The 272,822-nt window shown below is 48.8% G+C and overlaps 80 protein-coding genes across 80 annotated transcripts in view; 34 read left to right on the top strand and 46 right to left on the bottom strand.

Moving 5' to 3' along the window:
* Positions 1-172, bottom strand: part of FSST1_002018 (RING-5) — a gene marked incomplete at both ends in the record, with an annotated part of 1,747 nt that extends 1,575 nt beyond the window's left edge. The window contains 2 exons of the mRNA XM_083227968.1: positions 1-8; positions 82-172. The exon at positions 1-8 is cut by the window's left edge and continues 1,426 nt beyond it. Coding sequence (XP_083092200.1) covers positions 1-8; positions 82-172 — 99 coding nt within the window. The remainder of the gene's footprint in view (positions 9-81) is intronic.
* Positions 173-5,051: 4,879 nt separating this feature from the next.
* FSST1_002017 (uncharacterized protein) lies at positions 5,052-5,747 on the top strand (the record flags this gene model as incomplete). Its single annotated transcript, XM_083227967.1, has 1 exon — positions 5,052-5,747. One exon carries the CDS (start codon positions 5,052-5,054, stop codon positions 5,745-5,747), a length of 696 nt encoding a protein of 231 aa, XP_083092199.1.
* Positions 5,748-8,646: 2,899 nt separating this feature from the next.
* FSST1_002016 (VRR-NUC domain-containing protein) lies at positions 8,647-11,262 on the bottom strand (the record flags this gene model as incomplete). The annotated part of the gene is made up of 2 exons (XM_083227965.1): positions 8,647-10,696; positions 10,748-11,262. 2 exons carry the CDS (start codon positions 11,260-11,262, stop codon positions 8,647-8,649), a joined length of 2,565 nt encoding a protein of 854 aa, XP_083092198.1.
* Positions 11,263-11,569: 307 nt separating this feature from the next.
* FSST1_002015 (DPY30/SDC1 family protein) lies at positions 11,570-12,212 on the top strand (the record flags this gene model as incomplete). The annotated part of the gene is made up of 3 exons (XM_083227964.1): positions 11,570-11,716; positions 11,874-12,088; positions 12,140-12,212. 3 exons carry the CDS (start codon positions 11,570-11,572, stop codon positions 12,210-12,212), a joined length of 435 nt encoding a protein of 144 aa, XP_083092197.1.
* A 303-nt stretch (positions 12,213-12,515) lies between these two features.
* On the bottom strand, positions 12,516-13,262 carry FSST1_002014 (40S ribosomal protein uS15; the record flags this gene model as incomplete). Its single annotated transcript, XM_083227963.1, has 5 exons — positions 12,516-12,600; positions 12,655-12,743; positions 12,803-12,849; positions 12,965-12,997; positions 13,061-13,262. 5 exons carry the CDS (start codon positions 13,260-13,262, stop codon positions 12,516-12,518), a joined length of 456 nt encoding a protein of 151 aa, XP_083092196.1.
* Positions 13,263-14,157: 895 nt separating this feature from the next.
* FSST1_002013 (uncharacterized protein) lies at positions 14,158-16,093 on the bottom strand (the record flags this gene model as incomplete). Its single annotated transcript, XM_083227962.1, has 6 exons — positions 14,158-14,184; positions 14,238-14,449; positions 14,499-14,763; positions 14,809-15,930; positions 15,980-16,008; positions 16,066-16,093. The coding sequence occupies 6 exons, from the start codon at positions 16,091-16,093 to the stop codon at positions 14,158-14,160; spliced, it is 1,683 nt and encodes a 560-aa protein (XP_083092195.1).
* Positions 16,094-16,728: 635 nt separating this feature from the next.
* FSST1_002012 (8-oxoguanine glycosylase OGG1) lies at positions 16,729-18,029 on the top strand (the record flags this gene model as incomplete). Its single annotated transcript, XM_083227961.1, has 3 exons — positions 16,729-16,850; positions 16,909-17,218; positions 17,268-18,029. 3 exons carry the CDS (start codon positions 16,729-16,731, stop codon positions 18,027-18,029), a joined length of 1,194 nt encoding a protein of 397 aa, XP_083092194.1.
* Positions 18,030-18,562: 533 nt separating this feature from the next.
* Positions 18,563-22,216, top strand: FSST1_002011 (U2 snRNP complex subunit HSH155; the record flags this gene model as incomplete). Its single annotated transcript, XM_083227960.1, has 1 exon — positions 18,563-22,216. The coding sequence occupies one exon, from the start codon at positions 18,563-18,565 to the stop codon at positions 22,214-22,216; it is 3,654 nt and encodes a 1,217-aa protein (XP_083092193.1).
* An 8,652-nt stretch (positions 22,217-30,868) lies between these two features.
* On the bottom strand, positions 30,869-32,082 carry FSST1_002010 (C2H2-type zinc finger protein; the record flags this gene model as incomplete). Its single annotated transcript, XM_083227959.1, has 4 exons — positions 30,869-30,996; positions 31,052-31,494; positions 31,550-31,754; positions 31,806-32,082. 4 exons carry the CDS (start codon positions 32,080-32,082, stop codon positions 30,869-30,871), a joined length of 1,053 nt encoding a protein of 350 aa, XP_083092192.1.
* A 9,730-nt stretch (positions 32,083-41,812) lies between these two features.
* Positions 41,813-45,568, bottom strand: FSST1_002009 (cortical protein marker for cell polarity-domain-containing protein; the record flags this gene model as incomplete). Its single annotated transcript, XM_083227958.1, has 2 exons — positions 41,813-42,048; positions 42,106-45,568. The coding sequence occupies 2 exons, from the start codon at positions 45,566-45,568 to the stop codon at positions 41,813-41,815; spliced, it is 3,699 nt and encodes a 1,232-aa protein (XP_083092191.1).
* A 2,804-nt stretch (positions 45,569-48,372) lies between these two features.
* On the bottom strand, positions 48,373-49,229 carry FSST1_002008 (thermonuclease family protein; the record flags this gene model as incomplete). The annotated part of the gene is made up of 2 exons (XM_083227957.1): positions 48,373-48,795; positions 48,840-49,229. The coding sequence occupies 2 exons, from the start codon at positions 49,227-49,229 to the stop codon at positions 48,373-48,375; spliced, it is 813 nt and encodes a 270-aa protein (XP_083092190.1).
* A 605-nt stretch (positions 49,230-49,834) lies between these two features.
* FSST1_002007 (Arp2/3 complex, 34 kd subunit p34-Arc-domain-containing protein) lies at positions 49,835-51,008 on the bottom strand (the record flags this gene model as incomplete). Its single annotated transcript, XM_083227956.1, has 5 exons — positions 49,835-49,917; positions 49,968-50,117; positions 50,169-50,591; positions 50,649-50,902; positions 50,947-51,008. 5 exons carry the CDS (start codon positions 51,006-51,008, stop codon positions 49,835-49,837), a joined length of 972 nt encoding a protein of 323 aa, XP_083092189.1.
* Positions 51,009-51,290: 282 nt separating this feature from the next.
* FSST1_002006 (snoRNA-binding rRNA-processing protein DIP2) lies at positions 51,291-54,224 on the top strand (the record flags this gene model as incomplete). Its single annotated transcript, XM_083227952.1, has 2 exons — positions 51,291-51,307; positions 51,359-54,224. The coding sequence occupies 2 exons, from the start codon at positions 51,291-51,293 to the stop codon at positions 54,222-54,224; spliced, it is 2,883 nt and encodes a 960-aa protein (XP_083092188.1).
* A 265-nt stretch (positions 54,225-54,489) lies between these two features.
* On the bottom strand, positions 54,490-56,229 carry FSST1_002005 (uncharacterized protein; the record flags this gene model as incomplete). Its single annotated transcript, XM_083227951.1, has 1 exon — positions 54,490-56,229. The coding sequence occupies one exon, from the start codon at positions 56,227-56,229 to the stop codon at positions 54,490-54,492; it is 1,740 nt and encodes a 579-aa protein (XP_083092187.1).
* Positions 56,230-57,133: 904 nt separating this feature from the next.
* FSST1_002004 (fumarylacetoacetate hydrolase family protein) lies at positions 57,134-57,980 on the top strand (the record flags this gene model as incomplete). Its single annotated transcript, XM_083227950.1, has 3 exons — positions 57,134-57,231; positions 57,285-57,496; positions 57,553-57,980. The coding sequence occupies 3 exons, from the start codon at positions 57,134-57,136 to the stop codon at positions 57,978-57,980; spliced, it is 738 nt and encodes a 245-aa protein (XP_083092186.1).
* Positions 57,981-58,052: 72 nt separating this feature from the next.
* Positions 58,053-58,733, bottom strand: FSST1_002003 (3-hydroxyanthranilate 3,4-dioxygenase; the record flags this gene model as incomplete). Its single annotated transcript, XM_083227949.1, has 3 exons — positions 58,053-58,487; positions 58,550-58,625; positions 58,702-58,733. 3 exons carry the CDS (start codon positions 58,731-58,733, stop codon positions 58,053-58,055), a joined length of 543 nt encoding a protein of 180 aa, XP_083092185.1.
* Positions 58,734-59,345: 612 nt separating this feature from the next.
* On the top strand, positions 59,346-60,165 carry FSST1_002002 (low-affinity Cu transporter; the record flags this gene model as incomplete). Its single annotated transcript, XM_083227948.1, has 4 exons — positions 59,361-59,438; positions 59,501-59,684; positions 59,857-59,989; positions 60,048-60,165. 4 exons carry the CDS (start codon positions 59,361-59,363, stop codon positions 60,163-60,165), a joined length of 513 nt encoding a protein of 170 aa, XP_083092184.1.
* A 415-nt stretch (positions 60,166-60,580) lies between these two features.
* Positions 60,581-61,892, bottom strand: FSST1_002001 (8-oxo-dGTP diphosphatase; the record flags this gene model as incomplete). The annotated part of the gene is made up of 3 exons (XM_083227947.1): positions 60,581-61,263; positions 61,315-61,531; positions 61,674-61,892. 3 exons carry the CDS (start codon positions 61,890-61,892, stop codon positions 60,581-60,583), a joined length of 1,119 nt encoding a protein of 372 aa, XP_083092183.1.
* A 594-nt stretch (positions 61,893-62,486) lies between these two features.
* Positions 62,487-63,818, bottom strand: FSST1_002000 (uncharacterized protein; the record flags this gene model as incomplete). Its single annotated transcript, XM_083227946.1, has 1 exon — positions 62,487-63,818. The coding sequence occupies one exon, from the start codon at positions 63,816-63,818 to the stop codon at positions 62,487-62,489; it is 1,332 nt and encodes a 443-aa protein (XP_083092182.1).
* A 1,374-nt stretch (positions 63,819-65,192) lies between these two features.
* On the bottom strand, positions 65,193-66,465 carry FSST1_001999 (EXS family-domain-containing protein; the record flags this gene model as incomplete). Its single annotated transcript, XM_083227945.1, has 2 exons — positions 65,193-66,319; positions 66,375-66,465. 2 exons carry the CDS (start codon positions 66,463-66,465, stop codon positions 65,193-65,195), a joined length of 1,218 nt encoding a protein of 405 aa, XP_083092181.1.
* A 1,777-nt stretch (positions 66,466-68,242) lies between these two features.
* On the top strand, positions 68,243-69,173 carry FSST1_001998 (uncharacterized protein; the record flags this gene model as incomplete). The annotated part of the gene is made up of 3 exons (XM_083227944.1): positions 68,243-68,768; positions 68,840-68,991; positions 69,045-69,173. 3 exons carry the CDS (start codon positions 68,243-68,245, stop codon positions 69,171-69,173), a joined length of 807 nt encoding a protein of 268 aa, XP_083092180.1.
* Positions 69,174-69,232: 59 nt separating this feature from the next.
* Positions 69,233-69,826, bottom strand: FSST1_001997 (uncharacterized protein; the record flags this gene model as incomplete). Its single annotated transcript, XM_083227943.1, has 2 exons — positions 69,233-69,544; positions 69,653-69,826. The coding sequence occupies 2 exons, from the start codon at positions 69,824-69,826 to the stop codon at positions 69,233-69,235; spliced, it is 486 nt and encodes a 161-aa protein (XP_083092179.1).
* A 5,110-nt stretch (positions 69,827-74,936) lies between these two features.
* Positions 74,937-78,718, top strand: FSST1_001996 (F-box protein; the record flags this gene model as incomplete). The annotated part of the gene is made up of 2 exons (XM_083227941.1): positions 74,937-75,037; positions 75,184-78,718. The coding sequence occupies 2 exons, from the start codon at positions 74,937-74,939 to the stop codon at positions 78,716-78,718; spliced, it is 3,636 nt and encodes a 1,211-aa protein (XP_083092178.1).
* Positions 78,719-79,489: 771 nt separating this feature from the next.
* Positions 79,490-80,776, bottom strand: FSST1_001995 (uncharacterized protein; the record flags this gene model as incomplete). Its single annotated transcript, XM_083227940.1, has 1 exon — positions 79,490-80,776. One exon carries the CDS (start codon positions 80,774-80,776, stop codon positions 79,490-79,492), a length of 1,287 nt encoding a protein of 428 aa, XP_083092177.1.
* Positions 80,777-81,777: 1,001 nt separating this feature from the next.
* FSST1_001994 (uncharacterized protein) lies at positions 81,778-82,706 on the bottom strand (the record flags this gene model as incomplete). The annotated part of the gene is made up of 2 exons (XM_083227939.1): positions 81,778-82,397; positions 82,448-82,706. The coding sequence occupies 2 exons, from the start codon at positions 82,704-82,706 to the stop codon at positions 81,778-81,780; spliced, it is 879 nt and encodes a 292-aa protein (XP_083092176.1).
* Positions 82,707-85,497: 2,791 nt separating this feature from the next.
* Positions 85,498-87,621, bottom strand: FSST1_001993 (transcription factor domain-containing protein; the record flags this gene model as incomplete). Its single annotated transcript, XM_083227938.1, has 2 exons — positions 85,498-87,389; positions 87,462-87,621. The coding sequence occupies 2 exons, from the start codon at positions 87,619-87,621 to the stop codon at positions 85,498-85,500; spliced, it is 2,052 nt and encodes a 683-aa protein (XP_083092175.1).
* A 10,845-nt stretch (positions 87,622-98,466) lies between these two features.
* FSST1_001992 (SAM and PH domain-containing protein) lies at positions 98,467-101,106 on the top strand (the record flags this gene model as incomplete). The annotated part of the gene is made up of 3 exons (XM_083227937.1): positions 98,467-98,469; positions 98,526-98,741; positions 98,806-101,106. The coding sequence occupies 3 exons, from the start codon at positions 98,467-98,469 to the stop codon at positions 101,104-101,106; spliced, it is 2,520 nt and encodes an 839-aa protein (XP_083092174.1).
* A 1,380-nt stretch (positions 101,107-102,486) lies between these two features.
* On the bottom strand, positions 102,487-103,441 carry FSST1_001991 (mitochondrial 37S ribosomal protein mS42; the record flags this gene model as incomplete). Its single annotated transcript, XM_083227936.1, has 2 exons — positions 102,487-103,115; positions 103,231-103,441. 2 exons carry the CDS (start codon positions 103,439-103,441, stop codon positions 102,487-102,489), a joined length of 840 nt encoding a protein of 279 aa, XP_083092173.1.
* A 743-nt stretch (positions 103,442-104,184) lies between these two features.
* On the top strand, positions 104,185-105,421 carry FSST1_001990 (vacuolar membrane protein-domain-containing protein; the record flags this gene model as incomplete). The annotated part of the gene is made up of 2 exons (XM_083227935.1): positions 104,185-104,700; positions 104,756-105,421. The coding sequence occupies 2 exons, from the start codon at positions 104,185-104,187 to the stop codon at positions 105,419-105,421; spliced, it is 1,182 nt and encodes a 393-aa protein (XP_083092172.1).
* A 773-nt stretch (positions 105,422-106,194) lies between these two features.
* Positions 106,195-107,571, bottom strand: FSST1_001989 (uncharacterized protein; the record flags this gene model as incomplete). Its single annotated transcript, XM_083227934.1, has 2 exons — positions 106,195-107,305; positions 107,357-107,571. 2 exons carry the CDS (start codon positions 107,569-107,571, stop codon positions 106,195-106,197), a joined length of 1,326 nt encoding a protein of 441 aa, XP_083092171.1.
* A 2,352-nt stretch (positions 107,572-109,923) lies between these two features.
* FSST1_001988 (chitin synthesis regulation, resistance to congo red-domain-containing protein) lies at positions 109,924-110,493 on the bottom strand (the record flags this gene model as incomplete). The annotated part of the gene is made up of 2 exons (XM_083227933.1): positions 109,924-110,266; positions 110,324-110,493. 2 exons carry the CDS (start codon positions 110,491-110,493, stop codon positions 109,924-109,926), a joined length of 513 nt encoding a protein of 170 aa, XP_083092170.1.
* Positions 110,494-112,182: 1,689 nt separating this feature from the next.
* On the bottom strand, positions 112,183-112,861 carry FSST1_001987 (uncharacterized protein; the record flags this gene model as incomplete). Its single annotated transcript, XM_083227932.1, has 3 exons — positions 112,183-112,398; positions 112,470-112,721; positions 112,805-112,861. 3 exons carry the CDS (start codon positions 112,859-112,861, stop codon positions 112,183-112,185), a joined length of 525 nt encoding a protein of 174 aa, XP_083092169.1.
* A 2,177-nt stretch (positions 112,862-115,038) lies between these two features.
* FSST1_001986 (carbamoyl-phosphate synthase L chain, ATP binding domain-containing protein) lies at positions 115,039-119,255 on the bottom strand (the record flags this gene model as incomplete). Its single annotated transcript, XM_083227930.1, has 10 exons — positions 115,039-115,146; positions 115,196-116,496; positions 116,550-118,293; positions 118,350-118,411; positions 118,462-118,581; positions 118,639-118,670; positions 118,724-118,761; positions 118,914-118,921; positions 118,982-119,002; positions 119,117-119,255. The coding sequence occupies 10 exons, from the start codon at positions 119,253-119,255 to the stop codon at positions 115,039-115,041; spliced, it is 3,573 nt and encodes a 1,190-aa protein (XP_083092168.1).
* Positions 119,256-123,810: 4,555 nt separating this feature from the next.
* On the bottom strand, positions 123,811-124,562 carry FSST1_001985 (pyruvate transporter MPC1; the record flags this gene model as incomplete). Its single annotated transcript, XM_083227929.1, has 3 exons — positions 123,811-124,081; positions 124,139-124,211; positions 124,490-124,562. 3 exons carry the CDS (start codon positions 124,560-124,562, stop codon positions 123,811-123,813), a joined length of 417 nt encoding a protein of 138 aa, XP_083092167.1.
* Positions 124,563-127,017: 2,455 nt separating this feature from the next.
* Positions 127,018-130,466, top strand: FSST1_001984 (uncharacterized protein; the record flags this gene model as incomplete). Its single annotated transcript, XM_083227928.1, has 3 exons — positions 127,018-127,478; positions 127,531-129,359; positions 129,409-130,466. The coding sequence occupies 3 exons, from the start codon at positions 127,018-127,020 to the stop codon at positions 130,464-130,466; spliced, it is 3,348 nt and encodes a 1,115-aa protein (XP_083092166.1).
* Positions 130,467-131,322: 856 nt separating this feature from the next.
* On the bottom strand, positions 131,323-132,775 carry FSST1_001983 (Alpha/Beta hydrolase protein; the record flags this gene model as incomplete). Its single annotated transcript, XM_083227927.1, has 4 exons — positions 131,323-131,497; positions 131,721-132,359; positions 132,488-132,531; positions 132,635-132,775. 4 exons carry the CDS (start codon positions 132,773-132,775, stop codon positions 131,323-131,325), a joined length of 999 nt encoding a protein of 332 aa, XP_083092165.1.
* Positions 132,776-137,995: 5,220 nt separating this feature from the next.
* On the top strand, positions 137,996-140,007 carry FSST1_001982 (LYAR-type C2HC zinc finger protein; the record flags this gene model as incomplete). The annotated part of the gene is made up of 3 exons (XM_083227926.1): positions 137,996-138,016; positions 138,587-138,709; positions 138,799-140,007. 3 exons carry the CDS (start codon positions 137,996-137,998, stop codon positions 140,005-140,007), a joined length of 1,353 nt encoding a protein of 450 aa, XP_083092164.1.
* A 684-nt stretch (positions 140,008-140,691) lies between these two features.
* On the bottom strand, positions 140,692-141,786 carry FSST1_001981 (ubiquitin-protein ligase peroxin 10; the record flags this gene model as incomplete). The annotated part of the gene is made up of 1 exon (XM_083227925.1): positions 140,692-141,786. One exon carries the CDS (start codon positions 141,784-141,786, stop codon positions 140,692-140,694), a length of 1,095 nt encoding a protein of 364 aa, XP_083092163.1.
* Positions 141,787-142,582: 796 nt separating this feature from the next.
* FSST1_001980 (transcription factor domain-containing protein) lies at positions 142,583-144,800 on the bottom strand (the record flags this gene model as incomplete). The annotated part of the gene is made up of 5 exons (XM_083227924.1): positions 142,583-143,159; positions 143,212-144,492; positions 144,545-144,630; positions 144,681-144,705; positions 144,763-144,800. The coding sequence occupies 5 exons, from the start codon at positions 144,798-144,800 to the stop codon at positions 142,583-142,585; spliced, it is 2,007 nt and encodes a 668-aa protein (XP_083092162.1).
* Positions 144,801-146,891: 2,091 nt separating this feature from the next.
* Positions 146,892-149,021, top strand: FSST1_001979 (Alpha/Beta hydrolase protein; the record flags this gene model as incomplete). The annotated part of the gene is made up of 3 exons (XM_083227923.1): positions 146,892-147,536; positions 147,593-148,355; positions 148,414-149,021. The coding sequence occupies 3 exons, from the start codon at positions 146,892-146,894 to the stop codon at positions 149,019-149,021; spliced, it is 2,016 nt and encodes a 671-aa protein (XP_083092161.1).
* Positions 149,022-149,369: 348 nt separating this feature from the next.
* On the bottom strand, positions 149,370-152,175 carry FSST1_001978 (uncharacterized protein; the record flags this gene model as incomplete). Its single annotated transcript, XM_083227922.1, has 3 exons — positions 149,370-150,744; positions 151,090-151,445; positions 151,504-152,175. The coding sequence occupies 3 exons, from the start codon at positions 152,173-152,175 to the stop codon at positions 149,370-149,372; spliced, it is 2,403 nt and encodes an 800-aa protein (XP_083092160.1).
* Positions 152,176-154,331: 2,156 nt separating this feature from the next.
* On the top strand, positions 154,332-154,868 carry FSST1_001977 (uncharacterized protein; the record flags this gene model as incomplete). Its single annotated transcript, XM_083227921.1, has 1 exon — positions 154,332-154,868. The coding sequence occupies one exon, from the start codon at positions 154,332-154,334 to the stop codon at positions 154,866-154,868; it is 537 nt and encodes a 178-aa protein (XP_083092159.1).
* Positions 154,869-155,057: 189 nt separating this feature from the next.
* On the bottom strand, positions 155,058-156,863 carry FSST1_001976 (guanine nucleotide exchange factor MON1; the record flags this gene model as incomplete). Its single annotated transcript, XM_083227919.1, has 1 exon — positions 155,058-156,863. One exon carries the CDS (start codon positions 156,861-156,863, stop codon positions 155,058-155,060), a length of 1,806 nt encoding a protein of 601 aa, XP_083092158.1.
* A 527-nt stretch (positions 156,864-157,390) lies between these two features.
* FSST1_001975 (Dopey, N-terminal-domain-containing protein) lies at positions 157,391-163,271 on the top strand (the record flags this gene model as incomplete). Its single annotated transcript, XM_083227918.1, has 6 exons — positions 157,391-157,490; positions 157,549-157,676; positions 157,729-160,118; positions 160,169-160,404; positions 160,458-161,917; positions 161,970-163,271. 6 exons carry the CDS (start codon positions 157,391-157,393, stop codon positions 163,269-163,271), a joined length of 5,616 nt encoding a protein of 1,871 aa, XP_083092157.1.
* A 298-nt stretch (positions 163,272-163,569) lies between these two features.
* On the bottom strand, positions 163,570-165,192 carry FSST1_001974 (bZIP transcription factor; the record flags this gene model as incomplete). The annotated part of the gene is made up of 3 exons (XM_083227917.1): positions 163,570-164,173; positions 164,229-164,826; positions 165,039-165,192. 3 exons carry the CDS (start codon positions 165,190-165,192, stop codon positions 163,570-163,572), a joined length of 1,356 nt encoding a protein of 451 aa, XP_083092156.1.
* Positions 165,193-165,875: 683 nt separating this feature from the next.
* On the bottom strand, positions 165,876-167,951 carry FSST1_001973 (rDNA-binding RNA polymerase I transcriptional factor; the record flags this gene model as incomplete). The annotated part of the gene is made up of 1 exon (XM_083227916.1): positions 165,876-167,951. One exon carries the CDS (start codon positions 167,949-167,951, stop codon positions 165,876-165,878), a length of 2,076 nt encoding a protein of 691 aa, XP_083092155.1.
* A 984-nt stretch (positions 167,952-168,935) lies between these two features.
* On the bottom strand, positions 168,936-170,036 carry FSST1_001972 (histone-fold-containing protein; the record flags this gene model as incomplete). Its single annotated transcript, XM_083227915.1, has 5 exons — positions 168,936-169,039; positions 169,094-169,277; positions 169,333-169,460; positions 169,552-169,794; positions 169,871-170,036. The coding sequence occupies 5 exons, from the start codon at positions 170,034-170,036 to the stop codon at positions 168,936-168,938; spliced, it is 825 nt and encodes a 274-aa protein (XP_083092154.1).
* A 4,757-nt stretch (positions 170,037-174,793) lies between these two features.
* Positions 174,794-175,445, bottom strand: FSST1_001971 (tubulin-binding prefolding complex subunit GIM4; the record flags this gene model as incomplete). The annotated part of the gene is made up of 4 exons (XM_083227914.1): positions 174,794-174,826; positions 174,898-175,090; positions 175,242-175,332; positions 175,400-175,445. The coding sequence occupies 4 exons, from the start codon at positions 175,443-175,445 to the stop codon at positions 174,794-174,796; spliced, it is 363 nt and encodes a 120-aa protein (XP_083092153.1).
* Positions 175,446-175,701: 256 nt separating this feature from the next.
* Positions 175,702-175,997, top strand: FSST1_001970 (COX assembly mitochondrial protein; the record flags this gene model as incomplete). The annotated part of the gene is made up of 2 exons (XM_083227913.1): positions 175,702-175,735; positions 175,795-175,997. The coding sequence occupies 2 exons, from the start codon at positions 175,702-175,704 to the stop codon at positions 175,995-175,997; spliced, it is 237 nt and encodes a 78-aa protein (XP_083092152.1).
* A 996-nt stretch (positions 175,998-176,993) lies between these two features.
* FSST1_001969 (transmembrane proteins 14C-domain-containing protein) lies at positions 176,994-177,445 on the bottom strand (the record flags this gene model as incomplete). Its single annotated transcript, XM_083227912.1, has 3 exons — positions 176,994-177,187; positions 177,245-177,386; positions 177,443-177,445. The coding sequence occupies 3 exons, from the start codon at positions 177,443-177,445 to the stop codon at positions 176,994-176,996; spliced, it is 339 nt and encodes a 112-aa protein (XP_083092151.1).
* A 398-nt stretch (positions 177,446-177,843) lies between these two features.
* On the top strand, positions 177,844-178,480 carry FSST1_001968 (dolichyl-diphosphooligosaccharide-protein glycotransferase; the record flags this gene model as incomplete). The annotated part of the gene is made up of 4 exons (XM_083227911.1): positions 177,844-178,137; positions 178,190-178,247; positions 178,300-178,363; positions 178,414-178,480. The coding sequence occupies 4 exons, from the start codon at positions 177,844-177,846 to the stop codon at positions 178,478-178,480; spliced, it is 483 nt and encodes a 160-aa protein (XP_083092150.1).
* A 172-nt stretch (positions 178,481-178,652) lies between these two features.
* On the bottom strand, positions 178,653-179,773 carry FSST1_001967 (GRASP55/65 PDZ-like domain-containing protein; the record flags this gene model as incomplete). Its single annotated transcript, XM_083227910.1, has 3 exons — positions 178,653-179,411; positions 179,464-179,547; positions 179,606-179,773. 3 exons carry the CDS (start codon positions 179,771-179,773, stop codon positions 178,653-178,655), a joined length of 1,011 nt encoding a protein of 336 aa, XP_083092149.1.
* A 380-nt stretch (positions 179,774-180,153) lies between these two features.
* Positions 180,154-181,028, top strand: FSST1_001966 (RNA methyltransferase; the record flags this gene model as incomplete). The annotated part of the gene is made up of 3 exons (XM_083227909.1): positions 180,154-180,263; positions 180,311-180,409; positions 180,458-181,028. 3 exons carry the CDS (start codon positions 180,154-180,156, stop codon positions 181,026-181,028), a joined length of 780 nt encoding a protein of 259 aa, XP_083092148.1.
* A 308-nt stretch (positions 181,029-181,336) lies between these two features.
* Positions 181,337-183,641, top strand: FSST1_001965 (uncharacterized protein; the record flags this gene model as incomplete). Its single annotated transcript, XM_083227908.1, has 4 exons — positions 181,337-181,384; positions 181,513-183,012; positions 183,066-183,308; positions 183,366-183,641. 4 exons carry the CDS (start codon positions 181,337-181,339, stop codon positions 183,639-183,641), a joined length of 2,067 nt encoding a protein of 688 aa, XP_083092147.1.
* Positions 183,642-184,114: 473 nt separating this feature from the next.
* Positions 184,115-184,339, bottom strand: FSST1_001964 (uncharacterized protein; the record flags this gene model as incomplete). The annotated part of the gene is made up of 2 exons (XM_083223846.1): positions 184,115-184,254; positions 184,309-184,339. The coding sequence occupies 2 exons, from the start codon at positions 184,337-184,339 to the stop codon at positions 184,115-184,117; spliced, it is 171 nt and encodes a 56-aa protein (XP_083092146.1).
* A 389-nt stretch (positions 184,340-184,728) lies between these two features.
* Positions 184,729-185,709, bottom strand: FSST1_001963 (pyroglutamyl-peptidase I; the record flags this gene model as incomplete). The annotated part of the gene is made up of 3 exons (XM_083227907.1): positions 184,729-184,986; positions 185,039-185,476; positions 185,653-185,709. 3 exons carry the CDS (start codon positions 185,707-185,709, stop codon positions 184,729-184,731), a joined length of 753 nt encoding a protein of 250 aa, XP_083092145.1.
* Positions 185,710-186,909: 1,200 nt separating this feature from the next.
* Positions 186,910-187,863, top strand: FSST1_001962 (HAD-like domain-containing protein; the record flags this gene model as incomplete). Its single annotated transcript, XM_083227906.1, has 3 exons — positions 186,910-187,028; positions 187,075-187,184; positions 187,370-187,863. The coding sequence occupies 3 exons, from the start codon at positions 186,910-186,912 to the stop codon at positions 187,861-187,863; spliced, it is 723 nt and encodes a 240-aa protein (XP_083092144.1).
* Positions 187,864-197,032: 9,169 nt separating this feature from the next.
* Positions 197,033-198,665, top strand: FSST1_001961 (homeobox domain-containing protein; the record flags this gene model as incomplete). The annotated part of the gene is made up of 2 exons (XM_083223845.1): positions 197,033-197,353; positions 197,403-198,665. The coding sequence occupies 2 exons, from the start codon at positions 197,033-197,035 to the stop codon at positions 198,663-198,665; spliced, it is 1,584 nt and encodes a 527-aa protein (XP_083092143.1).
* A 2,889-nt stretch (positions 198,666-201,554) lies between these two features.
* FSST1_001960 (DNA replication regulator SLD3-domain-containing protein) lies at positions 201,555-204,503 on the top strand (the record flags this gene model as incomplete). The annotated part of the gene is made up of 5 exons (XM_083227905.1): positions 201,555-201,737; positions 201,796-202,521; positions 202,569-203,287; positions 203,346-203,884; positions 203,935-204,503. The coding sequence occupies 5 exons, from the start codon at positions 201,555-201,557 to the stop codon at positions 204,501-204,503; spliced, it is 2,736 nt and encodes a 911-aa protein (XP_083092142.1).
* Positions 204,504-204,696: 193 nt separating this feature from the next.
* FSST1_001959 (TRAPP trafficking subunit Trs65-domain-containing protein) lies at positions 204,697-206,622 on the bottom strand (the record flags this gene model as incomplete). The annotated part of the gene is made up of 1 exon (XM_083227904.1): positions 204,697-206,622. The coding sequence occupies one exon, from the start codon at positions 206,620-206,622 to the stop codon at positions 204,697-204,699; it is 1,926 nt and encodes a 641-aa protein (XP_083092141.1).
* Positions 206,623-207,031: 409 nt separating this feature from the next.
* On the top strand, positions 207,032-209,608 carry FSST1_001958 (uncharacterized protein; the record flags this gene model as incomplete). The annotated part of the gene is made up of 5 exons (XM_083227903.1): positions 207,032-207,175; positions 207,234-208,430; positions 208,484-208,600; positions 208,655-209,422; positions 209,477-209,608. 5 exons carry the CDS (start codon positions 207,032-207,034, stop codon positions 209,606-209,608), a joined length of 2,358 nt encoding a protein of 785 aa, XP_083092140.1.
* Positions 209,609-210,409: 801 nt separating this feature from the next.
* On the bottom strand, positions 210,410-212,491 carry FSST1_001957 (Fe-S cluster-binding ribosome biosynthesis protein; the record flags this gene model as incomplete). The annotated part of the gene is made up of 5 exons (XM_083227902.1): positions 210,410-210,442; positions 210,501-211,831; positions 211,893-212,307; positions 212,381-212,405; positions 212,472-212,491. The coding sequence occupies 5 exons, from the start codon at positions 212,489-212,491 to the stop codon at positions 210,410-210,412; spliced, it is 1,824 nt and encodes a 607-aa protein (XP_083092139.1).
* A 2,148-nt stretch (positions 212,492-214,639) lies between these two features.
* On the top strand, positions 214,640-219,848 carry FSST1_001956 (chromatin-remodeling ATPase CHD1; the record flags this gene model as incomplete). Its single annotated transcript, XM_083227901.1, has 5 exons — positions 214,640-215,047; positions 215,107-215,133; positions 215,189-215,270; positions 215,343-219,657; positions 219,716-219,848. The coding sequence occupies 5 exons, from the start codon at positions 214,640-214,642 to the stop codon at positions 219,846-219,848; spliced, it is 4,965 nt and encodes a 1,654-aa protein (XP_083092138.1).
* A 1,141-nt stretch (positions 219,849-220,989) lies between these two features.
* On the top strand, positions 220,990-222,048 carry FSST1_001955 (inositol monophosphatase family protein; the record flags this gene model as incomplete). Its single annotated transcript, XM_083227899.1, has 1 exon — positions 220,990-222,048. One exon carries the CDS (start codon positions 220,990-220,992, stop codon positions 222,046-222,048), a length of 1,059 nt encoding a protein of 352 aa, XP_083092137.1.
* Positions 222,049-222,149: 101 nt separating this feature from the next.
* On the bottom strand, positions 222,150-225,834 carry FSST1_001954 (AAA family ATPase peroxin 1; the record flags this gene model as incomplete). The annotated part of the gene is made up of 2 exons (XM_083227898.1): positions 222,150-225,662; positions 225,718-225,834. The coding sequence occupies 2 exons, from the start codon at positions 225,832-225,834 to the stop codon at positions 222,150-222,152; spliced, it is 3,630 nt and encodes a 1,209-aa protein (XP_083092136.1).
* Positions 225,835-226,515: 681 nt separating this feature from the next.
* FSST1_001953 (DNA replication licensing factor MCM7) lies at positions 226,516-229,184 on the top strand (the record flags this gene model as incomplete). The annotated part of the gene is made up of 5 exons (XM_083227897.1): positions 226,516-226,564; positions 226,633-226,892; positions 226,940-227,073; positions 227,124-229,041; positions 229,104-229,184. 5 exons carry the CDS (start codon positions 226,516-226,518, stop codon positions 229,182-229,184), a joined length of 2,442 nt encoding a protein of 813 aa, XP_083092135.1.
* A 232-nt stretch (positions 229,185-229,416) lies between these two features.
* Positions 229,417-230,850, bottom strand: FSST1_001952 (mitochondrial 37S ribosomal protein mS29; the record flags this gene model as incomplete). Its single annotated transcript, XM_083227896.1, has 2 exons — positions 229,417-230,195; positions 230,247-230,850. The coding sequence occupies 2 exons, from the start codon at positions 230,848-230,850 to the stop codon at positions 229,417-229,419; spliced, it is 1,383 nt and encodes a 460-aa protein (XP_083092134.1).
* Positions 230,851-231,309: 459 nt separating this feature from the next.
* FSST1_001951 (ribosome biogenesis protein RRS1) lies at positions 231,310-231,885 on the top strand (the record flags this gene model as incomplete). Its single annotated transcript, XM_083227895.1, has 1 exon — positions 231,310-231,885. One exon carries the CDS (start codon positions 231,310-231,312, stop codon positions 231,883-231,885), a length of 576 nt encoding a protein of 191 aa, XP_083092133.1.
* A 1,216-nt stretch (positions 231,886-233,101) lies between these two features.
* Positions 233,102-235,472, bottom strand: FSST1_001950 (Rho GTPase-activating protein; the record flags this gene model as incomplete). The annotated part of the gene is made up of 3 exons (XM_083227894.1): positions 233,102-233,829; positions 233,885-234,658; positions 234,758-235,472. 3 exons carry the CDS (start codon positions 235,470-235,472, stop codon positions 233,102-233,104), a joined length of 2,217 nt encoding a protein of 738 aa, XP_083092132.1.
* A 3,101-nt stretch (positions 235,473-238,573) lies between these two features.
* Positions 238,574-239,494, bottom strand: FSST1_001949 (Alpha/Beta hydrolase protein; the record flags this gene model as incomplete). Its single annotated transcript, XM_083227893.1, has 1 exon — positions 238,574-239,494. The coding sequence occupies one exon, from the start codon at positions 239,492-239,494 to the stop codon at positions 238,574-238,576; it is 921 nt and encodes a 306-aa protein (XP_083092131.1).
* A 588-nt stretch (positions 239,495-240,082) lies between these two features.
* On the top strand, positions 240,083-241,125 carry FSST1_001948 (Rab geranylgeranyltransferase BET2; the record flags this gene model as incomplete). Its single annotated transcript, XM_083227892.1, has 2 exons — positions 240,083-240,452; positions 240,509-241,125. 2 exons carry the CDS (start codon positions 240,083-240,085, stop codon positions 241,123-241,125), a joined length of 987 nt encoding a protein of 328 aa, XP_083092130.1.
* A 2,299-nt stretch (positions 241,126-243,424) lies between these two features.
* On the top strand, positions 243,425-243,646 carry FSST1_001947 (uncharacterized protein; the record flags this gene model as incomplete). Its single annotated transcript, XM_083227891.1, has 1 exon — positions 243,425-243,646. One exon carries the CDS (start codon positions 243,425-243,427, stop codon positions 243,644-243,646), a length of 222 nt encoding a protein of 73 aa, XP_083092129.1.
* A 180-nt stretch (positions 243,647-243,826) lies between these two features.
* Positions 243,827-245,356, top strand: FSST1_001946 (uncharacterized protein; the record flags this gene model as incomplete). Its single annotated transcript, XM_083227890.1, has 5 exons — positions 243,827-244,198; positions 244,244-244,478; positions 244,527-244,572; positions 244,624-244,778; positions 244,839-245,356. The coding sequence occupies 5 exons, from the start codon at positions 243,827-243,829 to the stop codon at positions 245,354-245,356; spliced, it is 1,326 nt and encodes a 441-aa protein (XP_083092128.1).
* Positions 245,357-245,983: 627 nt separating this feature from the next.
* Positions 245,984-249,359, bottom strand: FSST1_001945 (mismatch repair protein MSH3; the record flags this gene model as incomplete). Its single annotated transcript, XM_083227888.1, has 2 exons — positions 245,984-248,535; positions 248,585-249,359. The coding sequence occupies 2 exons, from the start codon at positions 249,357-249,359 to the stop codon at positions 245,984-245,986; spliced, it is 3,327 nt and encodes a 1,108-aa protein (XP_083092127.1).
* Positions 249,360-251,213: 1,854 nt separating this feature from the next.
* FSST1_001944 (uncharacterized protein) lies at positions 251,214-254,903 on the top strand (the record flags this gene model as incomplete). The annotated part of the gene is made up of 3 exons (XM_083227887.1): positions 251,214-253,627; positions 253,679-254,367; positions 254,422-254,903. 3 exons carry the CDS (start codon positions 251,214-251,216, stop codon positions 254,901-254,903), a joined length of 3,585 nt encoding a protein of 1,194 aa, XP_083092126.1.
* Positions 254,904-255,179: 276 nt separating this feature from the next.
* On the bottom strand, positions 255,180-256,108 carry FSST1_001943 (phosphomannomutase SEC53; the record flags this gene model as incomplete). Its single annotated transcript, XM_083227886.1, has 3 exons — positions 255,180-255,432; positions 255,493-255,950; positions 256,007-256,108. 3 exons carry the CDS (start codon positions 256,106-256,108, stop codon positions 255,180-255,182), a joined length of 813 nt encoding a protein of 270 aa, XP_083092125.1.
* Positions 256,109-256,966: 858 nt separating this feature from the next.
* FSST1_001942 (Sodium/calcium exchanger protein-domain-containing protein) lies at positions 256,967-260,111 on the bottom strand (the record flags this gene model as incomplete). The annotated part of the gene is made up of 2 exons (XM_083227885.1): positions 256,967-257,297; positions 257,347-260,111. 2 exons carry the CDS (start codon positions 260,109-260,111, stop codon positions 256,967-256,969), a joined length of 3,096 nt encoding a protein of 1,031 aa, XP_083092124.1.
* Positions 260,112-261,341: 1,230 nt separating this feature from the next.
* FSST1_001941 (condensin subunit BRN1) lies at positions 261,342-264,031 on the top strand (the record flags this gene model as incomplete). The annotated part of the gene is made up of 4 exons (XM_083227884.1): positions 261,342-261,436; positions 261,497-262,079; positions 262,132-263,715; positions 263,780-264,031. 4 exons carry the CDS (start codon positions 261,342-261,344, stop codon positions 264,029-264,031), a joined length of 2,514 nt encoding a protein of 837 aa, XP_083092123.1.
* Positions 264,032-265,640: 1,609 nt separating this feature from the next.
* FSST1_001940 (uncharacterized protein) lies at positions 265,641-267,607 on the bottom strand (the record flags this gene model as incomplete). Its single annotated transcript, XM_083227883.1, has 7 exons — positions 265,641-265,840; positions 265,900-266,694; positions 266,768-267,001; positions 267,060-267,114; positions 267,168-267,347; positions 267,402-267,435; positions 267,489-267,607. The coding sequence occupies 7 exons, from the start codon at positions 267,605-267,607 to the stop codon at positions 265,641-265,643; spliced, it is 1,617 nt and encodes a 538-aa protein (XP_083092122.1).
* Positions 267,608-269,749: 2,142 nt separating this feature from the next.
* On the top strand, positions 269,750-270,163 carry FSST1_001939 (uncharacterized protein; the record flags this gene model as incomplete). Its single annotated transcript, XM_083227882.1, has 2 exons — positions 269,750-269,879; positions 269,940-270,163. The coding sequence occupies 2 exons, from the start codon at positions 269,750-269,752 to the stop codon at positions 270,161-270,163; spliced, it is 354 nt and encodes a 117-aa protein (XP_083092121.1).
* Between the last annotated feature and the right edge of the window lie 2,659 nt (positions 270,164-272,822).

Here is a 272,822-nt window from a genome sequence, read left to right as displayed (position 1 = left end):
GTCAAAGTCTGTGATGTCAAATGTCGTTAGTAACTGTCATGATGGGACATGAGGGGCTGTCTGGGGTATTAAAAGTCGTACCATCTCCTGCTGAAATCTCGTCGCCGCTGTCGTCTTGCATGATCTCGTCGTCGGTCGAGAGAGCCGACATGTATTCTTCGTCAGAATCCATGGGGTTGCTAACAGTGGTTATTGGAGTTGGAGGTAACGCGTGTTTGTCTGGGAGGGCAGCTGAGGCGATGACTCTCTTGTTGGGTACTTCGTCTCTGTTGGCAGAGGTAATCGTCGCCTCAGCAGCCTTTCGCTTCCTCGTGGTGGGGGGAATCGTGGCGGTTGAAGGGAGATATTGAAGGGAAGAACGAGGATGGGAAGTATGTCTGAGGATAAGGAGCAGAAATCGAAGGTGGCGTTGGCGTTTGGTTTGATGGCGGGTGACTAACAACAGCGGGTGGTAGGTATGTAGCCTTGTGCAGTGCAGGCAGTACGTAGCCTAGCTAGCCTAGGTCCAGTGAAAGTGCTGCTTGTACTGTGAGAGCGTTGGTGCAGTACTTTGGGTCTGGTATGCAATGAGTTGTAACGGAGGGTCGAGTCAGAGTCAAGTGAGGCCAAGAGGGGTGCCTATGACGGAGCCAGGGTCGTTAAATCGGGGATAGGCAGGAAAACGCTAGTTAGTTGGATCTGGGTTAACTCTCGCGTCTTGAGGTTGGGTACTGTATGGGCATACAATGCAATACAGAGTGTGCACTGGACAAAGCGTAAAGGGAGAGGGGCGAGTTTGTTTCGGATTTCTAATAAAAGAAAAGAAAAGTGTGAAAGGAAGTTTAGTGTAAACAAGTTCAAGATTATTATGTGATCAAAAGTTACCTCAGTCCTCAGTCATCAGTTAACCGGACTGTCCGACCGGGCATCAACCTTTGGTAGCGCGGGTAGACGGGACGGTACGGTGGGGGAGATAAATTAGAAGGCGCGATTACGCCGTAGAAGGCAACAGAGTCGCGATTGATGATTAATGTGGGCAGCGACAACCAGGCCCAGGCTCCAGCTGAGAGACAACTGCGACAGGGCTTATGTTAGGCAGGTTTAGGCCGACAGATGCTGAGACATGAGCTGGTTATTAGACTAACCGGTGACAGTAGCAAAACAAACGGGGGAAAGTGGTTGCTAGGTGGGGTCGGCTCTCTGTGGCTTTGGGTTCCATTGTGGCGCTGTGTCTCGGTCATCATTTTGATAAGTGAACCTGTAGTACTGTAATGCCGGAATTCATAAGTTTTCTCTTGTATCTCCGTATCATCATATAGGGACACAAGTTTATTTAATCAAATACGCTCTCTCAAGTTGTTGCTGGCACTGTACACGTGAGGGTCATGGGCTGGTTGTATCTGAGACAGCTGTGGCTCAAGCCATGCATCATGACTGTTACCATAATTTCAATTTGAGAGGAAGACAGTTGTCTTGCAATCGTTAATATGATGCATTGGTAACATTAATCATACTATCTGTACAAATAAACACAGTAATCTCTGTGACTTATCCTATCATGACTGTGATTCTATACAGGAATCGAGCTGGTGATTCTTTCACGTTATATACGGCCGGATTACTACCCTGGACCGATATAGAATTCCTACGCAAGCTCCCAGGACGTTATAACGTTATGTACAGTCTCTGCCGATCACTTTCGAGACGAAATGGAAATGGTCTTGGGTCTTTGATTAACTACCAGACTAAGCAATATACTTGGCAAGTATGGAACGAGCGAGCTCTGTGTCATAAGCAGCGTTGCAATGGTTTATGGTAGACACCTTGCCTTGTCTTCTCAATCACACTGTGCATTACAGAGTGTAAGTTGATCTTTCCGATAATAATCAAAACTCCATGTAGGTCAGGCTTGATGAAAGCAGCAAACAGCAATTGAACTCTGACTCTTGACATATGTGATTTCCAAGGCGGCTGCTTTTAATTTTCTACCCTTCAACCAATCTGCCGGAATAGACGCCTGTCTCATGTTTGAATCTATTTTGGGTGCTGTAACAAAACATCAACATTTCTCAAAAAATGTTCACCGCCAATAGACCTTTGTTGAGTATGAATTACTGAGAGCGCGCGGCATGGGAAACAACAGCAACGGTGCGAATGCGTCGCCAGCTCCCACAATATGTGGACAACTCTGTATGATCTCTATGTTTGATGATGCGCTGGGTGGACCAGGTCTGGATTCACCCAGAATCAAGTATTCAACCCACTCTTGGAAGTCATGTCCCCTAGAAGGACCGCAAAGCGGATTCACAATGTTTCCATGTGCAAGTATCCGTAGTCTAGCAACCAATATCGATGGCGCCTATTCCAGGAGGACTTGTGAGCCAATGGCGTGTTCCCCGTACTATGTTTGTCTGAACATTGGGTGGCCTAGTGGCCGTTTGGTAGTTAGTAGGCCAACCCTTCCAACAAGAAAGAGATGGTAGCTGCAACAAGTATGCCTTGCATTGACGCGCGCTTCTTGCAGCAGAGCTTCCGTCCGTATACCATATCGTTGTTTCGCGTATCGCCAGGACAGGCCGCGAGATAGAAGCCAACCTTGATAGGAATTTTCGTAAACGCCCGAGTTTTGCAAGTTAATCCATGCATGGTTGGAAGTCATAGTAGTTATCTTCCCGGTTGAAACTACCGTTGAAACACTTTTCTTAGGGCACCTTTTCACATCGCTCTGAGACTCTGTCACGTGAATTTTTCTTCATTGACAGCTGGCTCTTGAGGAAGTCCGGGCAAATTTGGTCTGATTTTGAGCCCTAAGGTCTTACTGACTTTGACTACTGTTCTTTAAATTCCGTTGCACTATTGGGGAATTACTGTAAGATTACTGTAAAGCTTGCATCTCTTTTTAGATCGTCGGCGAGCCGCCACAAATAGTAGTTATCTTGCGCGCGTATGTCGTGCTGCAAAACATGGCGCACAAACTGCGAGAGCAGGTATGTGGTTTCGAACGGACCAATCTCTTCCCCGATGCTGTATTGCAAGCCCGTCAACGAGTTGCCGTTGATTGGTGGCGATTTGTTGGATTGTGAAGCTCTATGGCCGGTCTATTCAATTCGTATCTCAATTTAGCATTTTAGCATGGCAGTTGACAGTTTCAAATGTGGTCTCTGATTGGAGTTGGCCTTCCACTTCCATGTCTATCATTCGCCTGACGGTTTGTCCAATGGCAGGAACGACAGGCGCAGTTTCCAGTTTTGAGCACTCAGATTCTGATCGAGATCAAGGATGGATGGAGGCAGTTGCAACCTGAACCAATGATGGGTTGCCATCTCAACAATGAGATGCATTTCCCCCTCCAAAACCCCTCTTCTCATCTCCATCTAATTGATTCTGATCACACTGGCAAGAAAAGAAGAACAAGCACCATCCTGACAAGAGTTGGAAAAGCAAACTGCAAAGCATTGACCGTTACTCGTCAGCTTCAAACCTACCTCATCGCTGTCATAATCGTGGAATTGGCCATGGATGACATCCTATTCGCTCGGTACTTTGAGTCGCCGTGAGCCAAACCACTGATCAGTTTGCGTAAAGCCCGAGGATGCACAAAAGCCTCCCCAGACCTTTTGGTCTTGGTCGAATCACATTCCTCACCATCCATCTGGGCCAGTGGAAGCCATCCCCGGCGCCAGCAACGGCTTCGGCGACCAAACAGGTCTCTGACAGGAGATTTCTGGGCCAGGATGACAGGCGACTAGGGGCTATCCGAGAATAAAAAAAGCAAGACACTAAATTCACAGACCCTGGCTCTATCGAATCAAGTTGCCTCCCGCTCCCCTGCCTCTACGCTCGAGTAGGCGTAGCCCTTTGCCGCTGCTTTTAACGCGACTATCACCGCCAAAACTAGCCAATCCCAATCAACTTTTGGGTCCAAGCAACTTATGTACAGAACAGAGTACAGCTTATTACAGCGCCTCCCTCCTAAACACCACTCAGGAATCCCAGTTGTTGAGCTGCCGACCAACAAGTCCATTACCAACGCTTCAATACCCGTGTTGTTGAACTACAAGAGATGTGAATTCACGAGATCTCCATCACAGTTTGCAACTAGCCGTTGGCTCGCAGCCATTCTATCAGGACACCACCAGTTGGTCATGTCCGTTGTCCAGTCAGTTCCTAGAGCCTGACACAAACCAACCTGACTTGTCGCTGTCACCAGCAGAGCGCGCCATCTACCCGCCGATTGGCAGTTTCCAGGTAGGAAAGAGACTGGCAGAGATACCTAGAGTGACATGGCTAAGCATACTGCATCAACCGCCGTTGCCCACTAAGACGATCACGCAGTCACATCCTCCCATGCCACTCTTGCAGACCGCACAATACAATATAGGCGAGAGAGACCAGATACACAGAACAACCCGCCTCATAATGTCCAAGAGAGCAAAGCAAAGTGAAGCAAAGTGAAGCACAATTGTAACTCTGCACCCCTCCCTGGCTTATTCGCGCCGCTTCTCTTGCAGTTGCCGCCCTTTCTCAGCTTGTTCTGCACCTCCGTACGCGCCTGTAGATGTTGTGTTCCCGTCAAGGTCGCTGCTCTTATTGTCCGTCGTGTGCTGCTCTTTCTCGAGTTGCTGCTGCTTTGGTGATTGTTCCGCCCGGCCCCGTCTAGTTGTTTCCCGTATATCCACACATCCAGCTAGGGTCGTTTCCTTCAACACACACCTCCCAAGTTTACCCCTTCACCCTTGCAATCCGTCATAGCTCCACATTGTTCCAACTGCTTCACACCCCTTCCTTTCTTCAAGCGCCCACCTCTTCCAATTTCATCCTTCGGCGCCAAACACTTGACGCAGTCCTTTCCTTATAATCATCTGGTGCTGCCCTTTCCAACTCCCTGACCTTCGTTTTTCTCCAGTCAGTCAGTCTGTTCGCTCGCTGCTTCCATCTGCCTGTACTCTTAATTCCCAGTGCTTGGGATTGGCTGCTGGTTCATATCTACATATTCAACCAAGCTCATACTTATTCAGCTCGCCCATAATAAGCCTAAATTTCGATATCTACGGTCAACTCAAACCACCACCATGCCTCACACCAAGCCAAAGCTGGGGAAGCTTACTACTCCCGTCACAGCTACCTTTCCCTCTGAGATTACTTCGGCAACTCCTATCTCAGCAGTTTCGTTCAACTTCAAACCTGACCCGGATTTTCTCAAGACCCCCATCAGCCCACCTATGGCCTATACAGATTTCCTCACCAAAGCCATGGCTCTCAATTCTCCTGCTACGAGCTCTGGCTTGACGACCCCAGACTCTCTACCGGATTCGGCAACCAGCGAGGAAACAAGCCCCTCCTTGAAGCGTGAAGCCTCTCCCCCTTCGTCATCGGCTTCAAGTATCACCTCCAAAGTATCAGGCCGGCCCACTCCTCCAGCAACGGCCCCTATGGCGCCTCCTAGTCCCTTCACCTGCGCTGCACCCATGTCTGCACCTCCCACCGGCGCTGCCTGCTTCCCCAGCCTGAAGGTGCCACCAAGTCCCAGTGTGTCGAATATCGACTCTCCAATGAGTGCAAGCACTGTTCGATCACCGTTCAGCGCCAGGCCAGTTCACTCATCAGTTTTTGACTGGGATGCGGCTCTCAAGGCCCGTCTACTAGAAAAGAAGCAGAAGTCTTCACGGACCAGCGTACGACACATCCGAGAGGTGGTGACGAGAACAGTCACATACACTCCTAGAATGGCACCTGCACCAAAGGGCAAGAGACGCAAGGTTGAATAGACCTACTGAGCCAACAACAATTTGGCCTCTACTCATCATCTGAACACTTACATCAATCACATATTCAACCGACCCTCAACTATTAACGATCCTTCGAATACATAACGACTTTTTCTTTTGTTTAGACATGCATTGAAATCAAGAATATACCGAAAAATGACGAGGGAGTGGAACACACACACACAAGGCAAATCTTGGAGCAGGCCTTCGACACTTGGCGGCGAGAACTGTCGCCCTTACCATTCAATCACTCTCTTTTTGACACTTATTTGATACGCCTTGAAAGGAGTTGAACTGGAAATGAAAGGATACGGAGCTACTTGGGTGGTATAACTGGAGGAGTTTGATGGCGTTTTAACAGTTTCATTATCAGTTTGGAGTTGCTGTTCCCTGGGGGCTTAGCATCGACCAAGAAGCACGATACCAACACATATGGAAGGGGCTGGGAGCGGAGAGGGATGGAGATCAGCGACTAGGAAGTCGACAGCCAGAGCTACTCGACAATGCAGAACCCCCAGCAGGGGTTGTGTGAAAGGGAGGGAGAATTAGGGAACGCTTTGAGCGTTGTGGACCCGTGTACCGGGCACAGAATCACCTCGTGGTAGCGCTTTTAGTCAAGAATTCACAAAGCCATGAGCTGTTTAACATCAATTTTATCGCGTGCTGTGATTTGTGTTCTACTGGCATTAGAAAGCGACTGGTTGGTACGTATATATAATCATGTGAACCAAGCAACTCGGATTGTCAACGGATTAGTCAGAAACCCCAAATCTCTTTGAAATAACAGTTTCGTTTGTTTATAGCTTTAAAGGGTTTATTTGTTTGTTTATATGGATCTGTGAAGGTCGAACAGGCCGCATGGCGGGTATACCCTCGATGTCTATCTGGGCCGCATAGACGGCCGTTTCGCAGGCCGCCAGCTCGAAGCTTCTCTTGTAGAACCCTGCCCCGCACTTGCCTGCCTTATTATCGCCTTCATTCTAGTCCTAGGAATAAACCCTTGTTCCTTGTAAAGTGGTTTTTACATGGGGGATGAAGTAGGCAGGCAGGCACCAACTATAACTAATAAGAGATCATCTCGACAAGCCCGTTGAGGAGATTTGCTTTGTCTTGGTTCATTAAAGTAGGTAATAGAAGAGGAAAGACGCGAGGGAGAGCATGGTTTGTTTGTTTTTGTTTTCGTGTTCGCGGTCTTTGTTGTGATGGGCTGCAAAGACGTGAATCGAGTACTCCACTGGGCCGGCTTTGAGGTCGCAGGCGCGGGACGTATGCAGCCCAGCACAAATAGAGACAAGGCAGAAAAATGATACATACAATTTCTTGTGACATGTTGTAGTTCTCCCCCACTGTTGTGCGTCTTAAGCCTCCATAGTTCTGTCTTTCATCACAGTTTCGGTATTGCTTGCCTTGCTGTAGACTACATAATTGCAATGAGAAACCAAAACCAGGCTTTGATTTCAATGAATAGATGCCGGCACACCCCCTGCTGGGTCCGGGGGCCTAATATCTCATCACCCCTGGAACCACTAGAAAGACTTAGACTTAAAAGCGGCGTGAATGCTTTCAATCCTCTGGCGACCCAGCACCCCGGTCCAAGCGGGACCTTGGAGCCCCATGAACAGGGCTTGTAAGCGCCGAGCCATGGGGAATCAGGTGTTCTATTGGCCGGGACGGGCGAGCCCATCACCCACCATCAAGCGTTGGTTGATATGATTGGATTCATGCTAAGCGCCCAGGACTGTGGGTCGACGATTGCGATTTGTGTTGGTGAGAACTTGGGCTTTTCTTTGAGTTGAAGAACTGGGAGACACATGCAGAAGCGTCCGTCCTCTCTTCGTTTGTTGTAATGACAATGCCTGCGCTATATGTCGTGTCGTGTCGTCTGGCCTTCAGGTGCGTCTCCCTTTTCTGTCGGTGCCTGCGCCTGCGTTTGTCTCCCCTCTCGCTCTCGTTTCTACTCTTGTCGATGAGTTTGGCGCATACTACCCAGCTACTGCGAGGGATACAGCGCGCTAGCTGTACATAGTAGTTGTCGATGCCTTGTCACTAAGAAACTCCTGTACACACTATACTGGAAACAACAAATCCACCTGTGACCGACCAGATGTGTGAAATTTCCGTGCCCAAGAACACAATATTGTCTTCTTCGCGCCTAACCTAGCCTCATCACCTTTCGTCATCCAGGTGACCAAACCTTTGGAACGCTAGAACCATTGCCCATGGCACGAGCCCGAATGGTAAAAAGCGTCCGAGCTACCCCGCGTACTCTTCCGTCCTTTCCAAGCCTGATTCCTCGTGGCATCGTGTCCAGCTACCAGCGGAGTAGAGAGGCTATGGGCCCTAGAATAGTAGCCCACATTGCTAGCAACCCGCCGAGAGCGCCAGTGACGAGATGCGCATGTGGTGATGTGACAACCCTGCGCATCACACCGTCTCGTTGCCGTCGTTCCATTGGCTACCATGCCGGCGATACACCTAATCGACGCCTCCCGCCTATCTGAAACCAGAGGATGATCCTCAGCTCCAAGTCTGAGATTAGAAACGAGTTTGAGACCGTTGTGACCAGGCTGCTGGGTGGAACAAGCCCCCCTGATCGAGTTTCCAAACTGCTTTGGCGATTGCTAATTTTGGCTACAACGCCAAAGCGCATCCAATAACAGCGCGGTTCGTGACTCTTCCTTGCTCATGTCCGTATATGGTGTTTCCAGAACTAGCAAATTGCCGTGGCTTGGCTAGGCTAGAAGCGCATCGTAAGATTACAGGGCAGCGGGAGGTTCGAGATGCATACATCGGTTTATTGGAAACATTGGTGCGTGCCCTGTTCACGCTGTACGTGACTCAATATCACCGAAGATCATTTGAGAAATTGAGCCTGAGTGTAAACACCCTCATCACGGAACTAATCCTCCCTCACTTCTTTTGCTATAGCGTTGCAAAGCGCAACCTTGACCCCTGCTCCGGTAAGGACATGGATCCAGAGCCGTTGAGTATCACTGAGCCGATCATTCGCGCTCTTGACTTCAGAGAACATAACCTCTCCCTTTGCCTTTCCAGGTTCCTTGGTCTGTTGTTCTGGTGTATCTGTGATACGCCACAAGATGAGATCCGGTATACCTCCACCCCGCTGTCTGTATTCTTGAGCCATCACCTTGCATACAGCTGCAAGAGCGCTGCCCTCGAAGCACTCAACAAGCTCCACGAGGTTGTCAATCTCAAAATCCCAGTTCAAGCCTACCACACTGGTCCTTTTCTCGTGTTCTCTATCCCAGACCTCACGCAACAACCTTGCCGCCTCTCCGTTGGCAATTTCAACAAGTCTGTGATTGATTTCTGATGCTCTGGACGGGTAAAAAGCATCAGTGTGTAGATCCAATGGGCATGTTTGATAGGCAGTCTGGAAAACATTCGGGATGTAAATGAACAGGATATCGTAGAAGAGGTATGCAAATAGAGTCCGGATAATTCCACCCTCGGCGTGATATCCCTTCCATCCTTCTGATCGATACTGGCTGAGACACATCTCTTCGACACTGCACTCTTCTTTTGAGTCCAGCTCATCAAACCATATTGTCTTTGTTGACGCTTGGCGACCGGGCTTGGCGATAATGTCCCTCTTGATCTGGATTCCCTCTATTGTGTGCTCAGTGGGCTTTTCGAGGTTCACATGACCAAAGTCGTGTTGCAAGCGGCGCGGAATGCGCAGTTTCTTCTCAAGCTTGACCAAGCGTTTCTGTAGGTCGTGATGGAAAATGAGATGGCAGTCTGGATCTTGTAGGCCAGCCTCACAAGTGGCGACTGCTATCTTTCTCCAATGCTTCTTCTGTTGCTCGGAGTCCGTAAATTTAGGATCTGTGTCTAAAGTGGGCATGTAATGCTCTTCCAGAAGAGCTTTTCGCTGATACCAGCCACCTCGCCTGGCTGGATGGAAAAGTCGTTGATCTAGAAGCTCAGTAAGAAGACTGTGTTCCCTGAGATGCTCCTTGAGCTTTCCGAATATCGGGGCTGCTTTGTGGACTATCCTTGTATAAGAATGACCTGGCGTGAATCGTCTCAGGTATGTGCCTTCGCCCATCTCATATACCGTATGTTCCTTTTTCTGCTCTTCCTTGACTAACGTCTGCCATCGGGGATACACTTTATCAAATATGTCGATCATCATTCTGAGCCCTTCCTGTCCAGGTGGGCTGCTGAACTCCAAGTTGTCGACTTCTGTTTCCATGCGAATGGCGGTTTCATATTCTAACAAGTGCAACCGCGATGAAAATATCATTGAAGTCCGACAAACTATGTATTCGGGAAAATGGCGTCGCGCAATTTTGGCGAGAATAATTGTTGTCAGAGACTTTTCTGTCCACTCGGTCGATCTGTAGAACACCAGATGTACGCGCTCAAAAAGCTTGAAGACCAGTGGCGATAATCGAATGCAAGGGCCGAGAATACCAAGTATTTTGGTTAAGAAGTGCTGCTCCCTGTTCGAGTCTTCCCGTCGAAGTTTCGCCTTGGGCATTACTTTCACATCTTTGTTTTCATAGTCCTCGGAAGGCGAGTTGCGGCTGTTGTGTCTGCTGAGACCTACCGCCATTAAACCAGCCTGTTGCTTGCTCATTCGTACAAGGGAACGGATAAGTTCTGATTTGTTGCGTCCTTGGATCTTGGCGTCCTTTGCCAGATCTTTCAGCTCGTCCAGACTGAGAAGCAATGCAGCCTCTTCGACTGAATTGATGTGTTCATTTGATGCATCTGCAAATGTGAATGTCTCACCAAGTTTGGACTCTTCAAGTTCAATGCCATGAATAGGACTCTGTGTTGGAGATGTGGTGTTTTGTGGTAGTGTACGAGGTAATTGTAATGTGGCTATGGCTGATTCAAGATTTAAAACGTCGCTATGGTAATCAAGACGGTTATGACGATGCCACCATGCAGCTTTCCTGAGAAACAGTCGAACATAGCTGGTTCACGATGAGTGGGTGGGCCGTGACGCAGGTAAGAGAAAGACATACAGATATTGAGCCTCGTACCCTAGATCTCTCCATTGTTTAAAGACGTTGTTTTCTTTTTCATCAAACAGGTGAGATTCTTCGTCTAAAACAGTATCGAGAGCGAGATTGAAAGCATCCACATAGATGGAACTCTGGCCTTTGATCCAAAGAGGCTTCGATTTTCCAGTCGCGCCGTCATCATCTTCAGCCGTCGCTTGCGATGACTTCATCGCCTCATACTCTTCGATCGCCTTCTTACCATCAGCAGCGGGAGGCAATGCGCTTTCTATATCTGTAGGCCGGAGATTCCCACTATCCAGACCATCGCCTTTGGTCGTTTTCTTATTGATCAACTTTGTTCTTGGCGACAACTCATTGTGAGAATCAAGAGACTGATCGCTATCGGATTCTGATGATCCCTGTCGTTTGGCTCGCTTGGAGGGTCTCTCCTGGTTTGGTAGATCCAAAGAGTCAGGTCGAATTTGACCCCGGAGTTGACTTTGCGGCTTGGGGAGTCTTGTCACAAATGCGTCCATGTTTTGAACTCAAACATGCCAAAACAAATAATAAGATACCGCCAGGGCATGGAAATGGTCGTCGAAGCGTAGGCAGGCAAACATTCAAAACGGAGACGCGACAGACAAAGGGAGGCACTTTAGTCAGGCAACACGAAAGCACATGACCACGCATATTACTTTCCTTTGCTTTTGCTCCAATGCCCGACAATCAACCGGCGCGGTTCAACGAATGCTATCCTACCTACTTTCTTTCCATACAGCTACATTCTTCAATCAAGACAATCAATTCAATTACGATAATTAGGATATATCGTCACTGTTAAAAATGGTAGACGAAACCCCCAAGAATGAACCCGCTGCGGAGACGCCGCAAATCACAACATCGGCCGACGCTTCCACCAACGGACTCCCAGCGCAAACAGAAGCTCAAAAAGATGTTGTGATGTCTGATGCACCTGCTGATCAGCCTGCAGTACGTCTTTACTTTTCCTATATGGTCTCTCACAGGACCTCCCCCTTAGGTTATGTCTAGGAACTCCTTTGGGTAGCCAGAAGACACAACGCCCTCCTCCACAAACCCAGGCATTCGTCTCCCATCTTTAAATAGCACCCTCGTTGACATCACATAGTCATCTCCCGCTCCAGTTACTCATGCGCCGAGCCCAGCACCCGCCCGAACTGGAACTCCAGCACAAGGTTCTAGAGCTGCTTCAGCTCATCCAGATGTTGTTGGCCTTAACATACCCTCCGAAGCTCCCCTGCATGGCGATTCGGCACGACGATATCTCAACACAAAGGTCACTGGAGTGCTGCTGGAGGGTATGAAGCAGTTGGCAAAAGACCAGTACGTCTCAATTACACTTGTGCACCGGCATTGGCAACTAATATGTCACAGGCCAAACGATCCTCTTCGAGTACTGGGTGAATATCTCATCCAAAAATCAAAAGAGCTGGAAGGAACTGCCTAGATCGCGAAACATCAAAACGACATGGTGTGTGAAGCAAAGCAATTGGTAGCGACAGGCATAGATGGCGTTTAGGTTTAAGAATTTTATCGTCACCGGGTTTAGTGTACCCATTGCATACATGCGTTTTGCAGCGATCGAAGAGCTTTCTATTGAGCCGTCGACTTCGCTGTCGGTCCTCCCAGATAGGGCGCATAAGCATCATGGCTCTAAATGCAAGCTTTTCCCATAATTTGTCCCTAACTCCGTGATCCGGGAAACCATCACTTCCATCCGAACTTGGCCAACCGTCGTTTTTATGTTCGCTTAAGCGACGATGGTGCTGGCAGTAGCGGACTCGTACTTCCAGGTGGGGGGGAGGACACCGATGGTCTTGTAGTAACGGGCCAGACTGTTTACAGGTTAGTTTGGTGCGCGACGGAAGAAGGGCCATGATTAAGCCTACCGGTGAATTCGGGACTCAATGAGAATGAGACGGAACTTGGAGTCCTTGTCCTTGCGGTTGCGCTCAAGATGCTTTCGGACAGCAACAGCCTGTTTTGGGAGTTAGCGGATTGTCGCAGAATATAGAAATTTCAGCATGACTTCCGTACCTTCTTGATAAGCATGTACAGATCCTCGGGGAGCTCAGGGGCGAGACCTGTAAAATCACTCTGTCAGTCTCAACCGCACAGAGGCATTAAAGAGATGGTGTTTCTCCGTTATAGATGTATCGTTCGACCGTCACATCCATTTCTTCGTTTAGGGGATCGTACCGCTGGACTTGAGAATTCGGAGAATTCGGTTACCTGACTTGTGTGTTAGCACTTTTGATTTCGGTTTTTCGATTTGCCGAGTCGCTCAATTCTTACCAGTGACGTGCTTGACCTGGGCAATACCGTGAGAGTCACGGAGAATGACACCGATCTGAGAAGGAGTGGCACCCTTACGGGCGAGCTTGGAGATCTGCTCGACAACCTGCTCGGGGGTGGTCTTCAACCACGCAGGGGAGGATCGAGAGTAGGGGAGAGCAGAGGCAGAAATGCCCTTTCCGTTGCTGTGAAGACGGCCCATCTTGTCGGTTTGGCGTGGTGATGCTGGATAAGGATCGGTTACGGAGTTGCGAGCGAAACTTTCCAAGATTCGAGGATGTCTTTCGTTTCGTGTGGGAGGAAAATTGACGAACCGGTTAGTTAGGGCAGAGTGGCGTTCTCTGATTGGCTGACGACGGAGATCACGTGGGTGGTCCGAGCTCAGCGCCAATGTCGCGTTTCTCATATCTTTTCTTGTTGTCGCGGTTGAAGTTTTCTTCTTTGTTTGATATCAACCCAAAGCTTTTTGCTTGGACCTTGCGCAATATTCACTAATTATATGGTAAGTCACTTTTTCTGCAATCTCTGCCATCCTACTTCTGTCGACCTCGACATGATGATAATTCACTTTTTACTTTTTTTCTGGTACCTCTTATGTTAGAGTCTTCGGGCTCAATGAATGAACAGGACTTCTGATCTCTGGTCATTTCTACAATGTTTACTCGCACCGTCTGTTGTGTATCGGCACTAACAGAATATAGATCTCTTTAGCATAATGCCTACTTCCAAAACTACCTAGATAGATGTTACAAATTTATACCAAACACTCCATTACTCGTTTTTTTTTGTCGTCCAGAAAGCACTGCTTTATTGCACGTGACATGCGTAGTTGTAATATCGAGCCTGCACGCAGTGAGGCTATAGCTGTATTGTAAGCCAATACGTGTAGTTCTCCTTGGCATGCAAAGAAACCTTTCCATCTCACGACGTAGTGAATTCAATGAGCCTAATGCTCGTCATGTCCTTTGTTTTACATTTTCAATTGAAACGATTCCGTACACCGATGGAAGACTCCCGCCCCTTCAATCCATATAACCAAGATAACCAGTGTACAACTTTCTGGGTCTGGTCTCAATGGAACGATATTAAATATAATCTTACCACGCGCCAACATCGAAGTTCTCCTGTGCATCTTGTCAGCAACTGCAGAATAAAATTGGAAAATCAAAGAACCTACCTCTGGAAAATATGTCGTCACAACAGTTCTGTCGGCAAACTTGCGTCCTGCAAGAGCCTGCAAAGCCTTTGTTGTATCCTCGGTGTGCTCGTACTTGACAAAGATCTTGCCCACACCAGCAGATTGCCTGCTACCACCTGTAGGCCTGGGAACCTTGACGTCGAGAATCTTGCCATATTTGGAACATTCTTCTCGAACATCCTCACAGATTTCTAAACACACAATTAGAACAAACTCTCGTAAGTAAAAAAAGCCACGTACCTTCGTAATCGTCATTGTCTAGGAGCTCCTCGGCAGTAACCATGTTGAGGAGCTGCAGTACACGGCTGCTTTCAACCTCATTGGCAGTTTGAGAAGCCAGGCCACTGATAGCAGTAATACCAACATCGAAGTTGGCAACCTGGGTGGGACCGATGCTGGCCTTGCTGACTTTGATCTGCTTACCTCCAATATCCATACCGTTGAGGGTATCAAGAGCGGTAGGGTTGGAAACAGCAGGGTCTTGGTACTCGGCAAAAGCAATGCCCTACGAACGTTAGTATGTATATCTTTGAAAGCCCAGTGTACTTACTCTAGATTCTTCAGTTCCTCTGTCCTTGACCAGAACAAAGGCCTTAGGCTTGCCAAAACTTGCAAGCAGTTCGATGATCTGCTCCTCTGTCAAGAAAGGCGGGATGTTGGTAATACTAAGCTTGTTGACGGTATCCGGAACAACGTTAGAGACGACCTCAGGGTCATAAGCAACGTCCTCGGTCACTGCGGGTACCACATAGTCGCGAGGTCGGCGAATCTCAAGACCACGGTGTCCTCCATCCGCGCCGTTCGAAGCATCGCTGGCCTCCATAGAAATGCCGTCCAGCGCCAGTGCAACAGTGGCCTCAGGGGCATCCTTGAACTCGATAACGGCAAATGACCGGTCGTTGGAGAATTGACACAAGACACAGGGGTCTGTGGTGTCGATGATGTTCAGTCCGTTTAGTTGCAGATTGAAGAATGCCATGAGCACATCCTCGCTTGTGCCAGGAGGAATTCTGGAAACCAAAAGTCGCTTTGACTGGCGAGAGTTGCTCGCCTTGAGACCAGCACTTGTGACCTGTCCCCCAGGCTGGTTCATAAAAGCCTGGAGCTTGCTGGGGTCCATAGGTTGTTGTCGAGGAGCACCAGGAAGAGGAAACATGCCCGAGAGCTTAGCCTGTTCGGCCGTAACATTGTCATAGCCTGGAGGCTTGATATCCCACTGTGTCAGACGACGGTTGCGCTCGAGAACAGACACGATATTTGTCAGGTCGGGCGTTGGTTCTCGCTTCTTTGGAGGCGGGCTTGCGCTTCGACGTTCCTGAGGCGCGGGGAATCTATCCTCACGACGGTCCTTGCCTCCTCCACGGCGGCGATCGTCGTACGGGTCTCGCTCTCGCCTGCTTGGTCGTTCGTCGTCGTCGCGCCTGGCATCTCGACGGGAAGACCCTCGGTCGCGGTCCCATTCACGTTCGCCACCTCGTCTCTCGCGGCCCGAGTATCTATCCTCGCGCTCGCGATCACGGTGGTTTCGGCTGGAAGAGTAGGCATCGGCATCGCCCTCACCTCGTCGATGGCTTCGGTGGTCTGGCGAGCGAGAACGTCTACGGTCCCGGTCTCCTCGGTGTCGGTCTCGACGATCATCTCTATCGCCTCTGTCACCTCTATCACCTCTGGGCTAGGTAATGTTAGATTCAATCATGCTTTAGATGTAGGAGTACACTTACGGGATAATCTCGTCCTCCCCGACGCCCGTCTGCAATGAAAGGGTTAGCGACGCGACGCGATGAGACCACTAACTGTGTAAACTTACCCCGGGAAGAGTAACTGTCGCCGTTCATACTGGCAGTCTGATAAGCGACTTCAGAGATGATGCAAACTCTCTGAAATTGTTAAGCGTGAATGGTTAGCAGGCGGAGTCGTTGATTCAAGCTGCAACAAGATTCCAATTTCAAAGAGCTGGTAGACGTCGCGCGAGGCTGGAGCTTTTTTTGCCAGGAGGCGCTAGCGTTAGTAAGTCTTGGGCTTAGCGCAGAATCCGAATGGGCCTGACTTTGCGAAAACTCAGCACTACAGGGTTGCTTTGGAGCTTCTCAATTATTACCAGTTAGATTCAGACCTTGGCCAGATACGTAAATATGCTTGTATGAGTAGTCGGAAAATGAAACAGATGGAAAGGCCATCTCCTCTTTGAACTCTTGGTGGTGCTTCTTCTAGGTATTTTTAGACTTATTAGTAGTCTCCTCGAGCAATAAATTGTGAGGATGGTCCCTTTTACTGCGAAGTTTTAGGGGGTAATAAACTTTCAGGGCGCCACTGAGGTTCCGTAAAACCAATTAATTACATCATAAAGGCAAAGAGTTACCTCTCTACCTACCAGCCGTTTCAACTTATTCTACCAGCCGTTCCTACATCTGATCTTGTTTTTATCTCGGTTCATATAAAATTCGAGTCCGGATTTATCCTATTGATTTCAATGTCTCTTGTTATAGGGAAAACGGAATGGCAAAAGCTGCCTGTCACTTTGAAGGAGCTTTGCATCAACACCACATTGCGATGTGGGCAGTCCTTTAGATGGCAAAAGATCAATCATGAGTGGTAAGTTCATACCACAACTTCCGAAATAGCAAATTACTCAAATTCTTTAATATTCTAGGACCTGCACTTTACACGGGAGACTTCTTCACTTAAAGCAGGATTCTACCCACCTGCACTATAGGGTCACATACCCAGCCCCTAAGCCTACGACGTCAGAACCCAAAGATACAGAGTCCCTTCTACGCCATTACTTCAATTTAGACATAGGCCTTGAATCCCTATATAAGCAGTGGTCAGAGGTCGACTCAAACTTCCGGAAAAGGGCACCGCAGTTCCAAGGTGTTCGCATCCTTAACCAAGATGCATGGGAAACCTTGATAGGTTTCATATGTAGCAGCAACAACAACATCGCACGCATATCACAAATGGTGAGTTATATACATAGCCATGCACGCTTAGAGGTTGACACTGTGTCAGGTGCACAAGTTGTGTCTGCATTACGGCCCCTTTATTGCCTATATTGGGGACGAAGCCTTTCATGACTTCCCAAGCCCTCAAGCTTTGACTGGTGACAGCGTGGAGGCTCACCTCAGAGCTTTAGGGTTTGGCTATCGCGCCAAGTATATCGCTGAAACAGCAAGGATTGTTTCCAAGGAGAAGCCTGACACCTGGTTGGAAAGCCTTCGAAATCCTGATCACCCAGGCTTCAATACAACACCGGTACCCAGAGAACAACATGCAACTTACAAAGAAGCACATAAGCAACTTTTAACACTGAAAGGTGTTGGTCCAAAGGTTGCCGACTGCGTATGTCTGATGGGTCTTGGATGGGGAGAAGCAGTCCCGGTTGATACTCACGTTTGGCAAATTGCTCAAAGGGACTACAAGTTCGGCAAGTCAAAAGTAAAGACACTCAACAAGGCTATGTATGATGCTGTAGGAGATCACTTTCGAAACTTGTGGGGATCTTACGCCGGTTGGGCCCATTCAGTCCTCTTTACTGCTGACCTGAGAGAGTTTGCGGCTCAAGCTTCGAAGGAAGAAGACAAGCCCACCGTGATTAAGATAGAGGTGGGATCCTCCCAAAAACACACCCTTAAGAGGACCAAAAAGACGATCACTATAACCGATAGCAACACTGAGGTCAAGGAAGAAAGCCCGATTGTCATTCCAAAGGATGAGCAAGGAGTTGAAGAGGTTAAGCAAATGAGGAGATCAAAGAGGCTGCGTACTTCGTGAAGAAATCCAGCAGTACAGCGGTTTCGGTGGTATTCTCTTAGTTTCAAGATATGGGAATGCTCTACTGTAAGAGAGAGAGGAGCTGAAGGAACGGCTCTGCTCTCTGGGATATACACCATCAATCTCATACGACCGGTACATATTAGCGTCACTTCAATCATCCATCCTGGAAACATAAGAGTCCCGGTAGCTTTAACTAGTATAAAATTGACCAATTGATGGCTTTCGAACCCAATGAAGCATATAGTAATTGCCATAACAGCCAAGAAGAGGCCTATGCTCGGAAAAATCTACGAGACAAAGCATTGTTGACCAATTTCCTTTTTGGGTAAGCGGACACATGCATCGCTCTAGGCAAGCGGCTAAAATTCGGGTGGAGAACATCGCCTCCCGCGTAGCAAAGCTTCGTCAAGGAGGGCGTACTAATTTTGCGACTACCCATCAACCATCCAACTCTCCATGCGCAACGATAACGCTCCGAGCACCCCTTGTCCTCTCGAACCGGGATGAAGCTGCGAACTACATAATTCAAAATGTCTGACGCGGATTTCGAGACTATCAAGAAGCTCCAGCAGGAGCGAAATGCTGCCGCTACGGCCAACAAGGGTTCGCGAACCTTTGATGTCGCCAACCAGCGAGCCGACGATACAAAGCAGAAGCTGACCGACAGCGCTGACAGTTCCTTATACGATAAAGATGGACCCAACAAATTTGCTGGATATAACACGTCTCTCCCGATGATGGGCGAAGATGATGACGAGATGGGCGATGGCGACAATACGCGACGGTTGACCGGCCAGTACACGGCGTCGCGAGAAATGATTGATGAATTTGCCCGAGGAAGTGGTGTCGAAGAAGATGACATCCTTGCTGGAAAGGGAGAGAAGAGTGGCCGAATCGTCGATCGCGAGACAGATTACCAAAAGCGCCGCTTCAACCGCGCCCTTACTCCCACGCGCGCCGACCCATTCGCCGAGAATCGCCAAGCTGGTGCTTCTGAGAACGGAACAAGCTATCGTGAGATTATGGAGGCCCGCGAACTTGAAAGGGAGGAGCAGCGCGTACTACAAGCCATCAAAGCAAAACAGGAGGGCAAGATAGAAGACGATGGTGATGCCAAGCCCATGCTTATCGATGGGGATAAAGATAGTACTGAAGCCGAATCTGCAGAGGGTGCTACTACTCGAAAGCGAAAGAAGAGATGGGATGTCTCATCAACACCTGCTGAGGATGACAAGGCTGAGACAGCTGATGCGGCCAAGCCCAAGCGTTCGCGATGGGATCAAGCACCCGCTCTCTCTGCCCCAGGCGTCGAAGGTGCAAAGAAACGCTCACGATGGGACCAGGCTCCTTCCGCGACACCCATGGGCAACGCAGGACTGGCTACTCCCGCGCATCCGTCGTCTGCCTCCGCTATTCCGACGACCTTCGGTACCGACATCTCCGGCCGAAACATGCCCCTAAGCGACGAAGAACTCGACCTTCTCCTGCCTGGTGAGAGCGATGGTTACAAGATTCTTGATCCTCCTCCTGGATACGAGCCGGTTCGGGCTCCCGCACACAAGCTTATGGCCACCCCTGCTCCTCAAACAGGCTTCATGATGCAGGATCCCGAGCAGGTGCGCCTCTCTGGAAAACCAATGCCCGCCGAAATTCCCGGAGTTGGTGACTTGCAGTTTTTCAAGGCCGAGGATATGGCCTATTTCGGAAAACTCACTGATGGTTCCGATGAGAATGCTCTGACTGTGGAAGAGCTCAAGGAGAGGAAGATCATGAGACTGCTCTTGAAGATCAAGAACGGCACTCCCCCTATGAGAAAGACTGCCCTTCGACAGATCACCGATAATGCTAGACAGTTCGGAGCCGGTCCTCTTTTCGATCAGATCCTGCCCCTACTCATGGAGAAGACATTGGAGGACCAAGAGCGCCATTTGCTCGTTAAGGTCATCGACCGTATCCTGTACAAGCTTGACGACCTTGTGCGCCCCTACGTCCACAAGATTTTAGTCGTTATTGAACCACTGCTCATTGATCAAGACTATTATGCAAGAGTGGAGGGTCGTGAGATCATCTCAAACCTGAGCAAGGCTGCTGGTCTTGCTACAATGATTAGCACAATGCGACCTGATATCGATCACGTCGACGAGTATGTCCGAAACACAACAGCACGAGCTTTTGCCGTTGTCGCCTCTGCATTGGGTATTCCTGCTTTGTTGCCTTTCCTCAGAGCTGTGTGCCGAAGCAAAAAGTCATGGCAAGCTCGTCATACAGGTGTCAAGATTGTTCAGCAAATTCCTATTCTCATGGGCTGTGCTGTACTCCCTCACCTCAAGGGACTTGTCGACTGTATTGGACCCAACCTCAACGACGAACAGACAAAGGTCAGGACAGTTACTAGTTTGGCCATTGCTGCTCTAGCCGAAGCCTCTAACCCATACGGTATCGAGAGTTTCGACGATATCCTGAACCCTCTGTGGACCGGTGCCCGCAAGCAACGAGGCAAAGGTCTCGCAGGTTTCCTCAAGGCTGTTGGGTACATCATTCCTCTGATGGACGAAGAATATGCCAATTACTATACCAGCCAGATTATGGAGATTCTACTTCGTGAATTCTCTTCCCCCGATGAGGAAATGAAGAAGGTCGTTCTTAAAGTGGTATCCCAGTGCGCTGGTACGGATGGCGTGACTGCAGGATATCTCAAGGAACACGTACTGGATGAATTCTTCAAGAGCTTTTGGGTACGAAGGATGGCGTTGGACAAGCGCAACTATCGACAAGTGGTTGAGACGACAGTTGATATTGGTCAAAAGGTCGGAGTTAGCGAGATTGTGGACAGAATCGTCAATAATCTCAAGGACGAGAGTGAGGCGTACCGTAAAATGACAGTCGAGACAGTCGAGAAGATTGTTGCCAGCCTGGGCGCGGCTGATATCGGCGAGCGTTTGGAAGAGCGACTCGTTGACGGTATCCTCCATGCGTTCCAGGAGCAGAGCGTCGAGGACATTATCATGCTTAACGGGTTTGGTTCTGTCGTCAACGCTTTGGGAACTCGCTGCAAACCCTACATCCCCCAAATTGTCAGTACCATTCTTTGGCGACTCAACAATAAGTCGGCCACAGTCCGCCAGCAGGCGGCGGACCTCATCTCTCGTATTGCTATGGTTATGAAGCAATGCGGTGAGGATGCCCTCATGGGCAAGCTGGGCGTCGTGCTCTACGAATATCTTGGTGAGGAGTACCCCGAGGTTCTCGGATCTATCCTAGGTGCTCTACGATCTATCGTGACTGTCGTTGGTATTGCGCAGATGCAACCGCCCATTAAGGAGCTTCTGCCGCGACTCACGCCTATTTTGCGAAACCGACACGAAAAGGTTCAGGAGAATACTATTGACCTGGTCGGTCGTATCGCAGATCGTGGACCTGAGAGCGTCAATGCCCGAGAATGGATGCGAATCTGCTTCGAGCTGCTTGACATGCTGAAGGCTCACAAGAAGGGTATTCGACGAGCTGCCAACAACACATTCGGTTTCATCGCCAAAGCTATTGGTCCTCAGGATGTGCTGGCAACCTTGCTGAACAACCTTCGAGTGCAGGAGCGTCAGTCCCGTGTCAACACTGCTGTTGCTATTGGTATCGTCGCCGAAACCTGTGCTCCCTTCACTGTTCTGCCTGCATTGATGAATGAGTACCGTGTCCCTGAACTCAACGTACAAAACGGTGTGCTCAAGTCACTCTCATTCCTCTTCGAGTACATTGGCGAGATGGCAAAGGACTACGTTTATGCAGTGACTCCCCTATTGGAAGACGCTCTTATCGACCGTGACCAAGTTCATCGCCAAACAGCAGCCTCTGTCGTCAAGCATATTGCTCTTGGCGTCGTTGGCTTGGGATGCGAGGATGCCATGGTGCATCTGCTCAACCTCCTCTACCCCAACCTTTTTGAAACCAGCCCACACGTTATTGACCGTATCGTCGAGGCTATCGAGGCAATTCGAATGGCGGTTGGACCGGGCTTGGTGCTCAACTACGTCTGGGCGGGTCTATTCCATCCGGCACGAAAGGTCAGAACCCCATACTGGCGTCTGTACAACGACGCGTATGTTCAGGGGGCGGACGCCATGGTGCCATATTATCCCAACCTGGATGAAGACAAGATGGATCGGCCGGAGCTTGCAATCGTGTTGTAAGACTTTGTACATACATGAAGGGAAGAGAGTGTGGTTTCAGGACGTGAGTATAGTGGTGATGGCAGGGTTTATTCCAAGGACTTTTTTTCTCTAATATTATGGATATGGGGAGGCTTGTAATGTGGAATGCTGTACGTTGAAAGGGGGTTATTACTGCATGCGTCAGGGCGTTCTGATAGATGATAAAAATGGTTTCAATGTTTTGAATATCTAGTTACACCGAGAGATAATCTCCCATGCCCATAATCGCACGCATGATGTTGACTTGTTTTCCAGCCCCTTTATCAAAACAGTTACGTTGCCGCCGACCACTTGCTGGGTCAATGAACGGGTGATTTGCCAAGACCGGTGTAGCACTTATCTCAAGTGTCAACTCAGATCATGACGGAGTCGCCGACTGCGCATGTTCGTTGCAACTGCAGGGATGGAGGAAGGGATTGGGGCCTTCAACCGAGCTGGTGGTTTCACTTCATTAGCCAAAGCGACGATCATCCGAAGGCAGCAGTTTAAACCAGATGCTAGTTCCGCACAAGTGATTGACTGCAATTTCATCAACAATGACCCCATAGTCCAGCAACCGAGGGTAACATGAGCAGACTGAGCATGTTACCTTTCAGGTCGCCAATAATCTCAGCCGGCCGCTTGGGCCGTGGACGATCCCCAGAGCCTTGGGTAAGTGGGCTTCACCGCACGTGTGATTACTTCGATGAAGTAGTGAGAGGAGGGAAGCATCATGAAATTGATAGGCCATCAGGCGTTGATGAGACCATCTCACCTCGTCGGTAGTCAACGTCCGGACCCGCGGCTCATCCACACGTTAGAGGAACTTTTGAGCCAGCTCCGGCAGATGTAGATTTCACACTGCATTGGGGTCCTCTCATCTTCCTGTTGTTTTCGTGTCGAGTCAGGGGATGATGGGTGAACGGAGAGGCAGGAAGCGGGGGCCGTGCCGCTCAAGCTCTGGGGTCCTCGTCACAGTGCTGTACCTGGACTTGATTCTTGAATGAATAGAGGCTGGGTCTGCAGTCGTCGATACCTGTAGAGACAAACGTAAGATCGTTGGAGAGGGGGAGGCGAGGAGTGATCGACATTCACTAAGCTTTGTCTCGTGCCTTTGAGTGGTCCCGAGAGCGGAGAACACAAACCTGGGAAGATAATGTCTATCTTTTGCCTTTCAAAGCCAAGGAAGGTCTTTTCATCTGTGTTGTCGCACGTGGGCAGCCTTTTGGATCGTCTGCAACAGTGGGCATGGCACGTAGCGTACTTTGGTACATCCGTACATTCACAGCCCTCAGGGTATCAGAAAAATTGACCACTGGAAGCATAAGAGACAAAATTAGTATGCCATTGTATGCTACTAACTTATACCATACTTCTTAGGCTATTTATTTTTACACCCTAAGACTTAGGAGGCTAACTTTTTTCTACCCACTAGACAGCTTATTCACATGGGGACTCTAACAATGTGGTTTTGGTTCACGCCTCATTCTCCAGTACCGTTGTGATTTTACCGTACAGTTGGACTAAATATCATGCAAGGATCAACAAGACATCAGAGGTGATAAGATGCAGATGGAACTGGGATGTGATAGGACGATGGAGAAGGGGACAAATTTCGTCTCAAACTCTTGGTTTTCACGGTCCATGAGGTGGTTTCCTTGCTGGTTTCCTTGCTGGAGCATGCTCTGTACAGAATAGTGCGATAAGGTATCCATCTATTTGTGAACCGAATCGTTAGCATCCACCAGGCAGCTTCGTGTCATCACGATATCGTGTTGATATCCGCTGAGGGTGTGTCAAATGGCCATCTACAGAAGCCCTTGAACGCCAGCAAAGGAGCCCCAGACACTCGTTGAGGACCATCGAGATGTAAGAGAAATGTCCCTTCTGGCTATGATTTCATAGCATCCTTAAGTGAAGCTTTATCACGTATCCAACCACGGCCCAAGTCGCAGCTCCTGAGCGGATGACAGTTCCGGAAATGATAGTTTAAGGTCAAGCCTTGCATCGCCCCAGCACTAGCTGGACAGAACATGACCTCGAGCAACACAAAACCTGACTATACCAGCACCAACGACGAAATAATTTGGTCATTCTGTGCAGGCTCAGGCTGGCTCTTGGGCTGTCTGTTTCTGGTACCCCAAGCGTGGGTCTCGTGTTTTTTTTTTGCTACCCCCTTGTATGATAAGACATGCAGTAGATCCATGGCGAGGTTAACTCGGCTGGAAGGTTTCTCGTCACAAACTATCGGACCTAAGAGCTGTTCGCGTCTGGCCTGCTTCTAGGGCGATTGTCTGTGATGCGACGGTATTTGAAGCAACGCCTCCGACTACTTGAGTTGCTTGTGATGTGCGGCCGTAACGGCTGATCACCATACTAGAGAAGAGGCGCGTAGATCTCCTCAGGAGGCTGAGGTTAAAGCAAGCCAAGACACAGGAAGGTCGGATTTGGCTGGATATCTTACGCTTTTGTAACTGCTTCCTGTGATTGTCGTTGTGCATACAAGATGTACGTCACATCGGTTGGATGTTGGGACGGGAGAGCAACCAAGTCGACCCCGCCATGTTACTCGTTTTGGAGGAAGAATAGCAAGCGCATGTGGAGGTGAAATATCTGCCAAGGCAAGTCGACAAGGTCACAAAGACGGGACAGCAAATGAGCACCGCGACTAGAGGCCGGGATAGTTGAGTAAATCGAGATGAGTGAATGTACTGTAGGTAAGTCGATAGTGGATGGTTGGCGATTAGTCTAGTCACCGAAAGAGGGTCAGGGAGGGCCGAGTCCAGTAATCCGGTCAGGTGATGAGACAGGACGAGGCAATTTGGAAGTGGAAGGAGGTGAGGTTGAGTATCTCCGTCCAAGCAAATTAAGGCAATTCAAGTCGAAAGGCAAGCCAAGGCAATGTGTTGGTGGGTCATGCCATTCTCAGCAAATGCCATGAGAAGAATGGGAAGGAAAGCCCAATTACGGTGTGCTCTATTGAGAATAGCCTGTGTTTTCTAGTCGTAAAGGTTGTCAATGATGGTGGAATGAAGTCAAAAGGTAGAAACGGCAGGCAAGGCAAGCGCGCAGAAGCACCTATCAATGAAGACAGGCAGCCACTAAAAAAGCAGCGTCCGAGCGACAAAATTTGGTAGAATTTCTTTGTTTCGTTTCTTGTCTCAACCTTGTTGCTCCTTCCGCTCGCATTGGCTCCTGACGAGGCTTGCTAGTCCAGCCTCGAAAACATAGCGTTGGTTTTAGTACCTGAAAGGAATGCGGCTATGTTGACATCCGTCAATAGTCAGAATAGGTGCCGTACCTAGCTCAACCAAGGCTGAAGGTGGAAATGTATACAGTATGTCAGTATCAAAGTGTCACCGTGCTGAGGTAGTAGTCTATGTTGCTGACTCTTGTTCAATTCGGTAGCATTCACTCATAGTGGCGAAACGAAGTCTCTCCTCAAGCTTCAAGGGTAGTTTGGAAGGAAGGGGGGCTTCAAAGCCATGATTGTTAGACCGGGTCTCGTTTTTAGAGTGGTGCCCAATATCTTAGATACAGACAAGGGGAGAGGACCACTGTGCTGAATACTCAGGACAAGGCTGCAGGAGGAGCGTGGTGTTGGATGGTTGACGGTATAAGGACACACTGGCGCTGTGGTTCTCCCGGGATCCAGTCCGACAGGTGACCAAGAGTAGTAGGTGGTTTAAACACAGAATCGCGCATGCGTAGAGAAATAGGTAAGAAGAAGCAATATTAAGCTCAGAGGTAGCATTGATCTCAGTCTTGGACAATTGCCTCACTTCTCAGATTACGGGTTTAGGCTTAATCCCTACGGGAAATCCTATTGACAGTCAAGTCAGGTGAAGAATAAAAAAGAAAGGAAAACACAGAGTTGTCTGGTAGGTACGTACATGTGCAATTAGCCAAATGTGCCTGCAGTGCAGAGTAAAATCTGAGGAAACTGTTCTCCCCGTGTGAGTAACTCAATGTTTTTGCTCTGGCTGGTTACTGTACCCTAGCACCTTCCTCCTAGCACAAGTTCAGTCAAGCTATCCATGTCCCGGCATCAATCAGACACTAAATAAATTAAACCCGCCAGCCTCCCCTGCCATGTACCTTGGACTTGTTCTCTAGAGTCACGCCTGCTCCACCGACAGAAAACACACACCCACCCTTCCTTTCCCCCACATCAAAGCAAAAGATTGCAGTGTACGACGCTTATCCCTGTTCGGCCATATGCGGCAGCGAGCAACAAGCTCATAAATGACGTCGACCGAGTGGAGCTCGGCCGGGTCTTTACAGCAACGGAGCCGGGGGACCCTACCCATAGCCTCTGACGTCAGTGCCCCGTTTTGGAAAAAACGGTTTTTTTTTTACTTTGACAGGACCTGAATTGAAAATGAGAAGGACCAACACATGGACTGTATGAGCCTATGAGAGTTTGAGGAAACAGAAACAAAACAACCCTGAGAACCTTGCTGTGCCTGGAATGATCCAAGTGCAATCTATTGTGGACTTACACGAGTCGTAAAGATGAAGCCCATGTTCTATGCGTACATACAGTACGTCTCTGCACTTATTTCTTGGCCCCAACTCAACTCAAGCATCTAGGTAGGTACGGAGTAGGAAAAGCAATTATGTACCCACACAAAAGATGATATCAGGTGGTTCAATATGGAATGGCTTCACCTTCAGTCTGTAGGTAAGACACCATTGGACATTTATTTCATCATTTGCAAACCAAGGGCGTCTCTATACCACCAAGTATTTTGTCACTTGTTTTCGCGTCCAAAGCGACATTCAAAAAGAGGGGAAAACAAGTTCGCGTCTACTAACTTGGGTGCTAGAGTATCAAGTCTTTTTTACCTACAGCACTTCTCCACGCCCCATCAAATCGTCCCCATTTCTGCAGTGACACCTAGACCCTCTGTTTTCCTCTCTTTTCCTCTCTCTCAGCTTTTCTACAACCGATTGATAAAATTTGACAACTCTTGTAATCTCCCCAACACAATCTGTCTCCACGCCGTAGAATCTTAGCAAGGAATCGACAGCCTACCCCTGCCTACGTTTTCTGATTGCTCTTTTTCTTTCTCTTTTTGACCTGGCAGCCTTCACAATACCCCAAGCCGTTATAGTACTAGCCCTCTAATAAGTAGGACCCTGAAGATCCCATCGCGGCGCTTCTTGCCAAAGACATGACCATCCGTGACAGCATCTCAAACGCGGATGAGGAACCTAATTTCTCCGTCGACGTCATACTTTGGCCCTTGACGCCGTCATTATCGTCACGTTTAATCCCTCTAATTAATTTGGGATCCTTACGAATGCTGCATACCGACGTATGTATGCTTCCTTTTTGTTTTCGGCTGACCAAATACAGTAGCCACGCGCTTGTGTGAGGCAAAAGCTGGGGGCGGTCTGTGTGCAACTAAAAGGAGGCGATACTGAAAGTGTGTGTGACTTTAAAGATTGTACCCAAATCTACAGATGTCCTCTAAATACTGGGTTTCCGACCATGACACGAAGAATTCGCCTCAAGGGCCCTGAGCGAAGCTCATGTACTCCATGTACACTTGTATCACGGTACTTCATCACCTGTAAATAGAGCCTTTTGCACCGCCCCGGAGCCTCTATTATCTTCCTACAAATGCACCGTCTCACAACTTGACCAGTCTCAGGCCGTGAATCCACCAGCACGGCGCCGGATCTCCAGAGTTCCGTGACCGGGCGCTGACATCTCAGTCTTGACAAACGTCATATCACCAAGTCAAGTTGGGTTGAGTCGTGACATGGCACAGCACAGCAAGCCCCCATTCTTCTTCTCCTCTCGTCTATTTCGGCTTCCAACCTCCGTTGTCGCAATAAATTCTGTACTATCCGCATGTGTGTATGTATTCGCGCCAGACAACGACGCGTCCTTTTTGCCACAGAATTGGGTTGCCCAACGTGGACGTGCTCAGATGGAGTAACTTAGACGCAAAGTGGAGGGAACCTCTTCGCTCTGCAGGCCAAGACAAACGATAAACAACGGTACCGTTAGATGGCGCTTGACTCGGCAGGCCAAGAATATGCATAATACCTGGGTAGTGGTGTAATAGAAACAGCCCCTCTGATATGGCATTTGTGAGTGCGGTTTTCGAAATCTCCATCTTTCTCAGAATACGACAGCCCTTGATTGCATGCTACGTGATAACAAAAGCTGAACTGGAATGCATCCGTCTTGTAAATTGTGGCTTGCCCAGAGATCTAAGTTGAACCAACAGAAAGATAATACTACGTACCTACTTTACAGCATATGCGTACAGTAGCAGGGATGGTCTTACAGTTACAATGCAGCTGTAAGTGATAACCAATCAGGGCGCTTCTAAAGAGTACAAGGGGGACTAGACATCGGAGGGAATTCAAATGAGAATGCGGAATTAAAGCGTGAACAGAGATTCGGATCCTAGCAAATGGAGGATACCTTAGTCGGCATTGCCCATTATACTCCACCAAAAGCCCCATCTCGATGCCTACCTACCTACCTGAGCTAGGAGATGTTAGATTCTCAAGACTGGAAACGACAAAACTTTCCGGAATACAAGAGTCAGCTTGTTCTCTAGTTCAGTAATTAATCAAAGCCGTATGGGTGTCATGGCCATAAGCAGCTACCAATTCATCTCATGTTGATCCCCTAGTTAAAACCTTCTAGTAGTCTTCGTCGTCTTGTTCTTTTCCTTCTTTTAATACGTGCAGTAATAACACCAAAACCAAAACCACATCCCACTCCACTCGCAAGCTAGTCCTTATTCAATATTAGCACGCCATCTACTTTCGAACCCCCAAGCCTCTAATCTCATTTTATCTCATTCCCGGCTGCAAACCGGCCGAGGCTCAACTCGGATCTGATCTGATACCTGACAAACCTTTCTCATAAGAAAAAAAAAAGCCTCCTGAGGATCAAACCCTCCGAAGGTACCATGTCACTTGTGATACCGAAGGTCCAATGGAGAGGATATCTTCTTAGGTACCTAGACCACTGACACTGGCAAAGGACCCTCCAACCCAATCGTACCTCAAAGTTAATCTAAAAACACCATTCCCTCCCTTTCCACCCCCACAAAGCTTGTCCGGTCTTGACAATGCTGCCCGAGTCGATGGCGATGCTTCTTGGGGTAGGGATGTACACAACTTGAAACGCCGGTTTCTGCTATTCTCGGTCATGATCTACAGACAATAATACACGAGCTTGTGACTTGCAAGGGGGGCCTTTCAGGAAACCGTCCAATTGTTCCTGCCGGCCCTGCAAAATTAATCGCAATACACAGAGTACCTACGGATGCCCAAGCTCCTTTTTGCGTACAGACATGGACAAGTTTGCATTTTTTTCCCCCCTACATGGATGGATGGAATAGGGGTTGCATTACGCGTCTGTGTCTCAAACGTTGTCTGCATCCTCCCGATCTCCTTATCGTGCAGAAGAAAAGTATTGGATGTTTATTTTGGAATCTGTAATTGGGTTTCCTCGGTAAATTCGCCCTGCCCTGCCCTGCCTGTCTGCCCTGCTTGGCTTGACGGCGTCAGAGTTACCAGGGTCGTACAGTAGGCATTGTGCGGCTATCTTACATAGTACGAGGTGGTGCGTACGTTATTCAACGAGAAGGAGGGGGAGTGGGAGGCCATTCAGCCGCCTTCGCGCTTATTGCCTTGCCCCTTTGCTGTATGAGTTTTACATTGTTGCTTTTGCTGGCTACTTCCAATATCGTAGTTCGAGTCATGGCGTTTCCAGGCAGAGTATACTGGCCCTCCACTTGAGAAACATGGGATTCTTTCAAATGCCCATTAGGTTGTGTCAGTCAGTTGAAATATACTGTAACTCTAAAAGAGAAGACTTAAATGGTTCAATCTCAAGTTTGATTCTTGTAAGACTGCTTGACCTCTACCTTTTTCTATAGGCTGCATTCCCCCCTTCTTGTCATCTTCGTTGTCGTACCCGGATCTAGCCACCGCCCATGCCTGCTGCATTGCACCGTTCAGACACTGGACCATTGTCAACAGACATGTTTTGTTGCATGGTTCAAACCGGGTATATCGTGACCATAAATGTGAAACTAATAGTACAATCCTCCTGAGATCCATTCGTAATGCCTCTGGCACCCTCCTCTAACTCAAAGTACACCCTCGCCGAGATAATGTCAACACTGCCCTGAAATATGGACATAAGCGATCGCTTCGAAGTATAACGTAAGGCAGCGTGTGCCTGAACATGCAGAATAATAAGACCAAAGTTGTGGTCAACTCCATAAAACGCCGTGTGGAAGGGTATCGGTAGGTCAGTCCAGCACTCCGCCTATTCCCATCCCAAAAAAAAAACCAACATCATAAAAACCTGAGATGGTGGGTTTGAACATGACCCAATGCACCGTAAGCGATAGACTCGAATCGTATACACCCCAGCTCCTCGCCTTTGCTCCAATCCATGGTTCCTCTTCCTTTTCTGGCCTATTTCTCTATGCCGCGCTAAGCCGTGTTGCAGTAATGTTTGCAAGTGATAAAAACAGGGCGATTAAATGTAATAAGGTTGGTCGATTAGACGGTTGTCGTATCGCCGTTCGTCGAATGCCATCCTTGGGCACTCATAACTCAAAAATTGAAAATGTTGAATCGCTCAACTTGTAAGTTGTAGTCGTTTTAGTCCGAGTGGTGGTCCTCAGAGCCTGCCTCTGAGCGCGCATCCCCCCGGTGAACCTTTCGGTGTCGTCGGAGATTGGAAACTACAGAGAAATGTCTACCACATCCTTCAACCTCGCAGGCAAAAGCTATAGATTGTCAGTATAAGAAACGTCAGGTTGGTTCCAAGGAGGTTGCACATACGCTTCTCGCCGGTGTGGCTATACATGTGGGTTTGCAGCGAGCTAGGACGAGTGAACCGCTTGTCACAAACCTTGCACTTGTGCTTCTTCTGAGTACTGGAAGACACTTTGGAGCTGAACTGCCCCATCATAGACTGGGGGGCAGGGGGTATCTGAGAGCTCATCAAGCCCTGGGGTCGAGGCAGAGTCCTTGAAGATACGGACTCGATGTCAGAGCCAGCGGTGGAGTAATCGGAGACAGAGTCGCCGTAGTAGGAGCTGAAGTTGCCACTAGAAGAGATAGAAGAACTGGTAGAGTGGGTAGAAGGGAATCCATAAGAATCAACAGAGGATCGATCACTTCGCGTCCCATAGATGGGTCGGGGTGTCTCCTGGCTCATAGCCAGCATGCCGTGGCTAGCATCGAGAGCATCGGCAAAGCTCCTCCGTTCATCTTGGATGCTACTGCCCGCAGAGTTAGTAACGAAGAATCGAAGCAGTTACTTGTAATTTTACTCACTGTTGAGAAAACCGTCTTGCATGGTCATCAGCAGGAGCCAGACCAAAAGGTGGTGGTCGCACAGGAGCTGGCGCATAACCAAGTGTGTCATAAGGAGCAGCTGATGTAGGCGCAAAGTGGTGGTTGACAGGAGAAGCAGATGTGGTGTAAGTGGGGTCTCCATAAGCAGCAGACGTTGTTTGCATGCGGTTGATGCTGAGTAGGTCTATCCTTGTGAGTTTTGAGATTATATCAATGTTAGGGATTAGCAACTTACCTGCAGAAGTGTTAGGCACTGGCATGGCGCTTCCGTAAGAAGCCATTGACGAAGTGCTGCTAGTGCTCGCACGGCTTTGAGGTGGCTTGCCGGCCATCATGTTTGGGTTGAGGGCTGGCTGACTACCAACAAAGAGGCTGCTTCCCGCAGGAGGATGCTGTGGTGGTGAGGATGAAGACCAAGGGTTGGAAAAAGCAGGCGGCTGTGCAGGTGCTGAATAGTCGAAATTCAACGAGGGTCCGAACCGCTGCTGGGTAGTGTCGAGTGTCATGGTCATATTGGTATGTGATAATGGTGGTGGTGATGATCTGGAGAGAAGTTGATGTGCAATATAAACATAGATCGGTTGGCGTTTATGTGGGAAAAAAAGGTTTGTTGATCAGATGCGGGATCCCAACTAGAATAAAAGCCAAGTTCGGTGACACAGATCAAAGACAGAAGATCCTTTCACGACTGGAGATGATATGGGGAGTTGAGTCGGGGCCAAGGTGGGATCAGCGAAGTCTTAAGTGTCTGGGTGCGAATTGACGTGCGTCAATCTGCCTCTGGAAACGGGCTGGGCTGCGGGAGAAGAGTGGAGTTCCCCCGTCTGTCTGAAGGAAAAAAGGTGTGACGACTCTGGTCTAGGTGATCGGCAGGCCGACGTCTTTTCGCAATGGCTGAGGCGACAGGGTTGGTGCGATGAGGTAGGGTCGTAGGACCAAGCAGCCAAATAGCAAACCAGGGGTGCTGTGGGCTGCATAAGATGATGGAGACAGTCTCTCAATCCACAACTCGACTTGACAGACAGCCCACGGCATCCAGATAGTAGCGTCCGCGATGCCCAGCGCTGAAGAGATCAGCGACTTTATGGATAGACTCTTGTCAAGGAATCCTGAAAAAGCCCCTCATTGCGAGTTTAAGAAAAGAAAGATATGCGCGATAGCATCACAAAGGTTCCAAGATGGATTCTGAATACAGATTGAAGCTCAAATGATCATGTTTTAGAAGTCCAATAACCGGACCGGCAGTGAATCCCTAAGTCTCTACGAAAAACTAACATTTCACAACGCCAACACGTTCTCTGAAAGGGGGTGCGATGATGGCAGACAGGTAGAATTATGGGGTACGCACTGGCCATGACAGGCAAGCCAGGAGGTGTAAGAAGAGGGGTGGATGTATTCTGAGCTGAAGGCAGAGCAGACAACAGAGTTGGAGGTGGGTAAGGCTACGGACGGCAGTTTGCAAAGGGACCCCCGCTATTCAAGGGCTGCCTGGCCCACGAACGAACGCCACTGATGTGGAGGGTCTGAGATGAAAGACAAGGTAGGATAGTACGTCCTGGACTGGGAATTGAGGTGGACAGCAGACAGGGCGGGATTATGCAGGGTCTGGTCAAGCCAGAAGGAAGCGTGCCTGTAGATGACTTGTTGCGACGCGGGCGGCGGGTGGGAATCGAGGGGTCCTTCAAGCCACTCAACGGCAGCACATCGAGGGATACTAGGCTTGTTTAGTGCTGTGGGAATTGATTGCAACGAGCTTCTCGCTGAGTGGACTCTTACAGTGGGTGTTGTCGAGTCGTGCGCTTGGTCATGGGGGGGCAGGCAGGGATCATAGGTCAACAAGCAATGCCAAGGGTGAGAAGAGGAGTTCAGAGACGTACCAGATACCTCGACAAAAGCTAAAAGTCGCCAGGCTCATCGGGAGGCGTCGGCCACAAAACGCCCCTGTCACGGATGGGTGTCTACCCATGAGAGCCCTGACGTAAGGTACGTCAGGAAGCATCACCAGTAAGTGTGGGTGGAACTCAGAAACGAGACAAGAAACGCTGGGAACGCAAGACGGTGAAGGAATTGAAACAGCCTTTAGAGACGACGCTAAAGGGGGGGACCAGGCCAACAGAGGCATACATGCCATCGCATTGCATTGCCCATCGATATTGACATTGCCAATGCCATGAGGGAGAGTGGAGGGTGACAAAGGAATATTGACATCAGACGTCCAGGATAGCCTGGGACAGCATGGCAGTCGACTGACGTTGTGTCCCCTCTCTAAGAGGTGATATGGGCGCTTTCGCGAGGGGAATAGTACATTCAATCAATACCTGACAAGGCCGTTCAAGGTCAAAACAAACCTCAGGACCCTGGGAACCTTTTGGCATCGCCGTCATCATGCTCCAGAGACGAGGTGGGACAGCGTCACTGTCATTAGAGCAAGGCACGCAGAGTCACCCTGTGCCCCCAAAATGGTGTTGCAGTGATGCCATAACTGCGCGCATTACAAGTCGGCTTTGTTGCCCAACTACGAAGTCAAAAATGTGCCCGCCCTTACACTCCCACCTGCCAAGTCTAGTTGCGTAGAGCGGTCCTTAGAGCCCTCATGGGATACTGCAGAGTATTGCACATATATGCCCGATGCCCGCCTCCACTCTTGGTGTAGTATCCGATGAGAGCGGATAATTGTCAACTTTGCCTAGACGACTAGTCCAGGGTTGAAACCCTTGCCTGCCGCCGGTTTCGCAGCAAAGATCCAGTACAGTGCCCTTGCGAGCATTGTATCGGTTACTTTGGCATGTAGGTTGATGTAAGCCAGGATTTTGATTTCTTGTGTCCTTCTGACTTGCCAATGGCAGTTTTGGGCATTTGAGATTGGTAATTTTGGTGTGTTTAGCTTCGCACCGTGCTTGGACTGCCCCATCATGAACGGACCCTCTGCTAGTTCGCTCGCTGCAGCCTCCACATGGGGGAACGGCTTCTAAGATAGAAGCAAAGAATGTATTATCGCAAATTCAAGCACGGTTGCTACGGCATGAATTAGAGTCGTAGGAGAAGAAGTTTGTGCGTGAGTGTGCGTGTGCGTGTGCGTACGTTTGTACTGTGAATTAATTCAGTACAACTGAGTCGTCATGATGCACTGTACCTTTGTTCAATGTTCAATATTCTCTTGTTTTGGCAGGCAGGAGGGGACCCTTCCGATCCTACTATTGGCAGACACTGTGTGGGGTTAGATCTTTCCACAAGATCTCTGCTTACCTTGTACCTAATGTAGGCACCGTTTAGCATCCAGATAACAGTTATTCCCCTTTAATATTACAGTCTTTTTCATCTCATGACATTGTTAAATATCTAATATAGATTGTCTGCCCCCAAATGTCTTTCTTGTTACATGTACACAGTTTCTGACCTCATTCGTTCTTGCACTGCTGAGACACCAAAGCAAAAGTGCATACGCTAGACCCGCCCGTTCGCTGTAGCGATGATGGGAGTGGCGCCCGACAGACATGGGTTCTCAAGAACACAGCCAGTTATCAACAGAGACAACCCTCCCTTTCTGACGACCCGCTCCGGAAATAATATCTCACTGCCTTTGGCCGTGAATCTGATGTGACCAAGCATGGGAAATGTAAAGGCCACACTTGATAGGGGCCTGGGGCGCAATCGGACCAGCCGTCGCAGACCGCTACGAACAAATATTGGTGATTTCCTCTTGGCTATTGCTACTAACCAATCACTATCAATAATCCTTCACACTGGTCACTTGTCCCTGTGCCATCAGTATATATCTGAGCGACTTGTAGTAATTGGACCGACACCCACGTTCAAGAGCAAAAAGAAACTCCAACGCTATTCAACGCCACTCAGAACCGCCGGATTTAAGGGGAAGTTTCTTAATTTCACATATGCAACTACGGATACGGTTCGTCAGATACCTACTAAGCCAGTAAGTATCCGCCAAAAGTGAATGCGGCGTCTAGTTTGAGTTTGCTATTGCGGAATCAAATCATCAACAAGCGCAATCGAGAGTGGTTTATCGGAGGAGCGTCCTCCCTCCGATACCTTGATGGCTCTTGTTTTGACCCTCATTGCAACAACCTGTCAATGCCTCACGCGGATTCCGGCCGAGTCTCCTACAGGCCACTAAGAAACTGCCCCGGTCTGATTTTCCTCAAGATTTTAGCTAGGCTTGTCAGCTATTCCCGATTTAAAAAGGGTAGGCCAAAAGGGGATGTTTGAAACATATTTTACCCAAGGGACCCTAGCAAATTTTTGATTGTGGTTATCTCCCAGATCTTACGATCATCATTACTCTCCGGCATTGAAGCTGCACGTTGTGAGTGATGCCGACGCTATTGCAGACAAGCGTAAAGACCATATGTCGATCCGGCTCTTCAACACACCAACTGGCTTTCCTAGCATGCGTTTACAGGAGGCCGCCATCGCTTGCTCTGCACTTTGTTGGAGGTATCAACCGTCCACAGACCGCAAAACCAAATTGCTTTCCCAACACAAAGGTCTCTGCTCGGGTACCAAATCACGCTTGTTGCTCAATACTAGTTTGTCCTGATACCCGAGATTGACGACCTGTCGATCATCATGGGGCTACCAACCGATGCAGACGTTCCACGTATGATCATACTCAATTGGATCATAGTTTCACGAGGTTGCAGCACATCCCGATACTTTCTAGAAGCTGAGCTAGCTGAGGTTGTTTGTACAGACAAGCAACTCCTTGCTTGGGTTACAGAGATCGGAATGTCCGAACTACTACTGTTCCTACCTTCCAACAATCGTTGCTCCTCAAGATTGGAAAGGATCAGAAAAATTGAGCCATGTGGGTACGTTTTTTCAATAAAGACGTGATAAAGCCACTCAGGGACAGTCTTGTCACAGGGGCATGTCTCAGACTCTACCAGCATTCCCCAACCCGCTCGAAATGTCCCGGCCGGTGAGTGCAACCTAGACGGCGCACCTGTCAATATCTTCGACTTCCTATCTAACGAATTGACTCTCACCAAGCCTCATCTCGCCTTCAAGATTAACAAGTGGATTATCTTGAGATTACAGCGAAAAAAGAGCCGGTGGCGCTGGTCTGAGTTGTTGACCATGTTTCTAGAGTGCTTATTTCCCCAGACTCATTCAGCACGGATACAGCTTCACTAAACGTCCTGACGTAAACAGCCCGACCGTGCAGGCACTGTTCGTCTTGTGCTAGGGTTCGATCATGGTTTGCTGCTCATGTCGAAATACGCAGGATTCGAATGTTACCCTACGGTTCAGATATAGGAGCAAATTACTTATCTCAGCCAACATGTTGGACTGAGTGCATCATTGAGAACCGAGACATTATTGACGTGCTAAGCTCAAGGGTCATTTGAAACGGAATAGCACTAAAAACAAAGGAAAACCAGCAGCCTCGAATAGCTTCACCAATTTTTGGTCACCCCAGATTATGATACGTAGATCTTGCTCTGTTGGTCTTCAAAAACCCACGGCAATGGTTGAGGAACTGATGCTCAATCCACGCGACACGTGTTGAGGGCACCGGTGCAGCGGTGATCTTCAGAACCAGTGTTCCATGAACCGATCTGTTGGGTACACATTACAACACTGTGCAGTACTCTACCAGCACTTAAAGTAAACTGGACCTCATGAGTTACCTGACTGAGGAACGATACCCATCTTCCCCGGCATTTGGGGGGCCACTCAATGTGCCGCCAAGGCCAACTCCTGGTGGCAATCAACACAATCTTTTGAGGAAATAGCAGCAAGGAATCAATTCCGCGACTCTTGCCCTGTCACCACAAGTTGAAAACAACTGGTCCCCTGTGATGTCAGTGGGTTGAGGTTGAGTGCAGTCAATACATACAGCTAGCATAGAGCAGAGCCCCTCTGCGTCTGTGCAGACTCAGCAATCGTCTCGGCCGGTGCGTCCGGAGTAACTCAGTGACAAGACAGGCAATTGGACAATAGATTGCACTGACTAGACAGACATGGCGGCGGGGCGGACGGTAGCCAGTGCATGTCTTCTGGCGTGCAATTAGCAGCTCGGGAGACAGCAAAGCCGGCGCCACGGAAAGAAAAAAGCATAGCACAGGCACGAGTCAAAACAGGAGCCTGTCGTGGAGACAATGATCGTTTTTGGCATCCCGATAGCGGGTCATGAGAAAGGCAAGACAGGTCCCTGAAGAGTAGAGACCCGGTTGGGTTCTTCGCGGATCTCAAAAGCCAGGGCTCAATTAAACCACTACATACGGTTCAGCTGACGCGGCAATTCTAAACCACGACTCAATGAGAAGAGAAGTCAAGAGTGGCACCGATTTCCACAAAGCAGCTGGACGAGGGGAAGAAGTCCCTGGCGACCGTGCGCATTCTCACGCCCGCTGTGCTCTCCATCTGAGAAACAGAATGATGTTCAACTACGGGGCATGCTTGTTACCAAGACCATACGGCTCCAGTTCTATGTCTTGTCGAACCTGAACCTTGACTCTGAGGCGGGTCCATTGTAGAGGGGTTCCCAAGTACTCGGTATGAAAATTTGTGACGCTGACGGTGGACTTGATCATGGTCAGAGCAGAACGACACTGAGATTACGCAGTGTATCACTTGTCTCGTCGATACTGTATCCGTATTGACAGTACATACATACCAAGAAAATGCCCCTGGTAGCCTCACGGCCTAGCGCGTCTAGTACGAACGGTTCCATTCAAAGGTGCAAAGATACAGACTGCAGTGCATTTAGACTGCAACTGCAGACGCAACGTTGTTTTCTTTAGCGGCTCAGTAATTCAAACGTGACCCAAAAGGGCAAGCACTTAGCGCCACCGGAGCAGGGTCATGAAGAGACCAAGGAGAAGCAAAAATAAGGGACCTTCAGCTGGTGTAGTGAGTGACATGAAAAGCATATGTACAGAGTACAGGCAAGGCTGGCTAGCTAGGCTAAACTCTTGAGGCCATCACGTATCACACACGACATTGGACGGCCGGTCCGTACGAGGGAGACTGAAGAGTCCTCCCAACAAGGTTTTGCCAGGCCTAGTGCCAGTGGGAGATTCCTGTTATTACTGGGGTCTGAAGGATCTTTTGCTCTGCCAAGCTCCATTCAATTTGCCTTAGCTCGTCTTTGAGCACACGGTCGCGGTACTTGACCAACCCCTGCGCGCCTCCCGCCTTGTCTTGTCTGCCTCAGACAAGTCAGTCACTTTCCTGAGAGGCAGAGGCAGAAGCAGAAGCAGAAGCAGAAGCGGAAGCGCGCTACCGACTCAGTGCCGGGGTTCCACTGCTCCCCCATTGTTTACCCCGGTACATTTTGACAGTCTAAAATGCAGTCTAAGAGGACCAGTCATTTTTTTCCTGTTGAATCATTTGCATGGCCTTGATAACACGGACCGCACTTGAGGTTTGAGTTGCACCCTTCATCAAGGCGCAATCCGAGCTAGTGCCACGGCCTTGTCATGTTGTGTTGCTTTACCATGCTTCTCTTGACTCTTGCAAACTTCTCAGGGGTGCTTGTTCTGCCGTCCTCTGGAGCTCACATTATGGCGTTCTTGTGACAGACGAGGCGCCAGTCCACCCGCGATGTCGCCGAGACATGCAAACGGAACGCTCCCTCTGGTCCTGGCCCTTGAGCTTTTCCTGGAACGCCATCTTCTCAATCAAATCAATACGCATACAGGATATCAAGCCAGAAGCCAGCACAACGCATATGAGTGGTCAACAATGCCATCTTTGCTGGGCAACTACCGTACGATAGAATACATACGGCACTCACTCACCACCTCGAATGATGTTGACTTGTATCCGTACCCCACACCCCTCTGTTGCCAAAGGCAATCAATGACCCTGCAACTCACGCGTCTATTACCCTTTGACAATGCCAATGCTTATCAACGCCTGCCGATATAGCATCAAATACGTATACAAACCGTTGGCTTATGTGATAGACTCCAGCACCAAGACTTCTTGTGGTACCATACTGCCTTGTGTTCATATATTTGTCTTCCAATATCTCACCCAATAAATCAGTTGCCGTAACTGGTGTCTATTGAGCGCTGCCGGTGATGCAATGGCGGCGCCGGTAAGGGCCTCTCCCGTGATTCTGTTGGTTTACCGGACTGCATCCGTCCGCGCTTGAAAACAAAGAGGGGAGGAAGAAAGGATAAGACTTTGCGTCATGGAGCATAATGGGTTTGGCTTATTGACGACCCTTGGAATCCTGCTTGACAGGGAACCGACCTCTCCTCGTTCACCCTTCCAGTTGACGTTGACAGTGACAGACCACCAAAGAGGGCTGCGGCGGGGGTGATAAGGTATGTCTGCAGCGTCATCGATCTGCCATACTTTACTAGGCTAGGGACCGGACCAAACCAATACCCGCAAACAGGACAACGCAAGGCTGTTCTTTGTGGTGGTTTTCCTTTCTCTTGCGCGATAATCGGAAACATAGAACCGCATGTGATGCAATGCTTACACAGCAGTAATCAATCAGCGACGTCGTGCTGATTGCCTAAAACAATAACTATAGGATAGGACCAACAAAACGACGATGTATTGTGCAGTATCAACAACGGTCAACCCTGATCCGATCCACTCACCAGGTAGACACAAGGTTTCCTTGGCATTCATCGCTGTCTTGCTCAGCCGTGATAGTGGATAGTTTTATTGCGACTTTCGTACTCTGTAGAGCGTGTTGTAATAGCAGCCCAGCCTTTCAACCACCAAAGCTAAGATGAGGTCTCACAGGGCAGTAGAGGGACGGACGCTTAATATGGTGTGACGTAAATAGCATTGCAATCGAGTGGCCTCCTTATCAGTTGTTTCTTGATTGTGAGACAGTTTTATGACAGTGGAAACTATTCGATCATGGCCCGATGAATCGATTGTTGTAGGGTAGACCGGGTGAGTTCATTAATGTCACGTTCACGGTGAGGGCAACTGATCTGTGACGTTGTTATACGACCTACGGATATCGTGTCAAGTTTCCAATGTGTTTACGGGGAGGAGCCTTGCATCCTAATACATTTCGAAACAAGCGTCCATTATTCAAAGTTTAGCTGATGCCAACTTCTGGCCATGAAAGTTCGCATCGATCTTTACCAGTTGAAACGTGTCTGGGCAAGGGCAGTCTCGTAGCCGTTGTCAACCGTGCATCAGGCCTGCCTGACGATAACCAACTGCCGAGTGTCCAGCGAGTCCACTCTGCCTTCTTTTCTACTCCGAAGGGTGTGTTCGCCGTCCAAGGTCCAAGGCCATAGCCCAACACAAGTTTGTTACCCCATTCTCACGACACAGGGTCCCAATCGGAGAGGTTTCGGTCTCTCCATACCCGCAAAGTTAAGCAAGGCCCAACTTGAATATGGGCTGATAAAAACAAGTGTCGGGAATTTAGATAGATGCTATGGTAGCATCGCGCGTGTATACAGTCCCACCAAAGGAACGCGCTGCTGACGGCAAAAGGGTCTACCTGGTGAACTGGACTGCCAGGAAGTAATAAGGGTCCTTACACGATGTCACATATTAAGAAATGTATGAGAAACAAGCACCATTCGGATTAACCAGAAGGTGAACGGATTGTCGTGTCAGCTCAGTTTGTGTTAGATAGCCTTTTCTAATTACAAACCTATTGACCGAATCACCACAACCAGAGCCGCTCATATGACCACCACAACCCCCCAAATGACTCAGATTCTTGCTCCCAATCCCTTCATGGAAACGAACTATCAACGAGGATCATTGGCACAAGGCCTCGAGTCCTCAGCAGTCTTCAGGTCGTAGACCGCTTTGAATAATGTAATGTACAACGAGAGGAGACAACGAAACTTCATCTCCACAAACAAAGGCATATATGCACAGACGGCGAAGAAAAGAAAAGAATAGACAGGTAGACATTAACCGATGTTGGGTCATGGCCTCATGAAGTGAAAAAGAGAAATGGGAGTGAAATAAGTAACGGGGTATGGGGAGAGCAGGTATCGGAAGATTGGGGATGCCCTCTACAGGATCCAGCCGAAGTAAGGGTTATAGTGTCAAGCTGAAGCCACTGAACAATGCGTCCTCGGCCCATAGAGGCAGATTCCATATGCTCAAACAAGGATCTCAGTGTGTGATCCCCCTTTCCGAAAATAGCAAGGGGCCTCTAGGCCCGAAAACAGTCCCGTACACCTTTCCAAAACGCCAAAGGTATCAAACCAGATATGCATGTAGCTTGCTAAAAACAACGACATCTTAAAGACTAGGTATCTATTTATTTCTTTAGACGCGAGGTGGTGCACCGCCTCGACCGTGGCCAAGAGACTCGAGTAGTTCATGAGGCGGGATGTGTCGCATTCCGCTGCCTCGGTCGTACATGGAAGTAGGTGCAGGGACGTATCCCTCGCGCTTCTTGCGAATACGGTCGAGGATGATGCCACAAAGGACAAGAAGAAGCATCAAGCCAAGTGCGATGGCAAGGCCGATAAGAACCACGAAGCCCAAAGCCATGTGCTTCTCTAAACATGATATTAGTATCCATCATATAGATAAACAACACGAAGTGGAAAACTTACCTTCTTTGAAGAAACTGTCCCTCTGAGAAAAGATACTGGCGATAGTGCCTGGACCATCGCCTGCCTTTATCGTCATTGCATACGGTTGATATACTGTGCCGTTGAAGAGAGCTGCTGATGCGACTCCGAAGTCGGGAATGTCGATGGAGCCTGTTAGCATCAAGACCTGGTTCTTGTCCAGCAGGTCAGTGTCTCCATGATCCTGAGTGACAGAAAACACCTGCAAACCACGAATGATGGTGTCCGATGACAAGGAGGGCTGAGTGGTATGCCACTTCTCGCCATCATACTTCATGACAAAGACTGAGTCATCCTCACTAGAAGTACCAGCCACCCAGAGCTGTTCATAATCGCTGGATCCAGGAGAGATGACTGAGATAGGGCCGGGAATGTCTTCAGAACCAGGAAAGTTGGACCAAGACTCCGCATTTGCGTCCCAGCTTGAGAGATAACGCTGGCTCGACCCATTACCACGGAGATCACCACCGACAACAAGTTGGTTCTTGCTCATCCACAACAAGCTGAAAACAGTACCCTCGAGTTGACTGCCAGGGCGGTTCCACTGACCAGAGTTCACGTTGTAGGTGCAAAGACCAGGGCAGTCCAAAGCACCAGCAGTATCGAATGAGCCGCCAACATAGATGTCACCGGAATCACCGGGACGAACGGCAATAGCTGCGACGGTACCATTGGCGCCCGAAACAGAAGCGGGCTGCGAGTTGAACGATTTTGATTTAAGATCGTAGGAGACAAGGCCACGAATATCAGTCCCATCAATGGTGCCACTGATATCGCCGCCTGCAAACAAGATTCCGTTGCGAACAGCAAGAGCGAAGAAACTGGAACTATTGGAAATATCGGATCCGAGTCCAGTCACGGTATCGTCCTCAAGAAGGGCGATATTCTGGATCTGTTCGCCCTTTGTCGACTCAGTAGTGAAATGACCTGCGAGGACAGTGATGTTGTAGTCGTTGTCGTCGTAGAAAACACCGGTTACCACGCCAGTGGTGTTCTTGTCGAATGATGTTACATCCCGACGACTCAACGAAGAAGACTCAGATTCAGACGTGGAGGTGCGAATCGTCAGAGGAAATTGGCCGAGACCCTCATCTGAGAGCGTGGCAGCGCCACCTGCCCCGAGCTGTGCTGATGAAAGAGCACCAGCGTAAAGAGATCCCCCGTCCATAGGAATGTCAAGAACAGCGGCTGTGAGTGAGCCACCAAACGCAGGGTAGTTGCCGTCAAGATTCTGTAACCAGTTGCTCTTGGAGGCCACCCAGATGGCGAAGCCGTCCACTGAAACGGCATTGTAATCATCGAAAGCGTTGCACGAAGAAAAGCTGCCAGTGAAAGCAACCACTAGTTCAGGCGTATCTGCGGTGATGTTGACCATCAATGGCACAGCGTACTTCACGGGACCGTCCACGCCGGCACCCAGGGGGCTCCATTTGTCCTCTTCGGTATCGTAGACGGCAACGTTGTCTAGGCCTGTGACGGGGCCATTGTCAGTGTTGGAAAAGTCCCCACCAACATAAAGCTGCGTGTCGTTGAGATACATGGCGAAAACTTCACCATTGAGGCCACCACCGGGTTCCTTGACATCGTCATTTTCAATAATAGCGAGGATGTTGTCGTGATCCTTTGAGGTGAAGTTACCGCCAACATAGGTGGTGTTGCTATCAGTAACAAGAACAGACACACCAGAGCTTCTATCGAAGCTGGCACCGAGCTTGTTGATTGGTGAGCTTGTAAGGCTTGACGTGTTGACGACGGCTTGTTCAGGGTCGAAGTCGAAAAGACCATTGAGGCCACCCGTAGAATTGGTAAAGGTGAATTCGACCCTCTGGGCGACAACGGTCAAGGGGTCAACTTCCTGACCAGCAACCGGGCGGATGGTTACCGAAGGCTTGAAAGATCCCGAACTCTTCTCAATATATCCGAAGTAGATCTGGTCGTATTTGTCGAAGTAATTCGTTTGGAATAGTTGTGAAGTAAAGTTGGTATCCTTGCCATCATCACCTGACATGATGCCTGTGACATTAACACGACCTCTCGAATCGCAGGTATCATCGGCTCGACAACCTGGGGTGTAAATATTCACGGAATAATTGCCAGATTCCATGATGTTGGGATAGAATGTGACGGAGACCGATCTGGGATCATAATCGCCATCAAGCTCAGCAACCAGGTACTCAGAACTGCTCTCCAGAGATGGGGAAACCTTCCAAGGTCCAGTGTGAGTAGCTGAAGAAGGGTTCTTGACTCCGCCGCATTTCGGTTCGTTAAAGTCAGAGATAGCATAAGCATATATGTCGCTCTGATATAACTCGATAGCCTCCAACCCACCACCGTTGCCGTACCAATCAGAAACAGCAAGGCGGAACCTATTCATGCCAACACGATTCACAAACGTGAACTCTTGGTAATCGTCGTTGTCAAGAAGAGGGCACTCGCTAGTGCAGGTAACGTTATTACCGCTCTCCGGGTCGACATACGTTAGGTTCATAATTCCGTCGATAGGGTAAGCGACGAAGCGGAAGGTCTTGGTGCCACGGCCATCCTGGCGGGTATTTTTAAGCCTGAGTTTGGAGGGCTCGAAGCCGAAGGAGAAAGCGGCTTCCCAATACCCAGGCGTATTGTCTTGCAACAACCAAGAGCTTGATGAAGATCCGGGACAGACAATATTTTGGGGGTCAGTTCCTGAAGAACCATTATCATCGGTGATGTTTGCCGTCGAGAGATTGATAACCTGACTGATGGATTCGTTTGGGGCGCTCGAGTTTCCTAGACCTGTAAAAGTTCCACCAAAGATGATGTGCCCGTTAGAAGCTTTCGTGATAGCCTTCACGGGACCGTTGAAACCAGCAAATGGCAAGTTTGTCCATCCATCTGTACCGACCCATGCGATCGCGTTCGTGGAGTTGGCGCCCTTAAAATTACCACCCACATAGACCGTGTCTCGTTCCTGGTCGCAATACACGGCGTTGACCTCGCCTTCGATTCCGTCTAGAGGTGTGATTTCAGTCGTATTGGGGTTGAACAATGCGACTGCCTTCGACTGTGTGCCGTCCAAACTCGTGAAATTACCGCCTATTACCACACCCTGCATTTCTCCGTTACTGAGTTGGAATGAGCACATGGCTCGTATCGAGGCATCGCTAGATAATATTGGGGTGAAGGCACCGTTGGGCAATTGAGCCAGAAGTGACTCGCTGCCATTAGAGTTGCGAGGGCTCTCATTCTGCCCCTCATATTCGTAAAGTGAAATTCCATCAAAATCTCCGACTATGCCGATCCTGCCTAAATTTGAGAAGTCCAAATTTGATGATGGTACTGAGTTGAAGGTGATGGCTTGTGTAAAAGGCGCCATAGCTGTTAAAGCTACAAGGCTGGAACCTAGAACGGGACCTAGGCCATGGCGTTGGCGCGCCGATGGGCCACGCCGTTGAAAAGATAATCGCATAACTGTGAGTTTTCGCTTGCTGTCGATATAATCGGTCGGCGCGCAGGAAAGCCAGATCTGATGAGTGTCGTCGTAAATGATTCAAGTCGCGCTTGCATCTCAAGATCGACTATGTGACATGTCAAGGGCGAATAATCGCGTTTCCTAAAGATCGAGGCGGGAGCGAAGTGGATTGCGGCGTATCAGGGAAAACCGGCTGGATGTAAAAGCAGGAAAAGATCGTGGAGTTGGATTCGAATAATTCGTGAGATTTGTCGCTATGAAAATCGCTTGTTAGAAAATCGTCGAATGTGCGCAATCGAAATTGGGAATCGTGGTTTGTAGGATGCAAGTTGAGCGGCAAGTGGTGCTGCTGTAGCACGTATGTGGGAAATTGCTAGCGATGGCGATGTCCGTTCTCTCGGCGTGCATTGGATTTTCCAGTGTCTGGCCACTAGCCCGACTTGGTTAGACCCCTTCTTACTGCAATGCGGTACCTGAGCATGGATGTGGAATGGCGACGAATAGGTAGGCAATTAAGCAGCAACCGAAATAACAGCGTTGCAACGAGAAGCATTGATGAACTTCAATTGTACAAATGCGACAATCAAGAGTCCTCTATAGCCGTCAAGAAACAAGGAGAAAAGAAACGTACCGTGGTTTCAAGGTGTGCGACTGAGGGACGTAGGTAGTGCAGTAGCAAAAGTCGTGTAACGGCGCCACCTTAATCAACCCAACACCCAATGAGCTTTAGAGTTGCAACCCAGAGTTTGATTGTCGGCGAGCTTCGTCCTCGTATCAAGCAATCTCGTTGGCGGTAACGGTCTTTCTAATAGATCAACATGCAATTATTTGCTGGGTGATGCTTTTTCTTTCGTGTTCTGCCGCGTCCCAAGTGCGGGGTGACGAGACGCTTCCGTGGTTGATTGTCTCTAAGGCACGCGTCTGAGATATTCGATTAAAGATTGAGGGACAGATACTATGTCTCCAGGTCGACAACCGTTGGAATGCAGTCAGGCTGTATAGGATGGCTGGGAGGTCCGGGTTGCTGCAGATGACGAAAGGGCGGTAAAAAAAAAAAAAGTCGAGATGAGAAAAGAACGCGGTATTAATGAGTGCGAATACCGAGTATCAACCAGTTGAGGCTGAGCGGAAATTGGTATTCAAGTGCTGTCGAGTTGACGTGGGCGGTATAAATTATGTACAGCACACAGGTAGTCGTGCTGACGGGAATCAAACAATAGAGAAAAGAAGAGACGAGACGAGACGAGACGAGTATAACGAGTGACAGTTTGCAAGACAATGCAAAGGTTGGGATCCTCCTCTCTCACGGCTCTAAGAATTATCGTGGAGGATGAGGTGAGAATTAGGAGAGACCGGGAGGGAAGAGTTGTTTCCTGCCCGCCGATACTTTGGCTTGGCTAGGTTGACTTGACTGGGGGCTCCAGGGGGCAAGTGGAGCATCCTTCTACCCGCAGTTCACTGTAAGCTTGCTACAGAAGCAATTAGACTACCAGCTCATGGAACTGCATAAAATTCACAAAACCATCCAATACGACTAATAAATATACCTTATTACACTCACAATTCTAGTATTTCTACCCTGTAAATCGCAAGAGCTTCCAAACTAGATATTCCGTACAGAGTACTCTGTATAATGTTTGTTATTGCTATAAATGTTTGCTGTTCCCTTAGTTACCTCTCTGGCCGTTGATCTCCTTCATACCCATGTCTAAGTCGTGCGTGGCTTGGAAGCCATGATGGCTAAGGTTTAGGCGATCCGCCCCGGACAATAAAACTCGGCTGTGCAAGCTCAAGTTCGGTGCTCCCACTTGCCTGATAATTTTGGAGACTGTACCGCGCTAAAAACTCAGGAGGTTGGGGGATAAAGCAGGGGGCTTTTGATTGCGGCATCACAACCTGTTGTGCGTTGTTACTCTTCTTTGTCTCTGAATAATAGGGTTAGGTAGTTTGTATTTTGCATTAGCAGCCGAATGGCAGCCAGGTTCAGCTGGGATCATGGAGTGTTTATTTCTGGCGCTTACAGAGTTTGTACGTCGATAAATGAAAATTTGATTGTTTTGTAGACCTTGCATGATTACGCAGGGGCACGGCAAATGCTTGCATACGATACGGCACTGTGATACGAGGCATAACTCACTGTAGCAACGAATGTAGGTAGATCCAGCTGCTTCGATCTATAACGGCTTCGAGAACATTTCTCACAATACAACCATCCTCCCATCTGCCTTCCTGTAGCCGTCTTGGCTCACGTTTTGCATCACCAACACAAAACCCAAGGTCTTCTGAAACCACTATGGATCGTGTTAGTAAGTCCCTTGCGTGAGACCCTGTTAGCATTTCGCGTCGTAACCACCTCTGGCACCGGACATACCCATGTCCATGCCCGCCAACGTGTCAGACATTAATTGACTCAGGTCAATCCCATCAGAATTAATGCATTCATGGTCCATGTCAGGCCAGTCTTACTAATGATGTAAGGGCAGCTAAGCTAAAAGCTCCAGCTCTCAGACAACCGAGGCTTAGATATCGAGCAGTCTGTATCCGTATGTATTTATTGATAGAACTCAAACTAAGCCTCATTCTCAGTCCCCATTAACAAACTTGCGCCTAAAATAGATCACAAAGCGGAATGCCATATCCGTATAATAGGCTCACGATGCATATATACACCTTCCTATCAGTACAGTAGCAGCCTTGGTCTTTGGAATTCTCGATCCGTTGTCGATTTATGCTGGGATATCTCTCTAATGCAACCTGATCCATCCGTTGTTTTACCATGTCATCATTTATATTCGGTATCTTCAAGTGCCGGTTTTGTCAGTTCCGGCCCACTTTGTCTTGTAAGCTCTTGGGCTTTCGAAGTCTTTGGCCTTGCCAGACCACATCCCCTTTCGTTTCTGCTTGGCTTTAGCTTCAGCCTTTTCGTAGATTTTCTGTCTTCCCCCAAACTCCGCCCCCTGCTTGGCTTCGTACGTTGTCGCCATACCAGCCCTTATCATCTCCAGGCCTACGTCCCTTCGAAACAGCCACCGTCGCGTATACACTGTCGCAACAATTCGGTCGTACTGGTCCTTTCTCCAGACGTATGCTCTAACGTTGCGTTTGAGGAGATAGTTTCTTAGCCATGCCAGTGCCTCAGCCGAATAAGGTTGTGCTGGCTTCCCGAAGTGGGCGCATTCCGGAGCGTCGACACCAGCAATGCGGATCGGGATCTTTGATTCAGCCTTGTTAGTATGGGGGCATGGGCAATCTGCGACAATTCACATACCGTCCGGTCTTTTAGGTCCTTGCGGGCTTCGGGAATTCTCCTTAGCCAGCCCCATCCCAAAGAACGACCACCTGGAGTATGGAAGAGATGAAAGTTGTCCCCATCACCAACGCTGGTAACCCGACCATAGATACTTCTGTTTCGGAAGAAGTTGGGACGCACATACGCTGACCCAGGTATGCGACGAAGATAGTTTGCGTACAGCTGAAGAGCTGCCATGCCTGCCAGCGGAAATAGAACCACGGGCGCCCAGGCCTGTGCTGCATCGAAAGGATCGGATCTGAGGCGGGCTATTGTATCTGTCCACGAGACGGACCGCCGCTTGGCCTCTTCTTCGAGTTTCCTCTCATTTTCCTTCTTGGAGTCCTTCGATGTGAACGGCCATATCATTTTTCTTTCTACGACCAAAGGTCGTTATTACTGTTGTTGCAACAAAGAAAAGTGGCACGTATGTGTTGGCACGATATTTCAACCAAGAAAAGACCCTTGAAGTTCGAACCGCCCACCGCTAATTGGGTAGCGCCTAAGGTAAGTATAGTCAGGTACATACACCTCAACAACCGGATTATATTAGTAACGGATTCGTAGAGTTGGTTTAGAGTAGGCTCAAGTCGTTAGCTGGGAGATTCTCAAGTTTTAACCCTGAGGCTTGAGATTTGTCGTCTCCCCAAGGTAAAATGCTTACATACCTAGGTAGCTACGAAGTCTAGTATGAGCTGCTGTGTGACTTGTGTGGAACGTTTAGTTGAGATCCACCACGTGCCATGATGGTCGATCGCATGATGGATTTAGCTCATAATTATTCCTATTTACTAAGTATTTGGTTGTTGGTCTCATTTGTTCAACTCGGGTTATCAAATATAGTTTTATAGTATCATTCGCTCAACTATCATCTGCCCGCGACTAACCGCCCTATCTGACGGCCCAACAGTGTTGAACCAAATCGGTCATTGTATAAAATTGTTTACACAGGGATTGTCCTGTTATACCAAAATTTAGTTTCCTTGCACCTTGAAGGTTCTACCGCTGGCAGTCTTTCTCTCCTTCTCCTCGTTCTCGGGTCTGGCACGGCGCAGCACTGGGCAATGTTAGATCTGCAATTGTACTGATTCAATACATGAGATTTACCTTGGAGGAAGTCGGCAGTTCGCTTTCGCATACGAGAGTGGATATACGCTTTTGAGGCCTTGATATGGTAATGGAAGTAATCACGGAAAGTCTGAATATGAGAAATAACATCGGTCATGCGCTGAGGAGTAAGATGGCGGGGAAAGAGGACTATAGTCCAGTTAGTCGATGCTCTTGATATTAGCGGCTTCTTGCGCTTACCGAAAGTCACGTAGCCAATATCTCCGGATCCAGTGTTCTGAATTCCTGGGACACCCTGTAGTTCAAGGGGAGCATCGTTCCTGAACAGCACCTGAGGAGCGTTCTGGATGGCTCTCCTTCGAGCATCGACAAACTCCTGAATAAATACCTTTCCAAATACACGGTCGGTCTCTTCACGAAAGACAGTGCTGAAGATGACGGTAACTCGGTCGTGGCTGGCTTTTACGTAGATGGCTTCCTCCTCTCGGTAGTGGATCGCCTTAACTTCACCTCCTTCTTGAATTCCTTGGGGAGCGTCTTCGGAAGTGAACTTGGAAGCTTCCTCCTTCAGTGCATAGTGCTCCTTGTAGGCTTGCTCGAATGGGGCGGCCATGGCATTGCGTTTCAGGAGAGCGAACTTGAGAGCCAGCTCGTTACGTTCCTCTAATCAATGGTCAGCAATGGGATTTGCATAATCAAGAAGACCACAGGGAGCTATACCTTTTGAATCTGGGAGGTTCTCCAGGTCCACCAGAACAGAGAAGTCGTAGCCAGGCTCGACAGCTGTCACATAGTCGCCGTACTCCCGCTGAAGAATCTCTTCGGCTCCGTACTTGACGAGATCGGGGAAGCATCGTATTTGGATAGAAAGGAGGACCTGGGTCTTGGTCTCGGGTGTCGAGATATGGAAAGTGACGCCGTCGAAGTCGCTGACCGTCTGGTCAATGGAAGCGGGAGGGGCTCTGACGTACGATCTGTTAGCTCTCGTTTCGAAACATTTGAATATGCGAAATCTTACCCAGAGAACCTCTCAGTCAAGACTGACTGAATCAGTACGTTTTGGTAATCTAGCAGAAGCATCTTGTTGATTGAGTTGTATGCGCTCCCCTTTACTCTCGACGTTACTGGAGCTTAGGTAGTACGGGTAGGTGACGCCTGGTAGTGGGGCTTACGTGTGAGTCTCGAGCTCCCAGCCATCACACGTGACGATGAGCTTCGTAGTGGAGCGGGTGGGTGCAGTCTTATCGATAAGAAAATTTCCCACCTCGTACCTTTCCGCGTTGCATAGAAAGAAAGATTCTGGGATCTTTTTGTTAGAGACAAATTTGAAGAAAGGCCAATTCTGGTCGCAACCGTGCAAAAATGGTCAAGTCATACTTGTAAGTTGACTAATACTATTAAGCGACTGAATCTAATTTATTATCAAACAGAAAATACGAGCACGGCAAGTCCTTTGGCGTCGTCGCCTCGTCGACATCGAACCTGGTATGGTCGTCCAAAGACCGAACAGGAACCGGCGCAGGACAAGCGGTCGTCGCCGCGAACGAGGAGGTTCTTTGCTGGGACATCAAGAAGGGTGAACTTATCGGCCGCTGGAGAGATGAACGATGTACAGTACCTGTAACTGCGATCGCGCAAAGCAAAGCCGACAAGGACGTCTTTGCTGTCGGATACGAAGACGGCAGCATTCGACTTTGGGACAGCAAGATTTCCTCTGTCATACTTAACTTTAACGGACACAAGTCAGCAATCACAAAACTCGTATTCGACAAGTCCGGCGTCAGACTTGCCAGTGGATCTCGGGATACGGACATTATCATGTGGGACCTTGTTGCAGAAGTTGGTCAATTCAAACTGCGAGGACACAAGGACCAAATCACCGGTCTGCAGTTTGTTGAGCCAGAGGCGCAAGTCCAAGACGAGGATGGCTCGCGTGCCATGGTTATCGATGGCGAAGGAACACACGAAGGCTTCCTCTTGACGACTGGCAAAGACTCGCTCATCAAACTCTGGGATCTCTCGTCAAGACACTGTATAGAGACTCATATTTCGCAAACCAACGGCGAATGTTGGGCTCTTGGCCTTTCTCCAGACTACAGCGGATGTGTCACAGCTGGAAACGATGGTGAAATTAAGGTCTGGTCATTGGATGCCGACGGTCTTGCGCTCAGCGCCCACCAAGTGGACATACCCGCTGCAGCCCAATATCTCCAGGATAGAGGAACGCTGCATAGACAAAGCAAGGAAAGGGCAACTGAAGTCGTGTTTCACCCTAAGAAGGATTACTTTGCGGTTCACGGTTCAGAAAAGGCGGTCGACGTGTGGCGACTACGATCCGAGGCCGAGATAAAAAAGGCCCTGGCACGTAAGCGAAGAAGACGTCGCGAGAAGATCAAGGACGGCAAGACCGCCGAGGAGGAAGCCAACAGTGAAGAGCCTGAGGACGTCTCAAAGGCCGACATCAGTGATGTGTTTGTTCAGCACGTCATTGTGCGAACAGGAGGAAGGGTTCGCTCTGTCGACTGGGCTGTACCTAGCGGACAGAAAGATCTTCAATTGCTAGTAGGAACCACAAACAACTTGCTCGAGTACTACAGCGTCTCACGCAAGGACAAGAGCGATAAGTCAAAGAAGGAAGACGCTCCTGAATACACAAGGGCTCTGTCCGTCGAGCTGCCCGGCCACCGAACGGATATTCGGGCCCTTTCGCTAAGCTCGGATGACAAGATGCTGGCGTCTGCCTCCAATGGCAACTTGAAGATTTGGAATGTTAAGACACAGTCCTGCATTCGAACATTCGAATGTGGTTATGCGCTGTGCTGTGCTTTCCTTCCCGGAGACAAGGTTGTGGTTGTTGGCACCAAGAGCGGCGAGTTGCAGCTCTTTGACGTCGCTTCAGCGGCCCTCCTTGACAGCGTTGATGCCCACGAGAAAGCAATCTGGTCACTGAGCGTCCATCCTGACGGTCAGTCTGTGGTTTCGGGCAGTGCCGACCAGACAGCCAAGTTCTGGGACTTCAAGATCGTACAGGAGGAGGTTCTGGGTACAAGGAGAACAACGCCAAAGCTCAAGTTGGTGCAATCGAGGACATTGAAGGTTTCCCACGATATTCTCAGCCTCAAGTTCTCACCAGATGCAAGACTTCTGGCTGTTGCCCTATTTGATAGCACAGTCAAGGTCTTTTTTGTTGATTCCCTTAAGCTCTACCTCAACCTATACGGTCATAAGTTACCTGTCCTGAGTATGGACATATCATATGACAGCAAGATGATTGTCACAAGTTCGGCCGACAAGAACATCAGAATATGGGGTCTTGATTTCGGTGACTGTCATAAAGCCCTGTATGGCCACAAGGACAGTATTCTGCAGGTCGCCTTCGTGCCACACAACAACGATGGCAACGGCCACCACTTCTTCAGTAGCAGTAAGGATCGTACGATTCGATACTGGGACGGCGATAAGTTTGAGCAGATCCAGAGGATGGATGGACACCACGGAGAAGTGTGGGCAATTGCTGTCTCCCATAGCGGCAACCTTTTGGTCAGTGCCGGCCACGACAAGAGTATTCGGGTTTGGGACGAGACCGATGAACAGATCTTCCTTGAGGAAGAGCGAGAGAAGGAGATGGAGGAATTATACGAGAGCACCCTTACCACATCTCTGGAACGTGAAGCGGATGCCCAGGATGAGAACAACGAGGTCGGCGCGGCGAGCAAGCAGACTTCAGAAACCCTCATGGCTGGTGAACGAATAGCTGAAGCTCTCGAGATGGGTATGGCTGACTTGAACCTCCTTAAGGAGTACGAGGAAGCCAAACTTACAAACCCACATGCTCAACCCCCTCAGCGCAACATGGTCTTCCTCGCTCTCGGCAATATCACCGCCGAAGCCTACGTCCTCTCTGTCCTGCAGAAAATCAAGGCCTCTGCACTGCACGATGCCCTCCTAGTCTTGCCCTTCGCTTCTGTCCCCATTCTCTTCACCTTCCTCAACATATTTGCCATGCGATCCATGAATATGCCCCTAACATGTCGCATTCTATTTTTCATGCTTAAGACACATCACAAGCAAATTGTTGCTAGCCGTAGCATGAAGATCATGCTCGACGGCATCCGCATCAACCTCCGCACTTCGCTCAAGCGCCAGAAGGACGAGATGGGAGTCAACATTGCTGCTCTCAAGGTTGTTGGCATGCAGATTCGCGACAAGAGCATCAAGGACTATGTGGATGAGAACTGGGAGGAGGAAAACGACGCCAGGAGTGCCAAGAAGCGGACATTTGTTGACGTTGCTTAATGTAGATGATTTGAGATTTCCTGTAGGAGAAGGGCAAAAAGCAAAGATTTAAGGTACTATATCCCGGTTGTTACCAGTTTTCAATAACGCCAAAATTCAAAAGAAATGTTTTACTATACAGAAAGACACAAGGGACACTTGCCCACCCATAAGTATTCATGCCACTTGGCACTTTGACCTAATTAGTTCCATTTTCCACAATAACCAGAAGATGGCCCGCATCTCGTATTCAACATCAAGCAAATTTAGTCTCCTGAATCCTTCATTAATACGCGCTCATAGGCCAGTCCCTGTACACCGCACCAAGAGTGCCCCTGGGAATCTCTTCCTCATCTTCGATAACCTTGTTCAACTCCTTCAGCAGAGCGATGCCTCTTGGATCAACGAATCTTGCAATGGCATTCTCTATGCCGGTTGAGAAACGGTGCAATCCCGGTGGGAGCTCAGCAGGACGTAATGAAAATGACAAAAACTCAGTCCCGTCACCTGGGTTCATACCTATTGTTTCGAGATCAGCGTTGCAGAACGAGCAAGCCTGTTTCTTCCCAGTAGTAACTCCTTTGAAGCATCGTGTGTGGATAAACTTGGCACAGCAAGGAAGTTGAATGACGGCAAAATGCTCAGGAACAAAGTCGTCCCCTGATGTGTCAAAAGGGTCGCTGCAGATGGCGCAGTCTCGCATCTCGTCGGTGTCAAGGATGGCAGAGCCAGCAACCCTGTACCTTTGGGCGACTGCTTCTGCTACTCTTTGCTTGTTGACAATATTCCGAAAGGATATGTTGCGGTTGCGCCTCATCGTGTTGAGAAGATGATCTTGTTGATCCATACACTCCTGCCTGTAGTTCCACTTGCCCCTTCTGATGATGTCTCCAGTTGTCATTTGGTCACATATGGCGGTCAGTTCGGCGAAGTCTTTGTAGGCGGCAATATTGCAGAAGAAGTGCTGGACACTAGAGTCCGTCTCGTCAAGTCCTGGTGCGAGCATGGTTAGTATGTCTGTCATGAGCTCGTCTGCGAAGCTGAGTGAGATGCCAGGATCAGCGGCAGCGTAGCGGATCATGATGAGACACAAAGCCTCGCGGTGCCTCACCCTCTCGTGCCACTCATCTAAGTCGTCGTAACGAGCAGTCCATTGGGTCTGAAGGTCTGGGTTGTGGTTGAGGAGGCAGAGGGACATCACCTGCTGGCCAACGCGTTCTACCATGCGGTCATGTTTTTCTGACGATTCCTCGTCCAAGTTGATTGCCAACTGATTGGGAAGTCGGACAAAGTATTCGGTTTGATACGTTTCCAGATGTGCGTCTTGTTGAACGGCTTCAAACCACCCATAGGCTCTCTTGTCTCTGACGCGCATGGCTTCCTGATTGCGGGCCGCACGAGAAAGATTGTGAGCCGCAGGGTCAACTGTACATGCACAGTCTGTCAAACATTCTTCGGGGTAGTTGTTTCGGTCTGGATGCTGCCGTCTGATATGGTATGGGTTTTCAGTGCAGTTCAAACCACGAATGTAGGTCACGGCAGACAGTCCGTCGAGTGGTTCCAAGTCAAGCTCATGTCTGAAGAAAGCACGTGTGTGGGCCAACAACTCCGACATATAGCCAGCGTAGATATTTCTCAGGGTATCAGCATGTAAGTTGACGTTTGGTTCTTCAAGATATGTTTGAAAAGGGCGCGTAGACATGGCAGAAGCGTGGTCTTGTGTGCAGTCAGGACAAGGGATACTGAAGAGCTCAATCCGAGTCTCGAGAGGGGCCTTGTCGCAGCCGGTAATATTGGTTCGGGCGCAGCGAATCCAGTATATCTTCTTGTGGCGTATGTAATAGTAGTTTTGATGTCCCAGTTGCAAGTACCTCATCTCTTCCTGTGGTAACCGATCATTAGACCTCCACTTAGCCCATATTCGAAGAGGGTTTGCAGGCCGTGGTCTTTGTGGGATGGGTGGTATATCATTTGGATCTGAGATTTGCACGGGGCAACAGAACCAGCGAATGATTTTTTTGCACATATTGGGTTCCGAACGAGTTTCGGTTGGGTAGTTGGCTGAGTGTATTGAAGGATGAAGATCTCTGAGGTAAATAACAACGCCTCTTGTTGTTCTTATAAACATCATGAAATGGGAAAGGGGAGAATTCATCTCATATTGGTGGTCCAGGACAATAAGAATAGGTATCTTTGTGTCCTTTGGCGTGTGTTGGTGGACGTCAGGATCAAGTTTCTTTGACTCGAGACTTGGTCACACTCGACTTCAAAGGGCACGGGAACATCTCAAATGAATTTAGAACAAAGGTCTTCTCTATATGTGTGTTCATAAATAGTAGCATCAATGTGAACAGCTAGAAAGGGCAGCATTGAGACTACTGTAACCTGTTTGTTCACAGAGATGGGCTATTTCCTAAGTTCTGAACCATAGACATGAACTCATGGGGTCCGATATTTAATAAGATACTCAACATTATTTACGCATTTGCCTATCTGATCATCGCAGTTTGTACTGTGAAGAGAAGTGCTGGCATGGACTGATTGTGTAACAGATATGGCAAAGACGCTACAGCATTGACAGAAGAAGCCGAAACAACAGACACAAGGCATTGTTCAAAGGCAAAACATTTAGATAACTGTAAGCGGACAAAATAGGCCTGGCTGTTACTTCACTTTCAAAAATATACTTATAATCAATTAAAGAAAGGGTCTTGCGGCATTGAATTTGGCCACCAAGTCATACCCACAATCTAAGCTACCCTGAACTTGACGCTTTTCGGGACTCAATCTCCGAAACTTTGTATCGGGGGATGTGTCCGAAGCCACTCAGACTCAAGTTCAACTACTGAGTATTTTACCAAGAATTCAACAGAAGGTGATTTTTCTTATAACTATCTATCAATTAGACAAACTTCTCTATTACCTTCATCATGTTTGCTCTCAGACGCACAATGGCCAATATGGCGCCTCAAGCCTCATCCAGCCTCAAGCAAGCAGGCAAGGTCATCTGTATTGGCCGCAACTTTGCGTATACTCCCATAGGCTCAATCACTATAGCACATACTGATATCTATCTTATAGGGAGCATATTGCTGAGCTCAACAGTGCCAAGCCGAAGCAGCCCTTCTTCTTCCTCAAGCCCACCTCGTCCATCGTGCTCCCTGGTGAGGGTGCTGTCCTGAGACCCAAGGGCATTGAGATGCACTACGAAGTTGAGCTGGCTCTTATCATCGGCAAGCTGACTCGAGATCTACAAGCCTCTGATGTTCAGGGTGCTATGGATGCTGTCAAGGGTGCGCGATATTCAACACTTTTTAGAAACTATTGGATGCTGACTGACATATCATAGCTTACGCTGTTGCCATTGACTTTACCGCCCGTAACGCTCAGAACGAGGCCAAGAAGAAGGGTCTTCCATGGTCAATTGCCAAGGGCTTTGACACTTTCCTGCCCATGAGCAACATTATTCCCAAGACCGCCATCCAGGACCCTCACAACGTGGAGCTTTTCCTCCAGCTCAACGGCGAGACCAAGCAGCAGGGCTCGACCAACCTGATGATCTACCAGATCCCTCGCATTCTGAGCGACATCTCAAAGGTAATGACTCTTCACCCTGGTGACATTGTCCTCACCGGTACACCTGCTGGTGTCGGCCCTGCTGCGCCTGGTGACGTTGTTCGCGCTGGCTTAAGGATTGATGGAAAGGAGGTGGAGGACGGTGCTATTGAGATTCCCGTCGAGGAGTCGCCCAGTTCATACACCTTCTCTGAGACTTAGAGGGAAACATGGTGGGGAAACAAAACACATGTTGAAAGATTTAAATTTCCAATCATGTAAAATAGAATATTATCACTCCAAATTGGGATCCTGAATACTTCCCGGCTTCGGCGCTACATCAGCCAAAACCCCACACTTGGAACACGTCCTCTTGTCATCGCTATTCTTAAAGTCATTTACAGCCGCCTTGATCTGAGTTCCCAGGTCGGTACAATGGAAGGAAGCCTCGTGGACAACCTCGCCGCACTCAGCACAATACCAGCGCATTCGATCGAGTGAATCTTTGGGGCGGCGCTGCTCGAGGACTACTCCAACGGTGTTTGCGAAGCGGACAGGGTTATGAGGCGTGTTACCGGGCAGGAGAAACATATCGCCTTCGTGGATGATGATGTCGCGAAATTTACCCTCATCGACGACCTTGAGCATCATAGCGCCCTTGTATTGGTAGAACCATTCTGGGGTTTGGTTGATATGGTAGTCGGTACGAGCATTGGGGCCACCGACGATCTAGAGATGTTCAGTAACTGAGCCGTACAGAGTACACGAGAGATTCGTTAGGCAACACTTACCATTACAGTAAAATCGTCATTGTAGACGCAGTAATTGTTGATGGGTGGCTGTAAGAGATGGGAGTTTTCTTCAAGCCTATTATGCTCATCATGAGTTGGTCAGATTGTTTCAGTAATCATGTCTGGGCTGAATAGGTGGACATTTGACTGACCACTTGGGAAGATTCACAGGAGGTCCGAGCATTTTGAAGTTGGTCTTGATTTGTTTGTGTGTGTACGTAGCTGTCGAAGTAATGTTGATTAATATGAGTGAGGAGGGGGTGTTTGTCAACTGCGGATAATTTGTAAGTGGCAGTTGCGGATGTCACGGGAGAGGCTGTGACGTTATCTAAGTATTAGCACTTATCACTGCAACTTGTTAGCAAGATAATAAATTACAACGCATCAATAACATATTACTCTCTGGTATATGATACTCTCATATGTTTTGTACCTGGATACAGTGCAGTATCGTATCACAGTAGGTAGCTCCCCGCAATAGAAGACAGGGTTAGAGACGACCCTCCCCTCTGAAATTAGAAGCTAAAACACCAGGTACTTGTATCACCACATATATTGAGTGTACCTGTATGTACCTGTTGTCGCGTCATTCCTTCCATCCACCCATTTGCGACACCTACCGTTCTGTATCTACTCCCTTATTATCGACTGACCTCTAACCACCGCCATAAGAGATCCGCCTGACCTTGCGCAAGTTTGAGCTCATTTCTACACTCGACCGACTTTATATACCGGCCGACGTCTTTTCTGCATTCTATAACCTCAACCCTCGACATCAATTACTAGCATATTCACGATGGATCACTCACACATGGATCACAGTGGTATGGACCATGGAGATATGGATCATGGCCATGGAGGAGGCATGAAGGACATGTGTAGTATGAACGTATGCAAACCCAGCCTCTCTCTGAATAGGGATGGGAACATATGCTAACAGCACCAATTTAGATGCTCTTCACTTGGGATACCAACAACCTTTGCATTGTCTTCCGTCAATGGCACGTCCGTTCAACAACGTCACTCCTCTTCTCTCTCATCGCCGTCATCCTCCTCGCCATTGGCTACGAAGCCCTCCGATCTGTCTCCCGTCGTTACGAACAAGCTCTCGATAACCGCGTCCGCTCCGCCCCCAGTAAGCTTTCTATCTCCTTCTCCCGTCTCTGCACGGCCATTGCACATATTTCCTATCCAGGGAGCCCCAAGGAGATAAGGAAACAGAATGCTGCGCTGTATCCTCTTGCCCTGTCTGTCTAAAGTCTTTGGGGAAAATATAAAATCGCACCCTTGCTAAGTCTTGCCGTGAGGTCTATCTGATGCTCCTGTTACTGAATCGACTCCCATCCTGTCAGGACAATCCCAGGGACAAGCCGACCAGCGCGCCCACCTCATCAAGGCCGTATTGTACGCTCTGCAGAACTTTTACGCCTTTATGCTCATGTAAGTATATTTAATATCTCCTGCAATTAGTGGCCGAGGGTGGTTTTAACAAAGACAGGCTTGTTTTCATGACATACAATGGTTGGGTCATGATTTCTGTTTCTCTTGGCGCATTTCTCGGATATTTGTTCTTTGGACAAAGAACTTCGGCCACAAAGGAAAACGCATGCCACTAAAGACGGATTTTGTAAGAGAAACGATTGTGGTAGGGCCATGCGTTATGCGGCGTTACCGTTGGAACAACTATAAGTTTGGTTGAAGTGCCTACCTAGGTAAATACGTACCTGAGCACCCGGGCAAAATCCCATCCAAGGCAACATAGTAACTTTGGGGGGGAGCCCCCCTCGGCTCAAGCTATGCTCAGAATACACTTAGGATAAACAAATGAGTAAAGAACAAGCCAAATTTCTTTCCGTATAACCTGCAGCTCGGGTTAGGGTACAATATCGTGCCTGGTCCCATCATCTTCAGCTGAGCTAGCATGAGGTTGAATGTATTGTGATTTCTACAGGTACATTCTTATACTGCAAACCCGTATCGATATATCGTTCTCATGATTCGTTAATCTTCAATCTATCCATGTAAACACCTCTACATCTTCGCCGCCTCCCCAGGTTCGGTCTTCTTTTCGTGTGGCTTCTCCTGAACCTTATCCCCTAGCTCTCCCAAGTTGTCCGCATGCGCAATAATATCCTCATCACCGAAACTGTCGTTATGCTCGAACCCGGGCTCCTGTGCATATGCAATTCTCGCCGCGTCTACTAAGATACGCGCTGTCATTCCCCACACCTTGAACCTGCCGTCTGGCTCCTCTTCTTTCTCCAGCTTCTCTATTAGCTGGCTTTGCTCGCTGTCCTTTCGTGGCTTGGATATGCTTTGGTTATTGACGGGCACGTAAAAGTTATGCACTCGCCATTTGTGGTCTTTCCATGAATGCCAGAAGCCATCGTACCACTGTCCCTCAGGCAGCGACTCGCCAGGAGCAGGAGGGAGGTCGTTCGCCTGCAGGAAATTGTAGAAAGGTGCGCTGAAGACAGCAGCAACTTCGCGTGCGTCCAAACGGGGGATCATGGACTCCTCCACATTAGGAGCGGGCTCTCCTGCTGTTCGCTGATCCGCGTGTAGAAATGCAACGCACGGTCTCACCACGAGATGCGTCCGGGCTAGAGAAGGTGGTAGATAGCAGAGATGCTCTACTCGGAATGGTTTAGGGAGTTTGGAATCATCCATCGGAAGCCCGATCTCTTCCCAGGCTTCTCTGCGGGCGATTTGAACTGTGGGTTTGGATCAGCGAATATCGGAAACAATTGACAGGAAAGTCTTACATGGTGTCTCTTGAGCATCATCCGCTTTGCCTCCAGGGAAGGCGGCATGCCCCGAGAAATTCCTCAGGCTCGCGGCGCGCATGGTGATGACAACACGTAAGTCACCACGGCGGTCAGCATACAGCAGTATCAAGACAGCAGCACGTCTCCGAACTGGAAGACGGTCCCATAACGGGAATGAGGGAGGCTTGTAGGCGCGGAAGCGGGCAATTGCGGCCTTGCGAGATATGATGTTCGTTAGTAATCTGCAGTATACAAGAGGAGAATCTGATAATAAACGCATTGGGATGGAAACAGAACGCAGAGGAGAAAAAGAAGACTAGATGTGAATAAAAGGATTAATACAAAACCAAACTCACAGCGGACATTGCATTCAAGGGCGACATGGTCAGAGAGTCATAATAGAGCGACGCCTCTCCCTCGTTGATCAGCTCCTCCTTAATATTATCACTAGCAGCTTCGTGGATGCCCTTCTGTAGCGCCTCAACAACCTCGACGTCAGTGATGCTGTGGCTTTCAGCTGGTTCTGTGTCTTTAGAGGGCTCGTTATTGATTGAGGCCCCTGTATCGTGGATCATGGTGGTGAGTGATCAGCAATGCAGAAACTCTAATCGTCCGAGAAAACAAGATCGACGCCCGCCTTGTTCCTCAAATCAGATTTTTGTCTCTGTTTTTCCTGGGTTGTTTCCTCTTTGATTAATTAGGTTGAGATGGTCTAAGAGTCGAATCTTGATGTGGATGCCTCGGCTTGGAAGCGGCTCCGGCTCCGGATCTTGATTTGCGGGGGAAATACTTGTAGAGCCGGGGAGAGATCCACAGGGTAGGTAGGACAGATATAATGGAATTTGTCAAATCAATTCCTTTGATGAGACCAAAGACAACAGAAGTGCTAAGAGAAACTAAGTATAAATGCTCTATTTGAGCAATGGTCAATCAAATAGTCTAGTCTAGTACCTGCCTTGTCTCAACACAAAATGTTGCAGGACGGTACGAGCACTAACGCAGTACAAAAGGTAAGATCTGATTGAATTATGTTTGATAAGTGAGCATATTGACCAAAACGTTTTGGGGAATCTCTTTCAACATGACGCCGCGCTAAACCCAATAGCAAGCAATCCATCTCTCAATCCAGGGCATGCCCGTTCTCATTTCTGTCTTTCATCGCTTATCGCTTAACGACCAGCTTCCTCCTCTGGAATCATCTTGATCTGCGTCCTAAGCTGCGTTCTTCTCCTCTCAACCCTGGAAATCTGGATTGATTTCGCCCCATCACGCGCATTCGAAAGTAGGTTCTTGACCTGTACCCCCGTCATCGACAAGATCTTGTGTTCCTGTGGCTGCTCCGGGATTTGTGGCATCGAATGAGGTGTACCAAGCTCTGTCGATGTTCGTTCCTCACTCCTGCGGGCAAAAAAGTCCCTGGTAACTCCTCTCACACTCACACTACTTTCATCGCCAAAAAACCCATACTCATCCTCAATTTCAAACATGCTGCGAAGCGGAGATATCATGCTTGCATCGTCAGTTGAGGGAGGAATGGAAGGTGAGTAGGGCCCCTTTGTAGGATGGTTGGTGGCGGTCAGGGACGCTCGACTAGAGCTGGCAGACAGACCAGAATCCTTTCTTCGTGTAAACAGTGACCGCGCTGACACACTCAGCCGCCGACTGAGCGAACTGCGAGACCGTGTAAGGGGAGAGGTCCCACATAGCGACTGGCGTTTGTCGTTGTTGGCCAACCTGGTCGCAATTCGATGGTACTCATCCGCTGTCTCAAGATCACTAAAGTAATTATAAGATGAGCCTGCCTGCCAGTTGGCATCTTCGTCAAACGGGTCGTCTAGATTCGGGAAAGGTTCCAATGCCGCCAACGCAGACGCGACGCTACTTAGACGTCTCGTCTTCTCGACATGAAGCGAAATTGATCCTCTATGGGTTTTGGGTGATTCTGGGACCATGCAACTCTGATTGCTCAAAACGCTATCGCAGTCTGGCTCCAGTGGAGGCATGCTGCTGTCTGAAGCTCTCGGGTGATAATCTGCAGGTGGCGTAGGTTCATTGTCGAATATGGGCTCGTCTAGTGAGATGCTGTAACCACTAGATGAATCGTCTCTAATAGACTTGGGCGAAATGGAAGGCGAATAGGGGGCCCGAGTTGTAGGAGGCGCCCAATCGATACCAGGACCAATATCGTGGCCAGTGATTTGTTGAATCTTTTGTGAAGACCGTCGTTCGCGCAAAGATGTACCTGATATACTCATCCGTGATGCGCGCTGCCTTGTCAAAGCCTTAGGCACAACCACAGGGGGCTGTTGAGGCAACACTTTGGGATTGTTTCCTGGTCCCGAGGTCTTCGGAAAGGCACTGAACCTTGGAGGCTTTGCGTTTGAAGAGTGCCTTGACGGTGTTGTTGGAGGCGGAGGTAGAGGCTTGTTGCAGTATAGATATGCATTTTGTGGTGGTAACACAAGTTCTATACTACTCATTGGCCGTACATAACTTGTCATACTGGTTGACAGTATACTATCCTCGATAAACTCTGCTTTGGCGTCCGTTGTAGGTCGATGAAACTGGGATGGTAAAGGCCAGGGCCCTGCATGTATCATATATGATTTATCGGCCTGCAACCCTGCGGGACCGATGTTGATTCCGCAACCAACACTTGGATAGAACCTCAATCGAACTTTATAAAAGGCGCACTGTTCCCTTGGTCTAAAAAACGAGCAGACTTCGTCCAAGTCAACCTCGCCACGGCAAACTACTTCTGCTCAGTCAAAGCGTGGGATCGATGCCGTCGAGATAGCTCTGGAATTTCGATTAAAAAGTTGTCGAACCCTGATGTTTAAAGAAGGAAAGAAAGATGGGTAGAGGGAACCCCTCGCCCGACAAGGACGTGAGTCGGCCAACACCATCTTATGAGTGTCTCTAGGCAATTGTGAGTTTGAGCCGTCGCATTTCGGCCTTGCGACCAAGCCTATGGCGCCTCAGCTTCAATCCATTTTCATCCAGAGTCACCTGGCACTTAGCGGGTTGTGGCGGGAGGCTTGAGTCTAGGCTCCGTGAGCTGACCGACACATTGGCCAGAAACCTGAGCAACATTCCAGTCTTGATCGGCAAAGACAAACCGCTCGCGCCTCGCGAATTGTACACAAAGGAAGAAGAAAATGGATACTTTGCCAACAGTTTAGATTGAATAAGAAAAGATTCCAACCATCTTCGGCATCTGAATGTGGCGATCTGGACTTACATGACACTCAAATAAGTCCTCGTTGTCGGAAAACCATGCGGCCACAGACACAACAATCGTTAAGAACGACCAGCAGATTAATGGCGGGAAGTAAATAAGATGGCGCCATCAGTTGCGTCTCCAAGGCCAGCTCTCTCACGGTTCACCGCGATGTTCTGGATTTCGCAAAGGCATCGTCTTTTCCGCATATTGTTTATTCGCTGCACCAACTTGGACTTGGCATGGCTCATTAGCGTTTAGACCGAAGCTTCGTCCGGGAAGGGCAAGTTTGTTATCGAGAGGCGCCAGATTACCCATCTGGCTTATGGCGGCAAGATCGTCAGGTCGATTGCCATGATGCCGTAAGGTTTTCCGATTACCGGGGATGGCATCGTGGCATTTTGAGTCTTGGGCAGCGAATACCTCAGCAAGACAAAATGTTGGCGCACCTAGCATAGCCATAAATCCCTAGCAGGAAATTGAGTCGTGAAAAGAGCATGAGGGGAAGGGAAATCAGTCTGCTTCAATAAAACTGCGGTGAAGGTTCGTCATTGAAGATATCATTGAGAGTCGTAGTTCTATGAATATTGCCCAGACGCCTGGGTAAGCCCATCGTCTAATTGTCGTTTCTTTGCCCGAATTCTCGGTCAAGAGATCAATCGTCTTCATCGTCCTTGCCCTGATAATTTCCAAGTAAAATGTCGTCAACTCCAAGGCCAGTTGAATTATTCCTCAACCATTCTGTCTCAACACGGAGGAATATCCATACCCATCGACGAAAAACCTCCAGGAACTCAATGAGGAAGATACCTCCCTCTAGATCGCTGAACTTGTCCAAGCGACTGCTGAGCTTCATTGACCACGTGCATCTCAACATCAGGTCCATGGCAATAACTAGATAGTAGAGATTGGGGGTTCTGAAGACCAAGCGATCTCGCAGTCCAAAGGGATGAGTAGGAGATTCTCGGTCTTGTCTGGAAGAGAAGAGAGTCATATCCCAATCCTTAGCCACGTCCCAATAAAAGGAGTAGGCCGAATTGATGACGACAGCAACAAGCCAAGCCTTGTGGAGAGCTGCCTTGGACTCGGGATCCTCAACTGATCTTTGCCAAGCACTGGTGATTAAAACAGGGAATGCCGTTGAATATTTGAGCGCGTTAGCCAGGTGCTGGCCGCCCCATCCTGTGGACTCTTTATACGGAGCCCGTCGAACACGAAAATATTCGATCAAACACTGACGGAATCGTATCAAACTCGGCACTCCCATGATGAAAGGCACGAGGACTATCCCTCCGCAGTTACGATCAGGTCGTTGCGTAGACGACCCCTGAGCCGTGAAGAACATGCATAGGGTGATGAAGAGGTCCCCAAAGACTTTTGCGTATGATGTGAGAACATCAGCTAGAAGGATGTCTCCAAATTTTCCATCTTGAGGCTCAGCAAGACCTCCTATGCTCACACGCCTCAAAGTAGCTAGAAACCTTCGTCTCCCACCACTGGGAAGATTTCGTAATGGGACAACAAACATTGCGATCAGAACTGCAAGGTATGCTAAAGGCATCCAGCCAAACGCAATCACACGTTCAGCTACACCCCATGTGCATAGCCAGAAGAGAGATATGGACAAGGCAAACAAAGCTGAGAGGACAATCGCAAGGCGGTACGTTGAGCCATGGTGCGGTATGTGCTGCGGCGATGCTCGGCCGGGATATCGAATTAACTGAGGAACGTCGACGTTAAATAGATAGAGGCAATGAAGGTTCAACCCCCACCCCCAAACGGCTTTTGACAGTTAGCCATGCACAACGCAGTCGAGAAATAGGGTTTCCATGCTTACCTAGAGTTGCGATAAAGCCAACACGGTATGGTAAAGGGAACGTCAAGCTGAAAGAGTCAAGCCCCGGATCGACAGCCGGATCACCGTCCATTGTAACGAACCGCCATCGAACGTAGAGTATGAGAGAGTAGGAGCGGCGAGTGCTCAAGAAGAGCAGTAGTAATGAAGTACTACAGTTGCGAGAATATCAAAGGAAGGACTGAAGGATAGGGAAAGTTCATGAGGTCTTGCGACAGTCCAAGCTGTCCTCAATTGTCACTTTAGATTAACACGGGCGGGTCCACATTCTTTTTTTCAGGGGTGTCATGCAACTTCAACCGATAAACGTCAGTCATTTGGTATCTTATCTTATCATGCCAGATGCACAGCCTCGAGTCAAGCCACACGTGATTCACCTCGCTGACATAAGGCGTATATCTGAAATACATAATCCCGAAAGCTAGCAGCTCCACATGCATCCGGGTGCATCGAGTTGAAAGTCCACTAGCTCCACTTTACCCATCCATCACCCTGTCCATACCATTCCCACGTTGCTTTTTAGCTTGAACATGCTTGGTCCCTGTTGGTCTGCTGAACGATCAGCGTATAGCGATATGCCAAAATGGCAGACAAATTGACAGCATGCCGAGGCTCGGGGCATTCCGACATGTCCTCCGCTTGCCTAGTCCCGGCTGCGGTCTTGGATCGATGAATTGGTTTTATAATGACAGAACAAAGAGGGGTGCAAACAAACAAACAAACAAACAGACCCAACTTTGGTTGGAGGATTGGTCCGAAACGCTAGAGTACAACTCGAGTTGCAGCCGCACTTCTTGTCAGGCCGTTGAAACAAAGCCCCCCCCGAACTTTCCAAGTCTGCGTATCTGCAGACCTATGGCTTACGCTAGACTAGTGCTCAAGCCCAAAGGCCCTGGCCTGGTCCGGCTACAAGCGTTCCTCACCGTAGATCTAGGGGTTAAACCCGGGTTGCTACCATTCGCTAGCCCGAATTTTGGGAACTGAGAAAAGACAGCGGGACAATAACTCCCCTTGCCCCGGCAGACCAAGTCTCCATCGAGCACGACGGATACAGTGTAGGCTTGCGAATTGCTTTTGTCGCCTCTCCCTTATCTTGGTAGGCTGGGCCCTGACGCATTGCGCTATCGACCGATGGTCCAGCTCCAGCCAAGGCCTGTTGAAGATTTAGAAGAAAATTCTTTGCAATCATGGATTCATCCCCGGTCGAGCGGGTTTATGACCAATAAACATCCCGGTACGACAGCATACCTGCATAGCGGCAGTAAGTTGAGGAGGGGGAATCGCATTTACTGATTTGACTTGGGAAAGGTGACGCAAATCAGAAACAGGGCCAGAACCAAATCACACCATGTCCGCTATCCGCATTCCCAGGTATCCCTAATCTAAGGCTGTTAAATGGAATGCTTTTATAACAAGGCTGAAGAAGAGGATGTGGCATCAGACGATTCGGTTAGCTTGGTTCTACACCCCGTCGATGGGTATACGACCGACGCCACTGTCATGTCTAACTGGCAATGACACAATGGCTTTCGGCTTTCTGTCTTTTTCTGACGGGCCCTGCAGAGGTCATCCTTTTGTCTGCCGACAACCCCGTCAGCCCTTCTGGGAGGGCGTGAAGTAAAACGAGGTGTGGCTCAAATACACAAAAGAGAACCCTTGCGGAGGCAATCTTCCTTACTCAGGTACCAAAATTCGGCGGCTCAATCGGCTGCCGACTTGAAGCCCCCCATATAGATTGCCCAGCCCTCTGTCTGACGGTTGGGGGAACCCAACTTGGGTTCTTCATGACATAAATGGATCCCTTATTATCTCAGCCCAGACCTGAAAGTCTCATCCCGTGTCCGTACATCATGAACACTCCACAATCGTCAAGTTTCGCCGCCTCTGAGTTTATCACCGAAAACCCTGGAAGGCCAGTTGCCCAGAAGTACGTCCGAAGACGAGGCCTGAATGACCAGATAAAATGGGTTAGGTCATGGATGGCCAAACTACCCCAAGGAGATGAGGACTGGGACAACAACAGGCCTTCGACTCCGGAGGACATTTTACGTTTGCATAGTCGGCTAACCATCTCCCACATCGGATCACGCCGAAACATGGACTGGTACACTCTCCTCGATACTTACGCTGCCGCCTCCAAGGACTTTGAACCTGGAAGAGAGACTCAGACACATTGCATGGTCATGGTCGCATTGTGTCACGTGGCTCATAGTCAAGGACTCACGACGGACGAGGTAATGACGGCCATGGCAAAATGCGTCAGTGGAGGAAGCGATACACTAAGATCGAAGCGATTCGCACTACCAAAGTGTGTGCAGATTGGAGATGAACTTGAAAAAGTATTGGGGCCGCGGGCATATGAGCTCCCGTTAAGAGGTAGGCTTTGATGGACACCCTCCCGCGGTCTGTTTACACGAGGTCTTTTGTTCTTATAACAACCAAAATAGTGAGCGCCTACTTTACTTTTGGCCAGCATTTTACCACCGAATGCTTCAAAATCCTACGCGAAGAGTCGATGTCTGCCCATCGCCCGAAAAGCAGTCTACCGTCGGAGATACTGAGGATCCCAAACCTCGTCTATGATTTTTGCGATGGGAAAGTTAGGTAAACAACGTGATTGTGCCGATAATACAACAGATCTTGAACTAACAGGGCGGACAGTCTAGAACAAGTAGAGAGGGCCCTAGAGCCAGGTCAGACGAGGTCGAAGGCGAAATCGAGATCGAAGTCAAGTTTGAGGGCGTCAACGACAAGATCGACAAGCAGCTCAGAGAGCAGTGAAGATACAGAACATGACATGATACACATCATGAAATAGGAGTTGCGGCCGAAAACGAACTCTATTCAGGCTCTAGGTGGAGCGGGATATAAAGAAATCTAATGTGTCCTCCCTGGGCTTTTAACCCTGTCTCTCGGAGGTGAAGAGCGCAAGACGATTCCCACGTCTCCTGCTGAGTAGACGCCTTGTCTCTGGAAATGAGCTCGACGTCGTACTTGGCATTTCCGAGAGCCACAACAAGCGCGGTATAACCTTTTAGCAACGTTGAAGTGTTGCCCTTTTCAAGACGGAAAGCCTGTGGGCTAATCTCAGGCATCTTAATATCTTTGACGACCATTCCGAAACTCTTTGCCCACATTTGGAGGTCTTCTGCCTAGCAAATATTAGTACATTTCCAAGTAATAGAATATTTTTACTTCTTCGATAAATTACTTTAAAGAAGCGAGATGTAAGCAAAAATAACCAGGGGCGTAGTGTATACCAGATCTCGTAAAAGGGCCTCACATAGCAGCTCGCATGATTTAGGTAAGCCGTAAGTGAATAATCCGGTTCTCGTCTGGACATGATGAAGTGTCAAAACTTCAGTCGTTGCATCTTGCTGGAGTGCTTGTATGTGAGGGCTCAGAGGCACCATCCTATACAAAGGGGTTGACATTCTCGGAAGGTACTTTCATTGCATAAGTTGTGTGCCGCCAAGAGAATGTTGAAGGACAGCCAGTACAGGACCTACAGTACAGGTAGCCAGGAAAAGACACGGCTAAAGCAGAAGACTTTGGACAAAGCTACCTTAGGCAGCTATAATTACAAAGGGGATGCCTCAGGCTTCTCGGCAGATCAGATCGCCCGCGGAGGTTCCTTGATGCTTCCGTTGTGAATCCCTATCCGATCGTAAACCTGGTTCTAGGGTTGGCCGGGAAAAGAGACAACATGTACAGTATCATCCATGTTTGCTATCTTCCAAGTATGCACTCTTACGTTTCTTGGCGGGTCTATACAGGAGTCAACAAAGGATCTATCTGTTGTTGCGAGACACTCCTTTTTTTCTATACACACGCCAGGCTTGGCCGAAGGTCAGAAAGGGCCAATCCAGCCCGGCCGTTACGTGACGGAACGTTTGCTTTACAGCACGCGATGACTGCATATGCCGCCGCTAGTTTCGAATTTAGTTAATTGGGATTAACTAGCAGTCACCGAGTCTCACTATCTAGGCCTCATGTTTGCGTGTTCCCTAGCTGCAAGCCCGTAATTAGTTGGCGGGGATTGTGCTTTGGGTGGGTGAGGCGAGTCGGGTCAAGTCAAGTCAAGCCAGGTCAAGTTGAGGCGAGCATGTATGAAAGCAAAACGAGCCAGTTCTCAGGCTTTCTAATCCCAACTCTCAATGCAACATGGCACGGCTAAGTCTAGATCTCCGATGCCTGAAGATCACTTTAGTTTGATTTCTAGAAGCAACGTCAAAACGTTCTCTTATTTACGGTAGTGTCGACAGCCTTGCCACGTTTTCTCTCCAGGTTACTAACTTGGGTCCTATCAAGGATCAAACAGTGGTCACTGGAGGACGTTAGCCAAGTCTCGTTATAGCTCGCAAGCTTTTCCGAGTTTGTTAGAGTTGATAATTTATCATGGATGATTAGTTTAACATCATACGGGGAAATTAGATGGTGACCCACCCCTTGACCTAAGGAAATAGAAGCCAGAGATCGAGTCGTGGACTTGGCTCGGTAAGGATCTGGATGCTTTTTTTTCGGTGTGTTTTCATGGTGCCCTGTACTGACTCGCGAGTTCCGCATCCCCGAGCCTCCGCCTTAACTCGAGGGTCCCTGAGTCTTGCACCACCAAACAGCTTCGATGGCCTGGCCTCGAAAGTTACCACAAGTAGAAGACCTCACAGGCCATATCTTGTCATTGTAGTAGTTCAAGTGTGTCAGTTGTTGGTCGACGCCTTAGTCTTGCGCCCACCAGCATGACTAGCTAGGTAGGTATCTGCCTACAAATTGGAGATTTGATTAGGTGGTTTGCCTCAAAAAGATCAGTTATTATTGACATGACGTAGAATGTCTTGGTATGTAGAATGCGAGAGTATGACCACGGAATTACAAAGTAGAAGACTGGTCACTAGAAAGATGCTGCGAATATCAGTTATGTCATTAAATGGGAGTCATCTTGTCTCTTTTCACCATTTACACAGCTAATAAGTATAAGCCGATCTAATCACTTGGGACTTCCGTCGTCAGCAGAATTACCCGAGGTGCCAAACCGAGGGTGGATGAATCGCGGCCCAAAGGGCTTGGCATTGAGAAAACCTCCTGAGCTTGACGATGGACGTAAACCAAATTCAGGATTGGACCGAAAGTTTCCACTAATCATTCCGCTTCTTGTCAGTGAAGCTTGCAATCCGTGCAAGTTCCCACATGTCTCTGCAACCCCCACAGACGATCTACGAAGCTAACAAGCTTCCATATCATTTCCACATTATGCCAAGCGTGCCAGAAGCAGGGCTGAATCGGTGGTTGGTAGCAGAGTCTGGCCTCGTCATCGGCTATCGAGCTTAATTCTTTTCTTTTTTGCAGGGTCTCTTGTCCGTCTGTGCGGTCCGCTGCAACCGAGCTGTGCATACAGTAGCATTGTACTCCGTACTGTAGGTACCTTGCTGCTTGCTTAGCATGGAGGTATCCGCTGCGCATCCGCAATGCAATAGTAGTAGTTATTAGTACCGTATCCACAGTGCAGTGCAGCAGCAGCAAGGAAAGCATGCCGGACCGACGAGACTTGTAGTTATACCTAAGCAGTTAGGATGTTATTCTTGGTGGGTTAACGATGAATTGATCTTTACCTACTGCCTGTCTTGTCTGCCAACAGAAACGTTGATGGATGAAGTAGGATAATTTAGAGTTAAGCAAGCACGAGCGGGCCGTTCCCCTTCTGCAGTGTGCAGGCAGGTAACAGGCAGACAGGGCAGGCAGGACAGGGCAAGTCCGTGGAGTATGGCAGTTGGTCACTGCAGCTCGGATTGTTAAACCCGGCCTATTCTCAGAGATGAGGAAGGTGCATGCGAAATGGCTTGGCCGGAAATTCGTAGTAGGCTTAGATTATATCCGGGCCTTACTGCCACCCAACAGTGAAACTACCTAAGCATCAGGAAAACTCTCTTATGGGGCGTGACAAACACGAAGGATTTCAGAAAGACAAGATGCATTAGTCGATGTTTTTATTTTAACCTAGGACCGTGTCAGCAATTCCCACATGCACACAGTCTCATCATATCAGGCCATATCATATCACATTACATCACAAGCAAGATTATGCCTAGATACTTTTTTGGTAGATGAATGCCAAGGTTTGTTAGCAGTTCTAAGTTTGTTGTTAAATAGTTTAGCCTAATATATAATGACCCATAGTACCCGCGTTTAGAATAGAATGTTCAGGGATATAAACGCCAGGACATGGGACTCGGATTGTCACATCCCACGCCCAAAACCATTATCAATTCTGACTCAATATTGAGTTGTTTTTATACACATACTGCTAGCAATGTAGTAGTCTATGGAGCAATAGCCAATGGTGATGGCTATATCGATAATGAGATATGAGTCTTGGCATCGGAATGTTTACTGATTGGTATAGGGCATCGCACTCCATCTTTGCTACGTACCTCCTAGATAGTACATATTTTGGATGTGTGATTAATGACCTAATAATAAATAGGTAGGTAGGTGGTAGATCTCGCCTCGGTAGCGAGTACGACGATGGGGCAAGGTGAGGGTTGCACAACATGCTTATAAAACCAACAGTTGGCTAGTTTTACGCAATCGTAAGTTTTACCAAGAAACGGCACACAAGAGGGAAAGTTTCCATTTGAGAGTCCTGCATACTAGTGAATAAATTCGACACATCATATTAGTAAAAAAAACTAGATAGCTCATGTTCCATAGTAAACAAGTTATGTAAGTTGCAGTTGAGTTCAAGCAGCCAAGGTCGTAGTGGAGAGAATCAAAAAAACACATCTTGGCACCCAGGCCGACATATTGTCGAGACAGCTTCTTTTCGGCAACATCCATGCTGCATACCAGTTATTCGTTCAATCGAGCGTTTTATATGTGGAGGTGCACACGACCTACACCTTGCACAAACCTTTATTTGCACAAACACTGCTTATGGGTACATTCATCCATCCAATAGTAGAATAATGGTATGATATGCGACATCGGCATTTAAGCTGCGTAAACAAGTGGTGGAGAGAACACGCGAACCAACTGTATCGCTTATCCTGATGTGATTGGGCGTTGTGTTCCCTCTTCTCGAGTTTGTTACGAAAATGCACGCAACGTATCGGCACGACACGACACGACAGAGAACAGCGCTGACGATTGAGAAGGTAGAGAGAGATGAATTTGGACCTGTTACGTCTATTCTAAGACAACCTTTGTTACCACCTGCCTGGACCTACGCACTATGTTTCTCATCTGCGGTGTTTGTTACATGTCTCACTCACCTAACTCAGGCTTGGCTTCTATAACGTTTAGGCACAATGTGTCTTGCGAGACATTATGATAGGAAGGTATGAGTTTAGATGGATTGCTGTAGAGACCAGGCTGTGTGTGGGGTGAGGAGACAAACAGCCCGGCATTCCTAGGTAGTAGATTACTGTCTTTTAGTGCAAGCCTCCATATTTGTGTTATTTTCGGACTCCACGGATCTTACATCATCTGGAGTCTAGACTAAACCATTGGGCGACTTATTAGTGGTTGCAATTTGGAGGCTTCACCCTGCATATTCAGCTGGTCCTGCAAGCGCTTCTCTCGTGGTTATTGAACCCAGCTGCCCATCATTTGCATTAGAAAAAGCCACGTATTTCCTCACATTATGATCAGTACATTTTTAGTGTCTAATGTCATTCTTCCCGCCTGCTCACGATTTACACCACTTGTCGCAAAGTGCTCTAGACAATAGACATAGACAGATGAAAAAGACAGAGCTTTGAGCTTTGACAGGTGGAGTGTATTCATCTTGATCCAAACAGGGATGACCAATCACAGTACAATGATAGTGGTATCTCAGAGTTCATATCCATACCTAGTACCTAGGTATAATACAGGTCTCATACTGTACCTACTAATGTATTGTTAACTATAAAGCTCTTCGCAGTCGACGGTTCTCGCCTTCAGGCCTTTGTTAAAAGAAAACGATAATGCGCTCCGCATGCCAAATATGATATGCACCGATGACAAGGATGCGCTCCTGCTCGCTACACAGCCTGATAGCCAATGTACATGTCAATTCATTCGACGTTTGAATTCAGGGGGCGATGGCGGTAACAGCCAGCCATGGAGCCTGTTTGCTGAATTGAATTGAATTGAATTGAATTTGGGTAGGCCTATGAACGAGTCTCCCTTTCTCAAGTTTTTGTATACGTACCAACTTTCTCTCTCATTGATATTACATCTCGTGCATTTCGGCAGTCTTTGTTTTGTACAGAGTAGGTCAAGGTGTCTCTGCTTAGTGCTTACATCCATCCATACCTTTCCTCTTTCAAGGAAGAAAAAGACCCGCCATCATCACGTCTCAGCCCAAATTTGGAGAAGTCAGGAAGCCTCAGCCACACTTCAAAGAGTCCAGACCTAACAACCGATTCGCATCTACAATCTATCACCACAAACCCTCTGACTACTCGCCTTCCTTTCAACGCATCGTGTCTTTATAATAAGCGCCGCTGTGATTCATCAAATTGATATGCTCACTGGCTTCCTCACGTAGAGCGACAAAGCGTCATGGACGCGTCGGTAACCGACATCCGTCGCTCGAGCATTGAGAAGATGCCCATTCCTCCAACTCCGCCCTTTGACAGCCTTCCCGACGAGATCATCGAGCAGTGAGTAGTCCTCGGGCACCTCTGCCAGCAGACTTGCTCCCATTATCTATCTGTCTTTGCGCATCGATAACCGATCAGAACATCGATTATCAAGGCACGACCCCGTATTCTATTATCATGTGCTAACGCTCGCGCCTCTCAACCAGGATACTCCAGCTTGCCGATCCCAACGCTTTCGCGTCCCTCGTACTTCTCAACCGTAAATGGAGAGTGGTTTCTCAGCGGGCTCATCTCTACCGTCACCAACTATCAACATGCCCTTCATACTCAGCGAGCCACCCCACGCTCCCTCCATGCGACGATGACAAACTTCCCGAACTACGCCGTTTATTTGCACGAGAAGTCAAGAGGAACCTTTTCGAGGCATATCTAAGACCCAAAGAAACCACATTCAAACTTATCTCAACATCCATCAGTTCTTCGTCATGTCCGGGAGGCGAGGGTATGCAGTACAGCACCTCTCCTAAGGGGCACCACCTTTTGGCCTACAACTCTGGTAGGATTTACGTGATTGATCTAAGGGGGAACGGCCTCGAAGTGAAGAGGGAGTTCAAGATTCTTCGCCGGCCTGTCGCAGCATGTATCAACGATAAAGGCACTCTCTTGGCCGTTTTGTCCACTGAGATGCAGGTTGACCTTTACGACTTACAGCAGAGCCCACCCAAAAGAGCGCAGTCTATAATTCTCGACAACACTCCTCGCACAATTGCTCTATCACCATGCGGATCCGTTCTGGCGGCAGCGTATGAAGGAGGTATTGAGGTATCGTCCTTGAGACCTGAAGCCTTGTCTACTGATCGAAGAGCCGTGAAATGCGATGCCGTCGATGCTTTATCCTTTTCTTTTGACGGAACTCAAATCCTTGGGACAACAATTCATTCTGCACCGCCCAGCACTGTCATTATCACGGCACCATACTACGATCCCGGCCCTCACATGTCTGAAGATAACTTAAGCCCGTTATGGACAACATCAATTCTGTTTCCCAACACAAGCCGAGACTGCAGTCACGCTGTTCTGCTTCAGGACGGACATGAAGAGGAAGCGAGTTGGACTTTTACCTATGACCGGAGTTTCGAGACTTTCCGAGCCGTTCGAATCGACGATCTCAGGAATGGGACGACATACTTTACAGGACCAGTACCAAGTGCATCTTCACAAGCCAGCCTTATTCCATCAACGCTTCCAGCTACGACATATCGAGGTGACTTGGTGTCAGTCGGATTTCAAGGAAAGGAGGTCTGGATTTATGGCGTCCCAGAAGATTTGGATGCAGTCCCAGACAATCCATCCTCATCAAATGATAGCTCGTCGTCTGGCCTCGGACGGCAAAACAGTGACCGTAGTGGTAATTCGCGACGGGCGTCTACTCGAGCAAGGGATACCGAGGATGGTCGAGTACCAAAATGGCAAATATTGTGCGACAAGCTGAGGAACACCTTTGTTTCTGGCTTCAAAGCTGCAGAAGTCACAGACGTGAAGACAGTAAAATGGGTTGCGGATTACGGGAACTCTTCCACCCAGGAGCGACTGGTAATCAGTGCAAGGGGAGTCGGGGCCCCGCGACTGGTTACCGAGGAGGAAGATATGGATTTTGTGGATGGGGGCCGGGTTACACTCTTGGACTTTGATTACAGAATTTCCAATGGGGTCAAATCCGAGGTCACTATCGAAGTTGGTACTGATCACCCCGAGGTGTTGGAAGAAGAACAACGTGACCTTGCGACAGAGGTCGCCATTGTTCGACGGAGGACCGTTGCTCAAAAGCGAGGTGGCCGTGGCGGGTCGTCTTTGCTCCGAGCTGCTACATCAGCTTCACGGCCACCGCGTGTGACTCTTGATGTTCCAGAGGTGCCGAGTGCTCCACAAATGGTGCAGAGTGCACATGATGATGATGATGATGACGACCCTCTACTTCCTCGGAGGATTGGGCTGCCTCCTGTCCAGCCCGCCAGTCGACGAGTAGTCGAGCCTGAAAGTCCTGACGATGGTGGAGATGGGCCGACGATTGAGCAGATGGAGGCGTTGGATGCTCCGTATGCACATGCTAGCCCTCGCTCACAGACAACGCTCCGTCGTGCTGCGACTGCCGCCGCAGTGGATAGATCTCTACACCCTCGAACAGCAGATGGTCGACGCATCGAGTATCGTCGTGCCGACGGCCGAAGAGAACATCCACACGAGAGTGATGCTGATAATTGGGTGCCTCCCCCACCACCTTATCAAAAAGACGACCCAGGGCCAGATTTGCCAGCTTTCATGCGTGGTCCGTCTGTTGCACCTATAGGACTTGGAGGTGCCTCCTCTCCAGCCCCTATTCCCGTACCCCCTATGCCAGCATTGTCAACTCAGACGACAAATGAGCCCTCTGGCAATACTCAATCTGCCGACCCTAAGAGTGGGAATCAGTCTCAGAGGCTACATATCCATCCTGCAGTGAGCGATTCGAATGCTGTCAGTCGGCCGCAAGCTCTTCAAACAGCCCAGGTGAACACAAACCCGTCACCCCCGCACGATGGGGATGCTGATCTCTACGACGTGACCCCTCCTGCTTCTCCGCAACAGCCAGTGGCCCAATCCACAGGGGAGACTTCAGAGGCAAGAATACGGCAGACATCAGTCTCGTCAGCTGTGTCGGCCATTACATCTACGTCCAGAGCTGTGGTTCCTCCTGCTGATTCTACAAACGAAGATGGTTCACCGTCACCACTACACACGCCACTGCAAACAGACATCTCAGCTCATGACCACTTTGGCCCAGGTCCCCGAGTGCCGGCGGCCAATTTGGAGCCTGCGCAAGTGGCCGCATCTGTGACACAACCTGGGGCTGACTTAGCGCCCAGAGTGAGGCGGCTGTCAAACGCCCAAACATGGCCTCGGGTTACAGGCCCTGAATCTGACTTTATTGTCAGCCCGGCAGGTGGGTTCCCGTTCCCACTGTCAGCACCCACTGAGCGGCCCGTCCAAGATGAGTCCATATCAGGTCTCCCCCCTCTGCCCAGTTCAAGCCAGCTTGCGAGTTTGAGCAAAAGGGTCAGTCAGGGCAATCCTAGACGCTTTTCTGGAGGGTTCCAAGTTCCAAGACGACCTGTCGGAAGTTTCGATGGCAGTGGATACATATCGAACTCCATGCCCGGCTCCATGTCAGCAGGCCCGTCAGGCTCTAGCCATCTTGAACCTGATCAACCTCTTATTATTAGTACTCCTAGAGGTGTATCAGGTGCTTTTGACTTACCCAGCCGTCAAACATCTGGCCGGCGGAACGAAACACCTTTGCTGGCTCCTATCCCTCGGCATCCGCGCCCGGTTCCTGGGTCAAACCAGCGGCCGATGGTTGAGCGTCTTGAAACTATCTACAGCATCGCCTCCTCCCATGGAGGTAACCCACCAGTGCTACCGCTGCCGCTGCCAAATCAGCAAGTGCCGGCGTGGTTAAATGCTCCTCCGGTACCGGTGACAAGAACATCTCCCACAGTAAACCGCAGGCCAAGCCGCGCTGAGCGAAGTGCCGCTAAGAATATCATGGATGCTAAGAAACGGGGCTGGACAGCCAAACACAAGAAGCAGAAGAAGAAGAAGGCGGCAGATGCCGCAAGTAGTGCTGGGTGGACCGACATATCGATCGGTTCTGGGGAGAAAGAAAAGGACAAGGACAAGGACAGGAAATGCATCGTCATGTAAGCAGAGCTGCGTACACAAATTGGCTACATTGAATGAGAAGGAACAAGAGGTAATAGCCAGATATTGGCGTCATAAAGGCAGGTTTTGGATCTTGATTACGCACACACATACCCAATCGTTACAGTCATTTGTTTTTTTTTTATCTTTTTGTTTCCTTTATTCGCACACTGGCTCTCGTCGGCCTTGTCTATTGACTCGCTACTTTGTTTACATTGTGTGATAGGCAGGCATAGCGTGTTTTATCATGGTTCGGGAAACATGGGAGTCAACAAAAACGGTGAACAGAACGTGCGACACTACAGATAGGAGGAGATGCTAAAAGGTTATGACAATGGGAACCATTTGGCTTCGAGTTCATATTTGCTCCTATATATCATCAAACATGCACACATCTTTTGGTCACTTTTTTGTCATTGTTACTCTGTCTCGTTACTTTTATGTATAGTCAGACAAACAGGATGAATGAATATTCGCATATCAATTCAAACTAGGGTAAAGCTCTTTAAACAGACAGGAAAATTCCAAGCATTAAAACAAAAGCAGTAGTTTGGGTCTTTACAGAAACCCAGGGTATAAACAGCAGCTACTCCATCCCATATATGCAACCACGACGCCAGAGCCGGTTCTAGCGTATCTAGATTCATGTTGCCATGTGTACAAAACGAAAGGACCCCATCCTGCGCTGCAGATGGTGTTGTGTGTAATCTCTATTGGGGAGATGAGGGAACTCTATATGACTTAAGGAAATTGTGAGAGTGAATGTGATATGGTTTAGATCCTGGGTGTTGTTCCAGGGACATAAGGCTTCCCTCTGCGCACAGCGCCGAGATCAGCTTCGTCCATAAGATCTGTAAAAGTGGTTGCTCGTGTTAACGGACGAGGCTTGACCATGGTGCTTGGATCTGCGAAGATGTCGATGTTCTCAGTGCTCGGCTCACGTTGGAGTTCAGGTTCAGAAGGCTGACGGCTGTAGTACGAGGACGCCTTCATAGCACGGATGGGCGGTAGGCGGACGTTTCCATGGCGGAGAGACTCCTCGTTATCCGGAGGGCTAGGCTGAGCATTGGGAGATGGATTGGGAGAGTCGAAAGGGTTGGGAATTGAGATGCGGATACGAGGAGGGGGAGGATGTAAACGAGTGCTGGCATTGGAAACCTGGCGAGCAGGAACAGGTACTATGCTTGTCCGCTGGGTAGAAGGTGTCTTGAGGATGAAGTCGGCACGGTACGAGTTGGGTTGGCTAATGGGCTCAGAGATGATGTTTCCAAAGGAGACGTCACTGTTGAGACGTCGACCGTGGCCGTAGATGTGGCCGCCTTTTTCTGAACTTGCTGCCTCGCGCTTGTTTTGTCGGCGGACGTAGAGGAATATGACAATAGCGATGATAAGGAGGATAATGCAGCCTCCTACTACTCCACCAACAATGGACGTTGTAGCAGGACCTGAGTTGTCAGACTTGGACTCTTCATTCCCGTCACTGTCGGAGTCTGAGCTGTTGTCTGACCCAGCTCCGACTGCTTCTGTAGGCTCAGCACTCGCCGATGGTGCAGCACTGATTGAGATGGTCTCAACAGCCCCAGTAGCTGTGGTTATAGCACTGGGGACAGGGGTAGAGGTCTCGTTGGGAAGCTCAGCACCTTTTGGAATATCAGATTGGTCGTTGTCAATAACACACTGGTCGTCCTCGCATGAGTATCCAAAGGGACAGCACTTCTTGCCACATTTCTCAAGATCAAGATTGAAGACTATTGTCTTGACAGGTGCATTTGGGAATTCTTTCTGGTCTTGACCTCGGATATCGCAGGTGATGGGTTGGATGACGTTACAGGTTTGACCTTCTGGACAGCATACTGCTGTCGTCTTGCCGGCGAGGAGTCGACATGAGTTGCCCTTGGGACAACAAAAGTTGGCAATGTCGCTATTGCATGAAGTCTGGTCGGCATCGCAAGTATCTTCACGGGCGAAGATGCGAGTAGCTGGTAGAGCGGAGGTTGTGGAGGCGCAGATAGCTGTGATGAGTAGAGCCCGTAAGGGTGTAGGAAGTCGAGCCAAAATCATATTTGGCCTGTTGGTTATGCAAGTGGCTGTTGGTTGTTGTTGTTGTTGTTGTTGTTGTTGTTGTTGTTGCAGTAGTTACAGTTGATGTTGCAGTGGGTATTAGTATTGTTGTTGGTTCGAGAATGTGTAAGTGATGCTATAGCATGCAGAGTGAGAAAAAAGATGGGGGTAGTGATGATGGGTTTGTCAAGTCAAACACAACCGGCGCGTATGATAAAGATAAAGTGATGAAACAGCTGAACAAGCGTTTATGTTTGATTGTTTGGTAGAGTAGACAAAAGTGAAGAACTAGAACAGTAAATACAGATGAAGAACAAGAAGGCAAAAGAGTAAAAGAGGGAGAACAACGGCAGACAAAGGCAGGTCAGAGACCAGAAACCAGACCAGACCATGAGGTCACTTCATCTCACCACAATGAATAGTCTTTTCTTTTCCTTGCCGCCTTGTCCGTCGGGATCATCTCGACCCATTCAACCACGATATTTCAGGCTCGACCGCCGCATTAGAGGCTGTTGGGCGGTTGGATACAGATGCTGGGAGCCAGTCACCGAGAGTGTCCGGGGCCTATCGCCCGACACGCGCTGGGGCGAGGCTATGCCCATAGAACGAACTATTAGAGAAGAAACAAGTACAAGATGGGTCCATCGTTGCAAGATGTTTGAAGATAGTGTTGCCATGGTTGAAATAATTGGTCTAAGCGAAGCCAAATGCTGTGGTTGGTTGGAGTCGCAGAAGTTGTTAAGCGCGCGGCGAAACAAGTCGCTGATTGGTTTGGACTCGATTACTGACCGCTAAAGGCCAGTAAATTTCTAGCGTTGGGGGACCCCTGTCTCGGGCGCTGTAATTAATAGCCAAGCGCTGAAGATGGGCGCGTAGTTTTCTAGACTTGGGTCAAGATCCAATCACATAATGATGATGAATGACTAAACGATTACAGTACATTGGAGGATTAATAGTAGCCTTCTCGAATTATGCGACAATTAATAGACTCAGACCATGACTCAATCAATAGGTTGAGTGTAGCCTAATGTCGATTCCCTTGCTTCAGCCCAATCCATGATACTTTGCCAGTCATAGCATGAATGACTCTTTGCGTTGCCCAAAAAGAACTCCGATTCATCCGTGTCCAAAAATACGTGCATAGCAGCAGGACTAAGATCCGGACGACATTGAAGACTCTGCCGGATATGGTTCATGCAGTGATAGAGGTGATCCATTGCAGCAGCATCAAAGGAACTCTCCATATTCATTCCCTTGCCATGTCTCTTTTTTATATGACCTCCTCCGTAATAGTCCTTGTCGATGTGTCTTCGCACCATGTTTAGACAATGCAGATTATGAAACACGTCGAGGGCGCCGTAGTATTTACCAGTGACTGGGTGTTTGTCTGTTGACGTAAACGACAGGGCTGGGTTGCTTGCTATCTCTTCATCACTGACAGCAGGATATTGGTAGCGAAGGAGCTTCTTCCACGTTGCGTCGATTGCTGGACTTGGATTACCAAAGTATTGAGGTAACGAAGGATCCATCTCTCGGTAGACTTGGTGACTGGTTGTATTGTAGCGCAGCAAGTCATCAAAGTTGGTTGTCTTGAGCTTCAGCGGTACTGGCTCATTCGAAACTAATATAGCAATTAATCAACGGCCTGACTTAATATTATAAGACACATACCAAAATCTGCAGGATATTTGTTGATCCCGCACCTCTCAAGCATATCTCGAGCTCCATACCAAGTCCCTGATATCACAGTAATCCACACAACGTTTGATATTATCACAAGCATGATTAGCAATGTTTTTGAACATAGTTCTTTGCGGCTGCTCTTCCGTGGTAGCTCTGATATAAGCCCGATATTGGCCTCGTTGTAATTATCACCATCATTGTCGTCGCTGCTGGTTCGGCCTATTCTTGAATCTTGATTATATGCCATTATTGCATAGGAATATTTCGAATTGGATAATAAACCTGTTGAGCTTGGCTGGATCTACCTAGAATGTATATATAAGAGGGACGTTGCCGTTTCATCCGATATAGAGCGCCGTTGACGTCGTCTTTAACTTTAACATATGGACATGATTATATGGGGTACTGTTGAGAGTTGATGTTGTGTATATCAGGTTCAACCGTCTTGTTATAAATTACGAATTGTCCTAAAAAAAAAAACAGTATGCGAAGAGAAGTGGCATATTAGACGAGCCTCGTGCGTAAAAGAGAGTAAGATGAGAGAATAGATATGTCGTTCAATTACAGAGTTGATATTGATGATGATGGCGCTTGTTTAATTTGTCACCGATCCAGGCTATTATAGCCAGGCTAACTAAGACACTCACTCAACAACAACTACGTCAAGAGCTATCTATGTCCATCTAAAGCCATTTCTTCAACAGCTGTCTCTGATCTAGCTAATCCTAGTTGTGGGCTGCCTCTTTGTCTTTCCTCTACTGACGTGTAATGAAGCAATCTAGGATGAAGTGTTGGAATTATCACGTGTAAAAAGGCAAAAGTTTGAACAACATATTCTGAAACTAAGGTCGAGAATACAAAGACCAATCAATGAATCAATGTCCCTAGCCTTTCCATGTCACGAGAACAAAGAACCAATGCGTTGTCTTGTCCAGCATTTCATTGTCTCCATACTAGAACTCGAATGACTCACTAGACTAGTTACAGGCCCTATATTCACTGTATTATGCTTTTTCTCGTTTTAATTCCCGTTGCTTGTCTACCCATGTCACTTTGTGGTTTGTCTGCCCGATCATCCACGTCCCTTGTATTATTATTCGCTAAAAATTCATCCCTGTTGAGTGGCTTTGGGCCGTCGTCTCCTCCCTTTCGCAGAAATACATCTCACAAATCCCAGATCCCTTCTAGACCAAGTTAGACCTCGGCAGAGGCAAAACTGAGTCCACGTCTGATGATACCTGCAATAATATGTATGCCAAAAATTGCTGGAAAAATCTGCCCAGAGGTTGAGGGGGCGTGTAAGTCACCAGAGCCAATTACTCTACGCACTGTCCTAAAGCCCTGAAATCGCCAACGGAAGCGTATTCGCTTTTTCGCCTTCGTCTCTGTCTCTTTTCCTTTTGACTGCTTGCATGCAGTTCTTGGGGATGTATTAACGAGAGTAGACTACGTGTTTCTTTCTCGATTTGTTCCGTCGCTGCGTTGCTGTGTTGGTTCCTCTCTGTGTTTCTCGTTATAATGCACTGCAACAGCAGCATTAGGCATGACGGGACGACATGACGGACCAAGACTGAGAAGCTGCATGTGTTGGACTCTGTTAAACGAAGTGAGGCTTTTCTGTAGATGGCTCATAGGTTCATATAGATAACGAAGTTGTTTCCTCATCGTATACTGAATTGTACTCGCACTGCATTTACATTTGCATGGCATAACATAACATTGCATACGGCAATGCTCTCTTTGCATCCGGTACAAGGGGAAATGAAGAGGGCCTCAATTTAAAAGCACGTGTGTATTGCTTAATTCATTGCGGTACCTGTAAAAAAACACCTGCATTATACTGCAGTGCGCGCGAGTCCGCATCTCGTAATCCCCCTCAATCATACCCTCCTCGACGCATCCCCCACAGAACAAAGATGCACCATCTCCTCTTCCCGGCTCTTTTGTGGTGTGATGATGCTGACTTGCTAGGGAACAAGGATCTCACAAGTAAGCACAGAACAAAAAGAACCATCGAATGTGGCCAGTATCATCTAATCAGAGCGAGGCATTAATTCCTATTCCAGCCATGCCTCTCGGTCTTGGAATTCCCTTTTAGGAGACTTGCAGTCCGACCTCAAAAAGCTCCTAACGCTGCACTTGTATGGTGTGATGTTACTCATCAGATTATCTATCCCATCTCATCATTTTCATTGAGGGAATAACTAAATGCAGAAGTATCATCACATTTCTCTCACAGTAGGGAATGCCAAATGTAGCAGCAATATGCATTGTTTCATTGTTGACCTTGATCTCAGCAAGGTATTGGATATTGTATACCACCCTCTTCGTGAAACATCCTGTCTGGGAGCTAGCCCATGTCCAGCTTCCCAGAGCCTCTCTTTTCGTATCATCATCATCCCATCCTACATGGCGTCCATTTCCTGCCATGCGCCATGTCTCTCCCTATACCATTGCCCGCTTGGTATCATAATAAAAACAAAAAACAGCAACGAATGTTTCCGAGTCTCAAATTACTCGGCCTTTCACATCCAATAGACTAACATATAACACGGCATCCTGCTGCCGCCCCATTTGTTCCTGCATATGGTCGTGACTCTTTCTCATGCTTCTTCTCCGCCCGCTAATCATCCAATGCATGTCCGTAACGCCTCATCCCCTCCAATCAAACTGTATTCAAATGTGTCGAGATGTGTGGTGCGTCCAAGTGTCGCTCTTTGTACTCCACTTCCATCTCAAAACGCCTTGCGGCTTCCTCTAGTAACCCATCCCAGTAGGTATCATTGTATATGAAGTGAATAATAATAAAAGTAAAGAAAGAAAGAAAGGTCTCTGCCCTTTCGGGGCAACAGACAAGAAAATGAATAGTGAAGCCTGTCCTCGACGGCTGGCAAATGCCTGCTTCGCCTGGTGAGGTGGTCCTGGCCGCTCTCATGGACTTAAAGGGAAAGGTTAGATTAGAACTTGATGGTTTCACCCAGCATTGCTCCTACTACCCCTCATAGGCCAGCCAAAAAAAGGTTTGGCAGAAGCAATGCTTAGATCAACAAAAAGTCCCATCCCTTGGATTCCATGACATCCCGCCAGTGGATATGCAGCTGGGCCGCCTCAGTCGTCGATCCGGGTGTGCTAACACCCGCGAGACTGTCATTCTGAACCCACACCTCATGCAAGAGGGTGGAAACACGTCCCATGGTGCCAAATCGAGCAGAGTCGCCAAGCTGAGCAAGGCGATCCTCGAAGAAAGCTCGGAATGTGCTACCAGGGACGCTGGTGGAACCGCCAATGAGGTAGACCCAAGCAAGGTTGCGGTCAAATCCATTAGGTCCCGAGGGAATGTGCTGAAGCACGTTTGTAAGCTTCTCAACCAATCCCATGGTGGAAGGTTGTCGGGGGTTGAAGCCAGGGACCAGGCTGCAGAGGTAAATGCGTGCAGCAATACGGAAGGCCATGGTCATGTTCTTGGAGAGCTGCTTGGGCGAAAGGCTGCCGTTGGCGTTGAAGGGCATCTTGGGACCCGCATCACCCATCTCAGTCAAGCTAATTTGCTCGCCGAGGGCAGATACGTGCTGGCAGAGGGTGAAGTCGTCCATGCCGTCCTTCTTGAGGGACTCGAGGCAGGCGATCTCAGAAATGAGGTACATAACCCGGTCGTCACATCCCATAAGCTCACGCAGGCCGAGGCTGGGGTTGAATTGAGAAAGGTGCTTCTCGCGATAAGTGTGTGCAAATGTTGGTGATCGACCCTTCATGGTAGCACCAAGGATGTCAATCCATGCAGAGAGAGACATGTTGAAGGGGGTTTGCATAGAAGCGCGGGTAGGATCAGTGACCATGCCATGAAGATCAAGCTTCTGCACCAGGCTGATAGCAGCTTGGAAGTGCTGGTGCCAAGGGATGTCCAGCAAGCCATCATCATATCGGCCGACGACAGACTGGAAAAAGATGAGACCAAGAGTAGCCTCGAGAATCTGCTGGTGGTTCTCGTCCTTCTTGAGCGCCTCGCAAAGAGCCCAGATAGTGGCATAGCGGTGTCGCATAATATCGTTGTCAAGGTCCTCGGTGGGGGAGTTGGTGTGCGACTTGAGGTGCTGGGCAGCAACACTCAGGCAGCAATGAAGGTAGGCACTATTGGATTGAAGAGCGGGAAGAACGAGGTCAGAGCCGACTGAGCAGTGCTGGTTGGACTCGAGGATAGGGAAGATTGTTGGCAGCACGAATTGGATAAAGTGGTCCAATAGGTTCTGGTCGTTCTCGTCAAGCTCAAGCTGAATCTGCCTCGACTCTGTTGAGGGACCGTGTGAAAAGTCGAAGAAGTTACAGTTGAGGGTCTCTTCTGAGAGAGATTGCTTGCGCTCTTGGAAGACCTGCTCAGTCCACTCGCCATCCAAAGGACCATGAGGGAGGACAGTGCCAGCAGGAGGAGGAGTGTGGTAAGTGCTGAAAGTGGAGATGTGAGATTCTCGAACTGTAGGGACGTCGTTGACAAACATTTGTCGCTCTGTCTTGACATCGATCTCATATGGCGAATAGCTTCCGAACATGAACTCGGGGTGCATTGGCGCACCAAAGCCATACTCGTTACCGCTTGGGGGGCTGTTGAAGTTGAAAGCGCCCGGGAATTGTGAGTCGATGGAAGCGGATCTTGTGCGGTCGAGAGGATCTGTGAAGGTGGCTGATGTGGGAAGAGAGTGGGTGAGGCCAGGAGGAGAGCTAGTGACAGAGTTCTGGATGTTGTGGGATGACTTCTCAGAGAGCTTCTTGCGCTTGATGATCATCTTGATGTCCTCCTTGTGCTTCCTTCGCATATCATTGTTGCTCCACCACATGGGTCGCTTGTACTCGCATTGCAAGCCGAGATGCTTGCAGGCTGTGCACATGGGGGTTCCCTCGTCGCATTTCTTGCGTCGCAAACGGCAAGTATAGCAGCCTGTGTAAGTGAGATGTTAGCTCAAATCTTTTTTTTACTTATTGTGATTACCATGTAGGTTAGTGAGCGTACCTGTTCTTGAGCGACGGTGCATCTGAGTCTTTGTCTTTGGCTTGCCATTGCAGACTTTTGAGGCCGGCTTGGCCTTTGTTGACTGAGATACAGTCATGTTGACGGTGTTCTCGGAAGCTCGCGAGACGCCTTTGCGATGATCGGGGGGCAGCGTAGACATTTGTAGGCTGCGATGCTGGTCCGTAGAGTATTGGCGTGCTAGGGGACCAGGATGGGGTGTGTGATGTACAAGGGGGGAGTGGGACTGTGCAATCAGGGACCACTTGCGCACTGTACTTGACTCTGGTGTGGAGTCGATCGCTCAAAAGGCTGAGTAGACGAGAGGAGCAAAAATCCCAGAGCCAAGAGGTTGGGCGTTGAGAAACGTGGCCGGGGGGATATCGAATCCGAGTTTGTATGTTCCGTTTCAACAAGTCGAGAATTAAATTAGCGTATGTCTTTTGGTATCGGTCAGGATCAAAATGGATCTCTGAGCGAAATTTGTGGGCAGTCGTGTAAGTGGCAGCCAGGCCGACTTGATCAAAGCACAACTGTTGTGATTGTTCGTTTCGTCCGTTCGTTGGGAAATTGTCTAAAGATTGACTGGTCAAAAGCAAGTCCGGCTTGCTCTTTACTGGAGATTGTTTGCAACAACAAAGATGTAGGAGTAGAAGGTGGTTGAGGAGGGGCGGTAAGAGAGGAATGGAAAGGGGATCAAGAGAGCCTTTGGCGACACTTGGGATCTCTGAACACAACACGAAGAAGAAAGAGGGTTAAATTCTTGGGCGGCTGCTGGAGGGCTAAATCCTTATATTTTGGCCGCTTCTCTCGCGGCCCTTCAAACGTCGATTCGATCATGACTTCCCATCGTCGTGTTGCTATTTTTGCATCATGCACAACGAGTCTGCCATGGCACCAAAAGGCAGCGACTGCGCTTAGAGAAGCCAATGAGAAGAGTCGGTCAAAGATAGTGTCTCTGTGCCCATCGGATCTCCACTCTAGGAATAGATGTGCACAAGACGGCATAGGGCGAGCAGGGATCCTGCAGTCCAAAGAGGAAAGTCGCGCATGGTGTGCCCATCCAGTTGTCCATGGCCATGGCAAGCAGCCACTCTGCTTGCACCAAGAGCTCATCGAAGAGGGGGGTTGGATCCCATTACGATCTAGCTCCTCACGGGAGAACATGCGAGGCGGAGAGCTTTGACTTTCTGATTTGATTTGAGGCCATCCACTTGACCAAGACACTGACTAGAGGCAGATCATCCCCAGTTCAACTACCTATACCATTCAATGTATCCAAATCCGTAATTAGGTCGAAATCCCTTTTGGTATATTGGATTGTATCTTGAGTAGTTGGCCTTTCGCAACATGTATCCGAATCTTTGTAGATCCAGATTTCATGCAGCCGATCTGTGTCGTAGTCAGTATGGGCTGCTTCAACTGACCACTACCAATATTTGTTTCTGAACCAAGAAGCAGTAACACCCACCACGATGCTGATAAAGAAGCTCACCGGACTATCGCACATGCATATGCGCAGAGTACACCGGAGAGGGGAAATGTCAAAAGGTCGCACAAGGATTCGTCCACTAGCTCGCATCCTCTATCAAGGTCTGTAGCATGAACGGCCGAACGGGGCAGGGTCGTTCCATGCTCAACTCCCAGAGCTTGTACTGTGCTAGTCTGAAAAGTTTATTCGGTCGCATTTAAGATGGGTTCATTAAACAGTCGCAATTAGTGCAGCCATGGGCTGTTAAGCAAATTCACGATTTGCGAGTCACGGTTCACGCTTTGAGTCTTGAAACTCGAAGGTGATCCACGACGAGCTGGGATTTGTCGGACTCTAGGACATAACTGACATAGATTGGCAGTATTGAAATGCCTTATTGGGTGCCTAGATGATTTTTGACGAATAGAATGGCCAAAGAGGCGGTCAACAATGGGATTGGTCGAGCGGCAAAAGACCTCATGGGTGCAGTAGACCTGCAAGTGGCTGCCCGTAGCCGGGTCGAGAAGCCCCATATACAGCGTATCAAATTCCTCTCAACACAAAGTCTCCAGTTCCAAAGCATGCCGGCATGGTTAGGTAGGACATGTGTCGTGAATTAGGGACCAGGGGCCAGGTCGGTGACGTCTGGCAGCGCGGGGGTGATCGTGGGTCTCGAAAGATATTCCGTAATTAGAGGTCACGAGTGTTGAAAGGGATCTTGCATTGCAAATTTGAGCGATATAGGAACTGGTTCGCGCATTGGCATGTCTTGATGGGTTCACAGGTCGTCCCAAGATTTTTGACTGGGTTACCCTTGACTAAGGCGAGTATTGTATCCTGATGAATAAGTCCGCACTAGAAAATGTCAAAAAGGAAAGAAAAAGGCGTTCAAAAATCATGCAGCGCATTTTGCAGTCGGTACTCAGAATCCTGCTGTGCACCGTATTGTTGGCATGTACCCGACCCGAGCGGTACCCTCAACGATAATCCTTCAGTGGATATGACAAGGCATTGTCCATTGTCTATTATCGTATTTGTGCTGCTGTCGAGTTGAGCGCTGTATTGCAGGTACTGTACAGCGCAGTACTCGGACTCGGGGTCAAGAAAAACAGCGAAAGGGCTTACAGCAAAAAATCGCTGATCTGGCACCCAAATCCCTCCCCTGCTTTTTCTTGACCCTCTAGCCCGTCTACTCGTCAGGGTACATACGAGTGTCTTCGGGTGGTTGAAAAGCTCTGCTGGCGCTAGGTCAGGTCGCATTGAATTCTGCTGTCACTTGGTGGGAAAAAAAGAATCGGTCTGCTGAACTGGCCGAGCAAGGAGCCTTGTTAGCCATGTAACTGTTGTGTAGTGTCGTTGGAGAAAGAGCGTTTCTGGTCCGTGATTCGACAAACGAGGGTGACACGTTTGCATTAGTGCGTGATGGGACGGGACCAACCGATGAGAAGCTCCTGCCGCGGAGCATGGGTTAGGTTGTACTCTAATCCCGAATCATGTTAGTAGCCATGCGCCTGTACCCCGGCCTCAGATCTGGATTGGCCCCGAGCCGCAGTGAGCTTGACAGGGAGCATCTGTAGCTCGGGCGAATCAGACGTCAGAAGACGATAATCTCTGCCTTCTTCTTCCAGGACCGTTCCAGGGGCTACCCTGTCCTGTCCTAGCGCAAGACCCTGACCCTGACACTATCCTGGTTCTTCAAGTGATCAACAAAACACCGAGCCGAGCGGGGAAACTCGACAGCCTTGGGCTAGAGATGATGTGATAAGCGGACCATGACGGGCAATAACGGCCTACGTAGGTGCGGATACTCGCTTGCTTGTACAGGGTCTTCTTGATGCTTTGATCAAGTGTTGATCCTGAGAAAACGAAGTTGTTGAGATGTCAACTATGTCATTGTTGGTTGTTGAGCGGTGATGGTAGGACAAGAGATCCAATATCAATCTTATCTAGAGTTTGCTTACGTTTGCGGAGGAGGCTGACACTGCAGAAACCAACGGTCAGATCATTAGCTTCACTCATCCAATTCCAGCTAGCTTTGATACTTTCACAACCAACAACTACCAACCATCTCGAGTCTCTCCTACACCACCATTCGAGGATGAGTACATATACAAGACCATACAATTGAAGGTTGAGCCGGATCATCATTTGCGCATGACAAGGTACATTAGCCTATCTTGATAGTCGTCACGTCTCCTCCGACATTGAGCTATCTCAACTCACAACTGATCAACTTACACACGGTGCACTTCACAATAGTATTGTCCATAATTCTTGGTCTGATTGAGTTAGCCAAATCAAACACGGGCCATTTGAAAACTTTTGAGCCTCCGAGTCTAGCTAGCACTGGTCCGTTCTTCAGCATTTTATTCACAACGGGTAGCTCGTCTTGTGAGAACCACACTATCGTCTGTCAATTTGAGTATGGCCAGTCCAGGTCCAGTTTAGGTCGAAGTCATGGATATATAGCTCCCCCGCCAATGCGAGTCATTGATATCGTCCCCGCTTGCTACTGTACAGTTTAAGCACTGCCGGTCGGTTCCGCTTGTTGGTTTCTGTCGTCTGTTCGTTCCGCAGTATCCCTGATCCTTGCTCCCTACTCCATGGTCCATTCTTTGATAAACCAACTTGAACTCAACTGAACCGACTCTTCGTCGGGCCCAGGACCCGTCTGAGCCGGAGACTTTGGCCCTTCATTCCTATTTTAACATTTAGCCCTCTCATCTTCTTTTTTCGGTTGTAGAATGTGGGCTAAATAGCGGCGCTTAATCATGCTAGCTCAACAGGTGCACCACCACCCGAGCGCTAGCAGATCCCATCACATCTTGTCACATCCTAATAACTACCTTGTCTTTACTTTGACGTCTATTTTTAATTTAGTCCGCATTCCTTACAGCATTCCGGCATAATTTGGCCATGATCATGATCATATGCGAACAAATTTTCCTCTGACTTGGACTAATTATGGAACAATCTTTTTGCACTAACGTCCAGTTCGCCTCACTACAATTTGTCTCCTGTTGTTCAGCTCCTCAACAACCCGGTTCTTGTTGACTTGAAGATCTGCCTCTTATTGCCTACCCTAATGCTTCCTGATCATCAATGTCTTGGGTTTTCTCCGGAGGTTCAGCCTTCCGTAAACTAAATGCTTTGCACGTCGATCAACTTCCCATTGTTCACGGACATTTTAACATTTTGATCAGCAACCAACGTGGTAATCACAACCTTCAATGTAACCGGATTGTGGTACTTTGTGCAAAAATCATCAAAACTCTATGTTTGTCGGAATGGGTCCCAATTTCCCATGGTCCTGCAATGTTTCTTTCTACTTGACTCGATTGTCTGTCTACCCTGTTGACTTGGACCACAATTCGCGGCCGACCTCAAATGTCACAGTTCAGCCCTGGCTTGATATCACTCGACCCTCACCCACCACCACAACGCGATTCGTCTCGATGTGAAGGGGCGAAGGTTTTGTCCGGTCAAAGTATCATTATGTGTCTGTTCACATAGCAGTTCAGACAGTCTAGCCTTGTGTGGCTGAAGAAACTTTTGTCTTGTGCCCAAAAATTGAGTTTGGTGCCTTGAATCTTCACTGTGTGCTGGTTGCTCCGACGTACACACCACTCCAAACGTTTGTGGGCCTTTCCGTAGCCGTTGAAGGGTCCGCGGATAGAACTTACTGTCCCTGGCGGCGGGCCGGTCCAAACTTTGACGGGAGTTAAACGCATATCCACGATCATCAAAAATCTCGGTTCTGGCTGAACTTTATTGCATGATTGATGACCTTGACAAGAAAATCTCTACAGAATCATGGCAACAAGAGGACAAGTTACGAAAATGGCATGATCAGCATGAACCGAGTAAAAGTTAAAACCAATACAGTAGATCGAGGCTCCAGCTGACAAGGGCCCTTGTTCCTCTGTCAGGGAAAACGAGCCATTTCAGCATTCAGACGAAGAGGAGAAAAAAAGCCTCCGGGCTGGCTGCCAAGACTAATCAGATAAGCCTGGTCAAAAAAGAAATATTGTACTACTTCGAGGCAGGGGAGCATATGCAGACTTCCATGGCTTTGCTCACACTCACATCCCGATTTTGTCTATCAGTTTCCCCCGCCCGGGTTCCCTGTCATAGCTCCAAATACGGAATTTCGCTCGTTGGACATGGTTCTGCTGATTAAATGTCTCTTCGAAGCTCCAGAAGCTCACCTAAGATGCGACCTGTGATTTCGCCATCCACAGTGGTGAAGAAGGTCGCATTAGTCTAACATCATGTGAGATTGTGCAGAAGTGAGCTTTGGATGACAGATTGGTTGATCTGTGGGATTTGATGTGTGCCGAAACCGTTTATGAGCAGAAGTGGATAGACCAAGAGGGCGAGGAAAAGGCAGAGGGCTGGAGGGATTGGTGCAGACTGGGATTAGAAGGGCACATGCACACTGTGATGTGATGCCGGGGGGGGGGGGTTGCATGACAAAATGAGAACCGAGAGCTCAGATATGACGTTTCGAGTCGACTGCCGTATTCGTTGGATGTTTTCTAGACTGCAGACGATGATTGATGGCCGACACCTCGGCTTTGCTATTCGAAGTTGACAATTCGTACTATGGAAGTCGATCTCGTGCGTATTGACTAGGGACTCGGATAATGCCCAACTTGACTGCCTATCATTTTTCATCACCTGCATTTGATCCTCGTCGTCAAGTTTCTCACTAAGCAGCTACCCGTCATGTACTGCCAGACAGCACTTTTGTCCGCAGGTGTGCCATTTTTCATTCGGCTTCCAACCTTCTGGTCGGCCGCTCTCTAAATTATGTCCATCCAACTAAATGCGGGGGAGTTGGTAAAGGCAACTCCATACTGAGACACCACGATGGCTGTGCAAGACATTGTTGTGGTGTTTAGCTATCCGGATTCCTGAGTGAATGTCTCGAATCTCCAAGTTCACGACAGCTATCGTCGTCACCGGTATGGAATATGGCGTCGTGAAATTGGGCAGAACAGTCGGTGAGTGTCGACAAAGACGAGTCTTGCCTCAAGAGACCACGGTCTGATCCTCAATGCAAGGCATCCTCACTTGAAGGCTGGACGGGCATGCGAAGCAAAGCGGGAACGAAACATTAGCCCGCACTGGCATATGTAAGGATCTGAAGCCACTGTTGCTTGATGCATGTGTGTCTGTTTCCCGAAGTCCGTCGGATCAAGCCTAGTAATTATCACCGTCGCATTCGACTAAGAAATTGGTAAAAAGAACAAGACTTCAATACTGGGTACTGACAAGGGCAACAGCAAGGGTTGAGTGACAGATGAGAGCGCACAGACAAAGAATCCTTACCGTCAAGCTTAGAGGAGGATCGGTTATAGCCCCGCATAATTACGATTGACGGACGCGAGGCCAATCGATGTCGTTATGTGAGATAATCAAAGGCTATTGGGTCTCAGAAGAAATTATCCATCATGGGCTCTGGATACCAGGGCGACATCTTGGATGGCATCATGGCTAGAGTCATGCTATCGTCAATTAGGCGAAGAAATTCAAGACATTGGATTCTTACAAGTTAATTACCAGGTAAGAGAAAATCATGACTTCAGAGTCTCGATCACACGTCAGCAGACCCAGGCCATGTTCTGTACCCATGTAAGTGAAGCTGCCAGTAGCCGAGAATTGATGCTGTAGAGTAATAACTCTGGCAGGATTACCCTACAGTAAGAATTCTAAAAAATGGAAGTTGAGTTATGAGATGGCTTGTCGTACTTGCCAAACCTACGCCCCATGGCTTCATATTCAAAGGGCAGGTACTAACTTAGTGGTACCACCACCTTAATGCTGTCACTGTGCGACATTGTTTGGAAGGTGCGATTGAGAACTCGTGCGATTGTAAAGACTGCAAGTTGTGCTACATGAGGAATCGTAATTTTCGACACTGCAACATCAGATCTTCCATTGTCCAATATGGAAATGCAGTGAATCAATGTCGTGTCACATTGCATCTCAGCCCAGGCACAGGAACACACATTTTCTTATTTTGGGTGTCATTGCTCATCAATTCATCACAATCGCCGAAGCGACACATCCATGGTAGAGCTATCAAGTGCACATTGCTCTTCTCGGACATGAAGTCGACCTGAGAATCTCGATTACCAACCAACCGCATCTAAAAGCCACTCACCCTCGGCCGACTGAGCCGTTTATTATCTCCTCAAATCCACGCAAGGATATGGCACATTGCAACACTTGCAATGCGTATAATCCTAGATATCACCGATTCAGCTGATGAATTGGGGCTGTTTGCTAATTGACAAGACATCCTTGACGGGCAAACCACACCAGGCTAATACTTTCACAATGTGACCAAGAATTTTATATTTCAAACCCCGGTACTCTGTATACTGTACACCACAACACCCCACGTCTCAGTCTTGTTCTTGTTGCAAAGCCATAAAGTTCGACAGGGAATATAGCACAGTATCAGTCAATTGTCACCGCTCTCCCCGAAATGTTGCTGTGATAGCTTGCGATTTGTACATGAGGCAAATCGACTTGTTCATGTGGACACGACTGACCCCAGTCGCTTGAGTCACACGAGATTCAAGACAAGAGATTCAAACTTGACCGCCAGTATGAGCAATTCTCATAGTACCATTGAAGAGGCAAAATTCCAGTCTGGGGTCAGCGAAATATAGTCGAATTGTGGATGAGGCGAAACAAGACGAGTCTGGAGCCAACCAAGCGATGCCGCCCAGATCCGCCTGACTTGGACTGCGCAAAGATCGTGGCGCATATGAATGTTGGAAGCAAGCAAACAAACCAAGAAGATAAACGGTCCGTCCCACTAGCTTGCCCGTGCGTTTCTTGTCTCCTCATTTGTGAGCAAAGGAAATATCGGCCATTACAATTGGTTCTTAAGTGACATAAGGCCAAGATTGGCGTCCGTCTTCACACTACCTGAAGAGGAAATCGGAGTTACGAGAAGGTGGTGGGCCGACTACCTAGATATCGGACAGGGACTTTTACAGGGACTCCTACAGCCTCTGAAGCGAAAGGGCCTCACAGCGTGGTGGGCCCATAACCTCGAGGATCTAGGGACCCTTTGAAGGCCTCTTCTAGCCACCAATGGAGCACAAGCCGTCAAATACATACATACTACGAAGGACGCTTAGGCACTTCATGGGGAAAACATACGATCGACTAGTCCTCGCGGCGTGTCGGCGGTTCTCGCAATATCCGGCCTAGTCCGGGAAGCTAGATGCCCGAAGAACGATGTCCACTCATGTCAATTGAGGTTCTTCCAACAGACCCGCGCTCCAATGTTGAAACTGTCGATTGGGCACGAACAGTGGCCGAGGCTGGAACATGGGGCTGGAGATGGACCTTGAACAACAGATTGCAATCCAAAGAGGCTTGAGGGCTAATGCGCTTCGTGTGAGTCAAAATGAACACATTGTTTGTACTATTAACGAATGTAACGGTTTGGTCCCACAAGCAAAAAGCCGGAGTGGTAATGGGTTGGGTACTTCCAGCCTCCAGGATAAGTGCAAGATTTACGACCGTTGAAAAAGTTTGTTCCTGATGGAATAAGAGAGAAGAGTGAACTTTCCAGGGTCGGAAAAATATGCGCCATTACAAGGACGTACAAGCTTCCACCTTCACCCGCATTTGCAACCTTCCATCACTCAAATCACATGGCTAGCTTCATGCTCAGGAACGCAAGAGTGTTACGTTTCACAGCGGCTCACAGTACGCAGGGGAAGGACATGATACGTTGAACATGATTTTAAACGATGCCTGAAATGTCCACGTCGTCGACAACAACGATGCCAACGACTTACAACCCGATGCATTGTAATATATGAGTCTTAAGGCATATGTATGCGAGCACTCCATACAGTGTATCGTATTTGTCCCATGCCAGTTCTCATCGACTCGAGAGAGTTTCGCATGCAGATGATGGGGCCTGCCTCCCGCTTCTATGCCGAAGCAACATGGTCCGTGAGGAGCTTGCCATTGCAGAAAGAAAGCTGCTGTAATACTTGGTAGAGTACGGATGCGCCGAGAACCTGCACAAAGCGAAGCGAGGAAAGACGAAATCGCAATTGGGGAATGTGATTAAGGAAAAAAACATATTCATCACATCCATTATGAGGGTTGCTCGGGGCATCCATCACCAAATTGGTATCAACCCTTGAATTGGGACTGTGATGAATGATATAGGATGAGATATTGACCTCAACACAGCCTGAGAGTGGTACGTTGACTCGTTGCTACTGTACATACTCTACGCAAGGTGAGCGAGCAGCTCAGGTTCCCGGCGCTTAGACGCCCGTTAGGGCCGCTACTGTACTTGTCCAAGGTGTGGCACTAATGGATCTCCAGCTCTGGAGCTTGTGTGTTCGCCGAGTCAAGTCTAACGCCTCATGAACCAGGGTCACAACGTGCGCCAGCTCAAGCCAATCGACGAGCTCAGGCTGTTTTAAGGCATAGTGCCCCACGCTCTTCTGTCTAGGACCAGGGATGGTCTTCTTTTATCTAGCATCGTCATTAAGCGTCCAGTCCAGCAAAGACACTGCTTTACTAACATCCTCTGGACCCCAGGGCCCCGGACACTTTATGATTCGTGAATCAGAGTCACGAAACGTGACTGGGCGTGCATTTTATACGCAAGATGCAAACGCAGCCACTACCTGTACCTAGATCGGAGGCCCAATTGGTAACGCCAACTTGACGCCGCGCGCGCACACCCCAAGTCCATCAATGGTGGTCGTTTCTCATTTCTCTCCACTATCTGAATCAAATGTCCATGCATATCCCTCAGTGAGAGGGGCTTCCTGTTGCCCAGCCTCCATTCTTTACTAATACCGGTATTTCAGATCGCTTCCAAGTGAAATCCATCCGGTCAAACGTGATCTACATGCTGTTTGATGGACATTGTCTTGCCATTGGTACAGGATGTTGTTTGCCTTTCGCTTCTGCGTCCCGTGCCGGTGTGATGAAGCCGCAGCACCCTGTCTTCATCCTAGCCTCTTTGCTCACACCCTCCTCTTCTACTCCCGTCTCTTCTGCTAGTTACCGCCAGACAAGCAAGGGTGCAAGGGACTAGGGACTAGGGACTGGGTTCCAGTGTACCAAGGGCCTAAAGATATGGCCGCACACTCTGCATTTAGCACTTGCTCAAGTCTATTCTTGTCTCCATCCCCTCCGTGACCGCCATCCTCATGCTGGTTCCCTCAGTCACCAGTATTGAGCTATAGTGCATACATAACATCCCGTAACCGCCCGCTCGCACGCTCCCCTGGTCCCCTCTTCCCAAGTTTTGCGACTATTGTATTATCTCCTCGACATCACGAGGTCTATGTTTTCTTTATTTGTTTCTATTTGTTTCAAGGCGTGTTCTCGATCGTGCTCAGGCACCGAGTTCTAAAGAAGCAAGTGCCGGCAACGGCCAAACTAACAATCACCAGCTGGTATAACCCACCTCACCATCAATATTTGGTGCCTGGAAGCATCAATATCTTGACACCACTATACAAAAACTACAAAATGGTAGGGAAGAAAGCCTTGAGGGTAAACATCGACCCAATGCTGATATACTGTGTTAGGAGTACTCATCTTTCCGAGGCGGAGACCGCTTGACATATTCGCAAATGCGACAACAGCCTCTTCCCCGTGACACATTCTTCAGTCTCAAGAACGACTCGCAATTATTGGAGCGCCCAATTTCGGTAGCAACCGAATTTGTGGACACAGACTGGGAGGAAGAAGATGAGATCATTAGCGATGAAGAAGATAACTCACCTCGCATAAGTTTGCAATCGGTATGTATCTTGAACTTGTTACTGAATCAAGTCTTGGGAGACACTGACAACCGACTTTATTTAGGCCGGACAACCTAGTTTCACAACGGTTTCCTCCTACGATGAGATCCCAACACCAAGGTCGAGTAGAAGTCAAGAGGTTCCAGTGGAATACTCCCCGAAGCAAGTTGAAGGTCCTCGAGGACCTCACCTGTTCCGAAACTCAACTGACCACTACTTGTCCACCGAAGAGGACATTATTCTGACACTGTCGCCTATTACTCCCAAGGGACCTCGAAACATTACCGAATTTCTTATGTCATCTCAACCACCACCTCAACCCCGTGCCAGTCCCTTCCAATACACTGATGCCGAACTTGACACGACAACTCTTGCATCATGGACTACTGAAATGGTTGCGCAGGCTATGCTCAATGCTGGCATTGAGCTGTCCGTGGCTGACCGGTTTATGGAGAATGACATTAGCGGTGCGATCTTAATCACACTGAAGTTCGAGGATCTCAAGGAGCTTAGCATCCAGTCGTTTGGTATCAGGACCAAAGTTTGGCATCAGATTCAAGCCTTGAGGGATAGCCGACCTGCATCCCCTCGACCGGAAACACCAATTGAGGATGTCCCAAGTAGGGACGTGGTGCGGGAGACACGAAGAGTCGAAGATAACGGGCTGAGGCGGCGCCAGAGCAGCAGGCGAAAGAACCGAACGAAAACAAACGGAGATGATATCACTCCTATGGAGTCAGTGTCCATTATTGGCATCGAACAAGTCATTCCCAAGCCTCACAACTGCTCAAAGGGAGAGAACTGCTCCAAGTACAGAAAACAACAGCAACTTATCCGGGCGTTCAAGAAGGAGTATCCCCATGTCGACATCAATGCTACCGGCACCGTTATGATTGGTGATGCTGGAAACCCACAGACAGCTAAAGCACTGGACCCCAACAAGGTCCGCCCCATCTCAGATGCTGAACCTTCTGTCGTCGCATCCTCCGATGTTATGGGCCCTGGTATGCCTCCTATTCAATATCTTTATGAAGCGTCTCTTCGTGGAGTTCAGGCACAAGATCCTCAAGACAACGTCAGGCAATTCCTCAACTTTCAGCACCAGCACGAGGGAGAGTGTAGCGAGGAAGTCCCTCCCACACCCCCGTTTGCTGGAATTCCAACTGCTCATGCCCAGCTTCCTCACCAAGGTCTGCGCCGCCTTCCCAAGCTCTCCATCCCTGGGAAGGCACCACTACCACCTTCGCGACTTGGTGCCTCGTCCGTTCCACCTCCTCCCCAGAAGAACCAGTCTCAGAATCAGTCATATGTACAACGTCAGCAGCAGCAGCAGCAGCAGCAGCAACATTACCACTACCAACAGCAACCTACTTTTGCCCCTTATCAGATGGAAAGGACCAGCCCTCGGTCCCCTGACTTGGAGATGACACCCAGGAACAACTTTCGCCATGGTACACCTTTCTCAGAGCTTGATGTCCCTGTTACAGCTGTACCCATTGGTCCTGTTGCTCGAGACTTCTCACAGTCTGTTCCTCCTGACATGAACTACCGCACTTCTCCCATCAACAACGTTTCCCCTCCCCGCTGTCAGTCTCGTACTTCAGCCCGTCGCCCATCTTTCCCGGTGATGCCAGCTCTGGAGGAAAATAGGCCCATTAACACGACCAGACCTTCTCATGGATCGTCATCACCCAAGTCACCACGAGGCTCGCGAGCACAGCAGCCCCTTCAGCCGCCTCCTCGGGACAACCTCCCCTTCTCTCGTGGTCAGCTTAACGGCTCTGAGAAATTATTAGCACCATCTATCACACCTCTCGGTGCTAAGGGCAAGTCTCCCTCTGCCGACCCTGCCAATGGCATCAGCCACCAAGGCCCCATGAAAAAGCGTAAGACCAAGATGCTGCGACATGAGTGGCAGGACGGTTACTTTACTCTGAAGGGTACTCGTCTCAATATGCACAAGGACTCTGAGGAGTTGGACCGCACTCTCGAATATGTTGATATTGATGACTACGCCATCGCTTGCTCAAGCGTGGCTTCTTCTTCCAAGCTTAGCGCCGCTTTCAAGACAATGCACCTTTCTCGCGGTAGCCACAGCCGCGAAAAGAGTGATCCAGTAGGCGCCTTCGCTTTCCAGCTCATTCCTCAAGACAAGAACACTGCGCGCCTTCGCAAGCGCGACAGCCACCTCCAGCCCGCTGGCACAATTCCCGTCGAGGGAGTAAATGGCACGGGCAAGACGCACCACTTTGCCGTCAAGAACCGTGATGACCGTATTGACTGGATGCGTGAGCTCATGCTTGCAAAGGCTTTGAGACAGAAGGGTGAGGGCTTCGAGATCAGTGTCAATGGCAACATGATCTAAGCCGTCTACTACAACTTTCTTTTTATTATCTATGAAAACTCTCCTCTGCATTGCCCTTCTTTCGACCTGATCGCATTGTTCAGATGTCATTATCTCTGGATTATTGCAGATTAGGCTGCTTGTTTTTATCATTTGTACTGGTGTTTTGTGTGTTTTTTATATGTCAGAACGTACAACCACTTATGCGGATACTGCCGCGGCTCTCTCGCGGGATGCTTACACAGCGGATACATGTTAGCTCAAAACGAGCAATGGTTCTTTATGGTTTATGAGTGTTTGGGGATTTGCATATGATGTTTTCTTGGGTTGGCTACAACCTGGTTATGATCTACCTACTTTATACCACTCGCACACGAACGACTCTAGAAAACGCAACACAGCACAACCCAATTCCTTCAAAGGTTTATGATCGACGACATGGATACCATTTGGCGCTATTTGACTTTTTACTTCATATAGGTGGCTCAGGCTAGCTTCTTAGGATAGGAAAACAAAATGAAATGATGAATTTATATAAAAACATGCCTGGAAACCTACTGTGATGTGTGGCTAATGCTATATCTATGCGAGTACTCGACCTCCAACCACAAGCATGTAGCCTTTTGTTATTTGTAGCCTTGCCTACTTCCAACAGATCATGTGATGCAGATATGTTTAACATGATAATGACCTCAAACATTATAGTGCAAATAGGGAGAAAAGAAGCAGAAAATTTTCATATCTTTATGCATGAGATTGCGTGATATGATGATTGCACCAAGATTGTAGGGCACCATCGTCATGATATAACCGTGTTTTGATATATTCATCAATGTCTTATGAGATATTGACGGGCGAACAAGAGTATCATCTCTCTGTATGCTGCCTTGATAGACGTTAAACAATGTGCACAATGTGCACAATGTTGAGTGTCAAGAACCATCTCACTCCAGTCACTAAACACCACGATATAATATGTTTTCACCACTCAAACTGTCACATACGACCACAGCTCGTGGAGAATACGGGGTCCCGTCCGCTCCCCCATCGTCAAGCCACGAAGCGCCGGATTAGTAGTTGGGTCGGTGACGACCAGCGAATACCTGGTGTTGTATGTCTTTTCCTTTTGATGTTTTCCATTTTTGCTTTGTGCTAATGGTTGGTCTTCTGAGCCTATATATACGTGTTGTAGTGCTATCATGTCTCGTTGTCCTTCACTCACTCCTGCATAGACATTACTGACATCAAATGGTACATTTTCCCCCACCTGTATATGCAGAGTACAATATCTTACAAAACTCGCTCGTCCTCCGCCCCTTTGTATCTATCCCAATGCCGTAACATCGTTTCCCTAGCTGTACAACCTGTCTACACAAGTCATGATATAACATTTCCCAACCCTTAAACCGACTTGAAGTCAGGTCGTAGCACTCCTGACTTTTGAGCGACCTTCTCCCAGTCAATAAGCTCCCACCATGACTCTGCATATGCAACCTTTCCACCCTGACCGCCGGCACCAACACCCCAGTCTAGCAACCAGGCGTGCTCCCAGGTGTTTAGGCACAGAAGGGGCTCAAGCTCGATACCTCCGGGGGGGAGATCGCCAGATCGCTTATTAGCGCCGTAGGCCTGGTTGTTGATGAAGTTGCGAGCGGAACCATCCTTGCCCAAGGTGTTCATGTCGGTGCTTTGGGCACGCCAGTGAGCGCCGGGGTAGGGAGAACCGGCGAGGTAGGTGGGCAGAAGACGGTAGTCGCCAGGGCCAGCCTTGACAAGCCAGAGGAAACCGGGACCAAACATGGCGGAGGCTGTGATGACAAATTCTCGACGGAGGGTCTCGATGGAGGAGAATGAAGCCTCGAGTTCGTTGCGGAGAGCATCGGGCATGGGGGTGCCGGTTGGGGAGATACCCTGGAAGAAGAAGTGGTTGTTGTGCGCCATGGAGGCATAGTTGAAGATGGGGGCCTGGCTGGGCTCTCGAGCTGTCATGAGAGCAATGGTCTTTGTGTCCTTATCCTCGAGCTCGGTGCCTGGACGAGTGTATTGTTAGTAAGTGCAGTATCTGTGGGCTGATATAGAACTGAATGTGTATGAGAAGCATTGAGTTTGTTCAATACTCTCCCGCATCATCAATTCCACACGTACCAACAGTCAAAGCATTCAACTTTTCCACAATGAGGTTCATGTACTGGGTCCAGGCGAGAGAGAACCCTCCAGGGCTCATAAGGTTGGGAACACCCTCGGAATAATTGTGTGGCAGCTCGGGAACATGATGGATCGAACGGCGGGTATTGACCATGGGTCGCATGCCAAAGCCAAAGGCCAGGCGAGGAACCCTTAGTCTCGGACGAAGCATTGTCTCTGGTAGGAAGGGCGACGGTGTTGAGCGGGAGGGAAAGCTGTCGTCGTCGAGTTCGGATTGGACTTTTTTGGTGTTTAGCGGGCTCTCGTTCTGATAGGCCTTGCCTGAGGATTCTGCGCGGAGCTAAGTTTAGCCGAGAGAGTATGCACAGCCATAGTGATCTGGATGCATGTGGCTGTGCATAATTGTAACTTGCGGTTCCTTTTCAACTTGTCTCGGTTCGAGCTGGGGAAAAGACACGCTAAGTGGAGTGGCTGAGTTGAAGAACTTGAGGGTCTAGAGGGTCTAGGTCAAATTCAGGCCTAGGTTCGGTCTAGACTCAAAACGAAGTGAGATTCAATGTCGATGACCCGGCATAGGTAGACATGGCTGCAGCGGGACAGGTAAGGTACAACGCAGTTAGTGCAGTACGTAACTCAGCACCTAACGCAATGTTCATGATCACAAGTGCCTCTTTTTGACCTTCTCCTCTTTCTTCTTCTTCTTGTTCGCCTTGCTTTGATTCGATCACGTAAAAAAGGGCATTTCAAGTTTCATTTCATAACACATTTTGTCAGAGTTTTGTTCGCCAAGCTCATACTTTCGCCTCTCCTTCTCCGCCCCCGTTGGACCCTTTTCGGTCGGCCTGAAACATCACCACTCTCTCTCTCAGTCTTTCTCTCCTGTCTCTCTGTCTTCCTTTCGTTTGAGACAAGCGACATCATACTCAATTAAACGATTAAATCAGAAATTTCCATATGCAGCCTCCCTCCGACCTCGAAGTTATACCCGTCGCTGTCGATGATGCATCTTCGTTAATATCTGCTTCTTCAACTGTCGTTATCGAAATGGCTACTTCAATCATTGCCTCAGCCACCTCCACTGCCACTTCTACAGCCGCGTCGGCTACCTTCATCTCGTCCGCGCCTCCAAAACCCTATGGCGAAGATGGCTCCGGCGGAGAATGTTCACTATTGGGTTCCTTTGCACTCGTCGTACAAGGCGCACTCGGCGCTTTGGCGTTGCTCTCTCTCGTATACAAACGGTGGAGAGAGCGTCCTCAGCGACCGCTAAAGATTTGGTTCTTTGATGTCTCCAAGCAGGTCTTTGGTTCTGTGCTTGTGCACATCGCCAATATCTTCATGTCCATGTTGACAAGCGGCCGCTTTTCGGTTCAGGTCGACCCGTCAGCAGCAACAGTTACTACGCGTTCCGATGACGACGACTACGCTCCCAACCCGTGCTCTTTCTACCTCCTCAATCTCGCTATCGATGTAAGTGCCATTTGTGTTGTTATCTCTGCTCTCCCAAACACTAACTCCAACACAGACCACCCTCGGTATCCCCATCCTTATCGTTCTTCTCAAGGTTCTGACCGGTCTCGTCCGCTACACGCCCGTCGGCCAACCCCCCGAGTCTGTCCAGTCTGGAAACTATGGCAGCCCGCCCAATGCTGTATGGTGGCTGAAACAATCCGTCATCTACTTCTGCGGTCTATTTGGCATGAAGGTCTGCGTTCTCATCATCTTTATCATGATGCCCTGGATCTCCAAGGCCGGTGACTGGGCCCTTGGCTGGACAGAAGGCAACGAGAAGCTCCAGATCGCATTCGTCATGATGATCTTCCCTCTCATAATGAACGCCTTACAGTATTACATTATCGACTCGTTCATCAAACTTAAGGATACCGACTACGAAAACGTCAACGGCAACGAATCTGACGATGAGGGTCGACGCAGGAGATATGATGACAGCGAGGATGAAACTGCGCGCGCTAGACTGGTCGATTCAGAGCACGAGGCAGATACCGAGTCGGATGATGAGGTCGATAAGCCTGCCGCGCGTTCTGGGAACCCTTCTCGCCAACCCGACACCAGAGATTCTGGGGAATACGACCCTGAGCGCGATGGTGACGATCGGACGATCATAGGAAGTAGCTCGAGTGGCCGGGGCCCGAAGGATAAGGTACCAGCCGAGTTGTATCCCAAGGAATAGCGGGCAGACGGGCTATCCCGCAACAGCTTTTCTTTTCTTTTTGTTAGATTTTCCTTATTCGGCGGCATCGGTGTTTTTCGAGCGATATGTCTTGGTTTCAAGTTATGGAATTCTCTCACTATTGGATGGTGCACTATGTATTTGCACTCTTCATACTTGGGTTTCTTGTAGCGTACAGTGGAAGAAGGCAGGCTTAGAACGTAAATAGTGGTAGGGCGTTACAAGATGGGTTCATATTTCGGTATTAGAAGCGACTACAATCTCATTTTCAATAGTCTCGATTTGCGTTCATACTTCCTTTTAAAAATGAGGAAATTCCGTCAATCATTTCTAAACTTTAGAATACTTCACAGCAACACAAAAATACGCAAGATGTAGGTCGCAAATTCTGAAAAATTGTACATGCTATCCTCAAGTCATGCCGTCTCGATGCGTGGGGCCGAGGAGTGAACGGATGCCAACCACGTTAGTCGTATCAAACTCAACGCCAATTCATCTTATAGCAAACCGCGAGATCTATGCTTAAATTGCCCGTAGGCATCTCGTCAAATGGCGAGAAGAAGTGCATCATTGGGGTTTCCAACCAAAAACCTACAGAGTATCCAGACCCGTATCCTAATGAGTGCCATATCGTCCAACCGTAAACGCCTATGCATAGAAAATCAAGCCAAACCCAAATCCAAGATTAAAAAAACAACTCTATATCCGGAAAATGCCGAGACAAGTAGAGGCCAAACCGAACGCCTGTGCTTTCCTTCAGTCCATAATCTATTTTATGGTTGGTATGGCTTGAAACCTGGGTAAGGCTGCTGAGGCTCGTAGCTGACTGGTGACTGTGACTCAAGCAATTGTTGCCGCTGGGGCACGGGACGAGGGCCGTAGTTACCCTCCGGACCTGGTGGTGGTGTTTGGTAGTTGTTCATAGGAGCAGGCGATTGACGGGGTGGCTGAGCATAGCCAAAATCATTCTGGGGGCCAGGCGAATGGCGGACAGGTGCACCGTAACCATACTCGTCAGGGATAGCTGGAGAGCGGCGTGGAGGAAGATTTCCGTACGAGCCAAATTCATCCTGATGCATTGAAAGTCGCTGAGCAGGGCGCGGTGAAGGGCTTGCTCGGTATCCTCCATAGTTTGCTGCGTAATCCTGAGGTGAGGCACCTTGACCGTAGCTGTGCGTTTGACCATGCCCTTGCATCTGGCCAAAGCCCGGAGCTTGTTCAAATCCTTGGTCGTGGCCATAGCCTTGGTTACCATAAGGATTCTGATTTAAAGCTGGAGAGCGACGCTCATGTGGCATGGGAGCGATAGCAGCAGGAGCATAAATTTGATTAGGCGGGGGAGGTTGATAGCCGTAACCTTGCTGGTCGAGGGGCGAGTAAGGATCAGTAGCTTGTCCAGAGCCCAGGTAGCCACTGGAGTTGCCTTGAGGCTGACTGTACGGAGTTCCCGCCATGCTATGCTGACTAGGAGGTGGTTTAGAGAGCGTATCCAACTCAACAGCCTCGGTGTAGACTTGGACCTTCTTGCCCTCGGAGCTGGGCATTTCGGGTAAGGCGTCATCATCTTTCTTACTGATTTCGTATTCAGCATATTGAGGTGGCTCGTTTCGAATAGGTTTAGAAACCCCATACTCAGGTACCGAGGGATTCATTGGGGGTTCAGTTCGGTATCCATGGTGTTGAGGCTGAGGAGGGTAAGGGTCGTCAAGGTGCTTCGTGTGACTGCCAGGAGGATCGCAAGCACCGCAGCAGTTACCGCAACACTTCATGCACTGACAGCAGCTACAGCAGCATGAGAGCCCACAGCAGCAGCAGCGAATGATGCACCAGAGAATGCTAAAGATAATGAGACCTCCGAGGATCATAACACCAATCACCGGCCACCTAGAAGATTGTTAGTGGAATAAGTATAGGACCAACAGAGGATATACACACTTGCACCACACTACGTTCATACAATTGTCCCAACTAGATATGGCAGTTGCAAAATCGTCGGAAGCTTGTGAAACATTGTCAGTCGTTTGTGCAGCATCAGCGAGCATATCTCGTCGTGTAAGGTCAGAGACAATAGTTCTGACGAATTTGTCCTTGACGATTTCCCAAGCGCTGCCTCGAAGGCTTCGCGCCATAGCCTCGTCAATGGAGGGCATTGTGTTGGTTTTTGTCGCAATTGGCGATGGGTCAGGATGATAATGAGTGTAATATAATTTGTCTGATATGCCGTATATGGTGATGTGATTGATATCTCGCGCTGTAAATGCTGGATATGCTAGGTATATTGCTCGGTTGTAAGAGAGCCGTTGTAGATATCCAATTGAGTTTTGCGAATGTTGATCAAGAAATGACAAAAACGTCAATGCGAAATGGTATTGTTTCTTCGGCGCGTGATTCGGGTTGTTGATGCGGGTCGTTATTGGAATGAAGGATGGTAGTTTGAATAGTATCCTGGATGGACGAGTAGAAAGAAAAGCGGCGCTCGCACCGGTCGGTATACAAGAGAATGAATGTGATAGAACAATCAACAATAAACAAAGGTCGAGAGAGTGTAAACAACCTATGCTAAGGTTCAAGATAGGCTCAAGAGTTTTCAGCCATGTTGCCAACGGCGCAAGTGGTGGATGTAAGAATGAATGAATGAGCGAGCTCAAGCCAGGGAGTTGAATAGAAGTTCAAAGGAATCCCAAGGAGGAAAGCGCCCACCAGATAGAGGGACCCAGCGTTACCGCCAGTGGCGGGGATGATCCAGGGGAAAATGGGACTGCTAATTTTACCCCTGGACAGTCAGGGCAGGCGCAGGCACAGGCACAGGTTAGGAGTGGGGGCAGGCGCCAAGGGACTTCTGAAACTGTGAAACTCGGAAGGAAAGTCGATTGGACTGGATGTTGGTTAATGGGGGCGAGAAATCATTTCAGTCTGTACTACATCGTAGTTTTATAGAGAATTTGAAGGTCAGCTATGGGTACGACGATGTCAGTCTCTATCTCATGTATTCAACCGGATTCCACCGATAGATGGTTCTTCTGTATAAGCCAAAGACAAAGGGACCGTTCTGTCGTATGGGTGACGACGCCTTCATGGCTTATCCCTCAAACCCTGGCTTCTATAAGACCGACGTAGGATGATGCACATGCGCAAAGAAGACTGCAGGCATGCTGAAAAAGAGAGTGATAGGATACCTAGGTTGACATATCCATCATAGCCATCCATCTACACGTAAAGTCTTTAGAACAAACAACATGCTGAACGAATCCCACATCCCCATACTCCATCACAAACACAACCTCGAGTTCATATCATCCTAGTTTGTTTGCGCGATATTTAAAACCCATCAATTTAACTCCAGCTCGCGTCAGGAAACCCATGTGCATTGTCACATCGTTAGCTCTTCTATCAAACCCTGGCCCCAGCGTGGACCATTAAAGGCATCCATTTTCCGAAATGACAGGGTCGTTTCGATAGCCGGACGATCTTGTCACAGAATTGGAGTGGTAAGTCAAAGGGTTTTCAATTATTGCATCATCGGGCTACCTATTACAAAAAATAGTCCAGAAGAATAAACCAGAAACCTCTGCTGGATATCGCAAGAGATGTCATGAGTCTTGGTATCATGACAAACCCTCACTTTTACCTTGCATGTATGCATGCACATACGGCTGTCGGCCCAACTATTTGGGACTTGGCGTCGACAAGACCAAAAAGCCAAGGCTTGGGTTTCTTTAGCGGTGATTACGATGTGCATGGTAGTTCAAATACGCCGTTGAGCTTGGTGGCATTCCCTCAACAGTAGATATTCAGATCGTCGTTCGCTACAACGCAAGACTCACACCTACTCTGGGAAACCCCAATACATGGTATCCATCAAAAGTGTTGGTCTGGATGGTCCCCATGCAGACTTCTCTTGTCAGCGGCTATGGCATCAATGCGCCTACCAATCGATGCACCGGACCATTTGTTCTGCGAGGCTGAAACAGAAGGATGTAAGACTATTGAGCGCCTCATGGCAGGCAGTGCTCTGAAAAAATCAATACCAATAGCATAGACGCGCGTGTGTTAATATACAGCCAAGAATGTATATTGATAATATCTGGAAGCGAGATGTGACACATGATACATCAGTCGACTATAGCATTGTGTTGTTGACACAGGACCATGTAATAACGTCTGACATAAAGTCATGGCAAACAACATCACCGACCGAGTCACATTGAGAGGTCCGTATTAGCGAGTGGTGGACAAGTATCTCAGAATCCGATAATTATTTACTAGGGAAAAGCTACTTGATTACAAGAAAGGGTATGTCTCAATCCACCCAAGAACAAAAACAAGTCTTGCTCGTGAGAGCAAGTACTCTATTCCGCAGTTCCTTTTTATAAAGAAGCAGCTATTACATGTCATGATTCAAGCTCCCAAAACGCCTCAACAAGTGGTATCCTTTCATTTCCTTCCCTTTCCATGTCGGTCGTGTGTTCAGAACAATCTCACATTTCTGTCCTTCTCTCAGCTTACTTGCCAGGAGGAGGCCCAGGAGGGGCAGTGTATCCGCCATCGCGCTGATATGTGCCCCCAGGCTGCTGAACTCCAGAGTTCTGGCCATAGTAGCCGTCGTTGGCGTTGAATGTCGTGCCAGTGTACTGAGGCTGCTGCTGCTGACCATAGGCGGGAGGCGCATTGTAGCCACCGTTGTTCTGTTGGTAGCCTCCTTGGTTGTAACCCTGATTATAGCCACCTTGGTTGCCGTAATTGTAGGCCTGGTTGTTGTTGTTGTTATGTCCCCAGGGCTTGGCCGCCATCCAGCCAGTACCGTAGACGGGCTTAACGCCACGGCTCTTACGACGACGGGAGATGCTTCGTGAATGTTAGCATACAGGAACTTATGGTATGACGATCATGATAAAAGCTTACAGGCAGCACATAAAAAAGAGAAGGAAGAAAAAGATGACGATACCCGCGACTACCCAGCGTCCCCAATAGGACCAGCTGTTTCGATAACATCTGTTTCTACTGTAGCTGTAACTGTAGCCAGAGCCACATCTCAAGTCGCGCGCAAAGATGAGATCGTCAGTGGGCGCCATTGTTGTGATGGTCGTTGCGATTGGAGATGAAGATACGCGAATTGTGTTTATTTGTCGCAGCAACACGAGAAAGGTGGTTGAGTAAGCAACGTCTGGGGAATGCTTGAATTAAACAAAATTTACTTTTAACCCAAGAGATAACTTGTTGCTCGTTTGCGGCGTTGAAATGGCTTGGCTTAGCCAAGGGATGACGTATACTCGACGGTAATGATGCGACGAGCGATGAGTGATGGGGTGACGTCTTGTAGGAGGTAAGTAGTGCTTATAGGTTTTTTGTCACAAAGTAGCTCTGTGCAAGGGAAATATGAGGATGTGTGATTGATTGACAATAAAGATAAAAACAGGAAATTATCAAGTCAAAGGGGACAAGGGCGAGCACAGAGTGTGGGAGGGCAGCTGGTCTTTGTATTCAACCTGCGACTCGACGATATCAGCCAAGCCCGGCATAAAATCCACCCAACAGGGTCAAAGCTGTCTGCGAAATACGCAAAAATACGGTCACAAGCTCTGTTTTCTGCTGTTACTCTCTGTAAAAGTCTGGGCATTCCCGCTTTTTTCTCTTCTTGGCTGTCCAAGGTTCGCGATTGTAGTGGCTGTGCTTAAGATACAGTAACACTTTGAAGCTTGGCACTACATCACGGTAACATCCATCGCCTCTTCTACGTTTGAGGCGTGTGCCGGGTTTCCGCCCTTTAGTACAATGACGAGTCAAAATCGAGACCGTCATCAATGCGCAGCGAATTCTTCTTCGCTACCGATATCAGGTTAACTGGAAACACAACGGCCATGGTTTTATCAAGACTCTTTTACCGGCAAGTTTAGGCCGTGTTCACCAAATTATGTGCCTAACCAAACTCCAACTAAATCTGCTGAGCCTCAAACCGTCGTGGCTCTATGCCCACCTAATCCACGAGCTTCGTTGAACATGTGGCGAAGCCTGATATTGATGACGACGAGGGTCCCACCCCCGGCTATTTTACTTTGTTTAATCGAACGGCGCATCTCAAAGAGAAACTAAGTATCTGATGATGTGGGACCCTTTTACGAAAATTCCAAACCCTTGATAAACAAACAAACAAACAGGTTGTTTTGAGGGCATGCAGTTGGAAGCCTACATTACCACGCCCTTAACTACATAATTAAGCTTAATGGCAGTGGACACTTCTGTTTGTGAGTGGCATCATGAAAAGCTTAGGTCAATTATCAATTAATGCGTCAAGCGCTTCAGGGCCGTCGTAAGGTCCAAGAGGACAAGTTAAAAGCTATATTATTGTCACTCTGGTAGTGGTCATCTGCACTTGCAATAACCTGTATTGTAGTCGAAGCCGCCCAAGTCCTCCGATAACATCGAATATTGTGTTATCCAAGAGATATCTGTTCTCGCGTCGACACAGCCTTTTGGTGTTTGGGCATGTTCCATATCGTGATTGGAAATCAACCAAAGCTGCCTCCTCACAGTGCATCGCCACAAAACAGCGATCACCTCATATAATACTAAAAGTCAAACGCTTGTTGCCTTAAACCTCGCAAGAGGGTCGATCCATTACCGACGGCATATTGCTTTTGTGTCCCAACGCCGTCAAATAACCCTTCCGGCAAACGTCAAAATCGTACATCATGCGCCTTTCCCTTCGCATGAGCCACATGATCTCGTGAGTATGTACAGTGAATTCGTAAGGGTCGTTCAGCTTAGAGGCCAGCTCGAGGAAAAGAGTATCGTTGACGTCGGAGCTCGTCGGCCGCCTTCATGTTGCGTTCCGCTGCTTGCTGAGCTTGTTGTCGCGCCGCTATCGCGTTAACCTTCTCACGGGCCTTGAGCAAACTGCTGTTATCCTGCTGCTTGATCTTGGAACGAATATCATATAGTTGCATGAGCGTGCTTGCCCTTTCCAGGTCTTCTTCGAACTAAGTAGAAATCCTGTTAGTTGTCAGGTCCTGCTTAGCCGTAGAGTATACGGTTCGCAGGATTGTCTCACATCAGATTCGCCGCGGCGAGGAGTGCCAGGAACTGAATTTCCGGCTGACCCTGTGTGGGAGCTAGGAGAGAGGATACGTCGGCCAAACTTGTCGAACTTTTCGGATGACCAGTGGCGCTGCAGGCCGGCAGGACGTTTCTGGTTGTTGGTAGAGGGACTCGAGGTAAGGGCATTCACAGTTGCGTCGGTTCGGGGGTAACTGGAATGAGCAGCGTTGCTGGCGCTGACGATGGCCTCGGCAGCTCCAGGGTCCTAGATAATGAGCGTCAGTATTAATCCCAAGCACAAGTGGTCAGTCACAGCAAGGACGCGAAGCTTGTGGTATGAAAACGTACGGCGGCGCCCAGGTTGCTGAGGTCGGCCAAGACCTGGGATAGCTGAAGGCTCTCCATTGTTTATAGTAGAGATTTGTTTGATAAGTGTTGCTAGTGGGTTTGACGACGATAAAAAGTAGTTGAAATTACTTCCTATCGCATTCATACGCAGGGAAAGGAAGAGTACGTTGAGTCGGATCTAGGAAGTAGGAGAGAGAATTGTGTGGAAATGAGAAATACTGAACGGAGGGGGAAGGTGTTTTTGACCTGGACTAGATACGTTACTTGCAGTGGGCGAATTTTGGGTTTCGGAGGGCAGGAGCAGGCTGGCAGGCAGCTGCAGATCCGCACCTACCAACTTGCAGGGGGGACAACCAAACTTTAGGCGGGTCCCGAAATAGAGTGAACTGATGCATTAAAACGGTGATACAGTTCATCTTTTCCGAATCATTAATATATACCATTTACTGATGAGGCTCATTATATGGTGATATAATTCATGAATTAATCAGACATCGCCGTAGACATCCACTCCGAGTAGGTACAAGACAGATTCAATGCGAAGCATCTTCAATATTGCTGAGAAATAAGAATTAGTGAAGCAAAGCACCACAACCACCGCGGTACACAATATCATTGGCCAGATACGAGATTCTAAAAGTCCAGAGCTTCATGACTGCATTAATCGTGCATATGAAAGCCGGTCCATGCCCCCCGGATGCTGTGGGGGGGCTAAATGCTCGATAGGTATATGTCAGCCGTGTCAAGAAACCTACCTGAGCCAAGTGTCTGGGGTACAATAAGTGTCCGATTTCTCCCCCACACTTTGATTCCGCCCATCTGTAAAGAGGAGAGGAGAGGACGTTAAAGTCACAAGTTTAAAAAAGTAATGTCTTGAAATGAAGTACCGACCAAAAAGAAATTCTCACCGCTTCTCTCATATCGAAACATGCGTAAAAGAGATCGAATAAAGACGAGATATACGGGTTGCTTTTGCTTATCATGTCCTGATCGTCGGTCTTGTCCGATATTGCAGGTCTTTTCCCTTATTTATCCAGAATGCCACAGAATTAGTTGGCTGGGTTGCATTCCTCCACGCAGCGAACATTATTCATCAACATCGCATCAATCTCCGCTGTGCGCCCCGGACAGGAGGAGGGATTCCCATCATTCAGCCTGGTACGGTTGCCCATCGCACGCGGACATATGGAGGCTTGTCTTTATCTTGCACTTGGTATTCGTTTTCTGGCTCTAATGAATTTTATCTACGTCATTATACGAATGACCTCATGGTCAGCTCTCCCGAATTATCGTGTACTAGACTCCTGACTTTCAGTTGCGCAAACACATCGTAGTTCTTCGTCCGAGTCTGTCCGATTTCGGGGCACATGATCAAATTTCGATTGAATTGAAACGTTCCCCTAATTATCCAGGTGTTGCGTTGAAAGACCTGCAGCCTTTGGCGCATGCAACCCCTCAACCCTCATGGATATGGAGCCTGACTGGGGTTCCCCGCAATGCGGACTGCCGATGCTGAGCTTTGAAGCTAGACAAGTAACTTGTGGGGACTGAGAAGTTCATCTTGGTATAATTGTTGGGTAATTGCACAAGAGGTCCCAAGTCTCTGGTGGCCATGTTCTTATGATGATAACTACAATCCGAACTTGCCGAATACCTACACATTTAAAACGGGTTCGGCACCTTATGGGTTATCATTATGAAGACAACTCGCAGCCTGGATGGTTTCCATCAAACCCGGACAAGGGTTCCGTGTTTTCCGCAAATGCGGCCAGATATCATGCACAATATCCATACACACTCAAGCTACATTAGGACTGCATAATGTGGAGCTGACATTGGAACCGACCTTTCTTTGTTCTCGAAGCGTGCGTATGCAGCCTCTTACGAGTTATTGCCATCATATCCAAAAGTCCGAAAGTACTCCGAAGTTCATACGCCGCATGACAATCATTTCGTATCAGGCTTTTGAATCAAAGTTGCAGAAACAGCATATATTATTTAGGTACCTGAATCGATGCCATGTGCGCCTGTCATTTCACTGCCCTAATTAGCACCAGAATGCTCACGACTCATTTGTCATAATTTTATTCAAAGTGCTCATGAAAACTATTCATAGGTCATCTTTACGCGCCAAACCAATATCCCGTTATTTTCCTTGGGTGCTCGCGTTATCCTCAATGCATCATTAAACCCAATCTTTTTTTTCTTCCTCTTCTTCAGGTCTCCAAGATTCCCTATGCCTTCTCAATTCGGCAGATGAGATCGGAACCATCGACTGAATCACCCTCACGCACATGGAGTGATGTGACCTTGCCTGAGTGAGAAGCACTTACACTCATTTCCTGTACAAAGTTAGAATCGATACCAAACAACAATGAGACAATAACTTACCATCTTCATGGCAGACAGAATGGCGATCGGGTCACCCTTCTTTACCTCAGAGCCTTCGTGAACACGGAGCTCTACCAGGACACCAGACATAGGCGCGCCGACCTGGCTGGAGTCATTAGCATCGGCCTTAGGTCGGCTGATGTTCTCAACAGCAGCCTTCTTGTCAACAACAGTGACCTGTCGGACCTCTCCGTTCATCTCGAAGAAGACTTCACGCTGTCCAGTGTTCTCAGACAGAGGACCAACAGCAAGAAGCTTGAGAATCAAGACCTTGCCCTTCTCGAGCTCAACGTTGAATTCCTCACCAATCTCAGGGCGAGACAGGAAGTACCGAGTGGGCAGCACGGAAAGATCACCGTATTGCTGAACAAACTTCTTGTAGTCCTCAAAGACCTTGGGGTACATCACGTACGAAGCGATGTCGCACTCAGTAACTGGTGCGCCGTACTTCTTGCCAAGTTCGCGCTTGGTCTTCACGAAGTCAACAGGCTCGAGGAACAGACCAGGTCGCTTGTCGAGCTTGCGTCGGCCACGAAGAGCATCGGATCGAAGAGGCTCAGGGAATCCACCGTAGGGTTGACCCATCAGACCCTCAAGGAACTCCAGAACGGAACTAGGGAAATCGAGTTGAGAAGCCTTCGCCTTGACGTCTTCAGGGGAAAGACCGTTGGAGACCATGAATTGAGCAAGATCACCAACAACCTTGGAGGTTGGGGTGACCTTGACGATATCTCCGAGAAGCTCGTTGGCATGCTCGTAGGCCTTTTTGGTCTCAAGCCACTGGGATCCAAGGCCCAACTGGGAAGCTTGGAACATCATATTTGTCAACTGACCACCAGGAATCTCGTGCTCGTACACCTCAGGATCAGGTCCGGCAAGGTGAGCCTCGAAAGGAGAGTAGAGTAGACGGAGTTGCTGCCAGTACATGTCAAGTGTCCGGACAAGCTTAGGGTCTAATCCAGGATCACACTCACTTCCCTCAAGGGAAGCAATGATAGCGTTGATGCTGGGCTGAGAAGTCATTCCTGACAGACTGTCGGTGGCAGCATCAACAGCATCAGCGCCAGCCTTTGCGCAGGCGACCATAGAAGCGACACCGGTACCGGCTGAGTCATGGGTATGGACGTGGATGGGAAGATCGGGGTACTTTTCTCGGATGGATCCAATTAGCAGTGTAGCGGCATGGGGCTTCAGTACACCAGCCATGTCCTTGATACCTAGGACATCGATGTCAAGAGCAACAAGCTTGTCAACGAGATCAAGGTAGTACTCAAGGTTGTACTTCTTGCCAGGACGAAGCACTGTTAAAATAATTAGCAAAAGTATCAAAACTTCGGGGAATAGATCAGCTTACTATCTCCAGAATAAGATAGTGTTCCCTCACAGACACCTCCACATCGTTGAACTGCCTTGATACCGACTTCAAGTTGATCGATATCGTTCAGAGCATCAAAGACGCGGAAGATATCGACACCGTTCTTCTTGGCCTGGTCAACGAAGTGATCAATGGCGTTATCAGGCAGCGAAGAGTAAGCAACACCGTTAGCACCACGGAGCAGCATCTGGAAAGGAATGTTAGGAACAAGCTTTCGCATCTTGCGAAGTCGGTCCCAAGGATCCTCATAGAGGAATCGCATAGCGACATCGAATGTGGCACCTCCCCAGCACTCGAGAGAGTAGAGGTTAGAAAGAGCATGACTGGTCTCCTTGGCGATGCCAAGCAAGTCGACTGTACGAACACGAGTAGCCAGCAGCGACTGGTGAGCATCTCGCCAAGTTGTGTCCATAAGAAGAGTGCCCTTGTACTCGCGAATAGCCTTAGCAAAGGCCTTGGGTCCTTGCTCGAGGATAATGTTTCGCCATCCCTTGGTGCAAGGCTGGGAGGCATCAACCTTCTCTCCGGCAGAGTTGATGAACTCAGGGACCTGGATCTCGCCCTTGAACTTGGGCTCGCCGATCTGGCCCTTTATGCTGCTGCCGTTGACGGCAACGTCGCCGAGGTAGGCAAGCAACTTTTGGGCACGGTTCTGACTGCCAACAAGGTCGAAAAGCTGAGGGGTATCGTCGATGAAAGTAGTCCAGCAAGTTCCATCAATAAAGGTAGGGTGGGTAAGAAGAGAAGCCAGGAAAGGAATGTTGGTTCGGACACCTCGAATACGGAACTCGATCAGAGATCGGAGAACCTTTCTGCGAGCAATTTCGTAGGTAGAACCGTGACAAGTACACTTGGTAAGCATAGAGTCGTAATGGGGAGTAATGACGGCACCGGCGAAACCGTTGCCAGTGTCCAGACGGACACCATTACCACCAGAAGAGCGGTAGACCTCGATTTTTCCAGTATCGGGTTGGAAACCCTTGGCAGGATCTTCGGTTGTGATACGGCACTGAATGGCAAAGCCACGAGTGGAGATTCGATCCTGGGTAAGACCGAGCTGGTTCAAGGTGGCACCAGCAGCAATTTGAATCTGGGCAGCAACGATATCAATTCCGGTGATTTCCTCAGTGATCGTGTGCTCGACCTGAATACGAGGGTTGATCTCGATAAAGTAATGACGGTTCTGCTGGTCAACCAGGAACTCCGCAGTGCCTGCATTGCGGTAGCCAGCTGTCTTGGCCAGTCTGACAGCGTCGGAAAGAATGTTGTCACGGACTTCAGCGGGAAGATCCTTGGCAGGAGCAATCTCGACAACCTTTTGATGTCGTCGTTGGACGGAGCAGTCACGCTCGTACAAGTGAACGATGTTACCGTGGTTGTCACCGAGAAGCTGGACCTCAATGTGCTTGGGCTTGTCAAGGAAGCGCTCGACAAATACAGTACCGTTACCAAAGGCAGTCTTTGCCTCAGAGGTGGCACGCTCAAAGGATTCCTTGAGACTCTCCTGGTCACGGACTACTCGCATACCACGACCACCACCACCGAAAGCGGCCTTGATGATAATGGGGAATCCATACTTGTCAGTGAAGTCCTTGACCTCCTCGTATCTCTCAACGGCGCCCTGAGTACCGGGAACAACAGGGACGTTGGCAGCGTTGGCGAGCTTTCGGGCAGAGACCTTGTCACCGAGCGAGTCAATGACCTCGGGGGAGGGGCCGACGAACTGGTCCGGGGTTAGTGCACGGGCGGAGCGGGAGTGGTGGGGCACATTAGACTTACGATGAGGCCAGCCTTCTCGACCTTGCGGGCAAATTCGGCGTTCTCGGAAAGGAAACCGTAGCCTAGGAGCTGAGTTAGCGTTGCGAATGCCGGATGCCGAAGATGAACAAACCGGGGTGGATCATTTGCACGCCGTGTTCGACAGCAATCTTGACAATCTCATCACCAGCCAAGTACGCGCCGACAGGGGTGTACTGCCCACGCTTGCCAATGACGTAGGCTTCATCGGCCTCTGAAATACATCGTTAGCAAAAGGGTTTTGAATAGATAGTATAGGCTTATCACATACTCTGTCTGTGCATGCTCAATCGGTCCTCATAACTTTTTAAGTTAGTTTATAAAGTCTCGTGCCGTCAGGATCGCATGAGGGGTACCTGAAGACTGCAACAGTGTGCAGCGAAAGCTCGTGAGCCTGTAGGTGGTTAGCGCCTTAGTCTATGTATGAGCCGTACGAAACCGAGAGTTGCAACCTACAGTTCTGAAAATCTATAACCGAATACCAGTGTCAGCTTGGCAGTGTCTACAGGGAGCGACCGGATGGAAGGAATGGATAGGTAGTCATACACGGATGGCTGTTCACATGTTTGTTAGCTGACTGCGGGTCTGTGATGGAGACTGAGACTTTGACTTACGAATTTCACCACGGTTGGCAACTGCAGAGAAGTAAAAAAGACAAGTCAGCGCGGTTCCTCACGATAAGCAGTGGGGGGTCATTGAGCCCTCCAGACAAGCCATTGGTGGCTGTTGAGAGCGCGCCAGCTACTCACCAAGAATCTTCTTCACATGCATGATGCTAGAGTTGGCGCGGATGTGGTGGACCGAGTTGGCCTCCTTGGGCTCATCGATATCCTCCTCCTCAAAGACATCGTTGAAAGTGAGCGGTTGCTGGGGGGCGATAGCAGCCATATTGTGCGATCTACTTCAGTGACTTGAGCGTCAGAGGAGTTGGAGAGTGCGAAAGCGAGAAGCTGTGGAAAGGGAGCTTTATCAAGAGCTCAATGGCGGGGGTCTCTGGCGTATGGTGGGGTAGGTAATGAGCACGCTTGTCGGTATGAATACCACGACAGCTCTTCGACCGCGATATCACCTTATAGCGCAAAGAATCGTAGATGATTGATGTAATGCGTAGCAATAGAGGAAGGTATGAGGTTGGGAAGAAAGGAAATCGAAGCGAAAGGACATGCAGGCGGGCGAGGGGGGTTTTGTAGAGCAATGTGAATCCCCCAAGTCCGTCGTCGGTGACACGCCCGGCCTCCGGGGGGGAAGAGCTATCCAAGACGGGAGGGTGTGGGATTGGTAGAGCGGACTGTGAGGGCGTGTACGTTGGAGAAAGCCCGAGGGGAACCAGGTGTGAGAAGGCGCATCACATCCTAATAATTTGGCAGGCACCGTATTGTACCAAAACTTACCTACCCATGGCGGCGCGGGCGGAACCCTTCCACTTGATCTCACATCAAAAGTTTCCAGCAAACAATCAAGGTATCACGCTAATAAAAATAGCCTGTGACTCCAACGGATCTGCTTCGGCCTTGGGGACGTACCTCCATGCCATTGCGGGGGCTTCTACCACAGAGAACAGGAGACAGAATCTCGGGGCTGTTCCCAACTAACGACTGGAGTGGAACTTGGTTCGGCCACACGACGACTTTACCGCGGTACCTCGTCACTTCAGATCCTCTTACTACCTACCTATGGATTATGTATGCCTTGATGGCGTACAGTTAAGCGACGGTTGGTTTCCCGTTGAGCATGACAGCATGTGTTCTGAAGGGCACCCTTCTGGCATATGCAGATATATGATACCACAAGATATTGCTGACCGGGCCGGTCTCTGTAAAATAGATGCCAACAGCAGCCGGAAAAGAAAAGATAAAAACAGCAGAAGGGCGGCTATGAGAAATCGCAGCAATAGGACACCAACCTGGCGGGATGAACCCCGGAAGACGGGGTTGAGCAGTAGTATGGTAGTATACCATACAGGGAATCGACACGGCATAGCTTCAAACAAATATTTCATCGCGCCTCACCCGGGAACAGCAAAATGAGAACAAGACACAAAAGTATGGGGGGAGGTCAGGGTATTGATGCAACATATGGTCACAAATTGACACAAGCCCTTGTTACGAGAGCGATATCATAACAAGATGCCTTTTTATAGCATCTAAGCCAGGATGAGATACTCAGAAGAGCGCTTATCATCTCCGGTTGACAAGGTGCCGCCGTTTTGAAAAGATCACCAAACACATGTTTGTTTCAACAATGAATGGGCTATCATTATTAAAGTTGATCAGTGCTCTCGGTCTTTTTTGCGACGAGCAGCGAGACAGAGTGAAAGTGAGTTGACGCAACTCATACCCCCGACACATCTTTGTTTAACCAGTCCATTGACCAATCACCATGCTCTGATAGTGTCTGGACTTCCCACCATGACTTGAAGGTATTATTCTGGCTCGAGCTCGGAGCTTTTATCAACTCTAGTTATCTGCGAACCTAATAAGCATATCTTGATATTTATCTATAGATCTTTCACATAATGGTTTCAATGAGCGCCGATCGTCTTCCGCCATTACGTCTCGAGCGCTCAGCATTTCAGCAAAGGAGAAATCCCCCCCTCAACAATTCGGCTTCGGCCTAAAGGTACATTGCGCTTTTTACATTTCTTTCCACGTACACCGACAGGCGCGCACCTTACCTCTAGAGGTTTCGACGCTTTACCTCTAGAGGTTGCCTGCACCGCGTCTTTACCTCTAGAGGCTTGAGGAGGTCGTTGTTGTCCCACACGCCTGACGCCGGCGTAGTAGCGAGCAATCTGTTTACCTTATCCATGGGTGGCCATGTCATGGACCAAGGGAAGTCCAGTCAAAGTATCCACGTTTACATCAGACTGGGCCTTCCTCAATGCCGAGGATATGTGTGTCTTTGATGGCAGCAAAATCTGGTGTGATCATCCGGGATCATTGCTCCAATGCTTTCACATATTGTAACACAGAGCCGCAGTAGTGTTTATCCTTCTTCCACAGTATCTCGGGGTTGAAACCCTTGGTGTTACGGTGGACGACCGTGACACCGTACACCTTGATCGAGGGATCTACCTTACTCACCCCCACTGTTGATTGGACCCCGGCTACGTTCCTTGGGCCAAGCTCAATCTCATTGAATCTTGAGCTCATTGAGGTCCAGCTTAGCGGACGAGTGTGGGGTAAACCAACGTACCAGATGTCTCAAAGTATTTGCGCTGCCACCGCTTGACGTTTGATCATGGTCTTATTTTAGGCTGTATCGTCAACATACTCCTGGCTCTGTTAATGCGTATCTCCATTGAGCCTGCTCGCATTTGGTGGAGGTGTGAATGAATGTTTACAGCCGACCCGCGTCCATTGATGTGACGAGGTACAAAGCCTGAGCACAAAGCGAGTGTGCCTATTCATCAGAAATGACGATCACTTGTCAATGTTTTACATATTCTCATACGTACTCTGTGCTCCAAGACATAAACATTAGAGCGCCGTTTTTGATTGATTGTTTCGCGAGGTCAGCGTCCCGCCTTTATCAGGTGCTTTCATGAGTGACCACATTCTACCCCCACGGAGGTCAAAGGCCGGCACCTATTTTATTCAAGATCGAACCAGCAAAAACCCACACCATCCTAGCTAGCCAGGACTTTGACGGCGGCATGACCTGCCTAACTATGTGTGCGCTCGGAGGATGAAGACCGGCGCATTGCTTCGTTGACCAAAATGACGCTTTTATTGGTGCGCATTTGACCGTATCACAACATGTTGCTTCTGTGACTTTGCCATTACGTGACACCAGTTAGTTACAGGCTGAAATCCTCTGTCGACGAAAACGACTTACATTTCTCTTTTTGTCAAACCGACAGGCTCTTTTCCTGGGACTTGGATCCAGACAAGAACATGTTGCAGTTCCTACCTAGGCTATTCATGAGAAAGCGAGCTAGGTCCGACCTCGGCCTTCGGTGTACCCCTCCGACAGTATCACAAACATTTGAACAAGGTTGAGATGAAGTCGAAAATACAAATTGGGGTAGGGCTGAAGAAAACCGAATAGGAAGGCATAACTCGGTTCGAAGTTGATTCATCGTTACACGGCGTGCATTTATGAATCTAGTCGACCGAAAATGTTCGAAGCACTTACGTTCCCCCTCACAAATACCGAATTGATACAAAAAATAATAATTAGAGTCCACGTTGACTCTGACACTGCAGGCTACGAATTGAGCATCAAAGCAATCGGATATGGAACTCATGTACACTGAGTTGTTCTACAAGCAGCGTGATATGACAACAATGTGGGCCTGTGATTCGGTTTTAGTCAACATAATTTCAGCAGAGCATTCACCACTTTGGCTGAGCAACCCTCCATACCAGGGCTTATCCGAATCGTGAACGCTTCCAGGGTGGCTCGCCATGAAGGGCCACAGGAAAATCATGCAACATCAACAAGACAGTTCTTCTTAACGGCTAGAAAAGGCAATACGCGGGTCCGGCAATGGTTTGGTAATAATAGCGTGTCTCCGAGTTCATATTCTCCAGGGTTCTTGATGAAAAACAAATATACATCTCCACGTTCACGGGCAGAATCCGACCAGAACATTGCCAATCCTGTCTAGACAAAGGCTGGGGTATACATCCCGACCATGCATTTGCTGATCATTGGCAGCTAGTCGTCCCTAGTCTCTCCTTCACCAGGACCTTATTTCGTCACGTTGTTGTCCCGATAAGGGAAGGCCAGGCACAGGCACGAGAAGACTCGGGTCTTTGTATGCAAGATTCGGGTCTTGGATAGCTCCACACAGTTCTTGGATTTACCTTGTCCATGTCAGAGACACTGGCGAGTAGCTAACTACATGCCTATCATGTTCCGAAGTGTCTAGGAGTTTGCAACATGTTCTGAATCTACAAGCGGTAGACGACAAGCCTACTGAAGATGCGGTATGGTCAAGCGTTCCTACTATAAACACAATTAAAGAGCCAACGGCAGAAGCAGGTAAGCAGCCTTGTTGGTCAAAGGTGTTCATCTAAAGTCGGCTGTTGCTTCCACCGTAGCTTCAGCATCTCGGGAGCGTCCCCGGGAACCTCACTTATTCTCCGTTTTGCGGGGGAAGAGGATATTACCTCAACTACCACTCGTTCGTGACTTGTGGTGTAGCACGGGCATGATAGTATTTTTGCTTTAACCATTTTGACTGATCTCGGGTCTCCAAATTCAATCCCTCTAGCACCTCTTCCGTGCACAAGTACTGCAGGTACCCCGGTTCAGAGTGCAATTCTAGACGATTGAGGGAACAAATTCTTGTTAAGGTACAAAGTCATTGTGCGGCAGTTGTGTGGTGATGGCACTCTCCGAATCCCGAACCCCAACCCGGGGGCGCTCCCATTATATGGACGGCTTACAGCCCGATATACCGATCCGCCCAGTGGCCGTCTGTCTAGCATCCTCTTTATTTACTGACAGCGTTCTGAACCTTCTCCGTGGCCTTCTCTACCTTGCCCTTGGCAGCCTCAGCCGCTTGCACCAGCTGCTCCTTGGGCATGTTCTCCTTTCCGCCCCAGTAGTGGTAGTTCAGGTATCGGTATCCTTGGGTGAGCTGAGCACCAGCGTTGACGAAGTGGCAGGCGAAGAGAAGGTAGTTTTTGGGGGTGACAGCGAGAGAGTATCGCATAAAGGTACCGGCATAGATGATGAGAGCACCAGTCATCTGTCCCGAGATCCTAACAAAGATAAATTAGCCGCGAGTCTTGCAGGCAAATTAAGTAGGGGTTTTGTACAACTCGGGGCTCTTCTGTGTATCCATGATGGCAGCCAGAGGGATACCAAAGTTGGATACAGGGCCCCAGAAGTCTAGAAGAAGCAGTCAGTTCACATCTTTGCTTGTTAAATACCCCGAAGCTGCCGTGTCCCTGAAGCATTGAGCGCATCAACAAATACAACCACCCGCAACCCAATTGACATATCACAAAAGACCAGCAAGTTTTTGCACATTTATCCCATGCACAAGCATGCTGGCGAATGTATTACGGTCGTAGGGTTGGATGTCGAGTTGCGATATCACAAAATTGCGCTTTCGGAGACGAATCGGAGCTCATGCAAAAAGCATGACAGGACGTTGAGGGACGTACGGGTCGAGCAAATGTAGTCAGATACCGGGTTGGACCGGATCTTGGCGTTCGCAGCCTTGATAATAGCAGCCATTTTGGATAATTTTTATGAGGGATGCCGTGGATATCGGAAATGGGAGCGACCTTTCGTTGGGTTGAGGTGATGCTGTTCCTGTTCTCGCAGCTGAATTGGCCGCGCCGAACAGGAAATTTCCAGTGTTGAGGTCACGTGCACATCCTATCTTTGTTTGCTACCTCACAACCATTCCCGTTGTGTTGCCATGATTTATAAACTCCTAACCCCGAATATAAAAACACTGTATACATTTTTGCAGTGCATTTTCGAATTCTCCTCACTCTATAGTCTAGTGACGTTGATGTAAGATCAAAAATGCGCTGGAGGTGTTGAATTACCAGCTGTAGTGAGTCCGTCACCTGCAATTCACCGACGGTCTGGACTTGAAAGCACATCTGAAGCATGGGGTCCTTCGGAGGTTGTCCGTCTGAAATAAACATGCTTTAATCGTTGAAGGGGCGTGTACTGAAGACAGACTGACGCCACGCTACTGCTGTACCTAGCTTCTAACTTGTCACTTGTGAAGTTCGTGAGATGCTATCCCGGATGGTTGTGGGGGCTTGGAGACTATGCCGAGCTCTTCTCCATCTTCTACAGCACAGGGCACCCTTACCCCAGACGGATATTGGGGGCTCAAAGATGCTGTTCATATTTGCTACTCCCCAATTCCTACGTTATTTCAGCCCCATTTTCCTATTCTGTTGAACGTTGGACGCCACAGGAACATGAAGAGAGTCCTGTTCCAGAAAACTTCTCCTTGCAAGCTTCCACAAGACGTCCCTCAGTTAAACGATAACTAGAAACAAAGGGTGCGGCTATCAAAGCCTTAATGAAACACTCCAGACTATCCGGGGTCTTTGGTTTCTTTTGGGCTGGTTCCTGGGTGCAGCGATCGTGAAGACATGCCCGAGGTGGACGGTACTGCAAACGGTAAGATATCCCGGTCACTCCCGATGGTAAGGATGGGTCGGGATCTCTCATACCATGGGACATAACGTGATCAGCCTTGTATCACCCCTTGTACCGAGATCCATGGTATTCGTTCCATTCATCCCTCGGTCTTGTTCTGTAGCCGCATGTGCGGGTAGACTAATAACAAGAGCCGCTTCCGCTTATGTCTCGGCCGTAGAGAAGCTCACTGAGCTGTTAGACCCGAGGTGAGCCGCCTATCATGTAAACGTTTGTCAAGAAAAATAATCGTCATTTGGAAGATCCTTTCGAATACATATGTACTTTTTCTTTGAGATACCGCTTGGACATACGTAGGTTTAGTTGTCTTTTTTAGTGTTGCAGAACGATGACTTCCTTTTACTTACCGCTATTACATCTGATTGGTCAGTAGTTCAGACCTATAATGCAACCCTTTCCTCGAGAAGTAAAGAACAGAAGAAACGAAAATAGCAAATCAATCGAATTCTTGGCTTAGGTCCCCGTGTTATTTACTGTTACTTCTTTCAGTTTAGAGATAAATTTTCCTTTTGCGCCACGACTATCTACCAAATACTCAATATAAATAGCCCTTCTTGATCTTGTAATGACTTTATTTCCCAATAACAAGGAAACGGTATAAGTGTATAGGATATTTAAAACGTTTAGTAGAGTACTTATCACGAACAATACTATGATTACCTACCTATTTATAGATCTATAGCATTGCCAAGCTCCTTACCGTCACTACTCAGGCTACCCTAGACCTGGTTATATATGAACAGTTGAACAAGAAGCGAAGCATGTTTGCGACAAGCTATCAGAACAGCATAATTCATATGGTGGAAAAACAGTCCTGACATTAGTAGGTAGGTAGGTAAGTCGCTATTGCTTGCACCTCTTCTATTCTTTATCCTCGCTTGTGTGCCGCGTGGCTGTTCACATCTCCCAGCCAATAATCGCGATACAGAAGCGTCCCTAAGGAGTAGTTGGAAATTAGGTAGACTACTGGGTAGCAGAAAAAATAGCCTCCTAAGTCTTAGGGTATAAAAATAAGTAGTCTAAGAACTATAGCCTAAGGTGCATAAGTGACTTACTAATTTCGTCTCTTAGGCTTTTAGCGCTCAAGTTTTCTGATACCCAGAGGGCAGAAACTGAAGATGATAAAGAATAATTCCTAATGACTCTTTAACTTTCGCTAAGTTATGCGTTTTGAAAATAGATAAGTTTTCTGGCCACTGAGGTTAAAGATGCAAAATTGCAATATCCAAAAAAGGTTTGTGAGTCATTGTGACTGACTGACTGATGGCTTTGCCACACGGAAAGCGACAGGGCGGCTCCACTGATTCAACGCCTCTCGAGAATTTGTTGCCAAACACTCCTCATATATGATCAGATTCCTTCTTCTTCCTTTCCTTTGAGAGCCATATTTTCTCATTATTCTACTCGTTCCCCATAATCTTTACTTTCAGTTTAAAGTCGCTATATTTTACACAGCGCAAACGTTTTTATCATCAACAGGGCAACTGCCTCATCTTGCGCCATCATGGCTGAATCTATCCAGGCACAGTCTGAACCCCAAAATCGACCTCAGAGTGAGGGTCAAGGGCCAGCTTCAGGATCCCGAGGAGGCTCACGTGGAGGACGCCGTAGGGGAAGGGGAGGACGTAGTCGTGGTCAGCGACAAAATGGTTCAGTGCAAGGACCTGGAGGTCGTGGGAACACCTCCCAGACAGCACCTGCCACCTCCCCTACAGAGCCAACAGCTTCCGGCGCACCTGAAAGCTCAGGAAACCCCAGGAACAGACGAAACAGAAGGGGCAACCGAGGCGCTGCTCGAGGCTCAGTAGAGCAGCAGGGTAGAGGCGTTTTTACAATGGGGCCCCGACGACAATTTGGTGGCCGATTAACTACCAACGAGCAATCGTCAGACGCAGCTGACCAAGACGCATCCTTGCGAGCTAATGCCCCAGAATTTGTTCCTGGACAACCAGCGCCTCAAGGAGGGTAAGAAATCCATTTAACAAGACAAAGATTGGGCTGAGACTAAATATAATAGAAATGGAAATCAACCATTAGGTGCAGGTGATTCTCAGTCTGCAGCACAGCCTCGTTCTAGAGGAAACCGTACAAGGAATCGGAAGCAAGACAGACCTCGTCAGGAGGTCCCCAAGTCTACTGCCTCCGAGCTTTGGCAACGAATTCAAGAAGATATCGCCAATTGGAACTACGAATGTCGAATCTGTACCGAGGAGGTCACCCGAAAAACCGAAGTTTGGTCTTGTACCACCTGCTGGACCGTTGTTCATCTTGAATGTGCCCACCAATGGTGGGATACTTCTATGAAGGTCAACGAAGAGAGCGGCGACAAGTCATGGCGTTGTCCTGGATGCAATTCAACCTTGACCGACGAGCCAGGTAATAGTTCATGCTGGTGCGGCAAAGAAACGCAACTCAGTCGGAATAGTCTCCTGCCCCCTCACTCTTGTGGGCAGACCTGTTCCAAATCCAGATCGACATGCTCTCACCCATGCACTCTCCAGTGTCACCCTGGGCCATGCCCACCTTGTACCGTTCTCAGCCCACCGGAGCCGTGCTATTGTGGAAAGAACTCTCAGCGAAAAAACTGCAGAGACACCGATTACTACAACGGATGGAGCTGTCGAGAGCTATGTGGTGATCTGCTTCCGTGCTCACAGCACGAATGCACTCAGATATGCCACCCAGGCGTGTGTGGTACTTGCGAAGTAACAGTGGAGACGAAATGCTACTGTGGACGAGTTGAGAAGGAGATGCAGTGCTCCAAGCAGGATGACGTGTGTGATTCATATGATGATGCCAACTGTTCTTGGTTCGAGGGATCCTTCAGCTGTGAGAATAGTTGTGGAAGAACGTATGATTGCAATGTCCATCGTTGCCAGCTGCCTTGTCACCCACAAGACGAGCTGCCGGCTCATTGTCCTTTCTCCCCAGACGTTGTAACCCAATGTCCCTGCGGAAAGACGCCGCTCAAGGAGCTTGTGGATGACTCTCGCCAGTCCTGCAGTGACCCCATTCCTCATTGCGAGAGAAAGTGCGAGAAGAAGTTAGACTGTGGTCATCTCTGTCAGTTACTTTGTCATACTGGGGAATGTGGCTCTTGTACGGACGTCATGGAAGTAGATTGTCGTTGTGGTCGAGTTACATCTGAGACGATGTGTCACGGCGCAGAAGCTCAACACCCTTTGTGCTTCAAGATCTGCCAGGCAAACAGAAACTGCGGAAGACATCGCTGTGGCGAGCATTGTTGCCCGGGCGAGAAGAAGGCTGTACAGCGGATTGCCCAGCAGAAGAAGCAACGCATTGGTCCCGACTCGCTCCCAGTCGAAGCCGAACACATCTGTTTGAACACTTGTGGCCGACCACTCAAGTGCGGCTCCCATAATTGCGAACAGCTTTGCCATCGTGGAGCTTGTGCAAGCTGCCCCGAGGCCATCTGGGAGGAGATCAGTTGCAACTGTGGCAAAACAGTTCTTCACCCACCGCAACCTTGTGGTACTCGTCAACCGTCTTGCACTAGTCAGTGTCAACGCCAACCAGGCTGCGGACATCCTCCTGTTGTCCATCAATGCCACCCTGACGACGTGAGCTGCCCCCCATGTACATACCTAACGACGCGTGTATGTATTTGCGGGAAGACCACATTCCACAACAAACCGTGTCACCTCCAGCAAGTACACTGCAGCCAGGTGTGTGGGCAGAAGTTGTCTTGCGGCCTTCATACATGCAAGAAACTGTGCCACCGGCCTGGAGAGTGTGGAGATGCGCTGGCTGGCTGCGAACAGCTCTGCGGAAAGCCAAAGCCTCTCTGTGGCCACCTATGCCAGAGTGTCTGCCATGGTCAGACTGGTAAGTCACTATGCAATTGATTCAAACAGGCCGACTAACACTTGTTTAGCTTGTAACGAATCCACAGCCTGTCAGGTGAAAATGACAGTCAAATGTCCTTGCGGCAACCATAAAAAGGAGTTTAAATGCCTGACTAGCACCAGCAACCCAACTCCAAATCGTCCGGAAGTCCGATGCGACGAGGAATGCGAACGCCTCGACCGCAACCGCCGCCTTGCTGCGGCTCTCAATATCGACCCGGCTACACATACCAATGACCACGTCCCGTTCTCAGACGACACTCTCAAGCTGTACAAGCAGTTTCCCAAATGGGGTGACGAGCAAGAGAGCCAGTACCGTGTCTTTGCAGCCAACAAGGATGAGGTTCGTCTGAGGTACGAGCCTATGAAGAACATCTCACGCCAGTTCCTTCATCTTCTTGCCGAGGACTTTGGGTTCGAAAGCAAGAGTGAGGACCACGATATTCATCGATCCGTACTTGTTTGGAAGACGGACAAGTTCGTCTCGGCGCCACCAAAGACACTCTCCCAATGTGTCAAGATTCGAGCCACACAAGCTGCTGAAGCAGCGGCAGCGGCAGCAATTCGACCACCCAGCCCGCCAGTGTTGGAGACAGAGCCATTCAACGCATTGGTCCTTACTGAGCCCCGGTTCGGGGTGACAAACGATGATGTCAATACTGCTCTTGCGGCGGACCTCTCATCACTACAGGGATTCTCATTCAAGGTTGACTTTCTCAATGAAGAAGTCCTCATCAAGGCTACAGTTTCATACTCGGCGTTCCTCACGCCTGCTCCTTTAGAGAAGAGCCTTGAAATACTCAAGCCCCGCATCGAGCAAACGATTCGCCGCGAGAAACTCGCCGAGAACGTGCTGCTCTGCCATTCAGATGTCAACGGCGCCATTACCCGTCGCGAGGTGCCACGCCGAGCTGGTGCTGGAGGATGGAGTGCCGTGGCCGGACGCGCGGCGTCTAAGCCAGGATCATCATCCGCGACAGAAGAAGCTAAGCCTGGTCGCAGACTGCTTCTTGGACTTAAGAAGAAGAAACCACAGGCGGAGGCGGGAAAGGTGTGGGCTGCCCTCGATGGGGATGTTGAATGCTAGAAGGGGGTGACCTGACCCCCTGACTGCGACTTGATGATGTTAAGTCTCATAACAACATAGCTAGTCTACTATGCAGTACATATATCCCACTTGAAAAGAAACATAATGACTCCAAATCTAAGCATTACAAACATGAATTAACCAGTCTAAGCAAGGGTCGTTCCCGTCATTCGAAAACGTGGGTGTCCCTCAGGGTATCAGAAAAATTGACCGCTGGAAGCATAAGGGACGAAATTAGTAGGTCACTTATGCTCTTTAGACTATGGTTCTTAGACTACTTATTTTTATGCCCTAAAGCTTAGGAGGCCATTTTTTCTGCCTCCAATGCCTTGCATATTCTAGCTCGAACCGTCCAATGACAGATTAAATAAGGCGTTGAACGTGGTGGAAATGAGGCCATCTCAATTAAACTTGCATGTAAGACATAGATGTAACATCAACTATAATATTTTTCTCTTCGCATCACGCGAGCGTACTTTTGCAGGTTGATGGAGGTATCACATGAGACAGCATCTCCACCAACACCACACACTCACACACGGGTAGACGAAAGCTAATTTTGGTCCATCAACGAATGTCTCATAATTTCCAAGTTTTCCTTCCATTTTGAGTGAGGGGCTGTGCTCAAGAAATATAATGATCGCCAAACGACGAGCGTGTACGTATTATATTTACTTTTGAAGAAGAAAGTATGTAGATGCAAAAAGGTGTGTGTTAATACAGAAAAAGCAGGTATCGTTCAATCATGAGTGCTATGCTGGATGCTGTCCGTATGCTTTCTTCCTTTTCTTTCTGTTCACGTAGGCTGGCCATGCGTATCTGGAATGAAATATCAGGGAACGGTGTTACCGAGTCTCTACGAACGTGCCTTTTCTTTCTCTTGGTCACCTGTCACTTCGGCAATAAAGTCTGACATGGCTTCAAAGTAGCCTTCTTCGAGGACACTTGAGTTATGGTCGCCAGCAGGGAGGGGCTTCCACCGCTTGGTGGGCGCTGCAGAAATCTCGAACAACTGTTTCATGTGTTTTGGTCTGTAAGCCATTAGCTTCTTGTTTCCGTGCCGTAATGCGCTGATCACAGGCAGAAAAAGAGGGCGTATAGTAGATCATCAGGGAATATTTGCTTTCTTATCAAGACCAACAAGGGTACGAGACCACAAGGATACTTCAAATTTTGTGGGTGACAAATTTAATCATCATATGATCGAGGGTAGGAATAGAGTGAATGCATGGTGTGGGAAAGGTAATAACTTACGGGACAATCTCATCCTGCAAGCCACTGATGAAAAGCGTAGGCACCTTTGTGATGTTGGGCAGAACCGACTCACTGGGCCAGACTTGGTGGCATAGCAGGGTAAGGTATTTCGCGGGGGGCACGACGGAAGGGATGAGCTTCCGGATAGAGAGAAAGGTGTTCTCGAGGATCAGACCAGCGATATCACCCGCTTCCTGGTTCTTGGAAACAAGCTTAATGGCAACGGCGCCACCCAGGCTCTGCCCGTAAACCATGAGCTTGTGATCGCGTGTCTCGGCCCGCTGCCGCAGGTAGTTAAGACCAGTCTGGGCGTCAATATTTAGGCCCGACTCGTCAGGCTGGCCGGTCGAAGAACCGTAACCTCTATACTCGAGCATGAAGACATTGCATCCAATGTAGTTTATAATCATGCGAGCGATGGGTAACCGATGGCCAATGTTGCCAGCATTGCCATGAAACATCAGAATGGTGATATTTGAGTTCTTGTGGCCGCGAGGGCCACGGATGTAGAAAGCTGAAAGCTTCTCGCCATCGTCGGTCGGTATGTAGAGTTCTTCGAAATTTGAGATGCCAAAGTCGGAGGGTTTGGGGACGTCCGAGCGAGAATTTGCAGGAATGTTACTCGGGTAAATGAGAGCCCTAATGCAGGTGGTTAGCGCGGGTCTCGGCAAGATGATGTTGCGGGTCACTCGAGCAGTAATGGAAAGGAGGCAGGGAGAGGAAGAGGAAGACAGCGGCGGAGGAGACTAGAGGAGTGGTATACGGACTTTTGCTTAAAGTATAGTAACGAGGTGAGGACAGCAGCGAGACCCTGTGAAGATGCGCATTGATGTCAGCGTCTGGACTGTGTGTGGTCTTGGCCTCTGTCTTTACAGTGCATCGTGGAGCGGACAGAGCAGTTTGGGAGTACGTACCGTTGAAGCCAACGCGGGCAGACGCATGTAGCTGGCAATCGAGCTCAGGACCGAGACGGTCTGCTCGACGTAATTGTTGGAGGATTGCGAGGCGGGAGAGTTGGAGCTCGACATGGTTGCTTTTGCCGGTTTGCTCGGCATTACAGCAACTGATATGTGATGGGTTTCGGTTGTTCGTTCGATCACAGATGCAGGTACAGGTAGGTTAGTGTTAGGCAGTCAAAAAGTCTACCTCGAACCTGCTGAACCTGAACTGGACTGAACTGGACTTTACGGGATGGGGGAGATGGGGCCCCGACAGTGATTTACAGCGAGCGGAGAATGGAGACAGAAGGGCGGAGCAAGGGGTATGGTCTCTGCGGTGTATATTGTAGCGGTCGACAGCGTTCCGAAAATACGGTGACTGATCCAAGTAGAGCAGAGCAGAGAAGTGTAAAGCCTCGAGCGGTCGATTTAGGGTTGCAGGCGAGGGATATATATCGTTGGCGATATGATGTCGAGATGTACAATCCGTGTTGTTGGGAAGAGAAAAGAAAGAAAAAAAAGGCAGTAAAGGCCCCGACAGCAATGAGGATCGATAACCGAATTAGGCCTTCACTGCGCTGTCCTGTAACAGGCAGCTATTCCGGCTTCCAAATGTAGAAGAGTCCAGATTGAATTGAATCCGAATTGAAGATGCCCCTGGTGATTTCGTCCGGCAGCGATCCCACTTACGGACAGGAGGAGGACATGGGGGTTTCTTTGATGAGGTTATCGAGTGAGGTTGACGAGATAAGAAGACGCAGATCTGTCTGCGCAAGTAGGTAGGATAGAATGGATGAACTACTATGTATGATGGGAAAAGGTCAATGTTGAAGCACGATGAAACGATGCGCAAGTATTCAAAAAGGGATATCGATTCCAGCTTGACAGCAGGGATGTGCTGTGATGCGATATGCCTCTGAAGAGCGGGTAGGAGTAGAGTTAATAAAAGGTGCCATGCCACAAAAGGGAAAGAAGGAAAGACCGAAATAGAAAGTCAACTCAGAAAAGTCGGTAAATCATGATTGAACTATCAATTAATCAATCAATCTCTCAGGTCTTGATGATAATAGTAGCAATAGGTGGTTAGCACCTCAACAATTACCGTTGAACTGTGTTGCTGCCAGTCATGATCCATGTTCACTACGGATACCTCAAAGATCAATCCTATATCGATAACCTCAGGACAGGACATGGGCGAACGGACGGATCACTATTGGTGGGGCACGGAGCGATCTCAGCTTGATGAGGTGGATAAAAGGTAAAATGAAGAGGATACTCTTCTCATACGTGCAATAGAGGTAACAGTTTGGGCTATTTTGGTGGAGTCTGTACCTGTAGAAGCAGCTCACTTCAGGTACTCGAGTCCCCGTTGGCTCATCCTACCAATGAAGCTGATACACGCGACGAAACACTCGGATCAGCAAGACAGCGAACAGTTGGAGTATTATATGTGATAAAAGAAGAGCGCATAAAGCCAATGAACCGGTTGATCAGTCATGTCTTTTGCAATACGGATATTAGATACACCACATGACTTGTGGCTGTTTGACGGTGATGATGTAGGTGGAAATGAACAACATCCTCAACGCAACGACTTATCCAAGTTGGGAAGTATCTACGAAGAAACGAAAGAGCCTAGAGCTTCTCCATAACACGGACTAAGAATATCGTGATCGGCCCAATTGACAAAGGTCGTTGGACACAATTTGTTGATTCGGGAGCATCTCAACATATTACAGCCCGTAGTCTGTCTATCTTGTACATCATCAATTTCCCCGGGTCAGGTCAATTGACACGAAAGTCTTTGATGGTTCATCAAAGAATGTAAAACTCTGGGGAACTTGACAGGCTATTGGCGAACTGTCAAAAAATGTGACGACTTTTTGGTTCCTGGCTAATGGATCAATCACATCTCTTGACCTGCATAAGACCAACCAGGAAGTCCGCCAGGTCCGGTTCTTCGGGAAACCTTCCTCACCTAGACCTGGAAATTATCAAATAACGACAGAAGGGTGTTGTCGATGAAACGATGTTGCAACAATCAACTCTCGTTTTTCTTCTTCTTGCGTGGGGGAAGGGGTTGTTAGTAGGCTGTTTTCTTTCCGTCTCATCCGTGTCTGACAAGAGGCCGTGAGAGCACAGAAAATGGACTGACTGTCTCTCGGCTTCACGATAGACCGAAGAATGCGGATAGTGAAGTTTATGGAAACCAAGGTGTTCTCGTCTCAGTTCTTTATGGTCTTCCCGTCGAAAGCCGACCTTCTCCATTCCTCAGCTTTCATATAATCGTAAGTAGTACTCAAAATACAGTATGTCCCTTCCCATATATGCCATTGCTGATCCAGGCCCATCTCATCCCCTGAGACACGCCTCGTCTTGGCAATCTGCGCCCACCGCGCCATGGTTTAGCCTCTTTGTGGGAGTAGTAAGCAACTAGATTCATCGAGGAATAGCTTGACGGGCTAGACAGACCACGAGACACTTTTCAGCCCACCTAGAGAGTCAGGTATAATTATGAGGCGGACAGGCGAGAGAAGTTCGAACTGGAGGGACAGACAGCAAGTAGTCGGTCAGTCTTGTCTGATGCACAAACGAAGACTCCGCTGTTAAGCGGATACGATGCCTGGCAGTTTATCTACATACGTATGTATAGTTCAGTGGGGGTTAGCTACCGTAACTAGATGACGAGCAGCAGCATGATAACCTCGTGGGTTTAACGAGATGGTTCACAGGTACATACATAGGCGAATTGTATACCAACACACCTATCCGTACTCCGTACATACCAGCTAGGAGGATAGTTTTATGCAAGGGGCCATGGCATACTACCGAACTGAACTCTGTTTTTAGTATCATCACAATCAACATGGAATTTGTATTCTGGTTCGAGGCTGATGAAGCAGACACCAGACATAGGTACTATTATTGGTTTGCTTTTATGCAGAATGAGGGCATGGACTGGCGGCTACTCTACCACCATACTTGAGGAAGATTCATAAGCCGAATACAGTCATAGCACGTCCTGGCTCCATTTGAACAACGCACGATTTCCGTCAAGGATGCATAGGCATTAAGGAACATGTCGTCTTTATTCCCTCGAACAACCTGCAGAGAAGCTTACGAGAAGCTATTCTGGGTGGATTTCTGCTTGAAAAGACCCTTGTTAGCCAGTCCCTTTCCGTCCGAGGATCCATTTAGGCGCCTTTGAGGCCCCTTCTCTGCCTCGTCATGCAATACAATTGTACATGGCATTTCTTGGGCAATGCTGCAGACAAATCAGGGCGTTTGACATGGCACGCCAAGAAAGCATGTTAGCAAAAGCCATCCTACCACAAGCCCAGGTACAGCGGCGCTATCGAACAACAAGATATGCAATGCCATGGCGTATTGCTGATCATTGAATTATTGAACAAGCGTCAAGCCTCCCGTTCTCTCCCCCTCCAAAGGAAATCATTAAGCGCGCCCACAAGCTCTGAATGAGGGGGAGGACGAGACGCTGTGTCCTTCCGAAACTCGTGTTTATGTACTCCTGACACCCTCGCGAGGGGAGTTCTCTGACAAGTGATTGACAAGCGTGGAGAGTCGCCAATCAAGGTGGATGTGCCCGACTGGGCGGTATTGGGCTTTACATTGATAAAGTGTCCCTGGCATCTTGACCAATAGAGAAGGTAGTTCAGAGCAGGTTTGGAAGAGGAATGCCGGGCTGGACTAGTGTTCTGATAATAGCATGGGGGATGGGTCCAGGGCGAGCGGCTTCAGAGTTTCTAAGGGTGCATCATAATCATAGTCAACATCGTCGTCATTAGCACATATCAGAGCTTTGTTAATTATGAACCAGACCAGTGTGCTAATGTCATCTTGTTGACGGGCGTCGCTGTAGCAGCGGCCTCTCACTCACACACACACACACACACACACACACACGTTCAGACACGGACAATGATAGGCTGAGACAAGCCTCAGCTGTCCAACCAAAAGATGCTCGAGGCTTTTTGGCTAGCCCGGGATAAAGTTGGCTCTATTTTTGAGGATTTGTTTCTTGTTGTTTGATCATGGTTGTTTGGGTGTTGATAGTAACGAACCACCAAATATTACTGGACAGTTTGCAGTGAATGAATGGCGTGAGATGGTCTGAACTCTTCTCCCATCTTAATCTAGATTCTCCCTATCGTGATGCATCATCGTCACCACTAACAAGGTCTCCTGTTTACTGTCGGTCGCTATTCCTGTTCCTATCACTTGCAGTCGTTGCTGCAGGTAGGGCGTTTGTTACAGCGGGTTGGTGCTGTAGTATCTTCTGTAGCATCCACTTGATCAAGCCCGTCAACCGCCCTCTTTTTTCTCGTTTATTTTTTTTTCTTTCACAACATCCACTTTTTGGACCAACAAGCGTTCTGTCGCAATTGTCTTTTTCTCTCTTCATCAGCGTCGCGCATAGTTACAGTTGATTATCCTTGTTCTTCAAACAGACTTTCTCTCATCCATCCCTCCATCTCAGTCTTGGAGCCATACTAATTTAACATCCATCTTTTCATCGATCACACGCCACACCTTCCCGTCCACTACTACCCGCGCCTCCATCAAACATCACCTACAAGCTGGAGAGTCCGTCGCAGGATTGTTAACTAAAACCGTGCTCTTGGGAACGAACGGACTGAGACTCTCAGACTCCGTCTCAACAGACCCCGGTCTCGTCTCCAGGACCCCTCCACCTGACCTGACTCTGTTATCGTCTGGCCTGGCTCTATCTTTGTCCCGCCCGCCCCTCCATCAAATTTCGTGCTGTCGTCAACTCAGTCAACTTTGTTTCCGCCTTTTTTCCCCCAGCCTTCACTCGGCCAACGACACGCATTCCTGTCTCTATCTGCGTGGAAATTTTTACTATTTTGCTTGGAGTGCCTCATTTCCATCTCTGAATCACTTGTCAAGCTTATGCTGCCCAAGTCGTGCCCAAACAACAACCCAACGCAACCTTGAACAAGCTAGTCTTTTGCGCCTGTCATATCAGCAACCTTGCCCAGACCACACAGAGCTCTGAGAACCAGCACTGCCCCCGGTTTTATTTTTGCTTCAAGTGCCTCAAAATCGTCCTTCGGCCGAATCATTTCGTCCCAAGGCCCTTGCACCCCTCCACTCCCAGCCTTTACTGGAAGCCCAGCAGCCAGCAGTTCTGCAGTCTCTTCAAGACGTTGAATCTGAGCTGCTCCCCCGTTAAATACCGAGGGCCTCTCTGAACCGCACCGTCGTGCAGGTTTACTTTTCTTCTCCTCCGTTCAACCCGCCTAACTGACATAACCGTCCGCTTCGACACTCGAGTGTCATTTTAACCCAGCAGCCATGGTTTCCTTTTCCTGTGAGGTACGTTTGTGAATTTTTGAATTGCTTTTTGTCTTCTCCATTGTTGGCATGCCATGGTCTGGCGTGCCCTGGTCTCGCAAGCCTCGATTATCCATTCCCTCGGCTCGCATAGTTTATGCTGGCTGGCTGGCTGGTCTGTTCTGGTTTCCAAATCCTCCCGCCGCTCAAGCCATCCTCATATCTGATCCCCTCCGTTTCCATATCTCAAACACAATTGCTTTGCATTACATTGCAATGTAATGCCCACCCTTCAACCCAAACACAAGCCCACCTCAATGCCCACCCCCCAAAACAACACCATACACGCTTGACATCACTCCTACCACACCATTCTTGTCACGAACTGCCTCCTTCAAGGGACACCCCTTCTTCCCCATGCCGATCTCCTGGCCCACCATAAACCGTCCTGCCATGCTCTCGCCTCCCCTGGCATCCCTCAAATATCCCAGCACACCACCCCGCCGCATCGAACGAGTCTCCATTGTCTTGCATCCCACTTATACCCTTCATGCCGTAGTCAACTTCAACAGCTTCCATCTTGTTATACTAACCAAACTTTCCTTCATATAGAACTGCGGCGACGTTCTCACCAAGAAGAAACTCGACCCTCACCGCAATCGTTGTCGCGGCGCTACCTTCACCTGCATTGATTGTATGGTGTATTTCCCTGGCGTTCAGTACCGATCTCATACCGTATGTACTCCCAGGACTGGCTCGAGGGCCATAGCTTCTTCCCTCGACTCATAGCCCCTGACTCTGTGTAATCATCTGACATCATATAGAGTTGCATGACCGAAGACCAAAAGTACCAGGGCGCCCTTTATAAAGACAAGAAGAACAAGAAACAGAAACATTCTCATAACCACGACAACCAGCAACACTACACCCAAGATCAAGCAATGGCAGCCGTTCAAGCCCCCATCAACCACACCGCAACCATGAACCACTACGCCTATGTCGAGGATGCTCCTGAGGATCAGTTCGGCTGGGCCGAGTACGAAGAGAGTAGCGATGATGAGTCTCCCAATGGCCCTCCGCCCGAGGCTCCCACTCCACCTTCCGCTGCCCCCGAACCCCATGTGGACGTCTTTGAGTTCCTCGTTGGAACTGGCCAGACCCCCAACGCCTCCAACATGAACTTGGGAGAGCAGGACTTGCCCGATGGTGAGCCAGGAAACTCTCTGGTACGATACGAGCCCAAGGACAAGCAAGACGAATACAGCTTCATGGACGACGACGAGCCTATTGTCGAATATGGAAGCGGACCCGTGCCCACCGCCGAATTTGTTACGCCAGCCCCGAAATCTGAGAGACGCAAGAGCCGCAGCAGCACTGAGAAGAAGGACAAGAAGCGCAAGCACCTCCATGTTGACATCCCCAACGACCAGGTCATGACTGATGCCCCTCCGGTTTTACACTCTGGATTAACTGGAGGCATCAACCGTATGATGCGACCTGTGTACCCTCCATCCCCTGACTACTCCGGTGGTGACATGCCCGACGCCTCTCCTACCAGTCCCCTCAAGAAGTCAAAGCACTCCAAACATTCCAAGCACTCCAAGAATGCCTCTGCCAGTCACAGCATCTTTGGCATGATTGCTGGCAGCAAGTCCAAGTCCAAATCCAAGACTAAGACCAAGTCGTCATCATCAAAGTCGAAGAAGAACTCTTCCTCTTCCAAGAAGGAGAAGAAGGAGAAGAAGCCTCAGCAGCTCATTGAATATCGCCCCCAGAGCAAGGACGGCAACGAACCCAACGAAGGCCAAGTGGTACTTTACAAGCCTCGTGCTGATGTCTTCCTCAGCTTCGTCGACAAGGGCCCCGAAAGCGAGAAGGGTGTCAGCTTGAACCGTGTCCTCAAGCGCTTCCACCGAGAGCGCGAGGCCAACGGCAGCGAGCTGGGCAAGGGCAAGGAAGAGAAGGAGCTTTGGAGATCACTCCGACTCCGACAGAATGACCAAGGCGAGATCATTCTGTTCTCTGTCGAGTAAGGTCAACCGAGCCTGAGCAAAACTAAACAAAGGAAAAAGGAAAAACAAAACAAAACAAAACCAACCAACCAACCAACCAACCAACAACAGCTGGACATTGTGCCTCAGAATCGGACAGACACCGGACATGGGATTAAGGAGTTATGAGTTCGTTGATGCATTGAAACAACGTTTTTTTACGATACCTTTATGGGACAAGCTTTCATTCTGTGTACAAGTTTTTACGGGACAGATGGGATTGAAGGGGTTCAGCTAGCTCGGCAGGTGTGTACCTGGCGGTTGCGAGTGATGGGCCACTGGATTCGATCGGTAATTGTGTATAAGTGTGTATACAAAGGAGTGATTGGGTGGGCGATCCTTTGCTTGATGCAAGATGGGCCCTTTTTTCTTGGTGTCGAAATTTTTATTCTTTTTAAGACTATGTTTTGGGAAACCAACGGGCGGATAATGAGCGGTTTGGTGCATGAGGAATTGGATCGGATTGGAAAGGATACCACGGGAGGTTTGGAGCATTTTTTATATAGCAGCATCGTCGCTGCTCTGATGATACCCAATGGCGCTGAGCCTCGGTATCTCATTTTCTTATTTGAAGCATCTGGTACTTGGATGTAGTTGAGCATATTAATATCTGTTCATCTGAACTGTACTGTATATTTTTACAGTTGGAATACAAGTCAAAGTAAACTACATCACTCGCAATGGTAGAATATGTTGAGCCATGGCTTCCCGACGACACAATGGACACTCGGGCTTCTCTCTCACCCAATCCCCTATGCACTCCCAGCAAAAGACGTGGCCGCATTGTGTTGCTGAGGGATCTTTCATCTCTTCTAAACAGAGTGTACACTTTCTCTGTTGCCCACCCTTGATGTAGCCCATAGTCTTATCATCAATTAACTGGAGGCGCGGCACGATTGCTGCTGGTGTGTGCGTGGCAGCAAAAATGTCAACCTTGGTTTTGGAGCCTGTTGCGCCTGTGAACAGTAACAAGTTGTTGTCTTGGTTGTAAGCACCATCATGATTGAGGGAGATGTCGTCAGACGATCCGAAACCGGCGCGTTCGCGAGCCGCTGATTCGCTGATGGTAGAACGAATATGCGAATAACCCTGAACGGCAAGCTGAACCACTAGCAGAACACCAAGTAGCTCGTACCCTGCGCGGTCGGGTGTATCGGGGACGGTGCGCGTAAAGACATATCGCAAAGAAAGGAGTCGCTTAGACAATTGGTAATATGTGCCGCTAAAGTAGAAAAGGGCCAGAATAACTGCTTGGAAGGGAGCGCCTGACGTAAAGGAGCTCAAATGCTGATCCAGGTATGACCATATGCGCGCCTCACGCCCCGTAGCTGACTGGCCATCCCTTTTGCGCAGGGTTTCCAGTCGCCGCTGCAGAAGCTTGCGAATTCGGGCGCGCAGTCCGGGTAGTATGCGGGCAGCGATGTAGGGCAGGAGAATGCTGGCGGCCACGTAACCGGCGCGACGGTCAATGGCGGGCAGTTTTCCGTCGCGCGCATCAATCTGCACAAGATCGCAGTACTCCTCGCCGAGCGTGCGGTTGCCGGGGATCGTGGTGAGGGCAAAGTAGGCGAGGGTTGCGAGGGTCTGGATCTCGGGGGCGCGGGCGTGTGTTAGACGAGCACCACGGAGGCGACGGTGCAGGTCGCTGAGGATCTGGGCGAGGTGGCCGGTGAAGTATGCATCCTTCTGGTGAGAGCGGATGATGTCGGGGGCGGTGGCGAAAGGGTATGGTGATGTTGTTGTGGTTGTCGAGGAGGACATGATGTCTGATTTATTGATCGGCAGAGGGAGCGCGAGGGGATGCGCAATGCGCAGATTGTTGTGGATGGGATGATCGAATGTGGTGTGATATTTTGTGTTGATCGGTGGATTCAAGCAAGTTTAATATATATAAAAAATTGATAAAGATGAAAGATAGATATTTTGGTGATGACGAGAAAGTCGGTTGTTGGTGTTGAAGATTGGACCTCGGTCGGCATCAGTTCAGCCCCAGGTTCAAGCTCGACCTTGACGCGCTAATCCAAGGCCTTCGGTAAAGCTCCCCGCGTTTCCGTCTCCATCATTCTCCATGTGAATCTGTCTGATTTCCTTTTTAGGACAAATGTAAACATGGATTCTGAATCTCAAAACTGCACTGATTATCGGGCATGAAGAGGCAATTTAGGTTAGTCAAGAGACGTCACTTTGCATGATTGTTCTCTTAAAAACCTGAGTTAGGAGAGAACTCGCTCATGCAGGTTAAAAAACTCGATCCTGCATAGTGCCATGAAATATGGGGGGGAAGAAAATGAGGCCAGCATTGAGTACGCCAATCATGTCACTGTACAGATATTGTGATCTGGATTGGCTCCTCTATAGGATCATGCAGGTATTTCCGCCGACACTGCATAACGTGCGGATTATATCCTGACCTACCTGTTATGACAGTTGATCTGACTTAACAATAACACAATCTGCCTCCACACTACGAAACAGTGGGAGGCTTCTATCCATGAGTATCGAAACCCCTCCATAACCGCATAAACAAATCTATGTCTACATATTTCCGTACCTCTGACTACTGAGGACCCAAAGGCGGCTGGTTGAAATCAAATGGTGTCATGATCCCTTGTTCAGAGCCTTGAAGTTGCATACTCAAAAACTCATCCGTCACAAGAGTACCCAGCTCCTCGCCCCATTGAGCCATGAGTTCTGCCGTGACATTATGACTTAGTTCCAGTCCATTCATGAGATCGGGTCCAATGAGGGGATCCTCGGGAGGCACCACGACCTGTGCGTTACGTGCCCGTACAACGTAGTCTTTGATCTCGCCCATGCATGGCCAGGTGTGCTGGACTTCCTCCATTGCGTCGATCACAGTGGAGAGGGATCGCGCAATATCCGAGTCTTCCCATGATGCGCCCTGGAAGAATCTCTTCATCATAATGGTACCTGCTGCGGTAGAAAGGGTCTGTACAAAGTCGAGTGGCAGTGAGCGGTAGCGATAATGTCGTGAGTATGTCCTCATTAAACGGAGTATAGCTTGCAGTGACTCGTAGCAGATCTCTACGTCTTCACTCTCGGCAATACCTTGCTTTTCATATAGATGAGAAGGTGGTCGGTGCAGGATGATCATAATTGTGTGGAACAACATGCTGTGGTTTGTTAGCAATAGGGGTAGGGTTTTCCGAGTACAACAAGACTTACTGCATACGGAGCACAGATGGTTGGACTATACCTACAGTCCATTGGTTCCAGTGAAGTGTTCCTGGTAGACTTGAGAGCCATTTTGTGAGGGACACGTGTATCTGTCGCGATCTGGTAGCAGCGACAGTCGCATCCACGTTACCTCGACGGTTCTCAAAGAGATCCGTGATCATCAGATGGGCGATCTTGCATAACTCTGCCTGGTAGATGAAGGAACCAACGAGAGCCACTCCATCTTCAAATTCTGTTGCAGAAGCCCCTTTACAGATATACGTATCGAGCAAGCCCTCCCAGTCTGGAGGATACTGTAATCTTATTGTGTTGCGCACATCTGACTCGCTGGGGTGCAGAGCTGGCGGCCTTCCAAAGTAGAGACTCAGTTGCTTATCAGCAATGAAGATGGCCCAGTAGACTCGCCTCAGGATTTCCGTGTCGCGGTTTGAAGTTCCCTCGCTTGAGGCATCCCAGTTGTTGGGGTCGAGGTGAAGACCCATCTCGTGTGCAAGACGAAAGGCCATGCCAGCGAAAAGCCAACCCTTTGAAGTGTGACCTACGCCAATCTCTCGATATCCCAGCAGAGCTAGTGCTTGAAGGGTGGTGAGCTCTGGGCTATCGAGGGCTGCGTAAATGAGTTGCTGTGCCTGGTGAGCGAAGATGTCGGAGACTGAGCGGAAGTCGTCGAGCTGCATGGCACCCAGAGAACAAATGGCAAATAGCAATGCATCTGAGTAGTATCTTCCTGAGCCCACGTCGTAGTCTCTCAGGAAGTATTCTCGGTAGATGAGCATGTGAAACTGATATTGGTACTGGAAATAGGCGGCCATGCACGTCTGCGACGTCTCATCGTGCGGTGCGTATACAAAGTTTACATCGCTCGGGCTGCTGTTGGTGCTTGCCGCTGGTATGCCTCCCATTGTCATGACAGGTGTAGAGTTGGATTCAATGGGAGGGCTCATGTCATCTGGTGATAGCGAGACATCTTGGGAGAGGTGGATGTGAAAAGCGCTGGTGCCCCCGAAGAATTGTGTGGCGTGGCTTGACCGAGGTCTCCTCAACTGTCCAGAACGTACCTGTGCAGCCACTACCTTGGGATCGGTGTTGGATTTTGCATGATCTGTTGTTGACTTTTGTGACATGTCTAGTGAAGCTGGTGGTGAGAGGGCGATCTCAGATAGCATTTCGTCCCTCTCTGCACTATCAGCAACGGCAAGCTTACGGATAAGTAACTCGAGAGACGCCACTTGGCCCTCCAGAGCTTGAACGTAGCCTTTTGATATAGGTCTGTATGGGATAATTAGTGGGAGGTTCTGGCAAGGCGTATGTAGAGTCATACCGCTGCTTCTCCCCACTGCCATTGAGGATACATTCTGTGCCAGCCTTGACACAGCGTGAACATGGGCGTTTCCGATCACATTTTATCTAATAGATAGTCAGAGGGACATATCAGGGTCAAAGATGTAGATATGTACCTTGCGGCGGCGACATCGCTCACAGCTATATTGTTGGTTTGAGTCAGCAGATGAAAGTGGATGAGGGGAATATAACACTAACGATATCTTGATGGACTCGCCCATTGGGGTTTCCTCCATGATGAGAGATATGGAGAGTCTTTTTTATATGATTTCAAGCTTGTTTATTCTTCTCTGGTGTCGAGCAGCAATCACTCCATTGGGAAGTAAACGATGGTTTGGTTGGTGATGGAAATGGTTCGTTATGACGCCAAGAATAGTAAGCTCCTGTGTTAGCGACCTTTCGAGTGCTGCGCTTGTCACTTGACCGTCCATCCCAGACTTCACAAAAAAAAAACCGACTTATGACATGGGTGTATTCATTTATGTATCTCATATGTTGGAAAATAAGTCCCATCAAACGGAGAGAAAAAGATAAAATCTGAGCAGTCCCAAAACATGGTTAACAAAATTGTTGATTCTAACTAACGTTCCGTGTCATGTTGTTTAGGGTAGGCTCAGTTGCTGCAAGGGCTTCGCTTCGCATGCCATGATATATGATTACCATTGGGTGGTCTTTTGAGGCACAGTTTAAGGTGTTGCTCATCACATGTCTACAACCATGGACTGGTATACTCAGCCATCGCCTACCTACCTACCGTTTTAATTTCCGGTGTTCCGTCTTACTGCAGCACGTATAGATAGGAGCCTGCTTGACAACAATATCATCACGCCACGATACATGTCGCTTATTCAAGGTTGTTTCGATAAGTCACAACAGCCAAAATGAGATGCAAAAAGCAAGTTCCTCAGTCATTGATGGTAACAGCACGGACGATCAAGAGAAATATAGGATTGTATCTGTGCTCAAGTATCGATCCACAATAGATTGAACAAACTAGGCATGTCCGAAGAGAGACACCAGTACGTCTGATGACAGCTTCCTTTAATGTTGCCTTGGGGTGGGCGGGAAACCTGCGGCCATGAGCGATTAGGAACTTTTGAGTGACAACATCGACAGAGCTGAAAGTGTAGTGAGTCTTGGCGTTTAAGGTAGGGGTTATAGATTGAAGATTGGGGGGATATGAATCTTTGCCCACGTCTTTGATTTGTTAGTCAGTCCTATATCGTATAATGCTACATCGATTCAGACAGATAGAGAGAGTGCTGTATCAACATCATTCCTCATAGATGAGTTTTGTTTTAGGAAATGGCCGAAATATTAGACTCTGTTTAATAAGACCATCTTCAAAAGACTAAGCCTAATGCCAAGAGAGTAATATTCTGCCCTACGCCGCAATCTGCAACATAGCCCGGCCCGGCGACTGTGACTCTCTCCTTTCGCATGACCTGAGAATGAATCCTTGTTAGTGACTTGAAGGGTCCAGGCCTTTTTTGATGAACTGGACTTGAGGTTGTAGGTGGGTTCCTACAGTAGCGTTGAGTTTTGACCAATCATCCTTGTCGTGCTGCTTATCTCCCCTGTACCTGCGCCTGTGGCTCAGTGGCTGCATCGCTAACGCTAACGGTAACGGTTACCCGAATGCTCGAGCATCTACAGTTGCAATCACTAAATCAACCTCTTCTTCTCTCTACCTATTCAAGTCTTTGTATCATTGAAACTCATCATTGCTTACTCTCGGGGCGCCTTGAGCTAATTAACAAAGTATCATAACGATACATTCACCTTTTTCTTGGCTGCAGTTCCCACTCTACTACTTATCAGCTCGCCCTAACCGCCCGCGAACTCCCTTGTGCCTGTAACTCTTCATGCACGGGTGTGGCGGCCGACTAGGAATCTTGGAACCTAAAAACCAAATTCGTTTAAACAAGTGGAATAAAAAAATACGAACAAGGGTAGTATTTTGATGTGAGAACTAACAGCTGGTTCCTTCAACCATGACCAACAAGGCATGACATGATAACCCCCGGGCAGAGCAGAAAGTCTTGGTATCTCTACTGCATTGAATCGCAGATGTAAATATGGGTGGGTAGCCCATTAAGTATTGTCAGCTTTCAGCTATTAAACCCACAGATCCCCTGCTTTGTTTTTCTTTGCTCGGGTTCCGTTCGTTCCATACTCAAGAGTTTTAATTCTTGGCTACCCCATCGTTTTAACCTGACACCTCCAGCGTTTAAGCACGGTTGATATTTCTGTGAATATTTATATATTATATCCGACTCTCAGAGACGCCCATCCGTCTCTCTCGATACCCGTTCCTCAGAGATATAATGACGGCCGCTCCAAAACGACAGGATCCCAACTCTGAAGAAGACTCTATTCATATTCCCAACGAAACGGCAGCACCGACGAAAAAGCCCAGCCGGAAAAAATGGTTCATAATTGGTGGCATCGTGGTTTTCATTGTCTTGGTGTTGAGTTTAACGTTGGGACTGTACTACGGACTTAAGAAGAAGGTGAGCTCTTTTTTAATTTGTATCCCAAGTAATCTGCCTACCTATTATTCTTGGTCGAGCCTTCCATCAGGAACACGACTAAAGTGTATTTTCTCAAAGGAGCACGGCGTCGTTAATGATAGTGCTGCCAAATATAACGGCGATCGCCCACAACCTAGCGATGTTCCAGACAAAAGCTCGAATGACAGTGACGATTATGATAATAATAATGATGATGATGATGACGACGATAATAACAATAACAAGGGCAAAGGCGAGAGCTCCAGCTCCAGCGAAGAAACGAAAAAGAAAGAAGGTCCCTTTGTTGACTTGGGTTACTCTCAATATGAGGGCAATGTCCTCTCCAGCGATATCTACGAGTATCTAGGCATACGCTATGCTAAAGCCCCTTCTGATGACCTGCGATGGAGAGCACCAGTCGAGCCAGACTCTACAACTGAAGTCTTGAAAGCTCAAAAGGTATACATCCTCACAATTCTTATACAAACAACCTGCTTATGCTTCTCTTCTCACAGTATGCCCCTTTCTGTCCGGGAGTCAACGACCGTCTTGGATCAACTATCGACGAAGACTGTCTCTTCGTCAATGTCTGGGCCCCAGCAAACGCAACATCGGACTCAAAACTCCCCGTCATGGTCTTTTTCCAATCCGGCGGCTACATCAGAAATGCATCCCCCTATATCAACGGTAGCGGGCTCGTCAATGCTTCCAACCACAGCATCATCTATGTCAACTTCAATTACCGTGTTGGTCTATTCGGTTTCTTGGCTGGCAAGGAGATCCAAGAGGATGGCGATCTGAACGCCGGCCTGCTGGACCAGAGGTTTCTTCTGAAATGGGTCCAGGAGCATATCGAAGAATTCGGTGGCGACCCCGAGCATGTCATTATTCATGGCCAATCCGCTGGAGCTGGATCGGTGGCGCTCCAGCTCGTCGCATACGGTGGTAAAGATGAGGGCCTCTTCGCGGGTGCCATTGCCGAGTCGGTTTTCATGCCTGGTCTCCCAGAACCCGACGATATACAGTACCAATTCGACCGAGTCGTCAACGCAACAGACTGCTCCGAAGAGGATGACACGTTAGCGTGCCTCCGGGGGATGGATTCATCAGTTCTGCAGGCTCAAAACATCAAGGCTCCTTTCGACGGACGAGACTATCGCTCCTACTTCTACTGGGCTCCCACTACCGATGGCGATATGTTACCAGACTCTCCCTCTGAGCTCTACAAGAAGGGTGACTTTACCAAGGTGCCACTGCTGACTGGCTCTTGTACCAACGGTAAGTTTTCAAGACGCGACCCCCTTTCTCCATCTCAAAATACTAACTCAATATCCAGAGGGGTCCAACTATGCCGTCAACGCAGGCAGCTCAGCCCAATTCATCCGCTACATGCAAAACGAATACCCCTATCTCACAACTGAAGATACCGAAACCATCCTGGAGCTTTACCCCAAGGAACCCGCACTCCCAAAGCACGACATCTGGTTCCCCTCAGCCTCCCGCGCTTATGCTGAAGTCACCTTTGTCTGCCCTACCAACAACATGCTTGACGCCTACGCTCAACATGCCGACCCCAAGACTCTATGGTCCTATCGCTATAACGCCCAGATCACAGAGTTCATCGAGGATGGCCTCGGCGTTCCTCATGTTGCAAATGCACCCGCAGTCTTTGGCCCCGACTACACTGCTGCCAAGGCCGGACCCAGCTACCGCACTTACAACGCGCCCATGATACCTGTCGTGCAGAGTTACTGGATCAGCTTTGTCCGCAACCTCGACCCCAACAAGGATCGTTACGAAGGAACCCCCCAGTGGGAGACCTGGGGAGACGATCAGCGTCGCCTGGTCTTCGAACTGAACAACAATACCATGGAGAGTGTTGACCAGGGTCAGAAGGATCGTTGCCACGCTTGGCTCGATATGAGCGATTCCACCAAGCAATAATGATGATGTTTACGACTCACAAGCGTTCGTACGGTAATCTGATTGATACCCATAGTAGATAGACAGCATACATAATACAAGCATGCTTGAATTTATTCTATATTGTCTTCTCGCCAAGAAAACCCAGACACCAACCTCGATTCTACATCTCACTCGCAGCACCACCCATGTTTAAAGCTACCCAATAGAAAGCATAATTCCATTGAATTGGACGCCAAGTAGCAAGCATACGGTGCGGCCCTCCACCAGTCCAAAATGTTGTACTGGTGCCATCCACCGTTTGCATAGAGAAGCCTCGCCCATCTCTGGACGACTAGTATCATTACCATGCTATATTCCCTCTATCGACTATTGCTGTCGATTATGGGCTCTCCTCATCAAATTTTGTACTGTCCGCTTGAGTTCCAACACCCAGCGCTTCACTCGCAGCGTCTTGTTTCTTAGTCGTTGTGACAGCATCACAGTAATCTGGCTAGGCGCCAAGGTAGATTCGTCCGAATCAGAAACAATGTCGTAACCCAATGTTGCTGGATTGATTTCATGAATATTGGACGGAGCCCCTGGTTGAATCCCTTCTACCTTTTCCACTCTATTTGACTGGAGACCAGACGTCTTGTACCTCAAGGGTCTCAGGCTAGGTCTGTTGATGAAGTTCTGTTGCTGTCGGTCGGGTGGATCTGGACTACTCTCCCGATTTGATCGAGGCACTAATTCAGCCATCATTATTTTTTCTGCCGGGGATGGATAAGAAATGTCGAATTGGTCAGATATCTGTGGTGAACGCCCTCGCGCGGTACCCTCGTCAATGTTAGAAAGTCGTTTGTCGGAATTGATCTGAACCAACTGTTCCTCAAGTGCTTCCTCAAAGCTAGACCCGTCCGACGAGACTTCTCGCCGAGGAACATTTCTCAACTCTAGGAATGACTTGTGCTGTCGAAGACCCTCATTGCGTACATGAGTATCATCGGGGCTCATCAACTTACTGCTCACACGGTTTCGAGATACCCTGAGCCTGAGCCTGGGCTTGACAGGACTACTGGAGCTTCTTCCCGGCACTTTGGGAGAGTCCGCGACCCATTTGCTGTGAAGCCCAGTTGACTGAGACGACTTCACGCGAACTTTAAATCGCGATTGGTTCATATGAGGCTGACTCTGTATCCACTGATGAGACGGGGTCCTCAAGTCCTTGCCGCCGAACACAGGTTCTAAGGGCGTCTTGACGGTACCACTTCCTGGCCGAACAGCAATGTAGGTATCAACAGGGCTGTCGGCGAACGAAATGCTCGTGTGATCTTTGGTATATTCATATGAGGCTGCACATGGATTTTGGCTGTTACATTGCTTTTCATGAGGCAATGGTGGTAAGGGCTTCATCAGTTGTGTTATACTGTTCGATAGTCTCAGCTGATGTGCAGGTGAGATGGGGTTGGGCAGCAGAATCGTTGCATGCGTGTTTGATTCCTGCACATTCTTCTCGTCTGTAACCTGTTTGTTTGCGTGACCTTCGTCTCCAATAGTTGTGTTAGCATTGAGACAATGGTGTTCCTGACAAGAAGGTAGCTTTATAACTACATCATTCTCATTCGTCTGTGGCCTCCGTTCGTCGAGGCATGAATCAGTCGACTTGGAGGGAAGACAAGAGACACCCCGAACAATTTGGCTATCCTTGATGGCTGTATCGTCTTCTGGTTTATCCCATACCCAGTCATCTTCACTCGAGTCACTAGATTGAACAGCTGACACACGTTCCGCTGGAATCGAAGTTGCAATATCACGAGAACCCATCTGATTTTGCTAAAAGTACCTGGGTTCCAGTTGATTTATCACTGGCTGCCTTTGGACCGGCGGCGTAGACGATGGGTAGCTTCTTTTCGTTGGTATTGAGATATTCTGATTATTCGTGCCATAGTTGAGTTCGCCAATGAGTCGCCGGTGAACGCTGGATATAGACAGAGCTGGCTTGATCTCATTGCTTTTACGCCAGGGAGTGTCAATTTCCCCGCTTGTATCTTGTATAGCATTCCTCGGTAAAATGTTCTTGACGTTTCCGCTAGGAGAACAAACTGACGACTCATTTGATAGTTGGTCCGGGAATCCCTCATCGCCTTCTTCGGTGTAGTCGTAGTAAACGGAGTAGGGAGAACGGATGGGATCTGGTGATCTGCACTGGTACATTTCTACGATAGAAGTCAGGCTAGCCGAGCGAATACTCTGGTCTCCTGCCACGAACTGGCTATATGGAGATTCGGGATACACCTGTATCAGGCCCTCTGAAGAGTCTAATACCGATTCGTAATAATGTGCTGATGATGTGCGTATAGGTAGCGAAGGCGTCGAACGACTGCACTCTGGTCTCAGAGACAAAGGGGGGTATTGGCGATACCTGCGACGGCCTCTCGTCATGTACGACCCAGAAGTTGTACGCTGCAAAGGAGAAGTTAAACCTCGTTAAGAGAGAGAAAGGAAAAATTAAGAGACTGACGTGCGCGGACCTGTCAATCTCAACCATTCCTCTGTAACCAACGAGGCCGTTATCTGTCACTGCTGGCGAAGAAGGCCGAACCCCAGGCCGCTTCAGACGCGCTGGATATGGAAACGGTGAGCGAGGACGTTGAAGCCCGCTATTGCTTTGTTGACTGCTGAATGTCCCTGAAGATTTGTAGGAAGGCACTCGCCTTGAGCTACATGTTGTCAGGGAGCGCGAACGCTGATCCTCCGAAGTTGAAGAGTAGGACCTGGAATAAGCGGTTTGAGAACCGCCGTATAGAGACAGAATTTCGGAAGTAGGGTCTCGATATGAGGGTAGCAATTTGCGGTCGTCCCTTGTTGCACCGTACTTGGGGCCATCATGTCGAGACCTAGACTGTCGTTTATTGTCCCTGTGGCTGTCTCTTGAGCGAGGTTGGTGATGGCGTGTGCCCAAAGACGGCAGGTTGATGGAATAAATACCCAGGTCGCCCGTCTCTGTAGTTGTTTTGAGCATACTCTCGAGAGGCCCAGGAGGGCGGAGAAGGACAGAAGTCTCGTTCAAGCTCTGGAAGGGCAACCGCGGCTGAGATGGAGAACGAGGGTTGGAAGTGCTTTCATGAGTGTGATGGGTGCTCTGAAGCGAAGATTGGCTAACTGATCTGTGTCCGGGGCTATTTAAAGCCATAACCACTGATTAACGACTTGATTGATACTGGGGATGGGAATGATGAGATAGCACAACGGATGTCTGGATTGGATCGAGGGACCAAGAAGACCAAGAAAGCTGGTGTAGGCTACTGCAACCCGAAATGATAGAAACCACAAGCTGGTGGTGGAAGCATTCTCAACTGGGTGTGTTGGTGAACGAGGAACTGTGAGCCGAGATCATTTTATAAAACAGAAAAGGAAAGCATAAAGAATCCATGGCAAGAAGAGGGAGGAGATACTCTTTCCTTGGGATTCATTTTGAACCCGAAGCCTTCCTGTTTTGTTTGATGTTTGTGAATTGCTCTTGCTTTTTTTACTTGCACATATGATTCAGTGATTCAGTGACGAGGAAGGATCTTAAGTGCTAAGGCTAAATCAGTCCTTCTACTCGCTTCTAGGCCTCTTAATAAATTCTACAGGTACTTTGATGGGGGGTTTTCTCAAAGTCTAATAGATCTGATGGTAAACCTGCTAGGTACCTAATAACCGCATTAAAAACTACCTGGGTACTAAAAATAATGCAGCTGCCTTATTGAGTACCTAGGTAGTTTACCAACCGTTGCGTTAGATTTGCTTTTTGATCCTCCATGTCTCAGACACGGGTTTAATGTCCTTTTTGCAAAACCCTTGCTCGGTCTACTACAGAATGAAGAGATATTACGTTCATGTTGGTAAATTAACACCTACCATATTTTAATGTGTTTTATCTGTTTGAGACGGAACAAGACATTGCACGTGATGATAGTTGCTTTAGCGTCGGACGAAGCCATCACCAATTCTTTTGAACGAGATAAAGACCCACCTTATCGAGGGGCCGAATTTCGTGACGACGCAAAAATCGACAAGGTTCTTACCATTCATGCAGATCAACAGAATTTCGAGGCTGGCCATATGTGTGCAGTGCTGTACAAGATACAGAGTACCCTCTACACATTGATCAGAATGGTCAACATGACCTTTTGGCTGGGTATAAATTAAGAACTAATCGACGTGAGTGGCGTCATATTCCTTCGTAAATAGTATCATTGGGCGTTAAGATTTATGCCACCACACATATTGACACGAATCGGTGCGTCTTCCTCGTGCATAGTTAGTTTACTTTTTGTGAACAAAGCCCGTTGCCACTTCACTGTGTCTGTGCGATAAACCAATCCATTCCCTTCACTCTACCACTGATAAGGGCTTATGTATGTGCATTGCGAGTCCTGTACTATGACTGAAGATATGCGACGAGTTTCTATTAATGTCATGCATGTTTTTACCTTGGAGATTAAACTATAAATTAAAGCATAAACGCGAGATAGGTCAATTACATTCTTCCGAGTCATCTCCGTCGCAACTGGCCTCGTGACATGAGCAAGGTCCAGGCTTCATTTCTGTCGTTGGCCTTGTAAACAATCGTCGTGGTTGTGTAGCGTGACTCATTACTGCACTGCATGTCGGACATCCAGAACCCCAACTGTTTGTCAATCCCCTTGGCAAGGGCCCTTGACCGGAACTGCGAGGACGGGACCGGAACCCCGTACCGAAAACGGGCTGCCGCATAGAGTCTAAGCCAATACATCTGACTCGGCAACAGGGTTAAATTAGCACAACATGGGGCCGGTGGCTCTTCTCGAAGTTCTTCCCACCAAAAGCGTCAACTCGATGCCCAGATGTGGCTTACCCTGGGCCACCCTTCGAGGTTTTCCCTTCTGTGGATGAGTCTAGCCTGCAAATCCTGGCAATGTCTGGCTCCCAACTGGCCACCGCACCACCCCCGCAGTCCGTACAACCCACTTGGTAAGTCCCAAGATTGCTTGTCCAAGTCTAGTCAGGGGTCTATATCGCACACTTGCAGCGCCATCTCTTGTTCAACCTTGAACTAGGCTCGGAGGCACATGGTCAACGGGTCTCTGGATTTAAACAAAAGGGAACCCTTACCCTCTCGCCTGACTAGAAAGTAAAAGTCAACAAACCATCAACTGTAAACAGGTAGCTTCTCTTAGCTTCCTGCTTGGATAGTTCACATTCCTTTGATCTTATCCTTGCACTTCAGATCATACTGGTTTAATAGTGTCTCAAACTCGATCAACATTTTTGACCCGAAATCAACGACATTCTCAAAGCTGAAACCAGGTTGTCTTGCCCTCAATGACAGACCGAAGGCCCGCCCTCACGCTCCCGCTCCCAGACCGGGAGCAAAATGACTTTCAACGACCTCAGTCTTCTCTCCAAACCCCACCAATACGCAGCCCCCGATTCCGTGAAGACTTCGATGCACCGTTCTCAGTGGATATCATGAACGCTTCGAGGACGACGCTTGCAACCGATACCATGAGCTACCCTTCAACTGGCACAAACAGTCGCAATAGTTTTGGGTACGACGAAGCACCACCCCAGTATCTTCGAAATTCGTCTTGGGAATCAGAGACAAAGAGTCGTTCCAAGGTTAACGATCGTATCCTGGAATGGGCCAAGAAGTCGTGGGGCGCCGTCCGAACTCGCTCCGACTCCAAGGTTGACTACTTCGACAGCCATTCGGCACAAAGTCCAACCAGCGATATTATGTCGGCTTCATCAGAAAACATCACCCCGTCAGAGCCTGATGGTTCACAAGCAGCCAACGATTACACTCGAGCTGTTGTTACTATCACTGGAATGGCCAGCTCGAAGGCAGGATCGAAGTGATGGATGGAATTAAACACCGGATCCCCAATCTTAATTGTTAATGACGTGGGATTCCGCTAGTAACGAATAATGTCGGCGTTGGGAGGCACTTTCTTTCTGTTTGACCCCATGAGATGATCGATGGCAAGGCCAGGCGGCTTCTATTTTTAGGACCAACGAGGAAACCAGACCTCGATAGGAGGTATATCCTCAGAACACACCGCCTCCAATAATAAAAAGGCGTTCTTCTTCCCTCTTTGCCCATTGAATGATCTTGTTTGCTCCCTGTGTTATGGTTGCTCTCGACACGTTAGGTCCTGCTACACAGTAAAACTCGAAAATAGGCGTAGTCCATGCCAGCGAAGTCGCATCATCCCCAACTGCATGCAACACTTTAAGGTGCGAGTGTTTGGCGTGAATTGATGCATGTAGCTCATGGTAAGTCGTCATTAATCTCCTGCGGGCAACAAGGCCAGTGAAATGTGGCTCCAATGATGCCATACAGAACTGCACGTTGGCCCGGGATTTATAAAGAAAATGGCTAACCTGGCTACCAGGGGCAATCTCATGAATCTTGGGCCGGCCGGCGCGAGTGGCGTTTTGAATGATAGCCAATGTTCCATTTTTAGCAAGCTGCTGAGCAACGTTGTCGCGCATTTGCTTCAGCTCGAAGAAGCTCTCACGATCGGTGCTTACGAGAATCATCGCGATTTCGTCGTCCGACGACCGTCCCTGGGCTGCAGCAGGAGAGCTGGCTTGCTCACCAGAAGTACCGTCGAAGAAACTGACGTACATATAGAGATAGCCTTTGTTGTTGAAGGCAGGAAGACAAATAGGAATCCAGTTCTCGCCGCCACCGCCTTTGATGCCGTCACTTTCGAAGAGCATGTTAAAAATGAGTTGCAAATCGCTGGGATGAAGTGAATGACGACGAGGTCGAATGACGCTGACAAGCTTCCCCCCAGCCACAATAAGGCCGTATAACAACTTTTCAGTTCGTAATTTGAGAAAAGTGTTATTTATAGTATGCCGTTGGGACTTTCGAAGTCGAAGACACTCCAGGGAACCAAGAAGAGCCGAAGATGAGCCTTTTGTGAACGTGTCAGCCAGGGACGACAGAAGACCTTCAGTTCCTTCGAGGGGCTTCCTCAAATCTGTCGAGGGTCTGTTGGCAAATATGTGAGTTAGTCTGGGCAGCGTCAACGTTGACAGGATTTGCATATATAGCGCATCTAGCTGTGCCTGTATTTGCGAATCACTTTCACCCAGTTTGCTGATGGCAACAAAGTAGAGCGGGCCTTTAGTCAAGATAACAAAGCGGGTGTCTCCTGCAGAAAAGCCTTGAAGAGGGTTTTTGGCGCCTTCGTAGAACGAGATGATGGTTTGGACAACACCCATGGAGGAATTGATTAGACTCAAATCTCCATATCGGCTCCAGATGGGCTTTCCGGCCGATGATAGGATCAAATAGTGCTTTAGCTTTGACTTCCAGAGGTGCAAAACGTCTTCCTCGGCATCTTCATCGTATTCCTCTGGGAGAGAATCAAATTCGCGATGAAATTCAACGAACCGGTCATCTGCGCCTATCCTGCCTTTCTCAAAAGGAAGAACGGATGCTGATTGAGTGCGCAGCATCTTCCAAGCAGGACTTTTTTTATGCAACTCGCCAGCAAGCAAACTTGCAATATCTCCAGCAGGTCGCATCGTTGGTGCAAAACTCATTAGGCTTGCTGTTTCGTCCGCCTCGGCGCTAGCACTACTATCATGTCGATTGGGAGAAGCACCACCACTCTCAGCGGGGCTCGGGAGAGAGTCGGGGCCATGAGTCGAAAATGTCCCTCGTGATCCATCAGGAAAGGACAATGTTTGTATTTCAACCGGAGTTATTGCTGTCGTCGCTTGGCCTTGCAAAGACCCTGGATCGGTAGCATTCGTAGATGGCCGAGGTGGTAGAGGAGGTCGATAATCTTCGTCCGCGGCGGACACAGGCTTTGGGGTTATCCTGTCAGAGTCCATGATTGCGTGTAGCTCGCTTGTCACATTTCTTGTAAAATCAGCCGGTTGAAGAGAGGAAACTCAGAAGATTTTCTACACCCAAAATCGTACGACCTGGAAATCTTCCGTAGGCATTGGTCGAGGCCATTATACCATCTTGGATGAAGCTGATGGTTACAAGAAGTGATGATAGCCAGGAGGAAAGAGGAGGTCCATGACCCGAGGAATGACGCGCTGGAGGGGCGGTGGCAGCCTCGTGCTAAGGGGTTCAAGGCTTGGAAGCTTAGGCCAATCAAAGTTTGGAAACAATACACAGCTCCGCTGCTCTTCAGGGTGTTTCAGTGGGTGCAGCTTGAAGCTACATGTATGCTCCACGTAGCCTTCCATTACATCAATGTGCTTTGCCTGTGATTACGACTATCCGTACTTGAGCTGCCAGAAGCACTATCACGCTCTTTGCTCTCCCAGCGATGCCTTTTGGTGCTGTCGCATTGCTGAAAGTAACCTGATGTCCTTCGTTTCGTCGTCAACCGTAATATTCAGTAGCCATGGCTCTTGAGCCCGGATCCGGTCGTCGCTCAGTGTCTCCAGAGAGCTCAGGTCGAGACTCCCCCATTCCACGGCAATGGAGGAATCAACTCGGTGAAGGTATGTATGCGCTTCTGTTCTTGTAGATAATTGTTCCAATTTCTGACTTGCAGTGTAGAGGATTATGCTATCAAGGATAAATCCTATCGCAAATATGCCCACGGAGTTGACAGAGCACTTGTATTATTCGAAACTGCTCTAGAAGAATGGGCCGACTACATATCGTTTCTAAACAAGCTTCTCAAAGTATGTTGCCCAAACTCTCCGGGCTCCATGGCGGTCAACTAATCGGTCCAAGGCTTTGCAAGCTCGTCCAAAATCAGTCAATACGATTCCATCCAAGGCGACTGTCGCGAAACGACTTTCTCAATGTCTTAACCCTTCTTTGCCATCCGGCGTCCATCAAAAAGCTTTGGAATTGTATAATCTGGTATTCTCAGTCATTGGAAAAGATGGTCTATCAAGAGATCTTCCGCTATATCTGCCAGGACTAGCTACAGTCCTCTCCTTCGCTTCGTTGTCTGTACGAGCACCATATCTCGACCTCCTCGAACGGCACTTCCTCGGTATCGATCCTCGATCACTCCGCCCAGCAATGAAATCCATGATTCTAGCCCTGCTTCCTGGTTTAGAAGAAGAGACAAGTGAAGATTTCGAACGTACGCTGCGCCTAGTCGAGAGCTTCAAGCATGCCATTAGGCCATCATACAGCGAAGTGATCACTGAACAACATTCTTCGGGCGATACTTTCTTCTGGCAATGCTTCTTTCTAGCTTCGATCACCAGCCAAAGCCGTCGTTCTGGTGCACTGGCATACTTGATACGATTCTTGCCACCCTTAGGGCCACAAGCTGCCCCTGACGACAAGAACCCAGCGACAACACAAAGCAACACCAACGAGGAGACTCAGAGCAAACTTGCCACCGTCGTCACGTCTCCAGAGCCTGGCCTATTGCTGCGGTGTTTTGCAAGTGGCCTCTCGGATGAGCAGTTACTAATTCAGCGTGGCTTCTTGGACTTGTTGGTTTCTCATCTCCCCCTGAACGCTCATGTCATCCAATCGCGGGTCAAACCAGATGATCTGGAATTACTTCTCAAAGCTGCTGTTGGTGTAGTCACGCGACGTGAAATGAGCTTGAACAGACGCTTATGGGCGTGGCTGCTAGGGCCTGAACCGATAACTGAACATGATCACAGTGGCGAGACTCCAAGCAGTCCTCCTGCAGATCAACACAGCTTTGCAGCCTCAAGAACTCATTATTTTGAGGACTTTGGACTACGCCCCTTAACAAAAGCCATACTGCAAATGATAAAGAGCAGCTCTCATAATGCTGCCAGTGAACGCGCCAAGCCTTATAGAATATGTCTCTCGTTGATGGATAGGTGGGAAATTGGCGGCTTAGTTGTACCTGAAGTTTTTCTTCCTATGATCGAGAGCGTGCGACACTTCAAAGACCATGCCGCAAGCAAATCAGAGTTCAACGAAATCTTACCAAGCGCCAGTACTTTCTTTGATGGCATTGAGAGCGGGCTCATCTATGGTGAAATCGCCGGACTTCTTGCACAGGCTCTGGGTCCAGGATCCCTGGGCGCACATGAGCGGAAAGACAAGCTTTCGCTAGTCAGCTTCATCTTGACAAATTTCAACGTTCGAGAGGAAGAAATGGTCACTATTCATGCTCCTCTATGCTGTTTGAGCGCTCTAGCCATGCTAGAAGACTTCAAAGAGCGTGTATTAACGCAAGGCAGCGCAGATCCGCAGCTGCTCTCTCTGTCCAGCCAGGCCCAGAGCGTTGCTCTCTCGCTTTTGGACCTTATACCAGAAAGAGTGTTTCCTGAAATCACAGAAGACCTAAAGAATGAGAGGAGCAACTCGATCCTGCCCTCTAATGGCGAGATATTGAAAAAATCGCAGAACTTTTACATCAACGAGCAGGGTAATATCGAGTCATCTCCACCACCATTCAGTGCCTTGACCGTAGGACAGACAATTCTAGACAAGGCTGCTCAATTTGTCTGCCAAGATCTAGGGTCGCCCGAGACTGACCTCAACGCTTGCGTCAGACTCCTCGTTCATGCAGTATACAAGACTCCAAAGACATACCAAGTCAAAGAGAAACAACTACTGAAACTTATGCATGGCCTTCTTGAGAAACCGGACATTATGGCCTTCCCTTCTTTCTCGGCCATCTTACAGCTATCAACTCAGCTATATGACGCTGAGCGGATCGAGACAACTCAACTCTCAAGCCTAATACCTCTTCTAGTCCGACATGCCTGGACATACCTTTCGGCATCTGAGCCAAAGTACCACGTGGAAGCAGTTAGGGGTTTGTGGCAATTGCAGTCAGCTCTCTCGACATCCAACCGCGATATTGAAGCAGCGCTCTCCAGTCTTATCATTGCAAAGGATACCTCCCGCTGTCGCGGTGTTGAGCCTGTAGACAAGGGCCGCGCTTTGAGTGTGTTATGGTCGCACACCCTCCAAGACAACGCCCCTGCCGAACGAAGAGGTTCAAAAACGCCGATCCATGATATAAAGAGCCTTCCTCGACTTGCTGGGGCTGATAATTACGAAGTCATGCTCACGCAGCCAATATTCCTTATACTCGACGCTCTAGAAGATGACCGCACCCAACTCTACATGACGGTGAAGTCATGGCTGAATACTATGCTAGGAATTGATCGGTAAACCTCGTGCTTCCTACGGAGAATGCTTCTTGACTAACCTATCGTAGGCTCTTTCTGATATTTGTTTCTAAGCTGTCTGAGATACCATTTCTGCAAATACTGACACAAAGCGAGGTGAAGAACGATCAAGTCTCAACATCCTTCTCCGAGGGCGAAGATCTGGATCTGGCCCTTTACTACTTACGGACACTGTCAAATATACTGGCGTGTGCTGGGGAGATTTCTTGGACTGTGCTGGCGTCCAAGCATGTTTCTTTTCATGGCCATCATATACAGATAAGCTGCAAGTCCCCCATCTATAAGCTACCTGCATAACAGCATTCTGACAAAAACCAGCCGGAGGTGAAGAGCATGAGATGACATTACAGGAGTTCTTCGTGAACGCGTGCATAAGATGCATAACGACAAATCCCACCGAAACAGCCACACAGGAGTCTGACAGTCGTGTCAACCAACTCTACCGATACGCTCTTAGCCTCCTTCACAAGTTTCTCAATAGCCCCTTTGCTACTCACCTGACAGCTCAACATCTTGAGAACGTGCTGATCGAACGGCTTGAGAAGTCGCTCCAAGGCTCCGATGCATATGTGCAGGTCCTCTTGCTTGAGGTCGTTTATGATACACTAAAGCTTCGAGACATTGCTCCCATTGAAGCTCCTGCGTCTCCCATTTCTGAACGAAGGATGTCAACATTTGATCCTCGAGGAAGTCGTCCATCACTTTCAGCACCGGAAATCCGTCCAATTGCGACACCGCCGCCTCAACTTCTCCAGTGTCTTCAAGATGGTCTCGGCTCACCAAGCAGCCGCCCAGTACTCGATAGCTGGGTTGCTTTCGTATCTGAGTGCCTACCGTTGTACTCGGATTCCATCTTTCAGGTAGTCATTCCTCTAGTTGAGACACTTTGCAAAGAAATCGACATGACCTTTGCCAATTTGAGGGGAACCTTTTACTCGAATGCTCTCTCAATCGGCAGTGAGAAGCAATCCCCTGAGTCTACATTGATCTTTCTGCTTAATGGCCTCGAGCAAGTTTTAGCAAGAGCGCATCAGCGACTTCTAAACGAGGAGGCTCGGACACAGGTCGTTAAGGGTCCGGACCAGCCCCAATCACTCTTTGGGAGCATGGTATCAAATGTCTGGCAGTCAGACAACACTCAATCCCGCAGTGCAACAGCAAACGACCGGCTGACCGTCCATCTGGCCTTTCAAGATGCGGTTCGCATTTGCTACAAGATCTGGACATGGGGTCAGGGTGATGACTCAAATAAGCAAGATCAAGGTTCTTTTGGGTCGTTCAACTATACATCTCTGCGCATGCGCAATCGCTCTAGAAGGTTACTGGAGCACCTTTTTGCTGCGGAAAGCCTCGAGTGTCTTGAGACCGTTATTGCTAGTTGGAAGCAGTCGACTGAGGAAGGAGAACCCACCCAAGTTTTCAACATGCTATCGGCATTAGAGGCATGCCGACCAAAACACTGTATTCCGGCTCTCTTTGGTGCCATTTACCGTCGTACAAGTGCTGGCAACGCCGATCCCACATCAAAGTCGACTATGACAATTTCGTTGCAAGACACTGATCTCGTCAAGTTTCTAGTGGAGTACACGAGAACATTGGATGATGATGCTATGGATGAAATCTGGCAGGACTGTATGGCTTTTCTTAAGGACCTTTTAACAAATCCATTCCCACATCGGCAGACATTGCCAAATCTTCTAGAGTTCGCTGCTCTTCTAGGAGAGAAGGTTGACAATACCAATTTTGGAGAACAAAGAAGAATGAGAAAAGAACTAGGGGTAAGCCATAGCTTTGACATACTTAACGAACTATACACTGACATTACTCCAGGACACCTTCATCCGTCTACTTGCTGCTCTGTTTACTACAAGGCCGATTGCATTTGCTGACCCAGCAATGTCAAGCGGCGGCATCCCCAAATCCGATTCTGGCAATACTATCAATGGATACGGCGATGGACCAGATGAGGTTGTTTCTATTCTGGCTGGAATCGTTCCTAAATTAGCAAAGATTCTTGTCGAGCCCGATAGAGTACTTTCAGCCTCGGCGACTATTTCGGCCAATGTCATCGGACCAACACTAAGGGCCAAGGGGTTCCCTGAAATAGTAACCCAGAACACCATGCGCCTTCTTCATGAGTTATCAAAAGTGCAAAATAACCAGAAGAACTGGAAGAAGGATGTGGGTGACGCCTTCAATGATGTGAAGTTCTTCGGAATGGATTTGGACTTGGCGAAGGACGATTGGCTACCGCTGCTAAAGCAATGGACTTTTACTGATAAAGAAAAGATGTCCGAAATTGTTAGTCGCATCAACGCTCCGTCAACAGCCGGTATTGTGTTTGGTGTTGGTGCAACGTCGGCCCGCCTCGAGGCTGATCGCAAGACGCAACTCAATCTTCGAAGAATTGCAACTTTGATCCTCGCAGGTTCGGAAGATGCGTTTGTTTCGGATCTGTCGGACATATTTGGAAAGCTGGCTGAGCTTCTTGGTGCCTCGTCAACATCGTCGCCATCATCAACCACTCGAGCAGATATCTACATGGTGTTCCGTGCTCTTGCTCTCAGAACCAGTGCAATTCATCTGGGCATGTTATGGCCAGTAGTCAACGCTGAGATCCATGCAGCTATCTCTTCAGTTGCTGCGGCCGACAACAGTACTGCTTCTGACACTTACACCAACGCTTCGGTCCTACAAGCCTGCAAGCTGTTGGATCTTCTGATTTGCGTTGCGCCGGACGATTTCCAGCTTCATGAGTGGCTTTTTATCACCGACACTATCGACGCCGTATATAGGCCATCGACCTATCAACCTGTGGCTCTTGTTGACGAACTTTCCGACGAGCTCGGAGCTACTGTGACTGCTTCAAAATTCCACTCCTCTTCGGTGGTGAACCCAGTGGTACAGGGGTCATCTCGAAGGCCGCTACTCGGACTAGGAGGCATTAATGACGATGTCAGCCTTGAAAGAAAGGACGAATTGGTGGCCAAGGTGCTCCGGCCGTTCTTTGGACAGCTCAGCATCTTTGCATTTGAGTCTACTTATGCTATGGGACGTGTCGACAGAAAGGCATGCGTCTCAAGCTTGTTGAAGGATCTTTTTGATGAGCAAAGTATAGTTAGAGCACTGTAGAAGTAGGGCGCGTTCATAAAAGCGAAAACAGATTTGATAGACGAGCTTGTGCTCTCGACTAGCGACATACATGTTCAAGCCAATACTATCCAAATAAAAGAAAGAAGCTGTTTCCCCATATGTTAGTGCCACGAAGGGCAATGACCCTGGGGCTGGTATATCCAAACTCTCCATCAGAAACCTCCATGTTTACGCCTGTAGGCCTTCTCCGCCAACTACGTCCAATTGTTCAAACCAAGAAAAAGGAGATAGAAATACAAAGGCTTGGACCTCGATGAGCCAACACCTCACACTGATATCAACCTTGAGCATATCCCACAAAACCTGCTGGAGTAGCTAAGCAACTGCCTCGTGTACCCCCCGAAGCAATACTGCAAACGTTAGGCGGCTGATCGAGCAAAGCTGCAGAAGCCATAGCTTCTTCCAGGGTGCCTCCATATACTCTTTCCACGACGCTCTCGAAAGAATCCTTCTCCATGACAGCTCCAAATTCCAAACATTTGGAAACTCCCACTAGTTCCGTGCCTAGCAGGTCCAGTCGTTCTAGCAGTAAGCTCTTGTCAAACCGAGAAGTAAGCTCGAACCAAGCTTGGACGGGGGTGATCTCTAGGTCTCCTGGGTTGAGACTTTGTGCAAGACCGTAGAGTGAAGAGAGAGATATCCGAGGCGACGGCCATTCCAGGTGAACGGGAGGTACGTAAGGATCTAGACCGAGATTGCTACGGTTGTGACAGGATGTTGCTGATGAGATGAGTTTGCGATTACCAAAGACGTCGAATGGGGCATTGGCCATGCAAAGCGAAGAAGCCATGAGAGTGTGGCCCTTTGCTTCATCGTTTGAGAGGTGGGAATGTGAAGGGTAATCGCCGACAAAGAAGTGATCCCAGCAGATATGCTCAAGACTATGAAGGGTTAACGAATCTGGACGGTACTTTTGTAGATGAAGATGCCACTCACGATAGGATGAAGTTGACGGCCTTTTGTTCTTCATACGGGGTTAGATTCAGATCTGGTGGCGGCGGTGGAGGACTTGTCGCGTTGGTACTTGATTCATTGGACCGGATACTAAAGGCAGGCGTCACCATTGAATCGTCCTTTTTGAGCGTAACAATAATATCGTCGACGTTGACATCCGCAAATAACTCGCCACCGTCGTTGTCGTACTGCGGCAAGGTCTCATCCTCCGCCCTTCGCCTCACACCCAACGCTTCATCAACCCAAGCATCATCACGGCCAGCAACAACGTCTTTCTTGACATGATGATTTATTGAGCAGCGGTCGGATTTGCATTGCGGAACCGCGATGCCCTGACTAGCGAGGAGGGCTCTGATGGACGTGTTGTCCCTTTTCAGCTGATCCGATTCAAATTCAGTCAGGGCGATAAGTTCACGGAAGTGTGTGATGTCGACCTCGAGCTGCTTCTGGTACTCTGCTTTGCGTTGACGGTGCTGGATCTGGGCTCTTCGGACTTGGGTGCGGCGAAGCTTTGCCTTTTCAGTAGCGGTGAGAGACTTGCGAGGTTTCTCAGGTGATGTCTCGCTACTATTCTCGGGTGCTGGGGTCGTGTTAGTTGTTGTCTTAGTCAACTGGCGCGTTTATACGGAGTAGTGAGAGGCGAATCTGAGACCGTACTGGGTGTCTTGTGGGTAGCCTCTGAGTTAAAGGGCATAGGATAGTTTGGGCCAACTAGGAGAGCATTAAAGAGTAGTTAAGGGAGATATGGCTGTTTAATGTCGCAACTCCAAACTCAAAATGAAGTGTACTTACACTCACTGCTCACTCCTCTACTCTTCCGTCCTCTCCGCTGCGGCGTGGCAGCACATTCGGGTCCTTCACAGATGGTTCCTTTTTGCTTTGTCTTTTTCAGAAACTGAGTAAAAGAAGGCCTCGTTTCCGTAGGACTTGGATCTGAACTCGCCATGATGTTACAAGATGTGATAGTATCGCCGCTGGACCTTTTTGTTATGTAGTAACTAGGTATGTTTAAGTTCCGAACCTCTGCCCACTTTAATGACTCTCAAACTGGTTGGACTGATTTTGAGTTTGAGGTGAGTAAGCAGAGACAACGTGGACTAAAATCTGCAGCGGAATATGTCCCGCCTGTTAGGAGAGAGAAGCTAAAAATAGCCCGAGTTACGTCCTTTCACCATATAAACACATACATAAAAGATAAAGAAGACGATGGAGAAAGGAGGGATGCAAGGTAGTTTTATTATTATAAACTTCAGTCTTGATGCCTGATTCGGGAGGCACCTAGGATTTATCATCTTACTCAGTCACCAATGTAATGTAATGCAATATACGTCACAAATCTTTAACACCTCCGCGGAGGCCGCAACAGACAAAATAATTACAGACGCAGTCCTTGTCCTTGGGTCGTAGAACTTTTCTTTTCTTTTCTCCTTTATCTTGAAGATTCAATGTCTAGAATGTTTTATAACTCCTCCCTAAGTCATAGCTACCCCAACTCCAAAGCTTCCTACATTCCGATCAAAATCCTTCGCGTATAGTTAAAGCCTTTTTGAAAATCAAACAGAATACCCCAACGCCATGCTGGTGAAAATCACAAATCAATACTCCATCGTAAATCTGCTCATCAGAGCCTTACTCGTAGTCATCACCGTCGCTGTCCGTCGAGGTTTTGTCCTCGAACTCTTCCTCTTCGAGCTCGTCCTCGTCGTCCGTATCGTCGCTGTCCTCATCTTCCGCATTCAGTCCTGTTATCGACTTCCATTCCACATAGTCGTTATCGAGCCACCGTTTACTGACTGGTAGTTGGTATGGGTCGAACGGGAAATAAGGGTCCAGCTGGTGGAAGCTCTCATCTTGCATATCGTACCCAGCATCTCGAAGAGCTCCTCCTGTTGAGTAAGTCGCCGTCAAGTATTGCGACAGGCGGATACGCTTGTTGCTGTCGATCAGAGAATAGATGTACATGAAATTGAGGCGGTGCGCAATTCTGGCAAACTCTTCAACGATGCCGGGTGCGCAGACCTTGAGCGGGTTGAGTTTGCCAAATATTTGCGCAGATAGATCTCTCCTGCATGTTCCCATCCACTCCATCTCCTGACCAATGTAAGACGCAGGGTCTTCAGGGTCCACGGATTCCGGCGCTACGACAATAAGATCTTGCCAGCGGAAACAGAAAATGTAGAGTGTCGCCTGGACGAGGCTGTAGTAGGGATGGAATCGCCTCAGGTCTGGTCCGCGACAAAGGGGCTCGTATTTCTTGCGGTAAATGTCCAGGTGGTGAAGAAGGAGTCCAAATATGCTGCGAATCAAGCTGCCGGGAAGTCGGGCGCCACGGGCCACAAAACTGGCGAGGTATGATGCAGCTGCCTGCTTGGTGGAATTGGCTGTGTTACTCTTGAAAGCAGTGGTAATAAGCTGACCGCAGAATGCATCTGTAAGACGGTCATGCATCTGAGCGAAATGGAATATGAGGAATTGGGTATGCCGAGACTTGTAGGTGGGCAACACCATGTAGTCGAACTCTCGTAGCAAGACAGTAAACATGTCGAAAGCTACGTCAGAGCCTGGGTTTTCAAAATGAGGAGTATACACGCGGAAAAGGGTATCCAGGATGGCGTCCATCTTTTCAACATTCTCCTTGATCAACTTGATCTTGGCGGCCTCCGTGTCGTAATCGGGATCGTCGCTATCGACCGATTCGGCATCGCTATCGTCGTCGTCGTCGCCGTTGTCCTTCTCCCAGTCCGCTGTAAAAAGTTGTTTTTCTAGTGCGTACATAACGGATGCAGTCCTTTCGTCATCCACATCTTCCAGATCGACTTGCATCTGGGAGTCAATCTTCACTACTCGATTGAGGATGAGATCAAACACCTCATCGCGCAAGTCTGGCAGGTAATCCTTGACGCGGAGCAGGTTATTCACGTAGCTCATGTGGACTCGCATGGACCCGTCTTGGTACGGGAATTTGGAGCCAAGGAGGCCCTCTAGCACGGGAACGGCGGATGGAAACATCTGGAGCAGATACTGCAATGTGCGATGCAGCCTATCGCGCATTGTCTCGCGATTGACCTCAGGAAAATCCGGGACGCTCCACACGTCGGATCGGCTGTCTGTGAATTTCTCAACCATCATCGCCAGAACAGGTGATAGATAAGAACCCTGGGCGCTGACAAGGGAAGCGAGAAAATGAGTGAAAACTTTGACGAAGGCATCATCACGACCGAGCCAGGAGCATTTGAGGATGGTCTTAACAAGGCCGTTGCAAGCCTTGTCTTTGAGGATGGGAACGCATCCAGTAAGGGCCACGACGTAGACCTGTAGTTCATGAGGTTTCAGGGTATCATCTTCTTCCCCGACGACAGGCGGTAGGTATCGCTGCTTGTCGCTGGCAAAGAGTTCCTTGAGCGTGTCATACTGACCGTCGTTTCCTCTGAGGTGCTCCTCGAGAGCAGTCCTGACTTCAAGCTTCACCTCGTCCATTGTTCTCTTCCCAACCTCGTACGTCACGGTCACGTTTCGGATATCGTCAAACAAAACTTTGCGACGTTTTGTGGGACTCTCGGGGGCTTCGATTGGGTCGCTGAGACCAGCATCCTCGGCTTTTCTCCTGCCCAAGACAGATACGGGCTTAAGGATGGAGCGGACGGGCGTCGAGCTCTTTGTCGCGGGACCAGAAAGCTTCCTGGTCGTCGGAGTAAAAGGTCGCATGAATGCAGTTTGTGTTGCCCGATGATGTCTCGTTCGTTGTGCGCTGCGGCTCGATGGGATGAGGGGGTTGACTCGATCAAGAGTGGTGGCGTCTCTCAGGTAACAGCGAAGGGTCCGTGAATGTCTGGGGATGTTCAAGGTATAATCATTGATTGAAGAATGTGTTGAGATATTAAATGGCAGGGATTACCAGTCATAATACGCATGTCTCATTAGCACGACTGTTGGTTGAAGAGAGGTGATGGAAGTGAACAATGATTGTTTTATTTGCCCGAGGTGGCGGTAGTAAAAGAAGATTGAACCTGAAGGTTTAAGCGCTGGATAACTTTTTTCTTCATTTTCTGAGGGGTCCCAATTTTGGCGATTTTCAGGCAGCACGTGCCTCTCTCTTCCCGATCGGGACTAGCTTCTCCATATCGAATATTGTTATTGTACATTGCGTCACATTAAATGCAACTACAGCTTTCATGTATAAACAAACGGGTATGAGAAAAACCTGCCGCGAGAAATATAAAGGATAAAACTAGTAGGTCGGCTTATGCTACTTAGATCAGACTTCTTAGGTTATTTATTTTTATCTCTCAAAGTTTAGGAGGCCAATTTTTCTAGTACCCACTGGCTGCCTACCCAAGGACACTATTCAAAGGCTATTAGAACCTCTGCCTTTGAATATTAACCAAGTTCTTTCTATGCTATCTTCAGGGTATCAGAAAAAATGGCCGCTGGAGGCTCAAAAGACGAGATAAGTAGGCCAGTTTATGCCATTAAGATCATATTAGGCTGTTTATTATTGCACCCTAACGTTTAGGAGGCTGCTGTTCTGTTCCTCTTTGTAGAATGTATGTTCGTTTTCATTTCTCATCCCCTCCCAACGTTCCAGGGTTGTTCTTTCCATTATCAATCCCATCATACAAATATCGACGTAGCCCATACGATTGTCTAGCTTCAGACAAAGATGGTCGGCTTCTATGGCATCGGATACGCTTAGGTGAGAGCGGGATCGATGACTGGTGTGTCGACTTCATCCTGGTCGGCACTGGTTGTATTGGGTGGGTTTATCGTATGAGCTTGGGCTTCGCCTGTCTCGTCTGATCCATCATTCAAAGATGCGGCCATCAAGTCCATTCGATCCCCCTAATAACCTTCGGCGGCATTGCCGTTGTGGCCGGGCTGATACATGTAGTTGGGGTCAGCACCTTCAACGCTATTGCCTTCATGTCCAAACTCGCCAGCGCCAGATTCGGCCTTGGCATCACCCATCATAGTACCGGAACCCCATTGTCCGTTATCCATGTTTACCCTTTCTCGGTTGGATTGGTTCTGTTGCTGTTTTCATGAGTCAGTATGCGCGACTAAAGCAGTTATGAGCCATTTGGCTTACCTCTCGGTACTTGCTCAAGTAAACCTTGAGGGCTTCAGCATAGTTCTCAAAGCCGAGGGATGTCATGGCAAAAAGAATGTCTTCACCGTTTACGGTCTTGCGCTTTTCCTGTTGGCACTTTTCCGATGCTGTGCGAGTTAGCATGCTGCACGAGAGACAGACATGATTCGGATTTGCCGAAGCTGTAAGTCTCGGTAAGATAAAGGGCCTGTAACTCACCTTCACTTGTGATGAAGGAGATGAACTCGCTGACACATTCTTGCATGCATTCCTTGGCCTCTTTTGCGATTTTGGCATTTTCAGGAAGGGCATTCTTCATAATTCGAGCAACTGGAGCAAAGTTTCGAATGTTAGCATCAAGCTCATCAGCTCTGTCGGCCTTTGAGGCGCGAGACGCTTTAGGGGATTTGGAGGACGAATCGCAAGACATGAGAGGGATCCAGATATGCACGGCTGATCGGGCTGAGGCGTTGAACAGCTCGCGCAAAAAAGAAACGAACAAATCATATCGGGATGCCTCAAGTGATAGATGACTTACCATTGGCTATAGGGAGCCAGCGGTCTTGTTCCTTTACACCTTCAAACTCGTAACCCGCGGTGTTTACGGACTGTGGGTCTTGTTGCTCATTCATTTGTGCTTCGTCGTCGGGTGACGGTGCACCTTGGTCAACCTCCTTGGGAGGGGATTGGGGGGAATCCGACATATTTGGCTACCTGCAGCGGCTGCTAGCGTCCTTTGTCAAAGGGGATTTCGGGCTCGCACAGCTAGGCCTCGCGATGATGTGTCCCTGGCCACGTCGCAGACGGTAAGGCTTGCAAGCGTTAGGGTGTGTAAGAGAGGTAGAGGGGTCTTTGTTCCTGCTCTGCAGTGCAGTGCTGCGCAAAAGTTAGTCGAAAAGTCCCGATTGCAGTGACGGTAAGGTTCTTTGTCGCTCATGCAGGTGGTCCCTGGCCCGGGATCTTGGGCTATGACGCTGTTCACATGGAGATGATGGGGGTGTGTGCGTGTAAAGGGACTGGTAAATGTGGACTTTGACGACAAGGTAAGTCTCAGGGTATCAGAAAAGTTGGCCGCTGAAAACATAAGAGACCAAATTAGCAGGTGAGTTTATGCCACTTAGCCTATGCTCCTAGACTACTTATTTTTGTACCCCAAGACTTTAGGGGGCCGACGTTTCTGCTACCCACAGGTAGGCAAGGTGAGGTGAAAGGCAATGGACAGAGGGGGTGGGCCCTTTCGATGAAGGGCCAAGCAGAATGAAGGCGGGGACCAAGACTTCAAGATCCAAAGAAGGGCCCAAGTAGGTAGGTGGGCAGGACAGGGCAGGACAGAAAATGCCATGATTGTAGATACGTACATAAGTGTGTGTTCCCGGTAGAGAAAGTGAAGTGTATGTATCTATGTCAAAGCATGCAGACAAGTTGCGCAATGTTGGGTTGTGTAGTAGGAAAAAATGTTGAAACAGAACTGTCTGTAACAAGCCAAACAGGCCGGCCAGTAACGGCTGATGCGTACAAATCGAGGGCAAGAGCCGACGCGTGCAAGAGCAAGAGCAAGAACAAAGCTGTAACACACGCGTTGGAAACGCAAAGGATACGCGCAGGAAGACAAATTACGCGCAGGACTTGACGCAGGGAGATAGGACGTCACCGGTGCTAAAGCGAGCGTCTCAGGATCGAATCAACGGGGACGGAGCGGTGCAGATTCGGGTCGCGATTGTCATAGGACGGAAGGGAGTGCGAAAGGTTTACCGGGTACGGAGCTTGAAGAAGGACTGGGTTACACGAGGAGTTCAAATGGCAAAGCGTCTCGTTCGCCAATGCCAAACCCAGTTGCAGCTCGAGTGAATCTCCAGATTCCTATGAGCCGCAGGGTTTAACGTTCCAAATCGCGTCAGGAACAGACGGAGAGGGATAGGTAGAGAGAGGATTGAACAGGGGCGTGTGTATGCCTGATTCAACGGGTAGATGGCTGATTGATTGATTGATTGATTGATTGATTGATTGATAGTTGATGGAGCGCGCAATCGATGGGGTTCGCACACAGACAGGGGAAATTGAAAGCTACTGCACCTACTGACAGGACGATGGAGCGAGGCTAGAGAGAGAGGTGTGAGTTAAGATACCCTCGGTTGCGATTGATTGATTGATTGATTGAATGGTTGAGTGTGAGTGTGAGGAGCAATGAAAGGGTGTCTGAGCTGTTCGCTTGTGGTCGCAGTTGAGGTGCATAATATGGGGCGTGGGGCTCGTTGGCTGGGAAAAGTGTTACTTACAATTGTTCAATAAGTGTAGTTGGCACAATAAAGCAAATAACACGATTAGTGTGTGTAGAGGCGCAATGTGCGGTCAAGATGAGACGCGATCTGGAGCAAGGGCCGATACTGGAAAGGTTAAAGTAAGATGAAAGTCTGGAAGACAAGTGCCAGAGATTGGGATCCAACAGGTAAGTGCATGTTTCGTTTTCACAGCTCGCGTTAGCGGGCAGGTAGGTCCTATCTGCCAAGGCTGAAAGCCTAAGCTGCTAAGGTGGTTGCTATAGTAGGCTGAAGGGTACTAGAAAAGCTGGCCTCTAAACTTTAGGATGTAAAAATAAATAGCCTAAGAACTATAGTCTAAGCGGCATAAACTGGCCTACTAATTTCGTCTTTTATAATTTTAACGGTCAATTTTTCTGATAGCCTGAGGTCCCCAGTAAGAACTTGGGTCCAATTGTTCCATGTTATCGATAACATGCGGGCCGCTTCTACTAAGCTAGCCTCATTAAGCTCAGACTTTTAGTGACGGATAATGAATGGATGTCATTCATAGCACGGGCCTCGATCAAGACAACCACCACCAATTACTTTCACACAGCAACAATAAATCTGATAATGTGATGATAATCAAAATATCATGAATATCATCGCATTTATTCACTGCACTTTTGGGTGTCTCTGCAAAGCTCGACACCGCCAGATCCATCCCGTCTGATCCGAGCAAGGAATATTCGCACGATGGACCATCAACATGCTCGTTTCCTTGATTCCTTCAGCCGCTAAAAGCACCAGCTGGGCTTTTGCTGCAAACACTCCCCAATTCAAGGGTACATTACACACGAACATGGCCCCAGGTTCAGGCGGTGTGTCGCAAATTCCCTTTGACCTTGCAGTTGCGTCCGTCCGGAAGAGGACAATCGTACGAAAAAGAAGCCCGTGTTTCTAGTGATACTGTACCATCCTGCACTGCGATGGCTTGTACTGGCCGAGAAAAACGTGTATCAGGTAATACACCCAATACGACGACTGCTATAGAGTTGGTAGAAGCCCGTTAACGAGGCCTTCTTCTGCATTTTGTTTGATCAGGATATACTCTACTGACAATCTGCAAAAATGACCCCATCTTTGATGTCTCCTCAAAATGGCGTTCGTATCCAGGCACTCACTGACGTATCAAATGTTGACCGGTCACGATCAATCCCATCTGGGCGGTAACAAAAGGGTGGACGACCTCGTTTTTTTATTTGGCAATGGGAAGCATTATTCATCAAGCCACCTGTGAAAAAACAGTTTAGTCTCACACACTTTTGTCACTAACCCAGGCTGTTGGGGCTGGGCTGGGGTCATCAGTGTGTAGCCTGTTCTTCTATTCTGGGCCTCATTTGCGCCTCGCAGCCTGTAAGCTCCTTGGAATTACAGAGTTATATCTCAAACCAAGCCAGAACCGGAGCCCTGAGCCTAACGAGTAAATCCTAAGCCAGCTACTCAGCCTCTTTAATGTCATAATCCACCCTTGTTCTGGGATGTTAACTACTAATCTGCAAAGACCCGACAAGCCGGGACCAGTATCATCTTAGTTAGCTCAAATTTACCAATCAAAGAGCTTGTGTTTGTTTATATGCTTTCGAACTGTTCTTTTCAGCCGAGGCTTATTGCAGTTGCCATGAACGCATTTCCAGTGTAGGTAACATGACATCCATGTTGAGTTTGGCACTTTCATAGTTGAAACCCAACGCATCCATCCAATACCCCGAAAGTGCACTTGTCAGTTCAGCCAAGCCACAAACAACTCTAGAGATTAGAACTTCCATGTCATACCACATGGATCTTTTGGGGGGAATCGCCGATGCAGACGGATAGAGTTACTGAGGCTTACATGTCTTTTGGCGGTCAAATCAGCACGGATGATAATGTATGCAGCAGCTTCCTTCACAGCACGGATGCGAAAACGACATATCATCTACTGATGCAATTCAATAGCAGTACCTGACGATCTTATACTTTTACGTTGCACATATGAACTCGTCGACTTCCATTACCAAGTTGTTTTGACATAGGTGTGAGTGCTGCCATACTCGGCCGACCCGAGTATCAAACTTGATTGGGCTTCAACACATCAGGAGTGACTTCGAGGCCTATTTTTGAGGAGACAAGGTGCACATCATAGATCATTAACCCATCACCGTGCCGCAAGGCCTACGTTTGAAGAGGGGACGTGAACATAACAGCAGCCAGTCAGATGCTTCCATCGTGCTTTCGCTTGTGAACAGCCGATCTGCTGCTAAAGCTCAGTGCATAAGACTTAACGCTGTTGGACGGAGATAAACATGAACAAGAAACATGGAAATAAAGGCAGCAACTGATGACTTGCAGGCTACTCCATATCGATCAGACTCTTTCAAATCTCGGTGAAGATCACTTGGACTATACAGGTAATCTTAGCTAGCGTTGTATACATAAGACAAGACGCCAGTTGTACATCATGCCATATGAAAGATCCTTTGCTCGCTTGTCATGCAGTTTGTCTAGCAATCCAAACTCCATGACGCCAGAGTATCAAATACGTCAAGACATCTGATGCGCTACAGGTTTTGAGAAACCTCGTTGTCCGAATGCACCTTGTAGTCTCCTCAACACTGCCCCTTCTTCGAAAATGACATACATGTACAGTTGATGCAGCCGGTGGGTAAGCCTCGTCAATCGGAAGGTTTTTGTCCAGACAAATACATGTCCACCCTTCTGGTCTCGCATTGCATTTCGCTGCACTACGTTGTGTCTCTTGTGCTCTGCACGTCAACATGTTTGAGGTCCCCGGGCCTCAATGCGGTTGGGTACGGAGACGCCCTTGCCGCCAACCCCCCCCGCAGCGCGCAGCAAAATGTACAACGCACCTACACCATCTTTTCACTTTACTCTTCGTGTTGCCTGTTCAGCCTGAATTTGGAGGCGTCTGACAGCGAGTGGGCAATCAACAGGCCCGTCTATATTAAGGCGGAATCAAGTATTAAGGACATTGGACCGAGGGATACTGAAAAGAAAAAAGTTGTCAGTTTTCTCGTGTAAAAACACCTGTCAAATGTGATGTATTCAATATTCTCAACGTCCACGTTGCAGAAATCATGATGTTTTCAATGGTTTAAACAAGGCCCAAGTGATATTGTAAAGCAGGAGACCTTTTGTTCAATTCTGACCTCGTAATCTCATTATTGCTGTACAACCTGCACATTGTGCTTTTTCTGTGCGTTACTTGTTAGCATCTCTCCTCTTTGCAAAGCACGAAACCATCTTTTAGTAAAGACCAGCTTACCTTCCACTTCTCAAGATCATCCTGCTTCGTCTTGTACTGCTTCACTAAATCTTCCAACACCTTACGGAGTCCTTCTTGGTTAGTCTTGAGGGCTGGGACTACGTCCTTGACCGTCCTCTCGACGAGTACTCCATTGATGAGACGGAAACACTTTCTATCCTCGGAAAGGGGTTCTAGGGTCTCTAGGACGAGCCTGTTCAAGATTGAGTTAGTTAAATATAACGAAAACAAGGTGAGATTCTGTAAAGCGACATGACAAGAGGTGGGTTTGACCACACCGACGTCATGCTTTCTCCTGACAGAAAGGTGAAATCGATGACAGTGACTGAGATCGGGGTGCCTACTTGTGCTCCTCAGCTTCTTGCTCAATATCACCAATTCTCTGGGCTATTTGCTGGAGAGTGTTCTTGTAGTTGGAATAGGTGACTTGAAGATCTGAGAGTTTGAACAGAGTGAGTACCAAGTTACCGAGAGATTGTGAGGGGGCGGGGTAGAGACCAACCTTGCTGCTTCTTAGCAGGCACTTGACCTGCAGCTGCTGTAGACATATTGAGAAGAGTTGTGTGGTTTAACTCTCCTGCTGCTTCTTTTTGTTTTAGATGAAGATAGCAAAAAGTTGTTCACTATCAAATGAAGTGAGTGAATGCCCCTCCAAAAGCTTGCCCAGGCGTGCTGGAATCTCCTGCCTGGTCCGTGCACACCCGCCCCAATCTTCAATCTTCCCGTTGACCTGTGGCGATCCTCGGATTTCTTTCAGGGTCCTTTTACATAGTAACTCTGACAATAAGTTATCTCGAAATAAACATGCATCCTCATCTCCATACAAAGAACGCCCTAGGTAAAGCGAAACTTTATAGTTTACAATTCTCTCTGCATTGTGCTAACTGTCAATTGCAGCGTGCGAAGAGGTCATTGCCGCCCTCGAGCAGTGCCATGCCCAGGGCTTCATGCACAAGGCTGTTGGAAGTTGCAATACTGCCAAGGAAAGGGTCAACGACTGTCTAAAGATTGAGAGATCCAAGATGCAGGCCGAGAACCGTAATGCCGCTCGCGCAAAGCGTGACAAGATCAAGGAGCAGCAGCGCGAGTTGGGACTGTAAATGAGAGACACAACAAAACCTCACGACACGAAGCCGACGATCCCGAACTCGACGATACTAGGTCAACGGCCGATTCTCTTCAATACGTGCTATGAAAACACATGGGTTGGCGTTCCGGATGATCGATTCATAAGGCGGGCGTATCGAATCCATAATCGAACTGTACCTATAATCAACGATATACAAGTATTAATTATCATGATATGATCCGTTCAGCCACCATATGGCCCCCGTCATTGCTTATAATGCTTCCAAGGTCATTTCGAAGACCGGTCGGTTTCCTATTGCGGAAAAGCTTGCTCTCGAATTAGACTAACCACAGTAACTTGAGGATACATGATCAATGACAATAGGACGGGCAAAAGTGTCCTCTACATGTTGCCTTTTGTTGTTTCGTCATTCAGGTCCGACGGATATATAATGGCAGACCAAACACCATGGTTCTTCGATTGCTTTCGGTCAGGGCGTCACTCGAGACAATAACATCAGGGGTATGACATAGCTTAACCAACAATAACTCTACAGCAGGCTTGTCTTTTATATTGGCACTTCGCATGGCAATTGGTTTAACGTTGATGAAAGTCTTTGTGATACTTTTTGTCAAGACGCAATGTCTTGTGGTTGGGAATGGATCGCCATAGCATCATTTCCATATGGCTGGTCTATGGTCACCAACGACTTGCAAGGAGGTGTTTATATAACCTACAATTCTCCAGTCTTTGAATCTACAGTAAAATTATCAATCATTGTGAAAGCAGCGATATATCGGAGTTCGCATACGTTCTAAGGTTGTTAACAACGAGGATGGATTCGGTCTGAACATCATCAGAGTTTTGGCACCTTCAACCTCTTCAGTATAGAGCCTGGTCAGAGTTGTATGTCAGATGTTGCATAATGGAATGTTCTAGGGCTAACAACTCCATTATTCATCGCTACCTACAAAGTACAAAATGATTTATGTGTCGATCACCTCAATAACATTCTTCCTTGTTTAACTCAAACCTTTCTTCGAAGAGCGGTGCCAAAGGTAAAGAGACCGAATGCCGAGATGACACTAAGAAGAATAGGGACAGGCTTCATCGAGCGAAGAGCTCGAGGGAACGCCGAGCCTCCAAGAACGACCGACGCGAGCAAGGCAAGCTCAACTCCATAAGATTCCTCGTTCTGGATACGGTAACCACCTAGAGCATCTACAAGTATGTTAAAGCCTTCCTTCAGGGCAGCTAGGTGGCGAACTCAAAACTTACACAGAAGTCCAACAGTACAGCCAGCTACGATGGAAGGAACAGATCGTGACTTGGCGTATCCCATGATACCTCCGCCTGCTACCACAGCGCCCATAATGTAGGCAGGAACCTCAAGGTCATGATAATTGACGGTGACGGGTGCCTTTGACAATAGATCAGCAAGCTATTGTGTGCATATTTGGTGGGCCTAGTACATACCATTCTGTGGAATGATAATATGTCGGTTATATGTAGGTTTGGTATTTCAATTGTTCCTGAAACCTTGATGATGAAGTAGCAAGCCTGGCCTTTTATTATAGAAGCTGCGGAGCTCTCGGCCATTGACGACATGTAGGGGAGGTACGTACCTACCTTCTGGATTAGAGGCTCAGAGTGGGCCCTGCCCCAGGATTCTAGCTCTCGTTCAACCAATCACGTGTCTCGACATTTTGGAGCTTTCGTGTCCAGAGGGAGCTCTCCATCTCGGGCTGCTGCCCATTAAACAAACCAAAATCACCAACACGAACATCTCGAATCAAGCATAGGTCATCAACCCCCTGCGATATTGACAATCAATATCTACATACCGAACAGAGCCAGAATCCACAGCCTTCACAATCATGGCACCGAAAAAGAACGCTCGCGACACCACCTCCTCCGCGACTGCTGCCACCTCCCAGGCCAGTACTAGCACTACTGCGCCCATCCCTCTTGCACCTGAGCAGACCAAGCCTGTTCTTTCTAAGAAGAGTGATGCCAGAGCCGATGTACAGTGGGACCAGATTCCCCAGACTATCTACAATCACTACATCAATGAAACTCCCCAACGCATCATGCTACTTGACATCTTTCTAGTGTACCTAGTCGTTGTGGGTGCAATTCAGTTCGTCAACTGTGCCATCGCCGGCACTTTCGTACGTATCAAAGAGCTCCTGTTCAAGTTTGCGAATACTGATCCTCCTCCAGCCTTTCAACGCTTTCCTGTCCGGTTTCGGTGTGACAGTGGCACAGTTCGTTCTCACAGGTAAGTTTCCATGGCGAATAGCTCGAGACTACGGATATTGATTTGTTCCCAGTTGGCTTGCGACTCCAAACAAACGAGGCGGTTCCTACTGATTGTGTAGACATTTCGCCTGAGAGGTTTGTCTTTATCTTTGACAGAAACGAAATGGTAAATAACAGCGTAACAGGTCGTTCGCCGAGTTTGTCACTGTCAGCATCATGGTGCATATCTTTGCTATCAACTTCATTAACTAGGGTCGTGTTGAAGGCGATTCGGTGCGATTGGAATTGGAGGGCCTGCTAGGTAGTGTGCGATCAAAACGACCGCCCACGATGTTCTTTTAAAAGCTTTACCCATAGATGGAGGAATAGAACAGAACAATTATTAAAAGGGGGAATCATTTACACGTCCTATCTTGCCGTCTACTCATTGCGCTTCTGCGCTATTAGCCTGAGCCTCTGGCTTGGGCGAGTCTCTAGCAGGGCCTGCTTTTGGTGGAGGGGGTGCCGGTGAATTTCTGGCTGACGGCGCATTGTCCACGGCCCGACTCTTCTCTTCCTCCTCCTTGAAATAATCATCCATCAATGGGTTGGGACCATGACCATGGCGCTCTTTCTTCTTGCCTCCTTTTGACGGGGCACTTGGAGGAGCGTTGCCTATCATCTGGGCAGGCACTAGGAAGTCTCCTGTGGGGGGTGGTGGAAGTTCTGAGCCTGCAGCAGCGGGCACGAATACATCCTCGCTCTTTTCGTTGATAGCTCCATCGAACATAGTCTCGCCAGGGGCATCAACAGGCTCACTTAGGGGAGGTGGTATCCTGTGAAGAGCACCATATCCAAGAACGCATCCCAACGCACCCTGACCGCCCCAGTCTCGGCTAGGCTGTATCGTGACTTCGCGTGTAACGTTGTATTCGTTGTTGTAAACCCAGATGCGCATCGGCCGTCCGATAAAGTCCTCGACGAGCTCGCCCAGGCCGCCTTCTCCATACAGTGCACCTTCAGGGCTGCCAAGGATATAATCGCTGTACGGCAGCAGACCGGCGACGTCGGCGGGTGAGTTGGCCGGGACGTCCAGGACATGCCAGATATTGGCAGCAAGAGCAAGAGGGGCGTACTGCAAAGACAGTCCGAGGGATGCAGTGTCTGGCGCAACGGGAGCATGGATCTCCCTAGTTCTCTGGCCCTAAAAATGTGTCAGTTACTGGCGCATGGACTTGAGAGAGGCAGATATATACCTTTGCGCTCCATAATCCCAGGGTAACTGTGCTGCCCGCACAGTTCCTCACTTCTTGGCTGAAGAGAGCTGGTTCAGGGTCCTCCTGCAACAGTTGTTAGTGATGAATGCGTCTGGAGGGAATTTAGTGCATGAGTCCGTACAATGGGTCTCCCGTTAATTCCAACAATGAAATCGAACCAGGGTTCAATGGCCAGTTCCAAGTTAGTGTTGCGCAACACCTGGAAGCCGAAGGAGCCTCGGTCTTGTTGCCGCTGCTGCTGGACGTCTCCGTCCAGGCGCGATATGAAACGATTCAGCGCATTAAACATAGCTCTTCTAGCGTATGGATCAGTCTATACAGAAAGTGTTGTAAAACTTTGAGATCGAAAAGGTAGGGGGTTGTTGGGTTTTGGGTCAGATGGAGATAGAAATGGAAGCTCGCTCCAGGGAGGGCCATTGAGCAAGCTGTCACCATTGCTCAGGTATCGCTGGTAGCCTTGCAGCGTGCCAAGCCCTCTTGTCTAAATGTGGAGCACACTGTGGGGAGCTTCAAGACAGCCTCGCGCTCAAATTCAACGTCCAAGTTCACTTTGGAACTTAGTCGCGACAAAACATCGTTTTCAGACTGAACCTGAGATGAGTTTTATTTAACATGAATCATTCTCTCGTCTCGATTCAAAGGTGAAAAACAGGTATTCCAACAGGAAAAATGGCGCCAGAAAACTCTGAATATTCGATGAAGCCTGCTGAAGAGCTGCCTCTCACCGATAAGTGCCACCATTATGAAGGAAAGCATGAGGTACCGTGGGATATTCAAAAGTGAGTAACCCCTTTCTTTCAGGGTTGTTGGTGACTAACATACTCAGGTATTTTTCACAGCGCTATTCCATCTTCTCTCTTTACGATTATGGAGTCTACATGACAGACGATGCTTGGTTTGGTGTAACACCCGAGCCAGTAGCAAAGTGAGTTCTCATACTCCATTCGCTTTCCCCAAACTCATGTTTTTCTAGTCAAGTCGCCAACGATATGTACGGTACTGATGAGAAGAAGCACATTCTCATTGATGTCTTTGGTGGCGCAGGCGGCAACACTATTGCCTTTACCCTTTCGCAGCGCTGGAGTCGCGTTATCTCTATCGAGCGCGATCCCTCTACACTCGCATGTGCTCAAAACAATTCCAAAGTGTACGGTGTTGAGCCCGGCTTAGTCACATGGATCCTTGGGGATAGTTTCGAATACCTCGACAAATTATTCAACCGTCCAGAAGAGCTGCACCCTGACCTGAGAGTAAATCTCGACGAGACAGTCTTGTTTGCGAGTCCACCATGGGGAGGCCCTGGATACCGCACTGACGAGGTGTTCAATTTGTACAACATGCAACCGTACAATCTTGACGACTTGCATAACGCGTACAATAGATTGGACCATGCCCTTTTCCTGCCCAGGACGAGCGATATTCGACAAATTGCAAAACTGGCACCTCCAGATAGGAAAGTTGAGGTTGTACAGTACTGTATGGAGGGAGCTAGCAAGGCCTTAGTAGCTTACCTACCAAGCAAATACTCCAAGAAAAGCGAGTAAGATACCCATTGAACGGATTGTTGTTTAGAACATGTATCGATGCCAATTTCATACAAATGAAGAAAGAGAAAGTAGAATCACATGTGTTATAAGTAAATACAAAGTCTAAGAAGACATAATGAATGGTCGTGGGTATATCGTCCTTGAGGAAACGTCGCCGTGTATTTTCATAATTGACACTGTACCCCGAATGGTTGGTTTTGACTTGGTCAAAACTTGTAATAAACCCCATCCACATAGGCGCAGGATTTTCGCCTCAGAGCCCAACCTCTGACACATTTCCTCTACAGTGCCGTATATTTCACAAAATGGTCAAAGACAAGAAGAAGAACGCCGATACCAAAAAGGCCAAAAAGGTGCCGTCATCCATACCTTGTGCAACTATCTACTGCCTTACCTGTTGCCCCTCTATTTAATTACCCCTCCATAACTGCCCCTCCATAACCTATGACATGATGAACTTTTGACTGATGACTATAATCAGGCTGAAAAGGCAGCTAAGCAGGCCAACAAGGGAGAAAAGAAGGCCAAAAATAAGGCGGCCAAGATCGAAGGAAGCGATGCTGAGGATGTAGATCTTGATGAGGTGCTTGAGGAGTATCGACGGCAACAGGAGCAGTTTCTCAAGATCACAGAGACTGTAATTGAAGCACCACCTAGGGCAAGAGCTGCATCTACACTAATGGCTTCGCCTCATGATAGCAAAACTCTGCTATTGTTCGGTGGAGAATACTTTAACGGCTCTCTTGCCCAGTTCTATAACGACTTAAGCATCTACAACATCAACCGCGATGAGTGGCGTTGTGTTACTTCACCCAATGCTCCCCTTCCTCGGTCTGGTCATGCCTGGACCAGAGCTGGTAATCCGAATCATGTGTACCTTTTTGGTGGCGAGTTTTCTTCGCCTAAGCAAGGTACATTCCATCATTACTCAGACTTTTGGAGGCTGGAGCCTGCAACGAGAGAATGGACCAAGATTGAGTTCAAGGGCAAGGACAAGAGTCCTTCTGCGCGAAGTGGCCATCGAATGACTTACTGGAAACAGTATATCATTCTGTTTGGAGGCTTCCAGGATACCTCGAACCAGACAAAGTATTTGTCAGATCTGTGGATCTTTGATACTGTCAACTTTGTGTGGCACTCTCCTCAACTGCCTCCAGCGCAGCTTAAGCCAGATCCCAGATCTTCTTTCACCCTTCTTCTGCATGAGCAGGGCGCAGTTCTATATGGAGGTTATTCGCGTGTCAAGTCGACCGTCAACGTCAAGCAGAAGGGCAACAAGGGCTCCAGCCAAGCTCAACGAAACGTTCTGATTCCCAAGGTGCACGAAGACTGTTTCTTCCTAAGAATTACTCAGCCTGCTACCGATGCCAGCCCTAATACGCCCCCTGCTGTACGCTGGGAAAAGCGAAAGAAGCCTGCCAATGCTCCCAATCCTACACGTGCTGGCGCAACCATGGCATGGCACAAGGGCCGCGGTATTCTCTTTGGAGGTGTACACGATGTTGAAGCCAGCGAGGAAGGTATGGACAGCGAGTTCTTTAACCAGCTGTTTGCTTGGAACATTGAGCGAAACAGATTCATGCCCCTTGGCCTACGAAAGGCTCGCCAACAAAAGAAGGCTGCTGCGGAGCCCCGAGGCGGTCGCCGCGGTCGTGCCCAAGCTAACGAGGATGAGCTGTTGAGGCAACTTGCTGCTCTGGAAACCGGTGCTTCTCTTGATGATGCTGATGATATTGAGCTCACCAAGAAGGAAGAGGAACAGGATGACGAGAAGCCAGCAAGGGAGATGCCTGTGACTATGGAACCTCCTCATGTGAGATTCAACGCCCAACTGGCAATTCAAGACGATGTTCTATACATTTACGGTGGCACTTTCGAGAAGGGGGATCGAGAGTTCACATTTGATGATTTATACGCTATAGATCTTGGAAAGCTTGATGGCTGTAAAGAAATATTCAGTCGTCCTGTCGAGGATTGGATTGTGAGTTATTCAAAACCATTCTTTGAGGTCAAGGTGGCTAACTATCGTTGCAGGAGTCGGATGACGAGGATGATGATGATGAAGAGGACGATGAAGAAGAGTACGACGAAGAGGAAGAGGAGGAAGCAGATGAGGAAGCATCTCAACAGCTACGCACTCCCAGCAAGCGTAAGAAGAAGCAAGAAGAGGCTTCGGAGGTTGCTTCAGAGGTTTCCTCGGAGCCATCTACGCCCTCAGAAGAGGATGATACCGAGACCTCAGCTACATCTGTCGATGATGGTCTTCCCCATCCTAGAGTAAGACCATTGCATTTCATCAAGTATCTAAAAGTGCCTTACTAATACATCAAACAGCCATTTGAGACTCGACGAGAATTCTTTGTCCGTACTTCAAATGAGTGGCAAGAGATTCTGATGACGAGCCTGCGGTGGAAGAACATCCAACCTGAAACCCTGCCTATTAAGGAGATCAAGGCCAAGGCGTTCGAGCTCAGCGAGGAGAAATGGTGGGATTGTCGTGAAGAGATTGTGGCTCTGGAAGAAGAGCAAGAGGCCGCAGGTATCCAGGAAGTTGTGTCTCTAGCAGACAGAGGCGATGCCGCCGCTGCTGGCGGCGCGAGAAGAAGGTAAAGCAAAAGCATGTGATATCAAGAGGCAGTAGAATATTGGATACATCCAACGTAAATTAAATATACGTTTATATGGCTGGCCATGCTCTGCAAACGTACCTATGTACAAGTTCTCAGCGATACGCCAATGGCCACAACGCTGGTATCACATGCACATTATCTTGCAGTTGTGGCTTGTCAACCATGCATGAACTAAATGTATTACTTCAGCCTACATACAACATCGCATCACTAATGAACACATTGTGATTGTTTTCAAAATACTTGTGATACATATGCCTTAGTCTGCCCTAAGAAAACCAACCCCCAACTCCTCTCCTCTCCTCAAAACCCCTCTCTCAACGCCACGCCAATCCATACCTCATGTATAATCCTAGCTCATCATAGCATCGCCGTCATCATAACGCCAGTGGGCGACCAAGCCGCTTTCTTACCGCGTGTCCAGAGAACCAGGGCGGCAGCCCTCTCGATAAGTCAGTTTGGAGATGCGGCCATGGGCGGGTACGAAACACCGCCGACTTCAATCTTGGGCTCGCACGCACAGCGGTTAGCATCAGGGACAGTGTCCATGACAGACGGGATGTGGCTGCCGCAACCCCACCAGGATGTCTTGTCTAGAGAGATTATCAGCACTGATAGTAACGCATAGTGTGGATTCTTGTACTCACTGCATGTTCCGCAGGTGGCCTTTTTACACATTTTGATAGGAGGGATTGAGTTGTTGGTTTGAAGTACGTGACGTTGTAGTGAAGAGAGGTTTCTATGTGGAGAGGAGGGGGATTTGGAAGCTTCCGCTTTCCACTTACAGCATCTCCGGAACGGGGCGATAACTAAGCCAGAGCCACCGATTCGTCGCCGATATAGGAACAATTGAGGAATGATGTGAATGCAACGAACCAACAATGCATTGTCTCTGGAAGGGCATTTGTCTCTGATGTGATGTCATATGTACTCTCAACCAACGCTACCTAGTATAGAATAATACGAATTTAACCTCGGATTTTAAACAAAAACATGTCAGATTGCACCTCCCAACCATACATGGCTCGATATTGAATCTGCTATGTGCAGCATACATTAATCGCAAACTATAGCTCTTCATCTTCAACCTTGCTCTTCATAGGTTTGTTCTTGGCAATTATCTCGCTCTCGACAATGGATCGTATCAGGTTCAATGTCAAGTCCCTCCCTTTCTCAACACTTGAGGGAGAAGCATCTGCCGGGACATGCAGGAACACTGTCTTTCTTGGCTGCTGCTGCTTCCACAGCTCTGACAAACTCGAGTAGTAGATGAAGTCGCACAAGTAGTGCCCTGCATCCTCGGATATGCGGAGGTCATCATACTCCTTAGAGTATCGTTAGTAACAATCCAAAAGTCCAGAGTTGTTCTTCACTTACTGAACTGTGCCCTTGCCATAGAGAAAGAATCTGGTCGAGATGCAGCTCGGTTTCTATCTCTTCTGGTAGTCCTCGCCATGACCAGTCATCCTTTTGACAATCTTCGTCCGAGTCAATAATTTCGCCATCAACGTCTGGGTGCTTGTACCCGTCACGGTGACCTCTCCTCTCGATAGAATAGAAGGGCCGCGGACCCGCCATGCCAATGTGGATAACAACGTCGAATGGCCGAGGCGTATCGTAGAACGACGGCACCAAGCCTCTCACAACTTGATAGTTGACTCGGATAGGCTCTGGATGTACCGAGATGCGTACGTTTGGTAGAAGAGCAGCCGCGTGCCTCGAGTTAGGATCTTTGGCTCGCAATGGTGGCAGATGTGACGGCAAACTGTTGGCGATCTCCCACGAAGGGTTGATGGGATATTGTTCCCTAAATGGCTATTATGTCCAATATTAGCACAGTCCTTAGCATGCTCTAACTCTGTATCCCCTCCTCTCTCTCCCCAATTGTTCATATGTTCATAGTCCTCACAACGCAATGCGACGTTGCGTGACGTCGAGCGGGGCGGCTAATAAACATATGACGTTCAATATCAGGAAGAATAGCAACATACACCAAAGCCTGTGACAAGCACGGTAATTTCGTCTGGCTCTGCGATTTGGGAACCCATTTTGTGCTGAGGCTATTCCCAAGTAATTGTTGACAGGAAAATAGATCCAAGTAGAGATTCAAGATGGAGGAAGACACTGTCTCGGTCTTAAAGTTCTCAGTGGGGATAATGATAGCCACGTCTGTGATGGGCCGTCATAAGCTGAGTGAGAAGGCGCAGTTCTTTTTCGAAAGTATCCTAAATCAGACTCAATCTGACCTCAGTTGATTTATTAAGTATCGTGCTTACTTGTTCCCTCATCCTTTACCTCGGCGCCCTTTCCTGCCCTCCCTCCATTTATAGACCCTACAACCGAGGGAAATCGGGGAGACCTATGTTTCTTCAACAGGAACAGGAAAAACGCGGCTTATCGCCAAGAATGGCAGGTCGCCCAGTTAGGAAAGTCTAGGGTAGCTTGTCTAGGTACGTTCTTGGGGTAGCATCAGGGTACCAGAAAAATTGACCGCTGGAAGCATAAGAGACGAAATTAGCAGGTCACTTTATGCTCCTTAGGCTATAGTCCTTAGATTATTTATTTTTATATCCTAAGACTTAGGAGGCCAACTTTTCTGCTACCCACTAGGGTAGGTAGTCTTTGACGTGAGTAGAGTCGTTGTGCAAAACTAAAGCAGTGTGGTTTATAATACAAATAACGAGGACATGATACACGGTACCTAAGTTTGCCAGAAATAACACAGTATCATTGATATGAATGCCGTGTTTGATAGTATTCAATGCTTGATGCAACACTCATAATAACTCCACTCCGATTATGGAAAGGCAAGCGAACTGTATTAAACCTCGATATACATCCATACGTACTCCCAACAAAAACCGCACATATTATAATTAAGAACATACTCTCGTATTTAAAAACACTATATCCTTTTATTGGTAAGTCATTATAATCTCAAGCATGTTATTTAACTGCTCCGAGAGAGTCAGTTATTAAGCTTCTCCACCTTTCGCCCCGATGCGGAGTTTCCCAAAACGGTGTGAGCCATGAAGTGAGTAATGGCATGAATCCATCTTTTTATAAGCACAATAGCCCGTTCACAAACTTTCCAAACCATTCATACAAATTTATTGGCATCTCCAAGACTTCTAATAGTATTCGACATTCTCAAAACAAAACCCAGGTTGGATTGAGAAGATCTACTAGACCGGCTGCACCTCACATCAAATTATTACTTGGACCTCTTACACTCTCACCGATACATCATGGGATCGACACCAGAGTACAGCCTGCCTCCGCAAGAACTCACCTTCGATGGGTTCCTGTTCGATATGGACGGCACCATTATCGACTCCACGGAAGCAGTGGTCAAACATTGGCAAACGTGAGTACACACATGTACACACAACTTGGCGACTAACTCGGCGTAGAATTGGCAATGAGATAGGCGTTGCTCCTGAAGTCATTCTTGAGACTTCCCATGGACGAAGAAGCATCGACATTCTCAAGATTCTTGCGCCTGAAAAGGCCAACTGGGAATGTAAGTAAGCCCAACAAACAAGCATAGCCAATGAGCCCAAGGGCATGTGAAGACATGCAGCCAAAAGCGTTATATCACTCACGGACAACCTGGTAGTTAGTTGTCAAGGCTGGCCAAGGCATACCCCCATCCACCCAACTGCCTCTGCGATAGTTAGACCGAGCAACCGCTGATCATTGCCATAGACGTACAAGACATGGAAGGACGTCTTCCCAAGTACCACGGCCACGAGGCCATCGAGATACCTGGCGCCCGTTCCATGCTAGAAGCTCTCATCGCCAGATCTAGCCCCTGGGCGATCGTCACATCGGGTACTGTACCTCTCGTAACTGGATGGTTGCGTGCTCGAGACCTGCCTACACCGCCGCCAGAACACCTCGTCACTGCAGAGTCGGTTGAGAATGGCAAACCTGACCCCGCCTGCTATCGCCTTGGCCGTGAGCGTCTCGGCCTACAAGCGGAGGATGCCCAGATTCTGGTCCTTGAAGACAGCCCAGCAGGGATCCGTGCAGGAAAGGCAGCTGGTTGCAAGGTCCTTGGTCTGGTGACAAGCCATACCGTCGAGCAGGTCGTCTCTGCAGAGCCAGACTGGGTTGTCCGAGACCTTTCTTCAGTCGAGGTCCTCCGGAGCGAGGGCGGCAGGGTGACCATCAAAATTTCCAATGCCCTGCGCCTATGATCGGAGCCGTTTTGGGCAAGTTCGGTAGCAGATGCCGTTGCAGTGGAACAGAACTCTGCTGGGCGTGAGAGGGAGACTGGCGAACAGGATGGAGTCGCTGAGGGAGAAAATCACTAGATTTCATCATGACGATAGAACATTCAATAGACAAACCCAGAATAAGACTGGGGGTTGTTTCCTAGAGGAAGATAGGCGAAAGATCGGCACACCAGAGAAGACTTTTGACATCATCACTTGCCTTCTCCCTTGGCACAAGATGGCACTTGTTTCTGGACCTCATTTCCTTTGTCTCATCCTGGAGATCTTCATAACGATTTGACCCACGATGATCGACGCACCAACGCAGCACAACTGGCGACATGCATATGAGACCCATTGAAGAAAGATGCTATGTCACATTGCGTTTTGAAAATCATTGCACCAACAAGGGAGACTCTCCTCTGTAGCAAACCCCTTGTGAACCACTCGATCCTCTGTCGGTTCGATACAGAGACATAATGTTCTTCACCAATATTATCACACCCTTGCGCACCACAATCTCCACTTGGTAGGTTCTCAAGTGAGACCTTTCAGGACGACCACACACAACTGAGACGGCCTGGTCCTCCTTTGTCTTTTCAGACATCATCTCTCGGCATCCATCTCATCTTGCGAGCCGACGCGTGACAAAGAGAGGGCAATTAAATGCGTGTGTTCACAAGATAATCATCGCCAAGCGCGCTATTGTCGCGGGCATCACGCACCAGTCGCTTCAGCAGTTGGGCCCATGAAAAATGTCTTGGTCTGGCACCTGTCAACGCACCGTTTCCTCCAGCGGTCCAGGCTAAGTAAGCTCAAGGGCAGCGATCACAAGAGCCGTCACCCGTTGAAGCGGGGACAATAGCAATTTTGCACACATGCAACAGAGTTGACGTGATAATGTGGGCAAACGTTTTGGTAGGAGCAAATACGCCGGCGTTGAGTTTCTCCCACTTTTGCTTACTTTCTCGCCCTGTCATAGAGAGGCTCAGAACCCACTGAGTCAAGAAGAGTCGAAGCCCCTTACCCCTGACGCGTTTGGCGGCGGCATTAACTTGGCCGAGATCCCTTTCTTTTGTGGTTTATTAGTGTCAACTTGTAGAATTAGTCTATCCTCACAGCAAACGGCAGCCGGTTCAAGTGGACCAAGCAAACTTGACATGGGGGAAGCATCGTGTCACAGCAAGCTAGAAATGAAGGTTGGTCTTGAAGAGAGGCGTACGGAAGCTGGCGGGAACAAGAATAGTATCAACGAGGTCGCACAACGTCTGTTGACACAATTTGCAGCTTGTTGCACTACATTTCAGGGAAGGCTTTTTGTAATATCCACAAGTCCATCGGGACATGTCGGCCACAGCGGGTGTTTTGATTATATTCATCTGCCAGCAAGTATGTTGTGTATTTGTTTTCGTGCTTTCCCAAAGCTACGGGTGCGCGCTGCAAGGTCCCGTACGCCAGTGTCACTGTCAGGTACAGAGCGACACTCTCCTCGTAAAGGGGCGGGTAGTGACATGGCGGCTGATTTGGTGGCTGTCGCTCCTTTTACTGTCCTGCACAAACACAAGTCGAAGGGAGTGGTGATTGCGAACCACCAATGGTCAAGAAAACGTATGGTGTTGCGATTACGACTCGCGGTCCCCGCCGAGACAGAACAAGGGGTTACTTTGAGGGTCAGACTTTCCGACAGGGCTTATTATTGCGATTTCAAAGAAAGCCGCCAAAATGACAAACTCCAGGTAGGTGGTAGACGTGGCAGGCAACGTGCTAACAACGCCAGCCAGTCTGCCTGCGTAAAACTAACAAGCAAGCCCCGGACTATTCTTCTGTCCACGGAGAAAACCCCCCAGTCTCTATTTTGGACCGAGCGTCAGGCCCCTGGAAATTCTTGGACCATCAATGCAGACGCCCTAAACGCCCTCTCGATTCGGATCTTTGTCCGTAATGTGGCTGGCTCAAATCAGTTTCGGGCTCTTCTAAGTAGCCTCTAGGCTCGCATGTTGTATGCTAGTCTAGCCACATGAGACGGCCCAGATCGGTTTGCTGATAAACCGCCTTTCTTTGTTGTTTCGGTTTTTCTTTCTCATTCTGAATATTAGCGGCGGAAGAAAAAAAAAAGGAAAGAAAAAAGGAAGAAAAGGACGTTGCGCATAAACCAGCCCTCAATCGCGTATCCATCTCCTTAATCTTGCAGAAAGTCAATAGGATGAGACAAGACGGTCAAAGTCTTTTCGACAGTAGTACGTTTCAAAAATAAACGCTACGTTAGTATTCATATTGTCTTTGTGAGAAAGAAAATTGGAGTAACGTTGTAGTTTATAACTACCATCACGGATATGCTTCGTACACAGCATAATCTATGTATCAATTGTTGGGGTTCTTCTATACACAGGTAGTCTTGAGAGCGGAAAAGAATACAGCCATGGTATGGGAAAAGCACATGAAGCGATTGATAATACATACAAGAACTTGCCAGACCCACCAAAAGCTGATATACATTGCCGGAAGAGCAACTAAGCTCAGGTACAGGGCAAATGATACCCGGTAAGGTATCCATTCACTATCCGTACCACTCCATAATAAAAGCTTGTCTACAACAGTATCGCCGCGGGTGTCAAGGTCAAGATTCAGGTTCCTGGTTGCGAATGAAGTATTCTAACAGTTGGGCTCAGAAATAAGTTAATAACACGCCTTATATCAAAGTCATGCCATCAGCCTGGTATATGATTCAGTTGGCTGAAGTTGCTTTTTACTCCGTACAGGCGGTCTTCTCAGCTTCTCACCCAAATGGGAAGAACAAAGCCTCAAAGTAACAGGGCCTCTACAGCATGCATGCTTGAGACAGGGGAGAAGCGCCAAGGTTCGATGTCCACGTGTTAGATGGATCTGTTTCTGGCCTTATCCGACGAGTTGAGAAACACGCAACCCCTGTCCCCTATACTAGAGTCTTTTCGGTCTTTGCGCTGGCCACGATCATGTTGTCTTCATCTTAGTCTCTCCCATGGTCCGGCAGCCATTCATACTGTCGCTTTTGGGTGTTGACCCGAATAGGCGAATACTGGTATGATATGCTCCACTCACTCACCACCGAGAAACCCATTTTTGTGACTGTATCCTCATGTGCAGTCTAACAGTCTCTCTGTCCAGCTCTAAGTTCGAGCCTAGTGCGAACGGGTTTCTTTTTCCTGACGACATAGCTGACGCCCAAGGATCGGTCGTTGCAGTAGGGAAAACCCTTGAAAAGGTCTCGGTCTAATGCTTCGATGTGCCCTATGATGGCAGTATCAAACACCTGGTAGGCGGGATCGGCCCGCCAAAACAGTGGCAGAAGGTGAGCCATGCTGGGGAAATGTTTGGTGGTGTGTCCAAAGTTGAAGGGAGCGGCGTTCGAATTCTCAAGGACTCTAGAGATGCCAGGGTATCACCAAAGATAGGACACGGGGATTAGGTTGAAGCTAGTCTCAAGCTCCAGCAGCATGGCCATCGGATCTAAGGCTTTTCGCTTAACATTTCGCTTGACTGACCCACGAACTGGTCCAGCTGTTGATACGGTAGGCCTAGAGCTTTCCAGAGAACCGGTAACTCTCCACCAAAGAGCTCTAGTAATTCCGCACTACCATGGTATGTATAGCATGGCTAGCCTGAAGCTGTCTTGGAGGTTCGGCCGCCCAATGAACAAATGATCGAACATGCTTGATCCTTGCTGCTGTGCCATGCCGTCCCTAGCCAAGTCCAGCCTTCCCCCCCATCTGGATTGCTTTGGCCTTTGCAGGTCGCTATACACCACCACGGCAGCCAATCGCAGCTTTTGACTCTGTGGTGGCTCTGAGACATTATCTTCGATGAGGCAGCCGTTGTGCTTGGGCTAACGCTTAAGACGGACGCCTGGGTAAGCGCCTCCAGGTAAAACAGTAAAAACGGTGCTGCCTTTAGTCCTAATTAGTGCATTTGCTTCTGAGGAATGTCTAAATCGTACGTTTTTCTTTCTCAAACCGTCGCTTGCTGGCTGCTTGGGCCCCTTGGGTCGCAGCCCTGTACACTTGTAGCGCCTGGAACAAATCAGGACAGTTTCGGTTTGGAGAGGCAAAGACCCCTTGTGAAAATCCCGGGAGTTGTTTGGCCGGGAAGATCTTGGGCTCTTTGCCCAAAAGTGGGATCGCCTGAGTGTCAGAGGCTTGCTTAACCAACTACCTGAGTGATAGTGATGTAGTAATGCAGTCTGTTGGTTTATCTCATGCATATAACAAGTGCGAGGTACTTAATTGGGCGAGTGACGTCCTCAATGTGTAAATGTTAGATATAATTGGGCTTCAGACGCTCGTAATGGTCGCTGCAGTAGGAACAGTGTGCTATGAACACCAGCGTTTCTAGCTTGAGAAGGATCATGCTTGCATAAAACCAATCGCCATCGATACTTCTTGACTTGGCCAAGTAGTACTACAACCTTACAGAGGCCGTAACCAAATACGCAGCTCATTGATAATCCAGAGCTACCCAGTTTACCAGTCAAACTGGCCAAGGTGATCGACAAGATCTGCCCCTGCCAGTGTCCGGGACGGCTTCTTCCCGACAGCAACGACCACGTCCAGGCTGTCAGATCGCATCTAGAATTTAATCCTGGTTTATTTTCCCCTATAACTTTCCATTTTAACTTTGGACCTTTCGCTGTTAATCGAAAACTCTTCAGGGAACTTGAGTATGATTGCACCCCTTGATCTTGCTATCTCGAGTACTCAAAATGTTGTTCGCAGCCCAGGGCACGTATGTATATTTGTACCTGGGACAACTTCGTATACCAGGATCCTGGTCTCCCAACGTCAACCATCCCCGCACTCAAGGACTAATCAAATTTCAGACCAGCTTGAAGGGGGGCATAATGGTGCACATCTTATGTAGATCATCCGCCAGGAGAATGCCTGCAACAAGCACACTCCATTAATGAAAAGCTTTCAATGCCCGCTCTTTGTCCAAGTGCACAATCAGATCTTTCGCTGAAGGTATTTGAAGTCTGCAGTAGATGCTGGGTAATGGGAAAAGCAAACATGGTATCATTTCCCAGGAATTAGAGGCCACTCCAAGCGGGTACTTGGTAGTGAATCGAGACCGTTCTGTTCGGCCTTGCCGTGAGCGTCATTGTGGCTTAACCCCACCCTGTACCTGAGAAGTGGATGTGCTACGCCGCCGGTAACAAATCAAGTGCGGACTGTATGGCCCAATGGTACATACAGTTCTTGTTCACTCATGCAAAGTCAGTCCATTTGGATATGTATTATGTATCGACTTTTAAAGCAGAACCTGATGCTGCAGATGCTGGCAATCTACCGCATTGCAGGACGCCCTGCTGTAAAACCAATGACTACTGTATCGTCAGAACACCAAATGCTGTCCTATGTTCAAGTGAAGATACAGTACTCAGCTAGGGTTCGTGTAACTCTCACATTGGTTCATTTTCGTGGAAGGGAAGCACAATGACGGTGTTGCTTGCGATACTACATTCAAGCCCATTGTTTCAATAAATGATTCCCGGCCAACTAGGCCAAGAAAGAGAGCCATCATAGGCTTCAACACTCAATAGTCGCCAGTCTCGGGTAGCATGATCTTCCCTCTTCTTGAAAAATTGTTGTTTCCGATGACCCGCCCGGCTTCTGGCAAAACCACCAGCCAGCCTGGATGTTCGCTTATCCAAGTCTTTGATTCGCATGCTCTGACCAAAGACCCTGTCGCCGACTAGGATTGACTCGCCAACGACTGTGGTCCATCCTGTCACGGTCATGTCCCAGTTCGCCATGACTGCGTGAGTCGTGGTAATTAAGTTGTCAGCGCTCAAAAGTTGCATGGTACACCGGCCTTTCAAAAACATCAACAGGTGCATTTTGAACCTCTCCAATGACCGCTCTGGCGTCACTCTCTTGCATGTGCGTAATTTGCGACCGGTCCCGCCAAGAGCCAAATGTTTCCCCTGCACCCTTCACCGGTCGTGGCTTAAATTGTCACGCTGCTTGAACCTTGCTGATCAAGATAGCAGGTTTGATCAAGCGTTGAATATCAGAGCTTCAATAAGAATGAATTTATACTTGAAAGGTCGTTCTGATAACCATTTAATCTTGACACAAAACATGGTATCTTGACAGATAAACTTTGGGTCATCATGAACAAAACCTTGCTACACAGAAACCGAACTTTCGGGAAACCAGAGAGCTGAGGAACCATTTTCCTGGAAATCCGCCGTAGATGTAGTGGTCAAGCCGCTTACACAACTTCGCGCAGGTGGTTGTCTTGCTACCGATCGTATCACGCCTCGAAGACAACAAGTTGCGACGTCCGATATAGACAGTGGGGTCACACGCGAGTGCTGTCAACGGCTAGTATGCTCGGCTGTAGCACCATACGGAGCTGTCACTTTACGGACAACTCTGACAAGTAGCAGGTATTTGTTTCCAAACAAGTAACATCGATGCCATCGCTTATGCAACAAGTCAGCAGAATACCTCCCATCTGGGTTGTGAATGCAACATCAAGGAAGGATTTCTTGAGTCCTGCTTTCCTCAGCTGTGAAAAGTGAGGGCGAAGATGAATACCAGACCTATCTGAGAATGGTACATGTACATAGTCCTTGTGCAGGGGTGGTATAGTTATCGCGTACGCATCATTTATTTCGGCAGGTTACCCGTCATTCGTCGGCCAAAATCAGGTCGGGGTTTCTAGTGGTTCAGTTTTTGTTTTTAACCTGGGTAACCTTTTGGTTAGGCGACTTGAACAGACACGACACGGCTTGTTTGTTGGTGTGAACAATCACCAAGGACCACAAGGCAAACTAACAAACGAGGCTGCGGGATCGAAAATCTCTCCGCAGGGTTTGTTCATGATGGTCGACGTTGGTGTGATAGGGTGATGTGGTTGCACAGCTAAAATGACCTTATTATGCCGCCCGCCACAGCGGATAGGACAAAAGGCAGTGCTGCCCAAATGGCAGATCAGTCAATCGCTGTGCACCATGATGAAAGACAAGAGCAACATGGAGACGAGAGTAAACATGTGAGCCAAATGGACCAATGTGAATTGAGGTATATCCTTGCACACTGTTGCGAGGATAAAAGAAAGCTGCGCTGCAGCAAGGTATATTCAGGTTAAAATCGATGAAGCAATCACGAGAAGAAGGTGGTTGTGGTTGTGGTGAGGTGGCAAAGCTGCGCTTGAAACGGAAAGCATCTGCTGTTTTGGGACAACCTCTTTCCTCCACAGATCCGAGTAGGTAACTATGTTGGGGCAGGTACCCCTCCTGCTGTCCTGTTGTCATAATGCCTCTTGAGCCTGGTTGCATTCAGCTCGTTCTTGCCTGCATCTAGGGAGTCCAGGCCTCGGAAGGTAATCCCTGCAAGGAATCGAGATACCCCGGTGTTATTGGTTAAGAATCCGCATCTTGATGGTTACGGCGATACAATTGTGTACAGCACTCTGCAAGCGCTGGACCTTTACCTTCCAGACAGGGGGCTGGATGGTCGGAGACCTAAGTTCCCTGCAACCCGACGTTCTGCCTCTAAACACGACATTTGCTTGCCTGGTATTAGGTACCCAATCCAGTACCTTCAAGCATGCATTATTAGGTAGGCGCAGAGCGTCTTGCCCGAATACATACACCAACTCAATTGACAGTCAGTTGCACACATGCATGAGCATGTCCTTGAGGGGGACGCATGTTTGTTTGAGTACCTAGGTCAAGACAAACCAAGTCCAGTCCACTGTGCATCCATCATAATACCAGTATGAGGAGGGAAAATGCTGCCCTGTCGACGAGGTGGTATCATCTTGCAAGACTACATCCTCTTGGCCTTCTGAGTAACTAGTGCAAGATGATGCACCCTAAAAACTTGTTATTGACCACCATTCAACTAATAAACGTCGATATAGACAACGGTAAAATGGTAATATCAACGACAATGCCAACAGCCTAGCCTACGCCTACCTGTCCGAATAAGGTCAAGGCTCGCAAGATTGAGCGCCGCCGCCCTGGGACCCGGCCCTAAACTTGCACCGACCCTTGGAGATCTAGCGCACTACCTTGCAACTTCTTTGAGCGTAGGGTCAAGCACAAGCACAGGCTGGCGTAGGACCCGCCCGCGAGAACGGTGACTCCAAACCCAAGCTGAGGGCTCGTCCGCCGACATCATCCCTGCATTTAACCCCTGTCCACTCTTCCCAACGACAAGGCTACGCGAGGGTTTCGTTTTAGGCGTGCGCCGGGGTCTCTGAGGGTGTCGCAAAGGAGGGAGCGCTCCGCGCCGGCCTGTGCTGCCGTCGTGGCGGCGCCCTGGCCATACTCTTGATCCACAGTTCTGTATCCCTCCGAAGTCTCCCTCGAGCTTGGTACTCCTCTCTATCCCAAGCTCGGGACCTGGTCCCAGAGTTGTTCTAGGTACCTGGCCAGAGCGCAGTATCTAGACGTTCTTGTATGTACCTAACCGCTGGCACCCAGAATGCGCACCGGGACCGCTGTTGCTCTACCCATGACGAGGAGAACGTCTCGCTGCGCTGTGATCTCCTCCCCCGGTTATGTTGGTCCCAGGGGTCTGATTGCTTGTCTTTGACCCCAGCTCCCTCGGGTATGAACCCACACGCCATCTCGCAGATTGTCTCTCATGACAGGGCCATAATGACTGCCGCTGTTTTCCAAGGACCCTCTCTGTCTATCAGCTGTGTACAACGCGTACAAAGTCCTTCCCTTCTTTTACCCTCGCACGCCCCTCCAAATCCCCAACATTGCTTTCCCTTCCGACTAAGAACCTCCTTCGTCAACTTCATCCTTAAGAGGGCAGTTTGACTGATCTTTGTCTCACCATTGAGGAACATTTCTCGCTTGCCCAGATTATCTGACGTCCAACAAACACTCTTCAAAAGACCACCTCATCCCGCTATCCCATCTTAACTCTCGGATATTCACGACATCTTCACTCTTTTGTCTTTTATATTGCCCAGTAATTGTCTGGCCCAGCCACTCTTTACTTGTACTCGACAGGGTAATATTGCTCTATCATCCATTCATTCCTCAAACACCTCGAGTGTCGCAGGTTCACGCTTCAACTTACACGAGGTTCTGAATCTTCATTCCAATCATTACCACCACCTCGCAACTTGCATTCCTCAGAAGCGGCCCATGATGGAGAACATGGGCTCATACCACCACCAATCCCAATGGTCTGGTTGGACTTGCCAAAACCATGCCAGCCAGTACCCCAGATACTCTCAGCAGCTACCTAGTTATGCCGCTTATCTCCCCGAATCGATGGAGCTCTACAATGCTCACCAGGGTCATCTCCTACACCATCACCAAATGTCTAGAACAACTGAGACAAAGCCTAGACTTTCCAAAGAGGAGGTCGAGGTACTTGAGGCCGAGTTTCAAAAGAACCACAAGCCCAACAGCACAGTCAAGAAAGCATTAGCCGAGTCGATGAGAGTTGACAACGCTCGCATCAACGTATGTCCCAAGTTAAAGCAAGTCTTTCACGTTACTAACCATGTAATAGAACTGGTTCCAAAATCGACGAGCGCGGGAGAAGAAGGAGAAAAACATTCGGGAGTACGCGGCCAAACAAAGACTGGACAAGGACACGGCTATTAATGAAGCTGGTGTTCACTCAGACGACGATCGCCTCTCTGATCGTGTTGTTTCCAGTGCTCCATTTCCAGCCCCTCGTCATGTTGGAGCCCGGACGACAAGCATATCGAGCCCAGAGCAGGAGAGCGAGAATGACAAAAGTCAATCTGATTTTGGAGTCGGGTCGTCTCCAGACCTATCTTCCCAACCAACGCCTGAGCCTCTCTCTGCATCGACCAGTGCGCCTCTGGCCTGCTACAGCCAGTACCCTCAACTCATCGTGCCAGACGATGAGGATGACGCCACTCCTTCTCTGCCTCAGCAGTGCTTCCCACAGCTATCCACATCACCTATTCAGGAGCAATATATGTACTCCGGAAACAGCCTTGCTGTCAAACAGTCCAACCAGCCCTTGACGTTGAAGCCTTCTCCTTCAATGGATATTGCCTCTCGTCGAAACAAGCGCCCCCCTCAACTCGCAATCAACGCCCCTCGCAGTTTTTCGGCAAGCGGACCCAGAACTGGGATCGATGTTGGGAGAAGAGCTGAGGTGGGACACTCGATGCGCCGTGTTGCTTCCGCAACTGGGGTTGGACGCATCGGTAAGCCCATGGCTGGTCCTCGAAGCCCTTACTTTGAAAGAAACCCAGACGTTTTATTGCAGCTGAATCGTTCCCCCAACTTCCAAAAGTCGGCTACCATTGCACCGCCTACTCCTAACACTCCTGTTGTTGCAAATCAGCAGGGCCTATGTGAGGCTACCCCGGCCAGCACCGTGGGATACGAAGAGAAATACCCGATGGATCTTGCAATCCATGACCCAACACTCCGAACCCCACCTACCACTCCTGGAGTTATGGACCACTTGTACAACAATGATTCTAACTATCAAGTTGCCATCGCTGATGAGCCTTTGGTGACACCAGGACTGGCAGCCTTTTCTCATGACTTCGAGGTGCCCGGCTCATCAAGCCAAGTACCTAACTACCTCTCTCATGGATGCGCCAGCCAGCCTCAGACTCCATCATACGCTGCTCCAATGGGTCCTACATATTTTGGCTTTGGTGGAAACGCCGAGTACAACTGGTCTGATGATGCTTCGCTATCAGCGCACTCATCCCCTGGACAGAACCAGCAAAACGTCAACTTCATGAACATGACGCCCTCGAGCTTCACATACTCGGACAAATAATTGTCCTTCACGTATATTCATCATCATTACATTGCGTTTCAGCACCAGCATTTGAACTTTGTACATAAATAGCGATATTTTGCTTTCTTTTCTTCTTCAAGGATCTTGTACAGTATAGACCTGATGCCTTTTTGTCAGCAGGGAATGGCAAAAGAAAAGCCAGTCATGGCAATTACCTAGTATTTTTCCTTTGTTCTTGACGAATGAAATCAACGGCATCAAACCCTAATGTAATGGGAATACGGCACTGGCACTGGATGGCGCTCAGGAATGCACACAGGGAGCGAGCGGGGTTTGTTCGTCATGGAGGCTACACAAACTTGGGCGCAAAATTTCGACGGCAACGGAAGAAGATGATGCATGAGTGCTGGCTGTTTGAGGAGCCGGACCAAAGCATGTGGAAGGGAGGATAGCCAAGTTGGAAACATAGGGAGGGAAAAAATACAACAAAAATATAAGTCAACCAAGTCTCAGCGTATTATCACTGTCGATTGAAGATAGCCTCAAGGAACATGGTTCCTGGACGTACCGTACTGTGCCCGTAGCATTCATGCTGGTTTGTTGATTAAGCTTTCAACGTGCAGAGAATAGCGATCTTTGACGACGGCATGATGTAGGCCCCAAATATAACCAACAACTTTGTGGTGGTGTCCCACATTCCTTTCCTGTAAACTGGTTGCTCAAGCAGGAACGGTTTTTGTCCTAATGGAGAGAGAGAGGCAAGCCCAGGAACTTTATTCATAGGTTAAATTAAGTCGTGATTCATAGTACGGTAGATGGTTGCACATGGAAGCCTCGTCCCAGGAGTCGGGTCCCGTGAACTCTCCATCCCGGGCCGAGAACCAGCTTCGGGGTTCGGCCCCGCCGCCACAAACAGCCAGTTAGGCAGTGACATTGTCGATCTTTGAGCAATGAGACCAGGAAAAGGCCAGGATCTGTTCCGAGGCAATGGATACAGGCGGGAGATCGACACTGCAAATGCTGGGGTCTAATTTCAAGCAGATGTACTGTATGTTACTGTATACTATACTGTACTGTACTAAATCTGCGCGGTATTAATTTATTGATTAGGCACTCAATTGAATTAATGGTGATTGAACAACTGATGTTGAGGATTTACTCTTGTTTGTGTTGAGGATGTATACAGTGGGCCATTTAGATGCACCCAATTTCCACGACCGTTTCCTCTTCTAGCATCTTAAAAAGAGATATGGCCATAAATGGCATTTCCATGCTTCGAAAAAATCTAGTCACCTTGACTTTAGAAAGACAAACGGCACCATACTTACTCAACGGCCGTTCAGCCAAGACAATTCGATTCAGAAGCTTGACAGTTTCCGAAAGCCAAAATCCCACATCATAAACTAATGTAAGGGCCAACGACTTCAAGGAATGCATTTCTTTTTGTTCCTTGTAGTGATGTGGGGTGTGTGTATAGCCAACTAGGTACATTAGTAGATTACCTACTAAGGCAAGGAAACTCTAGAAGCTCTGGCTACAGACAGCGTGTTGGCTATGGAAGTTAGCGACTATATATTCCAATAATCAGGCAGAGTTCAGTACAATACGGGTTGTAGCGAAAACAAACTACTTATGAAACTAGTGTCATTTTGTATTCAGTGTAACGTCAAACATTGCTTTGTAATATAACTTAGTCAATTTTGTAAGTCTTTAATACCAATATTTAATTCTTTGGTTTCTGGAATACGCTTTATCCGAAAATAGTCTATCCCAAGTCGTACGCTTCCGTGATTGGCACAGCACGTTGTAGTAAGCTACGCGCTTTGCAGTTGAGTATTCTCATGACGAGGAACAGTAACAAGGAGACAAGATTCTAACACAGAACACACAGTAGCTGATGATTGAATTATGTAAATGAACCCCACAACACTCAAAGAATTCCACGAAGTATTTCCCCAAGTTTCTTGCGCTTTCTGCTCGATATGAGAAACCAGCGTGGAGGAAATATTGAGATAACGATCAAGATACCGATGTGATCATTGATGATTAACAACATCGGTATATTTAACGACACGACATCACTTTCTTTGGTCACCAGCCACGCGAGTCGCTCGAAATTCAAGTTGTATTTTCGATATCATGGGTAGATCGATCTACATGAAACTGAATGGCGCCAGGCAATTGTTAGTTGGCTTCTGATCCGATCGATGACGTTAAATCCCTACAGTGATGATTGCGCGACATAACAGGAAACGCGTCATGCATCGGCTGGTCTTTAATATACTGAACTCAAGAAAGTAAAGATTAATGAAACAGTCGGGGAAAATGCCCACTGCTTGGTCTTGCTATGGCTTATTAAGATGATACAGGAGATCCATGCTAGGTACCTACCTAGGAGGTAGGTAGACATGGAATCCCACAGGTGGGCGAATGTCTGAGTTACAGCGCGTTAGAGTATAGTGGTAACAGTCCGTAGAACCATGGAAGGCCCGACAACAGGTTAGATTTTCCATATGCAATCTAAAATTGAATTAAATTAGAAACATGAAGACGAACAATACAATCAATGGTTTTCTGTATTGTTGTTTGATTCTTCTAATCTAATATGCTTTTCAGATCTGCCCAGTGTGATACCCCTTGCGTCAATTCCCAATAACAAGAGTAATGGATGAAAACGCGGTGCAGTATTACAGTCGACGCGACAGTGGTCACAACCCAGCTGTTAGTGTGCCTCCATGCTATGGATCGCCCACGCGCCAACTCACGTAAACCACTTTAACACTCGTGAAATATATCCAATCTAAGCCATACTCTCAACAACAACAGGTAATTTTTTGCAACCTTACAACTATGTTCTAATACCCTTTTTTGTTTTTGGACCTTTAATATTATCAAATGAAACTTATTGTATGACACCCTACCGCATCTATGTCCTTTTCCGCCATTACTGGCAGCGACGCGTCGCGTCCAGCGCGGTCGAGGATTTTAACCCCAAGCTCGGAGGGGAGCTTATCTCACAAAGATGAGCTGCATTCACCTGAAAAACGCCAGAAGACGAGGGTCGACTCAGTTACTATGGATCACCTCTTGAAACCTTCAATTGCTGTCAAGGTCAGTAATTGTTCATTCTCGGACCATTGAATACCCCAGCTCATCCGTGATTCTACAGCCGCATCCGCCGAAGCTTCATATCCAGCCTCGTATCCTCCACCCATTGATGGTCCTCCCTCGCGAACGTCTACCGCTGTCCTGTATCGATTTCCATGCCACGAATGTCGACCTCGCCACATACCGCTTATTCGAAGCCAATATCAAGATTCTCGACCTGGAAAGCCGCATGGGTTCCGTCCCTGTCGTCCTTCTTGCCAGAAAAGAAGGGAGTCGCGCCGTATATGCCCTCGAGAAGCAGGAGAGTGGACTTTATGTTGTATGCAGACTAGGTCCATGGGTAAACCTGGACCTCTTAGCAGAGAGTGCAACTGCCGTCTGTCGAGAACGCCTACATCCAACTACCAGAAGCGAACACCAAAACCAGAACGGCCCGTCTGCGATTACTACGCCCCATATACACAAGGAAGAGAAGATGAAGCGCGCCGCCATAGAGGCTTTTCAGTCTCAAGTTCGCAAGCGACCAAGATCGCAGTCTGTTTCAACGTTAGCCGAATCTGTGAAACAAGAGGCAACCGAAGCTACCACGCCCACGGAGTCAAAGCTAACATCCCCAATCATCCAACCAGAGGAACTCAAAGGGAGGTTAAACAAACACACGGCGCAATCACTACCTTTGGGGATCTCAAGTGACCCCAAGACCGAAGAGCCTATTAAGCAACAAACCGCAGAAGACATTTTTGATACACTCAGAACTCAGTACTTCGACATGCTATACAAGTCCATGGTGGGTATGAACAAACTCGCCCTTTTTACACTTGCTAACCAGTCAAGGGATCACTCGCCTATTTTGCCAAAGGGCCTCTCTCGCGCGCTCGTTCGGCGTTTCATCTTGATCTCGAATCCAATCTCAACTTAGCAGATCTTATCGAGTTTTTGAAGAGCCTTGTTCTCACCACGGTACAAATCGACAAAAAATATCGTGAAACCATCCCTGCGCTTATTGCACAAATGAAAACAATGGTTGAGAGTTCAGATGAGGGTCGAAAAAGAAAGCGTAGAGCCAGGAAAATGAAGATTGGCAAGGACGGCCTCTATCCGCACGAGCAAGCTCATATCAGAAAGTGGTGGACTACCAATCAGCCCGAACTGAAAGATGATGAAACGAATGTGTCTGACCATCACACCAAATCCATCACTTCTATGCTTCACACAAGAGAGACTCAACTCCAGATGATCATCATATTGGAGATCCTTGCATTGACTCCTCTGAAGCCCGCAGACGATGCTGAAGACAGTCAACTTCCTCTGTTGCCTGGCGCTGCTGAGTCTCAAGGTGATATGGCTCCGCCATCCGCCAAGAAGCGGAACAAGCACAACCTACCTATGCTTGTGGATGTTCATGCTGATCGTTTAACAATCTGGCATACTGCATCTGATCAGCAGCAGCTGCTGGAAGATTCGCAAATCTCCCAAGCTCTGGATGGACAGTCTCAGCAGAAGTCATCTTCAGAGCCTCTCAAAGACTTCTGCGTAGACATCATTGTGCCATTGTAAGTCTCGAACCAGCTCTTGGTCATCATTACCCCAGCGACTAACTACGTTAAACAGCTTCTCCCACCGGCTGCCGGAGCTTTGTGATTTAATCAACCGCAAGTTAGGAGGGCCCGTCATTGTGAAACCCTCAAGGCCTAAGACCTTAAGACGACCATCCAGTAAACAGTCTCCAAAGCCGGGTACAGTGGTAAAACGCTCCGTGTCAGGGCAGCCCACAAGAACATTGCAGAGAGCACTTTCAACAGATCAGCAATTTCGACGGAGTGTTTCGAGAGGCCCTAGCAACATGATTGCGCTTATGCGATCCGCAACTACCACTGCCTTGCCAGGAATCAAGCGGGAAGTAAGCGATCCTGCCTTGGTCAAGTCGGTGCTGGGCAATGACCCCGACTTGATGAACAGAAAGAGTAATCCTTTGCCACGAAGCAGCAGTGCATCTTATTTGCAAGATACCAAGATTAGCAAGAAAGCACAAGTTGAAGCAGAGTTGAGGGATGCCATCTCTTCGTTGAGAAAGCCGAATCGCCAGGTGGTTGGGCAGGCGCTAGCTGAAGCAGCAGAGCGCCGCGCAACCGTGAGTTCTTCGGCAAAGAGTACGTATCAGAATTCAAATGTACAAACCCTTCAGCTAACATAGTTCTAGAAGCGAGAAAGCCTGTCAAAAGTTCCTTCGGCACGCCGGTTGTGAAGGCGACACCCGCGAACGTGCGTTTTAAGGATGTGTTTGCCTCTAGGGCCAATACAATGGAAACGCCCCTGATGAGTACTGAGGATGTCATTCCTCCTTCCAGCCTTCCTTCGATGGTTCCCTCTACAGGGTATCGTGGAGGAGGCCAACGGAACACTTTTAGACAAAGTCGAACTCCCGATTTTGAGAGGATTGGTAGTACGCCAACCAAGACTGCATCGACTTTTATCCGGCGGCCTGCAGATGATCCAGACGTTTTACCGTTTCCGCCTTCCTCGCCATGTTTGGAACGAAAAACTGTGTCCGCTGCGAATCTATTCAACCCTACAGGCATTACGGATCGCAAAAGAAAGGTCAGTTTTGAATCATCTCTAAACGACGAGATCTTGGCTACGCCCGTCAAGGCTATCAAAACAAAGAGCATAGAAGATCTCGAAAACATAAGAATGGAACCTGCACCCGCCAGGCAGGTATCGATTTATCAGAAATTGGGATGGGATGATGATATAGATGACCTGTTATGAGTTGCCTATCGGAGCATTTTCAGCGGTGTTTTTACAAAGAGTTATGCATTGTATGCAGCAGGAGTTATAAGCATTATTAGAAGGCGTTGAGGCCATGGCAAAACTGTATTCACAGCAGTATTTCAGATACGACCCATGATACAAATAATATGACAGCTGAACATAAAAGACATTAACTCATCTAGGCAGGGTTTCATGCAGCCGCCCCTTCTACCAACATAGTGGGCAAATCTCTGATGTCAACATGTTCCTGCGATCCCAGGTCCACGACACGCATCGCCTCCAGACCTACAACACCTTCTTGCAGCGCCAGGAACTGAAGCTCAACTACGTGACAGGCCCCAGGTGCCAGAGGGCCAACACGGGTATCAGCGCTCAGGCACACAACATCCGTAGATTCGACAGACGAGTTTTTCTGTAATGCGTGAAGCACATTCTCATCCGTAACTGCATCAGCGACGTCTTTTTGCCCTTGTTTTCGACCGCTCACCGAAGGTGGCCGTGTCATGCGGACCTCGCCTCGCCGTCTTTTGGGAATTGCAACAAGAGCAAGCTTGCGCGGGGGCACAGAGGTTTTGTCTGTGGCACGGTTGACAATGTAGACAGTCCAGGAAAAGATTTTCCCTGGATGGACCGGCTCAGATGGGCCTGTGAAGGTCATGGTGATGCCAAGTTCCGCGACAGAGGCCTCGGTATTAGATGTTGCAGCCTCAAGAGTAGGAAGAGCGTCAGGACGTATGACAGATGGCGATATTAGAGGGTGAACCGCTTGTCCGGTGATTGAGAGTTGAGATGGACGATGGGCGCGGACGATGCCCGTTCCCGCGGTTGCTGAACCATAGCCAGGGTTGACGGGAAGGGTGAAATCGAGTTGAGTTGTCCACGACATGGTCATTGTAGGCGTACAGCGGCCAGGTACAACCTGGGCGGTGGCGGAGATTGTTATATCAAGTTCCCGCATCGGGTTCTTGACAGTCACGTCGTGCTGGCGGGGAGCAATACGGTAGAGAAGTGTGATATGGTCGTGAGATACACAAGCAAGGGGAAGTTGCATACCCGCATCGTCGTTGAGATTCTCAATAGTTGCGTCAAGGATTGAGAGGTCGATCTTGTCTAGTGTTATCTCACAGTCAAAATGAGAAGTAAAATCAAGTTCGAGTAGCGCAATAACAGCCGAGCTTGTCGGTGATGTAGTCGGCCGTGAGAAGCGAATTCTTGTATGGATTAGAGGGAAGATTTTGTGCTCAATGTGAGGCAGGGCCCGTATATGCTTTGTCACATCTTGCGAGCGTGTCACAGGAGCGACTCTCGATACTCGAAGCGCTGACAGCCGAGGCTTGACTCCGCCAAGTGCAGCATCACTACCAAAGGACTCAAGCAGATTAAAGCCAGAAGGCACTCCACTTTGAAGGTAACCGCTCCCCTTTCCGATCATATCGGTTGATAGTTCAGGCTTCAGACTTGCAGATGCAGTAAAAATGATGGCTGGCGTAGAAACCCGTGTTCGGGGTCGACTAAGAAAGATGGGCAGTTTCCAAACAGCAAAGACATTCTGGGGTTCGTTCTCATCGCCGCTTTCTTCGTCACTTTCATCTTCATCATCTTCTTTCCCTTCTCCATCGACGATAATGAAAGGATCGTCAATGTCTGGGATAGTACCTGAGAAGATACTCTCTGAAATGGAGTTTTCCTTGCCGTGAGTGTTCTGGTTGACAATATGGGCTTCAACGGATATCACTAGCCGGCTGATGTGAGCGCGAAGTGTTGGTTCATCTTTCCAAGGACTTTTGAGTAGTAAAAGAACATCTACAGTCTCATCTAGCGACGTGTCAGTGATAAAACTTGGCATAATGTGAATTGGCGTACCGAAGAATAATGCGTCTCGACGCTTGATTGATTCTAGTATAGACTTTCCGGGCTCGACACCTTTAAAAGCTGCTTCTAGGTCCAAGCTTGTATCTTCCGGTATAAGATAAGACAAGTGGGATTGCTCTGCGAACTCAGTTGTAGGGTCTGTAATGAAGAGGCTTCTCTTAAGCTGAGTGAGAGATTCAGGCTCATGGTCATTAGACTCTGAAGGGATAGACTCCCTGTCTGGCGTTATCCCAGAGTCCGACATATTAGATAGTAGATGATGTGAGTAGCGTTTTTGCTCAGGAGATGCGGCCTTGTACTATCCAGACTCTAAAATCGTGTATTTTCGAATGACTTGTGCTTTTTATTGTTGATTAGATTACCCGTGTAAGTCGGAATGCAACTCATGCCCCCTTAGCAACGTAAAGTCACTTGCTTGTAAGATGCCTTAGTCATCACGTCACCAAGCAGCCTGTCGCGATACCACTTGATCCGTGCGCAAAAAAACTTAGTGGCGCCGAAATCGACTTAAGCACCTCCGCGTTGCTTTAGTTTTTGATCTTGGTTCCACGCCATTGTCAGCATTTTACCACAATCAGAGTATTTGACACGAGCCTACAACAGTAAGATCGCGTCGCGTATCTCTGATACATACATTGAAAGACTCTCATATGATGAACGGCTTCGGTTCTCCTTATGGCCAGCCGGCTTCGGCCTGGCAGGAGCACCATACGCCTGATGGACGAGCCTACTACTACAACGCAACTACAAAGGCGACGCAATGGACGAAGCCAGAAGACATTATGAGTCCCGCCGAGGTTCGCTTCACCCTTTACAAATAAGAAAGTGATGAAAGTCAATGCTAACATGCGACAGCGCGCTCTTGCGAACCAGCCATGGAAGGAATACACTGCTGAGGGAGGCCGAAAATATTGGTATAACACTGAGACGAAACAGAGCTCCTGGGAGATGCCCGATGTTTACAAAACAGCTATCGGTGCAACAAGCAAGCCTGCTACTCCGGCCTCCGCAGCTTCTTTCACGCCTCCTGCCAGCGCTGGTGGTTACTCCCAGGCACCTTACGATCAGCATCGTGATCAGCGCGACACGTACCCTGAATCTCGTCAGATAACATACGGAAACGATCCCAAAGTCCAGGCTTTTGTGCCTGCAACAAACGATCCTGAATACGCGACCGCCGAAGAGGCTGAAGCTGCCTTCGCCAAACTTCTTCGACGAAGTGGAGTTCAACCGGACTGGACTTGGGAACAAACAATCAGAGCCACTGCGCGGGACCCTCAGTTCCGTGCCATTAAGGATCCTAAAGATCGCAAGGCCGCTTTCGATAAGTATTGCCAGGATGTGGTGATCCAGGACAAGGAGCGAGCTAAGGAAAGATTGGCTAAACTCCGTGCTGACTTTGAGACTATGCTCAAAAGGCATCCCGAGATCTCTCATTACACCCGCTGGAAGACCGCGCGTCCTATCATCGAAGGCGAAACCATCTTCCGCTCTACCAACAACGAGGAGGAGCGTCGACAACTCTTTGCAGAGTACATCATCGGCTTGAAGAAGGCACACGCAGAGCAGCAGACATCTCTGAGGAAGAACGCTATGGACGGACTCATTGATCTGCTTCCCAAGCTCAACCTGGAGCCTTACACTCGATGGGCTGATGCTCAAGGTATCATTTCATCTACCCCGCCCTTCCAAAATGACGAAAAGTACCAGGCTCTTACCAAGTTTGACATTTTGACTGCTTTCCAAAACCACATGAAGGCTCTGGAGCGCAGGTTCAACGACACGAAGCAAGAGGAGAAGAACAAGAAACTCCGCAAGGAACGAAAGGCACGTGATGCTTTCAAGTCCCTCCTCAACGAGCTTCGCCGCAATGGTAAAATCAATGCTGGAACAAAATGGAGCCAGATCGTTCCCCTCATCGAGGACGATGGCCGCTATACCGATGCCGCTGGTCAAAGCGGCTCCACGCCTCAAGAGCTGTTCTGGGATGTCATCGAGGAGGAGGAACGTGGTCTACGCGCGCCCAGAAACGATGTTATAGATGTTCTTGAAGTGAGTTGTTGCCATGTGACTGTTATACAAGTTAGTTTACTAATAACATACAGGACAAGCGGTTTGATCTCACACCCACGAGCAACTTTGAAGAGTTCCTCTCCATCATGAAAGATGATCGACGGACTGCTAACATTGACCCGGATATCCTCAAACTCGTTTTTGACCGAGTACGTTACCACAGTGTCGTCCTCGTGATGTTTACTTGCTAACAAGATTACTAGCTTCGCGAGAAACGCTCGTCCAGGCGGGACGATGATCGACAAACTGAGCGCCAGCAACGAAGGGCTGTCGATGATTTGCGTGCATACATGAAGCGCATGGAACCTCCTATCACTCTCAGTGATACATATGACAAGGTACGACCTCGACTCTTGAAATCAGATGAGTTCCAGGCCATTGCATCCGAAGATGCTCGACGAAACGCGTTTGACAAGCACATCCGACGTCTACGAGAGAAGGAAGATGAAGCGGACCGAAGCTACAGACGACGTGATCGTATGTCCAGTGAGAGAGACTTGCATCGCCGTGAGCGCGACCGATCTAGAGGTGAGCGATCTCATCGTAGCGGTGGACGTGGTTCTCGACGAAGTCGCAGTCCGGAGCCAGATGCCTACGAAGCGGACCGACGCAAAGCAATCGCCGAGCGAGAGCGCAACCATCGAAAGTCCACCATGGCCGAAGGTCTCTTGGGGTCAGAACGCAGTCGCCTGTCGCCGCCACCTCGCCGCGAGCGAGAACGAGAGCGCGAGCGTGACCGGGAACGAGATCGAGACTACGACCGACCTGCTCGATCGCGCCGCGATGACGACAGTTACTATGACCGTGAACGAAGAGACCGGGAAGACGAGCGCGAAAGATCGTATCGTCGTCGTGCCGACCGCGGATCCCATGATGAACTTAACTATGGAGATGAGCGACCTTCTGGATCCCGACGACGTCGTCCCGATGACGAAGAAGACGGTGCTCGCCGTGACTCACGCGACGCCAAGGTACGAAGAATCGCAGAATATATCTGATATAAAACACGTCTAACAATGATACAGAGAATTAAAAGAGAGCGATCTCGGGAGCGCACGCCACCTCGTGTTGAAGAACGTCCTCGTAAGAAAACCCCTCCTCCTGCAACTAAGGACGTTCATTCCGGAAGCGAAGAGGGTGAGATTGAGGAGGATTAAGAGCAGTATTTATCGATTGACCTCTGTCTTTCTACCTTTGGTTAAATAAGCTGCTGCACTCTTTCTCAGTACGCATCGTCGAACCCCTGACAACGTCCACCGGGCGAGATGACTTGGGAGTATAGGCTTGCGGCTGTTGGTCGCCATGGCCGTCCAGTGCCGCAGCGGCGGAAACACATGGCGACCACTCTGCTACAGATGAGCAGTTTTTTTTGGCCAGTATGTGTCTTTCCCATTCTTATCCTAGTCTAGGTTTATATATTTGTGAACTTGTACAGGGGACCGTGTTTCTGGCGTTTATTGTGGAGGCTATACTGGCAGTTTTAGGTACTATCTAGAAGTAAGCAACCATAGTTTAATTAACGACTTTCTTGGACGATCCATTTCCTTTCAATTGAACTATTTAGAACTAACCGATAGCCATAACTCTCTATGGAAGTTGTTTCCCGCGAGGTAGGAAACGTCAGACGGCAGAGATCCTGCTAGATCCATTGTCCCTCAATCTACGAAGCCACCCTGCTGCCATGTTACGGGGATCTGGGGACTTGTAAAGCCCCAGAGAACTCCAAACAAGGAACAAACCAGGATATACCAATCAAGAAAACCAACGGCTTTCGTAGGACCAAACAACAGGGGATACGCTGCCGTCACCATCGTTATTCGTCTGGATCGTCATCCTCGCCGGCGCTGCGGTCATCATCTATTCCTAAATCCCGCTGCTTTCGCCGATTCCCATTTTGAACGCCACAAACGCCGGGAGATGCACCATCAAGGGGAGGCAGAGTCTCGTTATAAACGCCTTTAGCTCTGGTCAGGGTTCTCCTCCAAGAAGAACTGCACAAACTTATTAGTCAAAGATCACAATATATGAGTAAAGATGAAGTAAACTTACGTAGTTGCCGCCCATCTTCTGCTCTTGGTCGAGCTGAGATCCGTTCTTGTTGATACGGGGGCGGTAGTTGGTAGGGTCACGGCGGAAAGTGACGTTAAGGTTCTTCAAGAAGGTGTTGCAGCCAGTGAGAAGAGACTCGGGCTTGTTGGCGTGAGCATCAATACCAGGCTGTCCGTCAAAGACAATGACTCGGTCGGCGAGATAGGTGGCCATGATGAAATCGTGCTCGACGATGAAGGCAGTCTTCTTGGAGTGCATGATGAATCGCTTGATAACACGCGAGGCGATGATACGCTGCTCTGAATCGAGGTAGGCAGAGGGCTCATCGATAAGGTAGATATCAGCAGGGATACCGAGAGCAAGAACAATGGCAACACGCTGCAATTCACCACCGGACAGGTTCTTGACTTCCTGGTCAATGAAGTCGTCAAGCTTGAGGGGCTTGACAACGTCGGTCTGGAACTGGGGAGACAAGAAAGACTGCTTGATCTTCTTGAAGAACAGCTGGCGAACAGTACCATCGAACTTGGGGGTAATAGTCTGGGGCTTCATGCTGATTCGCATCTCGGGGACGCTCTTCTTGCTGTCGGGCTTCAGGGCGCCGGCCAAGAGACGACAGAAGGTTGTCTTTCCAGTACCGTTCTCACCCATCATGACAATGATCTCTGAATCAGTGAAGTCACCAGCTTCGATGCTGAGCTTGAAGCTGCCTAGGGTCTTCTCCATCTTGGGGTAGGTGAATGCACGCGACTTGTCGATTTGGAACTCATCGGCGGTCTCTGCAATTCTGAAGGTCAAAGACTCGTCACGGAATCGCAAGTTCTCGGTGGGGATATGACCGTCAAGGAAGATGTTGATACCCTCACGTACGGAGTAGGGGAGTGTGACGACACCGTAAACGGCAGGCCTGCCGTAAAGAACGCAGATGTAGTCGGAGAGGTAGTCGAGAACAGACAGATCGTGCTCGACAACGATGACATAGTCGTTGTCACGGAGGAGAGAGCGGATGACCAGAGCAGCGCTCAAACGCTGCTTGACATCGAGGTAGGAAGAAGGCTCGTCAAACATATAGACATCGGCCTGTTGAACGGCGACAGTTCCGATAGCGAAACGCTGGAGCTCACCACCAGAGAGAAGGTTGATATCACGGTCCATGATATGGTTCAGCTCAAGGACGTTGGCCATCTCTTCCATGTTGCCGAGCGTGGCTCGGCTCTCGATGAGGTATCGGACACTCTTGTTGGGGCCTCGAACGGCCCTTGGGATTTGATCCACATACTGGGGCTTGACAACGGCCTTGAGGTCATCCTCCAGGAGCTTTGTAAAATAGTCTGTTTCATGGTCAGCACACACGCATCCCTCTCCTGGGGTCACGAATTGGGTACTACATACTCTGAAGCTCGGAACCACGGAAGTGCTTAATAACTTCCTCCCAGTCAGGAGGGTTGTCATGTCGGCCCAGGTTGGGCTTGAGCTTTCCACTCAGGATCTTGAGGGCAGTACTCTTTCCAATACCGTTGGTACCGACAAGTCCAAGCACCTGGCCAGGTCGGGGCATGGGAAGACGATGCAACTTGAAGCTGTTGGGGCCATATCGGTGGGTGACCTGGCTCTCAAGGTTGGTGGGCAAGTTGATAATGTTGATCGCATCAAATGGGCAGCGCTTTGGGCAAATACCACAACCGATACAGAGGGACTCGGAGATAAAAGCCAACTTGGAGTCCGGCTGGACTTCGATACAGAGCTTCCCGCTACGAACGACGGGGCACGACTTTTTGCATTCTTGACGACATTTTCGCGGGCGACACTAAAAGGAGGGGTTAGAAAATGTTTGGCAGGCGGCGGGGCACTTGTTGATGCTGATGCTGATGATCACACACCTTGTCGCTGTTCACGATAGCAATACTGTTGAAAACCCTGTTAGTTTATCTCTTTGTTTTTTCTTTATTTTCTCGAGTCGCATCGACGTACCGCGTGAGTTTATCAGACATTTTCGCGATAGCACAACAGATGTTGCTTTAATCAAGGGTTTAGTAGGGTGGGAATTTGTGGGAAGAAAGACAAAGGACCTGAGCAGAAGTCGACAACAGTGTCTCACGCGCGCAAAATATGATGACACGCGGGCACTCGTCGAAGACTCTTTATGAGGAACGGGTTACACGGTGAGAAGAAAACGAGGGGAAGAAATCAAGGTAAAAAGAAGTTCCAAGGTTAGGCCCAGGTTGTTTGGATTGTGTGGATGGTAATCCAATTTTCAGGCCCTGTCATTAGTAGATTTGGCGGGGCTGTGGACCACTGAACTTAACACAGGCAAGCAAGGTACTACGGTACGTACCTGCCTTTTGCATGACGTTGTCACTGCGACAAATTATAGTTCTCTAATGAATCGACTTATGCTTTTTATTGATATCTGAGCCTGAAATTACGCTTCTCATATCAGTAGTCAGCGTCTATGATCAATTTGAATACTAATACTAAAGTGCCTGTTGTTAGCAAGTGCAGGATATCAACCACTTTAGTACCAAGGTACCTAGGCACCTACAAAGCGGCTGATATAAAAGTTATGGTGCTTTAATATATAGCTTAACCCTCCAGCTAGTTTAGAATTATTCTCTCTTTTACCTTTAGGTAATTGACAAAAGTGCTGAAGGTTTACCTAGTTCTTGGTGACTCATATTCCTCGTGAACCAATATCATTATGTAACCCGGTCTCGACTCTACCTAAGGTCATGCATATCACATTCCAACATACCTATACTTACCCGGGTTCCAATCAGTTATGGTAACATTTTAACACGTGACTATGAAGCAGAGGTATCTCATACTAGGTACATATGCATTTACAATCAATCATGCAGAGCAGCAAGCTCTATGTGCTTCACATTTAAATCCACGGTTAAACTGGTCTCTTCTCACGGAAAGACCCGAAAAACACGATTGATTGATTATAAGGCCAATGGATTTCGTGACGAAGCCGCCTGATCAGATCTATTAGACTTTGAGGAGACCCCCATTAAATAAAGCCGATGGATGTGCGCGATTGGGCATCTGTCAAACGACGAACAAAAAATCATTAATAGGAGTATGCCTTCAGTGCTACGAAAAAAAAAATCAATAACTTGAAATTGTTGAATGCAAATAGCCAACGAGAACAACTGGGCCAGGCAGCCATTAATAGAGCGCAGAAAACAATAGCAAGAACTGACATCTCGTTTAGGGTAACAGTCGGAACAGTCTACGCTTATTGGCTAACCATCTCAGGTATGTGAAAAGCATAGTCCTCTAAGTAAGAGTTAACAAGCAGCTTGCTACACGAGTGCTCAACCTTAAACAGCAGAAAAAAAATGCGTGAGTTTTCTGAAAGGAGATTTAAAAACAGTAGAAATTAGAAATTAGATTTACAGTTTAAACCCACGCGTAACTGTAACGTTTGTTGCAAACTAAAGAACCTAATGTCTTGACATGGTACAGTGATGCTGTCCAGGATCACGTGAGCATACTCCACCTCTCAGTGCTCTCACCCCGTGCAATCAATCCAAATCTTCAGGTTCCTGCCTCTCCACCAAATTGATTCTCCCGTCCCTACCCACGTCACCGGGCCATCGATAACCCCGAACGTATCCTGACAGGCTCCCGATATTATCTACATGTTGCCTGCAGTCTGTAGATTATTCTTTAATGACTTGTGAGTTTACCCTGCTATTCCTGCTCCTTTCAGTCTCTACCGCGCTTCTGGCTTGCTGGCCTGTCGCCTATCGTCGATCCCGCCTCGGCCTCGACCATACCCATCGCGATATCGCTTTCATAAGAGCCTTATATATGTTTTATCGCGATGAAACTTGATGGATTCGATGCTTCACGCTCGGATAGATGCTTCTGCGATCTGACACACCATATCCGAGCTGTTGTATCCTTTCAATCGCGAGTTGGGGGGTTTTCATCAGCCTTGCCATCGAGAACTTACACGGGATGCGACAAGTGACGAACCTCTACTGTTCTTCCCATATCCCGCCCTTTCTGGTGTCGCTTATGGGTCGCCAGAATCGCGTCGTCCCAATAATCCCTCAAACACACACGTCACACCAGGCCATCGGCTAATATCGTCGCGTCTTTAGTAGGTAGTCTGCTTCATCACCAACATGATGTCCACCCCTGCTTTAGGGGGTCCTTCGAACGGACACTTATCGCCTGGCGATGAAATCAGCATGTCTTTTGATACAGGAGACCACGTAACTGATAGCGATTCTCACGATGCCCCTGACCACACGCTTGATCACCCATCGCCAACTTCCTCAGACGATGCGAACCACGACTCAAATATGATACAAGATGATACGCACATGTCGGCGAGCGAGCAGTCAAGCGAAGACAATGCATCTGATGACGGTGACTTCGACATGGAGGAGAGTATCCTATCCCAGAACGAAGACGTGATGGAAGACCGTGCCAGCTCTACCGACTCAAATCGAACATCCAAACGCAAGGCCCCTGTCGAGGAAGAAGACTACATCAAAGCCAATCCAGAGCTATATGGATTAAGACGAAGTGTGCGTTGCGAAAAATTTTCACCCAGCTTTTGTCTTCTTGCTTGCTGACTAGTCCATAGACGCGACCTCGAGAACAACGAAAAATTGTAGGTCATCATTGAGAATTGACACCAGGGTATACCATTAACCCAATTCCTACAGGTCGAATCTGATGATTCGGACTCAGAACCACCCGTCAACCGTCGTACAGTCAAGCGACGACGTGTCGAGATCTCACGTCCTTGTAGGTTGCCATGACAAATTCGCTTTGGCTGCGGCCATTTCTCCCTAGCTCTGTCTAACATGATCGCTGTAGCTTCGAAGATTGGCACACCAACGTTACGGGCCTCGACAGCCGATTCCGATTCCGACTCAGACAACTATGGCGGTGCTCGGGCAAAGAGTCTGCAGAAAAAAGCTCGAATGCAACGCGAGGCGCAACCAGATCTCGCTCTGGCTGAAAAGCGCTGGTCAAGTCGTCGAGCTGCACAGATACAACAAGGAGCTTATGAAGAAAGCGATGTCGATGAAGATGAGGAAGATGACGACGATGAACTCGGTCTCGCTTCCTACACCGTGGACTATGTGGATGACTCGCCATACATAGAAAAGGTTGTTCGACATCGTTTAAAAGACGGCTTGGAATTGTCTTACAACTCAACCAAAAATGACTTTGAGTACTTCATCAAGTGGCAAGGCAAATCACACTTGCATGACACATGGGAAACCTTCGACGATATTCGCGGCTACCGTGGTCATCGCAAAGTCGAGAATTACTTTAAGAAGTTTGTCGACTACGAACTAGCCATTCGCTTCGGCACCGACATTCCCCCCGAGACCAAGGAGCAGTTCTTCCTTGACCGCGAGCGAGATGAAGAGGCGTATGAGGACTACACAAAAGTCGAACGAGTTGTGGCCGTACGTGATGGCGACGAGGGCACTGAATACCTTGTCAAATGGAAAGGCCTCACCTATGAAGAGTGTACATGGGAAATCGCATCCGACATCAGTGACGCGTTCCAAGATCAAATTGACCAGTATCTTGACCGAGCATCTCGATCCTGGCAGTCAGATCGCAAGGAGACAAACCCCGAAACGCGATCACGTATGGTCAAGCTTGAAGAACAACCAGACTTCGTCAAAAACGGCGAGCTTCGCAACTTCCAGCTGAGAGGTCTCAATTTCCTCTGCCTCAATTGGACCAAAGGTAACAACGTGATCCTGGCAGATGAGATGGGCTTGGGAAAAACAGTCCAGACTGTATCGTTCTTGAGTTGGCTTCGCAACGCTCGCCATCAAGAGGGCCCATCACTTGTGGTTGCTCCACTCAGTGTCATCCCTGCTTGGTGTGATACCTTTAACCACTGGTCTCCTGATCTCAACTACGTTGTTTATCTGGGACCTGAAGATGCCCGGAACATCATTCGCGAGCATGAACTACTTGTGGACGGCAACCCCAAGAAGCCCAAGTTCAACATTTTGGTCACGTCTTATGAATTCATTCTTCAGGACTGGCAATTTCTACAGTCCATTAAGTGGCAAACACTCGCCGTTGATGAGGCACACCGACTCAAGAACCGTGAGTCACAGCTTTACAACCGCCTGGTGAACTTCGGCATCCCCTGCAAAGTCTTGATCACGGGTACGCCTATTCAAAACAACCTGGCCGAATTGTCGGCTCTGCTCGATTTCCTGAATCCCGGCAAGGTCGACATCGATGAAGACCTTGATTCGCTTTCTGCCAATGACGCACAAGAGAAACTACAGCTACTGCACAAGGCCATTGCACCCTACATTCTTCGAAGAACTAAAGAGACTGTAGAGTCAGACCTGCCACCAAAGACAGAGAAGATCATTCGTGTTGAGCTGTCGGACGTGCAGCTGGATTATTACAAGAACATCTTGACCCGTAACTACTCAGCCCTATGTGACGCTACCAATGGCCACAAAAACTCCCTGCTCAATATCATGATGGAGCTGAAAAAGATCAGTAACCATCCTTATATGTTCCCAGGTGCCGAGGAGAAGGTACTGGCCGGCAGTGTGCGCAGAGAGGACCAGATCAAGGGCTTAATTGCGAGCAGCGGAAAGATGATGTTGCTTGATCAACTTCTGTCAAAATTGAACAAGGATGGACACAGAGTTCTGATTTTCAGCCAGATGGTCAAGATGCTTGACATTCTTGGTGATTACTGCTCCTTGCGAGGATACAAGTTCCAAAGACTCGATGGTACCATCGCGGCGGGTCCTCGACGCATGGCCATCAACCATTTCAACGCCGACGATAGTGATGATTTCTGTTTCCTTCTCTCCACGCGAGCAGGTGGTCTTGGAATCAACTTGATGACCGCGGACACGGTCATCATTTTTGATTCGGATTGGAACCCACAAGCTGATTTGCAAGCCATGGCTCGTGCGCATCGTATAGGCCAGAAACGACCCGTCAACATTTATCGCCTGGTATCCAAGGAAACAGTTGAGGAGGAGGTTCTTGAGCGAGCTCGCAACAAGCTTCTTCTCGAATATCTGACCATCCAGGCTGGCGTTACCGACGATGGCAAGGCAGCATTCAAGGAAGAATTGAACAAGAAGGGTCTTAGAGTTGAGGGCCCTTCATCCTCGGAAGATATTCAAATGGTGCTCAAGATGCGTTCGTCCAAGATGTTTGAGCAGAGCGGCAACCAAGAACGTCTTGAGCAGCTCGATATTGACTCTATCCTCGAGAACGCTGAAATCACGAAGACAAAGGTGGACGACAAGATTAACCTCAGTAGCGGTGGCATCGATTGGGACAACTTTATGCAGATCACTGATGTCAAGGTGGATGATATTAATCTTGATTGGGATCAGATCATTCCAGCCGATAAACTCGCTGAGATCAAGGCTGAAGAGGAAAAGAAGCAGCATGAAGCCTACGTTGCCAAGGTTGCAGCCGAAAGCGCACCACGAAGGGCTACGATCAAGAACCGCCACAACGAGAATGACCGTGCCGATCGCCTCAAGAAACGTCAGAGGGAACAGCGAGACAAGGAGGAGGACGACAGACGTGCCTTGCTTGCCGACCCGAAACGTCCGTTGACTGACAAGGAGCAACGTGGTCTTATTAAGGCCTATTTTCGATATGGTTCGATGGATGACCGCGGCAATGAGATTATCAAAGATGCCAAACTCAAGGAGAGAGACCAAGACTATGTTAAGTCGGTTCTCGACGAGTTCATTAAGGCAGCCAAGGAAGCCGTTGATGAGAACCTGGCCCAGATGGTGGAAGAAGAGAAGAGACTAGGAAAGACGCTTACGAAGAAGGATCGAAAAGCAGTTCTGATCGACTTTGGCGACTTGAAGAAGGTGAATGCTGAGACGGCTATCGAACGTCCCAAGCAGCTTCAACTCCTTCGACAGGCTATTCGCAGCCACAGTGACTGGCACTCGTTTCGCCTCCCTGATGCGACAAAGGCCGCCAATTATTCCTGTGCTTGGGGCGCTAAAGAGGATGCTATGCTCTTAATTGGTATTGACCGACACGGCTTTGGTGCCTGGCCGCAGATTCGCGATGACCCTGACCTGGACATGTTGGAGAAGCTCTTCCTCGAAGAACATCGTGTTGAGAAGAAGGAAGAACGCAGCAAGGGCAATGATAAGATGAAGGCCCCTGGTGCAGTACACCTTGTTCGTCGCTCGGAGTACCTGCTCTCCGTTCTGCAGGCAAAGCACTCAAACGATCGAGGTGTGCAACGCGCTGTGGAGAACCATCACCGCAACAATAAAAAGTCGCTTGCTAATGGTCACCGGGGAAGTGCCACAGCATCTCCTGCTCCTCACAACGGAAAGAAGCATCGTGATCGTGATAGGGAGCATCTTCACGGGGATCCTCACCGATCCCGTGGCCACGTCGACGAACGAGGCACTCCACGACCCGACTACAAGCGGAAACATCTGTCGCATGAAGATAGTCGCAGCCCTAAGCATCGGCGTATCGAAGAGCATCGTCGATCCAGCAAACATGGTGATGACAGAGATAGGTCGGAGAAGCGCCGATATCGTGATGATGAGGACCGCCGTGATGACCGACGGGGCGACAAGCATCGTCTTAGCCATAGCCATCGCGACGATCGCCGGGACGATCGACGAGACGACCGACGAGACGACCGACGAGACGACCGACGAGACGACCGACGAGACGACCGTCGCGATGACCGCAGAGACGACCGCAGAGATGATCGCAGAGACGACCGCAGAGACGACCGTCGACATGACCGACATCGTGAGGACCGTGATAGAGAACGTGATAGAGAACGTGAGCGCGAACGGGAACGCGAACGGGAACGCGAACGGGCCCAAGACTCGCACCCTCAGGATGAACGCCGAGCCAAGGCTCTTCGACGGCTGGATGAGCTCCGTCGAATTGGTGACAACAAGGACCAGCGAGCACAAGACAACGATGCTATGATTTGGTTCTTATTGAAACCAGTTCGTGAAAACTTCGAGAGAATTCTTTCTACCACCAAGGACAACGTCAAGTCAAGCAAGGAGCGGGCGAACATATTTAAGGTCGAGTTGGTCGTTATCGGCACGTTTCTTGATGAAAAATTGGCGGCCACTGCTGCTGATGAGGGTCTCAAGAGCAATTTCTGGTAAGCCTTTTGCTTTGATATGGAGTATTGGGTTGGATTTCACTAACCTCATCTACAGGGACTTTTTGGCAGCCTTATGGCCTGTGGATGATACAAGCAAGAGTGTCACTGGAAAACGACTGAGCAACATGTATCGCACTCTGCACTCCCGAGACAAGGAACCTGGTTCGGCCAAGACCAATGGTGCATAATTACCCCGAGAACGCGCAACAGGCGATTCTCAACAACAAACACCAACTTGTCACGTACAAATATACCTGAATTTTGTTTTTTTTCATGACGACTTTAGCATCATTTGTTTTACTTTCCGCATAGGACCGGCGTTTGGTTGCGCATATTTCAATGAGCAGGGCTAGATACGATGTTGCCCTTTTGCTAGGTGCGGAGTGGTTCAGATCATACCCGGATTGCATGGTATGGGGCTTGTCATAGGCGGAGTTGTGTCACCTCGACTTGGCTATTGCCAATATTACACACTGGAGGAGATGTCTTGATGCATTTGAGCAGGGTGAGCGTTGCGTTGCGTCTTTATCGGAGCGGAATTATTACGAAGGACTCGACTCGACTTGGTGCTGGTCAGTTGGTCGATGGCACCTGGGTAGATACCAAATGCAACACTTCGGAGACCCTGATTGTTGTTAGACGAATACTTTCTTATGGATGGTTTGTGGATGAAAAAGATAAGCAAAGATTTCCGAGCAAGGACTTTGCTTAGGCTGATAGAAGCTAAATTATAAAGATGAATAATTAACGATGTCCATTCTTCTACTGTGATCTGCTTGCGTGTGTTCTATGTATCGATTTGGACCAATCGAATGCTAAGTATGAGGAGTCTTCTATACATAAGTCAAGGATAAAGCTACAGCAACATTGGAAACCTTGCCATGTTTGACGAAATAAAATAAAGCTAGTATTCCAGAATGCAGTATCGTGAAATATAGTAGGCGGAGGAGGATCAATATTGAGCTTCGTAACGCCTCTCATAGGATTAAGTTGGTCACTTTCTAACATTTTAGATTGAGGCAGGCTTATATTTATTCTTAACCAAACAGAGACCTCGAGGTTTCTGCAACCCATAGATGCCCCCTCAAGTGGTTGTCCAGGCCCAGTCTACCAGTCCCATGCGTGCATTTGATGCTTAGGTATGGCCACAGCCTGTGGATCCCCATCTGTAGGACCACCGCCTCAGTCATCCACCTAACCAAGCTCAATGGTCTTGTCATGACAAAAGCCTCCAACAACGACTAGATACAGTTAAACATAGGAATGTAGGCGCAGACCACGATCTTTGGACAAACTCTATCATTGACATCATCAATAGTCTTCCATACAATGGCTTCTTACACTCGTGAACGTCAAATCGCAGAGCTCGCTGTCTTGCGGGCCTCAATTCTTACTAAGAGGGTGCAGTCAACCGTCAGCGGAATCTCAAAAGCCGACGACTCGCCAGTCACTGCTGCTGATTTTGCCGCCCAGGCGGTTCTTATCAGTGCTCTTCGTAAGGCCTTTCCTGGTGATGCCTTTGTTGGAGAAGAGGACTCCAGCGCTCTGAGAGAAGATGACGCCTTGAGGCAGCGTGTATGGGAACTGGCTTCTAGCGCCCATTTGGAGAACCCAGACGATGAAGCATTGCTTGCCAGCCTCGAGAGCGTTGAAGAGCTTCTTGAGGTGATTGACCTCGGAGGTCGTGGCCAGGGTGGCAAAAAGGGGCGCTTCTGGGTTATGGATCCCATCGACGGAACCGCTACGTTCCTCAAGGGTGAACAGTATGCCGTGTCCCTGGCGTTGGTAGAGGATGGCCAAGAAGTCGTCGGTGTTCTGGGTTGTGCGAACCTGAAACCAGTAGATGGAAGAGTTTCAGAGTCAACTATTGATAAGGACGGTTTGGGTCTCATGCTCACCGCGGTTCGCGGACAGGGTGCAACGATCCGCAAGATGGAGTTCAACGGTATCCAGCCCGCTCAGCCTCTTGACAACATCGCCAAATCTTCCAGCCTCGCTGACTCCCAGATCATCAACTACTCCAATGGCTCTACCTCTCGCCACGACCTCATTACCAAGCTTGCCGACTCCTTCGGTGCCAAGTTTCCTAACATTGAGCTGTACTCCTCTCATATCCGTTACGCAGCGCTTCTGGTTGGCGGTGGCGATTTTCAGCTTCGTGTACCTTCGTCTGGCAGTGTACGCATGTATATCTGGGACCATGCCGGCGCCCAGCTTATCTTGACTGAGGCTGGTGGTAAAGTGACCGATCTTGATGGCAAGAAAATGGACTTTGGAGCCGGAAGAGACTTAAACCAAAACAACGGCCTGCTCGCAGCGAGAGAAGGGATCCACAGTGCGGTTCTGGAGGGTATGGGCAAGCTTCTGGCTGAAGACGCTTCGCGTTGAGTATATGCTAAATAACGTCTCTATACCAAGATAAAAATCCAACAAATTGTTGACCGGCGTTTATGTTTATATCCATTATTCGACGTGTCCCAGACCGTATCTTACATCAAGCTGCTCCGTCCTCCAATCTCCATACTTCCCTGTCCATCCTTCATTTGTCCACTTCTACCAACGACAAACTCAGTGTAAATTCTCTGCAATCTCCTCCTCTCTTCGGAACTGATACTGGCCCTTGTGTTGTCCAGCGCTTTGAGGAGATGATTCAACTCGATGACGACTTCCCTTTGCTCACTGGCTTGCGCTTTGGCGTCGGTGTTACCTGCAGGAACGCCATGGACTTGCTTTGACTTCTTGCGAGCTATCTTGATCTCCTCGAGTTTTGCGAGGATTGACGCGTTCTCAACAAGGGCAGCCGACCTGCTCTTTGGTGTGGCTTCGATGACTGGCTTGACTTTGTCCCCATAGCGGAACTGGACGAAGCTTGGTGTGGAGTTCGACTTAACGCTGGTACCGTTGGACCGTTTCGAGGTGACTGCAGGCCCTTCTACGCCCAAGACGTCATGAATGGCCTCCAACTGAGCGTTAGATACAAGGGCTTGAAGATCAGCACCCGAAAAACCTTCGGTTTGGCGGGCGATGTCCGTAAGGGGTCCATCAGACTCGATCAATTCATCTGAAAGTCTCACTTTCTGGAACAATGCCTTGATAATATCGACTCGATCTTCCAGGGCAGGCATGTCGCAGAGGAGAGACTTATCTAGACGACCAGGACGAAGCAGAGCAGGATCAATTAGATCAGGCCTGGATGTAGCTGCTAGCACATAGACACCCGATAGACCTTCGGCACCGTCCATTTGCGTTAGAAGCTGGTTAACAACACGATCCGTGACACCTGTAGAATCATGTCCTCTCTTGGGTGCGATGGAGTCGAACTCATCGAAGAAGAGCACACATGGCTTTGCAGCTGAAGCTCTGTCGAATAAATCTCGGACGCTCTTTTCAGAGGCACCAATGTACTTGTTCAGGATCTCAGGACCCTTGACACTTATAAAGTTAAGGCCACACTCGCCAGCAACAGCGCTGGCGAGAAGAGTCTTGCCACAACCAGGATATCCGTACAGAAGAAGACCCGACCGAAGACGCAAAGGACATTGGGCAAAGATTGGCGCGTACTTTGTGGGATATTGCAGCGTCTCCAGAAGTACTTGTCGTGTCTCTTGCAGACCTCCGATAGATTTGAAGCTAGTTGACGAACTTTGCAATGTCACGTTTCTCAGAGAGGCTGGTGTAAAGCCCTTGAGGGCTTTTTCGAAGTCAGCACGAGCTAAATGAATAGCACCTGTTGAGTCTGGGGACTCGGCAATGGCTCGAATGATGGCTTCGTTCCTGGCACGGGATACCAGCACACTGATATCGCCAGGCATGTAGCCGTCCGTAGAACCCGAGATGTCAAGAAAATCGAGATCTGGGCCCAAAACGAAACCACTTGTCTTTGTTTTGTGATCCTCCTTGCTCGTGTGGCTGGTGCCATCCATCCACGCACCACTGTCTCCTCCTGTCGTGCTGCTATCGGCAGTCTGAGGTCGGCTGCCATCGCTAAACTGTGTTTGGACCTCATCAGCAGTCACAGCATCCAGCATAACAATGGACTCCATGACCCGGCGTCTTGCTTCTTTATCGGGTGCTTTAAGCTCCACGATCTCGCGCACAACATGGCCACTGACCACGACACCATTGATAGATTCCTTGGCTTCGGCTGTTGCCAAAAGCACAACACCACTGTCTCGAGTGCAGTATTGTCTTACAATGGAGCATAAGATTTCACCAACTTGCCTGCTTCTGCCATTGTCATTTCCAACCTGCAGTTCTGTCTCGACAGGGCAAAGCTTATCGAGGTCGTCAAGGATAACAACGGCCTTTCCGTTCAATCGTGCGCCCCAGCTGGCAGAGGCAAACAACCGATTTAGCGTTTCTTTTATTGTTGAGATTCTCGTTTCGTCGTTGACAAGTTTCCGACAGGGGTAATAGAGTGTATAGAACAATGACTCTTGCCGAAGCTTTTGAGCCAGGTGCTTGGCAATGGAGGATTTTCCTGATCCCATGCCTCCTGTAAGAAGAACGGAAGATAGATGTATAAGATTGGACTGCAAGTTGTTCAACAAGGAGTCGATTCCAACAAGAAGCGAATCATGTGTTGGTTGCCGCTCAAACCCATCTGGTTCAGACATCCAGGATGGCCGAGTGGTAGGTGGCTGAACGTCAATGGGTAACTTGGGATCAATCCCTAGCAGCCAATTTGTTGCCTCCTTACTTTCCTGAAAGTCTGCACTGTATGTAAACTTGACAATACCACCCTCCCACCCTTGAGGGGCCTCAAGACCGTCATATATATTCAGAACAGACCCATCTGTCAAGGGCCCTTGAAGGAGCCCATCTGTACCCCTAAATCCATCGTAGATCTGACGGAATCGCTTTGCGGCTTCTTCTTTCTCAGCCTTAGACTCTCCGCCAAAACGAAGACCTTCAATAGTTTTGGCACTTGTCGCGAAAGGAAAAATCTTTATACTTTGCACCGTGCCCTTTGATAGCTGCTGTTGTGCAGCTTGGAGCTTCACGATACCGCCAACCATACCAGTGCAGCCGAGAGTGGCGCAAAGAGGAGGCGAAAGAGCTACTGCCTGGCTGTTGGGAGGGTCAATCCATGACCGGAGGTGAGCAATCACCTTCGTGGCCGCAGTCATACCAGGGGGAACACCCCCTTCTTCCGGTTGGGGTTGTTGCAAACCAGCTGGCCTAATAACATCGACCATAACGTAGTTGATTCCTTTCAAAGCTTCACCGGACAGAAGATCATGATCAACCCACACACTGAAATCCTGCGGCAGAGGTCCTTCGTCAAACCATTCTTCGCACGAAGCTCGGTCGAGGCCGCGCAAGAAGATGGCAGACCGTCGCTCTTCCTTTGCGCTTCGTCGTCGCACTGTACTGGTGGCGCTTCTCTTAGACTTTGAGGTACTGGCCACACTTCTGTGATCGCCTGAGTTGAGCGAGCTCTTCTGCCTCGTTTTCGGCGCGACAATCACCTCAGCGTCCGGCGAGATCTTCGCGAATGGTAGGTCTGCGGGAGGCGCAGGGTCCAGTGAGATAACCTTGATATTCGCAGTCGAGGTCGGGGACAAGTGTAGCGTCAATGCGTGGGGCGCAACAGGGTTGTCGCCGAGTTTGTATGAGGGGTTCGGAAGCGCGCGGATCTGGGACAAAAGGTTGAGTTCGAGGAACGTTGCGTGTAGTTCGATAATCTCCCAGTCTTCTGGCGTCAGAGGTTCGATATTGATCGTATGCGCCATCGGAGGATCGAGATGGATGGTGGCCATGATCTTCTGTCCTTCCAACAGTCCCAGAGTCTTTGCTAGTGTGGCATCGAGTTCGACAAGCTGAACCTCTTGGTCGCGAGATGATCTTGAGCCATTGAGCCCATCGCGTGTACCGGGAGGGGCTGTTCTTCTCTTGCTCGGCATTCCTGTCCATCCTACAAATATGGAGCGCTGTTGAGAGCCGGATCCAGTCGAAGAAGCATCTCGGTAACTGAGTTCGACGATAACATTTTGCGCAGGCTATCATACATCAGCCAATTGCGATGACAGTGAGAGAATGAAGTCAGTTGCTTACAGTGTTGACGTTAACTAGTAATGAGACGAGCGACGATGGGAGGTTGACCAAACAACTCTTGAGGTGACTTAGGGAGATCTCCGCAGAGACAGATTGCGCGTTTCTTTTAGGAGGCATGATGCGACGAGTATGTGGAAAGTTAATTGACTCTCGAATCGAAGTGAGTCGTTGGACTCATAAAAGAAAAGAGAAGTAATAGTTGTATACGAATGAGTACCGAAACAATTCCGACATCAACTCCGTTTCTCGTCCCGCAGCCGAGGTATCTACACGTGCTCGGGTTCCTCGCCGTATCTACCTACGGAGCAGCCAAGAAAGCTGGGGAAGGTAGGTAAGGGTAAGCCTCAGGGTGTCAGGCAAATTGTCCGCTACAAGGAACGAAATTATTAGATCATCTTATACTACTTAGATCAGGCCTTTTAGGCTGTTTATTTTTGTTCCCCAAGACTTTGTAAGTTAAGCGATAGGTACTATGTGTTTGAGCTCTGGTCTGTGCTTTGCGTGCGATACCGCTGTGGCTGGCGTGAACCTACCTTAAGGTGTACCTATTTATCCTGCATGTGGCTGTGGTTGAAACGCGTCTTCACGCGTAGGTTGGCTTTCGCTAGAGGTAGGTCCATTGCAACCGCCGTTGCCCCCCTGCGATTGACCCCAGCTCGCCCACCCACTCAATTTGTTCACTACCTCAGTAGGCAGGTACGGCCCATCGCAACTCTCCATCTATCTGCTCTGCTGTACTACATCGAACGAACCCCCCAACAAACAATCTCGACTAAAGCGCCATCAGATTCCTCTATAATGGCGTTGCGCGAGTTCAAGGCACCTGTCAGCTATGAGAAGCAGCAAAGTCAGTAGATTTATTTATTTATTTACAGTATCAACACCCCTCGCTCGCAGCACTAACAACCCATGTAGATGCCTTTCAGGAGTTCTTGACAGGATTCAAGACATCGCCCGAGCAAACGATCACAACTGCGCTAGGAAATATCACTATCGGAGAAGATGATCTGGACGACGAGTATGACTTTATGGATGAGGATGGACATGACGCCTCAAATCAACGTCAACAAGCCAAGGAACGCCGTGCTCCTCAGTACAAGTACAAGAACATGCTGCAACAACTTTCCGATCGCACAATCGACGAGGCGACAATCGACCTGGACGACCTATCGACAGTATGAGGCCCTCCTTTTCTATATCTACATCGGCTGACAGTTCATAGTGGGAGAGCCAAGCGTTCGAGGGTGAGGAGAGTCTGAGGCTCGTGGACTCTATTGAGATGAACACAAAACACTACGTCGAAATTTTTTCGAGGGCAGTTGACGAAGTGATGCTTCCAGCAAGTGCAGATACCACGTGAGTACCCAAAAGTTTATCGACAAGGCATCGCATTAATCAGTAAGCAGTTTCAAGGATGATGTCCTCGACGTGTTGATGGCTCGACGACAAGCCCGTAACCGAGAGCTTGATGAGGCTGCTGAACGTGACCCAACTGCTGCAGCTGACAAGTTCCCTGCAGAACTCACACGCAGATACACTCTGGTCTTCAAGCCTCGATCCGGCACCTCTAGCCAGCCTTCAAAGGCATTAGCAGTACGACAAGTGCGCGGTGACCACTTGGGCCATCTTATCACCGTTCGTGCAATTGCTACTCGGGTCTCTGATGTCAAACCCATCGTGCAAGTCAGTGCATACACTTGCGATAGATGTGGCTGTGAAATTTTCCAGCCTATCACTGACAAGCAATATGGTCCCTTGACTATGTGTCCTTCAGAAGACTGCAAGCAAAACCAGGCCAAGGGTCAACTCAACCCTTCTTCAAGAGCCTCCAAGTTCTTGCCTTTCCAAGAGGTCAAAGTCCAGGAAATGGCTGAGCAGGTTCCTATCGGTCAGATTCCTCGCAGCCTTACAGTTTTCTGCCACGGAACCCTTGTCAGACAGATCAACCCTGGCGATGTTGTTGACATTTCAGGCATTTTCCTCCCCACTCCTTACACAGGATTCAAGGCCATGAAGGCTGGTCTACTCACTGACACTTATCTGGAGGCACACCATGTCCTTCAGCACAAGAAGGCTTACAGCGAAATGATTGTCGATCCCACGTTGGTCCGTCGTATCGAGAAGTATCGCCAGACCGGCCAGGTTTACGAGCTTCTCGCCAAGTCGATTGCCCCCGAGATCTTTGGTCATCTTGATGTCAAGAAAGCTCTTCTGCTGCTTCTTATCGGCGGTGTGACAAAGGAGATGGGAGACGGTATGAAAATCCGCGGTGACATCAACATATGCCTAATGGGTGACCCTGGTGTGGCCAAGTCTCAGCTTCTCAAGTATATCTCAAAGGTTGCCCCTCGTGGCGTCTACACATCTGGCCGTGGAAGCAGTGGCGTCGGTCTTACGGCCGCCGTGATGCGAGACCCTGTCACCGATGAAATGGTTCTTGAAGGTGGTGCTCTTGTTCTTGCCGATAACGGAATTTGCTGTATCGATGAATTCGACAAGATGGACGAGACTGACCGTACCGCTATCCACGAAGTCATGGAACAGCAAACCATTTCCATCTCAAAGGCCGGCATTTCCACCACCCTGAACGCCCGTACCTCCATTCTTGCTGCCGCTAACCCTGTCTACGGACGTTACAACCCTCGTATCTCTCCAGTTGAGAACATCAACCTACCTGCCGCACTCTTGTCTCGATTCGATATCCTTTTCTTGCTTCTTGATACCCCTACACGCGAGACAGACGAGCAGCTTGCTAAGCACGTTACTTTTGTGCACATGAACAGTCGACACCCCGACATCGGCACTGATAATGTAGTTTTCAGTCCTCATGAGGTGCGGTCCTACATTGCTCAGGCGAGAACCTATCGACCTGTTGTTCCCGCGAACGTGTCAGAGTATATGATCAAGACATACGTGCGCATGCGAGATCAGCAGCAGCGTGCTGAGAAGAAGGGCAAGCAGTTCACTCATACCACACCTCGTACCCTCCTGGGTGTTGTCCGTCTGGCTCAAGCCTTGGCACGCCTACGATTCAGTAACGAAGTCGTCCAAGATGATGTTGACGAGGCCCTTCGACTGGTCGAGGCTAGCAAAGAAAGTCTTAACAACGAACTCGATGCTGCACGTCGCAACTTGAGACCCACAGACAGGATCTACAACTTGGTCAAGAATCTGGCTGAGACTGGCCAATGCCGCCCTGAAGACGCTACGGATGATGACAACCTTGGTATTGAGCTGAGCATGAGTAAGGTCAGGGACCGGGTCTTGGCCCGATTCACCGTTGACCAGTGGCATGACGCCCTTCATGAATACACCTCAGTAAATGTAAGTTTAATTTGTGCCTCAGATCAATCATGACATCTAGCTAACGACGGTTTTTTTTACAGGTTTGGCAAACTACTGGCAACGGTGCTAGACTGGTATTTGTGGTCGTTGGCGAGAATCAGGATAACGACGAGGGCTTTTAAGTATCCCCTAAAATGATGTGCGGTTTTGGCGTTTTGGTATTCTTAGGGTATAAAATAAATAGCCTAAGAAGTCTAGTCTAAGTAGCATAAACTGACCTACTAATTTCGTCTCTTATGCTTCCAGCGGGCAATTTTCCCATACCCTAAGGACAAACACGTAGAGGGAACTGATATATATATGCTTTGTAGGTTTCTACTCAGACACCGATATTGTACATTTATAGGATAGATTTTACAGTCTCATTTGCATCAACGACGCACGCTCCATCTCACCAACATTACCATGGCCTCCTACTGTCCACTTCTCGGAGACTGTCCGTGAGTTCAGCACATGGCGGAAGAGTCCGCTCGCGCCCCAATACTCCATCAAAGAGCGGGCCTCATCCTTGCTTACACCCTCAAGGCGAAGTACCCAGCTGTTCTTAAGGGCGTCGTACACACGCTCGTCATACTTGCGCTCATAAGGATTAGGCTTGGGAACCTCACGGCCAGCTTGGCCAGCCTCAAGCTGAGAGAGAACAAGCTCTTGTGAAGGGTGGTGGTGACTGTTGTTCTCGGAGGTGGCGGCGATTACGGCACCGCCGTTGGGCAGAGAAGCCTTGCCGGACAAAGCATCGACGAAAAGACGCACCAGCGTCAGCTCATGAGCATGCACCTGCTTGAAGGCAGTGTCTCGGTAGTCGCTGATCTTGTTGATGTGAGCAAGACCGTCGAGGGCAAAGAGCACGGGGGGTCGGCCAGGCAGAGTGAGTTCTGTCCAGAGAGCCAGGAGAGTTGGCCAGGCATATTCAGCTTCCTTTGCGCTAAGGGCCAGATCGGCCAGGGTGGCACCCTTCTTCAGGTTGGTAAACTTGGACCAGTCCTGCTCAATGTTGAGCTTCTCAAGAACGACACGGTTGGCCCTGTAAAGGCTCTGGATCATCTTGAGGCAGTAAATGGGCTGAGAGAACTGTGGTGGCTCAGTATCAGGAATAGGAGAGTATTCAGTGTTGCCGTTCGTCAAGTCTTGACCTGTTTTTAGGTTAGAACTGCATTCTCAATAAATGGTGGAGGGATCTGTACCTTCGGGAATATGGAATACCACCCAGTTGTTAAGAAGAGCGTAAGACATAGCCTGGAGCATAGTCATGCTTTTCCCGGACAACTTGCTTCCCGTCAACACACACTTGAGAGCCTTCTTCTCCTTAGCCGATAGTTCAAGCTTCTTCATCAGCTCGACTGTCTCCTTGCGCAGCAGAACGTGCGGTTTGCGGAACAAGTTCCAAGTCTGTGTCGTCTTAAAAGCCTCGAGGGCACGCAGATGATCCACCACCTGATCAGGCAAAGCAAAAACCTTTCCAGCACTAGATTCCTCGGTCATGTTGGTAACATTCAAAGTTTCGAGGCCTTGAACAGGCAGGGCACTGTTGTTGCTGAGCTGAATGCGCTTTCGGAAGGCCTTGCGCTCGCCGGGCTGAGGTTTTCGGACAGGCGTCACATTGGCACGCTTCTTATACGACTTCTTAACCTTCTGGGGGAGATCTCTTCGGCTCTTAATCGGCGGGGGAGCTGATACGGCCAGAACCGAGCTCGTGGTCGAGAAGGGAGCGAGCAAAACGGGTTGAATTCGAGGAGCTCGGGGAATGGTTGGCCTCATAAGGCATCGGAGGGTGTTGGCGGAGGCCATCGTCCTCAAAAGCATCCCAGAAATATGGTTTCAAGGGACCTTTTATTTAAATCGGTAAATGGGACGACGTCTATAGTCGCATTGGCGCCAATTGAGCCGGTTCTTGGACGCTCGTCTCGCGGCCGTCTTGAGCTGAGGTTGTATGCCACTCTCGAAAATCTCGGAGCATTAACGACACGCCCCCAAACGTGCAAGGATGAAGAGCAACGGTTATATCTGATTGGTTGGCGGGGTAAGTTGTCGGAAAAACGACTGTCCATCGATCCGACATATCTTATCGCTAAAGAAAAAAGATACTCTAGCAGACGGCTAGGAAAAAAGTTCCCAAGCAGCAACATCACTCACGACAGGCAGTTTGCGACAACGAATCTTAATAATCGCCCTACAGACTGACGATAGCAATCGGTCGATATCAGCATCCAATTACCTAATTCCGGTCTCACCTTATTAAATACCACAATGTCGCTCCCAAGCTCCAAGCCAAAGTTGCCTGTCGCAGTCGAAAAGCCCACGCCATACACTTTCGACCTTGGCCATCTCCTCGCAGAGGACCCCAACCCAGTGGCGCTCGACCGCGAGAACCTTGAGCAGTCCCTTGCCGAACTTGCCCGTGACGGCGCCCAGTCTCTTATCAACCAGTTTCTCACCACATGCCCTCTCAGCTCTACCGCCGAGGGCGTCCTGCTCACCCTCCCAGCGCCGAGCACCCGCCTCCCCCGTGAGAAGCCCGTCCCCCAGGTCAAGGCTCCTACCAAGTGGGAGCGATTCGCCGCCAAGAAGGGCATCAAGCCCAAGACACGCGAGCAGCGCCGCAACCTTGCCTTCGACGAGCAGACTGGCGAGTGGCAGCGCAAGTGGGGATACAAGGCCCTGAACAAGAAGGGCGAGGATTGGCCCATTGTCGAGGTCGACATGGAGGCCGAGAAGAAGAGAAAGGAAGGTACCACAATCCGTGGCGATGGCCGAAGAGAGCGCAAGGAGAGAGTCAAGCGTAACGAACGTTTGATGCGCAAGAACAAGGGCATCCCCAAATAAAGCATCAACGGCTATGGAAGAGCAAGGATTGGGCCCTCGGTATTGTGCGGGCACTGGTCAGGACTATTGCTTTCGAGCATGTAGCGGCGTTCAGGACTTTGGCGTTTCAAATCAGCATCTAAAAAAGCTAGGGATTTTGGAGGGTTTAGACGTTCAGCTTAGACGTGAAGAAACGTTTTCATTACACCCTTCGACTTCTGCTATGTTTCATCTATACCAGAGAATGCATACTCAGTTCCATGTTCAATGCTTTATTATGCTATACCACTTGCTCGATGGCTATTTAACTATCAAGGTTTTGCTGTAATTATTTTTCCAGCGTAGATATACGGCACAATACCTGGTCGAGACAGTCGATGTAATGAGGTTAAGTATATCTTGCACGAAACTTGGACAGACCTGCCAAAGCCCAGTTTCATTTATGTTACTTTAGAGTTCCTTGTGATTACTTTCGGCTTCAGAGCTCAGAACTGCGCTATGTTCGTCGGAACTGTTATCTTCCATATTCGACTCCAAGGGACTCCCTGCCTTCGCTGCATAACCACCTTTTCTCCTAGCTCCTTTTAACACGACGCCGATTAACAGCCAGCATATTCTACCAAGCTGAACAAAGTGACAAAATGCGGCTCATCAACTAAATCAACAGAAACAAAACAAAAACGCTAAAACTTCAAACAAGATCCCCCGGTATTGGGTACAGCACAACCCTCCTGGACGATATTCTCCTCAAAAATGCAATGGGGTATACCAAGCAACAAATAAAGATAAAGAAGAAGTGCAAGCTGAAAGGTTTTACTCGCTTGGGAGTTATCGACGGACATGTTCGTCTGAAAGCTTGGTTTGATTGCACATCTGAAAACTGCTAGGTTACTCTAGAGAAACGCCAGCGCTCGGAGCAACCAGATCGTGCAATAAAGACGAAAGACGAAAGACGAAAATCGTGAGGGCATGGCGTCGTAAATTGGCTCCTGCTGTGTATGTGTAGCCACGTACTCCGTCATGACGGACAGCCCGATGAACAATCGACATCGACCTGCTTTAAGCAGCATTGCTGCGAACCGGTCAGTCAGGCCTTAGTAAAACATAGGCCAGGGCATGCTCGAAATTGTGAGAATGTCTGTCGTATATCGATTAATCGTTGGACAGTTTCGCATCGACAGCAGATATGACGCAAGTATGCCCGCGGCACTCAGCGGGCAATTATCAATTCTGAACCTCAAAAGCCGAGGGGCGATAGAGGCATGATAGGCGATAACGGTCGAATTTCGCTCGAGCGACTTTCTACCTCGTGATCGTTGTTGGTGTTGGCATTCAAGGTGACTGGGGCAGACGAGTTGGTCGAGGTGACGCTTCCACTCGAGGGGGATATCTGGAGCTGTTTTTTCTTCAGCTTTGAACTCTGATTGCCTGGGCTATGGCGGTCTGACTGTTTGCTGCTCCCTGAGGAGGAAAGATGCTGCCGATCATCCTCCGACTCTTCTTGGGGTCTTGGCTTTGTCGGTTCAGCTAAACCTCGTGGCGGAGGCTGATCAAAGATCACGTATTCCTCCTCGATGAATTTGGCCTCATTCTTGCAACCTCTCCAGCAATCACGCCAATCGCATACCAAGAATTTGAAGCAAAATGCGTCAATCTTCATACAAGGCTGAAAGCAGATGCAAAGATTCCTAAAATCCATCTTGTTTTTGTCTGAATGAGCCAAGAGTAGACTGAGGTGGCATGTGATGGCAAAAAGAAGATAATAATTGAAAGGGGAGAGGTTTGAGAGCTCTTCAATGAGAAGCTCGGGGACTTCTTCCGAACCTGCGCACTCCTTTGCAATTCGGTCTTGTGCTGCTTTTGGGAACAGCTCATCGGGGAGCTCTCGCAGCCATGCCTTGAGCATCGAGCCAATGATGTTGATATCGTATAAGTCACGCTCATTGAAAAGATTCACATCATACTCTGTTCTGGGTTAGCAAAAATCTCCAATGTTAGTAGCGATGTAATAAACACTTACGCTCATCAAATTTGCGTTGCCACTTCTTTATCTGGGGGCCACTGCCTGGAACACGGTAAAGACCTTCAACTTCACATCCCTTATAGTTCAGATAGTCGATGGCTCTCCATGGAAAGGCGGGCATCCAGAATTCCGTCTTATCCCTTGAATCCTCAAGTCGCTTCGAAATTCGTGTCAATCGTGTTTGTTCAACTAGCGGTAAGTTGATGACCTTGAGCTGATAGTGCTCGTCATCCAAAGCGTCCTTATCTTCTCGACCACCTCGCCCACTCTTGAAGAAGCGATCGCTTAGCATGCCAGCGGCGCGAGTTCCCGAGCTCTTCAGGCCATTAAAGAAAGAGCCCCCATTCTCGTTTAGGGAGGATGGCTGGGTTTTTGGTTCCTTGTTTTGTTGTGCTCTTCTTGTTGAAGATGTGTCTCGCGGCGCGCGGTCCTCAGATCGATTACGGACTGCAGAATTCATCATGTCTCGAAGTGACCGATCACTGCCTTGGTTTCCGGCTTTGTATGGTACAGAATTAAGATGTAGTTCAGGCTCGTTACCCTGGCGAGGGGAATTGACGGGTTTCAGCTCAGGGCTACCGTCCTCCTTGTCGCGATTGGACCGGCTGCGATTCAAAATGCCAAAAGGCTTAGATCTGCCTTTCCTCACTGAAGAGTGTGGTGAAGCAGCCTCGTAGTCACCAGCAGATGATAAAGATAAGTCGCTTCGTAAAGGATCGGCAGAGTTAGGTTTGTGAAGAGTGTGATCGGGGTACGCAGAATCGGATTTCTCTACACGGTGTCAGTAGTTAGCCATGACCTCAATATGTGTGCTGTAGCCAAAGGATAATAGATCGTGTCAACCCCAGGCTTGGCTCCTTGCTCACGTACCTCCTTGTCTTGGTCGATTAGTTCCGTCACTACCCCTCGACGTTACCTGGGCTCTCTTCTCTGTCTGCTTGCGACGGTGGGCATAGGGCTGAGATTGGTTGGAAGACTTGGATTGTTTGTTAAAGTTGAAGAAGCCGTTCTTGGAACCCTTCTTCTGTCCGCCCGAGGTAGGTGGCCGTACTTGGGACTGCGAGGGAGTTGCAGTTGTCGCGGGTGGGTCAGGTAGTCGCTCTTCTAACGTAGATGAGATGGAAGGATAAGTCGAGGGATCCTCGCGCGTATGTCGTAAGGGTGGTCGTGGAGTGGACTCTTCTCTGCTGCTCCGTTCGGTTGACGCTACGGAGGTCGATGGTCGTTGTGCAGTCGCAAGCGCTGATGCTGATGCTGATGCTGATGCTAGCGTGGACGATGAGGGCGACGATTCTCCTTCTATGGTTACAGCTGCCAATGCTGCAGTCGTGTGTGATAAGTTCTTATTCTTTTGCTTTCCAGCCTGATTTCTCAAGGGTGAGAATCGACTGTGGAAAGGAGAGGAGCGGGGAGAACGGGGTGATTTGGACTCGACTGGCGATGCACCCGGGGAAACGGTTTCAGCAGTCAGTGGGCTGTCTTTGTTGCGTAAAGCAGCGTCGGAATCGGGTTGGGCTTGGGCTTGAGTTTGGGGCGAAGACTGAGACGAAAGTGCCAGCGGCTGTGGTGCCGCCTTACGACCCATTTCGAATTCTGCCTATTCACGGCGCAGTCTCAGTCTCAGTCTCGGTCTCGGTCGCAATCACAATCGCGGAGGCAAAGGCACTGTAGACGCGGGCCCTGCTTCGCAAGCTCCCACTGCCACGGTGGGCGAAACGGGAGGGGGTCCCAAACTGCGGGCCAGGGGGAGGGAGTGGTCTGCTGTGGATGGATGGATAGACGGATGGCCGTTCTGTTTTACTCTGAGCCGATCTTGTTGCGGGTCGCAGGGTCAGAGGTGACGACAAATCCAGCCTGAAAGAGCAGGCTTGGAAGAAAGAACAAAAGAAGTCACAAACAGACAGTTTAACAGTGTAGCAAGGAATGGAGTCGGGAAATTTGATAATCGGAGGCCCGCTGGAGCAGTAGAGAAAGAGGTGGGCGCGTTGACGTTCCGTTCGCAGTGTTGGCGTTGGTTGGTACTGTACCGGTGCTGGTATGGTTGGTATGGACTGGAGGTGCTGTATATTACAGGTAGCGGAGCGTTGAGGTAGCAATGTCAGGGGTACCCGACACTCAAAGCATGGGGTAACTTATTAAGGTAGAGAAACCAGGTCTAGTTGACGGATATAGAACAAAGCAAAAATGTATAGTGTGGAAGAAGAATGAAGCTCAGTTCAACATGCTGTCTTCGAGAATACCTGATAAAGAAAAAGTCTCGTGGCCGCCTTGCCTACTACCTACCTATCCCCGCTGTGCTCTGCGCTGTACATCATGGTGCGGTGTGGTGCTGTGCAATGCGGTGCGGTGCAGTGTTGACCTGGCTCGAAGCTCCAGTTATGATCCGTATGATCACTACCTACTGTCATGGAATCAATCAATGCCCGATGGTAGGGCCAATCTAGTGGGCAACAGAAAAGATGGCTTCTGAGCTTTGAGGTGCAAAAATAAACAGCCCAATAGTCTGGTCGTAATAGCTGGAAGCTAACTTAGTAATTTTGACTCTTATCCTTCCAACGGCCAACTTTTCTGATACCCAAACCAATGCTAATGCCGGTGATATGTGCCAAAATGTCCGAAACCAAGCCCCCAAAGGCTCAGAGCAAATCAGAGCTGGCTACACAACAGTCGGTGGCCCCGAAAGTTGTTCCCAATTGACTGGATAGCAGTTTGTGCTGCTGACCGCTTTCTGTTGATACCACACATGCGGCGGGCGGGTCGCCTCTATTCACAGGTCTAAGCTACCTATGTATGTACAGTGTTGTCAAGTGTCAGAGTAGAGCACCTATCCACTAAGGCAGGTCAGTATGCTGATATTCTCGAGTGCCCAGCTGACGATCTCTCAGGGCTTGGAAATATCCCAAAGAAGCAAGGGACAGGATGTGGAACGTTGCACGAAAGACCAGGAACAAGGGACGAACAAAGACAAAGTCTTGGCGTTCCTTGACTAGGGGTTCAGTTGTGAGGGGAATTCGGCAGTGGTAGCATTCAATGGTCTCCAAAACTGCCTATCTGTACCCGATGATGGATGTCCGGGCAGATTCTAATCCAGGCACAGGCACAGGCACAGGCACAGGCACGACGCCTTAACTACGTAGTTGGTGGACCTACGGATGTATGTACGTAGTTGTATATGGATGGGTGCTAATGTTAGTAGCATGAGTGGCTTTCCACTACTGGTCAACTCCATAGACTGGACAGTCCAACCAAAGTCATTAGATCCTGTTTGAATCGGGCGTTGCGCGTCTCGGGTTACGTACGTGGGCTTACTTACATACATACAGCCCGTAAATATGTAAGTATCATGTCGGCGCATGAGGCTGAAACCAGCTACACACACGAAAAAGTAAGTGACAAAAAACTGGCTATCGAGGAGAAAGAAACCCGATTCGATGGCCCTTGATTCCAGTCTACCGTAACAGTAATGCGATGAGTCCGCCCTAGCAACCCAACCACAACCCGATTTGCAGGCTAGATAAACTGTGGATGCGGACGACATCTTCCTTGGTATGTACTATTACCAATGTAAACAATACGGAACGTTGAGGCCATCCTACCCCGCTGCAGCAAATTGGCAGATTGGGCGTCAACCTAGGGGTTAGTCTACAGTACTGCCCTTCATCAACGTGGCTTGTAAACTTTGATTCATTTCTCCATTGTCATCCCATGAAAAAGGCCAGGTGTTGTAGTGGATGAGTGGCTATAGGATTCGTGTACCTGAAAGCCAAGAAATAGTAAGGAACCTCGATATGAAACTAGGTAGAGGAACCCATGCATCTTTAATCTACTCGATACCAGATGATTGAGTCTCGAACGGAAGAATAAAATTATATGTCGGTTATACGACCCTGTTTACTCCGTAACTAATAAGACGAAGTATGTATGATATCCAAGTGAACAAGTATCACACCATCATAACCCTAACCCAATATGTCGCTCTTTTGGAGCTCAAATCCGATGCCTAAATGACCGGCATGAGTGGCGTTTAGATTGCCCCTGTCGAGGGGCCATACCATGTAAGTATAAGCTTTACTGTCTGCTTAAAGTCAAATTTCGATTAATACCATATGGCTAGTAGCGGCTTTCTCTTGCGAGATGAGCCTGGTGAGGCCTCAGCGGGTATAAACAAGATGCTCAAAATACGAGGCTTGATAATGAAATCGACCTCGGTCATAACACTGTATATTGCGCGTCCTCATCTATGCATCATTCAACTGTTCCATGAAAAGTTTGATGTCCAGAGCGCCAGCCATCGACCGGATGCTTCCGAACAAGAGATCACGTAGCCAAGACCTGACAAGCATTCAACCCTTGTAAGGATCTCCCTGCCACTCAGGAGGATAGGGGACTTACGTTTTGAGATGAAACGTAGTGCAATGGATCGATCTTCGTCTCATGTGTTGTCAATGATATCATCCTTTGCTACTTCAGCCTTATCCGAGCAAACGATCGAGATGGCTTCCAAAATCATCTTACTAAACTCTTGTTCAGTCACGGAATTTGCTTCGGCAGGAAATTAAATTGTTGATCTGACATGCTGTAGAATAACATAGTAATTCATCATCTCGAAAAGTGCACATGGGATATGTATGCCATATGTATATATATCTCTCTTGAACAAATTGCGGGATTGACTGAGACTGGCTCCTATTCCAATGTCAAGCACGAGTTCACAAACTCAACGACTTCCTTGTTGAACTTTTCCGGTTCTTCATAAAATAGCCAATGCCCAGACTCAAATACTGATGACCTTGCAAGGCCCGGTTTTGATGTTTCCACCCGCTTAACAGTCTCGAGCATCCCCTCGAGTGGAAAGCAGCTTGATCGTCTGCCAGCCATAACTAAGGTGGGAACTGTGATTGCTTCGATGGCTTCGCGGTGATCGTAGCGAGTGTGATCTGCCAGCAGTCGCGCCAACCAGCTTTGATCGCAACGAGCACTGATCTCCGTGAAAAACGTTTCGTCCTTCGCCTGTTGCTCTGCTGAGACCATGTCTTCTTCTCTGGGGGCGTGTCGATAACCCAGACATCCTAATGTCAGATCCAAATGCGCCGCTTTGGAGTCGTGGATCCAACTATACTGTGCCGATTGCATCGTCTTCTCGTCATAGCATCCGGCATGTGCCTTGGTTTGATCCCACGCATCAAACGCCGACCGATCTTGTAGGGGTGCCTGATCAACAAAAACGAGTCCGGCAAAATCGCTACATCCGAACAGTTCAACGTACGTCCAGAGGACTGCAGCACCAATGGAACATCCGACAGGAACGAGGCTAACGTTGGGTGCTGACTTGCGAATGTGTGCGACGAGGCCGGCAAGATCAACTGCCAATCGAGCAACGTGATATCCTCCGCGAGTTCGGTCAGAATCCCCATGGCCACGCATATCAGGGGCTACGACCCAGTGGTTCTCACTCAGAGTCGTAAAATTGCGGGCAAAGTAGTCGCTAGAACCGCTGAAGCCATGCATGAGCAATATACATTTCTTGGGCTCCGCCCCCATCAGTGGTACAGACGTCTTGAAAGCAATCTTGCAGCCATCATTGGTGATAAAAGATTCCTGTTGCATATTTCCTGCTGTGTCGACCTGTTGCTTCTTTCCCTTGTTTGGTTCTCAACGTGCAGGTGATATTAAAGAAGGGATATTTAGGTTACTTGTGTGGAGTGTTCCACCTCAAGTCAAAACTCTAGGTACCAACATGTAATCACTTAGAATTTCCACGATCCCTGAGTCTACAATCAGAACTCATAGTTTGTCGCGATTAAAAATCATGTAACAGTGTTACACTAGATACTGAAACTACCTACCTACCTGTGTATCAAAAGTCTGTGTCAGTATCTTGGCAGGTGAAGCGCTGAGGATAAAGTACAGTAACAATTCTGAACTGTGAAAGAAAATAAAAGCTCTAATATATCTGTTGTACCTATTTGTATACATGGTTTCATTCCCAGAATCTAATGTAAACCTACATTCTACAGACAAAGCATCACATCACTCGTTATTATTAAATTGTGTATGTGTTAGGTGCTCAAGGGTAGGTAGGTGATCGTTGGTTTGGCCAGGCAACAGACGACGCTTACGTAAAGACCCGCTTGCCAAAAAATCTCTATGTCAACCCCAACTCTTTTCATCAATTTCACCTCATCTTCTAACACCATGGCACAAGCCGGAACAGACTGCAAAGCGCCGGAGCTTGTTGTCGACGCTCATGTGAAGTACGTCCAAAGCTTGGATACGAGGAAAGATGAGCTGGACTACTGGCTTACCGAGCACTTGCGACTCAACGGCCTGTATTGGGGATTAAATGCTCTCTATCTGCTCCGTCGGCCGGATGCCCTCCCACGACAGGATGTCATCGATTTCATTCTCTCATGTCAGCATGAAAACGGCGGATTTGGTGCAGCGCCAGGTCACGACGCCCACATGCTTTCCACAGTAAGTGCTGTGCAGATGCTCGCCATGACGGATGCTTTCGACCAGCTGGAAATCAAAGGCAAAGGCAAAGGCAAAGAACAGGTCGGCAAGTGTAGGTGTCTTTGAAGAGCCCATAGTGCTTTCGATGCACCAACTGACTACATATAGTCATAGCAGGGCTGCAGAACCAAGAAACCGGCACGTTTGCTGGAGATGAATGGGGCGAAGAGGACACTCGCTTCCTGTACGGTGCTTTTAATGCCCTTTCACTGCTCGACCTCATATCTCTGGTAGACGTTGGTAAAGCCGTCTCTTACATCACCGCCTGTGCCAACTTTGACGGCGGTTATGGAACTGGTCCCGGTGCGGAGTCGCATTCTGGCCAGATCTTCACTTGTGTCGCAGCGCTTGCAATTGTCGGGCGTCTGGACCTTGTGGACAAGGAGAAACTCGGTCGATGGCTGAGCGAGAGACAAGTCCCTTGCGGCGGCCTTAACGGTCGACCTGAAAAAGACGAGGACGTTTGCTACAGTTGGTGGGTGTTGAGTAGCCTTGCCATAATTGAGCGCACCCACTGGATCGATCGCGATGCATTGATCGCCTTTATTCTAAAATGTCAAGACACTCAGATGGGTGGTATTTCCGATCGGCCTGGTAACATGGTCGATGTTTGGCATACCCAGTTCGGTCTGTGCGGCTTGAGCCTTTTGGGCCATCCGGATCTCGAGGCAGTCGATCCAGTGTACTGCATGCCAAAGACCATAACAAAGAGACTTATCGGTTGATTGCTACAATTCTACATGTGGCACCTTATTCATCGCTTTTCGCAATGGTGTTAGCCACCACCCTCTGGCCATTCTTAGCACATGCTTACGACATTGTTCAGTGATAGCATGTGTATATGGTTGAGGGAAGAGGAAACTGTTGGTTTTTTCAGGGACATCGCTTGTTACCCCGTGGTGTTAGTCCCGTGAAGTCCTTCAGACATTTATATCTAAGATACGCATGATGCTCGCCAATAGGTGTATTAGGGCGACGGGAATCAATACTGGACTGTTACGTGTATAGTCTTTCATTATGCTCAATAGACGCCATTTTGACCAGCATACTACATGTTTTGTTGTTGATTCATTTGATCAAATCAAATCGTTCGTCCATTATTGTTCTCTCAAGAGGTTCAAACGTCGCCCCCTTTCCGCATCTACAGACGCGCACCTTCACACAGAAGGACAAACCCAGGTACATAGGTAGTTAGTTGACTCCCTGATTTTAACAAAAAATAAAAAAAAGACAACTGCGACTGGCACGAAGATAAATATCGTTTGCTATTCTTGCCGCAGCACAACGCACATCTTTAAAGTAGGCACCTATTTTTTAATACATGCTTGCACCAAGATAATAACTACCTCCTATGCTTTCTACGATAAGTTCTATCATTATTTCGCTATTTCAATCACCAGGACTGGTATTAGAGAAACGTACCTGCCTGCCCAAATATGCTGTCCTGAGGCCCCTGAGGTTGTCGGTGGCGCCTGCCTGATTCTGCTGGTTCCTTCCTCCTGGACGTCAGGTCTGGTGCGCACCCCCTCTTTCTTCCCTCATTTTTCTGATTTACCCCAGACTTTGGGTCTTTCCATCCATCTTGAATTCCCTCCACCTCTGACGAAATTGTTCTTAAGGATATCATCCCATGCGCACCGAGCGACTGTTCCTTCTGCGAGCATCCTTTTTCTCCAGGACAACTCTTGCAGCCCTTCGCAAGGTCAAACTGACGTGCATCGTCAAACCTGGTGCCTTCCGTTGACGAAGCATATCGGAGAGATTGGTAGACATTCAGTTGCTTCAGGCACTCCTCCTTCTGTGGTAAGTCAACAAGCACTCTCTCTTATTACTCCAAGCAAGCACCATCCGTGCTCATCTCTGATCTCACTAAGCGCTGGCATTGCCGCTGGGTTTGGAATAGGAGGCAAAATACCTGTGCCTGGATTAACTCGTTGCACTGCACTGCATGACATTTCCCCTGAAGCCATCCACATTTCTGACTGACGAGTAGATATCTACTATTAGGTGCCATCTACAGTGACCATCCATCGAAGGTTACTCAAAAAGACAGGAAACTTCAAGATTGAGGTCGGGTAGAATTGGAGATTGCATTCGAAACCTCCAACGAATCTCGCATGGCCTACTGAGGACTTCCATTCCAGCTTCAAGTGTCATATCGGCTCCTACATCCCCACACCAGGAGATATGATCTGTCTATAAGTTGGTTTCAAGGCCTTATCTCATCAAACGGACAAGGCTACCTGTTGTACCTGAAATTGTGACTTGGACGCAGTCTGCCTGCTCCGAGAGATGACCTTCGAAACGAACGAAGCCGATTACCTTTGTTGAACCCCTCCCGAGACAGCAGTTCGTGACACCGAGGTATCCGAAGAAAGCTGGAGCCGTTGTGCAATTTCAATCATCGGTACACCAAGCAGGGATAGCTGAGCCTTGACCCTTCAGTCGAACTCCGAATCAAGCCCTTCAAACTTCTGTTCTACTCTCTCCAACCGCTACGCCTTTTGTGCTCGATTGTTTCTTTCCTACCTACCTACCTAGGTATGATACACATTCGAATCGTTGCGAACGGTTCAAAATAAAGAGAAGGAAACGACCGTAAGCAATTGCCTTGAGAGGGGACAAGTATGGCTCGAGGCAGGAAGCAAACCAAATCGACTTCGGTAAGTACCTTCCCATACAAACCATTCCGTGTCTTTTGCTCCCCTGCTTTCTCTTGTTGTACTCCGAGGACCCATCTTGACTTGTACATGACCTGCTATTTTCGATTGCCAGCTCGTATCGACCTCGGACTTGACCCTTTGCCCTACTGCCTACCTATCTACCTATCTACTGCCCTCATCTTGACCTGCTAGCACCCCTTCCCCGTTCGTCCATACCCGAAGAGAAGAGCGACACTTGGCCATTGATTCCGCGGTTAAGAATCTGTCACAATCACAGTATATACTTGTCTGATCAACGAAGTTATTCATCTAGTCATGAATGAATGAGAAGTTGCTAATCAGTGCATTTAAAATTCAGGTCATGGCTCCCCCAACGCTGTCAGGAGACAACCTGGCTAGCTCTGCAAACCGACCAATTCCACTCTCTTGTTTCGTTTGCCCCGAAACCCCACGGTTTTCAGACGTATCACACCTTCTCACACATATTGCATCCAAGGGACACCTGCATCATGAGACCCAAACGAAGCTTAAGGCCCACCAAGACATCGCCGCTGCGATAAAGCTTCAACGTTACGAGGATTAGTACTCTCAGAACGGCATCGAAGGGCTTCTGATTGAGCGAATGAGGGCAAAGCAGTTGAAGGAGGAGGCTCGCGTCAGACGCAATCAAGAATACCAACTTGTGCCCCCAGAAAAGGTTGTACTGCCTCGTACACGTTAGAAGAGACATGGTGCTGACAACCACTAGCTAAACAAGCGGAAGATGAAGCAAGAGATGTCGATGAGCCCGGCAATCAAGCTTGAAGGGGACGAACTCATGAGAGATTTCCCACTTTTCCCAGGATTTCTAGATATCGAACCGGATAACAACACTCAAGACGAATTTGTTTTGGGAAATGACTCGATGTTATTGAAGGGCCAAGTGTGGCCAGGAATGGGAAAGATGGATCTTGCCGACGACCAGACGAGAAAATCCCGAAACCAAAAGAAGCCCAAGTCTGTCATTGATAAAATGAAGAAGGCATCTGAGTGCATCGAGCCTACTCAAGTTGTAATGAGCTCGAAGCTTGAGGTAGAAAGGACAAGGGACGTTTACGACGATACTTCATCTCCTATTCCTGGCCAGGAGGAATCAGTATGTGCAACCAAACTCAGGAATTTTAATTACTAATTTCACTAGACACCGCCCAAAAGGGCCCCAAAACCCAAGCGAAAGAAGGCAACACCTCTCGCAGAAATATCTGGAAATGTTCCGAAGCAGCGACGAAGGACTGCCCGTAACCAGAAGTCTAACGCTGGGAAGTCAACGCGCTCCAAGAAGGAACAGGAGCTTCAGCATGAGCCTGAAGTATTGCCATCGCCAAAACGAAGCAGGGAGGTCCAGGATGTATTCCGCGACGACGTTATACGAACAGGTAGGTGTCTCATTAGGGAGAAACGACTCCTATTAATGCGCAATTCAGCTTCTATCAGCGAGCCTCCGCTTCCTCTGAATCACGGCAACCACGGGTAATACCGCACATACTCTCTGAGTATCATGTTTGCTGACCTGAGAATTAGATTAGAGCATCGTAACAAACACGGGACTCGGAGCTTGAATGGCTTCTTTCACTCGAATATCGTCTCCCCGACACCGCAAGCGAGAGATCTGGCATCTCGTCACCTACAAGCCAGGGAAATACCAAGTTCGCTTCGACCCGACTCTTTCCCTCCAGGTATGTTGAGTCCGTGTAGGGAGCCTACAGTTGACAGTAGATGTGCTCACACAAACTTAGGTTCTTTTAGCCACGCTGAAGCCTCTTATGCGATGAAAGATGCTACAATCTATAACGCTTCATCACGACTTCCGTTTGTTCCTACAGGCTATAGTCAATTCCAAGAGTCTGGCTCAGACCATTTGCGCACGACAGCAAATTACGGTTTCCAATTGAAACTGGAGGAATACCCGGGATCACATACCGGAGACTCAACACAGGGAACGAACAGCCCGTATATTGGCATAACTGGAACTAATCCTCTTTTCTCTAATGACCGGCCATTTCTGAATTCGTATAACCAAAGAGCTCTGAACGCAGCATTCTCCCCTCTGTCATTTCCCCCTGTCAACCAACAACCAGACCATTCACACACTGGGCGAGATACGAAGCAACAAACGCGTATGTGTGGGACCATGGAAGCGAGTGGCCTTGATGAAGAGCAGGAATTGAATTTCAATGGTTCATGGAGCCTGCACGATGCCGACAGCGACATGGGTTTTGCCCACGGATTAGCGATGGATGATCAGCAGATCTGAACAAAAGACTTGGAAATCGCCTCGAAGACAACCGATGACCCATTCTATACTCCGATAGCAAAGGAATGACGGAGCCGACTTGCTAATCGGATCATGAATCTAAACGAATCATCGTATCAGAGCACAATTATGCGCTGGTTCCTGGTCTCAAAAACAGTTGGCGACTTATTCAGTGTAAGAAGCTTCTCACCACAGCCTTCAATCCCTAGAACTAGCTGATTGACCATTCCCAGAACACTTAGATCGCACGCACATCATATACGGCGCTTGATCCCGGAATCCGACAATTAAAAGTTTTGGTATCATATCCTTCCTTTTGACCGATTATAAGAAAATAGCATGGGCAGAGAAACAATTAGGAGCTTCGTTGAACCCGGGACAAGGTGCAACGGTGCTCTATGAATATGGGAATTTTGAGACTTATCGGGATATAAGGTGTTATGAATGAAGAATAAATAGAGATACTTTGGCGTCTGGAGCGATGGGCATATCATTCGACATTGGTGTCATGGGAAGTGAAAACAAGGACATTTTTAGCATTTTATGAGAACAACGCGTTTTAAGATTATCAAGTCCAACTTAACCATTGGACCGCGAAAATAGTGAATATTACAATTGTAGTGTACATCATAGTTGTTCGATACTCGATACAAGCTGATCGAGATGATCGGTTCTGTCATCCATCATCACCTCAGACAGGGCACGGCAAACACCCCTCAGGCGCCGCATCTTCATTTCTTGCTCAATTTGACTCGACTTCAGAGCAGCAACATCAATCACTTTCTTAGGAATACGCGCGAGTCTTGCGACGTTTAAGCCGTAGGAGCGATGGGCAACGCCCTCGCCGACTTCGTACAGGAACGTGACCTCTTCCTCCCCATCCTCCCCTTTTTCTGCCTTGAATTTCATGTGAACATTCTTGACGCCGTCAAGACCTTCGGCGACCCGCGCCAGGTTTTGATAATGTGTAATGAAGAGTGTTAGGCACTGTGTCTCGGTAACGACATGCTCCAGCACGGCTTGGGCAATGGCGGCGCCGTCATGAGTGCTGGTGCCTCGGCCCAACTCATCGAGAATGACAAGGCTTCGGGGACCAGCAGAGCGTAAAATGCGCGCTGTTTCGGAGACCTCGACCATAAAGGTAGATTCGCCAGCAAACAGGTTATCGCGGGCACCTGTTCGGGTATGGATGGCGTCACAGAGAGTGAGAGACAATGAGTCTGCTGGAACATACGAGCCGATCTGTGAAAGAAGAACAATAAGGGCTAGAGCGCGAACGAAAGAGGATTTACCACCCATATTGGGACCGGTGATGAGGTGGGCAAGAGGAGAAGGGTGGGCGAGGGTAGTGGAGAAAGGAATGTAGCCGCCTTCAAGAGTATGCTCCGCGATGGCGTGGCGGCCGTTGGCAATGGAAATGGTAGGATCGGCCGAGGAAGGGAGAAAAGATGGGCGAGAATAGCCTGGCTGTGCGGCGACTTTTGACAGAGAGAGGATACAGTCGAGTGTTGCGAGAGCGGATACGGCGTCACGGAGGGGTTGATAGTCAGACGCAATAGAAGCGAGTAGATCCTTGAAAGCTTTATCACATGCGGCGGCCAGGGCCTCACGATGCTGATCGCGTTCAGTAATGAAGCGAAGGACCTCAGGGGTATGGAACCGCGATAGCTTCTTTGTACCGGAGATCTTGGCCCATGAAGCTGGAACATGTTTAATGTCGGCATTGGGAACCTCGATCAGAAATTCGATGCCAGCAACTGTGACATAGTCAACCACTTTCTTCTTAATCTTTTCGGCGGCGACAGAACGATGGCCGTCTAGTTCGTGCTCGACATGAGCGATGCCAAGCTGGTGATCTTGCATATCCTCCGTTTGGAACTCATCGCGAAAGAACTCGTACTTGTCGTCTTTGCGTGCAGCCACAAGGTTGATGCGCTCCAGGTAGGAAACGACTGTGTCGAGGATCTGCGGCAGAGCACAGATAGCGTCGCTGAGAAGGGGGGAACTAAAGGGGACATCGGAAGGGCCTTTGACTGTCGAGTAGTAGCTCGCTACTCTCTGTAAAGCTTGTAAGACGGAGAGGAGTTCGGGACGAGTGCATTTGCCATAATATATGCGAATGAGACTGCGTTCAAGATCGGCCTTGGTGTTTGCCAAAAGCGATTCCAGTTGGGACACGGGAGCAGTTGATTGCTTGTTGAGGAGCTCCTCAACAGCGTTTAGACGAGCCTCAAGAAGTTCCTGGTCAAGCAAGGGGCGCCCTACCCATTTCCGAAGTAGACGCTGACCTGGACGAGTGAGAGTCTTGTCAAGAGCCCAGAACAAGCTGCCTTTCTCGGAATGGTCTGTGGAGTTGCGGTATACTTCGAGACTTTCAAGCGTAGTACCATTGATGAGCATATGTGACCGGGTACTAAAGCTTTGGAAGTATTTGGTCAAGTCGAAAATGTGCTCAAGGCCGTATTCTTGGAGATGGTTGATCATAGCTGAGAGACAGATAGTAACAGGCTCGGGCAGTTTTAAGACCTTGTCGAGAAGGGCGGCAGCATTTTCGTCCCGAGTATTGTCTTTAAGCTTGTCGGCGTAAAATTGGGTGACATGAGAGTAAGCTTCAGCCGTCATGGCTTTCTCCTTGGGCACGCGTTCGACGCGACTGCGGTCGCCAAAGACATTGGTACTGCTGCCCGATAGATGCTGCACGAGCTTGTCGGTGCCTTTGGTCAGATCTCCTACAATCAAGAACTCGCAAGGGGAAATGTGTAATAGTCGGGTCTCGATCTCACTCCGCATGAATCCATCTTCAAAATGATCGTATATGATGTCTCCGGTCGCAGGCTGGACGGCGATTATACCAACGTCGACTTTCTCGTCAGTGCCCGACCCCTTGGCCTTGGACTCGGTGATGCATAGCAAGTAGCCGCCAGAGGGCGCCCCAGAGCTACCGCTCTGTTCAAGCTCACCATTCTCATCAATATATGTGCCTTTTGTGTAGAGATTGGTGAGCTTGCGGACAAATGGCGTGTTGCGGTTATCGCCAGCCTTCTTCAATGCAGCGGTCTCAATCTGACGAACAACGCCAACCTTGTGTCCGGCAGCTACTAAGCGCTTCGCATGTACAGGAAGGCGATGGACTGGAATACTCGCCGAAGCGAAGCGATCTATGTGCGCTTCCGAAGGGTCTGTAAAAGGTTAGAGATTTATTCTTTAGTCTGCAGCAAGAAAACTTACGCTCATCATAACGCATTTTCCCGGGAATACAAACGATGCTCAATTCCTTGGCTGCAATGCGCGCATCTTCGCCAAAGAATCTGAACTTGTAACCGACTTCCACAATGAGAACAGTATCCATGTGCTTTCTTTTGATCTCCAGAAATTGAATTTCCATAGGCGTCAGTTTGCCTGTTTTGGACCCCTTCTTCTTTGTTTTTGCTGGTACTGGAGCCTCCTCTTCAGCTACATCGGCATCGGCATCTTCGTCTTCACCCACTGGCGCCGTGTCTTGGATATTACGGCGCGAAACTAGTGCGTCTGGGTGACCAAGTTTCTTGACAAACTGTCGGTGCAGTTCTTGGTGCAGTCGTCTCTCTTCTGCGTCTTGGTCTTCATTCTGGTTGGATCCTGCGTTTGTGTCGCCGTCTTGAGTATTCCGCGCACTCGAGCCGTCATATCGATATCGTTCTGTGCGTGCTCCTACGGTTTCTTGTTCCCCGGTTTTTGATTTAGAGAAGAAAGTGCTTGTTTCTGGGTCTTTGACAGTATCATCGGCTCGAGCTCTCTTGGAAGTGTGTTTTGGTTCTTCGTTCTCCTTTTCTGCATCCTCTATTGTTCGTTTCCTGGACGGTGATCCGGTTGTATCTTTGCTGGGTGATTGCGATTTGGCAGCTTGTTCTCGACTCTGCTTTTCGAAGATTGCGGCTAGCCCGTTTACTGTCTTTGGTGTAAAAAAGGATGTGAGAGTCTGCTGTTTTTTCGCACCCGGTTTAGGTTTAGGAGTAGGAGCCATAGTGAGAGCCGGATTTGGTGAGTTTCGATGGCGATTTCTATGGCAAACGATGGTCACTCTTGTTATTCCTTAATTTGGGACCATTGAAATTAGAGGTGGTGACGTTGAGAAAACGCGTCTTGGTTGTTATAGACGCGTTGAGTGGCCGATAAAAAGACCCACTTGAGCTTTCGCATCAGATGCAAGCATGGGCAAAGTCAAAAAGTTGCTGCATCATCTGTTTATGGGCTTTGGATTTTGTTATTGCCTGTAAGTGAATTCAATGTGAGTTAAATATGGCTTCAACATGGAGACTTATTGACCCTCCATACCGTTGATACCGATGCCTGACATACTTGGAGACGCTAGAATCGATCGTCTTTGCTGTTATGTATTCTTTACATGAACCAACACCCTGGTCGAGCACGAACCTGGCCAGGCACCAGACATGACCTTGCGGCCCGGGATACAGTGTATCGTGGAAAATCCAATTCTTGCGAATAGCAAAGTTATTCTACTTTCGATGAGTAGTGGGACGTTGATGAATTCATTCGTCCAACTATGCCGGCACTTGCAAGACATGACTGATCATGCTATCTGCCGTATAGCGCAGCACAAACACCATCATGATAAGTCCAAAGGGATAATTAATTAATTAAACATGTTAGTTACTATCACAAAAACTTCACCACATGTCCTGCAAGACAGGCTTTCTAGTGGTTGTATTCAGCCTTGGCTTTAGTGATGGGCGCTTGCATCGAGGCTATGTTGCTACCCATGATGAGATCTGGAGCTCTCATGATCCATGATTTTATCCCTAAAGCCCCACCCTCCCGTTATTCTTTGGCCCCCAAACCCTGAAAGGGACCTCCCGAGGCCCATTTTTGATGGCTCCCAAGCTTTAGCTCAAGCTTCTGGGCGCTTAAACGTTTCCCGACACAGCCAATCAGAGTACCTATGCTGTGGCAATGTCTCTGCGCACAGAGTTGCGAGTCTTTATTTCGATATCATTCTGTGAGGGTGACGCATATGATGCCCCTGAAGCTGTTGCCGCCGGACAAGAAAGCTGTCTAGCTTTGGGTTGACTCAGCGGTTAACTCTTATTGCTATCGATACATGCTTGGGCCTGAACAGAAATGACAAGTAGGTCAATATCTACCTAGGTAGTCATGATAAAAATGTACTTATCTCCAACCACAGTTTATACCTCCATCCTGGTAGATCCGTAACGACTTGACTCCTCTAGATGTTTCTGTAATATACTACCAGTAGCTCTTTTAGTGTCTCGTTCCTCCTATTTCTGTATGGACCAGTAGGCGAGAGTCACGGCGCTTCAGCATGAGATACCTACCTACCTAGTAGGTAGGTAGACCAGACCCTCTTGCAGACTTGGCTCTCCTTACCTTCCCCTCCCCCCCTTTTCTTTTCAACGTGAACATTTCTGCATTTTTTTTCTTTCTTTATTCTACAATTGTTTCAAAATTCCGTTTCTCTTTTGACCATTGTTTTGTTCCTGACGCGGCCGTTTCTGCGACCTACTGGAGCCCCTCAGGAACAGGGAAGGTGCAAGCCCACGTCAGTTCAGCCGACGCAGCCCAAAACCCCGCTCAACCAACAAGACGAGATAGAGATAACCCAAGCTTCGCATCGAACGAACTTGGGTCCTTCTCATAAACTTTTAATACCTCTTACACCTGGAGAGGCCTGAAACCACGACCTGAACCTGTTGCCTTCCTGCAAGGGCCTTACACCATCCGCCATCCAGCTATCGCTTGCCTCTTGACCCCGCCATCGTTGGGCAGCTCCCATATCGCACATTGTCGCATATCCCACGTTCACACGAATCGCCCTTTATAAGCGCCATCATAACTCAAAATGGAGCGTAGCCGTGGTGTTCCAGATGAGGAGATGTTCCTCAATAAGCCCGCACCTGAAGATTGCGACAGCCCGACCATTGAACCTCTGCGCATATTCAAGCCTCAGAGCCCTCAGCCTGCCAAGGACGGTAGATCGTCCGCCTTCAGATACCCGGCGCCTCCGTCGTCCACCTCTCCTGTTTCTAAACACTCATTTCCTTTACCTCCTGGCGCTTCCAGCTCTGCGGCACCACTTCCATTTCCTGACGACGACGACGTTCGCAAACCTACTCCCGCGAAGCCGTTCGGCTCTGCCTACAATGACACCAGTCCTCGATTAGATACCAGCCCTCATGGGAAGAAACCCGGTCTCGCGGAACGAAGAGGGGCTGCTCCGAAGCCCATCAGCTCTCCTACAAGCCCTGACGCCGATCACGATCTTTTCCAACGCCCCTTGGGTGATAACCAGCGCCCAGACTCCTCCAACGCAAATTATCAAAACTATCAAAAGACATATTATCCTCCGCCAGGTGCGGCACACAGCTCTTCCAACAATGTGCCCACAAATTTGGCCTCTGCCCAGCAACTCAAGATGAATGATCAGGGCGTAAATCGCTTCGCTTCGACAGCTTCGACATCGACTACCCGTGCTAGCCGTGGCTCTCCTCCTCCTCCCGAGACCCCGATCGTGGAGCCTGGACAGGCGCCGGCTGATGCTATCGAGGCCCGATATGCTGCCGCCGGTATATCCGGCACAGCTACACTTAACAGCCTTGGCGCACCTAGCGCCGCCGCGTCACAAAGACTCGCACAATATGGGAACCAACCTCCTCCGCAACGGCCTTGGACACCGACTGAAACTCCCGACCAGGCACCATCTGGCCCTCCCACAGTATACCAGGGTATGAATGCCATCTCAAGCCCGGCGCAGTCACACCAATCGTTCAGCCCTCCTCCCCAGCCCGAACAACAGCAACAACAGAAGCCACAAGGACAAGGACAAGCGCAGGTTAGTGTGTTGGAGCAAGATTTCCAGCGAATCAACACCAATTCTCCTCCTCCTGCCTACTCAAGTCTCAACCCTGGCGGTAACTCATCCTACCCCAACGAGAAGCAACGCCCTCAGCAAACTGGATCAAGTTCGGCTTCCGCCCAACAACATCAGCAGCCAGCAGCGTCGACACCTCCTACAAAGACAACAGTGGTTGCCGCCCCCTCGACTGCAGCTAGCGGTCTTGCGTCACCTGCCTTACAACACCCAGGCCATCCTGCATTTGCCAATGATCCCCATCCCGCGTTCGCCAACGAGTCTCGCCCTGAGCAGAATGGACAGAGCTCCCAGCAGCAAGTTGTTGCTCCTGCCCAGAGCTTTGAGCCTCAGAACCCGGCCTCGCCTCCGCCCTTGCCCGAAGGATGGATCGCTCACCTGGACCAGAATTCAGGACAATACTACTACATTCACTTAGCCACTCAGGCAACACAGTGGGACTTTCCCAAAGGTCCAAACCCCATATCTCACGAACAAGCCCCTCTTTCGCCAACAGCTTCGACGTATGGAAACCCTCTGGCTTCGCCCAATATGTTTGGCAAACAGGCCATGGCCTCTCCCATGTTCCCCCCGCATACCCCTGGTTATGCAGAGAGTATCATGAGCGTGGCAGCTTCAGCAACACCCACAGCTGCGGGGTTCACAGGGCCTCCACCAAGTGCTGGTGTGGATATGTACAGAATCCAGCCTACAAATGGTGTTTACTTCGGTCCTTACCTGCGATACGTAAACATGGATGTTGAGAAAGGTCTTTGGCTTGGTAGCATCTTAATTGTGACAGACGCTCCTCAACCACCCACCATTCATATTCATTTGAGCCATGATCTAGCACCTAACCCTCGTCAAGCCGAACCTCGGCCTATTTTCACTCATCAAAGATGGAAGTTCTATAAATACGACCTAGAGCTACCTATGTCTGAGGCTGGCACCGAACGCTGGACGTACGCAGTCACCTCGCATCTTGGCTGTACCCGATATGAATTTGTTGTCGCTGGACGTCAAGAGACCAGCTGGCGTTTCATTGCGCACTCTGGCAACGACTTCGCAGCAGGAACCTCCCAGAATGAACGGGCCAAGCTTGGCGGAGTTGGCTTCATGTGGAAGGATGTTCTCCAAAAGAATGTCGATTGCGGTGGCTTCCACGTTCAGTTGGGTTTGGGAGACCAAATTTATGGTGATCGCCTATGGAAGGAAGTCCCACTCCTTAAGCAATGGCTTGCGATGAGCGGACGAGACAACAAGAAGAACGTCCAGTGGACAGCCCGACATGAGGAAGACGTTGCGCATGCTTATTTCCACTACTACACGAGCCATTTCGACCAGCCATTCCTCCGTGAAGCATTTGCTCAGATTCCACACGTCTTGCAGATTGATGACCATGACATGTGAGTACTACTCCAACACTTCAAATAGTGACATTCACTGATATACAATAGCTTTGACGGTTATGGTTCATACCCAGACTATATGCAGTCTTCACCTATGTTTAAGAATATTGGCAGGATCGCGACGGAAATGTACCTCCTGTTCCAACATCATACTACTGTCGAGATGCTGCGAAACGTTAGCACTGATCACGATATATTCACCATCACAGGCACTGGATGGCATTTCGTCAAGTACTTGGGCCCGGCTGTGGTGGTTGTAGGCCCTGACTGCCGATCTGAACGAACCCAAGCCCAGGTAATGGCAGGTCCAACGTATCAGGGAATCTTCCCCAAGGTTGCCACACTACCCCCCAGTGTACAACATTGCATCTGGATGGTCTCAGTACCACTCGTATACCCGCGTCTGGATACAGTTGAGAGTCTTGCTAATACGATGGCTGCTGGCAAGAAGGCTGTCAACACAACCTACAACATTTTGGGCAAGGTGACAAGCTCAGTTGCAGGCGTGGTTGGAGGCAAAGACGTGGTGGCTCAGGGATTCTCACAAGTCAAGAAGGCGGTGGGCAAAACCGGTCTTATGGGCAACGTTCTGAACCAGTTTGGCGAACTTGATATTCAAGAAGTGCTCAAGGACATGTGGACTCATGACACCAAGGATCTGGAGAGAACCTATCTGATTCGAACTCTTCAAGGCATAGCGCAACAGAAGGGAATCCGAATGACATTCCTATCTGGAGGTACGTTGAACATGCCGTGATATTCCCAAGGAACTCAAGCTAACAATATGGTAGACGTCAATGCTTCAGGAGCTGGTCTAGTTCACGACCCAACACACCCTGGCGACCACAAGACCATGTACCAGATCATCTCATCGCCTATTGTGGCGGCACCCCAGAGCAATTATGTTCTCAAGATGCTACACAACCAGAAGACTCTATACGTACCGCAAAACGGAAAGAAGTCGACACACGAGGTATCTGACACAAAAGAGGACATGATGGAGATCTTCCACTCCGACGCTAGTGGTGCTGCGCGAGAGCTTAAGAAGCTAATGGGCCGACGCAACTACGTCGCATTCGTTTCGTACGACCAAGACGCTGCTGCCGCAGTACCTCAAACGCCTTTCAGCCCCAACCCAAGCCTCAATGGTTCACAGCAGGGCCTGTCCAAGGTCAGTTTGGCCGTTGATTTTGTGGTACAAGGCGACGGTGCATTCACAGCACCAACTAAATACGGCCCTGTCATCATCCCTCATTTGGAATATGGCCGATGATGTAGTTAACGTATTTGAGAACTGGATATAGCAACAAGCTGTATTACAGTGGCGTTTATAATTTTTACTGCACATATATCATTTCTACGATATCATGAAGATTTATACATCGAAGATACCTTTTTATTATGATTTCTGCCCAGCATCTTAGTTTTATCAAATAACACTGCGCATATTGTAAAATCGAGGGTGATTAAATTGTTTCTTTCTTGGTCTCATTTCTATGGCAAGTGCATATACGCTTTTAATTCGTGGCCTCAACACTAGATTACGTGTTTAGACATCGAAGAGTTCCTTGAGGATGCGCATGGTATCCTCGGGACTGGTGACAGAATGGCCGACAGTTCTGGAATCGGCGTAGATCTCGTAGTCGTTGCCGCCCTCGAAAGTCTTGTCACCAAAGAAGTGAATGTTCTTGTAGGCAATGCCATCGGGCTTCTTGGCCTCGTTCTCGAGGTGCCTGAGGCAGTAGGTCTTGTCCCAGCCAGTAGGGAATACATCGAAGGAAATTTGACCACCAATGGAGAATCTGTTATGAGGTTGTCAGCTGCTAGAGCTCATGGTGGTGAATAGGGGCAATGCAACATACGTGAGACCGAGATGGCCGAATCGCTCCTTGAGGACAGCGACAAACTTCTCGCGGACCTTGGCCTCCTTGTCGTACTTCTCGAAGTCGTTTCGTTCTTGTGTACTGGCGTTACGGCCGACGGGGCTGATGTTGATCATGCCATTACGGAACTCGATAAAGGTTCCGCGCTTGACGGGAATGTCGAGATCAGCGATGTAGTGGAGGACAAAGTTGGCAAGCTCCTTGTACTGCTCCTCGCCGATAAACTTGATGAAGGTGTTTGATTCGAGGGGCTCGCCGAGCTTGAAAGCAGTGAGGCCGTTCTCGGAGAAGCAAAAGTCGAAGAGAGCGGTGACGGGCTGGCCAGCGGGCTTGCCCAGCTGCTCCTGCTGCTTGGGGAAGTCGGAACCGCCGACGAAACCGACGGCGCACTTTGAGCGAAGCTTCTGGAGAACGGAAAGAATCTCGGGGGAAGCATCCTGAAGAGTTGTCAGCGATTTGTAGGATATCAGGGGTCGATTGAGCTTTGGCATACCAGACGCGCGGGGGTAAGGGTGCCGTCGACATCAAAGAGGCAGATGGTGTCCTTGAGAGGACGCTCCTGAAGAGGAGAGTATGAGGGAGGAGCGAGAGACATTGTGAGGGTTGTGGTGTGAAATGGTGGTTGGAGAAGAAGAAAGGAGAAATGGGGGTCACGATAATATAAAGTACCTGGAGTTCTTGGAGTTGAGGAGGGGACCAAGCCAAGACCAACAGGAGGGGGTGGGGTACCTACCTAAGCTTGGGATGCGGGGCACACTCAGGTACAAAACAGCTACTAAAGAAACCTCAAGAATACAAAGATATTCAATCAACTGGTGGCAAGTATGTAGTTCGTATCAATTGGATGACTAGCAGATGTGATAGACAATCCATCAATTCTATAATATATTCAAATTGGAACAGAAATACATTAGTGCCACGTTTATACCACTAACGATTCAAGGGTCTGCCAACTACTGTAATTAGAACGACAAGGTCCATCCATGAGGACCACCTTGTGAGGAGATGGGATGAGAAAACAATGAGGTTTGTTTGAGAAAAGCATTGTACTCTATGGAAATATCAACAAACAGGATGTAGTTAAAATGGCGTCCTTTGGTCAATCTTCTTCGTTAAAAGCACTTTCACACATGCTATCATTAGATTAGATCTACAAACAAAATCTACAGTGGCGTCCAATCTCTTTCGCCGAGTCTGACCGCCAAATACGCACTTAGTCCACAGCGTGGTGGGGGTCGCCTAGGTGAGCTCGGTGAGTGAATATCAACAACATCAAATCCATCAGACATAGGTAGTTTTTACTTGTGATATTCAAAAGTTCGCTCTCTTGGTATCCATTGTTATTCTATAAATACAAGCAAAGCGATTCAGGGCGTGTTAATATGTATTCTAGCCTAATCGTGTAAAAATCTCAATTTGTACAATGTTGTTTGCTATAATAGCCCAACAGCGTTTATGCCATCTCGCCCCAAACTCCAGTAACCTCGATGATAACATTTACGACAGTACTCACTGCCCAGAGTGTAATCAGTCCCCATCCGATCTTACGGCTCAAGATCCATTTATTCATGGGCACAATAATCAACAGCCCTACCAAAGTCACCAGCAACGTTATGGCTGAGATCATCAACGTTCCGTTGACTTGAATACGGTAAGGCTTGTACTTGATGGGGAGGGAAGGGTTTTTGTGATGCTTCTTGTTTGCTTTCCTGACCATCACCATGACACCTCCAATACCGATGCCGAGCAATATGTTCAACATTGGGCCACCAAAACAAGCAGACCTAAACAGGTTGTCAGTTATATCTCCAAGTGAAGCATCGTAATACTCACAAGGCCATGACGGGGTATCCCAGTCGCGCCACCGTAATGTCGGCAACCAAATCTCCTACGCTGTTGCCGGCAGCAAAGATTGTAAGACCCAGCAGTGCTTCCGAAATATTCAGAATAACGCCGACTGTCTTGAGAACCCCAACAACCTCGCCTGCGATGGTCGAGATCCAAGCGATACTAATAATGAAACCCATGAAGCAAAGTATGTAATGATAACGAGGTGGTCTGTCCTCTGATGTGAAGACAATCAAGCCTCCAAGGAGGATGAGTGATGCAAGGAGGCTGTAGAGGACCATCCGGATCAGGGCCTTATGAGGACTCTCCCCTTCATCCAAAGCATTGGCCCATAGAACCAAAACTGCAAACTGAGGTCCGGTAAAAAGCTGGAGTGCCACGAGCCACCGATTCCAGCCTGTGCTGTCACCTTTGGCACTGCTAGAAGAAGGGAAATCCGAAGCAGGCTTGGTCACGATGGCTGGTGGCCCCAGAGACAGTTGCGGGACGGTCGAGTACTCCCCTCCATCGGCATGTGCTGAGGAAGGCGGAACAGCAGACCCTGCATGACTGCTACTCCGGTTTACATGAGAGCGTCTGCGATAGCGCTCCCACTCTGACTCTCCTTCCGGCTCGATTGATGAATGTTCGACCGACACGGGCGGGGCCATATGCCCAATTCCGTGATGATCGTGATGATGGCTAGAAAAGTCAACAATCGTCTCGAGGAGAGAGGACTCGCCATCTGTTGTCGCTGAATCTACCACTGGCAAAGTAATTACCAGGAGAAAGATGCTCGGGACAGATATCGCACTAACAAACTTGTCCCACGCCGTCTTATCATTCCAACCTTGCAATGTAGGAAACAAGGTTGCCAACAGTATGTGAGGAGGCGGTAGCACAGCATATGGCCACCACCTAACAGGGCGTGATGGTACATCAACCGTCAGCTGCAAATCAGCAAATGGTGTTTCACGGCCTGCTTGACCCAGCACTACGGTACTGGGCGACACTCCTCCCGGTGACACGAACTCAATTGGGTCGTTGTGATAGTTTGGTGTGAGCAACGCTGGTGAGTCCGTATACATAGGAAAAGGTTGGTTTGGCGAAGATCGATCGCTGCAGGAGCTGCGACGGCTCGGACTCGGGATTTGCAGGTGAAGTTCAGGAGTGGGCATTTGTCCTCTCGTGCTTTCGCTGGGAGCATCAAAGGTGGTCCCACTAGGACCGACGGGTGGCGCGGCTAGGTTTCCCCCAACAGTGTGTGATGGGCTCGGGCTTGATGCTCTTGTTCCGCTGGCTGTAGAGCCGGGAACTGACAGGCCGGTTTCGCCTCTATCATGACTCGGGATACGGAGATCAGGGTGAGCAGCTGTCCCCACAGGTTGATCTCCTGAAGAGAGTGCTCTGCTCCTTTTGGGCGCATGTTCGTCATAGCCTGAAGCCTGCTGGCCGTCTGAACGAACCGAATCCGAGATGGTGGCTGTGGTTTGTCTTCGCCTTTGGATATGATAATCCGAGTAACTTCTTCCTGGGATTGTTGACAGTTGCAAGTTACCCTCACGCTGCAGCTGTGCCAGCGCAGATCGAAACTCGAGCGCTCCGACAAGACTGGGCCGAATAGGGGTCATTGTGTTTCTCCTGGTTCCGCGGCCACGCAGTACTCGCATGCTGCTGGCGACCTCTGCTGCAACCATGCGATCGTGGTCCTCACTTGACGTGTCGCTCTCACTTGGCTGCGGTGTGCCATCCACTTCAATCCTAGGTCCCGCCTCAAGGAGTGAAATGTCGGGCGGAGTAGAAAGGGCAGTGCCAGGAGCTGAACCAACGTCGTCTACATCATCTCGATATGGCTCGCCAGCAAGCTCGTCCCCAGGATGATATACATGACTGCGCGCTTCTCCTTCTCGACGCTGCCTGGCTTTGCGCCTTGTCGAATACCAGTGCCATGTTACAACGGTGACAACATATACTGCATAGTAGCCGATCATGACCCAACACTCCCAGAAGTGTAAATGGCCATCGGCCAGGAAGATCATTGTAAAAACAACGGCGAAAATAAAGAAGCAGATATCACGAGTGTAAGTTTTTCGATCGACACGGAACTCCCTCACGAGAGCCATAGACCCAGCAACAACGCCAGTGATGAAACTTGCAGCTCCTATCAGCTCACCAACAGCCATGCTGGCACTGTTAGAGCCCATCGCAGCAAAAGTGCTGAATACGTCGGGAGACCCATTGCCAAATGCTAGAAATGTGACGCCTGCTAGACTCTCGCTAAGACCAAGAACAGTTGCGATTGTGCTCAAGTTGACGCTGAAGAAGTCACTTGCAGCAATTCCAATTGTGGTAAAGAGGAGGCCAAGCCAGACGACGAGAATGCTGAATGCGATAGGCCGTACGTTGCCAAAAGCGCAATAATAGAGCTCGGTATAAGGGACGAGTCCGGCATCGTCGTCAGTGCAGTATTTGCGCACAAAAGCGCATTTGTCTTGAGCATCATGAACTTGGTTGCACTCGGGGGTATCGGCGGAGGAGCTTCGTTTGAACAGGTTATGAGGATCGGCGGCATGGCTGGAGCCAGACTGCGCAAAGGTCGTGTGCGACAGGAAAGAATATGCGGTTAAAATTGATAGAAGAAAGACCGTGGTATAGAAAGGGCGAGACTTGAGTCGACTGCCTCGGAGGAATCGTTGAGGAGCTGTGTTGCGACGTCGGTCGGTGTTGTTGTTGTATGGGCAGGCAAGCCTGCGAGGGGCGATATTCGTCATTGTGGTATTGGTATCGTCATGTCATAAAGTGGTTGCTAAGAGTGCCATTGTCACTTGGATACAAGAAGCGATGAACAAGAAAATGCAATCATGAAGATGGTTGTAAATAAATGGGATTCGATAAGGGGAGGGTTGAAGCGAGGAGGGTAGGTTAAATAGACTACCGACCTAAAAAGATTAGTAGGTATGTACCGAGGGACGGGTTTTGGTGCTAGATATCGTGTTGTGACGTGACATGGTCCAACTGTTGCTCGCGTCCATCCCTTCACTATTACCCGAGGCAGTAAAAATCCATCTGATAAATTCAAGTACTGTATCACCTTGGTCAGGTACCTGCCAGAAACCAGTTTCAAGCCTTTTAGCGCTTCTTTTGCGACGAGCTTATCGCAAGCTCTACTTGATGGTGACGAAGACTACCTACCTCGAGTTAGCGGAGGCCGCCTGCTGGTATTCCATGATACGGATCGGTGAAATAGTTGCCACAGCCGTTGTGTGAGTGTGGCTCGTCAAGACTAACAGAAACATATCCAGTCTAGTCTAGCCAGTTCAGACCTTGCAGTGACAGTATGGGTTAGCCTAAGTGCTAAGCTTCATCACCTGCTGCTGTTGTAGAAGGATTGTCTACCTATATCGAGCTGTTTAATGCGTCTAACTGTACATTGTCCTGTCTCTGACTTGTTTCTCGTTTACAACGTGCCTGCCTTACGTGCCGCCACGAAGTTTCGTGATGCATGAACAGGGGTGATAAGCTTCATGCCTTGACAGTTCCCGCGTGGTGGTGGGTGTCCGCCATGTTCCGTTTAAGACGGAAGATACTTTCCGTCCGCTTATTAACGCTAATAACGCTACCAAAGGAAGAGGCACCTAATTATTTGAGAAGTAAGCGGATGAGAGATGAAATCCGTCAGTTGATTTGTACTATCCGGATCATGTTTCTAAGGATATATTTTTACACCCTAGAACTTGTACTCGTCGCTGTTGAGTTGTACTGCGCAGATAAGGTTTTGATGAGGGCCATCAGCCACAACGGAGTCCTCAGGTATCAAGTGAGGCGCAAAGTTGGTTACCCCACAAGCACTGCCCGCCTGTACCGGCCTAACAGTTCGCCTTTATTTTGTTTACTTTGCCAAGGGGGGGTCCCGCAACACCACGACGACCAAGACAAAGACGCGACAGGCCTCGTCCAACTCCGCCCTCTTTAATTAATAGCCCACACAAAACACTTTCAAAATGCCTCGTGTTGCCCAAGTTCCCAGATCGGGGAGTGCTAGGGCAAATACTGGCCCCGGGTCGGCGCCTTCATACATTACACATTCACCGATAAAGTGAGTACCAATAAGCTGATTCACTGGCTACCGTTGCAATATGCTAATGCCGCTATTCAGGATCCCCCTCAACGACGATGTGTCAGAAAAAGGTCAGCGCATGAGCTCTAGAAGAGCTCTTCACGAGAGACAATTCAACGAAATTAAAAAGGCCGCGACTCCTCGCAAAAGCAACGCTCGCCTCGACGACATGGAAAACGGTGACCCGCAAACACCCCGCCCTGGCCGCGCCAGCAACATTGAAGATGATGAAGGTTTTGTGGTTGGAGGCTCGGCAGTCACGCCTATGAAGCGAGTCCCTCTTCTGGCCAACTTTGAGGAGTGGATGAAGATGGCAACCGATAACAAGATCAATGCGACAAACTCGTGGAACTTCGCCCTGATCGACTATTTCCACGACATGTCACTTCTCAAGGAGGGCGACGGCGTCAACTTCCAGAAAGCTAGCTGTACCCTAGACGGCTGTGTCAAAATTTATACGAATCGAGTCGACAGTGTTGCAACCGAGACAGGCAAGCTTCTGAGCGGTCTTGCCGACAGCAACAATGCCAAGAAAAAAGACAAGGATGGCGAAGACGCCGATGAGAGTGACGAAGAGGAATTGGACGAGGATGGGAATGTCAAAAAGAAACCCAAAAAGAAGGTATGATTTCATTCATGTGCATGCATCAAAGAGTTAAACTGACCTTTGCCAGACACAACGATCATCTGAAGCAACGCTCGCGCCTTCGTTCAACTCACTGCAACTCAAGAAGTTTGAGTTGGAATTCGCCGTTGATCCACTGTTCAAGAAAGCATCTGCCGATTTTGATGAGGGAGGTGCCAAAGGACTTCTTCTGAACCATCTGATGATTGATTCACAAGGGCGCATCGTTTTCGACAGTAGCGACGACAGTGGCGATGCTACCACTTTAGGAAAGAAAAAGGCTGGCGAAGAGGGTGATGGAGAAGATGATGGTATCGAAGAAGACGATGCGGCAGAGAAGCAGTTGGAGGATGAAGAGGAAACCGATGATGTTGAAATCGACCTGGGAGCTCTTGGTGCCAAGTTCATTCCCGATCTATACCGTCTCGACGAGCTTGATGTCTGCCCGTCTTTAAAAACTTTTGACCTTGGTGATCCTTCTGGTTCCATGGATATCCCCTTCTTGAAGGCACCCGAGGACTGGAAGCAAGACCAAGACAAGGAAAAGACGCCTGGAGCACTAGGTGATATATCTGGTCTTGTCATCGATGGTGATGCTCCGGCAGGATTTGATGATGATGACCTTGGCCTTGGAACTTTTGATGCCGTCGAGGACGTTGCTTTCGGTGAAGGTGGTGAGGCTTGGGCCCGAGAAGCCGCCCTGGAGCCACAAATGCGAGTGTATGACGCTGGATTTGGTGAAGAGGGTGGCGATGGGGATGAGGTCGACGGCAAAGGCAACGGAGAATTCGTCGTTTCCATGACAAGCGCTCAGCAAGCGGACAAAATGCACGAAGATATCCTCGGTTTTTTCGACCAAGCCTTACAGAAGAATTGGACAAGCGCCGAGCACTGGAGAATCAGAAAGGTCAAAGATGTCAATAAGCCAGCAACCGAAACAAAGAAACGCAAGGAAAAAGAGCCATTTGAAATCGACTTTGCCGCTCCTCTCGATTCACACACTTCGGACCTCATTTACATGCAGGCTACAAATAACACAACCATCAGCATGCCCAAAAAGGATTGGAAGTCGAAATCACGCAATCTTCTTCCCGACGACAAGCATTTCAACTCCAAGTCTTTGTTGAACCTTTTTCTCAAGCCAAAGGCACGAATGAACAAGCGACGCACGGGATTCAACTCTCGCATTGGTGGTTTTGGCAATGTCGGTTTGGATAACCAACCCGAGGGAGAGATGGATGAAGAATTCTGGGCGAAGCAAAAGGCACCCCAGAACACCGACGAGACGGCACCGCCAGGGGGCGATTACGATGCCAACTTCTTCCAGGATGATGGTATGCCATTCCCCGGCGGCGGCGATTTGGATGACGATGATGACCTGGAGTTTGCCGATGCACGCGAACACTTCTCGCCAGGTGTTGATGGCCAAGCTGGCTTGACTGAGGGCGGTGGTTTCACAGCTCTTCTCAATGGCGAGACGGTGACGAACACTGGGGCTTTCGGAACGACATTGGTAACCCAAACAAGGCGCGTGCGACCAGAGTACGTGCAATATGCCAGAGTAGCCAAGAAGGTTGATGTGCGAAGACTCAAGGAGGAATTGTGGAAGGGTATGGATAATGACATACTCGGGGTAAGTGATCTATGGGAACTAGTACCACTAATGAGCAAGATGCTGACACGCTTTTTTTATTTAGAAACAACCCGAACCTTCAGCATCACCTGACAGCGATTTCAAACAAGAACAGCCACTCAAGTTTACAGAAGTCATGAATAATCTGCAAACTGTATACCCCAAACCGGTTATGGATGACATATCTACATCGTACTGTTTCATCTGTCTTCTACATCTAGCCAACGAGAAGGGTTTGATGATTGAGAATACGCCTGGACTGTCGGAGCTGGAGATTCGCAGGGATTGGTCGGCGGAGATTGTTGAGGGCGAATAGTAAGAGCAATTTTAGACTGCTTGGTTGTGTCTATGTTTTTGGGGCATGGTTTACTTGACGAGTCATGAGACACCTGCAGACTTCATTCGAAAGACATCTAGGGGAGGCATGGAAGATAACCTGATGATATCCTGGCGTTAAGGAAGAAGTCGAGATAGGCAACATTTAGAGCAATTGTTTATATGAAGGACACGACGGAATGAAACATTGGATATATATGTACCTAGTATATATATGTATGTCCTGGAAAGTGTATTTTATTTGTGTCCTTGGTCACGTCAAATTCTCCTTGTGAAACGGGAGGGAAAAAACTTAATAAATTTCAAAGAGCCACGTGCTACCGTACCCAATCATTGTCAGGGGGAAGCAAGTTTAGATTCGCAGATGTTGCTCTTGACTCATTTTGGTCAATGTTGGTTACAGAAGCTAAGGTGCTTTAAGTCTCTAAACTGCGATCATGGTAGTATCAAGCTCTTATTTTCTAAAGGAGGTGAATCGTCATTATATTGTCGTTCTATACAAGATACACTACTATAACATTTGGCAATTGCTGAAGTCTAGATCGTAATATCACTGCACAGATACGCATCATCATCATCATCATCACCTCACGTTAATTGCTTGTGGTGGAAAGTTACGTACTTGTCTTATGGATCCACTAATTCTTCTTTTTTTCCGGGCGATCCACCCCACACTCCTTTCGTACCTGCACCATGACGTTGGAACCGATTATGAACTGGACCCCTATGACGACGTTGAGTTTTGCGGGTTGACGAAGTAGGCAGTTCATAAAACCTGGATAAGGAAGGACCCTTTGTTGCGATTTCGTACTGCCTGCTCACGCACCTTTCTTCTTTACTTTATTGTTCTCTGCAACTTTTTCTTAATACAAACCGCACGTCTCTTCTTATCATCCTCTTATTAGGTAGGTAGTGGTATCTAGGTACAAAAGAGGTAGCAACAATTCAAAGACAAACCAAATCCATCGACGCCTTCCTATTTCACATTCTCAGTGGCCGCAATAATGACAGTTTCCATTTTTGCCGCAACCATCTGCTGGTGGTCTGACACCTGGTAATGCCCTCAAACTCAGTTCGATCTTATGATGCAATAGAATTGCACTACTAGACTTCAGTCATATAAGATCATGATTATAATTTTCATACTGGCTAATCTGATATCTAGTCATCCTCCTTTTTTTTGTTATCCCAGAAAAAGCCCCCCAACCACGACTGATGCATAAATAGTACGACGTACAATCGACCCCTCAAGGGCCTAAACATATTCGAATACAGATCATACCCCTCCCCTTGTGGCCCTGGTTGCTACTTTTCAAATTCTCGCCAACCGGTTCAACCCAAACCAATCCGTAACGCCAAACCACTCAACTTCTCAATGCCTACCGCCATAGTCATTACAGAGGCATGCAGACACAAATACCACCATTCCCGAGGTCCGACCCTGAATTGAAAAGAGTATACATCATAAAACATGGGTATCCAACAATATATAATAAAAGAAGGAGGCCTCAACTCCACACATTAGGACGATCTTTTCATCGTCGTGCATAACAGCGGTATTTCTTAGACATGATCCATTATCCGTCTCCTCACCGCTGTTCATCCCGTTCGCTCTTGGCAACAAACTCACCTGCTCTCAGCAAGACACTCATACCGTCCAGGCGGGCTCGTAGAGGCCGTTCTTCAACTGGAGTGACGAGATCGGGTGCTGGAGTCATCAGAACATCGGCATCTGCCATGTATTCGTCGTGTCTGGCTAGGGGGCCAGTAGGTGGCAGAGGTTGAGAGCCTTGTAAGCCGTGTTAGCTTAAGCTTTTGGCAGAAGTCTGCAGTGGGAGGATCAAGTACCATATCCTCTGGGCACTACCCCATTACGAAAAGACGGTCTTGCAAGTGTTGCAGGGTCTGTCGGGCTGGGAGTTGTCGTTCCGAAACCAGAAACAGAAGAGCCCCGCTCAAACATCCCCGCGTTGGCAGCAGCAATGGGCGTTGGCAGCGTCTGGTGGTGGGAGAGCAAAGCGTGAATTGGGAGGGGGCCTTCGCCAGGTGTTCGCGCAAAACTTCCTGCTGGGCTGACCGATCCGACGCTGCTGGTAGAAGATGGTTCGTGTCGGAGGAGTGGTATTCTGGGCGGAGCCGATGGGAGGACGTTGGGTACTTCAGGTACTGATCTCGGATGATTGGCGGTGACGAAACCACTCGAATACGGATTTCCTTCAGAACCTGATGATACGGTCATACCTTTCCTTCCATCCTCAAGCATATTGGATAACGACGGCAGATGTTGTTGCTGACATGTCTCAGCTCCACGGCCACCCTCTCGCCAAGACTGTTGGCGCGTGGAAGTTTGATGAATGGGCTCTCGAGGACTGCCGGCATCGAAATGGCTACCCCGTGGTGACGACATGGTATCATCGTTTGAGTTGGCTTGCGACAGAAGTGTTGGTGTTGTCGACGAATGCTGTGACTCAGCTACTGATGCGATCGAATTTAACCTTTCCCGATAACAAGGTGGTGGTTCGCTCCCCTGCAACCTTTCGCTGCCACTTCCACTCGATGTGTTACCAGGCGTCATAGTGTTACTGCTGCTACTGCTATGACGTAGTCGAATAGGGTCCAGTTTGGTCCTTTTGGAAGAATCGGCTAGTCGAGGTCAGTATGTCAGTTTCACTATTCCATCAATGAACGATGACTTTGATGCCAGCTGGCTACGAACCTTGAGTTCTTTTGGCTTGCTTCTCCTTGAATTCGTGCAGATATTGCATGTATTTCCGGTAGTCGGCCGTCTTCTTATACTCCATCAAATCTCGGTGGTATTTTTCCTTGTCTGCATTTGCTTGACTCTCGAACGCTTCTTTTTCACTAGCGTTCAGGTTCTGCCAGTTTTCCCCTACCAGCTTGGCAATTTCTGTAAATGTAAGGTTTTGACTCCTTAAGTCTTCCCTCATTTCTTTTTGATACTCATTAGTATGCTGACAAAAGAATTTTTGACCTGGAGCAATGCTTACTATTAGAGAACAACACATAAGCCGAGGGGGGTCGCTCAGGGGCATTCTCGTCGGGCTGGTGCCTTGTCAGTCACGATTACTTCTAGCGATGTACGACTCTCTTCGCACCTTAGGATGACGTCGGTATTTTCGTTTCGCGACACCTTGTCCCTCTGGGGGTGTTTCTGTCCGACTGGGCTCGGGTTGAATGCTTTCTGACTTTACTTCTTCGCTAGTTGGCCTTGAAGGGGTCGCCAGAGACGCCGATGGGGATATACCCCGCGCATTGGCTATTCTTCTTTGAAGTTTCTAGACGAGGATGATGTTAGTTTTTGCCTAAGTGGGCAGTGACATTCTCCATACCCTACGATGACCAAGCTTGACGCCGAGTGCATCTCTGTTGGACAGTCAGTGTAAGTTCCACAACCAGTCAAAATTGTGGGCACGTACAGATCCGACTCTTGTATGTCGAGAATAATATCCCACTCATCGAACCCTTGTTCGACGAAGGCGCCAAGATATTGGGACAGCCCCAACTCGGCGAAGATCGATTCAAGATCTGAAGACATACAGCAGGGCTGGAAAGTCCCCGGGACCTTTCCTTTGAATACGAATAGGTTTCTTCTGATTGGTGCCAGGGTGACGACTTCAACGTAATCCAGGTCCAAGTGGACTGGTGATTTGCAATCTGCGATACGAGCTAGGCAGCAGTACCAAACGGCTGAAGGTCGCTAATACAACCAAAAAATGTACCCAGTAGGTATTAAGCGATATAAAACTACACACGAGTGTGTTGTAACAGCAAGACAATGCTCTCCTTTTTCGTATGGTTGGCGGCTTGATGGATGTCGAGAATAGGTGGGTTCTGAAACGCGGGGTTAGGCACAGCACTATGATGAACTGACGATGCCGTTCGGAGTCGAACGACTAACAAGAGTGAAAGAAGCTATCATGGAAGTGTGTTGGGCAAGGATTAAAGACTGGTGGGACACATATACCCTGCTGTGAGAATGAAGACTATATTCAGAGCTTGCAGCATTAGAGCGTGCTTGGGCAACGATGAAGCGAGGCCAAGCTGGACAGGAAGGGACAGGACAGGTTTGAAAAGACGGCTATAAGCTCAGGGTTGGGAAACAAAGGAGATGCATTGATTGGGCATGTGGGCATGGGCAGCGATGATGGGAAAGGGCAGAGAGGTTGACGAACAGAATACTGCGTATGCGTATACAAGTACGAGATGGAGTCACCCGACACTGATCGAGAGCGATGGGTAAGTCTTCCGCAGTTGCAGATAGGCTTCAGGATAGGAACAGATGGGACATCTGATGAAGAATGCTATACTGACCAAGATTCTGCAATTGATATACTACAGCGACGAACAAACGAACGAATTTTTCGAAGCGGATGATCGAGAACGGGAGTAGAAAGAGAGGCCAGAAAGCGATCAAGAGGGAAAGATGGATGAGTCGAGCTTGTAAGGGAGTCGAGTCCGGCAGGTATGAGCTTCACCAGAGGCAAGACACAGAATCGGATATCTCGATGTCACAGAATGAATCCTGGGCCGTGGTGGGTTGGTTATGGATTAGGGAGAAAGGTGCTCTGTCCAACCGCAATGGGGGTAGGAGGGAAGCCCACGGTCAGTCAGCGGCGCAAGACCTCGTCTAGTAACAATATCGAGAGTAGTGACGAGGAGGTGGATTAGCAGGTGATCTCGGGATTGAAACTTATGAGGCGACTGTGAGGTGACAGATCCAAGAAGACAGAACAGACCCCGGGTTATGTTTGGCTGCAGGTCGGTCGGTTGAGGATCAATGTTCTGGACCTAGGCTTCTGTTGATGTGTGCGCGCGGCCCTGGGCCAAACTCGACAGGCAGGACGCTTATAAGAATCAGATTCTAGAGAAATGGACTTTCAAGTGCCCATGTACAGGGGTGTGTCAGTTATCGAAAACAAGCCAAGTCGAGGAATTGTTCTGTGGAGAGGTGCTATTAGAGCCAACTTCGAGACTGGGGGCATGGGAGAATCCAAATGCTTGCTGTCTGTTAATGGAGGGCAGGAACAGGGTCCAGGGGGAAACGGAGCAGAGTCGGAGGTGCCGCAGCCACCGGCAAATACTTAAGACTATTGAAAGAGAGCGATTAGGCAAATCAGGGTTTCGGAAGCGAGGATAAAATCGCGAGAGCAGAGAGAGCAGAAACATCAGATTCTTACATGGCACTACGTTCGGGGGGTGGTGGTCTTGTTGTTCAGAGGCTCGCAGGGAGCTAGGAGGGCGTAGTCTAGCCCGGCCAGTTCGCAGCAGAGCACAACGGAATGGGGCGTGAAAGTGGTCGGGTGGGAGAAGGGGTAGACCTACAATCTTCCGTCAAGGATGCACGCACAGTCTTGGCATTTGTCTCTGAAATCTGGTCTGGCTGTGGATACTGACTGATCCGCAGCCTTCTGCTACTCTTCTCCGAGCTGGGGTATATCAGGTTTTGACGTTCAAGAAAGTCGATGAATAATAATGCAAGAACCAGTTCAGCATCAGCCTTCAACCATTGCAAAGCCCTGGGTTATGATGGACAATTGGCACGGCCATTGCTGAGCAACGAATGTACATAAGGCAATCAGTTCAACTTATTTGGGATGGGTTAAAAACAAGAAGCGTGGACCCCAAGGCCCTGTCGTCGGCTACGTATACGATAGGGCGGCACCTGGACAACATCGAGATGCCCCATCTTGGTCCAATGGACGCATTCGAAGACCATATTGAGGTCGCTTCAACGCAACGCAACGCAACGCAGCGCAACACTACTGGTGCCCGTGACTGGGAGACGTTTAGCAGAGTCATCCACGGATGTAAGAACGTCCAAATATAAGTGAGTAAATGATGGAACAACTCTTGAGATTGCTGTTTAGTTTCAAACCAGTCAATATCAAGAGCGACATGGTATCGAGGACATGTAAGACTCAGGGGTGGCATACTGATGCTCATGCTGATGTTTGTCCAAATGTCGTACAGCCCTTCATGGTGTTCCAAGGACGTGGGCAGGAGTGCTATGGAACTTGGCGTATCCGCATCCTCTATTGAGAAAAAGGCAATTGCGCATGTTGATCAACCGTCAATTGATTTACTGATTTGACCCGAGACAGCAAGATCGCAGCACCTGCCTGGCAGGCTATTTCGATGTATCACCGTCCATACTCCAGTGTGCCTGCCAACTCGAAGCACCGGTACAGCACCGTCCGTAGACTACGGTATAGCGCAGGAACTCAAACCGTAACGGGTAAGATCTCGATCCCAGTTCGTGAAACGGTCATGGTCCCGCCGTCCAAGTACATACGGATGCTTGGATGACGGCGTGAGATTGAGAACAAATGTCACGCAGACACGCTCCTTGGTGTCGTTTCTTACTCCTGCTTTGCGGCTGGCTCACAGAGGCTCAAAACTCGTCGGGACGGTACGTACTAGCCTACTAAAGAAGCGTGACAGACGGATTGTCAGGGTTGAAGGTGAGCTTGTTCTTCAAGAGGCATCGCTTGTCGGTAGCCAGGTGGTTGTAGGCAAACTAGAGAGTGGAGCTCTGCTTGAGTTCTGGTGGTCGGAGCAATTGGGAGCCAGGAAGGTGTGGGCCTATATAAGTGACGCACGTCCTGTTCCGCGCGTGGGTTGTTCCTGATCATCATCGAGCCATGCCCGTTGCTGGAATCGAGCTTTGGCCTATGGATCGCGAGACGTTAAAAATCGAGCTTCACCATGATCGAGAAGTTCTTTGGTTGAATCGCCCACAGTGCCGCGCCAACGCGATCTGCCTACTTGGGCTTTGGAAATTCCCCAGGCTCCCTTTCCATGGGCCACATGGCATGGCCACCGACGTCTTTGCCCAAGTCCGTTTGATGTGCAGCAACGAGGTTTATTCGTCATATTGCACCGATAGTTGATGTTTCCAGTCGAATGACGCATATTACAAGCGGTTCCAAGGCATCCATCATTTGCGATCCCTTCTTCCGCGACGGGTCAGTGTCTCTAGTAGCTAACTTGGGCAGCGAACGCGCCTCTGGATCCAGTTTCTCTCCTTCTCTTTCCAAAGTTTCCTGCAGACCGTCTTCTATCCAACAAGGGGGCGAACCTGGTAGAGATGGTTTATCATCTATACCCACTTGGTTTTAAAACAGTACTGTTGTATGAAGGTTATAGGAGTGAGGTAGATCGTTGCATCAGCGGTTGATGATGTGCAAGATGGCATTGTTCATCAGACCATCCACACAAACAGCGTCAATCCGGTATAAACCATAAATGTGTGGTATCGGTAATTGCGAATCGGGAAGTGGTGTAGGAATCGTCCATGGAGCGGCATGGGAATTCAATAAATGGTAAGAATCTCGATCCCTCCCAGCCCTATGATTGGTTGTAGCCCGAGAAGCAGAAGCCGCAGCGGATTAAACGAGCGACTCTTTGATCAGTGTAACGCCTCTCGTCTGCATCGTCCTTTCGATCCCACAATGCTTGTTCTGTTTGTGTAGTCTTGGCTTGAATCTTGACTTGGACTTCAAACCGTCACGGGCAAAAAATGGTAGTGTCCTCTTGTAAAGCTAGCCTGTCGAATAGTAGCGGAAATAGTGTCACGGAGTTGGATTCCGTGACCTGTAAGCCAATGGCAGTCTTTGTTGATTGATTGATCCACTTGACCGTATTGAAGTAACGGCAGTTTTGGTATTGCCAATTTACTCAGACGACAATTGATGCTCACATTCAGGGCTGAGAGCTACGTAGTGAAGACCGTGACGTTCGATAGGGATTGACAGGATTTTGCTTACAGATGCCAATTGCAACGCAGACTGCTCTGCAGCGCCCGAAAGCTTTCGGGCGTTTTAGACCCTGGCTTGGATAAATGCTCGAGTCCGCCTCCCCGAGACCCTAAGTCGAAGTCGCGTGAAGCGCATGGCATCTCTCCATAGTACGGATACTGAGTCTAGAACGCTGATGAGACGTCGAGGCCTCACAACAGGGTGAGCGATCGATTAGAAGAAGCCAGTCCCAGGATGTGCATGCTTGCAAGTCTGTTGATTGGTTAGGTGGCTGATTGGTTCCTGCCTGCCCTGTGTAGTCCCAATGCATAGATGGACCTGACCTATTTGAACCTAGGCAGGAAGGTACCTACCTACCTGAGGTACGGTACAGCAAGATTGTTGTATTTCCGGAGGTCACTACGTGCATGTTCGTCGGTTGTTCCTGCCTCCGCTCTGTCACAGATAACTAACAGTTACTTAGCAAATGTAGTAGATATGGAAACCACTTTTTATAATGGGAATACCAACACTATTGTGTCATTAATTGTATATATTATATTTTGTACTGGAAAAATCCCATTGCTCTTTAACAGTGCTCTCCTGTTTTGTTCTGCTATCCACATCTACCTTGACCAAATATAAGTATTTCAATTTCGATTTCCGCATCTACAGTTGGCCGATTTAGCACTAAACTAATAATCATAGAGGGCCACATCCAAGGGGAAAAGGGGGGGTGATCAGCAACTAACAGCCCGGATCAGTCAAGCAAGTAGCCTACTATGTACAGTAGCTAATCTAATGTAAGTAGTAATATCGTGGGTGCATCGAGAGAAAGTCTCCGTAGCTTGTCTTGTATTAACCGGGGGTTATACGCCGTCATCTGGCGTTTTTGTTTTCCAGCAGCGGTGGCTGTCCATGACCAGGTCAAGAAAGGAGCCCAGAACCACTAGCAATAAATAGACATGGATGGGATCAAGACCGGGTGCTGTGCTCCACCAGTTTGTGTCACTA

This window comes from Fusarium sambucinum, chromosome IV, assembly GCF_050947815.1.
Source record: "Fusarium sambucinum isolate potato_lamoka chromosome IV, whole genome shotgun sequence".
Taxonomy (NCBI): domain Eukaryota; kingdom Fungi; phylum Ascomycota; class Sordariomycetes; order Hypocreales; family Nectriaceae; genus Fusarium; species Fusarium sambucinum.
The sequence above is the reverse complement of the archived record's forward strand: the minus strand, read 5'-3'. Positions and strand labels throughout refer to the sequence as shown.